We start from the raw sequence: 273,159 nt of genomic DNA on the forward strand, positions 1-273,159 counted from the left end.
AGGAGAAGCGTGTTGGGCTTAACCGTGTCCAGCTTAGTTGCACACAGGAAGAGCTGGCTGGCCAACATACTAGGACCCGTCAAGGCCATTGGTTCCTGTACTCTATTTTTTACTTCCAACACCTCCATAATTTTTAATATTCCCAAGTTATCTTTTCTTTTATTATAACTTCCTTCTTCTCTGCTTCTCAAATCTTGCGTCTTCTTCCTCCGTCACTCTATATTATAGGTAGTAAATAGAATAAAACTAACTATATTATATCTATAAAATAAAACAATTAAAATATGATCAGATGAAATTAATTATTAACGTAATTTTAAAATTATTAGATGAAAATTTTAAGTAATTTTAAAATTACATCGTATGTTTTTTAATTACTTTATTTAAATATTTTTATAAAAACAATAATTTCTTAATAAAGGGATTTTTTTAAATAATTCCTTATAATTTATTTAAAATAAAATAAAAAAATAGAATGAAGAGATAAAATATTATTATATATTTTATCAATTTCTACATATTAGTATTAAAATATATTTGAATATTTATTTTTTAAATTATTTTTATAATCTAATTTTTAAAACATTGATTAAATAAAAAAAATTGTGTCACATTATACTAGGAATTTTTTTATTTATAGATTTCTATAAATATTATATTAATAATATTAAATAGCATATTAATATATTTGAAAGTATAATTTATATAGATATAAATATTAATATATTAATAATATATGCAAAATGATGTACAACTGTACAAGTCCACAAGTAATATAAGTTTTTTTTTTTAAAAAATGCTAATCTTAATATACTGGCCCACAGGTCCATACCACAACTAATCTAAATCTAGTCACATACAAAAAACTATACTAAATCTAGTGGTCACAATATGGCATTGTTTGGTTTGCGATGGCCGTCGTTGCAAACAAAATCAAAGTGCATTGTTTTGGTGTGACATTTTTCTTTCACGGAAAATTCAGCAAATTACCGTTTGCATTTCGATGCCCATGATGCCCAAACTTATTCTTCATTTTCCATCCAATTTTTTTTTCTTATCCTATTATTTGCTCTATTTTTAGTATCAAGGATACACATAACAAATTTAAAATATATTATATTCATTATTTCCTAAATTCATACATAAATAATCAAAATCTAAAAACGAAAAATATCCATAGATCTTAAGAAAATTAAAAAATTTGGCAAGTGAAGAGTCATGACTATAGAGTATAGACACTTTCTATATATGTCTAATATAGAAAAACGCAGTTGCTGACTCCCGCGAGCGTTGGATGCAGAAGCCGGAAAAAAAACCCCTCAGCCAAAGGTTTCAAACTCACAATCCCAGCCCTTATTGTCAGGACCCATCTTTGTAATCCCACCACACACCTCTCAAATGACTATTATTTTTATCTATCTATTTATCAAACTAGTGTAATAACCCATTTTTTTTAATCGTCTCAGGTTTATAATTTACGAGCTATTATATTATTATAATTTGTAATGTTTTTTTTATTTTAAATATATATTTATATTTAAAAATTAAAATAAAAAATAAATTAAATTAAAAACAAAAATATTTGAACTATATTATTATATTAGAAAAAATACTTTTAAAAAATATATTTATACTAAAAATAAATAATTTTCAATTTTTATATTTATACTAAAATTATATTAGAAGAACTTAACGTATATATAATTAAGTTATTTAATTAATTTTGAATTCTATGTACACCATAAGTTTAAGTTATTATTTATCTATATTTATTTAATACATAAGTAGAATAAAAATTGTTTTATTTTACTTTTCTTAAATGCATATCTCCATTAAATTATTTATTTAAATCCATAATAAATTTTAATAGATATTTTTTTTCATTTCTAATCGTTATACTTTTGATCCGAACTAAAAAATAGATTAAAGATTCACATATCAAACAATATTTTATATTATATAACAAATGTATATATATAACATTTTTATGCTCACCATTTTTGAAAAAAAAAACAAAAAAGATCAATTTAACATCAGTATAAAAAGATTATGTATAAAATATTTTTCTTTTTGGAATAACATGTGACAAATGAAAAAAGAGAAAAATGTTACATGAGGATAACATCCTTTCCCACACATGTGAAATTGGAAAAAAAATATTAAAAAATAATGGAAAAAGTGTAAAATTAAAGAGAAAAAAAAAGGATAATAAAATTAAATAGTAAAAAGCGAAAGGAAACAAAACATATAAAGAGAAGAATAAATAATACATTTGGAATTTAAAATGAAAATTAAATAAAGTTCAAATAATTAATAAATAATAAAACCAAAAAGATCAGTAATCTTAATTACATATAATAGATTTGAAATAATTAAAATTATATATTTAATGATTGGATTACTTGACTAATAACAAACAAATTTTATAATACTAATTGGTTTTTTATTTTTTCACAAAAAATAAAATTTTCATTAATTAATTATAATACATTTTTTAAATAAATAAATTTTCATATTAATAATTATATTAAAAAATTATAAAAAAAATAATTATTAAAAAATTATATATGAAAATATATTTAAATTAAAAACTTGCCATCCCTCGCCCCATCAAATCATTCCTTATCAAAATTGTAATTTTGGTCCTCCAATTTATTTTCAATTTCAAATTTGGTCTCCTAGTAATTTAATTCATTACGAATTTGGTTCTCTTATTTTGTAAAATCATGTAATGTTGACCCCCAAACCACAATTGAACATTGACACAAGTGATGTTGACCGCCACATGTCATGTTGTTATTGGATGATGACGGTAACATTTTATAGTATGATTGAATGTCAACTTCATGAAAGATAATTTTTTTCATTGACCAATCAAAACATAACATGTGACAGTCATCATCCAATAACAACGTGACATGTAACAGTCAATATCACTTATTAACGGAACGACTAATTGTAGTATGAGGAATCAATATTGTACAATTTACAAAATAGGAGGACCAAATTCGTGAATTAAATTACTAGAGGACAAAATCTAAAAATAAAGATAAACTAGGGGACAAAAATAAAATTTTGGCATTTAATTTTAACCCAAACCCAACACTTTGTCTAATTAAATTGTATAAAATCCTTTTTGCTTGTCATGTAATTTGGGCACGGAACCTGATCCCATCCCCTCTTTCTTCCAATATCTAAAACCTAGAACCCCACTTGGTATAAATATATACAAAATTATCAATATGAATATCATCTATCTATCACTAAGCAATAGCCCCAGTGAGTATGTGCGAGGCATCGATTAGGGAAAAAGAAGACACAACATTTTTTCACATAAAAATACCACAAACCAATTTCACTCACCCACCCACCACCCCTCAAATAGACCCAGCAAAATACTCACCTTCGTGCGTAAACTTCCCCCACTCCCATTATTAAGGTACATTACCACTACCACCCCTTTCCTAGTTCTTTTTTATTCTCTGAATTTTGCCTTAGCCAATGTCTATTCAATTTTATGTCACATTTTTTGCAGTCAAATTGGTTATTGTATCTGACCTAGCTCATCCCTTATATGGATATTTTTTTTGTACCTTATGTATTATATAGCAAAAATTAAAAAAAAAAAAATCTTTATAGGTAACAGAAAAAAGACTTACTAGTAATGGCAGGAGGGAAGATCTTACCCCTTTTCGTTCAACGTTTTAAGGAGCACCTCTATTAAGTATCGAGGTTATAATTGATTGATGTCCGTTTTTTATTTTATTTTTACTCGTATGATTCTGCACATCCTTTTCATTCTTGAGACATGCAGTTACATGTTCATCATATTGTAGACTTTGGATTTGGTTAGGGTTTATTAATACCATACCCACAATAATGCAGGGATTTAGGCTAATTTTACTATTGGGTCTTCGTCATTACGGGTTTTGGTGGTGAATGTGATTTGATAAAGATCTAGTACCTTAATCGGGATGTGCCTGTGCTGTTTTGTGCCTGTGAAATCTGACAACTGCTAAGATTTTTCTGAACGTTTTTATGCTGTTGTGGATTTACACTGCTGGGGACTGAGATCATTGATTCCTACCCTAAGTGGTGGAATAACATTTTTTTTTTTTTTGGAGTGGAGGTTTAAGGGTTGGGCATGGAGGGATGAACTAACGTTGCCAGATATAAAATGATGCAATTTTCAATTGCTAGCTTTCTGTTTTGATTCTCGTAATTGCGATAACAAAATCACTATCTTTACTGTTTCTCTTTGCTTGGATTTGTTTTGGGGATTCTTTTTTTGACTCGAATTTTACGAAAAAGATATTCAAATTTGGGCTTCAAGATTAATTATTTCCTTAAGTTTTGATTTAAAAATATTAATGTCTCTGATGCTATTATAGCATGAATCTGCCTGAACTCAGCGTACTTACTTGGAATCATGTCATTTATGGCATTGCGTGTATTAATTCAAATTTCCTTAAAATGAATTCGTTATGGAGTCACGCATGAACTATTATTGCCTTTTCAAAATTCATAAAAGATTCTGATTTTTTTTCTTCAAATGATGCTTAACTTATTAAAGCCTCTAATTCATTAAACGCTTTCTGTGTTCGGGGCATTAATAAAGAAAATTTAGATTCTTCTGTTAGTTCACATTGAATTGAAGCAGGGGTTTGATAAGCCAATGCAGAAAGTTAAGTTGCCACCCTCGGAGGGTCGGGGAGGATAGTGGACCATATATGTTATTTATACAAAGTTTATACTGTTGATTCTCATTATAATTCTTTGCTTTCACATTTTTGTATGATGATAAAACTTATTTTTGAACCATGTTGCATATGTTTATCTTTAACTGATTTGAACTTGTTCATTTTTGTTTTATTAACTCATTAATGTCATTGCCTTATACAGTCATAAAAAGAATTCATAAACAAGTTATTGTAATTAATGAACAAATAATTTTTTTTTTGTACTTACTACTAGTTACATGAAACTCCATCAAGAAATTTAAAGAATCTAGAATGAAATGGAATTGAATTAAATCCTGGACAAAATAAGATGCATTAATTAAGCTCACTTTTAAAGAGTTTGTGCTCATATTTTAACATCAATGAATTTCTTTAAAAATTAATTATTAACAATTATAAAATATTATGACTATGAGGTTTCTTTCCAATCTTAGTCATATGGTTATTAAGCTCACTTTTAAAGAGTTTGTGCTCATATTTTAACATCAGTGAATTTCTTTAAAAATTAATTATTAACAATTATAAAATATTATGACTATGAGGTTTCTTTCCAATCTTAGTCATATGGTTATTAACTTCATCAACTTTCAGGCTGTTGCCTGTTGCCACCATCCTGTGTCTGAGAATAATTTATATGTCAATGGTTATTAACTTCATATACTTACTGATATGCCAAGAGGTTAAGTTCTGTTGTTGATGCTTATTCAAAAACACAATGAAGTGCCTCATATTTCCGTCAAAGTTCAAATAATCTTGCTACTCCACCCTAGAATTAGGGATAGTGATGAATACACATACATGCACACACATGTCCACTGGGCATTCAATTCCTTGATGCACTTTTAGTACTACCAAAATCTGATTCTCCATCAAAACTATCAAGGTCTCCATGGCCCCTGATTTTAGCATGAGGTAGCAAGGTTATGTGATCTCCAATAAAAAAACAAAGGCATTTTTATTTGTGTTCCTGAATAGACATCAGCAACAACAACTAACCAGTAGAAACACTTGTCAATAGATTAAACTGATAATTGCAGATCTAATATATTTTTATATTTGCATTATTGGCAAGGTCATCACGGTCCCTGATTCTAGTATGGACTGCTTTGGAGAAGCAAGGTTATATGAATTTTGATAGGAAAATAGGGCATTTTAATATTAACCAATAGAAATATCTGTCAATAGGTGAAACTAATAATTACTGATTTAATAATCTTGTTGAATTTAGAGGAAATCGGTGCTGCTTCCTAAATTCTAATTCCTATGTAAACTAAATGTATCTAAATGTGATGTATGAACTCGTTTAATGTGTGATATGTGAGCTGCACCTTATTCTAACAATTCTAAACTTGCATTCTTGACTATGTAATCTTGGTTGTCTCCCTGATCTACTGTGAAGTAGCAAGGTTAGTTGAACTTCAATAGAACAGTAAGACATTTTGGCTTATGTGCTCCTGAATAGACATCAAAAACAGAAATTAACATCCAGGCATACCTGCGAGCAGTGTTATCAATGGCGGAAGGCCAAAATTCTGCCATATAAAGAAGCCATTGCGCTTTATGGCACCGCCATGGCAGGCCTTCCCTTCATACATTCCCTATGTTGGTTGACAAAAAATCCATTACGCCATTCCACCATGGCTGCCATTTAACAACACTGCTTGTGAGTAGGTGAAATTAATAATTATCGATCTAATAAATAAGCAATCACATTCTAGTCAGCAATCAACCTTTTCCTTGAAATAGTTATAATGGCAAAGATTCATTGCTTCAATGCTGCCAATTCATTAAGTCCGTACTAGATTGAAACTAAGGTTACTGTCTTGTAAGAATTAAATTGTAGTTGTAGAAACATTGTCTGTTTTTTGTGGGGGTAAGGTTTTGTACATCTAACCTTCCTAGATCCTGAAAATGGCAGGAGCTTTGTGAACTGAGCCATCTTTTTCTTTTTTCTTTTAAATTGACATGCTCTTGCCATGAAGTTTCAATGTTTCTCTTTTTATTCTGAACTTCTTTTGTAAATTACTGTGGCTAAGACTTTGTTGTCTGACTTTTTCATGTAATGACATTTTCTTTAACAGGGTGGTGAGATAAGAGTCATCAGTCATAGCTTGCGTATCATGTACCAAACTCTATTTTAGATTAGTGTTATCAAAGTGCTTCCTTGTTCTGGTGTTCAATATGCTGGGGAATCTGATTGCCCTCAGCAGAGTTCAGGAACAGCATTTGTATACCTGGAACAACCTAATTGTCCAGAAAATGGTGAACAAGTCAACTTTGTAGCTGCTCGATTGAATGAATCATCACATAGGATGCAAGGGCCTCAGATAGAAAGACAAGGTGATTTGTCAACTAATTCAGATTGTCAATGCATTGGAGCTTCATGTTGTGACTGTCAAGTAGATTACCAACATGAATATTGTGGTTTTCATGATTTTGAAGAAGACATGGTAAATGAACCTTTCTTGACATCTGAGAACTCTGTCTCTGTTGTGGATACAATTGAAAGTGAATCACCAAACAACAGTAGGGAAGGAGACTTGTCATGTTCCGAACCCAAGTGGCTAGAGGGAGATGAATCTGTGGCATTGTGGATCAAGGTAACCATAATTCTTTTAATGATGAATGTTTGCTATTCTCCCTACATTGAGATTTTTGGTTGCTCCATGACTCTATCCTAGCTTCATTAATGTTGTCTATGCATTAAACTCTGAATTTGCTACTCTAACTGATCTGGAATGCCTGATCATGAGAAATTATTCATTTAGAAACTTGGAAGGTTTTCACTCTGTTAAAAATGGAAAATCAAAATGCAAGCTTTGCTAATTTTCTATTCTTTATGACTTCTTTGTCTTTTTAGTGGAGAGGGAAGTGGCAGGCTGGTATCCGATGTGCAAGGGCTGACTGGCCGTCATCAACTTTGAAAGCAAAACCAACTCATGACAGAAAGAAATATTTTGTTATATTTTTTCCACACACAAGGATTTATTCTTGGGCGGACATGCTGCTTGTTAGATCAATTAATGAGTATCCCCATCCTATTGCATATAAGACTCATCAGGTGGGATTGAAAATGGTAAAAGACTTAACTGTTGCACGGAGGTTTATAATGCAAAAGCTAGTCGTTGGCATGCTGAACATGGTCGATCAGTTTCATTTTAGTGTATGTGGTGACACTATTTCCTTTTCTACACTCCTTTTCTTGCAGTTTCTCTCTCTCTCTATACACACACACACACACGTACATATACATATATATTCACTTTCTAACTAGAGTTTATTCAATAAATACAGGCTTTGACAGAAACTGCACGTGATGTGAAGGTCTGGAAGGAATTTGCAATGGAGGCTTCTCGTTGTAATGATTATTCCAATTTTGGAAGAATGCTTCTAAAGCTGCATAATGTAAATTTCAATTCCTGATGATAGTATCTTTAACTTTATGATTTCTCAATACTTGTTTTATTAATGTATCGCAGTTGCTTAATATAGTTGTCTGTGTTGATGTTTTTCTGACCCTTGGCATTGTTTTGCTAAAACAGTAAGGAATTATAAATTTTCTAGGAAACTTAAATTGCTAAAATTTGTTTTGTCATAATGTTTGAACCCCTTGTAGCCATTTTTCTCTGTTGGGTTCATACACTGAGTGTCAGAAATATCCAAAAAATTGTCAATCAAATGATGAAATGCTTGTGATTGATTTGCAATGTTTGTCCATTATTATACATTTTTAATTCAATTAAAAGTGAAAAAACTACTTGGAAATATTGTAGTTTTGGAATGTTATGTACAAATAATTAATGGTGAACTGAAAACATTAATTGATACAGTTCCAATGCATTGAAAGTTGTTTTACGATTTGGAGATACGGTAGAAATTGAAAGAATGAAAACTAAGCATTAATCATTCTTTTGTTTATCTTTGGCATGTGAATTTTGTGCAGCATATCTGCTTTGATTAATGCTTTATTTGTTAATTTTTTTATAATGTTACACGATTATAGGCCTCTTATCCTGTTAATTTCAAAGTATATTGTTTTTGCAAGCTTCTGATTATTTTTCTCAGATAGTAATGTTTCTTGTTATGGCATGTTAGAGGATATCAGACCACTTTCCTCCACTCCTTTGTATGACATTCTTCATTGGTCTAAGAGGCTTAGAGCACTTTTATTATCTTGTCGTACAACTAGTCATGAATTACTTTCTACTTTGCTTGATATATTATGCATTTCATAATTCATTATACTATCCTGAAATAAGGAGCATTTTAATTTTTTGCGTCTGTTCTTATATTAGATATGCTTGGCCTTTTCTTACTATATATATATATATATATATATATATATATATATATATATAGAGAGAGAGAGAGAGAGAGAGAGAGAGAGAGAGAGCTTAGCATGATATCTCTTCAATAAAGCACATATCCATTCTTTTTTCCCTTTTAAGATTTCATATCATGTACTTGGCTTAGAATATCTACTTGATAATTTGATCAAGTAAATCAATATTAGATTTGATTGATGGCTGAATTACCAATATACATGTGAAGCTGAATGCTAATACCTACAGTATGCTTAGCATAGACTCTGCAATTTATGTCACTGGAGCTATGCTATCGCTATAAAGTTTTTTAAGTCCTAATATTAATAATTTTCTTTAGATAAATACAACAATGGTTGTTTCCATGATTTTTTTAATATAACTTTCTCCATGTGACTGAAGTAGTTTTACACTTTTTTGCCTTACAGAGCATACTCCAGCACCATATAAATGCTGACTGGTTACAGCATTCTTATCCCTCTTGGGCTGAAAGATGTCAGAGTGCAAATAGCGCTGAATCAGTAGAGCTTCTAAAGGAGGTACAATGTGATTTTGACTACCAATTCATTACAACTAGCATATTTTTGCTCACAAAGATGATAACAGTATAAAAGAATAGAAAATGAAAAGCTTAAAATTTGAGTAGGCAGAGTAGCTAAAGGATGTCTCTGATTTTTTCGCTTGTGTTATCTTGCTCCCTTTCTTTCATTAAGTGCTTTTGATGAAACGACATTCAAGCTCAGCTGATTGCCCAGTCCATAACCCATAATGGAGTTAACAGAAATAGATCTAGAAATTTGGCATTAAAAGGTTTTGATCATAGCCAAAAAAAGGTTTTCATGATTATTTGTTTTTGTTGACATTTTGAATTTGGTAGTATTTTGACCTCCCTTTACTGCCGCTATAAACCAAAATGAGGCATTTTTTATCAAATAAGGATCCACTGTGATTGGTTGTAGGTCCCACTAATTTTATTTGATAAAAATTGTCTTTTTTACTCTAGCATGATTTATTCCTCTTCAGGAGAGGATCCAAATCCAAACTTAGTGAGCCATCCTTCTGCTTCATTTCTGCTGAAAATAAAAAGTTTTTCATTACTGTAGAGTATGCCTAGGTCATTGTCCTCTGTTTGTTTTGTTTATATTACACTAAATTATCTAACTTCTAACTGATAAGTTATAACAAATAAAGAAAAGAAAATTGAAGTCTTCAACCTAAAGAACCCAATAGGCTGACGCCCTATAAAAAAATAACGTAATCAAATAATAAGAAAAATACACTTTTCATAATGTTTTGTCTCCCAGGTTTCAGCAAATCTCCATAAAATATACTGTTTCAAAATATCCATCATTTTGCAGAATAAATTATGTTTGATTTTATTTGTTGATATAGAAAGCCAAACTAATTATTTTTTTCCAACTTTATCCTACCCTCTTGTTATCTCCATTAAATGGAATGCGAAAACATTAATGAAGTGATTTTGTTGTGTTGAGTATTTCAATAGAGGCTAATTCTGTCAGATACATTTAATAACTTCAAATACTGTACTTAGCTGATATAGCCTAATTTATTTTTAGTGCTTTGTAATAATATATGACATAGCTATTGTGGTGCTTCTTTCAAGGTGCTTAGATTGAAATCACATGTCAATTTTTGAATACATGCAATGCAACAATGAATGCACATGCCCTGTTACAAACAATGATCACAATCTTTTGGCTCAATATGTTTGGTTGATTTTATTCCTTTTCTTTTTCAGGAATTATTTGATTCTATTTTGTGGAATGGGGTTAATACTCTCTGGGATGCAGTTGCACCAATGCAACCAACATTAGGTTCTGAATGGAAAACCTGGAAGCAGGATGTAATGAGATGGTTTTCTACACCACCCTCCTTATCAAGCAGCAAAGACACCCGGCAACAGAGTTCTGATGATTTGTACCAAGCAAACCTTCAGGTTTGTAGAAAAAGGCCCAAACTTGAAGTTCGTCGTGCAGATACACATGCTTCACAAGTGGAAATCAAGGACCAAACTATTGCTCTTGAGGCTGACCCTGGCTTCTTTAAGAATCAGGACACATTGAGCACATTAGCAGCTGAGTCTTGCAAACAGGAAGGCGTTAGGGAGGTGTCTGTGGCAACTGCTTCACCTAGTAATTTGGCCAATAAATGGAATGAAATTGTAGTTGAGGCTACCGATTCTGATTTTTTGCATACCAAAGAAATGGAATCAACACCTACAAATGAACTGACTGTTGCAAATTCTGTAGAACCTGGTAGTAAGAATCGACAATGTATAGCTTATATTGAAGCAAAGGGAAGACAGTGTGTGAGATGGGCAAATGATGGTGATGTATACTGTTGTGTACATTTGTCCTCTCGATTTTTGGGCAGCCCAACAAAATCTGAAAAGCCTGTTCCAGTTGATACTCCAATGTGTGAAGGTACAACTGTTCTGGGTACTAGATGTAAGCATCGTGCCCTACCTGGCTCTTTATTCTGTAAGAAACACCGACCACATGCTGAAACAGAGCAGACATCAAATTTACCCCAGAATACACTAAAGAGGAAGCACAAAGAAAATTATACTGGTTCAGAGGACATGTTTGGCAAAGACTTGGTATTGGTAAATCTTGAAAGTCCACTGCAAGTGGATCCAGTGTCATCTATTGGTGCTGATTCTGTACATGGAGAAAGCAACTTTAATGAGAAACCCATGCATTCTGAAAATGATCATAATGCAATGGTGACAATGCACTGTATAGGTTCTCCTCCCTTTGATAAGAAAAATCCTTGTATGGAAGGTCCTAAAAGGTATTGCTTGTACTGTGAAAGTCACCTTCCAAGCTGGCTTAAGCGTGCAAGAAATGGGAAGAGTAGAATAGTATCAAAAGAAGTGTTCACAGGACTTTTGAGGGACTGCAGCTCATGGGAGCAAAAGGTACATCTGCATAAAGCATGTGAACTATTTTACAGGTTATTCAAAAGCATTTTATCATTAAGAAACCCTGTTCCTAAGGATGTCCAATTCCAGTGGGCTTTGACTGAAGCCTCTAAAGATTCCAATGTAGGAGAGTTTTTTACAAAGTTAGTTCACAGTGAAAAGGCAAGAATCAAGTTAATATGGGGATTCAATGATGACATGGATATAACCTCTGTCATGGAAGAACCACCACTCTTGCCATCCACAATTAATGATAACTGTGATGAGGAAAATGCCATCAAATGTAAGATATGCTCTGCAGAATTTCCTGATGACCAAGCACTTGGTAACCATTGGATGGACAGTCATAAAAAGGAAGCACAGTGGCTCTTTAGAGGCTATGCATGTGCCATTTGTCTGGATTCGTTTACTAACAGAAAACTATTGGAAACTCATGTTCAGGAGAGACATCATGTGCAATTTGTTGAACAATGCATGCTTCTCCAATGCATTCCTTGTGGGAGTCATTTTGGAAATACTGATCAATTATGGCAACATGTTTTATCAGTTCACCCTGTTGATTTTAAACCATCAAAAGCTCCTGACCAGCAAACTTTCTCTACTGGCGAAGATTCTCCTGTAAAACATGATCAGGGAAATTCAGTCCCCTTGGAGAATAATTCTGAGAATACAGGTGGTTTACGGAAATTTGTTTGCAGGTTTTGTGGGTTGAAATTTGATTTACTACCTGACCTAGGTCGACATCACCAAGCTGCTCATATGGGGCCAAATCTGGCTAGCAGTCGCCCTGCAAAGAGGGGAGTTCGCTATTATGCATATAGATTAAAATCTGGCAGACTTAGCCGCCCTAGATTTAAAAAAGGTTTGGCAGCAGCATCATACAGGCTTAGAAATAAGGCTAATGCTAATTTAAAGCGAGGCATTCAGGCAACAAACTCACTTGGCACGGGAGGAATAACCATACCACCTCATGTTACTGAAAGTGAAACAACAAATATTGGTAGATTGGCAGAACATCAATGCTCAGCTGTTTCAAAGATTTTGTTTTCTGAGATTCAAAAAACGAAACCTCGGCCCAACAATCTTGACATTTTATCAATTGCTCGCTCTGCTTGCTGCAAAGTTAGTCTTGTAGCCTCACTGGAGGAGAAATATGGAATTTTGCCTGAAAAGCTCTATTTGAAGGCAGCAAAAATTTGCAGTGAGCATAGTATTTTGGTAAATTGGCACCAGGAGGGGTTTATTTGTCCTAGAGGTTGTAATGTATCAATGGATCAAGCTTTGCTCTCTCCGTTAGCATCGCTTCCTAGTAATTCTGTAATGCCCAAATCTGTGAATTTATCTGATCCTGCAAGTGATGAGTGGGAGGTGGATGAATTTCACTGCATCATCAATTCGCGTACCTTAAAATTAGGTTCAGTGCAGAAAGCTGTTATCTTGTGTGATGACATTAGCTTTGGGAAGGAATCAGTTCCAGTGATTTGTGTAGTAGATCAAGAACTTACGCATTCTCTTCATATGAATGGGTGTAATGGACAAAATATAAGCTCTTCTATGCCTTGGGAGACCATTACCTATGTTACAAAGCCAATGCTTGATCAATCCCTTAGTCTTGATTCAGAGGTAGGTCACTGTGACTTGTTCTGTGATCATTTTCTAACCAGAGGGATAAAGAATCTAAAATAGATCATATTTCTACTAAGTTCTTGTAAAATCCTTTTACTTGTATTGAAAAAACTATCTAGAGTCTAGACTGTTAAGTACTCAGGTACACTCATAAATGTTACTCTTCTACATAATACCTTTTTTCTTTTTTGAAATTGTAGGTATAATATATATTTGTTGACAATATACCATTACTTTTAATTGATTTTTAATATTCTTTAGCCTATCTGTTTATTGGCAGAGTCTGCAATTGGGATGTGCCTGCTCATACACTAGTTGCTGTCCTGAAACTTGCGATCATGTATACCTTTTTGGCAATGACTATGATGATGCAAAAGACATATTTGGGAAACCAATGCGTGGCAGGTTCCCATATGATGAGAATGGTCGAATAATCTTGGAGGTAATTTTTTTTTTATCAATTAAAGTGTTCTATACAAAATCTGAGCTAAGAATTAAATTTGGATCTGTTAGGCTTTACTTGGTGATGGTATATCTAGTACTTGCTAAAATATTGAATAATTTTCTCTTTCAGCTTACTTTTACTTGTTTGTTTCTGTTTTTTATGTTCCTTATTTTTATCATTGCAATTTGCAAATATTTTGGTTAGTATTATTATAGCTGCTTTGAATGTGTTGACTTAGCTCTGTTGGCAATACCATGATGTAGGATCTTGTGCTGATTTTGGAGAATTACTTATATAGGATATTTTTAAACATCATTATTGGCTTATTGCATGATGTTGCCTTTGTGTTCCCTTCGTAAATCAGTGTCATATGCAGAAGATTTCTGCCTTTTATTCCTTCTCTATTTCTTTTATTTATTTACAAATTTTCATTTTGTTCCACTCCGGGAATTGTCCTAAAACTGCAGGAAGGTTATCTTGTCTATGAGTGTAATCATATGTGCAGATGCAATAAATCCTGTCCAAACAGAGTATTGCAGAATGGAGTACGAGTCAAATTGGAAGTCTTTAAAACAGAGAAAAAGGTTACTCTTTTTTTTTAAAAAAAATAACTCAAATGGTTCTCAAATCAAAAGGCTTGCTACATTGACTTTTATGATGTGATTTATAGGGATGGGCAGTAAGGGCTGGTGAAGCTATTCTACGTGGCACATTTGTGTGTGAATACATTGGTGAAGTTTTAGATGTGCAAGAGGCACGCAATAGGCGCAAGAGGTTTACATTTCTTCTAGATGTAATTTCTTTTAGATTAATTGATTTTTCCCTTTATACTGACTTGGTCTATATCAATATCAGATATGGTACAGAACATTGCAGTTATTTCTACGACATTGATGCTCGTGTTAATGATATAGGCAGATTGATTGAAGGACAAGCTCAATATGTAATTGATTCTACTAAGTTTGGAAATGTCTCAAGATTCATCAATCATAGGTGAGCATTTTGCTCCTTAACATACTATTTCGCCTAGTGTTGCTTGCAACATGGTTCTTTAATCGATTTTTTGCTACACTATCTGGTTTAAAATTCCAGTTGGTAAAATTTTATGATTTCCTTCCAATGAATTTTCTTCAACCAAACTTGCATTACTGCAAAGCAATTGTATGTCCTGAGTAAGTTTTTGGCGGGGGATTTTGCCTATTCCACCATCCATGAATCCATGCTACTAATGAGCTGTTCAAAATGTCCAGGACTGACAAATGCATAAACTTTTGTGACTAGCAACTATTCTACATTCTGATTTTTACATCCTAAATGTATGTTATGATGGTTTCCTCTAACAATTTATTGTTGTTGTAGCTGCTCACCAAATCTTGTCAATCACCAAGTTATTGTAGAGAGCATGGATTGTGAACGTGCACATATTGGTTTTTATGCAAGTCGAGATGTAAGTACTCTCCTCTATAGGACTATTTCCTTGAAAATAATCCAACATTTATGATGCTTGGCAATTTCTACATGCAAACTTTTTTTTATTTGTTATATGTATGATATATCTGACTGAGTTGTATGAAAGGAGACTCAAGCCAGAGAAAGAAACATGAGATGTGAAAAGAGTGCATCATAAAATATTGATGGTCACAGCTTTATTAGATTGTTGCCTTGCTCTGACAAAGAAAGCAAAAATATAGAAAGGTTGCCTGCCTATTGGCAAATATGTTGTTAGAAATTTGCTTTCCATATTATGGTTGAAGGATGTATTATGGTATGCATGGATATAATGAGCATCACACGACACTCCCATGTTTCATGCTTTGTTTGTGAAGAACATTCAGTCCTGCATGTTATGTTGTGAACAGTGGACAGACTTTCAAGTAGCTTCTTTGTATGCCATGGATTACATTTTTTGTTTCTTGTTGACAGATTACTTTGGGTGAAGAGCTAACGTATGACTATCAGTACGAGCTTATGCCTGGAGAAGGATCTCCTTGTCTTTGCGAATCCTTGAAGTGTAGGGGACGCCTTTATTAGAACCTCAATCTGACTGTTGTTTCAACAATATTTTCTGATTGTCAATTTGGAACACAAATGATCTGCTCAACATTAAAAGATTCCAATGTGGAAAGGCCCAACTCTGAAGGATTCTATACCCATTAGCCTTGATGTCTTCCAACAGATGAGAACAAATCAATCAACCTGAGGCAGGCAGCTTGTAAGGGAGTCAGCTGTAATTTTTTGACTGTATGGTAAATTCACAGGATTTAACTGTGATTTGGATTGTTTGCCATGTACAATATGCCGTTACCCCCCTCTGGTAGAGTAGGCATGTTTTTACAGCTTTGTGCACAATTGTTCTCCTTTCTCTTGCTTTATCCTCCAATTTATCTCTTTAGTGCCTGATGTCATAAAAATAATTTGGCAATCCCTCACTCCTTTTCCAAGTTCCACCCACAAAAGAAATCCCCACAAGAAGTCCAGCCAAAAAAAATATCTGCAGTTAAAGCTGTCTTGATTGGCTATTGTTATGATTTTTCACATTTTTTTTCTCTCCGGATCATGGTTCTCAATTTCCTTCACCAGTGTTTCGGGAATGTAAATATGTTATGTTTTTTAACTTATTCGTTCCTCCTTTTCTTTGCTAAGTAACTTATTCATAGAAATAGCATCGTTGTAAATTGTGTCATTTAAAGATGAGTGCAGCTTTTGCTCGTTTTAATTTATACTAGTACCTTTTATGATATGAATGCCTGAATAAATCACCTTTTATAAATATTGCCTGAATAAATCGGAAATGCACCTAATGTACCTAATATCAATCGAATGTAAACATTCGAACTTAATTCCCATGGTGAATATCTAAAGTGGATACCCTGCTAAAAAAGAAATTTATTTATTTCCTTATAAGTTAGATAATTCAAATCCTTTTATAATACTAATGTTATTCATATACTGATTTTGTATCAGTTTACATTTGTAAAGCTTCCATCATTAAACTATTAAACTATAGCTATTTTTTTTCATAACTTATACGCGTCTGCAATTTGATGGTGCCATCCATGTTGAAACCCTATGAAATGTGCTGCTAACATTATTCTATTAATATAATTCAATAGAAAATGAAGAACAATGCATTCATTTATTTCATTCAAAAGTTAGCATGTTTACAGATATATGATGCATTCAAGATATAAATGTTTTGATATTGAATGGAGTGTGCATGATAAACAAACCTAAGTTAGAATTACTAGGATGGAAGTTTGCTATCTATTCTAGCCCAAAAAAATAACTTGAATTCTAAACCAAGAGGAAATTTAGTTTTGATTTAAGTAAAAGCTGGCTTAAAAACATTAAGGTCTACAGTCCACATACATGGTAACTTAAGTTGAAAAGTTAACCACGCTGTAAATTTAGATAACTGTTGAACGTATTTTAAGTACTAAATGTACTTCTGAAGGACTTTCTTGTTATCTTTTACTTTGAATGGAAGAAATCCAAACATATCTTTAGTGGTTGAGCTCAGAATTTATTTGCTCTCAATTTGAAATTCAAATTAAATGTATATGCTGTGTGCTAATCACCTGGAGTTATGACTTATGACTAACATATTAACATCACTTTTGCCTAGAAAAAGGTTACAGTGACAAGATTTAAGAACAAAAAAGAGGATGTTTTTAGAACATGGTTCTTCTATATGTAATATCATGGAATTTACATCCAATATGCTTCCAGCTTTCTCCCTTACAACTTTATCTTAGATTCCGTGTCCAATATTCTGCTATACCATATATCAAGTCTTCGAGTACAACTTTAAAATACAATAATATCTCACCCACCCCAATAGACCAATTATGCCAATCTGTCTGTTCAGTTTGGATGGGATGATGCAGTTAGTGAGATTAATGATGGTAGGCACGTGAATATTGTGAATAGCAAAAATACCAATCCATGCTGCTTAGAAAAAAAATCACTAACACCAAGAAAGTTGGCTTGGAAATTCCATAAGAGGGGAAAACAGATACAATTTGATACAGTATCAGGGTCACTTAACCCAACAGAGACTTATTGTTCAAAATGGGAATGCCGTTAGTGGGGACACAAACTGAATAACCATGTGGTTGATGCTGCCATCATCTTTTCCTTGACCGTGAGAGCCTAAAGAAGGGTCCAATTGCGCGAGGGCTTTCCAAATCGTCATTCAAGTAAAAGGAACAAGACTGAAGCATAAATTATAATATTCAACTGCTATTAAAATAACATAATGATGATATATTCTATATATATATATATATATAGTTAAAATATAGTACTATATTTCAACTCGAGGTATATGCTATGTGACTGATGTCATGGCATGTCCATTAGGTTTAGTAGTAACTAGCAGACTAAACTATTGCAAGTAGTGTACAAATTATTAGAGAAATCTATATTCAGAGATTCTTCATCATGCATGGATGTCAAAGTTCATTTGCTGAATTTACATCTTAAAATGCATAAAGATAAAATGTGTAAAAAAACAGATATTGAAATTCATGCAAGAGTTTATATACACTGCAGTGTAAAACAAACTAATCACAAATCATGTTAGGAATGACTTTTAAGTTATTTATAATAAAAGTTAACAAGATGATTATACATCACAATATACAAAAACTCTTCACCCTATTTTCTCTTGATACATTATGTACATCATGAAATAGTACTATACAAAGAAAAACAAAAAGAGGGGTCAATCACGTAGTTTTATTTCTCTGATTTTATTTGATTAAATTATTATTATTATTATTTTGTAAAAAGAAGGGACATCATGCAATCTAACTTCCTGAGGTGCTGCTTTCAAAGGCGCAGCATATGTAGAGGAAAGGAACTCATCCATGCAGGAAGTCGGTCAGGGTCAGGGACTGGGGCCCACATTACAGTGCATGTTAATGTCAAACCAATATGTCGGTCACTCTTCATTCGTTCATGTACTAAAAAAATAGTTAACCAATACCTTGTCTCTTTAGGCCTTAGCTCCATGTTTCCCAATTGTTTCTCATGGTGGAGAACTTATAGATTATTATGATTGATGAATGGCCTAGATTCTCCCCTATTGGACATAATTCACTTACATGTTTTTTAATTACAATTTGAGGAATGTTAGCGTCACTCTAACATTTTTTTTAAAGTTTTTCTTTGTGATTGAATAAAATTAATTGAATATTATTAATTTTGTTATGTTTTGCTTTTCATTATAACATAAATTAAAAAAGAGAATCATTAAATAAAAAGTAAAATTTATTAAAAATAATAACTTTTAATAAATTTTAACTAATGATAAATAGAATATTAGAAAGAGATGTGTGAGAGAGAGTCAGTATCATTTCTCATTTAAGATTTATATGATTCATGGTATCCCCTATGAGCTAGTGAGCTGTGCTTAACCTATAAATAGTGCATCAAATTTTGGTACTAATAATACTTTAGGTGGATATAATTAACTGTAATCTCTATAATAAATTGGCGTGTTAGTTGGGCTAAGAACTTTAGAGCACATGGCGGAAGGTTTATTAGTAACATCAAATTTTGGGAGCACTGAATCTTGGGTGGGCCAAAAAGCCAACTATTCCAGGCCAGCAGAGGCCACTTATCATGTGATTGGAATTTCTGAATCCTGATGACGAAAACACGTTTCTATCTTTCTATCCTCTCTTGTATATAAATTAGATGGAATCATTGCAAAGCTCTATGATTGCACTAAAGTCACGGCACACACAGCTATGTGTAAAAGATATCAAAAGAACAAAAGAAAATGTTGAATATCACCCTACCCTCCGTGTTCAGGCCTTTTCCCTATGGAAATTGCTACAGCTGTGAATTTGCTCACTTTTCCCCCCAAAACAAAAGTAAACAGCATCTTCACAATGAAATGTTTCACCGTGGAGCAGCATTTGGCATGTCAATAATGCTTGAGGATAAACTCGCATTCTAGTTCAGGGGTTTCGAGAATGAAAATATGTCTTTGCCATAATTCAATTAAAATAAAAGCTAATAGATTCATATAAATGCTAATACTAACTTGATTTTTTAAGTTTTCATTTAATAAATTTATATTAATGTAATAAAAAGGGAATGCCAGTTAACCACTTTTCTCTGTTTTTTAAAAGTTGTAGTGCTAAAAAAAAAGAGGTAGTAGTACCAATATAAGGTGACAAAATTATTCTTTTTTTTCACTGGATCCTATGAACATAAAAATCCTGCAAATTACTTGAGACTATCAAATTATTATAAAAGAATAAATAACGTTGTCATAAATTTGGCTCAGGTCTAGGTGCACCATTCTTTTGCGATTTCAGTATTAAAAAATCATTGGTGGACATCTAGGTGCTACCTGATATCTAGAAGAAGAAGAAAGAGAGAAGTATGATAAGTGATATGATAGGTGACATCTAGAAGAAGAAAAAGAGAGAAACATGATAAATGATATGATATGATTGAAATAAAAATATATATTAATAAAATGTTATGATAAATAAAAATATTTATATATTATTACTCTTCGTCATTTATTGGTAGCATCAATTTTTGGGTCTTTCTCATTACAATAGTGTAAAATTGGATATTTTCAATAATGATAATAAAAAATATGATTATGATTTTTATGTCTGAACCTCTTTGTAGAGAGTTTGAGCTCAATTTGACAAATTAAGTCCATTCGTTGACTCAATAACCAAAATCAAATAACTAGGTCTTAAAAACATGTATAGAGAATTTTTTGACCGTGGATGAACCTCAATATATGTGGCATTCACTAAAGCATAACAAAAAATTTGTTAGATGTAGCGATCGATTCTAGTAAGGTTTTGCTTAAAGAGACATTTATTACGCACCACTTCGTGTAAGGAAGGCCAAAATAATCAAACCATGAATATATATATATATATATATATATATATATATATATATATATATATATATATATATATATATATATATATATATATATATATATATATATATTGCCCGTAAGTATCATCAGGTAAAGAAAGTTTACAATAGAGTATTTTTCTAATATAAATAGATCCTCATAACCAATTAAGCTAGATCCTTGTAAAAAAACCACAAATAATATAAATAGATCCAATAGAGTATTTTTCTAACTTTTTTCCTCCGTTTTTATTTTTCATATACACTGATTTGAGCATAAGAGTTGTTACATGTATACTGCCAGAGTTTGGCTCACAAGAACTCATGGAAATTAACTTTGTTTGACTCTATGACCAAACTGATGATCAGACATAATTTAATAAGACTAATTAATTTTAGTAGGTTGAGTTTTACTTTTGGTCTTCACGACAGTGATAAGATAAGAAATTTTAACGTTCTTTTCATTTTTTTATTTTGTTCGCATAGTAGTCGAACGCATAAAAAATTGTATGGAAGAAACTAAAAGAGAGAGTTAAAGAAACTTAAAATGGTGTTAAATCTTCTTGATGGTGAGAATGTAAAAATACTATTGAAATCCGATGCCAATAATGAGAACGACAAGAAAAAAAAAAAAAAAAAGAAGAACGATTAAACAGAAAGGAGTAAGGAAGAGATGGGTAGGTACTTAGGAAGCAACAGAAGTAACCTCTACGTCCATCTCATGCTCCGACAAAGAAAAGAAGTATAAGGGATCAAAGAAAAAGATAATCGGAAAGAGGGAACAATGAGAGAAAAAAAAAGAGAGAAGAGCCAAAGAGCAAAAGAAAGTAAGAGAGACAAATAGTAAATTAGAGAGGGAAGCACTACATGTGATGATGTGAATCTTGACATTTGATTTTTATTTAAAGACTCTTTCTCCTCACTTAAAATAAACTTGTCATACATATGATTTTAGCAAGTATAAAATAAATGATTTTTTATTGGGGTGTCAATAATTTTTTTATTTTGTTTTTCTAAAATTTGAAAAATTGTTTTTTTTCAAATAAGCTTATTTTGATTTTTAATCTTTGTAAAAATAAATTCTTCAATTTTATCTCTCCAAAATCTGAGATAACTATTTTTAATCTTTAGTCTTTAATGCTCTTTTTAAAGGAGACAAATAACATTTATTTTGGAACCCAAAAATTCTTTTAGAATTATCACATTAAGACATTGTACTACAAATACTAATAAGTGTCACTTAACTTATCATTAAACACATAACAAACTAACAAGTACCACGTGTAATGTGTGTGTTCCCCCATTTAACTTGAGTAGTTCAATTCTAAAGTTTATATTTGCCAAAATGAAAGCGATCCATGCCAAATCTTAGGGTTGGTTTTCACTTTTCATAAGAGAAAAGGAAGGAATAAATGTTTAGTAGTTTGTGAAGAGGAAATATGAAAATAAGTATGAGTGCATCATAACACATCAACCTCATCTTCTATTTATTCTTGCTAGCGAGGTTAATTCACCTTTAAAGTGAGTTAAGGGCAGAGTAATTTAGCAATGAGAATGAATTTAGTGATGAAACTTGTAAGTAAAATGCAGCATAGCAAAAAGTGGTCAATTGAAAAGGCAGCACCGCCGTCTATTCTTGGAATATCCATATTTTAGGACCATATATCCATCGCTTTCATGTTTATATCCTACCACTACAATTCCACGGGTAACTGCCTCTTTAAAAAAAAAAACCAAAAAAGAGAAAAACCTTAACACCTTTCTGACACCGATCTGCTGCTATCAATATCAAGATTCCTCTTCTCTTCTACTCAACTTGAGCTCCAAGGGCGTACTTGTAATTACACCATGTACAAGCAAGCATACATACTTTAGCTTTACTCTACTCTCTACATGAGTACATGATAAAAGCAACAGTGACATACATAAAGAACCAACAAAACAATAACTTAATAATAAATAAAACAAAACAATAAAATGAGACGCGTGCTTTTGATTGCTGAGTTGTGTATAGAGAATTACAATAGGAGAAACATGATAAATAAAAGAAAAAGGTACTAATACTTCATTTATTTTTTATTTAAAAAATCTCTTTTTTAATTAGAGAGGAAGAGAAATGGTTGAATCCTGGGGGGCCAAGTGATGCAAAAATTCTCAGACCCAAATCATCAAAAGCATGGAACTGGTAAAGTGGAAAGTAAGAAAACAAAGCCCATAAGCCATCATCATCCATTCCATTTCATTTCATTTGGTAGCTCCCTTTTCTCTTTTTTCGGGTCTCGTGGTGTTCTCTATTTCTTCACAAATTAAAGAGGGTCCAAACTAAACTCATTATTCCTCCCTGCAACTCTGTGTTCACTGGTTCCCTTGATGGTAAACTCTTCAGCTCCTCTTCAATCATTTTTAAAGCTCTGAGCTTAAACAAAACATTGGATACGACATGGGTTTTCAGAGGTTTCTCATAATATGACCAATGTTTGGTAAGTTTTCTGCTTTTGCCGTTTACTAGTTGTTACTAGTGTCCAAAGAGAGACAAGGGTCATTTTCTGTGTGCTGGCTGATCTGTAGTTCACTTTGATGAGGTCAGATATAGAACTTCTTGGTTATTATACTTTTTTCTATTAAAAAATTCTTCTGCTTTTCTGCATATGTTCCTGCCGTTCTGCTTTGGTTTTTCAGTTCAAATCTTTTTTCCCATTTGAGAAAAATATCAAATTTTCAGTCCATTGAACATTCCTCATATTGTTCCATGCACTTTGTGTGAAACTGCAGTGGCACCGGTTCTTTTGGGGGAAGTAGATCAGCTTCAAAGATTGCAGCTTTTCATTTTGCTTATTTTCCATATTTTATGAGGGGAAATTAAGAAATTGGTTGTTAAATAGAGAAACAAAGATTTGTCTCCACTGCATCATTTTCACCGTGATGCTATTGCTATATCTTGTTCCATATTAGCTGTGAATCCTTGTCACTTATGGGGGATATTAGGCTTACCCGGGTAGAGCAAGGTCAAACAAAGATTAGAAATGTTCCAATTGCTGTCACCCCTGAAGGATTTTGGTGTTGCCCTACTCCTGTTGGGTTTCAGAAAAGCCTCAAACCTCAAAACCCTTTGAATAAACTCAAACCCTCTTCACCACCTCCAAAGCCTAGTTCCCAGAAAAAGGCTGTTTCGGAGAGTCAGAGAAAAACAGTGCCTTCCCCTTCAAGATTGGCGGTTTCAGATGCTCAACAATGTAATGATGATCCAGAAAGACCTCCGACTAGCACTTCTGTGCCTGCACAGAGAGCACCCAAAAAGGTGGCTATTGAGTTTGGTGAACCTGGAACTTTTGACATGAAGCTGCTTCTCCTTGGAAAGCAGGGATTTTGTGTGAAGTTAAGTGTGCACAGGGATGTTCTAATAGAGAAGAGTAGCTTCTTTGCTGATAAACTTTCTGAACAATCTAGTTTGTCATGTCTCCAAGTTGATGACTGTGAGGATGTTGAAATATATGTTGAGACTGTTGGGCTTATGTACTGCAAAGAAATGAAACAGCAGCTAATGAAGCAAAGTGTTTCTCGCATTCTTCGAATACTCAAGGTGATTTGCTAACTCTGTCATGCTTTGCTGCTAATTCTGTTGTGTTGTGTTAAGGCATTTCTGGGAAAGAAGAAATATGCTCTTTGCTATTACTCTTTTGTTCTTACTTCTTACTATAATACTACTAAGAATTTCTTAGTAGTACTTATATTTTTCAGATTATTTTTTTGGTGCTGTCTATTTGTTTGTCTGAAATACTATGCTTCCTTGGAAGCTTGTGTTTATATCTCCATTAAGGAATATTTAAACTCTTCTCATCAATTATATTTCTTATCGAGTTAATTCATGCTCCACCATGATAAATATTTTCAGCATGGTTTTTTCTTCCCCAATATATATAATTTAATGTATATTGAATTTAATCAATACTATTTAGATTCTTTTTTATTTATAACAATACTATTTAGATTCTTAATGTTGCAATCCACTGCATTTTTGTCTTAAATAGGTCTATTTTTTTTTTATTCATGGAATAGTTCTAAATATAAACTTAATAAAGATAGAGTAATGTCATATTCTCCATATTTTAAAAAGAAAATATTAAATAAAGAGGAAACGCATTTAATATTTTAGGAACATAAAGCGCATTTAGAATTATGGGTTTTATTAACTACTAGTACTCTAAGGAGCATTCAATACGCTCTATTAGATTGCTTTTAATTGTTTTTAAAAAGCAAGTAGGAAATGATTTTTGTTTTTTCAATATGTTCCCTTTATTAAATGCTTTATACTTTTTGTTCCTTAACTAATTAATAGTCTAATACTACCTCAAGGGCACTCATTAGCATTTGACTAGAATTATTCTTGAAGAAAAAAATATTTTTTACTGCTTTGTTATACTGTAAACTAGTATCAGGTAATTCTTGTGCCCAGTTCCCTGTAAGATCATAATATTTTATCATGGGTCAAAATATTTCTGGCCTGTTCTCTATAAGGCTTCATTATGAAAGGTAGAGCGTAATAACTTCTTGCTAAATATTGTCTTCATTTGAAATCTTTCTCGTCCTTGTTTCACCATTTTATCATTTGCTAGGAATGAACCACTAAATATTGATTGATTATACACCATTGCTAGACATGTAATCTAAAAGAAACAATTTTGCAGGTCGCAGAATTCCTTGGCTTCAGCTCATGTATCCAATCATGTTTGGAGTACTTGGAGGCAGTCCCTTGGAATGGAAAGGAAGAAGAAGAAAAGGTGATCGCAACCGTCCTACGACTCCAAGGAGAAGGAATCGGGGTAAATCCGGTGCTAAAACGAGTTTCTCCTGATATTTCTAATGCCCCAAAAGATACCCTCTCCCACATTGTTGAACTTGTTCTCAAAAGCAATGAGGAGAGAGGTCGCCGAGAGATGAAATCCATAGTTCTAAAGCTCCTTAGAGAGAATAACAGTCTTCCAAGTTCTTCAGGCTCAGCTGACCTCTGTAATGACATGATTAATAAGTCATGCAGAAGATGCATGGATTCTTTATTGTGTCTGTTCAACCAGGTGGCAGAGCCAGGCTTTAGTGATAACAAAGAACCTGTAGTAAAACATATAGCTCTTGAAGCTGATAACTTGTCATGGTTGCTTGAGATTTTAGTTGACAAACAAGCTGCTGAAGATTTTGCACTGATGTGGGCAAACCAGCAGGAATTGGCAGCCCTTCATGGAAAGCTTCCGATTGTGTTTCGTTATCATGTCAGTTGCATTTCAGGAAGACTATATGTTGGCATTGGAAGAGGGGAGGTTTTGCCATCAAAGAACACACGCCAGTTCTTGTTGCAGACATGGCTACAGCCTCTAATCAATGACTATAACTGGTTGCAGCACGGGTGCGGGTCATTCGATAGGAAACTTGTGGAGGAAGGAATTGGAAGGACAATTCTCACCTTGCCTTTGGAGGATCAGCAGAGTATTTTGCTTTCATGGGTTGGAAGTTTCTTGAAAACTGGTGATGGCTGTCCCAATCTTCAGAGAGCTTTTGAGGTGTGGTGGCGGAGGACTTTCATTAGGCCATATGTGGAAGGCCAAACTATTAACGTCATGCCAGATACGTGATGATATGTTTATGATTCATGAATATATCTTAGAATGGTTTTGGAATTTGAATTTTCTCTTTTGAGGTGACTATTCTAAGCAATTATAAATGTTATGTTGATTTGCCAATGTGGCTTACCTCCAGCTGCTAACTAGTACTGAGTCCTGTATATATGGCCGTTTCATGTATACAATCACTCGTTGAATTGTAACTTTCAGTAATTATACAAATACTAAGGATTTAGTTTTTCTAATTTGAGTTTTATTTTATTATACAAGTACATACATTCAATTATAATTTTAATAGCAATTTTTTCAATTAATAGTTACATTATCATTATAGCTTCTGACTTTAGTGGAAGAAAACCCCACTTTTCAATACAAGGTACAGGGATACTTCATTTCAAAACATTGAAATAAAGAAGTGAATATTTTTTAACCACTGATTGAGGTACTGTTTAAACCCTTTCAAAAGTACAGTGAGAGCGAAAGATACAAACGAGTCCCTTCTCTAAAAATACGTTTGGCATCCTTCAACGGTAAGCCAAACATAGCTTAGCATGTTGTACTTCTAAGATATAATTAATAACTGGTGTCATAGTAATTCACATGACTACAGAAATCTACCGTACTAACCATGTATTAAATTAACTAACATTTTTATTGAACACATCACAATCTAACACGGTACCCAGTTCTTGTGGATTGGTCATTCTCGATATCTAGAACCTAAATAGGCTAATATAACTTTGCATTCTTTTTGTTTGTCTTTTGTGTCACCGGGCTGCAACCTTTTTCTTTTCTACTAGGTCCAGTATAGAAAAACAAACACCCTCAATCATCCAAAAATACTGAAACAGAGGCAAAACCAGCAATTTAGAACAAACTGTATTACTCTCAGAGAATGAAATGATTATATCATGTGGGATCGATCGAATTCCAAAAGATACCTATCTAAAAAGTTTTTAGCTTAACATGATATTTGGATAGTAAACAAAAATGTTAGGTGAACATTCATTATTCACACACCTTAGAAGAGCAAAAATTAAAACATGGTGATTGGATAATAGGCTATACGCATTTTTCTTACCTTTCAGTTTATAACAGTGAAAATTAAATTGTTATCTTAACCTCCTGCTTTTACGTTCAGAAGTTCAAATATTTTAAAGGAAACTGATCTGAGAAATGGACAAACCAAAAGTTGAATCATTCAAACTTCAAAGATACATATAGAATCACCTTTTTCTTGTTATGAAAAATCTGTCTCAACATGTTTTCTTTCTCCCGAAATATATTTCATGCAATCCTAATTTCTTGCTTTTTCATTGTTTATAAATGTTGTTATTAACACATTTTCTGATATTTTAACTCGTTTGATTTTTATTATCTGATAGAATTTACGTGGATTTAGCTCTTAAATTAATGAAATTCACATAAATTTCGTTTAAAAAAATTATTAAGGAATATTTTACCAATAATTTTCTTTTCTTTTTTTTGTTGAATTACCAATAATTTTCTATACATGCATGTTTTTTAGTACATATATACGCATGTGTTTCCCACTAAACGATAAAAAAAAAATCAATTGTATAAGTTTACACGGGCTTGCAAAATATTAAAAATGAATACTAAATAAAATTAAGATATTTAAATGAAGACTAACTTAATAAACGAGTAATGAAATATCAAATCCACCAAATAATAAGAAATAAAAAAATTAGAAATAAAACCCTAAATATCTTTAATGAAAATTGATGTGCTTCATATGAAACTATTAATTTTGACCAAATTTTGGATGAAGTGGTGATAATAAAACTCTTTAGTAAGATTGAGACGTGATAAATTACGGGTAGGTACCTATAAAAAAGATAATTCGACACTCATAGCTAGGCTTTGTGTTAAATGTTTATTTATTACAGGATCATTAATTGTATTTGTAAAAATTTGAGAGCAATCTCTAGCACAAAACTGAAGACCTCTCGGAGGCAATATTATTGTGTCTTCTTTTGGAATAACAATAGAGTAATTTTACTTCAGCTTGATGTGTATTTTATTACTCACAAGTGCATTTAGCAATCCTACACCTGGGACATCTATTTCAGTCAAACTCTACAATTTAGCTAGGCAGGTTCAACGCTTTGGGCCAAAGTAACCCATTCTTACAAAGTGGGCCTATGATTCGGACCTAGACAAAAAATAAGTACATGTTTAATATGAAGTTTGCGATGTGATTTTCTACGTCAACCCAGACGATCTTAATTAAGATATTTGACATAATTTTTCTTCATTCAAAATGTGCGTTCAAACACTCGCTTTCCAATGTTTTTTCTAGACTGAAATTTATTAAAAATGACTAAATTTATAAAATACATTAATTGATGCAATAAAAAAATAGTTATTATAAAAAAATTGTCCATATATTTGATGAATAGATAAAAATCTTTCCAATCAGTACGAAAAAAATAGAATGAACAACTATATATACATGATTCCGTTTTGAAATTGTTAAAGAAACATAATCTATAAATCAAAGTATGATGATGAGATAAAGTCATAAAACCCAATCCGCAAATTATACAGAAAGGATTTTCTTCAGCCAAGTATTTGAATGGCTAGGTGGTCCTGACCTGACTCCTGATAAGTGATGATTGCTAGATAAATGTGCCCTTTATAATACCCCCATTGCCAATTCCAACTTGTAGCTCGGCTCCAACCTTATCCACCGTTCGTGTCGCTGTTTTTTCGAACAATTAATTATGATTATTCATTTTTGAAAACCAAAAAATTAATCTACAATCTATACTCATTTTAAATTTGGTTTAGTAGATGTGGAACATTAGTACTTCACCCACTAAATAACAGCCGCGCGACACTCTATGTTTTCCTATGCTTTAAAAATAGAAAATTTAAGCAACTAACTCACATCTCCATGCTAGCACTATGACGACCATGGTTACATTCGAATATTAGGGCCATGATTCATTCACATCTAGTGCCTTATATAAATGGGACACTTTTCACATCACCACTATACACTGTTGCACGATTAAAATAAATATCTCTACCTTCTTCCACTTATTTAGTAAGCTAATATCTCCACCTTCTTCAAAAATACTCCAATTCTTCATTTCTACTTAAACTTTTCTTACATGATTTTTTATTTTCTAAAAAAAGATTTTCTGATTTGCATGGACCATCAACTAATATTTGCAGCATAATGTCAAGTAATTGGGGGAAGGCGTGAGGAGTGAGCTCTAAAGATGGGCCCATGCAACGCAAAGAAGGATTTTTAGCTTTATCAAAATGAGGATATTTTTATTTTTTGCACTTCACACATTGGTTTCAGAATTATCATTCTAGAAGCAATTGGGGAAGTGCAGAACGCAATTGTCTCAAAATGATTGTAAATTTGTAACGGTTAGGCTACTAGGATAGAGTTGTTCCTCCGTACCCTGACATCCTATCGCAATGGGCATTGGTAGCACCACATGGGCTGATTATACCATAGCCTATATCAACCTATACAGTATATAAGCCCTTTTAATTTCTACAGTTCCATTTATTTTAGCTACCTAATATTTTCAGTGGGTTAAAGATGGACCCTGGCCCAAGACTGAATGAATCCAATTAATCATCTCTTGAAACAATTAATCGATCAACAATCAATATAAAAATAACTTGTCAAATCATAATTATAAGAATTTAGTAATAAGCGTCTTCGCTCAAAAACAAATATGAAGTTAAAGCATTGATATTTTAGAAACTTAAAAAATGTCTAATATTTGACTTCTTAAATTATTAAAAATATTAAATGATTCAATGTATTATCATCTCTTTGTTAGAATTTTCTTTTGGGACCCATCGATTGGGTTCCGACAGGTGAGGGGTACCTGTTCTTTCTGTTCGGTCACATTACAAAGAGGTGGGTCCGGCTCAATTTGCTGTCAATCTGAGAGCATCTCATCTCATCCCTTCTTGGTGATGGCAACAGTGGGCTCCTTCATTAAATGGAATCGAATTCAAAGCCCTCGTATCGATTTTTCGTCAGCTTCTTTCCCTATTCAATGTGCAAGTTATGTTGTACCTATACAAGACAAACTAAAAATTCTAGGGTGGGGTTCCCTCCATCATCCACTAGGCTGTAGAGATCCCTTCTATTGTCTCTCTTGCTGTTAAATGTTAATGAATTGTCTCTTCAGAGGACCTAGCTACTTCCTCTCTCAATGAATCACCAATTTTATGTTCAAAGGAGAGGAGTATATATATTAGATCATTGTATATGTAAACATTTTACTCATACATTGATTCTCTGTAAGTTATATTAAGTAACATGCAAATATTTACCAAAACCTATTCAATTATAAATCATATTCGCTGGTTGATATATATTATTTCCAAAACAGTAATATTATTTCATGTTATAACTAGAGTGAAAACAAAAATAATCTTTGATATATATATATACACACATTTGGTAGGTAGGAACTATGATATGAAGTTAAATTGAATTAAGAAAAATGATAACAAGATAAATTAGGAAGTGGTCCATGCAATGAAAGACTGAATCACATATTCATAATCGGACCAACTACGTAACCACTGACCTACTTCTAATAACATGTTCTTTTCATAATAAATTTAAATTACTAAATAATTACTTGTTACAATCTCTTGATGACATCATAGTGACTCATCGATTCACACTAATCCTTATATAACCGGGTGTCTAATTGGTTACTAAGTTTGGCTGTTAAAGAGATTTGAGGAATAAGAAATTATTAGATAGTTTAAAACTTTTATGGTATCCATTAATTTTTACATCACATATAATTGTGTGTTATTATTTTTATTATAAATTAAAAAACTTATAAGTATCATAGAAAAATTATTTAGATCATAAACTCATAATAGTTTTAAACTACGTAATATTATTTCCTGAAAAATGTGATGAAAGACTACTACCCCATATACATTGGTCTTCTACCTTTAGAGTACTTACTAATATTCTACAACCCAATTAAAGCACAGCCAGAAAAGATCGAATATGCAATTTCAGTGGCTCAAAGGAGCCTTTGCCATGCAATTATTCACTGTTGGACCAACTGAGAAAGAATATACGTACGTTTAAATTCACAAATATATATATTTTTGCTAAAAATACTGTACTTATATAGCCCCGTGATTTCCTAAATAATAATAGGAAAAACAGTACACAATGGTCCATTGATTAGAAACCCGTATTACTCTTGCTCTTGAAGAATGAAGACCAATTATGGTGGTGTTTTGTATCGTCTTTTGTTAGAAAAGAAATAATTATTTTCATAAAATGAAGTATTCTAAGCACATATTGAATGTCTAAGTTTTCCAATGGAGTTTTGAAACCTAATACTAGCGACAATGACACTGCTGTAAACTAAGTGAATATTGTTCAAACCAGAAAAAAGTGAATTACACAACTCCATCAGATCTGTGTTTTTAGTGCAGCCGCATGTGTAACTATCCAGCTAACTGCAGCCACATCTTAACGTAATTCCCAAAACTTTACTTATGTTACTATACATAAAAGAAAAACTCATTTGAAATCAATCACATATAGTTGAATATTCAAAAAGCATCGTTGATCGTTGCAGCAGAACAACCTTGAAAAAACCATTTGGACGTGGAGAAGGCTCTCTTTCGGTTAGTAATATGCGGTGTTTCTCAAACAACAAGAAAGATATTAGGTGAGAAGTTCTTGTTGCTTTGCAAGTTCTTTGTTTTGGTTTTTACGGAAGAAACGTGTGGCTTTTCTCTTACATACCACAACAAATTCCCGTTGATCTATTCAACCCACATTAATTACATATAACAGAAACGGAATTGACAAGCCTGTAGGTGAGCATAAATTTGGTTTTCTCCATATGCATAAGCCATGAATGCTTTAGTATTTGAGTTTAAGGCAATTGAGAAGTAATATACTTATAATTTGGTTAATCATAGTTTCATTGTTTTTTCATAGACACCTTAAATTAAAATTTATTTCAACTTTATTGTGCATTGTGACTTACTCTTTTGCATGGATTGATGACTTTCTTCATTGCTAATTAAATAATCAGTATAGAAAACGCCCTTTGCTTGTATGTACATTTTCTTATATCCAATTACTCGATAACTGTTAGAACACCTACTATTTTAATTAAAGTATAATTGCATTCAGATACATTGACAATTTTCTCCTTTCCACTGGTTCATAGTCGTTACAAATCGTAATTAAGTTCTTAATGAAACGTGACAAGATACATAATAGTCTAAACTAATAATAATTTAATTGGCAAATTAATCCATGACAATAAAATTTTGAAAACGGGAATGATGGAAGTCTTTTCCTTTTCGTCTATTCCTTTAAAAAATGAAAGTTGTGTAATTAATAGGAAATATTTTTTTACAAATAATTAATGGAAAGTATTTCTTTTCTATATATTGTAGAAATCATTTTTATTCACCATTTATAGTTTAAATGAGTTTGCTAAAGAATTATTTCAGGTTGCAAGTTTGTTTATTACTATTTTTTTAACCACCATGGTGAACATATTTGGTTTTTCCGTGGGATCCCAAAATGTTCCTATATGAGTAATATTCGATTTAGGATTTAATGACGCTTAAAGCTTATCATTCTCCCTTCACGGATGTATTATGTATGAAGTAAACCAATGTCTACACACTTTTTTTTTTAATTTTAATTATTTGAGTTTTTATTCTCTTGTAAATTAAAGAAGTTGATATAAGAATTTGAGTACCCCTTATATTCAAAAATCTCAATATTCATTTCTCTTAGCGGGGAAATAAAGTTTGCCAAAGAGGCAAAGAGAGTCACTTTGTCGAGTTTTCAATTTCAAAGACTCCATAACTTGCATTCGACTTTAAATTCCCTTATTGGTGGATGATATGTGGTCCCATTGTAAATTTAAGTCTCATACACATGCATGTTTTTTTCTCAACATGCATGATTGAGATAATCTGTCCTTCATTACAATAATTTAGAAACATTCATTACAATAATTAGAAGGGTGCGTAAGTGGACAATATGTAATGTAAGAATGTCCATTCGACTCTATTAAAAGTATGAGCACTGAGGTTGTTGTCAAAGTGTCTCTTGGCAGTACTGAGAGGACTAGCATGGTATGAAGAACAAGATATATATGCTCATCAAGTGGAGTTAGAATTGGACAGTGAAAATTAAACGCATCTTTCATTAAAGGAACAAGTGTTTTGATTTCAAGGCAGCAAGAGTTGTTCTTAACCGTCTGGGACATGACTCACATTCTATAAATATTTATCAGTTCTTGCTGTTATACTTATATGATTCAACGAGAGTCTTTATTCCCAAACTTTTTCATGTATAATTTTGATCTTTTGTTTGAAATTAATACAGCCCCGTTTATTTACCCTAGGAACAAAAAAAAGAATCAACAATTGCACAAGGACAATGGAAGGTTTGACATTTCATTATATTAGAAGTTAAAAAAAAAAGGAACAGTTATTATTTCGGTCATTGACTAGATCATGTCCTATCAAACTAAGCTACAAACCTTAAATAATAAAGTACATAATATATCGGGGGAAAAATCATCAAAAACAATCTGCTATGCAGTTATACAATAGATACCATATTAATGCTACACCTAATTAATAGCTACCTTCAGACTACCTTTCTCATATCGTATTACCTTTTTTTTCTCCTGTCCTTCCACAATGCAAATAAGACAGATCGAGGAATAACTGAGAAACAATAAAGGGCGTAAAAATGTTTTCTTTAGATGATATGATTATATATAATAATATGATAAAGCATCTTCCTATATATATTATTATTTTGATTATTATGTGAAGTAGTACTGTATATATATATATATATATATTGAAGTTTAAATGGCTCCAAATTCTCTAACAGAGAAAGGAGTTTTCTCAGAGGGCATGTTCCCGGCGTGGCGAAGCCCTAGGGTGAGTGACACGTCACCGGGTGTGGTCCCAAACCTAATGAGTGTGGATCCAATGTCAGCACTTGCAGATGCGGTCCCAAAATCTGCTGTGACCAAGCGACACGTGTTGTCATTAGAGGCCATTAATCTGTGTGGGGGCAGGTCTGAGTCGAAGCACTGAGACACGGGTGGCGCCACCTCAGAGGCGGCGGCGGTGGTGGTGGTGGCGGTGGTGGATGCGGTGGACTTCTTTGCTTGGTTTTCCGAGAAGCCTTGTCTATTATTCATTGCAACATGCTGTGAAGGGTCGCTATCGGGGGCATTGATGGCATCGGATCTTTTGCCTGTCGGTTTTGTTGCTGTTGTCGTTGGTGGTGGTGGTGGTGGCGCTGTTGCTGTTGATGTTGTGGCCGCTGATGGTGTGGTTGGAGTTTGTGCTTGGTTGCCACTAATGTTGCTGTTGTTGTTTTCTCTGTCTTCTGCACTCTCTGCTTCTTTAAGTTCTTGTTGGTACATTTCTTCCACCATGGGTTTCCACAACCGAACCCTGGCATTAATGAACCAGTTTGATACCTGAAAACAAACAGGTTCCATCCATTCAACCCATCAATATACTATACACACGGATGCAAATTTTATAGTAAATGAATGTGACTGAAAAAGGTAAAAAAGAAAAAGGTAAATATAATGCATTAATATTAACGCTAGTATTTGTCACATTATTAAGCTATGATTAATTTACACATAACAAACTAACATATACATATATATAGTATAGACTTATAGTATAAACTGATATGCATGAACGTTCATAAATCATAACAATGATTATTGTTGACCTACACTTTGTGTTTTCACCGAATACGTGTATAATTTCAGTTCAATTATTTAATTATTAATAATATATATTTATCAGCTAGCAGCCTAGCACAAAAGAAAAAGGACACAGAAGAGCTTCCTTTCTTCTGGCTCATTGTTGTTTGTCCCTTTGTGCTAAAGTGTGATTAGACACCGAGGCATCTTCACTGTGGTGTGACACAAAGGACAGTGAAAATGACAGATTTAAAATAATAATAACGTGATTAGTTACTCCAACAGATGAAACTATTCATCACCAGTTTCTTCTAAGAAGGGACAGTGATTTAGTTGGATGAGTCTATCCCTCCCCATAGGGTATAGGCTCATATTGCACATATGTAAGGCACAGGAAATTAACAGGCCTTTTCTTTCTATCCAGAACTGTGGTTTGATTATGGGGCTAACTCTAAGGAGACAGTGAAATAAAAACAAAGTAGAAGGAAAGCAAATAAAAATAGTTTTCTGAGAAAAAAAAGTAAGAAAATAATTAATTTTCTACTTTTGTTGTTGATTAAGGAAAAAAATTAATGTGTGCTAAAAAAAACTTAATATCCTTTTTTTGTTACAGAAACTTAATATCCTTTTAATAGATGGTAAATAAGTAAACTAATAAAAAATTGTTCTTTCAATTAAATGTTATTTTTGTCTATCATTTCTTCTCAATCTATTCTTTTTTGTGAATTTTATTTTTTTTTACTTGTATTTTTCTCTTCAATCAAATGATAAAAAAAATGATTTTCCTGTATATATTTCTCAACCAATTTTCTTTTCAGTCATTTTCCATTTACCAAACAAATTAAGATTAATTACAAGTTCTCACATATTATATTTTATATAGCACGTAACAAGGCTTTTGGATTTTGGTTTATCAGGAAAAAAAAATAACACTCAAGGAAAAAACTCATAATTTCCTCAACTATATTTTATGTTATTCTCCAATAAAAATTTGGAATTTACATACATCAGTAATTTGCGTAATAAAAATTTGCATTAAGATAATATAAACTATTGAAGTAAAACTTCAATTTCAATTGAAGAATTACACCAAAAACATTTTATTTATCAGCACACCAAAACATTTATATAGAACTATATCTAAAATTTATCCAATGTACACATCTAGTGCAGAATATCTAACCAGGTACAGAAGAAAAAAAAAACCAAACTAATCCATTCTATATTTTTATCCACATACCAAATAAAATATGAGAAGGGACATGGTTTTTTGCTGATATATATATATATATATATATATATATATATATATATATATATATATATATATATATATATATATATATATATATTGCTAAAAAAGAAGGGATTAATGATTAATATAAAACATGCAAAATTCTATAATAGAGTATATCTTATGTGAATATATTAACAGAGGAAAGAAAGAAACAAAATATCGAGCCAGGCAGACAGCAGACGAAGTTGCATGAATACGAAATAGTATGCCATTAGCAGGCATTAACATCTTGGAAACACACATTTATTCCCCATATTTATGGCTCCTATATTGTTTAGTTGGCGAAGCCAGTTGATATGATAGAGAAAAAAAAAAAAAAGGAGTAACTGGCAGAGTGAGCTCGATTGAAAGCAACAAATTTCCAAGTCTCATTGCTTCTGTACTTACCTCTGCTCATTTAATTTCAGAATTAATTATGTCGTGAAGTAAAAGATTCCAAAATTAAATTAAAGCTAGACTAAAAGATAAGTATTTCTTCAGAGAGGAGAAAACGAAACTTTTGACTCGAGAAGAAAAAGGTAGCATTAAACAAAATAAAACACACATGGCAGCCTAGAGAGAGACAGAAGAAACCAGAGAAACAAAACTCAAAAACATGTAATTTGCATCTGAACTCAGTGCTGGTCCCTCTTCTTTTTCCATTCATGGCTTTCTCTTTTCTTTCCTACTTAACGTGGTCCATGCGTCTAATTAGCTAATTAATTATTATATTGTGGAAATTAAAGGTAGTAATTAAGAAAGAAGTGAACGAACCTGATTTCGCGATAGGCCAGTCTGTCGTGCCAACAGATGCTTATCTGCATCGCTTGGATACCTGAGAAAGAGACCAGAAAATGACATCAGAATCCTTGCCTTAACCGTATAAAGGGACACGGAGCTTTCTGTATCTGTACCCCTCGCTGATCGAGTTTCAAACCTTTCTTAATTTTCTTTCCCTTCGTGGGCGTGAGAATCTAAGAGAAAGAAAGAAAGAAAGATCTATGTCCTAGCTGCCATAGCAGAAGTAAAGCAGATTACTGTACACACTGATATCACTGTCTCTCTCCCCAACCCCTTCCCCCCTTAATCAGTTCATCTAATTAGGTATATATTGAACGAGATCACAGAAAAAGATACCAAGAAATATTCATCGTAGTTAAAGCTAGAGCATCGATCAATGATGCTGTATGCATCTTTTTCCACCTTTTTGCTGCCGAGACAACATCCAAGGACACTGCGCAATATTACTGCATTACTGTTCCTCTAAACGATCATACGCATACGGCACGTAAATAATGGCTTTTATTTTAGATTAGATCCTCTCTTTCCTTCTGCCACCCCCTCCTCCCTTTCTTTGTCTCTTTATAATTTTTTTAAATAAACACAAGCCCTGCTGCTTTTCTTCTAGTTAATGATCACAGTATCTTCCGTATCGAGTGTTATCCTTTTTTTTTTTATATATATAATTTGCTTACTCTCAAAGATCTATATGGTAGATTATCCCAATATCCTCCTGTGTTGTACTTATATATATATATATATATATATATATATATATATATATATATTGTTATATTGTTATATACTCAACACAATGTTCAAACAAATGTTACTTTTATTTTAGTAATCACCTAATATAAAAATGTGATAAAAAAATAGTAATATGTTGATGTGATTCTTGGGTTATAAAAGTTATTAATCAATCTAAGACTAATAACACTCAATTATGTATCATGAAGAGATTAATTAAAACCATTATTTGGGTGACAATATTATTGTAGTATATACTGATTTTGTTGATTACTAATCAGCTCTGCTGATGAAAAACTTCATTTGCCGTTATTCTCATTCACAAATTAAAAGATAGTATTGGACCATAATAGTATAAAATCTTTTAAGATTTTAACCTAGTTTTACTAATTAGTGAAGACCATAATAGTATTGGACCATATGATAATATCTCCTCATGATTACATTAAGTAATTGGTTAATTAATGGTGAGAGAAAATATATACAGGGAAAATTAAGCAATAGAAGGAATTACGTACGGGTGGAGAAAATGCTCGAAAAGCCAGGCTCTCAAAATGTTGACAGAACGTTCAGGCAAGCCTCTCTGGGGTCTCCAAGCTTCTTGTTCCATCATGCCCATCTGGTGGAAGGCTCTCTGCTGTCTTAGGCTTTGTTCTAACATCTTAAGCCTTGGGGTCTCACCCTTGGTCAAACCTCCTGAGTTCCCCGCTCCATCTTTCTCTCCTAGTACCTCACAACTTTGCTTCAGCTGCGCTGTTATCGCCTCCTTCAGACACCGGAAATGCCGAGACATTGCTTTCTGCGCTAGTGCTGTGTACGGCACTGCCGCCCCAAAACCCATCATCAGGTCAAATGAGTTCACTACCATCTGCATTTGCTCGCAGTAATGGTTGTATCTCCTGTCCACCTGCCTCCAACAAATTAATATTATTCACTATATATTAACTTGCTATATCAATGAATCAATGAAATGTTGAAGACACCAATTTTAAAAAAATAAAATTAAAAAGGAAAAAGCTAGCTAGAAGATGTCGTTCATGCATGTTCTCATTTACTCATCCATTGTGCCGTTTGTGAAAAGCTATAGATGAACCAACTTTAGCATTAATAAAAGAAAACAACTCATATGTGAAATAAATGTGGATAGCTATTAGTTAGATATATATATCGGCACTAGCCCATGTAAATAGTGAAAGACAAATACACATATTAAATACTCTATTATTTTATGGTTGTTAAGTAAATGGATGGATTAGACGGGGCAGAAAGAAAAATTGTAACCAAGTATTGAAATTTGGTTAATTTGTGAGACTATGTTACTTCTGAAAGAAAAAAAAAAAAATCAAAGATCCACGATATCTAAGGAATTGTATAAAGGTGTGATTTTTCCAAGGAATATTAGAGATGCAATGAAATAGTATTAATTGTTAACGAGTATGAAGAATATCCCCTGGGTTTCTTTTCTGCAGTACTCTTCACCAATTGATAGGCTCGTGCACATATATAAAATCAAAAAAAAAAAAAAAGAGGCTGAAGTTCGTTCATAAGAAAAGAAAAAAGACCCCTGTGGATCTCTTCTGGTCAACTGAGATATGATAACTTAACAATGGCTTTGGCTGCAATATTTCCATGATAGGTGTGGATCTGTAAAGTGAAAGTGGCTTTGATAACAACTTAGTACGTAATAGATATGGTGATTGAGTGCCTTTCTTCGTTCTGTTGGGGTCTATCTTACACTAATGAGAAGAAACGTCGCTTCTTGATGGACGTATTCTCCTAATACTAAGTCTCACGGTTTACACCAAACCAAGAAACCCAATTAAAATATTATAAAATCATCCCACCAATCAAATCGAAGGATTAAAAAACCGGGTTTCACACATTACAATTAAAATAAGGAACACTTACCTACCAACTGATCCTATGCAAATGGAACCCTATTATACCAGCCGGCCTTTTTCCTTTTTTACCTTTTTTTTATAAAATAAAAATATTAATTGAAGATACCGGCCGGAGAGGAGAGAAACGTGTGCTCTATTATCCCCGATGCTAATTTGGAAGACAAATAATGCACTACTAATTAATTGATTAAATTAAACAAATTAATAATTAAGAAGAAAAAGATATCGGGGGACCTTGACTCTTGATGGAGGAGAGAAGGTGAGAGGGGAACAGAAAGAAAGAGAGAGAGAGAGAGAGAAAGAGATTAGAATACATGCCTCGTCAAGCATTGATAGTAGTTTGACCTTCCTTCTCTGATGCTCAATCCTATCAGCGGCTGACAAAGGAGGAGGAGGAGGAGCATCTTTTGATGAAGGCGAAGCACCACCACCGGCATTTGAATTAGGGTTTGAATTCTGCCTATTGAACTTGCTCTTCTTAAACTGACCCCTCCCTACACTGCAAAACTCTTCCAGCAACTCTTGTGCAGCCTTCGCATACTTTGAATTTCTTAGAACATTAACTACACCTAACGAGGATGACCCAAACCCAACATGTCCCTGGTGGTTGTTGTCGTGTCCCATCGCCCCTTGCAAATGCAATGCTTGGTGATGGTTATTGTTATTATTCTTGTACTGAAACTGAACCGCGGAAGAAGAAGAAGAACCACCTCCTCCACCTCCACCTTGTTGATGATTGTAATATAGAAAACCACTATCCCCCATCCTCAGTTCCTCGGCTTTTGCTGCTTCCAGCGAAGAAGACAACGATAACGAAAGACCTTGCCCTTCCACCACGCCTCCTTGTTGATGAGCACTCTCAGGAACCCATGTGAATTGACCAAAAGACCCTCCCGCGGCCGAACCAGTAAATCCTTGGAGGGAAGAATTTGAAGAAGGATTTGGAAGCAGCATGTGAAGCGTTGACGAAGGAGTGGCGTGGGTTTGAGGAGGAGAAGGAGACCTCGTTTGAGGGTTCATCAGAAAAAGTTGCATGGCTGCTGCTGAGTCAGCATTAATGCCTGAAATCTGTTGCTGTTGCTGTCTGTTTCCGTACCACTCTCCGGCTTGCCTCGCCGCCCGGAACGTCGCCGTCGCGTGCTGCTGCTCCAACAATTCCGTCGCGGGCGGAAAATTAAACATCTCCGACAACATCCCGGCGGTCTCGTACACCGGTTCCTCCTCCTCTATCCCTACCAATGGCGCCGCCGCCTCGAACCTTACTTTGTCCCTCCGGATCTGTTGCTGCGGACTCACTAGCCTTCCTCTCTCCAACCCATTCGGGAAGCTGAAGATTCCTTGTTGAAAATCTTGGGACATAGAATTGCAAGAATTGATACAAGATCCAAGAGAAAACCAATGGTGTTTAGTTCTAGTACTGTTCTTGAATGTGACGGTGTTGCTATTCCCATAGTAAAACCATCATCTTGCCAGCAAGTAGCAACAACAACCACTAATCCCAGCTCCTCAGCTTATTCTAATTATTACCACTGTCCAATAGTTGAATTATTGATCAGTAATAAGGAGAACAACCAAATCCAACATCAACAAACACTAGACATGATAGAAAAAGAGAAAAAAGAGTGTGTTAAATTTTCAGATTTATCATTTTCAGCTTAATTTGCTAATATCTCATGGGTGGGTGGGTGTATATATATATGCACACATAATATGTACCTCTTAGAGTTGCAGGGTATGAAAGGATGTAAAGCTCTCAGACATCGTTTTCCCCTCGGTGGTTTTGATAGCTTCTACAGTTTCTTCTTTCTCTCTCTATCTCACATACACAAACACACACTCACTCACTTTCTCTCTCTCTCTACGTTGTCGCCTGTCGTCTCTTTCTCTCCTTTTCTTTCTTTTGTTGCTCTCCGCGGTAAGTGTTTTTTGCAATCACCTTCTCTAAAAAGAAAGTGCAGGTTTCGCAACAATATAAAATTAAAGATGGAGGGTTTGGGGAACTGATATCATACTTGTCTCAAATAAACACAGAGAGAGAAAAAGAGAGTGTATGTGAAAGAGGAGAAGAGAGAGGAAAGGGAAGCGGTCGCTCTCACTCTTCTTCGGTCTTCACCTCTTCCTTTAGTTTTTTTTTCCCCCACCAATAATGCCCTTTTATATATACTTTTTTATCATTATATTCTTCAATTTGACACCATTTTTTTCATATTTATATAAATGGTAATGAATTGTACGCACAAGAAATATTCATCGACTGAAATGACCATACTAACCCTATCTTATCTACACATCAAAAATAGCCAACGTAATAATGCTTGGAATTACAAGTCAAAGCAAAGGAATTTTCCAAACTGACTACGATGAATTTAACAGACTAAGGATTTATGTATATCATTTTTGTTTCCCTTCGAAATATGAGTGGATGCTCTTCTACAAAGAGAAATATACGCAAATTCTAAACAAAACTGTTTGTACGATAAAAATCTTCCAATGTTTAAATATATATATATATAGGAGAGGATCATGATCCAATTTTTTTTTATCACACTAGCTTAGTTTTATATATAGTGTTTAGGAAATGAGCACAATGTCATCACAAGTATTGGTTTTTATTGTCATTTGAATACGTCCTTTGGAAACCAACGCAAACTACGGAATAAAATAAAGATAAGGTGAGTACAAAGTCATCTCAATGATCCAAACTACCACCATCTTTTTTTATATGTTGGAATGACCATAGTGCCCTACATAATCATTGCCGATGCAGCTGAGCCCCATTAGTTGGTAAGGACATGTAGGTCATCTTAAGCGCTGCAAATTCATTAATAGCACAAGTGAAGTAAGACAGGGGAAATAGAGATTTTAGAAATAAGAAATGCTACACGAAGTGGATGGATGGCACGTGCGAATGGATGGGTAAAACAGACCAAGTTAGGTTTGTGTGGGATAAATAGGGTCTGAAAAGTACCCATAACTGCTTTAAGGTTTGGCTCTGTCACCATGGCCATGTTCATTTCCCTTTTGGTGTACCCTTAATTTTTTACATGTGTTTTTCATGTTTCACCTTATTTTACTCATGATTAAGGTTTAAATATATTTTTATATTTTATGTTATATTTAGTCTAAACTTATTTTTTAATTAGATTTTTTTTTAATTTCATTTTTCATGTGTAATTCTTTTTATCGCATATTTATTGCAGCATCCTAGAAATCATACAAAGCTATTATAAAATATAGAAATTTCGTTAAAGTAATTATATATTATACACCAAGGACATTGTTAAATTGCTTTTCAAATTTTATCATATCGTGTTATGAATTTGAAAGACAGTATTATAGTAACAATAGATAATAAAAATTGAATTTATAACTAAAATTGAATTCATTATATATTTGAGTTTCTTAAACTGAGAGGTGAAAGAAATAAGATTAAATTTTGTGCTCATTCTCTACGAATTCAAAGCAGGCAGTGGAACAAGCAACATGAAACATGGTATCAATCTTTTTCCCAGATGAAAAAGATTTCGGCGGTGAATGGGAGTGGGAGCATGGTTCACAAGAATAGAGCAAATTAATGAAGTCAATCTTCTAATTAGGATCCTCATGGTTTCAAAATTTGGATTCAAGAAGCTTCAAAATTAGGATTCAAGAAGCTTCAAAATTAGTTGCAATGGTCATGCCTACCAAATGGAGGCAGTGACGATGAGGGAGCGGGTGCTTAATTAGCAACCCATGGCTGCCAAACGGAGGTAATGATGGTTGGAGGGTGTCAACAATGGCATCCAAGTTGAGGCGATGACAATAAGAAGGTGTCATTGTGGAATAATAATTAAAAAAAAACTAAAAATGTTATAGCTCGTTTAATTTTTTAAAACTAGTGTAAAAGAGTTTTAAAATTGAATTAAAAATTGTTGACTACACTTTAACAAAAACACGTTTTGTTTTGAAAGTACAGTTTGAGACTCCAAACTCATAAACTGGCAAACATCCCAAGTGGATCCTTAATATTTTGTTTTCAAATTTAGTTTTTCGTCTTTGTAATGGTTATGATCAAGTTATTTCCTTATTTTTTACAAAAAAAAAATTAATTTTTTTTTTCAAATTTAATTTCTATGCACTGTATTTTAAGTTATTCTATACTCTCTTGTATTCAAGATTAACTAATAAAAATTATATTGAAAGAATTTTCTATATTATATAAAAAAACTAAACCCATGACAAGAAAAATCACCTACTAAGTTTGGGTTCAATTAGGGTAGCCATGAAATTTATAGAGATGCTACATGTACTTTATTGACCCTATAATATATGCATATTCTATAACAAAATTACAACTCACAATATATACTATTCATACCTTTATTTTTTTAAAAAAAATACATCTAATGCTTATACTTTACTGGAAAAGTTACAACTCACAATCCTATTCATATCTTCATATGTCTCGAAATTATAAATTTTAAGTCCTAATAATTGTCGTCATTAATTAATACCTTCACTTCTTTGTGACTGTGAACTTGTGCCGTGTTGTGAAAAGTGACTACACCTATATTTCCTTGAGGAAGGACAATAGCTAGTAAGCTTTCATATGTTTGTTAGGTTGGATTTGAATTTAGTTAAATTGTTGTAGTTGCATAAATTAGATGTATAGTATATGTTTTTGTATTGAATTTCTTTAGTATATTAAATTATAATTTAATTAAGTATTATTATTATTACACAAGCAACATTTGAGTTGGTTTGAATTCAGAAAAAAAAAGTGTGTTGGTATGATTTTCTCGGAGATCATGAATTGTAATAACATGTACCATTTAATAACGAGAGTACGAGACTCAGCATGTACCAATTAATAAAGAAATGTCTACGATTTTAACTCCCGTCATAGCAAAAAGATCACGCGCAAGTATTCAATGACTATTATTTCGAATTCATACCCGGATATGCTCTGGTAAATGTTAGTATAATTTTATATCTAATTTATGGTATATAACATAACATAGGGCTCGCTCTCTTATCATTTTTAGCAGGTATACATTAGAGTTTGTACAAAGTTTGACTTCTGCAAACATTATATATGCAATATTATACGCGTCTTTTGATGTTCATAGCAGCCCCACCCAATCAAAAAGAGCCAAAGAATTGCTTAACGGTTAAAAAGAAAACAAAGAATATCAAGTCCCATGTAGATCCGTTTCTGCAAACAACTTGAATCGGTCGAACAATATATCGATTCCAGATCCACCGGGTTGACCCATTGGGTCGAGTCGAATATGATATCACTGCCTTAACCACTCGAAACATCAACTCAACTATTTTGATTATTAAAATACTGAAACTTACCTATTTTGTGAATTTAAAAAAGGGAGATGGGGCGGGGATTCGATTTTCTAAGCCAAGTAATACAAAGTAATTTAATTTCTACGTACTCAATTAATTTATTTTCTCTAAATGCATAAAAGTAGTTCTTGAACAATTTTAAATTTTAAATATATTATTTAATCTTTCGAAAGTAATTATTTAAATTTTTCTTGATAGTTAATTTAATTTTAGTAAATAAATAATCATGCCACTGTTAATTATTTATTTTATTTTTTATAATTTAAAATGATTTGTCTTTCATATATGTTGTTAAAATTTATCTGAATTGATTTTTTATAATTTAGAAATGTCTTCTTAAATATTTAATCTAATTTATATATTTGTTTTAATTTTGTTTAAGTTCTAAAGTACCTTTATGATGGACATGATAATTAATAGTTGAAAACATGTATCCGTATACGTGCCAAAGGAAAGAAGCTATCAATTTTCTTTTAATAGCATAGGCAGTTAGGGTACACGCATGTGCTATTTTTTCCATGTGAAAATAATAAGGTGATGCTGCTACCCAAAATTCTTGTAAGCCTGGATACACAATACAGATTCAGAAACGACCATCGGTTGGTACTTGGTAGTTATATTCCCATATTCTGTTTACCACAAAGTTGGTAAACCCGTTCAAATATAATTGTTTAATCCGTACAGAGATATATATAAATGAGACATTAAATTATATCAATATAATTTTAATAATTATTACATTATTTTTATAATTTGATATAAAATATAATTTTTATTACTGAATTATATTTATGTATTATCAAAATTGTTTGTATCAATTTTTATGAAAATTGAATAACAAAAAGATAATGAAATTATTTTTATTTTACATTATTGATTTTGAATTAATATAAAAATTTTATATATAATTTATGTGAAACAAACTTTTAATTTAATAATGTATCTTAAGCAAACATTAAGTTTTTAACTTATAAAATAATATAATAATTGTATTGATATAATTTGTTCCCTCATAGGATCAAATTTTAAAAAATTACATCAAATCTTGGCCGTTGATTCTATTATCATCTGATAAACTCACTAAGATCAGTGACGTGCTTATCATTAACTCGTAACTTATTACTGAAATGATCTGTATTGCCCCTTAGAAGATCATGTAACAGCACAAAACCCAAATTTTCCTGGTCTACGTAATTAAAGACCAAAGCAGGATACGAAATTCCTCCATTATATAGAATTCGTGGAAATTATTTTTTTAAGAAATCATCGCTGCAATTATATAGAATTCCTCCACTATCTATTCAAATCATAAAATACCCAAAAGATACCCATCGCTGCAATTAGTGATTGAAACCTGTGATTTCAATTGTTCCCAAAACCTTGAAATCACTAGACTTTTAATCCAGTACATGGGTATTCGGTGATTGAGTTGAAGGATGGAGTTAAAAGATGGGTTTTTTAATTATTTATTTTTTAGAAAAAAAACAAAGGAAATACAACTTGAATTTGTGTGAGTAGTGATCTTCTTAGGGGCAATATAGAGAATTTCAATCATAAGTTGTGTTAATGACAGGCACGTGTTTGAATTTAATGATTTTATTAGAGGCGTCGGATGGATGGTAATAGAATGAAATCAGATTTGGTGTTGTATTTGTTAAAAATAAGTTGGTGTAATTTGATTTCTATTCTACCTGTATATACATGGGTATAATTTAATTCTTTCACTGATATAACATATTTTTTTCTCATAATATATGTTTTTATATATATAGAAGATATATTATATGAAAAGAAAGTATTTTATATAAAACTGAAAAAATTAAATCTAGACTGTATAAATGATTAAGATTTAATGTGAAGTGATCACTTCAAAAAACATATAAATTGATATTAAATCTCAATCTTTTATATATGATTATATAATTTAAATTTAATTCTCTTATTCTTATATAAAATATTTTCTTTTAAGATATTATATATATATATATATAGTGTGGCTAAGAATTAGATTTGAAGTTATAGAAAGTAGAAACACAACACTTATAAGAATTAATTTGGATAAACTTTTGATTAAATATTTATAAAATAAAAAATATAATAATAAATGATACTTTTTCAAAAATCAAAATCAACTTGTATTTTTCAGCTTAAAAAGAAGCTACATGAGGATTTTAAAAAAAATGAATTACATAAACTAATTTTAATTTATGATAAAAAAAATCAGTTTACATTTATTTATTATTATTTTATTTTCTTGAGTTTTTATTCAAAAGTTTGTTTAAACTTTAAACCACACTCAAATAAATTTAGTTATAAGTCTTGAAAAACTTAATTAGACCCAAATATAAATGTTAATTAATTCAACAATTTGTAATAAGAGATACATATGGCACTACAAACAAGTATAGTCAATAATTTATCTCTTAAAAATCCTTTTAGCTAGGATTCCAACTATTACAATCAACCAGGCAAAGAGATTTTGTCTTTTTTTAAAAAATTAAAATTATACTACCAGTGTTTTTACAAACACGGGGTTTATATTGTTTATGGTCTTAATTTTCTCTCTCAGAGCTCTCTGTATTCTAACTTGTCGCACATCACCAATACGACTTCTTGTTCACAAGAAGATTTTAAAGACTTAATTAAAAACAATAATATGGTGGAAAATTTACAAGAGATGAGCCATCATTTAATATAATGATATTACAAGCAAGAAGAAAATTGCACGATTTGAATATTATTTCTAACAAACACGTATATTTATATATCAATTAATTAGAGCCATTGACGTGTAAAGACAACCTTAAATATAAGTATAGACTTGAACCAAATTATAATATAGCTGATCAGCTTACTATCTCTCTTCCACACACATATAGTATAAACACATAGGAACCGTAAAATCTCTATCCATTGGCTTATGGTTAGCGTTAACCAAACATAGTTTCATAAGTAGAGAAAATATTGTTTCCATTGGCAATAGTAATTGACGTTTGTTTGTTTCCTTGAAATATAAGTAGGATCTTGACATACGGAAAGGAGAGAAAGTGGGAATTGTCATATTTGAAATGCAATTAACTAACAACTAGTTATGCCTAGCTAGGTTGAGCAATCTTAAACTCGAATTTACTACTCATTACTCAAACACTCAATTGGGAGGAGGGAAAGGAAACACTTGGCATTTGATATTTCTCCAACTGCAAACCAGAAGAACAATTGACAGCTTAACTTCTTCTCAAGTTCTAAACAAGTCTTTTGTGATGTCACGTGATTCCCACGTACTCCCCTTACACGTACGCTTGGTCCCTTTGCTTTGGCCGGGACCAGTTCATCATTGCCAGAACCTAATTATCCCTTATATCTTCCACTCACGTGCCAAAGTCGGCTACGCACGTGTCTTTAATTTATGCATGCTAGTATTGGTTAAACATTTATTTTGTCCTCTCTCCGTCTTTTTCAAGTTTGATTACTTTTATATGCTATAAACATTTTTAAAGTTCACGTTCCGAGTTGCAAGTGCCGCACTGCTTTGGGAAAGTTAGAAGGAACAATAGCCACCCCCTTTGCTTTAATTAGGTGGCTGAACTTTTAAAGCCTAAACACCACAAAAACATTGGCTCACCCCTTAATTTGCCTTTTTGGCGTCACTATGTGATTTTTATTCAAACAACAAGAAAACCTCACCATCCCAACACTTTCTATCTGTACCACACGCTGAACACCCCAAGAGACGTACTTTGAAGTATAACATCCAACACCAATGATCATTTTTTTATATCCTAATTTTAAAAAAAAATGATTATGATATTTTAGATGGAGAGATAACCCAGTAATGTATCAATCAATTGACATACAAATATCATGCAATGCACCCAGCGCCGTTGTCATTACCATGCTCACTTATTTAAATATTCGTGTAGCTATACTTAGATATGGGAAATATGTACGTGGGACCAAAAGCGGATGTTTGCTCAATTTCAAGCACATTCTGATAGCGCTGTCTTTAATTTCACAGCACTAGTTTGATCGCTTTGTTTATGGATGACGGAGATAGCAACAGATATAGGAGCATCGTGCACAGTGCACGCGTCAATATTACTGTAATGTGATAATTATTGGGGAAGTTTGATGGCACCTTCCCATGATATATTTACATCTTTGTCAATTAAATGGGTAATGAAGTGAGGTAGATCTTTTAATTCTAAGCCCACATTTTTCTTTTATACTACTGTATAATTTTATATTACCCCCATTGACTAACCGGTCTAGAGCCCACATGTTCATCATCAACTTCAATTGTTAATTGTTGACAAATTATTGGTTCTTAATTATTGCTACTAGTTCACAGTTGTTATACTCATCAATAATTCAATATATTGCTTTACGTTTTCATTTCATTTTATTGTTTTCCCTTCCAATTTCCCTTCAGAAACATAATACCTTGTTAAGTACTTTCTATTTAATTAGTTGCTTATTTTCCTTGATGTTAGTTACAACTGCTCCTTAATTAAGGCCAATCGAAAGAAGAAAGATGTACTTGAATGGAAACGAGGAAAATTCGTTTAAAGCACCAACATGTGCTTCATTCTTAATTTTTATGGGTGTAGTGTAAAAGTTAGCTTTGTTGATAAATTAAATCAGTATACCATTTCGTCATTTCGTGTACTTCTATTTCTTCTGCTTCTTTCGGGAAAGAAAAAACTAAGAACAAAGAACATCGATCCTTGATAAGTTTATATGCATTGGTTAAAGAATAATACAAAATCAGCTAATGATTTCCAAATACTGCAAAGCCAGTTTCTTGATTTATTAGCAGGTAATGCTGCAAAAGGTTAACGGTCAGAATCTGTACCTTCATTTTACATCTGACCCTACCAATAATTTGTCAACAATTAACAATTGAACCAATATATATATATATATATATATATATATATAATGGTCCTAATTCCTTGCATACGTGTGCAGTTGTACCGCCGTAATACGTTAAGATCATGTCGCTAATTTGTTGGCAAGATCTATCTTTCCAATTTTATATTCTTACACCGCCAATCCCACGTCCAACTTATCTGATAATGATAATTAAATTAACCAATACTACTTCCTTTCCTTTTTAATTATCTCAGAGTTTTTGAGAATTTTTATTCTTATTTATCTGTCACTTGTAAAATTCAAAATTACATTAGTTATTATTCTATCAATTATACTCTCACTTGTCTCGTAATTTTTAATTAATTTATTTATGTGTTTATTGTAAAATGTAAAGAGAAAGAAATAAAAATGAAAAATTTCACAATCATTTTATTAAAATAAAAAATATATTATATTTGTTGATTTCTACATAATAACCTTAAAAAACATATAGAAAGAAACGGAAGGAGTTTTGGAAATATTTATGTATCATTTGATTATCGAATAACTGATGTGAATGACTAATGTGACATTGTTAATCAGTCCACTAATTTAAAATATTTTTTTTCTACAAGATTACAAGTATTTTTCATGGGAGATCATTTTATTCAAGCCAATTATATTAGGAATGAAAAAAAATCTCTCTTTCACTATATATGAAACAATTTTATTAATCATTGTCTCCCACATTGAAGTATTTTTTATTAGTAATATATCATTTAGTATTACCCTATAAAAAACATAGGTATTATTAATAATTTTTCGTAAGCTAAGTATTTCTAATCATATAAATGTTTAAAGCTAGGTGAGTACAATGGATAACACAACAAAAATATTATTAATATATTAAATATCGTGATTTTCATTTCATAAAACTTTCTACTTATTAATTATTTAATGGCTGTCTAATGCGAAACTTTAATTAAAAATAGTTAATTAATGGTTAATTTATTATTAGTAGGTGCATTTTTTTATTATTGAGCACAAGTCTCAAATAATTCCCCTCGCCAGTCGCCATCAGCTTCAAAGAAAAACACTCATCATCTATGTACGTGCATGTGCGTAGAGGATATATATATATATATAAAAGAATTTTATTTGTTTATTTTGAAAAAATTAATTACTCTATCTTTTTTATTTTTTTTATTTTGAAACAATTTAATAGAATTCACACTCTTCATTGTATTACATTTTTTTTAATATCCTAATATGACCCTTATAATTATTTTTATTTTATCTATAATAAGTATAAAATATTTAAAAATTAAGTATAGATAAGAAATTCTGTCAAGAAAATATAAATAAGAAGAAATTATTAGTTTTGTATATTTTTTCACTTTTGAAGAAATTTATTTTATTTTAAAATTTTAAAATACATTAATTATTATTTCCTCAGTCATATCCTTATAAAAGTGCAGGGAAAACAATAGTGTATAATACGTCATAATAGAAATAGAAGACTAAGAAACTACAAACAATTTTAAAAAAAATGGAGAGATTAATTATATTATTATTCTTAATCTATGCGCTATCATCTTAAAAGATAGGATAAACAAATGAAATAATTTAAAAATGTCAATTATGAATGTTTGCTTTAAATTTATAAATAGAAACAAAAAATTTATTTTATAAATAATAAAAAAAAGGGAGTAGTATTTAATATATTGAAAGCAAAGAGTAGCTGCGGTGTCTTTGATATATACACGCACGTTCCACCTTTCTCTTGTTGTTTAACAAGAGATGCCACGCATTTGTCCTTCAATGTGTTGGAATAATTTACAGTTTAGCGGCTGCTTATCTATATATCCATGTTTTCACTTTTCACTACCGTACTAATCAATATATATACCACCAACAAGGAGTGTTGTGGACTCTGGTCATGCATGGGTGCAGCAACGGAATCTCAAATATCCAGGAGCAATATTATTAACATTGAGGGGGTGCATGCATTTAACCAAAAAAGACAGTGGTGAAGTTGTTTGAGGTTTAAGTGTACGTTAGACCTATATATATATATAGCTATAGTGTGGTACCTGTCGGGCCACTATTCCTAGCTTTATTGCGATGGGCTGGAATGTAATGTACCTATTCGGATTTTCTTTTGCGATGTTGATGCTATCGGCTACATTTATATAAATATTAATTTTATTGATGGTATCACATTTTTTTAAATATTGAGTCAATCTTATATTTTGGCTTATATTTAGTATACTTTATAAGAAGGGAAGTTTACACTTTAGCTGCTCCGAAAAGTTTAATTAAAGATTCTTAATGGCTCTTTGGCTTGTTTTCAAGTCACGTGTTGACTAAATATTATAAACATAGAACAACTTAACTATGACTCATTACTAAGATTCTTTTGTACGTACATTCATACTCGTAAATAGTAGTATATGTGCTATTTAATGCAATGTATAGCAAGTGCAGGTATTTCATGAATACCATATCAAACCTCAGGTAAAGTGACATGAGATTAAGCCAATTGTGATATATATATATATATATACACACGCAACATATCTTATTTTATTAAATACCTTTACCTGTCAATATATACTCTTCTTCTGCCTTTCTTAATCCTGTGCATAAACGATAAACTTCATATATAGAAGGATTCTGATTTCCGAGTCCATATATGTCTAGTGCATGTCTAGTTTAAACGAATTGTACTATCCTCTCTCTTTGCATGCTCATCACCAAGATGTGTCATTATTTGTTGGAAAAAAAGATGTTGTATATCGCTGTTATGTCATAGCAAATTGTAAGTGTAGATGGCGACTTTACGGGACCAACCAGCGTGTCCTCGGATCTGCAATCACAACTACGTTTTAGTTCATGTGTCTTGAACTCCCCGAAGCAGCTGGTTAATTTTAAGCTAGGGAGGAGTTTGGCGCAAAATTATTCTCATCGCATTTGCAACAAGGATTATCTACTCATATACTCTTTTTACAATTAATTTAGAGACTAAAACTATCATACTCTCTACTCTTTCAATGAGAGATATTCTCTAACAGTTTTTTTTCTTGTATCCTAGGTAACTAGCCAAAAAAAATCTCTTAACCATATCTAATTTTGTCGTTTTTATCTTTATTCATATTTATATATATATACTTTTTTTTCTTTTAACTTTCTATCCATTTCAATTTTTTAAAAAAATATTATTCATTTTAAATTTAAAATGCAATTTACATATTTATTTAATATTGTTCTGTACCAATGTTTAGAATAAAATATTCAAACAAAATATTTTTTCACATGTTTTTCCTTAAGCTGCAGAACAAAATTTAAAAAGAATATCATCATTACTATAAAATACACTTTTAACTTCAGTTATATTTAATATTGATTTTGACCCAATGTTATATCAAACTGTTAAAAATAGGCAATTTTCAACACCCCTCCCCAACCCACAGAAACACAATACTTATGCAAATCATTTAATCATAGCCAAGAGTTCATTGATATAATAATTCGATCTGGTAAAATTTAGTTCTATTCTTACTAGCCATATTAGGAGTTATTACTGCAGTAGATAATTTCTAACATTTTTTTAGTATTATTGGTAAGTTAGGTTAAAGATTAAGTTATTAAAATTTAAGTATTTAGAATATATATAGGGAGAGAGAATCATATATAGTATCCACTATATATTGCTTATTAAATCGTGCGTGGCCTTTATTTTATTTAATTATACAATTAATTATCTCTTTAAATAATAGTTCAAATAATTATTTAAATCTTGCTAAGCTTACCTACTGATGTAAAGGCCTAACCAACCATTTCCTCAAATGAGGTACTCCAAATACTCTATGATGTTAAGCAACCAAAACCTAGCATACATTTTGCTTTAAAATTAAGACTCGTCGCTCTCTCACAGCACAAAACCCTAGTTTCTTCATAAGAGAAAATTGTTTCCACTCCCCATTGGTGGAAAAAGTTGAAATCCGTAGAGAGGTCGAAACGTACTATACTAGAAAATCAGAAAATAATGACAACTTTGTTAATATCTTTAAAGTCAAATTAATACGTAATCTCTAAAGTTTTATTAGATTATTAATTAGGGCTCTTTAATTTGAATTATTAATTTGATTTTTATAATTTAAATTTATTATTATATTCTTAAAAGTCAATACCATTAAGCTTACATTAAATATTATTACATAGTATTTCTATATTGTATACACATATTTTAAATAATACACGGATAAATATCTATTTCTTTTATTCTATTTTTTATTTGCTCCCCGAGTTACAATAATAGCGTTTTACATTTTATATTTATATTGGTCCAACAAATAATGTACCCATTCCCACTCTTAATGAAAAATCGTTTTTATTTTTATTTTTTATATCTAATATGATGAGATTGCATCCTATATATGGTACTTCTTTTTTCACGAGGCCACCAGAAAGGGGAGTTTGCTTGAATCAACGTGTTTAGCAGTCATATATATATATATATATATATATATATATATATATATATATATATATATATATATATATATATATATATTAATTGTTATATGTGTGACAATCTGATTTTGCTAACACGAATTTAACAATTTATACGAACAAATCTTATAGCTAGCTATAGCATGTATACATATAAAGTTTTTTTTTTTTTTTGTAAAATAACGCATGGCATTTTTAGTTTACTAAGTTTTTTTTTTTAATTTTAAGATGTTCGATATTTTCATATTTGTAAAAAAAAAAAATAAGTTATTGTATTTATTTTATTTTTAAGATTAATATTTCTTAGTGTATTGAAAAGAAAAATTTTATGTAGTTATAAAATTTATATAAAACTTATTTTATCAAATAGTAAAGTTAAACAAATAGTTTATATTTTTTTATAAAATATTATATATTTAATTAAATGATTTTTTTAATGTTCTCATATTTATAATATAACAAATATTATAAATTTTGAATCTCTTTTTTTTGTCATTAGATTTGATGCGTTATATTGTTAACTTTAAACGGCTGTTAAAGAAGTATTTATTTTTACCAATATGTAATTTTGGATTGACTTAAATATGTTTTTTAAGCAGGCTTAACTTTTTTTTAATTATTTTAAAATGAGTGAATTTTTATTTTTCACCCATATAAAATTATTTGTTTGGTATTCAAACCTCAAAAGACTTAAATAATTTTTTTTATCCCATGCGATACTTATTAACTACTTTATGTGTTCAATGAATAGTCAAATAACCACTTGTGTATGTAATATCATGCTATCATGTGACACTTCTAATTTTTTTTCTTTTAAATCGCTAAAATAAATATTATTTTTATACTTTAAAGCGAACATTATGGACTAAAATTAGAGATTTTAGATTTTGAAAAGATTAAAATCACAGAAAAATATAATTTTACATAAACCCAAATTTTTTTACTTATTTTATAAGGACCAAAAATTATAATCTCAAATTTTAGAAGAATAAAAAATAAATATTTTTTTATAAGTAGTAAAATAAAACGCGGTTAGTTTATAAGATTAAAAACATATTTATGTATTTTATATTTTAGAAACACAAAGTTTAAGTGGGAATATATTTCTCTTATTGGATGAATTAAATAATATATTACTAAACTTATTAGATTCACTTCCACTTCCACGTGATGATTTAAAGCAAAGGACAAAAAAATAATAGAAAATAAAGAAATAAGATAAGTAATATTAAAAATTTACTATTTATTTAGGAAATGGGGAAGGAAAAAAAATCTTGTCATACCCTCGTACCCACAAAAATAAAACTTTTAAAGATAATTGAAAAATAACAAAAAAAATGTCAGAAGATATAATGTATTCGGGTAAGCAGCTCATTCACGTGGTTGTTGGGAAACCAGGACCATTATTGAGTGAGTTTTAGACCTTAACTTTTCTTGGGTTTGGGAGGACTATGACTAATCCAAATACGAAATGGGCTACGCAGCCCAGTGCTTAGAATAGTCATGTATGTAGTATTTTGGGCTATAAACACTTACAATTTTATGGCATTTATTTTCTGCACTCGTATTATTACATCCTGCACTTTTCATCATATCCTGAAAACTCATTCCGAAGTGCAAATTTATGTTAGATGCTGGGTGTAATAGTTGTAGTGCAGGATACAATAGCCCAATTTTATACTCTTAAGATACATTGGGCCATTGGCAATATTTTTGGGCAATCTAGTGGATGTATAGTAAGTTGATTGTTGTTTCATGTACTTTCACTACTGTTTATTGCACTTTTCCATGTATTGTGAAAAATCCATTCTAAGATATAAAACTGTCTTTCGGGATGCATTTTTTATAATACAGTTGGAAGTGCAGGAAACATAGTAAGAGTACAAGAAGTTTTATCCTAGTATGTTCTATTTCTGTCTCGTACACCCCACTTAATTTTTCTTGGGCTTAAATATAACTTTTTTTCTCTTATTTTGTTAAAATTGTAATTTTTGGTTTATTTTAAAACGTACACATTTTTTTTCCAATTTTAGAAATTTCACAACTGTAGTACAATTATCAATTTTGCTAACATTTATTTCTTATATTTTAATTAATTAAATTGTTTTTATGATATTTTAAATTAATGTCATGTCTAAAATTCAATTGAACCAAAATAAAATGTAGTTAGAATTAAGGATTAAACAAAAATTAATATTTTTTAAAAAGGAAGACCAAATGTTATTATTTTTAAATGAAATGATTAAAATTATAAATTAAATAAAATAGGGAGAGTAAATTATATTTAATTTTTTTTTTGTTTTTTTTAAATATTTCTAAAACATCTTTCTCTCAATCCAAGAAATCTAATTTATTTGATTGAACGTGTGTGAGTTTTTTTTATATATATATTTCTGAAACATGTTTCTCTTATCCCAGAAGATCTAATTTAGTTAGTTAAATCATATACACAAATTCAAACCCTTCGAATAACCTCTTTGGTGCCACTCACTCTCCCCTTTCACATTTTTTAGTGAATGAAAGTGGATTTAATTTGTCATTCTATAAATTATTTGTTAGAAGGTATTTTTAAGAATATGCACATGTCTTGGAATTTTATTCCTAGAATGTATTAAATAAAAATGCACTCTATTAATGAACTAAATTTTTGCATGCTTATAATTTTTTAATACATGGTACTCTAGTAATAAACTAAATGCACTCTAGTATTTAATACATTCTGAAAAAAAAAATTACGCATCTACAAATTCCTTAAAATATTTATCTTTATTTGTTAGATAAAGTAAGTTTTGAATACATTTTTTAAAAAATTTCTTTATAAATTAGGAGGAGAGTAAGAAATTTGTGTATTGTTCTTATATTTTATGCAATATATTTTTAACTTATCACTTACTCCATTGTGAAATGAGTGTCATTTTAAAGTGTTATCATGTAAAGATTAAATTTAAGTAAGAAATTTTGTATATAGAATTTAATTATTATATAAAAATATGTCATTTTAAATTACTAATAATTTTTATATGTTAAATTTGACTAGTACATAGTTTTTGGATTGATTTGTTTTCTTTCTCTGAACCCTTCTCTCTGTCAATGCCCTCACATAACTTTTCGTACATCAGGCATTTCATATTTTGTCGTAGTTTTCTCAAATATTATTTTTAAATATTTTCTTATTAATATATATTGAAAAATGATTTGAAATTACTCAAAAAATGTTAGTTGTTTGAAAATAAATAACTTATTTGTGTTACTTGCATTTCGTGAAGTTGATATCAATAAATAATTTATAATCGCAATGTTAGTTTTCTCAATCATTTTTTTAATTATATTATTGACACATATTATTTATTGACTTTCTCGATAACTAATCTCTGTCAACAAACTTTACTGATCATTTTTAATAAAACTTTTTTTTCTAATCACGTTTTTTCCATCTACAAGATCCAAACCTTAAATCTTATTTAAGGAGATTGACTAATTATTTATTTGTACATATACAACATTTTAAAATAAGATTTTTAAGTTAAATTTCTACACAATATAGGTGAAGAATTCTTGGTATTCTTGATAAAATCATTTTTTTGACCGCTTGAAAAAAGTTACGTGAGGAATGACCCAAGAAATTCCATTTACTTAATCCATTTTTATTTATTTATTTATAAAAATAAAAAACAGCTAATCAATTGAGCTTGATCGGTTTATTTCATCTAACGGTGTAAAGGTGAGAATCAAACAAACGTTTATAAATTCAAATATTAAATGTATTTGGCGCTATTTTTTCTTGACTATAATATACTGGTTCCTAAAAAGTTTCATAATCATCATAGGCCATACCATTATGAGAAATGGCTTTACGTGGTTTAATTTCTGCATAAAACAATCTAACCTAATTCAAAAGCCAGCATGTGAAAATTGAAATCAACAAAAAAAGAAAGTGAGCATGTGGTTAGCTATGGGACACGTCAACTTGCTCTTAGAGATTATATTTACCCGCATAACGTGACATGATTTGTTTTTAAACCTTACTAACACGTTTTCCCCCCTCAATAGATATAAGTTTGAATGATCTCTCACGTAAGATGGACATGCACAACAACTAGGAATAAACAGCTTCACATTGTTATTCCTAAAAACAAAAAAAGAAGCAGCAACTTCAAATTATTTCATCTTTACTTTTTATTTTTTATTCCTCCAAAATTACAAAACCAACTATTTTCTGAAAAAGAAACTCAACTTTACACATTATTGAGGAATAAATTTATCGTACACATAGCCTAGATAAATTCCCCCAGTCAAGACAACTTTTTACAAAACACATTACAATTCAACGCAATTTCAGTTTCGTTTAAAGTCAGTCAAGGAATTAAGTTACACAAAAACCTTAACAATTTCACTTCCATTTATAATAGAGGAAGTTAAATGACACAAATAAGTAATTTTCAACTTTTTATTTTTCCAGACCACCAATATTCTCTATTGGAACAATCCTATCAATCCCACATCAGATTCATGCGCTTCAAAGTTAAAAGGTTAAAGAAGTTAAGTGACAGACAAAAAAAAAATAGAATAAATTAAGAAAGCATGAAATTAATGAAAAACAAAGTATAATTTAACCGATCTTATAAAATTGATACCAGGAAACTTGAAATAAATAATTGTATCATTATTTAAATGGCTTATAATAAAATAAATTTTTGTGTATCATTTTGTATTATAATGAGTAAAAAAGAAAATAAAATATATTTCACTAATACAGTTGAACTTTCCTATCCTTTTTTCGCGTCTTCTTAACCTCAGTGTTCCACTTCTCTCTACCCCTGGAAGAGGACCCACATGCTGAAGAAGACATTGAAATTCAGCTGCTTCTCCTCTCCAATTCTCTCTAATTTCAACCCCAACCCGTCTTTTAATGTAAGGAACGCTAATAATTACAATATTACCTTAAAAAGATTCCACTGTTCCTATTTTTACCTTTTTTTTTTCTTATCCTTTTTTGCGTAGAATCTAAAGTACCCCTCTTCTCTTTCCTTTTTTTTTTTTTTTTTTTTCTTTTGGTTTCAATAGCTATTTCTTTGGTATATCCATTACTTTTCTCTCATCCCTTTATGATCGTTTTTTTTATGACTTATTTAATTCCGATTCTTCAGATTCCTTTGTCTCCGCAGATTCTTAATCTATTCCTGGTCAGTTCTCACTTCATTCTTCCAACTCACCATTTTTCGTTTTTCTTTCTTCCTTTCGCTACTTTAATCGATATGTGTTGTGTGTGTGGTGGGTTTGATGAAAGGTGTTTCATTTTTTTTATATCTTTTTTTTTTCCTGAAGCAATTTAACATGGGTGAATTATTTATCAACAGTCTTATTGGGTACCGCGGAAGTGAAGAGATTTGAGCTAACAGCTAGAAATTCGATGTTTTTGCTTAGTTTGAGATTTGATGCTTTAATCACATCTTATCGTTGAGATTTTACACGAATGAAAACTGCTTGTCATCTTTTGTGTTGTTATATTCTCTTCATTAACAGATTTTCCTATTGAGCTTACACATATTGCAAGTTTTTCAGTTTCTGATAAGCCATATCAGTTGCATGGAATCTTTCAGTCAGTCTCAAAAACTTTTCCTTTTCCTGCAGCACCTCTCTACACACAAATACACAAATGTTGGACATATTTAATGAGAGCGTGAGAGCGTGAGAGGTGAGGTGAGACGAATAAATCTTAGTCAATAGTCATACAATCATATACAGATGGTGAAGATTATTTTAATTAGTTTTAATTTTAATCATCCATTTCAATTATACGGTTGAGATTCACTACTACAACCATACATGAACAATCAATATTGTTTTGATTATTTTTAATCTTAATTATCCATTATTGAGATTTGCTTTTCTCTGGCTCTCATCTTACAGTTGATACACTTCCTATTTATATATGTAATCCCAGTCTCCAGTTGCATTCTTGTTTCTGTCATTGCTATTTTGAGCATTTTCCTTGTGTCATAGCATATTTTTTCCAGTAAAAGTATGTGTATTATATATTGTAGTTTTTGATACGGGTTAAAAGCTTCTAGGTGGATGATCATGCTGCATTTTTTGAAGTTTGGATTCAATGCATAACCTTTGTTTTTTAATGAGTTCTTATTAGTTGGTCGATTTTCCTTCTATGTAAATTATGGAATATATTTCCTTACTTACTCCTGGGGCATATTTTCAGACAAAGGATTGCCAACCTGAATGTGAATAATTTTGCATGAAATGGGTTGGTTTACCAAGTTGCTTAAGGGCTCTGATCATAAAATTTTACGAGGACAATACCATGGCAAATATGGAGAGGACAGAATTTGGGATAATCATCATAGTTCAATGGTAAACAAAGTTTTTCCTTTTCTAGTAAGAATTAAAAGCATTGCCACAAGTCACAACTACGTCATTGAGCTAGCCTTTTATCTGAATTTAGCTTTGAGATTAGCATGAAGCTAACAAAGTACTACTTCCTCTGAGACATAAGCAGATAATCTGCATTTGTAATAGTTACAAACTGAATGCAGGATGATTTGACTGATATTGAGAAAGAAGACATTGACCGTGCAATTGCACTTTCTCTGTCAGAGGAGGATCATAAAGGGAAAAAAGTTGTTGGTAAGATTTATGCTTTTGCACCTTGGTAGTTAAAGTTCATTTCCTGGTTAGTTTGGCTCAAATTTAATGCTGTTATGATTCTGCATACTGCATATGAGGTACCTAAACTCCAAGATCTGAATCTAACCAAAATGCTCGATGATTTAGTACAAGCTCTTACTTACCTCTTGTATTATTTCCTGTCTTTCTATGCCTATTTCAGTGTCTTCTTCATTCTTGTTTAAGTAGATTATGCTTTGTGAACACCCCAAAAAAAGGTCATGCTTTGTTGATGAAAGGCTATGATGCTATCAGTTGAGTCTTTCATTTACATCTGAATCAGAATGGAACTAAGAAATAAATTTTTAAATTACTACAATTAGCTTCTAGATTACTTTAAAATATAAATTTAACATGCATATAAGAATTATGGGGATATTCTGATTCTGGTGTTTCACTTAAGTTGCAACTCAAAGTGCTTAAAGTATATTTCTTAGTTAAGAGTCCATTGAAGAAATTTTTCAAAAAATACAAAAAAGAGTACATTGAAGAAAATCTGAAGTTTCATTTGGTTTATGTGTTCAGAAAGTGCATGTGTTAATCAATTAATTATTTCCACACCAAAGCATAACCAAAAGGTCTCATGTTTTTTGTCTCATAATACCCTACATTATGACTCTCAATCTGAAGATGAGGAACTTTGTAAAATTGATGATGATGAGGAGGATGAACATCTTGTTAAAGTTCATCTAGATGAAGATGAACGTCTTGCTAAAATTCAGCAAGAAGAAGAAGAACGTCTTGCTAAAATTCAACAAGAAGATGAGCATCTTGCTAAAATTCAACAAGAAGAAGAAGAACGTCTTGCTAAAATTCAACAAGAAGATGAATGTCTTGCTAAAATTCAACAAGAGGATGAACGTCTTGCTAAAGCTCAACTTGAGGAAGACGAGCAACTTGCTAGGGCAATTCAAGAAAGCTTGAAAATTGGTTCTCCTCCTCAATATGACAATGGTTCTTCAATTCTATCTTTTCCTCACCTTTTCCCCCCTGGATACAGGTAATTGTTGGTATGATCACATCTTTTATCTATATAGCAAGTCCTTATACTGTTTTTGGAAATTGTTGAAGTACACTAGTTCTAAATGAACAGACCAATAATGTAATTGTGCCAAAAATAAGAAAAACAAAAAATTTCCAAACTGAATATGTTTTGAAACTTCAATTTAAGTATTGCTGATTTGAGTGATAGGCCATACAACTAACTGATCTGGACTTCATACAAGCTAATCAATCTTATTTTATGAGATTCTAGTCTGAATCATTGAACTGGGATAAATGCTGTATTGGGATTTTATGCATGACACCTTGGTGTGCGTTGGTTTTCCTTAGTGTTCTTAAGTACCTTTCAATTAGATGAAAATTTTAAAAAATAGTAGTTATTAAAATGAACATTTCATAATTTGATTACTTAAGTCTTATTTATGGTGATCCTGAGCACTTCCTGTAGAATAGCTTGGAGTGATTTCATGATCATCTAATAAATAAAATTGAAATACTCTCCTCTGTTGCAATATTGTGGACCCATATAATCGACATCTTTGAAATTTATTTTTCAAGGTTTCATGAATCTTTATTAATTATTAGAAACAAAGATTTAACCTTTTTTCTGTAAAATCTGCCTGCAGAATCTGTGCTGGATGCAAGACTGAGATTGGCCAAGGAAGATTTTTAAGTTGCATGGGAGGTGTCTGGCATCCAGAATGCTTCTGCTGCCATGCATGCCATCTTCCAATCACTGATTATGAGGTTAGAGACTAGAGTCTTGTTTTCTTTTGCTGCTTGTTTCGCAAAGCTGAATTTAATTACAATAAGTTGAAACCTTGTTTTTTTGGTGAAAGAAAAAGTTGAAAATTATTCTTAGCTTCATAAATGAAGGTCTTCAATTTATTTCTCTTGTTTGTCAATCTCAATATGATTATGCTTAATTCGTCCCTTTACAGTTTTCCATGTCTAGCAATCGCCCTTACCATAAATCATGCTATAGGGAGAAGCATCACCCAAGATGTGATGTTTGCAAGAACTTTGTAAGTATCTTCACCAGTTGTTTTTCACTCACAGTTGTCTATTAGCCTTGGTTTGGTTGTGGGGAAGGAAGTACTATTCAACAGCAAATTTTCAAAAAATAGTGTGGGTCCTACACCATTTTTTTTTTCTCTACTTTAATTCAAATATTTCTTCTCAATTCTTTTCTCTTCCACACAACCAAACATACTCTTAGTCAATACTGTGTGCTTGTTTTCTTTCAAAGGTTTCTATCAATTTTGATGTGCTTTAGAAGCTTTACAAGATGCATATACAAGGAAGACTGTTGATATTGAGTTGTTCTTGCTTCTCAGATAGATCAGAATTCCAAACTATACTTGAGAAAGTTCTGCTGAACTCAGCAGTTGTTTAATCTTTATAACAAATCATGGGCTATTGATCTTACTGAAATAACATCATGGGAGCTCTTCATGAAGCTAATATTTGTTTATTTTTATATTTTGGGCCAGACAGTCTGTTTGGGCCCAGCCCAATGTGGTTATACCTCTTGGGGTTTATACATGCATAGACTCAAATCTTAATATTTTGAATGTAATGTTAGGATTTGAGCTATTGTATCCTGCACCTCCCATTACATTCTGGAAAGCCCATTCCGGAATGCAAATTTACATTCCGGAATGGGATTTCCGGAATGCAGTGAGGTGTAGGATGCAATAGTGGGAGTGCCTATGCTGTGTAATGTGCATAAACCCCAATGTGGCTATCCCTCTTGGGATTTCATAATTTTTTTAAAGACTTGGATACTTCATCGATACGTATTGGTGAAGTATCCAATAGTATTGGTATCGGATACGTGAAAAAAATTGAAGTATTCGCTCTTCATGAACAGACCTTAAGTTTGCGTTTTTTTTTTAAAAAAAAATGGCAGTAAGATATATTGTTCAGTAAACTAGAATTATTGGTTCTTTCCTTGTAGATCCCAACTAATTCATCTGGCCTCATTGAGTATAGAGCTCATCCTTTCTGGCTACAAAAATACTGCCCATCACATGAGCTTGATGGCACTTCTCGTTGTTGTAGTTGCGAAAGAATGGAGGTTAGTTATATTGACTCCCAAATCTTTTCATCCTATTATTATCAATTAGAAGCTAACTGTTGGATCCTTCCTCTCCTCCCCCCATTCCCTGTCCCGTTTTCTTGCCTTTTCAATCAATGCAGCCAAGGGATACAAAATATCTTTTGCTTGATGATGGTCGAAAGCTATGTTTAGAGTGTCTAGACTCATCAATTATGGATACTCATGAATGCCAACCTCTTTACCTTGAAATACAAGAATTTTATGAAGGTTTAAATATGAAATTGGAGCAACAAATTCCTATGCTCTTGGTTGAGAGACAAGCGCTGAATGAGGCTATGGAGGGAGAAAAGAATGTAAGTGTTAATGTGTTTAACTTCCCATTTCATTCATGGAATGCTGTTATTTCTATTCTTTCTAGTGTCCTGTCGAAATGTTCTTTTATTTCTCACTATTGAATGTAGGGTCATCACCACTTACCCGAAACTAGAGGACTATGCTTGTCAGAAGAGCAAACTGTCACCACTGTAGGGATTTCTCACTTGCAAATTGAATCTTCACATCTAATTCTGCTATAGAAGATCTGTGTATCAAATAGTGATTTTATTACTTTTATATATTTCATGTAATACTAGATTTCAAGGAGGCCAAGGATTGCAGCAGGCTACCGAGCCATAGACATGATAACTGAACCTTATAGGCTGATCCGTTGTTGTGAAGTGACAGCCATTCTTGTTTTGTATGGCCTTCCTAGGTATCCTTCTTGTACAATCTACTTTCATAATCTACAGTGCTTGCATATGACATTCCTCATATATAATTCAATTTTTTTTTATGTTTATAGGTTGTTAACAGGATCAATCCTAGCTCATGAGATGATGCATGCATGGCTTAGGCTTAAAGGTATTCAGCCATTAACATGATCCAGAAAAGTTTATATATTTGTTTCATGGTGCCAAGTTGGACAAAATTTCTGGGTTTTTGACAGGTTATCCTAACCTCAGTCCAGAAGTTGAAGAAGGAATCTGCCAAGTTTTGGCTCATATGTGGTTAGAATCAGAGCTCTATTCTGGATTTGGGAATGATGGTGCATCATCCTCAACATCATCTTTGTCTTCGTCATCACCTTCCTCCTCTTCTGTCTCAACAAAGAAGGGTAAACGGTCCGACTTTGAGAAGAAACTTGGTGATTTTTTTAAACACCAGATTGAGTCAGATACCTCCTCAGCTTATGGAGATGGATTCAGATTGGGTAACCAAGCAATGGTCAAGTATGGGCTTAAAAGGACCCTTGACCATATCCATATGACAGGAAGTTTTCCATATTAAAAATTGAAAATTTGAAAGATATGATTCTCTGACCTATACAATGGCCATTACCACAGCTTGGTTAATAAATTATATAGTTCAAAGTTTCCAAGATCATATAGTTTAACATTAGAGAAAATAAGGAATAAAATTGCTCCTCTTACGTTGCGGTCCCTTAATTTCGTGTCAAATGTGGCACCGCATGCCTTATATGTATAATTAAATACTACTCAGGAACTGAAGCAATGAAAGTATAGAATTAATTTTGTATCTCTTGTGTTTTGCTGATATAGGTTTCCTCATTGGGAAATTTTATTTGCTCCCAACCTTTATGGTTTATGTTTCTGAGGGTGATTGATGAGGTAGTTACCTTAACGATTAATGAGGTGGTTGCCTACTTGCCTTTTGCAGATAAATAAGATCGCTTTCTTTCCCCATTTTTTTTTTATAAAAAAAAAAGCAAAGTTGTTTTTTATGCTAAAACAACTTGATTGTTCCAATGTTTGATTGAGAATTTGTGAAATCTTAGAATTTTTTGAAGGACATCGGGGTTAAGTTACAGATTTTTGAGTTGCGTGAAAGATTCACGTTGATTCACATTGTTTTAGCCCTTTAGGAGGTGCAAATCCAATACATAACGGAAATCGGAAATGTGATTCTATTGATTAAAATATACAAGTTATTGTTGTGTATTTTTTTTTGTATAGTTGTTTTTGTAGCTGCTGATATATTTCTGCTTCAAGTTTAACTGTTGTATCAACAATATTAGTGTTTTTCTTGTTATAATGTTTCCCAGAGAAGGGAAGCTTTTGGGAGGCTTTCTTGGGGATACCTATTGTATACATTTTTTGCATCCTCTATTGAGATTTTGGAACACATCTTATGGGCCAAATCATAAAATAAATTTTTCCTTTCAAATGGTATGTGCAATGATTAAAATGGATGTACTTTATAAATTAAGCATTAATGGTAAATTTTATCATTAAATTTTTAATTTTATAAATTTTATCATTTAAATTTTATTTATGTGAATTTTAACATCTAACTTTTATAATTTTTGGACTTTTATGATTGAAATTTCTTTTCCCACAAATTTTATCATCTAACATTCAGCATTTCACAAATTTTATCATTTAAATTTTCGTTTGTGATGTTTTACCATTGCGTTGATAACAAAACGATATAAAAAGTTATTTTTTAGATTTTTATGCATTGGAAATTTTTATACATCGATAGTCATTATAACTAATGTAAAAAAAAATCTATTTTCTACAACTATTATAATTACAATCGATGTTAAAAGTTAAAAATATCTATCTTTGACAAATAATTTTTAAAATAACCTAGTTTGATATATAATTTTACAAAATCACCTAGTTTTGTAAAAAAAAGTTCATAAGCAATAGTAAAATACACAAAATTAAAAATTTGGATGGTAAAATTTATAAAATAATAAAAATTAAGTGATAAAATTTATAATTAAACATAGGATTAAAAGACACTTGTCACCAAACTAAGATAGGTTGTTGTGTAATTTAACTAGCCTAAAGAATATATATATATTAGATATAAAATGTAAATTGTGTAATTATAGGAATTGAACGAATAATTGAAAAAAAAATCATGGAAATAAGTAGGCTCCTTTGCAAATTACGGTCAAAACTCATCTCATGATATTAGTCTATTAGATCATGAGGGGGTTTCACACCAATTAATGAATCATTATCAAAGAGTCAAAACATGATTATTGTGAAACGTCAAAAAAATAACCTACAATTATGGATATATTTTTCAAATAAAATAAAAATTTTATTTTTAAAATGATAATTAGGCTATTTATTATCTTTAGGGATATTTTCATAACTTGTCCCATTTCATTAATTTGATCTGCTTTAAAATTAACTTTAATGGTTTCGGATTTTACAAATTAAATTTGGCGAGTAATTAATGAGAATAAATTCAAGTTATATATCACGTAATATTTTTTAAATCATACTGTTTTTTTTTATAATAATTATGTGTTAATAACTACATAAATAAATTTAATAATTTACAAACCTTAAATCTAAACTATCTTTAAAAAAATTTCAAATTAATCTAAACTAACTGCGTAGAAAATTAACAATAAATCATGATAGATAATTAGGTTCTTTAAATATGTTATATTTCTAGTTATGCACATGAAAAAAGACTACTTAAAGAAAAAAAACTCACTTTATCTCCTCTTGAGAAACATTTAATCTTCTACTATTGATATTCTTCGTGAAAACACAAAAGAAAAAAAAAAAAAACCTTAATTTCATACTGGCTCATTGATAACCTTTTTAAGGATTTAGCTTCCCACTATTACAGTGCAACTCCTGGCCCTCACAAGTAAAATCCCAACTCTTCCCCCGGCAATATATCATTGTTGACTCGTAGAAATATGCATGGTCTCATAGTCATGGCTATAGGATTGAATAAGATTAATAATTAAGCCGCCTAAGAAAGAAAAAAGAAGATTGAGTGAATACTGAATAGTCGACCATATATGCCAGTAGTTTGAATAAGATTAAATCCAAAAAAGCAATATATGTTTTTTTATACAGCAAAAGCAAACACCGAGTTTGTTTCTTATTTGGTGCCTATAAATCCAAATAAGCATAGGCAATATACTGTCTATAAATTGAAAATCAATATAGTGCAATAAAAAACAAAAAGCCAATAATGGTTGAAAACTTGTTTTGAAAAGTAAATATTAAATAGTTTTTATTTTGAAAACTAGCCAAATCTCTGTCTACAATTTTCTTCTTCTTCTTCTCGTAAGATGATAACGTGATAATATTTTTTAAGAAGAAGATGACCTAGTAGATTTTTTTATCCATAAAAATTAAATATAGTATTAAAATTTTTATAATATTAACACATGCTATTCAATTAATTAACTTGGAGTCATTTATAGGATATTTTTGTAATGGAGATAAACGTGCTTGAGAAATCTAAAAATGAATCAAAGTGGGCTCTTTTTAATGAAATCTAGAAATCAGACAATATTAGGTGGCGGCCTCTTTCAATTTGTTTATATTTTTTTAAAAGAAAACCAGCACGTGTTATGAACAAAAAAAAGGAAGTACTAGTATTGACTTTATAGGAGTTTATAGATGACCACTTTATTCAAGATAACTTTCTCGAAGAAAAAGGCACCCACACAATTTGAGAAAAACAGACGCACACACAATTTGAAAATATGAACTGGATTTTATTTTTTTATTATGATATTGATATAAAAATATTTATCAGATTTTTTATTTATTTATAAGTCTCAAATTTAAAATTTTACTTAAAAAATCTAATCCAATATCATTATTTATTTATAATAGATAACCAAAATTAAAGTTATTATCTTTTTATAAACAAAAATTGTGTGTGCTTTTCTATAATCAAATTAAATTAATGTACTAAATTAATTTTTATTGTGCGCATCTAATCATTATAATTTTAAGGACTAAATTATTTCATAGTTTATAACTAAAGGAGCATTTCGTTAATTTCGTGAACCAATTTCACTGACTAATATAATTTTTGAGATTAAAATAATGATTCACTCATCTCTAGCTATAATGTACTAGACCGTTGTCGTCATTAGGATTTATATTTTCTATAAGAACCCTCATGATTCTCAGCAAACAATGAACTCCTAGGACCAGTTGATTCTATTTCCCATAAAGCCATGGAACATTCTCAACTGTCCATTGTCATTACCTTCTTTGTTTTCTTGCTCTTGCTTAGGCTAGTTAAAAATCACAAGCCAAAATCGAGTCACAAGTTGCCCCCTGGTCCATGGAAGTTACCTATCATTGGTAACCTTCATCAGGTAGCACTAGCAGCTTCACTTCCACATCATGCTCTCCAAAAACTTGCCCGTAAATATGGACCTCTCATGCACCTCCAACTTGGTGAAATTTCAACACTGGTTGTGTCCTCCCCCAAGATGGCCATGGAGATAATGAAAACACATGATCTTGCTTTTGTTCAGAGGCCCCAACTTCTGGCTCCTCAATATATGGCATATGGGGCAACAGATATTGCTTTTGCTCCATACGGTGAATATTGGAGGCAAATGAGAAAAATATGTACGTTGGAGCTTCTAAGTGCCAAGAGGGTCCAATCTTTCTCTCATATCAGACAAGATGAGAACAGAAAACTCATACAATCAATTCAATCATCTGCAGGCTCACCAATCGATCTTAGTAGCAAACTTTTCTCGTTGTTGGGCACCACTGTTTCTAGGGCAGCGTTTGGAAACAAAAATGATGACCAAGATGAGTTTATGTCTTTGGTCAGAAAAGCTGTAGCAATGACAGGAGGATTTGAACTGGATGATATGTTTCCTTCATTGAAGCCGTTACACTTACTAACTGGGCAGAAAGCCAAAGTGGAGGAAATTCACAAGCGGGCAGACAGAATCCTGGAAGACATTCTGAGAAAGCATGTTGAAAAACGAACAAGAGCAAAAGAAGAAGGCAACAACAGTGAAGCACAGCAAGAAGATCTTGTTGATGTTCTTTTGAGAATCCAACAAAGTGGGAGCCTCGAGGTCCAAATGACAACCGGACACGTCAAAGCTGTCATATGGGTAAGTAAATTAATATTATGCCACAAAACTCTATTTTTTTTTTTATTCTACCACAAAAATGAAGGATAGACCCATTTATTCACTGAGTCACCGTACATGTTTTTCAGGGGAAAAAAACCCACCTCTTAATATGTTCACAAGTCACAAGCAAGCAAAAACGGTTAATATAAGTTGAAAGACAGTTTTTTAGAAATGGCCGGATAATATGCAATCATATAGCTGTTGCATATTTTTTTTTCAATTGTTGGAGTCACCGATGATATTATATGTAGACTTGTTTGATGTTTGCGTAATTTGGGTGCATGAGTCAAATAGACAGCACAAAAGATTACAAGAGTACTGTATGAAATAAGTAATTCATAAACACACGTAGAGAAAGATTAATTTATATCCAATGTAATTTCACATTTTAATGAATTTTTTACTAGATAATTTTATTTTAAAATCTAATTTTAGAATAAAAGTTATTAAATATACACAATATTAAATTAATACAAAATTATTTAATATTTCACAATTAATTACACACAAAAAATAACCCTTCAATTATTATTTTTTATTATTTAGATCTTTATAAAATTTGATACTTACAATCTAAGTAATATGTAGTTCTAGTTTAATATATGATTAGATTGATAATTACAATTACATTATACAAAATTGATTAGAAGATAAAATGTGAGTTAGATGGTTTATAAAATAAGAAAAATAAAAAAAAATCATAATTTGATTCTTTTTGCTAATAAAAATAAAAAATTAACATTTGACGATGTAAAAGAAAATACAAAATTATCAAATTGATGGCATAGTTATGTAACCCGCAATTTTATCAAACCCTATTATTTTCATTCTGATGCATTAAACTAATTCATAATATTATTCTTTTCATGCCATATTTCTCTTGTTTATCCAGGACATATTTGCTGCTGGAACTGATACCTCAGCATCAACGTTGGAGTGGGCAATGGCAGAAATGATGAAAAATCCAAGAGTGAGGGAAAAGGCACAAGCTGTAATAAGACAAGCATTCAAAGGAAAGGAAACAATACGTGAAACTGATCTAGAAGAACTTAGTTACCTAAAGTCAGTGATCAAAGAAACGTTAAGGTTACACCCTCCTTCTCAGTTGATCCCTAGAGAATGCATCAAATCAACCAACATTGATGGGTACGAAATACCAATAAAGAGTAAAGTCATGATAAACACATGGGCAATTGGAAGAGATCCCCAATATTGGAGTGATGCTGAGAGGTTTATCCCAGAGAGATTCGATGGTAGTTATATCGATTTCAAAGGGAATAGCTATGAGTATATACCTTTTGGGGCAGGAAGGAGAATGTGTCCAGGCATGACATTTGGTTTGGCTAGCATTACGCTTCCATTGGCTTTATTACTCTATCACTTTAATTGGGAACTCCCAAATAAGATGAAACCTGAAGATTTGGATATGAATGAACACTTTGGAATGACAGTTGGCAGGAAAAACAAATTGTGTTTGATTCCCACCGTTTACCAAGCTACATGATACTTATATTTTTTAATAGGCAAAAAAAGATTTAATAAAAGTACCAATGTTACCAGTGATAATGTTTGTAGTACCTGTTGATATCTCTACCCTTTGCGGAGTCTTGTCTAATGTAATTTATTGTTTGTTACTGAATCTATAATATATAATCCAATATTTTTAAATTTGAATTGATGAGTAAATTGATGAAGACACTGGTTTAAGCTTTAATGATTCAATACGTGTTGAATCATGTTGAATTAATTTTATATATTTTAATATTATATAATATTTTAAGTAATAAAATAGTAAAATTAGGGTCTGAAAAATTATAAAATTTGTATAAATAATTTAATTATATGGTTCACAAGATAAAGATTAATAACCGTTAACAAAATAATTGATAATTATGTAAAATATTTATGTATTTTTATTTATATTTAAAATATTTTAGATTAAATAAAAAACAATTTACTTTTTAAAAAGACTGATTCAAAATCGATTTTTCCTAATTCTCACTAATTCTAAAATACTGCAGTTTTTGGAGTATCCAAAGTGATCACAAGTTTTCTCTAGTGGATAATACTTTTTATGACATCACATCATATTTCTATATATATATATAATATAAATTTAAACAAACCAACCCAAACTACTCGTATCTATTTATTGTCTGAACACTCTTATCACCTCCACACTAATAAATTTAATAATTTGCAAACTTTAAATCAAACTTCACATGAACTTGTTGATTAAGAATTTTAGTACTAGATTCGAAAACTATAAATCAATAAATATAAGAGTTTGATTTTTAGGACTAATTAATACTAAACCAAAACACTTTAAGAATTTTTTGTTTTCAAACTAACAATCATTTAGATTCTCAATTTAATACATAATGTATTTCTCAAAAATTTATTATAAGAATAAATTTTATAGTAAGTATAAAACAAGTAATCGAATTATGATAACTGATTCTTATGAACCCATACATACTTTTTGTAAACTAGTGTAAAATAATACTTGAATTAACAATATTTACGAATATATTAATATGTTTGTCATAATACTATACAAAAACATGTATAAACGAAAGTAATAAAGAATGAGCCATGGGCAGCAAAATGAGTTACATTGAAAGAAATTACTATAACAGAGAGAGAAGAAATGAGCAAGAACACATGTTTCCGTGGAGCCGAAAAACCATGATCGAGAATGACAAAGTTTAGTATACAATAAATATGCAAATATTGGTAACAGAATAAAAACAGTACATCCTTGCCTATTTATAAAAAAAAAATACAAATAATTGGTCTTCAAAAGCATATCTTAACCGTGTCCTTAAATGTTAACGAACTCTTTCAAATTTTGCTACTTATAGTACGCTTCTTCTAAATTCGAAAGTATCAGACTGACCATTCGGTTTATTATTCATCGATTCCATATTTTCGACATTGACAAAACAAATTTTTATTATTGTATTATCATTCTTATTCGAAAGGTAATTAATCGAATATTTAACTGAGAATTTTATTCGAACGTCCCCAACAGAATTATAGAAAATTAACAATAAATCCCCGTGGATAATTGGATTTTAATTTAAGTATGTTATCAAATGTTGGATCTGATGTGTATGGAGAAAAAATTATTGAGAGAAATGAAACTTTAGTAATTTCTACGTTTTGAAAAGATTTAATCTCCAACTATCGATTAAAGTTATTTTTGGTGGTAAAAAAAAATCCTTTCACACTGGATCAGGCCAAGTTTGGTGTTCAATCTTCTTTAGGATTTAGATTCCCTCCATTACGCTATAACTCTTGTCCCTCACAAAAATCCCAACTCTGCCCCCGGCAATATATCGTAGAAGTATGGTCTTGATATGATGTCACATGGGATTTGAATAAATAAGCCGCCTGAGGAATACTCAGTCCAAGTCGTGCCTTAAAAAAATTCCGTCTTAGTCGACCACGACATGGTAGTTGATATTTTTCTGAAGAATAAAATAAAAAATTTCAATTTTGTCAAAAAAGTAAAATAAAGTTGATATTGGCTGCTGCGTTTATATTTTCACAGTGACTTGGTTAAGCAATTTAAGCATTAGTGGAAAGCTGCAATGAACATGAGTCGAGATAGCGATGAATAATTAAATTGTTGCCGTCTTGATTGAATTTCAAACCAGTTAAATTATTTGTTTTCATGATGAAGCGAACCTAAGACGTTGGTATTTCGGACTGAGAAAAATATACTTAAACACTCAAAATGCCATTTAATCCTTAGTAAGACACAAAAAAAAAAATTATGACTAATATAACGTGACAAAGAAAAAATGAGATAGAAAAATAAACCGTTTTCTACCCACAATTACAATAATGTATCATCTTTATATAGAATTTTAATACAGTCAATTGGTTAAGAAAATTGACTTTTAGTAAAAAAATTCTTTCAATCATAACTTCAAGATTCAAATTTTAAGTTCTTATTCAATAGAGTCATGGAGTATATGGAATTATGGAGAACGTTAAACATCATGTTGAAAAGCGGTAGGTGCATGTTGGGAGAAAGAATTGAATGATGATGGAAACACTACAAGCAAGGGCAGGAGTTGTGGAAATTTGCTGTTAACTTTGTTGTCGTTTTTGCTGTCAACAATTACTGTTAATAGGGGCTTACTGTGACTAGCTCATGTGCACAATAGGGTGAGAGTGAATTGGGGAAAATTGATAAGTGGCCAGGTTTAATTTGTTTGTGGGATACTGTTTTGGACTTATTTTCTAATTGCTTGGAATTTTATATATGTATCTTGTCTATTTATTCCAATTTGTACAACTTGTGTCAAATTGAACTTATCAATATTATTCAATTTTGTTTATAAAAAATAAAAATAAAAGGAAATATAATCAATTGTCTACCTAATTCTCGAGAGAAGCAAAGGTACACAAAAGAAAGATATTAAACGCCTAGAAGCTAGGGAAAGCAATCAAATTGGTTCACGTATATCTCTAGTCAATAAAGAAGGCTCCAATAAGTTAAAATCAACAGTTTAACTTTACCTATTGTAAAAATAAATAAATGACTGTATCCTAAAAGGCATCATATGACATTGCTATATATATATACATATATATTAAATTAGCACGAGTTATGAAGAAGAAAAAAATGTATTGTCTTTATAGGAGTTTATAGATGACTTCCAGATAGCTTAAATTTCTTTTAAAAAAAACTTTCCGGAAGGAAAAACAAACCCACGCAATTCCAAGAAAACACGCGCCCACACAAGTTGAAAATATGTGCTGTATTGACTTTATAACAGATGAACAAAATAAAAGCTCAGGATTTTTTTAATAAGCACAAATTGTGTGTGTGTTTTTTATAATTTAAGTGACGTTTTGTCATTCTGTTATAATATCATGAACCAATTTCTCACACTATTATGATTTAATTGAGACTAAAATAGTGATCCACTCATGATTAAAATAAGAGTAAGACCGTTGTTCGCATTAGGATTTAAATTTCTATAAGAACTCAAAGGATTCTCAGCAAACAATGAACTCCTGAGACCAGTAGTTGAGTCTAGTTGTTTCCCTTAAAGCCATGGAATATTCTCCATTGTCCATTGTTATTACCTTCTTTGTGTTCTTGCTCTTGCATTGGCTAGTTAAAACTTACAAGCAAAAATCGAGTCACAAGTTGCCCCCTGGCCCATGGAGGTTACCCATCATTGGTAACCTCCATCAGCTAGCATTAGCAGCTTCACTTCCTGATCAAGCTCTCCAAAAACTTGTCCGCAAATATGGACCTCTCATGCACCTCCAACTAGGTGAAATTTCAACACTTGTTGTGTCCTCCCCCAAGATGGCTATGGAGATGATGAAAACCCATGATGTTCATTTTGTGCAGAGGCCCCAACTTCTGGCTCCACAATTTATGGTCTATGGGGCAACAGATATTGCTTTTGCTCCATACGGTGATTATTGGAGGCAAATCAGGAAAATATGTACCTTGGAGCTTCTAAGTGCCAAGAGGGTCCAATCTTTCTCTCATATCAGACAAGATGAGAACAAAAAACTCATACAATCAATTCACTCATCCGCAGGCTCACCAATCGATCTTAGTGGGAAACTTTTCTCTTTGTTGGGAACCACTGTTTCAAGGGCAGCGTTTGGAAAAGAAAATGATGACCAAGATGAGTTTATGTCTTTGGTCAGAAAAGCTATAACAATGACAGGAGGATTTGAAGTGGATGACATGTTTCCTTCATTGAAACCGTTGCATTTACTGACCCGACAGAAGGCCAAAGTGGAGCATGTTCACCAGCGGGCAGACAAAATCTTAGAAGACATTCTCAGAAAGCATATGGAAAAACGAACAAGAGTAAAAGAAGGCAACGGTAGTGAAGCGGAGCAAGAAGATCTTGTTGATGTTCTTTTGAGACTCAAAGAAAGTGGCAGCCTCGAGGTTCCAATGACGATGGAGAACATCAAAGCTGTGATATGGGTTAGTAAATATTATGCCATAAAACTCATTTTTTTCTTTTTTCTTTTTTTTTTTTAATTTTACCACAAAAATGAAGGGTAGAACTATTTACTCACCTTACTTGTTTTTCTGGAAAAGGAAGAAAAACAAAACACCACTTATATTAGATCTTTTAATAAATTTTTTACTAGGTAATTTTATTTTAAAATCAAATATTAGAATAAAAGTTATTATGATATATAAAATATTAGATTAACTCAATTTTTTTATATTTCAAAATTAAATACACACAAAAATAACCCTTCATTTTTTTATTATTATTTAGAAGTTTAAAAAATTTGATATTTACAATCAAAGTAATCATGTAGAACAATTAAGTTAGTTAAACAGATTTTTTTTTTCGAAAATTAATGAGAAAAAATTGATAAAAACTTCACATTAATATTATGATGATAAAAAATAATATGTAATTCTAATTTAATGATTAGATCAATAATTACAATCACATTATACAAAATAGTTTATCGCGTTGATAGTGTAATTAGCTAACCCGCGATATTATCAAACCTTATTATTTTGGTTCTAATCTATTTAACTAATTCATCATATTTTTTCTCTCCATGTGGAAATATTTATTTTCTTTATCTAGAACATATTTGCTGCTGGAACTGATACCTCAGCATCAACATTGGAGTGGGCAATGTCAGAAATGATGAAAAATCCAAAAGTGAAGGAGAAGGCACAAGCTGAATTAAGACAAATATTCAAAGGAAAGGAAATAATACGTGAAACTGATCTAGAAGAACTTAGTTACCTGAAGTCAGTGATCAAAGAAACGTTGAGGTTACACCCTCCTTCTCAGTTGATTCCTAGAGAGTGCATCAAATCAACCAACATTGATGGGTACGAAATACCAATAAAAACTAAAGTCATGATAAACACATGGGCAATTGGAAGAGATCCCCAGTATTGGAGTGATGCAGATAGGTTTATCCCAGAGAGATTCAATGACAGTTCTATCGATTTCAAAGGAAATAGCTTTGAGTATATACCTTTTGGGGCAGGAAGGAGAATGTGTCCAGGCATGACATTTGGATTGGCTAGCATTACGCTTCCATTAGCTTTATTACTCTATCATTTTAATTGGGAACTCCCAAATAAGATGAAACCTGAGGATTTGGATATGGATGAACACTTCGGAATGACAGTTGCAAGAAAAAACAAGTTGTTTTTGATTCCCACTGTTTATGAAGCTTCATGATACACGTATTTTTTTTATAGGCCAAAAGAGATTTAATAAGAATACCAGTGGTACTCAAAATAAAAAAAAGTTATGGAGAATAAAGAAACTTAAAACACACACAAATATAATATTTGTAGTGTCTGTTGACACCTCCACACTTTGGGGAGTCTAGTTTGATGTAATTTTTTGTTTGTTATTGAATCTATAATCTATAATATTTGATTATCATTAATGATGGATATTTTTTGCAAGTGTCAAGTTTTTACTATTCATTGTATAATACATTTATACACTGTTTTCTTCTTTTTATATTCTTTTCTTATACACATTTTTCTTTTAACATAATTATTAACATTATTATTTTAGAAAATCATATAAAACATATATTTTAAAATAAAGCTATTTTATAATTAATTTAAATAATTCTCCATTTAATATAAATTTATTTTTTGTTATTAAATATAATAATAGTGATATGTACTATATAGTTTTGATATTTATATAATGTTGAAATGGTAAACCCATTTAAATTTGTATAAACATTTATATCATACACAACTAATATAAAATTTAGATACATAATCATTTTCACTAGATAATAAAAATATATAACTTTTAATAATTGAAGTAAATTAAAAATATTTATTGTATATGATTTTTTAAAAGATTTTAAAAAAGATAAGTCCATGTACAACTGCAATTACATATATATTATACTATCTTTAAAATATATAATTTTATTGTAAATTAAAATATTTTTATTATAATTTTCAACTTAATTACTATTATTTTATTTCATGTATTAAACTCTCATGCAACATCTACATATAATAAGCTATTTTATTCTATGTATTATACGAGTTATTTGAAGTTTGGTCTATGTATTATTTAACTCATTAATTAAAAAAATAAAACTAATAATTAGTTTTAAAAATGTTTTCATCTAATATTCAATTTCAATGTATTTAGTTTAATTGTTTTTTATACTTTAAATTATTCAGAATATTATTTATAAACTTAATTAAAATAAAAACTTATTTTATTTGAAATATAATTAATTATGTTAAGTATACAAAATTAATTATGCTCCAACATATTCGATTATAATCCATACATAATACATGCATAATTTGTTTCACTTTCATGAACTTACCAGATGGAGCAGATTGACACACATAAAAAAAACAGATTGGAGCAGGTCACAAATGATCATTTAAAAGAGTCACCAAATTTTATTAAGAGAGTTATTTTTCTATGCAAAAGAGAGTATTTTTATATGAAACTATAAAAATAAATTCAGATTACATAACCTTACGTAAATAATTAAAATTTAAAGTTACATCTCTTAAAAAAACTACTTATCACTTAAAAGAGTCATATAACTTTAAAAATATTTACATGACTTATATATTTTAAGTCAAAAAAACATTATTATTGGATAAATCTTATATTAATGAGTGTTAGACGTTTGACAAGTGTACCAAATATTCAAGTAATAAAATCTCGGAAGCCCGAGTGTTGAATTCTATAAGAATTTTGTGTTGTATTTATCTTGGATACTTTTCAATTTATAATTGAAGAATTAATAGAGAAAGGGATGGAAGAAGGAATAAGAAACGATTGAAGGGAGTAATAAAGTAAGGGAATTAAAGCAGAATAATTAAAGAAGGAAATTCAAAGAAATGCCAATGTTAAGACCTGACACGCCTTGTTGGCCTAGGATGCATGTATGAATTTATAATTTTTCTTTATCAATTTAATTGGATTTATTTTACTCATATCTATCCATTTACTTGTCCCTGATGTCTCAGGATGACAAATCTATTTTATTTACCTATCTCCCAAATTCTTTTGAAAAGACTTAATAAATAAAATGCATGAAGAATAAATTCTAGATGTTTGCTAAATGTGTGGACATAAAGTTATCATTCTATGTCTAGCAATGATTTTCTTACAATATCTTTTTTTTATTATTCTATTAGAAGTTACCCTCTCCCAAATATCTAACTCCTAAAAGAATGTAAAGATGAAAATGCAAGATATAATAGAAAAGATCATAAAATAGAAAAATCTGGAAAGAAATCCTTTTGCATTGATAAATCTGAAGTACACCATACATTGTTTGACTTTTTAGGCATGTCAGGCCCTAACTAAGGGATTAGCCACTCATGGCCATGAGGGCTTTTACAATGAGAGAGATGAAAGAAAGAGATACAAATGATAAGAGAAAGGAGAGGAAGAGTTCTCAGACTTTAGGTAGTAGTGAGAGTGCTTTGAGACTCAGTGTGTCGTTTCCTTTTGGTCAAACTCTCTATTTATAGCTTATTGAAGTGGGTTTTGGGCCTTCATAGGCTCGCTTAGCACGTTCAGATCGTGCGCTTAGCGGACTCTTCTCACTTAGCACGCTCTATTCTGTTGGATCGCGCGCTTAGCGCGTACTGTGCGCTTAGCAGGTTCTGTTTCTGTTGTGTCGCTTAGCGTGAATTGTGCGTTGAGCGTGAGTTCTGACTCTCATGCTTAACGCCTCGTTTAATGTTTGTGTCTCCTGTCTTGGCTGCACGCTAAGCGAGATGCTGGACTAGGCCATTTTTGTTTTTTTTTTCATTATTTTCCACTTTTTACTTATAATACCTTCAATTTTTATATCTGCAGCCAAAATTCAAGGAAACATCAATTCTGCTAAATAATTATTTTAAAGACAACTTTGCTTCATTTTTTATTATCAAGGTACAATTATTTAGTAGAGTGACTCATTTTACTTTTCATTAAATCATAAAATTGACATTCCGTGAATTGTGTGTATCTTTTTTTTTTGGTGCGCTTTGGGACCGTTGCTTCTCCAAACGGATCACTAAAGCATGTAACACCCCTGCTACCTTAGTTGGAAACGGAACTTGGGTGGGCATGGTGTCTCCCATAACCCGAAAATATTAAACATTTTCTTGGCTTCTTGGTCGGGATCAGTCAGATTAATAGGGATTTCTTTTGCATGATAAATCAAGGGTACGTTCTAGGGCTCAAGATTTTATGTTTGTTCTCGTGTCTTCATCGTATTTTAAATCGTATTTCCTCTCTTATTATTAATGAAATGACATAAGTATATTTCACTAAAAAAAAGCTCAAGCGTATGTTCCAAATGCTGACTTATGAGGTATATATGCCGCATATATGCATGGTCTCCACCTAGCGTGGTCTATATATGAATATAAGGACTCTTACGGTTACGAAACTGAATCCAAGATGGTTTTAAATTTAACTTGCTTCGTCATGGTGCTAATACAATGCATCCCTCGGCTCTTATGATTAATTAGACAGATACAATATTAATATTAATCGCTTACGCAAAGGGATTGGCATGCATATCACATTTACTCATACCTCTAGAGAACAGAATGGAATGGTCAATTGATTACGAATCACTCTATTTACTTTTCTTTAATTAAATTAATAATAAAACTAGCATTCTGTCAATTGTTTGTATCTTAAGAAATCATTATCTTTTTTTATTAAGTAATTAATGAAATATGACTTTACTCATTCCAATTAATTTTATCATTTTCTAATTTATCCTTTATTAAATCTTAGGCAAGATAACGCCCAAAACCATCATTTTCACTAATCATTTTTTTAATTTGTAGGAATCAAATTTATAATAATTTATATACTGCTCAACCAATTAAATAAACTCTTTTGTATTTTCATAAATTAAATTTTAAATATGTATTTATCATTTTTTTAATTTACGCTTGATTAAATCTTAGGCAAGAAAACATAAAAAATGGAAAAGTATCACGTATAATGAGAACAAAAATGTTACTTTTCTCTCTCCATTTTATTAAAGAACAAATAGAAAACTTATCCGCTTTTATTTGGTTCAATTTCGTGTTATATTCTTCATACCGAATGACGTTGTTCAATCTAATAAAGTTTTAAGAAAAGACGCTAAACACTAAGGTTTGTGTTTGTTTCAATGGAAAAAAAAAATAAGTTTGAAGAGAAATTTTATATTTTATTTATGATATTTACATTTCTTATTCTTTACTTTAATTTTAAAAAATACTTCTTTAAATCAAACACACCTTACAAATAAAAAATAAATTGCACGAACCTTTCCGAGATTTGTCCTTTTATACACTTGATATTTCTTTATTTTTAATTCTTACAGAAATCTCTTAATTTTTAGACTTTCTTTACACCGCCTCTCCTTAGATATGTAAAAAAGTGTTACACTCACCCTTCTTTAGGAGGGCTCAAAGTAACATGAAAAAAATATATGAAAAAGTATCATGTATAATGAGAAAAAACATTAAGATCAAATGAAATTATATATATTGAATACCGTTGGTCTTCTCCATCGAAGAGAACTATTGTTTTTTAAGTGAGAACAATTTATATGATTTATAATGTGTATAATAATAATAATTCAAATTTGACTTAAATAATAATTTAGTTCCTATAATATATTATATTCTTTTTGTTTATTTTAGTCTTTGTAAAAAAAATATTTTAATTTTTGTTGTCATGTAATAATATCATTGGTAATCTATTGACTTGTTTTATCATTAAGAAGTCTAACATAATAGTTATATATATATATATATATATATATATATATATATATATATATATATATAATTTTTTTTATAAATTATATTTTTAAGTCTTCATTTATTCATAATAGTTTACGATGTCAAATTAACTAGTTGATGCTGATTAAAAATAATTATTTTGTTAGACTCTTTGGTGACAAAACAAATAATTGAACTAATGACAATGTCATTGTTGCATCATCATTATTAGTGTTGATAACAAGGACCGAAAAAAAAAACTTTACATGCACTAAAATAAAAAATTCTTTTAAGAACTAAAATTAAAAATATGAAATACTGTAGACCAAATTATTATTATATAAAAGTTATATCAATAAAAACGGTTCTAACATTTAATATTTTTCATTAAATATATTAGTATTTTTTTTGTATCGATTAGCCGGTTAATTATGAAAGACGTTGCAATATGGGAGAAACATTGACGGGAATCGGTAAATAGATTATACACAGTCGAATTAAGGTGGAACATATATGTCAACTTCATTAATTACCTTGTGATTAGTGATTTGATTTTCTATTAAGGGTAAATAGTTATTTTTGTACGAGAATGTATAATTTGTTGATAAATGTGTGATAACGGCTAAATATGAGTTATTTTGATAATAAAAATATATTGAAAATATCTTTAAAAATATTTATTTAGTAATTATCTTTGACTTAAATATTAAGATTTGATATTTTTTTTATTTATGGTTTGCAGATATGAAAAGGAGAGATTAAAGGAAAAGAAGATCGAAAAAATATCCAAAATCTCAAGAAGGTATGATTACAAGCAAAACAAAAAGAAAGATTGTTAGCATCAGGTCAAGTCAACAACAAAGGGAGTCAAGCCAAGCAAAAACAACACCACAAAACCCCTCTAATAGGGGGTTTCATTTACTCCCCTTTCTTTCATCCCTCCTATCCCATTAGTTTCTTTCATCCCTCCTATCCCATTAGTTCTTATACCCCATCCACTGTAAGTCCCTCAATGGTCATGAGTGGCTAAATCTTTTAGCTAGGGCCTAACAGGCCTAAAATTTAAGCAATGTATAATGTACTCACTATCTATCAATGTAAAGGTGTTTTTTATTCTATTATCTTTTTTGTTTTTATCTTGTATTATTCATTTTTGACGCTCGGAAGAGGGTAACTTTTAATAGAACAAAAACAAAGGATTTCATAAGAAAGTCATTGCTAGTAATATAATGATTATTTTATGCTCATGCATTCTTGTAAACATCTAGAATTCATATTTCATGCATCTTTATTTGTTGAGTCTTTGCAAAGGAACTTGGAAGATAGATAAATAAAATAGGTTTGTCATTGCGAGGAATCAGAGATATGGATATAACAGAATCATAAAGAAAAATCATAAACTCATAGATCCTAGGAAAATCAGGCAGGTCTTTTATCTTCTATTTTTATCTTCTTATTATTCTTTTATCTTTTCTTATCTTTATCTTAATCTTTTATTTTTCTTATCTTTTACTTTTATTTTTTTATTTTTATCATCTTTTAATTTAAATCTTTTATTTTCATCTTTAAATCTTTATCTTATCTACTATATTTTCTTATCTTTATTTTAAGTTCTTTATCTATTACTTTTAAATTGGGTTTGTATTAATAATCTAAGTACAAACAAAGTCTATGTGAATTCGACACTCGGACTTTCAAGTACTTTACTACTTTGACAAATTTGATACACTTGTCAACGAGTTAATAATGTGTCTCTAGAAGATAAAAATATAAAATTTAGTCTCCAAAAGTGTAAAAAGTGGGATAAATATATCTGACCTTAAGTTTCTTCCTTAATAAAATAACCTACATGACACAGAGAGACAAATTTGTCAACTTAATCATGTCTAATTGTCAGAGACACATTTGTTATATAATATTTGTTGACTTTTCATCTTTCCACTTCACTGTTAAATACATCACTGAACGATAAAAATATAAAATTTAATCTCGAAAGTGTACAAGGTGCGACAAATATATCCAAATGCTAATAGTAAATTGTGACTAATTATTACAATTTGAAAAAAATTATAATGATTGCGACAATTTTTTTTAACAAACTCATAAATTAAATTGAGTCTAAAAGAAAAAAGAATACTCATTTTATAAACTATAAATCATTTTTTACACTCCTATACTTGATGAAAGGTTCAAATAAAAAATGTTTATTATAAAGCATTATAGTTAAATTAGATCCATAAATAATTTTTAAGAAAAATTGTAATTGCAATGACACTTTTAATGTGTAAAAAACATTCATCTTCTTTGGAATGATTTTTTTAAGGTTATGATTTTTTAAATGACCAGTCAATAAAAAAATAATTGTGTATGATTTAAAAATAATAATTTACAAATCAACAAACTTTTATTATTATAATTTATAATTTGATGTCATTGTATATACTAATAGACACTTATATTTTATCATGAAAAATTTATAAAAAAAACAGTTAAATAAATAATGTTTGATTAAATAGAAATAATGATTTTATTATCCTTTTATAGTAAAATTTCTTTTTTTTCCTATGTTGATAACATTTATTTAAGAATTAGCAACCAAAGGATTGATTTTTTTTGTAGTTGAAGAAAAGTAAGAAGAATTTGCCAAAGCAATAAAAAATCCCTTCCATTGGTAATATTTTATACAAGTCCATTGATGAAGCTTGAAGGTTATATAACGGAAACAGACAATTACCAATATGATATATCTCTCCCAAATTTTTGTCGCATTCATTATAAATTTTTCAAAATTATAATAATTAGTCATATTTTATTATTAACGTCCGAATATATTTGTCGAATTTTTTTTACACTTTTGAGGACTAAATTTTGTATTTTTATCTTTCAGGAATGTATTTGTCAGCAGAGTGAAAAAATGAAAAATTAAACACATATTATATAACAAATATGCCCTTATACTGACAATTAGAGATGACAACAATAATTTTAGTAACAAATTCATCTCTCTATGTCATGTATGTTATTTTATTAATGGTGACGGACAAAAGTTAACAGCCAGATATATTTATCGCACTTTATACACTTTTTTAAATTTTATATTTTTATTTTTCAAAAACACATTTATCAGAAAATTACACATTCAAGATAATTATTTACCCTTTTATTAATAGTCAGCTGACTTTATAGCGCAGAGATGTAAGCAAAACATGTAGTTTAACTTTCACCTGTCAAATTATAAATGATTTATTTAAAAGCGGATAAGATATGTGGTTGAGTTCAATAATAATCTCGTTTCTAGACTCTAACTCCGGCAGACAAACTTATAAAAATAAATAAATAAACTGTCAACATGTAATTAGTGTGGTCTAATATTATTTTCTACATGCATCCAAGGAAAGTATTATAGTAATTAAAAAGAACATTTTATTTTATTTTATTTATAATAATTATTATTATATTTTTAAACTAATCGAATTAAAATATAATTTATATATAATGCATGCCATTCCAAAAGTTTTTGTTTTCCCACGCGCATGTCTTTGTTTCATGGTAAGAATCAACATATATTGCAATTTGCTGATTTGCTCCTAGAATGATATCGTCACGGGCGATATTGTTGTATGGTAAGAAAAGAATCAACATACTTTGCAATTTGCTGATTTGGTCCTAGAATGATATCGTCACGGCCGATACTAATGGAACCATAAAATATGAAACACATTTTCTTATTTCGTAAATATTATATAGATAGGTTTTGTTTGAATTTAGTGTCTATCATTTTTTTTTATAAATAGTAAATATGAAGTACACTTTCTAATTTCATGAATATGACATGATATGTTTTAAATTTTATGTTTATCAATTTTAATAAGTATTAAAATTTTAAAAGTTTTAATAAATATTAGATATGAAACACATTTTCTAATCCATGAATATGATAAGTAATATATGTTTAAAATCCATGTTTATCTTTTAATAAAAACATTAAATAAGTGAGATTTATTTAATGTTTATGAATATGAAATTTATAAACATAAGTTCACCATGTTAGATAATCTTCGAAATTTAAACAACTGATTTTGATGAGTGCAAATTCTTTGCAGTAAAACAGAACAATATTTATTATAATAAATAAATTATTGGTCTGTATTACATTTAAATCACAAATATAACCACACCAGATCATTTTTATACGGGTTAATGAAAATAATTGAGTGATGTTACAAAATAAAAAAGGATTTTATTACATTATAAAATTAATCTTAACAAAAAATATAATCCAACGTCTAATTTGACCCTTCATAATAACTTTTAAGTTTTTAATCTTTAAATAAGAGGAATATAATCTCAATAGAGAAATTATGTTTGTATTTATTTATTTTCAACAAAAAGAAAGAAGAGAGAAGTAAGTAATTAATAAGATGATATATAATTGGAGTATAATGATAAAAAATTATAAATAATGAAGAGAAGTTGAATAAAGATAATGTTATATGCATAATATTTTAAGTATGCATGTTTCTTCTCATGTAAGCACACTTTTTTTTATATAAAAAATAGATAAAATATTGTATGATATTATAATAAATTAAGTCAATCTATTTTAATCAGTTATTCAATTAAAAAAAGTATTTTCTTTAATTATTGAAATTAATATTCACTTTTTTCATTTAACATTAAGTACAATATACTGTAAATTAATATAAATTATTTTATTAATTAAATCAATGTTTTAAAACTAAGAGTTTTAACATTTGTTTATATTTTAATTTTAACAATAAAATAATATTTTATCGTTTACTTTGAAATATTTTTCAAATATTTAATATATATTAAACACTACCTGTACGTGCAGTGTTAGATAAAGAAGTTAATCCTCTATTTTTTGTGTGAAAACATCCTCTCCAAATGGTTTGAAAACATTTCGTGTTAGCTAGCGTAAAAAAAGAGGACATTGAACATAAGTGATATTTGAAAAGAATAAAAAAAAGAAGAAAGAGTTGAATTATCTTAGTCTAATGTTTCTAGCTAGTCAGATATTTCTTTAGAAAAGAAAAATACAAAAGTAAATTTGATAAATATAATTATGTGAATTATTATTTTAAATCAAGTTGATGACGTACATGTAGACAGCCTAATGACAACAACAATAAAAATAATTAATTTAATTGATAATAATAAATTTATTTTATATATATATATATATATATATATATTAAAATTAACCTTATCATCCATGGCTCGTTAATACATTCTCAAGAAAGTAGTTAAGAGATGCATTAAATTATTTTGATCTCTTCTAATGGCCGGTCAATACATTCTCTAAAAAGTAGTTAAGAGATGCATTAAATGTAAGTTAAATTATTTTGATTTGTTTAGTTTTTCAAATTCACAATTTTGGTTTTTTGATTTTAATTGTAATATTTGATTTCTTGATTTTATAAATTGATGATTTTGGTTTCCTGATATATTATTAACTAATAATTATAATTATTAGAATTATTAAATTAAATAAAAATAATTAATCATTAAAAAACAATAAAGACTAATAATAAAAGTTTTTTTTAATTTTTTTTATTAAATTTATAATAATTAATAATTTTAATTAATTTATAATTAACTTAATAACTTAATTAATCAAAATTATTTATTAATAATCTATAAGAATGATTAAAATCACCAATTTATAGAACTAGAGGATGAATAGTTACTATCAAAATTCACAACCAAAAATTAAAAAAAGGATGCAAGTAAGTGTAAGACATGATCATGGACGTTGGCTACTATTATCGCATGAGGTTGGTGTTGCCACGGACATACATTAAGCTTCTTTTTTTTTCACCCTTTTAATTTTCTTCCAGCCATAAAAATCACGCATTATGTGGTACTTAATTTTCGGATGGCATGTTTTATTTGGAATTCCGCACAGCTTGCTTGTGTACATGATTTGCATGTTAGAGGGTTGGCATGGAGACGTAGACGCTTTACGGTGGTTATAAAATAAATAAATAAAAAGAGATAAAAATATTACTTTTCATTTTTTTTCTTCCAAAACAGATGTGAACATTGCCAAGAGTCAATCTCATGCATATATAATGGGGATTTTTTTTAAAGGAAATTAAAATAGAGACGACAATTTCTATTTTGATGTTATAACAGAGGTTAATGTGTTTTAATTATGCATGAGTGTGTTTCTCTTTAATTCTGCCCAACTTTCTTTTGGATGAAGATATCTATAATTCGAGAAATTTTTGGGAAGAAACTAACTCAACATCTCTTCCTTACACATCATAACCAATAGAAACTTATAAATGGTAAAATAAGAAGAAAAAATGTTTTTCATTTACTGATTTTTTTATTCCTTCTAATAAAGATATAATATAATTATTTTTCTTTAATAAGGATTTGATCTCAAGAAAACATTAAAAACAGTAACAGAATAATTTTTTTAATTTCTTGTTAGAATTAAAAAAATAGTAACTGATAAATTAAGTGCTATTAGAGAAAAATAATAATAATAATATCTTAGAAAATAATTTATACTTATGTAAAATATTTGAGTATATAATTTTATTTATCTTAAAAATATATGTTTAAAATATTTTATATTAAATTAAAAATAATAATTCAAATCATTTTTTATTTGCACTAGTTTTTTACTTGTTTTTTTAATTATAAATTTTGGACTGATTTAACCGATTCTTTATCCATTTTAAGTTGATCATGTTTTTTGAATTTATCGGTTTTAACCAAATCCCAATTGGACCATTGGGTCTAATTCTGTTATTAAACAATAATTTTCAATACATTAAACAAAAAAAAATGTTGAAAATTTTACCAGAATGTGTCAAAACTTGTGAAATTTCAAGTTTTCAACGACAATTTAATTCATTCAACGCCCCAGCTATGATCTTCCAAGAAAAAAAAAGGATAGATTGGTTTCCTTGCGGATTAAACTCTCCTCTATAAATAGGAAGTTAGGAACCAGCCCAATAATAATATAAACCCTTGAGACCTGACTCTATAATAAAGCCATGGAAGCTCAAACCTGGTTCTTGGTTATTGCCTTATTCCTCTTCCTTCTACTGAATCGGCTTGCAAAATATCTCAAGCCAAAACCTAATGCTGGTCACAAACTTCCCCCTGGTCCAAAAAAGCTACCTCTCGTAGGAAACATGCATCAACTAGCAGCAGCAGGTCCACTCCCACATCGTGCACTCCGAGAACTTGCTCATAAATATGGACCTCTGATGCACCTCCAACTTGGTGAGATTTCTGCAGTGGTAGTATCCTCCCCCAACATGGCCAAGGAAATAACCAAAACCCATGATGTTGCTTTTGTGCAGAGACCACAAATCATTTCTGCACAAATCTTGTCCTACGGGGGATTAGATGTTGTTTTCGCTCCATACGGTGATTACTGGAGACAAATGAGGAAGGTGTTCGTGTCAGAACTTCTAAGTGCCAAGAGGGTTCAGTCTTTCTCTTTTATTAGAGAAGACGAGGCAGCAAAACTTATAGACTCAATTCGAGCATCAGAAGGTTCACCAATCAATCTCACTAGAAAAATTTTCTCATTGGTGAGTGCTTCTGTTTCCAGGGCAGCAATTGGTAACAAATCTAAGGACCAGGATGAGTTTATGTATTGGGTTCAGAAAGTGATAGGATCTGTGGGAGGATTCGAACTTGCTGATTTGTTTCCTTCAATGAAGTTCATACATTTCATAACTGGGACGAAGGCCAAATTGGAGAAGCTGCTCAATAGGGTTGACAGGGTGCTGGAAAACATTGTCAGAGAGCATCTAGAAAGGCAAATAAGAGCAAAAGAAGGAAGAATTTTAGTTGATGAGGACGAAGATCTTGTTGATGTTCTTATCAGAGTCCAACAAGCTGACACTCTCGACATCAAAATGACCACTAGGCACGTCAAAGCTTTGATATTGGTTAGTATTAATAAATACTGCAAAATTATCTTTTAAACCTACATGAATATTATGTAGTTAATAGTCCACATTAGGACTGTGCTAAATTTGAATTGAACTGAACATCTTAAAAACAATTCGATTAAATCGTTTTTACAAAATGGTTTGGTTCAATTTTTTCAAAAATATTTGGTTTGATTTTGGATCAATTCTGTTCTGTTTGATTTTTTTGCACGCCCTTAGTCCATATGCATGTGCTCTCTTTATTTTCCTGAGCTTCCGATTTACAAATTTACGGAGAAAACTATCTGCATAAATAAATTGTTTAATCAACGTCTGGTTTTTAACTTGTTGAAATAAGTGCCTTTTAGTGGCCTTTTTATAACAAAATTCAAACCATTCCCACAGCTGCTTTTCCTTTCAAAGTTACGTACGAACAAGAGCGATAGCGAGTCGTAAAGTAATTGATCTCATTTAGATTTGTTTCTTCTTTGCCAATTCAATATTCAATAATAGAAGAAGTTCAGTTTTTTACTCTTAGTAGTAAAATAAGTTTGAACCTATAGTCGATCGGCTGGGGTTTGGTTTTTATTTCACTATTCCCATGTTTGCTTCCGGTTTGTTTTATAATATATGCTGTTGTGTGTATAATGGTAACCATTATTAGGCTGTTGTGAGTAAAGGATAAGAAAAGAGACATAAAAAATAATTATATTAATTAGGCGGGGGGAGGTTGGAATTAACCTTCGGTAGGTTATTTATGACAACAAATAACTGGATTTGAGTAATTGATAAGAAAAGAGACATAAAAAACAATTATAAATATAACAATTAAGTGATATGATAAAAAATAAAAGAAATAGAAAAAAAATGGGAGCTGACGAAAGAGACAATAGGTGTGTATTTATAGTAATCAAAAGTAAACAAATAGAGGTAAAATGTATTTCCAAGTGAGTCAACTTAGCTCCACCATTCACTAATTATATTGTTATTTCCTTTTCCTTTCCGACACTACATCATATTTCGCTTTTCTAGCTTTGCTGTTTCATACTAACAAATTTTTATAACATTATATTTTTCTATATCTTTCTGGTATATTAATGGTTTATCTTAGGTTTTTCTCCTTTTTTTATAGAGAATGTTATACAATTTTATTGTATTAATGCAAATTTTCTTTTGATTTTATCAAAATTGGTATGAAAATATTTTAATTGGTTGACTAGGATGTATTTGCTGGTGGAATTGATACTTCAGCATCAACATTAGAGTGGGCAATGACAGAAATGATGAAAAATCCAAGAGTGAGGGAGAAAGCACAAGCCGAGTTAAGACAAGCATTTAGAGAGAAGAAAATAATTCATGAAAGTGATATAGAGCAGCTTACTTATTTGAAGTTGGTGATCAAAGAGACATTAAGGCTACACCCACCTACTCCTTTATTGATCCCTAGAGAATGCTCTGAAGAAACCATCATTGCTGGGTATGAAATACCTGTCAAAACTAAAGTGATGATAAATGTATGGGCAATTTGTAGGGATCCCAAATATTGGACTGATGCAGAGAGGTTTGTCCCAGAAAGGTTCGAGGATAGTTCTATTGATTTCAAAGGGAATAACTTTGAGTACCTACCATTTGGGGCAGGAAGAAGAATATGTCCAGGCATCTCATTTGGTTTAGCAAGTATTATGCTTCCATTGGCTCAATTACTTTTGTATTTCAACTGGGAGCTCCCAAATGGGATGAAACCTGAGAGTATAGATATGACTGAACGCTTCGGATTGGCTATTGGGAGGAAAAATGATTTGTGTTTGATTCCCTTTATTTATGATCCTTGAGTGCATGATTGAGGAGTTCATGTTTATCAACCCCACTTTCAAATGTCCATGTTTATCAATTTCTTTGTTTTGAAGTGACGTCATTATATTTTATTAGTTGAAAAAATAAATTTTAAATGTTATTTAATACCTAAAGATGTAAAGAGAAAAATATACATATGATAGATGATATAGTGTGTTAGAAAAAGAGTTCTCTATGTAATCTTATACATTTTAAACATGATATCTTGTAATAATAGTAAATCGTTTTCCATTCTAGAATAACATTACAAATTATATATTATGAGCGCAACATATTATATTATATATACTATAGATATAAAAATTATGCATACGTTAAACTTTTTGTTTATTTCTATGAAAAGAATAAAAAGTGGGAAGGAAGTTAATTTTCGTGAGATCTAAAAAAAAAAGACTATCCCCAAATTGGCATTAAATTGGGAGAAGGGAAAATGATAGTTCATTTTTTTTTCAATTAAAAAGGTATAACATATAAGATTAAAGAAAAAAACAATTTTATGATAAGAAAAATATAATAAAGTAAACGATTAATTTTTTAATTAGTATAGAAATATTTTTAATATTTTTTTTCTTTCTTTTCACTACTTTTTTCACTCTTTCAAACAGATGAATAGAAATTTCCCCTCTCTTTTTTCTTCTTATTTTTATCCATCCAAACAATACATTTTTTTACTTTATTTTTCTTCATATTTTTTTTTTGTTTTTCATAATGTAAATAAAATAAAGAATTTTTTTTGACAATTCAACTTGAAAGTAACCAAGCAAAAGCAACATTGAGAATATGATAACGAGTTTGCAGTTTAAGTCTCAAAGAGAACAGAGATCCAAAAAAGAGAAGAATGAAACATAAATAGTTGATATTTGTTTAGTTTACAGGCAGTACCTAGCTAGCATAATCTAGTAACGAAGAAGTCTCAGAGAATGGAGATCCAAAGAGAAAAATGAAGTAGAAATAGTTGTATAAGTTTTCAAGAAATATATATATGTAGTAGTAGACTCAAGTAATGAAAATCAATTAGAGATCCATGATAGAAAATTGAAATTATAGAGAACATTTGGCGCCACTGTTGAGCTTCTGTCTAACCAAAGGCTTGAACAGCTCAAGGACACAAGAACAACTGAGTTACACGTTAGTGGCTGCAACAAGGAAAGGCTTACAAATGGAAAGGAAGAACAAGATGTCATGTTGAATGTTCTGCAGGATCATAAGGTTTCTGGTTATGACTCAGACAACATCATCAAGGCTACTTGCCTGGTAAGTGCATGTGTCCATCCTATTATATTATAAATTTCAAGAGGAATCAACTCAACATAAGTACTTGACTTTGAGATGCATAAAATTGATGATGTATCCACCAAGTCCTATTATCACCCTTCGTGCAGTGCAGCCATGAAAGAGTGCACATTTTCATGCTAGATTACTTTAGGGGAAGGAAGCCTCTAGGTTCTGAATTCGGGGCTTACCATCTTGAAATAAAATGTTCAGTACTGGAGCTGGGCTGTTATTATAATAACAATAATCCTGCATGTGTGGGATTCACATTCTGATTTTCGTTGATGATGATAAATAATAATTATTTATAATTATTATTTAATTTTTAAAAAAACTATTAAATCATAGAAAACCAACCTTTCTGTCATAAGTTGTGAAAATCACTATTTAATTAAAGAAGAAAGAGAATATAGAAAATGAGTTAAATGAGAGTAGAGAAATTCAGTCTCACTCTTTAAAATAAGTATTCAAATTTATATAACATAGAAGTATAATTTACTTTCATTATAAAATAATAATCACTTTAGGTTTTTAATTTATTTCAATTTTTCATTTTTAATTTATTTTATTTTATTCTTATTTCTTAATTTTTCTGTTTCATATAATGAGAGAAGGATAATAAAAGTGAAAATTTAATAATTTTTTTTATCATGGTAAATAATATTTATATGTATTTTATTATTTTTTTTCTCACGCAAACATGTTCGCAAGAGTAATTAAAAGAGGTTAGATTAACCTGTCGATTAATTAAAGAAAGGTGCATTATCGGAGGAACGATGACTGGACTGAGTGAACACGATTTGAACAATTCAAAAATTACTTTAAGTTAATAGTTACCCGCAGACTTTCTAGCGCCAGTCGAATAATATCAAAAAATTATTTCACTGGTCAAGTAATAAACTATTTATTTAAGGCAAATGGATAAGATTTGCAGTTAAATTACGAATCTCATTTCAGCTTCAGTGCCCGTCAAGTTTGGAATCAACAGAAAGTTGATTGCTCATTTTCACTAACAAACTTTATGAATATTGGATATGCGTTTATGCTACACATACTTTTCCATTTTTTGAGTATTTGGGCTTCATAGTTTTATGGTTTTATTTTTTTAACTTTAGAATGAAAGAAAACCTATCCAAGAGTTTCATGGGTTTTGTGATACTGTAGTTGCGATCATGGACATTAACATTTAGGCTTTCATAAAAATGATATTCAAAACTGTATATTCTAATGGTTGACTTCTATAAAATAAATTATGGGCATGATCTAACTTCAAGAACTTTTAATCCAACTGTTTGTTTGAAAAGAATCAACGTGTATGAAGCTTGGAAGTTGGAACTGATATTCTTGATTCTTTTAGTAATTAAATGTTGTCTACTAATTTTTATTTCACCTTCTCTTTGCACCTCTGATACTTTTCAGTTATTTATATTTTTTAGTTTATGGAAAATAAATGTGCCTTTATTTTTTCTTGGGTTATTGAGTATTTACATGAGCTGACACACCAGTGTTTCCTTTCCTAGGAAATTTAATGAAAATGTTATTAGCTGGCAGTCCATCTATTCTTCTAATAATTTCAATTATATTTATGGACACTTAGGTGATGAAGATACTCCTTTAGAATGTGAAGAAACACATACTCTTCTAAATTTTGGTTTGTTTCTCAATCTGCAAGTTTAAACTTCTGCTTTTGCATTTAATTTTTTTCTTCTCATATTTTGTTTGCTTTCATAGACAAATGATGATGCCTGTAGCATGGAGTGCAAAAGTGAACTTCTGGAAATTCTCAAACTCAATGAGGTACTTTTATGTTTTATGTAATCTTTTTGTTTGAAAGTTCTAGCCATTCTAACCCCAAAATATTCTCCTCTGCATTCCTAATATTTTTAGGGATCCTCCCACAACCAAGTTAGAGATATCTCCTCATCCGGAATTAGTTCTGCTGTACTAGTTATAGTTTATGGTGATGATACCTGGAATTATAATCAACATCACTGGTCCAAAAAGACATGTAGTCTTTCTACTTATGAATGGTAAATTTCTTTGTCAAATACCCATGCTTCTACAATTTAAATAGGCTTCTCTAGGTTTTCTATTGGCATGATAGAGAAATAAAGATGGTGTAATAGATGGTGTAATATGTTACTTGCCCTTGCATATAAGCTAACATGGGTACAAAATACAATATGGATACCCATAATCTCATACTGACAATTTTGGCTACATGCTTGAGCAACCTCAAACATGAATATATCATTATCCCTATTGATGGCAAATGCATGTACATATTTCACAGCTATTCACTTGCATGAATATACATAGTACATCGTCCTTATCTGCTTTGGTCTATGTTTATGGGATTATTTTTATTGTAGGTTGAAATGTCAAAGACCTGGCCACCTAGCTTAAGATTGTATGGTAAAGAATTGCAGTCTGTTTCATCATCAATGCTCTTCATGGATAAAAGTTCACCTTTTTCTTTATTATAGATATTTATTTTACTTTGTTTTTCATAATGTAGGTCACCGAGGGAAGTAATAGATCTAGTTCCATTCCAAAGGATCTTTTTCAAATGTATAGAAGGTTTGAAAAATTCTATTTACTTCTTGTCTTGGTAATTATATGTTTTTGTTGTTATATTTTTATTTAATGGACTAGCGTGATACTAGGAAAAATATTTAACTAATCTTAGTTTACTATCAAGTTTCTTTCTACAATATAATTTACCTATTCATTTTTTATCCAGTCTTTCTTCTTTAATTTTAGTTGAAATTCTGAAATGCATATGTTGTCTTGTTGGGTTGTTGCAAATGTGAATGATAAATATAAGTTTGAAAAAGTTCGTATGCTTTGTGCTTAACGTTGAATTTGTGTATGATCCTAAGGAAAATAAATTGGGATTAACTTTTCTATAAGTTATAGAGGTTTCTTGCTTCTTCTTTTTTTTAATTTTTGAATTAAACCAGGATTACCTTTTCTATTATTTTATTAGAATTTTTTTTTATTAAAATTTTTCTTTTTCACTTCTTGATATATTGACTACATTCTAAGATATTTTTTGAAAAAATCATCTTAACATTTTTATTTTTTTGAAATTTTGTATAAAAAAAGATATTTTTAGATGATTTTCTGAAAACCGTCTTAGAACATTACATTCTAAAATAGTTTTTGAAAAAATCGTCTTAAAATTCTTTATTTTTTAATTATTTTTAAAAAAAATATATTTTAAGATGATTTTTCCAAAAACTATTTTAAAAAGTCTACATTTTAAGATAATTTTTTAAAAAATCATCTTAAAATAATTAATTTTTTAATTATTTTAAAAAGATATTCTAAGATCGTTTCAGAATAAAACATTGTTAAAAAATTTAATCTTTTAAAACAATTTGAAAAATATCGTGAATTTTTTTTACTTTTCACGACCATTGAAAATCATCAATATAAAAAATTCTTCATAATCATGTAAAAAACATTTTTAAGATAAACCATAAATTTGAACACACATAATACCTTCCAACTACAAAAGATACAGGATGAAATTAGCAGAAAATTGAATACTCCTTAAAAAAATGTGAAGATTGTAAAACCTTTGATATCAAACTGCTCCCAATTAAACTCAAAGCAAGAAATGGCACTCCAAGTGATGATCAGCTGCATAATATTACTTGAAAGTAAGTTTAGGGCCGGCCCCCATAATTCGTGGGTGTAATGACAATCTAAAAAATTCGTTTCAGTGAGGACAAAAAAAATAGTCCATAATATTTTTATATTTTTTTTTACAAAATACATAATTTTATGATAAAAATCTAAATTATTAAAGTTTTTTTTATAAAAAAAACTATAATAATAACGGCTAAATATGAACTATTTTTTATAATAAAAATATATTAAAAATATTTTTAAAAATATTTATTTAACAATTATTTTTTACTTAAATATTAGGAATTTATATTTTTCTTATTTATGACTTGCAGATATGAAAATGAATGATTAAAAATAAAAAAGATCCAAAAAATATCAAAAATATAAATAAGAAAGATTTTTGGTATCAAACTGAAGTCCACTTCAACAACTATAAAAAGAAAATCAAGTCCAAGTCCACTCCAGCAACTATAAAAAAAGTCAAGTCAAAGAGAAAAGATATATAGAGTCTCAGAGCACTCTGATACACACCTAAAGCCTAAGAACTCTTCCTTAGAGAATTCTTTCTTCTCTTTCATCATTTTCTATTTCTTTTCTCTTCCATGAGTTCCTATACCCCTTCTCTAGTGTAAGACTCCTTATAGCTATAAGAGGCTAAACCCTAGTTAGGGCTAGACAAGTTTAGAAAAGCAAAAGATGTATTGTACATTTCATATTTATCAATGCAAACAAGTGTTTTCTTTCCTATTATCCTTTCTCACTTTTAATTTTATGCATTATTTATCCTTGCATCATCTTTAGGGGTTAAGTGTTCGACAGAGGATAATCCTTAATAGAAAAACAAGGAAGGTTTTGCATATATCTATTTTAGGAATTAGACCCTCGACAGAGAGTAATTACTAATAAGATTAAAAGGAAGAGTATCTTAATAAAATATATCATTGCTAGACATAGAGTGATTGCATTATGCCCATACATCAAAGCAAACATCTAGAATTAGAACTTCATGCATTTTATCTATTGACTCTTTGCAAAGACATTTGGGAGAGATAGATAGGTAAAATAGGTTTGTCATCGTGAGACATCGGGGACAAGTATTCTAACATATGTTGGTAGGATAAATTCACATGATTGATAGAGAAAAATCACAAATAATACATCTTAGACAAATAAAGCATGCTAGGTCCTAACATTCTCATCCTATTGAATTTCCTATTATTTCTTTTGTTTTCTATTTATTATTTTATACTCTGTTCTTTTAAATTTATCTTTTATACCTCATCTTATCTTTTTCTCTTATAAATTGAAAATTATACACCACAAGTATAAAACAAAGTCCATGTAAAAATCGATACTCGGACTTTCGAGTCTTTATTACTTAAATATTTGATACACTTGCCAACGAATTAACATATAGCTACATTTTACATATATCATTATATTTTTTTCTTTTATGTCTTATAATTTTTTAACTTCATTTAAAAGAAAACAATTGTCTTGTCTATAGTGGGGCAATGCTATTATCCCCGTAATGCTGTGAGTGCATCTGACATTGTGTGGGCCCCATGGCAAACCAATAAATAAAGATCATTTATGTATAACTTTTTCAAAATATAAACATATTTTCTATAAAAGAAAGTAAAGGAATAATTTCATTAAAAACAGTAGGTCACTTTAAGTGAATAATATGATTTCAATCCAAGATTTATTTTTATAATAATCTTTGCTGAATTTTACAGTGTACTCTTTCCAATCTCTATACGGAAATTATCTGGTCATTAACTACAGCAGTACTAGAATCTTATAATTTCTTATTGATTTTTCCAGCAACTTTTGTTTTGCCAGAATTTGTTGTGAATTTTATCAGGACTTTAGTGAAGATATGATAATTTTTTTGGTAGATTAATTAAATTCACAGAAAATAAGTTGGCATGCATGCAACAACTATTAAAGTAAGCACCAATTATTACATTAAGCAGTGAATTAAACGACCATATATACTCATTCCTCCAACGGTGTGATTGTGAACTTTACTGGAATCCTGACGCTGGGAATGCTTTCCGTAGTGATGAACTTCTTCTTATACAAGCACATAGCAAAACAGTCCGCAGAGACCCAAAAACTCATTCCTCAAAAGAGTTCTAAAAAATTCTCCGCAGGCCTTGGGTTGCAACGCGTTGCCACCACTGAAATTCTTCGATTAATTCCTCATCTCTTTCGTTCATTTAGTTCTTCGATCGGCTTGTCATGTTTCTTAAAGTAATATAAATGTGATTGCTAGGAACAAAGTTGATGCAATATGGTTGCTGTACATGACTCAAATGGTGAACCGATGTAACGCCCAGGGAGTCATATGATGTTGTCCTAAAATTGGCAACAACTTCTTAAAATTGGAAACAAAAAAAATAAAAACTGGAAATTAGTTTTAATTTTTAAAAAATTTATAACTTAAAACTAAAAACAACCCTGAACGGGGCTATAAGTTATCCTCTAACATAAATTTCATTATATTATTGTATTATAAATTCTATCCCATAACATCACTTGCAAATAGTGGGAGATTTATCAAATAAAATTGTAAAATTGAAAGAATTTTTAATAAAGTATTTCATCTTTTCATAAATTTTGATAAAAAAATGTATAATATAAAAAAAATTACATATAAAATAAACAAAATTAAAAAGCTTTATCACATAAGGTAGCTTTAAATTTCAAAAAAATAAAATCAAATAATGTACTAGAATTCAACGGACGCACATGGATGTTTAGGGCGAAAGCAAAGGATATATCGTTGTCCTCATAGATCGAAGATTCTATAAATAAGAACAAGCACTCGGCATTTGGCAATAATAACAAAAACCCGAGAGTAGAGTGCTCCAATAATACCGTGGAAGGAGCTCAAGCTTCGTTCTTGTTGATTACCTTGTTTTTCTTTTTGGTGTTATATTGGCTTGCAACGTATTTTTATTAAAAGCCAAAAACCACCATCACTTACAAACTACCACCGGGACCAAAGAAGCTACCTCTCATAGGTAACTTGCATCAACTAGCAATAGCTGGTTCACTTCCATATCTTGCTCTTCGAGACCTTGCCCTTAAATATGGACCTCTCATGCATCTCCAACTTGGTGAAATTTCAATCCTGGTTGTATCCTCCCCCAACATGGCCAAGGAGATAATGAAAACCCATGATCTTGCTTTCGTGCAGAGGCCACAATTTCTTCCCGCTCAAATTTTGACCTATGGGCAAAATGATATTGTTTTTGCTCTATATGGCGATTACTGGAGACAAATGAAGAAAATGTGTCTCAGAGCTTCTAAGTGCCAAGAGAGTTCAGTCTTTCTCTCATATCAGAGAAGACGAGACAGATGCAACAGCAGGTTGACAAGATCGCATATAACATTCTCCAAGAGCATCAAGAAAAGCGCGATAGGGCACTACAAGAAAGTAGGGTTGACCTAGAGGAAGAAGACCTTGTTGATGTTCTTTTGAGAATCCAACAAAGTGACACTATCAAGATCAAAATTACTACCACAAACATCAACGCTGTTACATTGGTAAGCATATATACGCCGCAAAACATGTTCTAGCAAATGATTTTTCTTTAACTAGAGTGCTCTCCCCTTCTCGCACGTTACAAAATTATGGAGAAAACTGTTTGCATGACATTTTTTAGCACGTTTTTAGGCATACTAAACTTTACCAAGAAGTTACATACATCAAATAGGATAACCATTGATAAAGTCAAGTTTTTAAAAAATGCATGCTGAGACGCAAACTTTGAAGTAAGGTTACGCAAATAACCATCTCAAGCAATTTTATTTCTTTGCTAACTCAATATTAAATCTTTTTATTTACCATTAAATCTATTTGAAAATTATTTTACTAGGTCGTATTTACCGCTGGAATGGATACTTCAGCAACAACACTTGAATGGGCTATGGCAGAAATAATGAGAAACCCAATAGTGAGGAAGAAAGCACAGACCGAAGTAAGACAAGCATTGGGGGAATTGAAAATAATCCATGAAACAGATGTAGAGGAACTTACATACTTAAAGTTGGTGATCAAAGAAACATTAGGGTTACGCACTCCTTCTCTTTTATTGCTTCCTAGAGAATGCTCTGAGCGAACCATCATTGATGGGTATGAAATACCTATCAAGACTAAAGTCATGGTAAACGTGTGGGCAATTGCAAGAGATCCCCAATATTGGACTGATGCTGAGAGATTTGTCCTAGAAAGGTTTGATGATAGCTTTATCGATTTCAAAGGAAATAACTTTGAGTATCTTTCTTTTGAAGCAAGAAGGAGAATGTGTCCAGACATGACATTTGGATTAGTCAACATTATGCTTCCACTCTATCACTTCAACTGGGAACTTCCAAATGAGTTGAAACCCGAGGATATGGATATGTCTGAAAACTTTGGACTGACAATTTATATTGGAAGGAAAAGCCAGCTGTGTTTGATGATGTGTCAAGCACGTTCTTTTATCAGAAAATTATTTCCTTGGTGCCATGAATTTCAGTCCTAAATTTGAATAAGCCATTTTCTTATTTTATTCCTTTGAGTTTTTGACCTTGCAATAAATCGATTTAACGAATAAGTGATAAGCTTGGGTGCTATCATGTTTGCTGAATATACCCAATTAATTGTATTCCATATATATTGAACGTACCAGAGCTTCGAATTTTAGAGAATGTAATGATAAAAGATTAAGGTGCACTGTATGGTTCATTCAATTGGCAGCGTGGTGTGCAGGAGGAGAATTTCTATCTGGGAATTCAAGCGCACAAAGTGATAGCAGAACACCCTGCACTGATTTGGGAAATTCAAGTGTAATGTGATGGCAAGTGAGGTGTTTAATGAATCACTAAATCCTAATCATTTACTTTAATCCAAAGGTTGAAATTAGACTCTCACTCTCACATATATATATATATATATATTTGTAGTGTTTTAAAAGCTAGGTTATCTAACTAACCATCCAAGCTTTATTTTTGTAATAATTTTTGCTGAGTCCCTGATGTGCTAAAGTAATATTGTAATGCATGTCTATACAAATATTTTTATATTAACAAAAAGGAGAGGAAATTTTCAAAATTTTTACTGAATCTAACACACTACTTTAAGTTAAATATTTATTTTTCATTCCACTCAACCTGACTCTAATTGATTGTCATAATTTTACCGATAAGTGACATCCACGTACAGTATGTAAATTAATTATAAAAATCTAATTTTTTACTTTCTTACTATCCATCATCCAAACAATTTTTTCTTTTTTATTGCTCTTCTACTTTTTTTTTCTTCATCCAAATATCGTCTAAAAAAACTGAGGATATGGCTATCGTCGTTACTCCAGTTTGAATTATCCTGTAATTGACAAGAAAAGGATATGATCCACCTTTGTATTATGCCAATTTTCTTAATGACGAAACTTCAGATTTAAAGTGCTTAAAAATTAAGGCTAATGATAAAATTAAGGCCAACACATCACTTTAAATATTATATGAAAGTTTATGTACCAGGAAAGAACAAGAAATTTAAGTCCTAATCAGTAATACATTTATGACTTCACAACTATGGAAACAAATAATAATTAGAGAAAATAAACTATACAGGCTGCAACCAAGCCAATGCCCTGAAAGCTACAATCGAGATCATTTGGCCATCTTGGCTCTCACAAGAATGATCAAACAATCCAAAAAGAAAGAAGCAAATGAAATACGTGACTCAGAAAACTTTCATTGAAGAAAGCCGCTATCATTGGAAAGTAGTAACACGCTAAAAGACTGATGCTTGGTGCCACCACGTCAAACTCTTCAACCCTAAGAAAGTCACCTTGAATGCAAAAAAATGAGATTCTAAACTATCTAGTTTCACCAGTAAAAATTATCACAATTCTCTCCGGTTGTGAATAGGGAGATCAGTAGCCCCCACCCATTGGAGGCATACCAAAAGGAGGCATTGGTGGCATCCCCATTCCGCCCATGGGTGGTGGTGGGGAAGGGGCATAACCTCCCCCCATTCCTTGCATAGGAGGTGCTGGCAAAGCAAGCGGTAGCAACTGGGCATACATATTCTGTAGATCATTGGAAACATTGTTAATTTAATAATCAAACAAGAATATAACTGAATGGTAAATGGAAGGTTTGACAAAGGGTACCTGCTGAGCAAGTACTTCCTTCTCCTCCTTTTCCTTAGCTTTCTCCTCATTTTGTGCTTCAATTTTGTCCTTGATAAGCTCATCTATCTTGCCTGTATACTCTCGAATAAACTTCAAACAAAAATAAATTTCAAAATGTTTAGCAAAAAAAGAATATATTTCATCTGTTGATAAATATAACCACAAACAAATCCATACCTGCAAGAGATATGGAAAAGCAAAATCAATCATATTGTTCATCCAAGCTAGCTCAAGAGCAACATCTGGCCGTATAATATCATAACAGACAAAGAGGCATGATGCAAAACACTCTTTCTTTCCCTGCAAATCAATATAATCCCTTTGTTAATTAAGAGAGAAAAACTGGTGCGGGAGGTGAGGAAAGAAAGCAGCAAAATCATTTCTAAGTGAAGCAGGGTCAAAGTGCACTATGCCAAAAGGGTCTAACCTAGTTAGTATCTAATTTACGAATACCAGAGTTTGAGATCTTAAGGAAAAGGACAAGAAAATAAACACCTGCTCAATAAAGTAGACAAGCAAATCTTCCGAGAGTTCACGGTCACCAGATTGAGAGCATGTTTCCATACAGTCCTTGTAAAGATTGTCTTTCTTTGACAAAGCAATGGATTGCTTCCATCTTCCTGCTTTCTTGTAAATGTAGGCAGCAACACGCCTCATCTCAAGAAGTTCATGCTTCTCAATCTGCTCATGTGTATTGTTGAAGCCAATCAATAATAATTCAAATATTTTAAATTTCCCATAACATTCTGATCTCGATTTTTGCTAATTGTCAAAATAAGACAAAAGATAAGTAAGATTCACCTTCTGTGCAAGACCTATCTGATCGAAGTTATCATGCAGATCTATTGATTCACGGAGTCTGTCATAGTCTTCTTCCTCAGCATAAATTTCATTCAAAGCCTCATTGACAGCAGACACATTGTTGCTTTGAACTGCAACCATGTACGGCTTAACTAATCTGAGGTGGCCAGCCTGAATAAAAAATCCAAGCAACAAACAATATTATTACTGAATAGCATTTAAAGCCAGCAAGTTATCTCACCAAATAAGATTGAAACCGTAGGCATTTGACAATAGGGTATGAAAATTGCAGACCTTCTGCATAATATCTACTACACGAGTATGGTCCACACGAAGAGCAATCACATTTAACATATCATTTATTATATCTGGATGTTCTTTCAAGTAGAAGTGAACAGCCTTATAGTACAGCTCCACACTTGCAACTTTAACTATCACATCTTTGAATTGCATGTGGTCCCATGCTTCTGGAGAGTGATTCATTATGGTGGTTGCAGCATTATCGAACTCATCATATTGGATGTATAGGTAAGTAAGCTCTTTCCAATGCTGCTGTTCATCACATGCTCGAATAAGCTTTGGAATGTTAAGCCGAGTTGAGAATAACTTAATGTGTTCCATTAGCTTCTCAGGACGATATCTCGCATACAGAACTCCCAACTCAGTAAAGATACCCATATGTGCACGCTCCAATCCTAACCCACTCTCCATTAGAGATATGAGTTCATTGAAGCATCCTCTGTTTTGATAATACTCGCTAACCTCCTCCAAATCATCCACCTTCAATATATAACAGATAGTTGGTATTCAGACAACGCCAAAAGGTTAGATAAAGCAATCAAAAGTTTTTCTGTCACTTGTTTTAGTATTTTGCTACTAGCTACATCCTTTAACTTGTATTTAAAGGATTTCCAACATGGGAGGACTTGTGTAGTAATTTTTGGAGTGAGGAGGGGGGCAATCATTCCTTGCATGTACAAATTCCACATGTTAAAATATAAAGTAGAAAATGGTATCACCTGAATGATGACATTGAGACCACAAATCTGAGCTAAGCGGAATTCCTCAGCATCAACACAGGCGAAACAAACTTCCTTCCATGTTTTTGAACTGTTTGCTTTCCTGGCAGCATCAACAGCACCTTGGAACTGTTTAAGCTTCACCAATGTGACTGCCAACTTAGCCCAGTTAGAAATAAAAGCAAATATAATTTTGGCAGCCTCATACAAAGCCTCATCATACAAGCGGTCGCCAACATTTGGTAAATTGGCAACATTTGGCATCAGTATAAATTCTTCAATTTCTCCAAGGCATTCAATCTTAGCATAAGCATAGATGAGCTCACTGTCCACCTTGGGCTCTTTGGTATTCTGCCTAACCATGAGAAGATACTTTACCAGGTCATGGTATACATCTGCATCTTCAGCAGCCTTTATAACCTCTAAGAAATGAGTTGAATCATCTGCACGAATGAATGACTCAATTCCATCACTCACTAAGCCTTCCCTAAGTTGTGCTTTAGCCACCTGGCTCCAAACAGCATCTTCTTCAACCCGGAAAGCAAACTCCACAGCGCGATCAATAGTCTGAAGGTTATCCAGTAGGACATTAACAGCCTGAACATTCAAATTAAATTTCTTGAAAATAGAAAATGCCTCTTCATATAGTTGTGCTTCCACAGCCACCTCCCCTACTGCAGGCCCATCAAAGTTGTCCAACCTATTTATGTAATCCATAACTCTAGAAGGATCTGCCTTGATTGCAGTAAGGATCAGCAAATTTTGAAGATTGAAGTTTCCACTAAAAGCAGAATTTTGTAGCACAATCTTTTCAAGAAGCTCAATCAACTCATGAGGAAGATCAGCAGTCATAAAAGCTTTCACTGCAGCTGAAACTTGATCAGGACTCTTGCTTTCAGGCAAAGCAGTAGACACCACTTGATCAATCAACTGTCGCCTAAACTCATTCTCAGGATTAAGAACTTTCTCCCAGAGGTCAGAGTCCATCCTTTGCACAACATATCTGACACAAAGATTAGAAAACAACATGAGTGTCTCAGAATAGCACTATGAAAATATGAAATACAATGACAACTTCCTGATGAAGCTCACAGTACACACCTTGCTTGGAGTTTGAACAAGGAGTTTTTATTAGTAACATTAACAAGCTCATCATCACATTGCCCTCTTCGGTAAGCAACAACAGCAAGGGTTGGATCCCGCTTTTCACAATATTTACCGACAACACGAGAATCATAGTATGGATTGGTTGTGAGAAAATGCTCAGGATTGTTGTTGCTGTCAATAATGATTTTACCCAGGGCATTATGTACATGTACATCCTGGCTTCCTTCACTTACAAGATGCTCCAAGAATTGAGTAAGCAATCGGAGACGATTCCTATGCATAAAAAAAGAACATGAGAAATGAACATAGCAACGATACTGGAGATGCAAAATAGAGAGAAAACTAGCACACCTCTTTTCACATTCTTCAACTAAAGGCTCAACTGGCAGGAGAGAGCGAACTGAAAGTATAAGACCTTTGATAAAATCTTCAGGGCATTCATCATCTAACAACTGTCCTACAACTAGAGGAGCATTTCCAGGATTGACCTAAAAGCAAGAAGTTCAAAGTTTAGGTCAGAATTAAAAAACTTTTCAAGAATGATTTAAAGCACACCTACATGCTACAAGGATCACAAAAATCAAATACAAACCCTGAAAACAAATTTACCTTTTGAACATAACCTTCAATATAGCGAAGCATGTTGCTAGTATAAAGATAATGGGTGAGATCCGGAACAAAGCCAAAACGATCACACACATTAATCAATGGACGTGCATCCGGAAGCTTAGCCTCCATAAGAAAATTCTTTGTCTTCTCCGCATCATAAAAGTTTGATTCTCTAGTTACACGCTCTACCTCCTTAATTTGTCCAGTTTTAGCAGCGGCCTCAATGTACTTGAAGTGAATATCAGGATCCTCACTTTACAAGACAGAACAAAAAAAATTACAATAATTGAAAAAAAAAAGTCAAGCAGACCAACTAGTGAACTGAGGTCATGTTCACTCTCCAATAAGAAAGAAATACCTGGAGCTCAAGTATGCACCCAAGAAAAAGTATAGTCCTTCATAGGATTTGAATTGCTCAAAGAGTTTAATGCATGCATCAACACCCAACTGCTCAGAATATTCCTTAGCAGTCTGCAAACCATGTACTAGTAAGATTTTCTTATAGATGAATTGCGGAATTCAAAAAATAAAATAGAACATGACTCTTATGGCAAAATTATCCAGAAACAGTACCTGCACAATTATTTGAAGATTGCCCCTAAGATTGACAAGTAAAAGATCTTTCATACACTCGAGTGCCCATTCTCGAGAAAGGGTTCCAAAGAACTCAACTAAAGCCTGAAATACATCATAATCATATAGTAAGAATATAAAACAAATTTACGATAGATTGTGTCATTTGAGTAGTTGGAATCAAAACCTGTGGCTCAATGGCATGTGTATTCACAATGACACGTTTGATGTCAGGCAACTCAGTATAATGCTGCACAATACACAGACAAGGTTCAAGAAATATTCTAAAAAGAGAACATTATACAGTCATCAGAACTTAAGAAGCAAAGAACCTGAAGAGCCCGTATGAACAGGCCCGCCTTTTCACATAGTTGTCCAATACGTGGGCAATCATAATGACTGAACATGCCATTGGCCAATATAGCATCAGCAACATTTGGAAAGGTCACAAGATTAATTTCCAGAACCTAAAAACAAAACATGGAAATTGTAATTATAAAAAAAAAATCTAAATATATCACTATCTGGTTCAGGGACAGAGATAATGGCACAGAAAATAAAAGAACCTTTGTTTGAAGATATCCATGTTCAGGAAGATTTGGCTTCAGCACATCCAACAAAAAGGCTGTTGCCTCACGGATCAAATTCCTCTGAAAAGTAACATAAGAAATATATAGACAAGAGTTCCAGTTCACAAATAACCAAAAAAAGTGTAAGCAAGATAGTTATAAAAAATTCCTTATCAAAAGAAGTTTTAAGAAAGAAAGGTTTGTATTCTTATAATTATTATTTTTCGTTTAAAATTTTAAAAAATTATTACTTTTCATTTTAAATATTCAAAAAGGTACAGAAGGAATGCAGTGGGATAAAAGGAAAACAAAATTGTACAAGATACTGTCTTTTCAAAATTACAACTGAATAATAAATTATAAGAGAACAATGAACCAAATATCATGAAGATACTAAAGGGTAAACTGCGAATAAACCTGAAGAAAGAGATCAGTTATTGTGTTGTAGTCAATGGGGCATCCTCCTTCCATTTGAGCCATCATCAGAGCAAAATTTACAGCTCCCTGCAATAAAGAAAGTTTTGAAATATACTTACTATACATAAACTAAAAGAAAAAATCAACTTGGATGCTACAAAACTTAAACAAACCAGATTTCAGAGATAAGCAATATATAAATATTCTTAAAATGAAAGTGGCATAAGCATGAGGAAACCATTTCCAATTGGAACCATTTAACTGCCATTCATGAGGCGATGCTATTTTAATCAAGCTATGGTATGCTCAGACTTCAGAACAAAAATAAGTGCATCATAAAGGTGAAGCAACTCAGAGATAAAGCGTAATTGAATCATTCAAACATTTGTTCAGAAAAAACCTTCTCACCTGGGGGTCTGTTCGTAAAATTGTTTGGAGAAGGAACATATAATCAGGTGTGTATCCAACCTTCATCAAAGGAAAAGAAAAGAATATATCAGAAAGATAGTATTAAAAAAAACTAATTTAAAAACATTTAATCACAACACCAATATTTTTATGATTCTACTAAACTAGAAAAAAAATACCTGCTTAGAATATATCAGGATCTTATCAAATTCCCTCCTCTCCGCAAAAGCTGCAACAACTTTTGGTGTGGCTCTAGCTTTAATATAAATTTTCAATGCAAGGTCATTATCCACTGTCTGCATTATATGCAAGCCTCGTAAAAATTAGGAAAATAAAGGATAGAAGTGTGAAACACAAATCAGGGAACAGAGAATGAGTTCCTTTAAAAGGAATTGACAGTTTGGATTTTCCTTCCCCAAAGGCCCAAACTGTCAATAAAATAAAACTAATAAATAAGTCCATATGGAAAAGTGAAAACAATTTAAATTTCTGTCCGGACCTTCACAAGGTCACCAAGCTCCTCACTGCATTCAAGTTTATCCTCAGCTAGCCAATTTTCCAAGAGATTCTTTTTGTTCTGATTTACAACAAGCCGTGACAGTTCCAGTGACTCAAAAGCATTGAGTTTTCCCATGGTTAACAGAGTTCCAAAGTATTGCAATAACGGTGGCGTTTGCCCAGCTTGCACAGGTACACTCTGAAAGCAAATTAACAAAGGTAACTCAAGAACTTGAGATAGAGAGCATATTAACATATAATGAGGTAGTCATTAGGCACACCCAAGGTTTTAAATTGTAGTTGCGGTCACGGTCGCAGTCGCGTTAAGGTTCTCATGATTACGGATATCAAGGATTCTGCGATGTGGATTGCGGTCGTTGCGGTGTGAATAACTCACAACTTTGCACAACAATCCATATTAGCATTTAATTAATATGTTTTCATCATTATTAAGTATTATATAGAGTATTTTTTATATGTTAGACAAATTATCTTATTATCTATCTTTTTATTCTTTAATTCATTTCACTTTTGAGTTTTAAAATATACCTTAAATTGATTTTAAACTAATTTAAATTAACTCAAAATGATTTTGATCTTTAATTTGATTTTTAATCTTAACTAAAATTATAGAGCCTAATAAATTATTTTCATTTCTCATTCAATTAATCAATTTGCAATGATTTATCACTCAATTAATTAACTCTTACCAAATAATTACTTAATTTTTTCAATTAAAAAATTCTCATTAACTTAATCTCTCCTCTCTCATTTTTTTGGTACATTAGAAATAGGAAAAAAATAAGACAGAGAAAGAAAACTAGCTAGTATTAGTGGAACCTCATCCTGCCAACACGTTCCCTCCTCTCTCACAACCCAAATTTCTATTTCCTACGTTCCTTTTATTTTCTTTTTCTCAATTTTCATTTTAAATTTTCATTTAACTTTCTGCCTAAAACATCCCATCTCACCTAATTTCATCAGACTCCTTCCTGTGAACCTTTCTTTTCTTCTTCCCTCTCTTTTCTCCCATCCTTCTGTTTTCATCTTCACACTGGTGTTTATTGAATAGAGAAGAGTAGCCGCCGGCGACAGCGGTGACAGAAGTTGGCGACTATGGAAGAAGCATAAATGGAGGGGGTACGGTGAAGGTTGTAACGAGTTGAGGATTGCAGGGTGTTTCAACAGTATTTTTCAAGCAGGATTCTTGGACAAAAATGTTATCTGCAATTTTCAGCCACACCGTGATTGCGGTTCATTTCGGTATCGTTCAGCTCCGAAACCGTTTTGTTGCAGACAATATTGCCATTTTGGAGCGATATTAAAACCTCGGGCACACCCTAAACTGAATGCATTAACTTAACAAGACCAAGAAATATGAATGGATCAGCATGTGTGATGCATAAATACCTGAAATTTAGCAACAGTGTCAGGAGTACGAAGTACTCCTTGTGGTGATTGTGCAGCAAGCTCTGCAGCTTCCTTATACTTGGTCTGAGCAAATAATTCTTGAAAACGCTTAACAACCTGAAAAAAAAATGAAACATAACAATAACTATAGGTACCAAAAAAAAATGTAAAAGTTGAAAAGAAAACCCATGCTTCCCACCGATAAATCAACTAGGAACTAGGAAGAAGGAAAAAAATGATGGCTGGGGAAAATTTTATGCCAAAACAATTCATGTTACTGATCTATGAATCAAAAGTGGATAAAAAATTACTGTTGTCTTGCACATATTTCACACAAACAGTATACTTCTTTGTGCATACTTCTGATCAAGATTCCCTCAGGCATCAAGAAACTATAGTTTACAAACTGTTACCTGTTCATTTTGGTATTCTCTGTCAAAAAATAAAAACAAATATACAAGCAGATGCTACAGAAATAAATGATATATTTTTCATCATTTTCTTGCACTCTTATGCTAATTGTCTTGCTGATAATTGTTCATTTGCTTTACTCTAGATGACTCAGCTGGAATGCTTTTAAGACAACTACAACCTATTGAGGCAAAAGGCATGTAATGATAAATCCTCTAGTCAAGTATTCATCTGTCAATAGAACGTCAGCCACTTTAAAAGTCAATGCATGAAGTTTATAAACTTTAAAACTACAGATAAAAGTACAAAATTATAAAATGCAGCTCAAGTTACCAATTCTTCTGCACCAGGGAGGTTTCCTCTTTTAGCAAGACTAACAGCAAGTTCCAAATTATTTAACTGCAAAATATCCAAACAAACATTTAGAAGTAGATGCCAAAAAAGATATCCATGTAGCCAAAAACATGGTATAACACATTAAATACCTGGCCACTAACAAAAGGTACAATGGTTGCTTCATTCACAGTAGCGAGCAACACCTGGCCACGTCTATTTATAGCATAAAAGCCCCCATCTGAAGATGCTTCTGTGGTCAAAAATACAGGATCGGGACTGATTCGATTTCTGTAAACTGCAGTGGCAGTCTCTAGATCATACACAAATAAAAGCCCAAGTTTTGTGATAACATATATCAAGCCATACTTATTTGAAATCTGCACAATAAACAAGTCAAATATTCAACAAAATGTTTATTGGGAATAGAGAGCCATAAAGTTTACACTTATACCTGCATTGATACAGGAAAGTCATCAGCAAAGTCTGGAGGGAAGAAGAGATCTGCTTGCTTTTTTGAAAATGATGGCTTGCCTGATAATCAACGCAACCATATACCAGAGGTAGCAAGTAAATTGTAAGAGGCAAGAACATATACTATGAACAGACACTCTATTGAAGCTCTATAGTAACATACTAACATCTTTTGTTTTTTATCTCCTATTTTAATCATTAATCACTGTAGATATTATCCCATTATCTCCTTTTTCATTAATTAATTAAACTGATATTAAAAAATATTTAATTCTAAGATTAAAAAAAAAACTTTTTATACCAATATGTATAGGAATGTGCCAACTGGCTGCTAAAGGATGATCTAGCCATGCTTGTACCTGGCTGGGCACCAAGTTCGATGACATGCATCTTTGACGTAACCTGTCCAGCATTGATGCTTTTTGATGCAAAACAAATAAGAGTTGAATCCTTATCATTGCCAGCAACCTACATGTAGCAAATATCAAACAACATTCAACCTACAAGCCACACAGCTGAAAATGAAATCCATATTAATGAATCATAAAGAAGATAGAATTACCCTAAATGTGGCAAATGAGGCAGCATGTGCTTCAAGAGCCTGGCTCCTCTGTTGATCCACAGAGAAGAGTTGCATATTTCCTTTTACAAGTTGCGGTCTCTGTAACCAACAAATAAAATGTCATCACTCCAACAAATAGGAAATTTAACAACAACCCCCCCCCCCCCCAAAAAAAAATAAAAATAAAAAATAGCCAATTAATTTATGCAAGAAAATTAACAAATTAGTAAAAATTTCTGAAATGTACTAAAAATAACTCATAATGAACATGGGCACAAGGCCAGAATTTACAGTATGTTACAGTATTTGAGCCATATCAGTAGATATAATTCTTAATCAAGAGGGACAGAATCTGTTTATGTAACTATTGGTCAAAAAGTACCTTTTGTGGCTCGATACATTCATGGACACACCCACACACACATTCCCTATCCTTTATGTTTTTTAGTGTTAAACTTATTCTAATCATAAACATATTCTGACTCTCACAAAATAGTGCAACAATGTTTCGTTACAACAAAATGGATAGACCAATCAGGTGAGATGCATAGACAATCATAGAGAGTGCAAAACAAGGTTTTGGAGTCGTATACAAATTTATAGGGTGTGCCACATTCAATTCATACTGAATGTCAATTAAAAAAATTTGCAATATGTACCATTTCCCCCAAAAATAAAAAGAAAAGTAAACTAAGCAGCCTAAGCTTTACTTAACATGAAAATTCAAGGGGCAAAGAACAGGATTCCAAAGATAGAAACAAAAGTTTTATAAATAACAATATTCTTTGATAGGTGAAAAAAGTATAAATAAATTTTTTAATATAATATATTTTTAAATAGACAGATTGGATGATTTATTAAATGGGTCATGTGAATGGATTGGATTTTACATACATTATCAAAAAATCAAGAATGGATTAATGGATTGTTATGACACATCCATTATAATCCGATTCAACAAAAAAAATTTACCCAAACTTTCCATTTTGCATCCCTGGTTACAACCTCATAATTTGTAAGTTGTCTACACAGGTGACTGTATACGGATAGCAGTAATTGACTATTTTTCAAGAAACTATTGTAATGTCCTCCTCAAATGGTCACAATCAACCTATGATATAAGATTGACAAATGTTGCAACTTATTAGTGACAGTAAGCTAACACACAAACACAAATAAAACAAGGGGAATTGCTATTTGTCAATAACTCCAAGTGCAAGGCCTTGAAGTAGCTACAAGAAAGGAAATACATACCTCAGAAGAACCGGGGGCAATTCCAATCAAAACCAACCACTTTTCAGTAGGATCACAACGATAGTTGATAATCTGATTATTCGCCAAATTAGCTGTTCGGTCAAACACCTTAACCGGCTCACCATCACCTAGATAAGAAAAACAATAAAAGCATTAAACTCAACTCAGAAAAGTATCATCGATAGAACAAACATAATAGAGCATAACATGACCCACAGTCAAACTTATAGAAAGAAACCAGAAAGCAACAAAACGATACATCTTAACTTTACCTTCAATTGACCAATGGTACACAGATGACTGAGTCACTATGCCTAGTGTCTTTGGTGTTATCCACTTCCAAAACACCACCTAAAGGAAATAGCGCACATCACAATCAAATAATTAACTAATTAATTATTAACGATAGACAGACACAATATCCGGGAATGAATCAAAATCGTTAACAAATGTCACAACACCTCACCTGTTGGCTCATTTGATACGATTTCATCTTCGCTTTGGATTCAATGTTAAAAACTTGCAAATGATCCTGAGTACTGCCTGGAACTTGAGCTGCACGGAGAAGAAACGAAACAAAACATTGGGCGGGTGATCGAATTGGAATCATATAACGCAATGAATAGGAAGCGCGAATGGTTTGGTCACCTTTAAGCGCGAGAATTCTGGTGTTAGGGTTCATAAGAGCGGAATCGGCAGTGATAGGGCGTCGGAGAGGCTGCATTGGCATGGTCATGTCAATCATGACGACGCTGTTCTGCGGCGCGGTTTCCCTGACGCAAATGTACTTGTCCGATTCCATGGTGACATGCGTGAAAGTGATGAATTGCGGGTTGATTCCGACACTTGCCAACTGCAAAAACGACGAGCGTATCGGAGAGTCAGAAAACGACGAGAGAATGGGCAATGCGGCAAGGCATTGCGGGGAAAACGACGAGAGAGTGGCGAAATACGGACCGTTAAGGTCTCGCGCATGGCGATGGGGGCGTTCGCGGCCATGTTGAGCGTGGATTGTTAGTGTTGCGCTGCGAGATCTGAAGAAGAAGCAGCAGCAAAGGGCAACAAAGCGGGAGAAGAAGAAGGAAAACAGTGCTTATAAAAAATTAAATGGAAAGATCCTTTCTAAATAAACTTACTTCATTCAAATGCCTCTTCTATTTAATTCTATTGTATGCAATATCTTCTTTTCTTCTCAATCCTAATTTGGAGGGTACAACTTTTTTTACGGAAATTTGGAGGGTACGATATAAAATATGTTTAAATGCAAGTCTCCCATTTTGCTGAATATGTAATTGCAACCATCTTCTTAAAACAAATAGATGCATTAGGTCATCTTATTTTACAAAAACAAAAAAAAAATCATCTTATTTTAGTAAATTTATAATTTTCATTCAACCCTCAATTTTATTTACATTTTTTTTATTTTGATCCAATTAAACTACATATTCATAAATATTTTAATTAATTAAAATGTAAAAATAAATATAAGTAAAACTAAAAATTAGAATAAATAAATAAATTTTTAAAATAGATGGTTTATGAATTTAACAAAATATGATATTAAAGATGTATCTAAGCCTGTAAAATAACCAGACTATGTGTCTCCCAACTAATTGTTTGGATTGATTAATCTAGAATTATAAAAAAAAAATGGATTTACTTTTCCAACAAACTTCAGAATTTTTATGTGGTCTGGATTCGTGGTTATGAAAAATAACCAAATAATAATAATAATAATAATAATAATAATAATTATTATTATTATTATTATTATTATTATGTGCAATGGGGTAATTTTGAAATTTTATAAAAAAAATTCAAGTTAACAGGTGCAGAAAGTATTTTTGACAAACGAAATATTTGAACCAACCGAAGAAAAAAAAATTGAGCCAACTGTATCCATCTATAGAGTCTAGACATCACCCAAGCTTGTGCTTATTCACTGCCCTGTGTCCCCCATACACTCGCACACCATATGTTTGATTATTTGCGTCAGCCAACACTGAATAAAAATTGTTCCTTGGCAGTGTTGAATGTGGATGCACTTGAGGCCGTTCTTTCGCGAGGCTAACCTGTTAAACGGGTTAACCTCGCGAGTGCAAGCCCGTTCCTATGCTCGTCGTCGCGAACCGTTTCCCACCAAAGTTTCTCACTACCTCCACCGTGCAAAACTCATTGACTCCATTAGACTTACTCTACGCTCCAACACCCCCAACCCCTCCCTTCCCTCTCTCATAAACCACCGTCTTATGGACTCTTTCGTGGCCACTCATGCACTTCGCTCTGCCCCTTCTGCTGATTCCGCTCTCTCCTTCGTCCGTGCCCTCGAAAAAAGTTCTCATTTTTCCCACACCCACCACACACTCCATTCACTTGCCACTGTTCTTGCCAAGTCTGGTCGAAGCTCTGAGCTCAAATCCCTCGTTGATGATATCCGAGCCAACCGGTTCGGCTCTGTTCAGATCAGTTTCATGAATCTCATGCAGTGGCATGCTGCAGTTAGGGACCTTGACACTGTTCTTCAGGTGTGGGAACAGTATGCACTTGAGAATGACCATCTATGTACTGAATCTTACAACATTGTTATGACTCTTTATGCTCAAATGGGAAAGGACTTTGAGGCTGTTCGAGTTTTTCGCAGGATGATTGATGAAGGGTCTCTTCCGAATTGCAGAAGCTATACTGTGATAATCGAGCACCTTGTGAAGTCGCGCAAGTTATCGGAAGCATTGGAGGTTTTTAACCTGTTGCCTTCAATGAGGATCAAACGCACCTTGAGACAGTACTCTGTTCTGCTTGAGGGTTTTGTAGGTAGCAAACAGTTTGACGAAGTGAGAATTTTAGTTGAGGAAATGCAGGTTGATGGAATATTGCCTAGTAGAGGCATGGGTCTGTTGCTGCAGCAGATGAAGGAGGAAGGAATTCTTGAAGGCAAGGAGCAATTGTTGAGAGGAATTTTGCCAGATGAGACAATCAGGAGTGTAAGTTATTCTATTGATAGTGGTGATGAGGATGAAAATGAGAATGAGGACCAAGATGAGAATATAAGTGATGCTGGTCAATGTAATCATGTTGATGGAATTCATTTAAAACCGTGGATGGACCCACGGGCTTTGGTCAGTGCCTTGCGGAATTGGAGTCCTGATGAGGTAGCAGCACTAGAGAGTGCAAACTTTGTATGGACAACAAGGTTGGTTTGCAAGATGCTTAGGAATTTCAAAACACCAGAAGCTGCATGGAGTTTCTTCTGTTGGGCTGCCAATCAGCGTGGATTTACTCATGACATATACACGGTACAAAGAATCACTACCCTTCTAGCACGTCATGGACGTACTGACTTGGTTGATAGACTCATCTCCAAGATCAGAATGGAGAGAATGAGACTACCATTCAGCACCATCAGGATGATCATTGACTTCTATGGGATTTCAAAAAAAGCTGATGCTGCTCTGAAGGTTTTCAATGATGATCGAATACTTTGCGGTCCCATATCAAATGTTAACTTGATGCTTCTTTATTCCTCTCTTCTAAGAACATTGACAAAGTGTGGAAGAAATTCTGATGCCCTGGATATGCTTGATGACATGATTTTAAATGGTATTTGCCCAGATATCCAGACATTTTCAGGCCTAATGTACTATTTTTCACAGCTTGGAGATATAAAAACAGTGCAGAAGCTCTTTGCAATGGTTAGGCAGAGCGGTTTAGAGCCAGATGCTTATTTGTTTAAGGCATTAATCCAAGGTTATTGCAAGTCAGAAAGAGCTGCACTAGCATGGAGACTATTTGAAGACATGAAGAATTCAGGTTTGGTGCCTGACTCTGCCACCAAAGAGTTGCTAGTAAAGAGCCTCTGGAAAGAAGGGAGACGGAGAGAGGCTGCTGCAGTGGAAGAAAGTTATGAGGAAATAAATACGGTCCTTCCACTTGCATTGCAGGGTCATGTATGGACTGTCAGCTCTGCAGATCTCACAAGAGTTTATAATATTTATTCAAATTCTTTTGATTAAAATGGGGGCTAGAGTAATCCATAGGTCTGTACGATGCGTGTGGATTTCTTCATGCATGAAATTTCAGCACACATATTACAAGGGAAAAACAATCAAGGTTTTAAGAAAACGATTTACAATTGCAATTATTGCCAGGACCACAACTGCGGCCGCATCTGCATTTTTCCGTAATATCAAGGATTGTGATGACTGCAATCATCCTAATTTAAAACCTTGAAAACAATACGCATAGTTGTGGGAATTTTTTTTAGACGGGGAGGTTGGGTGCAAAGGTTTAAGTTGCTGTATTCATTAGAGTTCTGAAAAATTGTTGTTGGCCAGGACGTGAGTTGATTGATACTTAGAAATGAGCTATTGTTCTTATGGCTACCAAAAATGCTTTGTTGTATCCACTTAATCAAGTGCTAAAAGTCATCTTTGGCTTTGCTTAATCACAAAATTAATGAAACTCTTGTTAACGTGTGGAGTGCTACATTCAGTCGGCAGCTGACTTATGCAATTTGCAGGGCATCGAATAATTATCATTTTTTTAATCATTATTGGTTATCTTGTTGCAATTTTCAATTCCTTTTTTTTTTCCTACGAAAGTAGTTGGTTACAAACTTCAGTTGTGAATAAACAAGAGATGGACTCAGGTACTCAAAGAAAAGGGTGCGAGAACGACATTGAGAGAGTAACAAAAGGACGGCATTCAAGTGAACCATCAATCTGATCCTTGAGATATGATTCTCTCTCATTAATAGTCCTTAAAGTAAGAAAAACTACTTAAATAGTTCTAAAAGTTTTAGAAATTATACCAAATAATTTCTTAAATATTGAAAAACCCTTTAAATTGATCTTTGAACTTTACTAAAATAAATCATCAATTTAAGGACTAAACTAATGGGTATTCAATTCATATCAAGTACTAGGCTACTACAACCATAATCCTATTCTTTGATGTACGTCTTGCTCAGCTGCTGAAGACAGTCCAGTATTGAGTTTCTTTGATTAAAGATAAAATGAAGGTGAATTTGATGAAGTGCTTTAGTATGTTGAATCCTATGCAAATGGACAATTCAACACTCCAAGCTGTGTAAATTACAATAGCAAATAATGGTCTCTGTCCTTGTTAAAAGATTATCGAGTTTAGTTGGTCTGTAGGTGTCGGCTTGCTGGCCAACATCGTGCATAGATAAAACATTAACTGGCCGTCCAAAGGTTGGATTAGGCATTGCAATACTCTTATTGTCATTTTTTTTATAGCATGCGCATGAATTGCATACAATTAGGCTAATATAATATTGACGTGTCCACAGTGTCAAAGATTCGGAAAACCAAAAGAAAATATAGTTAAAGCTAATGACAAAGACATGAGCAGATTTTTATATATATTAAACCAAAGGCTATTTTTTTGTTGACAAAGAATGCTTCATACATATCAACAACTGCAGTTGCCTGTGATAATAGACTCTCCTTATTCTTTCCCTCGTTACTTACATTTGTTCACAACTAAACAGCAATGGCTGTCTTCTTTCCCTTTCTTCCTCTCCACTCTCAGATTCTTTGTCTTGTGATCATGTTGTTTTCCACTAATATTGTAGCTCAATCACAACAGGACAATAGAACAAACTTTTCATGCCCTTCTGATTCACCGCCTTCATGTGAAACCTATGTAACATACATTGCTCAGTCTCCAAATTTTTTGAGTCTAACCAACATATCCAATATATTTGACACAAGCCCTTTATCCATTGCAAGAGCCAGTAACTTAGAGCCTATGGATGACAAGCTAGTCAAAGACCAAGTCTTACTCGTACCAGTAACCTGTGGTTGCACTGGAAACCGCTCTTTTGCCAATATCTCCTATGAGATCAACCAAGGTGATAGCTTCTACTTTGTTGCAACCACTTCATACGAGAATCTCACGAATTGGCGTGCAGTGATGGATTTAAACCCCGTTCTAAGTCCAAATAAGTTGCCAATAGGAATCCAAGTAGTATTTCCTTTATTCTGCAAGTGCCCTTCAAAGAACCAGTTGGACAAAGAGATAAAGTACCTGATTACATACGTGTGGAAGCCCGGTGACAATGTTTCCCTTGTAAGTGACAAGTTTGGTGCATCACCAGAGGACATAATGAGTGAAAACAACTATGGTCAGAACTTTACTGCTGCAAACAACCTTCCAGTTCTGATCCCAGTGACACGCTTGCCAGTTCTTGCTCGATCTCCTTCGGACGGAAGAAAAGGCGGAATTCGTCTTCCGGTTATAATTGGTATTAGCTTGGGATGCACGCTACTGGTTCTGGTTTTAGCAGTGTTACTGGTGTATGTATATTGTCTGAAAATGAAGACTTTGAATAGGAGTGCTTCATCGGCTGAAACTGCAGATAAACTACTTTCTGGAGTTTCAGGCTATGTAAGTAAGCCTACCATGTATGAAACTGATGCGATCATGGAAGCTACAATGAACCTCAGTGAGCAGTGCAAGATTGGGGAATCAGTGTACAAGGCAAACATAGAGGGTAAGGTTTTGGCAGTAAAAAGATTCAAGGAAGATGTCACGGAAGAGCTGAAAATTCTGCAGAAGGTGAATCATGGGAATCTGGTGAAACTAATGGGTGTCTCATCAGACAATGATGGAAACTGTTTTGTGGTTTATGAATACGCTGAAAATGGGTCTCTTGATGAGTGGCTATTCTCCAAGTCTTGTTCAGACACATCAAACTCAAGGGCATCCCTTACATGGTGTCAGAGGATAAGCATGGCAGTGGATGTTGCGATGGGTTTGCAGTACATGCATGAACATGCTTATCCAAGAATAGTCCACAGGGACATCACAAGCAGTAATATCCTTCTTGACTCGAACTTTAAGGCCAAGATAGCAAATTTCTCCATGGCCAGAACTTTTACCAACCCCATGATGCCAAAGATAGATGTCTTTGCATTTGGGGTGGTTCTGATTGAGTTGCTTACCGGAAGGAAAGCCATGACAACCAAGGAAAATGGTGAGGTGGTCATGCTGTGGAAGGACATTTGGAAGATCTTTGATCAAGAAGAGAATAGAGAGGAGAGGCTCAAAAAATGGATGGATCCTAAGTTAGAGAGTTATTATCCTATAGATTACGCTCTCAGCTTGGCCTCCTTGGCGGTGAATTGTACTGCAGATAAGTCTTTGTCCAGACCAACCATTGCAGAAATTGTCCTTAGCCTCTCCCTTCTCACTCAACCATCTCCCGCAACATTGGAGAGATCCTTGACTTCTTCTGGATTGGATGTAGAAGCTACTCAAATTGTCACTTCCATAGCAGCTCGTTGATTGAGTGAAGGAAATTTAGTTTCTCAAATCCATGATGGTATTTTGTTTACATGATGATTATTACATCTTTAGTCATTAATGGTTGGCTTGGTTTGGGGGAGTGTGTTCAAAATTTCGTTTTTTTCCATCCCTGTTATTTTTTTTAAGTTTGGGGTAGAGTCAGCAAAAATGGAAGTTGCAATTGACCTCAGACTAAACTTGCTTATTTCCCTGTATCTTTTTTGTGTGATAATTGAAACTGAATTATATGATGGATTATCTGTTACATGTACAAACAAATTCAAGCGAGAAAAAATGATTGAGTTTGAAATATACGTTTCTGCCACTGATTGCATTAAGCTTATGTTTCATACCTCATAAAGTCACAATACTGCACGGATAGAATTTAGGATTTTGTTCATCCAATTACATCCTCAATTCTTCTTATCTAGGTACTTTTTGCCATTAACACTTGGATCGCTACAATACAATTAATCTATCCCACTTTTTTGTCTTCTAATTTTTTGTCACAAGGCTGGACATTGAAACTTAATGGAGAATTTATGCAAGAAGGCCTTTGGATGCGGCCTCAGCTCTGTTAAATTATTATTATTGTATGTCTTTAAAATTGAGAGTGTATGGCCTATAATATCTGCTCATATTCTTGACTACAATGCCAATCCCTTGGTGAACCTTCATCCATATCTCACAGCCCGCATTAAGGAATAGATGCATTTTTAACGTATAATGATGCATGGAGTAACCAAGGTAAAAAGTGCAAATAATATTTTGTGCATTATGATATGCCTCTACGTTTATAATGTATTATTTTATAACAGCATGAAAGAAAGCAGACTAGCTCTACCCTTAAATGCTGCAGCAAGTCAGCCAGCTATTTCCTTCTATTTTTTTGGGGGGGGGTGGGTATTCATGTAACGCGAAGGGCGTTTAAAATACGCATAAAATAAAAAGTCTTCCATGTTGTTCCAATCATTGATGAAGGTAGCTACCTATTCGTTAAAAAAAATGCTAGTAGCAAAGATAGGAATCTGTGGAGAATCTTTCGTAAACATTGACCACCCGTGCCTACTTACTTGCTAGAGTTCTGCTTCTGCAGGTGAACACCTATACTATTTGGTTCTCCTGTAGGGTCAAGAAACCATTGGAAGACCCAATAAGCCACTAGAAGTATATTTACCCATACACTATACAGTGCTCCTTACAACTGAAAGTAGAAAGTTTACACCTCTCATGTGAGTCGTTTCAAAATATCTAGTAGTTATAGTGAACCTACTTCACTCTAAAATTACTCCATAGTTGTACTCAGATGAATGTGACTCCCTTGTATTTGAACCCTATAAATTAATAAAAAACACTTCCCTACACTACCAAGGACATTATGTTTCCATGTTAGTGTCTTTACATATATCTCCAGACCTTCACCTATTTGTTGGATCAACATTTTCACCTTTTACACTACTTGAAACAAATTGATCCAATGAGCCTTCAAGGTCAATAACTTAGCTTGATCAAAACATCAAAATTCATAAGTGAAGATAAGTATTTAACATACTCTAATGCTACCTTTCCCCTCCTAAATTATTTTCATTTAGTGGTAATTACCCTGTGATTTATGAGACAAATTTCAAATTAATCATTATTACATGGAAATTTTTGTCATTGTTAGTTGCGGGACTTTTCTATACATGAAAGTTGCCATCTATATCATCTACATTTTTATCACTTCATTTGGTGTGCTGACTCAACACCAAAATAATAAAATATAGTGTATTTTCTAAATGTTTCTACTCTTTTAAAAAATATCATGGCACAAAAAATTATACGTATTTCTTTAATTTGAAGTCAAGCATATAGCAATATAATGGAATTAAAACACATATTTTCAACTTTCTTCGAAATAAATCAAAGAATGACTAGAATGGGCTACCCCTCAAACCCAGTTTAGTCTGCCTATCATGATTCAACTTTACTAGGTGCATAGAAAAATACTTTTGAGACAAAAGTATTTTTAAAAAAGGATTAAAATTATTATTTTTGTTTTCATTTTGTTTTTATCTAATTGCTTGCACTTGAATTGAATGTGTCCCAGCAAGAAACTAAACATTCACCTAGATTGGACACGTTAACCCATTCTCATTGGTCCAACTATTCACACATTCTTTTTCTTCTTCACACCACCCAATTTTTTGTTTTTTTAATTCCCATTCTACCCCTACTTTTTACACGCCTCTAAACCTTTTCTGTTTCCTCCCACGTTCCCACCCCATTCCCTCGTTCTTCCTCGCTAGACACAACCACCCCCTCTACCTCTTATCTTCTTTTTCACACCCCCTTGTATTGTGTAACTAGTAATTGGAATGAGTTTCGTTATAGTATAAATTTTGACGAAAGTCAAGTCGGTGAAACCCATCCAGCGATCACGTTTCTTCCACGGTATGATATTCATTCTCGTAATCATTTCTCAATTGAAAATTCGGGATAGAGTTTTTCTATTTCGTAATTTTGAGGAAATTCAAGTTAACCAATCCAAGGTGTTTTAACTTTTGTATTCAACATTTAAAAGCTCTCGTGGATTTCAGTTGGATTGGACTAGTTGCGGAATAGCATCATCATTTTAAGAAATTTTGTGTTTAATAATTAATATCCTAATTAGAGTCTCTCTACACATATTCAGGGTTTAATGTCACACATATAATAACTAACAAGGAAATAAAATTACAATCACATTAATTTCTGATAAAATCACAACATACAGAAAATTCATTTCTGGAAGAGATATCAGAAATATTCATGCTCTTTAGCATCAGATCTCTTGAGGATAGTTATCGAATAAATTCTTATTCATTCATCATAATGTATCATATTTGTTGATCTATACAAACCTAGTTGAACAAGCACACTAATACTAACGTACTACAACATACATTGATGGAGAAAACAACAGAAGAAGTTAATTTCGTGGGACATTCATTGACCTTTCCCAACTCAGTGAAGAGTTCACTGTTCTTGAAAGAGATTGCACAATCTCATGCACACTAGGGCGACTTGCTGGATCTGTCTTTATGCAATCATCAATCATTTCAATCACAAACATAGCAAGTTCCAATGAACAATTCTCTCCCAAAGAGGGATCCACAAACTCCTTCAACCACTCCTTGCCACTTCTCTCACCAGGTATGCCACTTAAAACATGTGACAATTTTGTCTCATCTTCAGTTAAAATAGCAGCGACCTCTTTTCCAGTGACCATTTCCAGCATCAGTACCCCAAATGCATATACGTCAAGCTTTGTGGACACAAGACCATTTTCCAAATACTCTGGAGCCATGTAGCCTCTTGTCCCAACAATGTGCCTCGTCGTGGGAAATTGATCATCCCCTCCTTCCAAACACCTAGCAAGGCTTAAATTCGCGACCTTTCCCCTGAAATCACCATCCAGAAGAATGTTACTGCTGTTAATATCCTTGTGGATGTGAGGAGGAGAAGTGAAACTGTGAAGATAGTCAAGTCCTGTTGCCACATCCAATGCAATTTGCATTCTTTGAGTCCAACTCAGAAACTTCCCGTCCACGTTGTTGAAGTAGATCCATTCACTCAAGTCCCCATTAGTAGCATACACATAAACAAGGTACCAACGCCCCTCATGGAAGCTAACTCCAGAAAGGCGTATAACGTTGGTATGGTTGATTTTGTTCAGTATCTCTATCTCTTTTGACACATCTCCTTCTATCTTTTTAATTGCAGCCAAATCACCATTAATCACACCGCGATAAACAGACCCTTTGATCCAGCTGCTAGGACTAAAGTTATCTGTTGCACGCTGTAGTTCCTCAAAGTTATACACTTTGAAAGACTGAGCTATGCCAGATATGTTCTCTGACAATTTTTCATTCACTTTCACTTGAGGTTTTTCCTCAATTGCCTCAAAACTCTTAGGCACTGCCACCAATGAGTCATCTTTGTTTCTATTTTTGCGATAGCGTTTGAAGAAAATGACAGCACAGAGAACCGATGTTAAGGCAATAGCTCCCACAACAACTCCAACAACTACATACACCCATGTTTTGTTTGAGCTATGATCAGAAGAGGGAGGTGAGGGTGGTGGACTAATGCGTTGAGTTGGCGAAACGGTTTGAGAACTTGAGGGCTTGTCATGAAGGGGAACTAAAATTGTCGTAAAGGGATAGATCATGGCTTGTGTGAGAGTAAGGGTATTAGCTTCAAGAGTAGACATAAAGTTGACACCAAATTTCTCACTAATGAATGAAACAGAATCACCCCAGTTCACCAAGTAACTCAAGAGGTACCTGATGCCTTTCTTGGTTTGGTTCTTTGTGGGACAAGCACATCTGAGAGGCACTAAAAGTCTTCTACCGGGGTATATGTTTGCAGGGTTGTGGTTTTGGTTCTCCAAAGCTTGACATGTTGTGAGGCCCTCAAAAGTGTTGTTAGCAATCAACAAGTAAGTTTCTGAATTCTGGAACACATAGGATGTGTTTGTTTGATAATACTCACCTGAACAGGAACAGTTGACCGGAACAATCACCAACTTGTTTGTCTCAAAGGTGTCATTCATGGAAACTGAGTTTATTTTAGCAAGCTGGGATGGGTCAGAACCCAACAAAGTTGATATTGTCTTGACAGAGTTGTAAATGGGTTGAGATCTGAAGGTGAGGTAACTTTGGCAGCTATGGTTTGCACCATTGCAAGTGTAACCTCGGATAGAATTTTTGTTACCCCTTCTTGGACACGCTACTGTGCCTAAACCAATATAAGGTTGCTGCCCCAGAATCAGAGAGAAGTTGTGGATCAATAGTGTGAAAATGATTATGGGGATGAAGGGAAAGAGATGCATTGTTGTTTGCAGAGGAAGGGTGTAACAAAAGGGATTGTTAATGAATGCAATTATGCGCCACTTTTTGTACATATACGGGGCCTAAACCCAGCAATTATGTAACACTTTATTAAATAATTTAGGAGTGCCTGTTTCAATTTTTTTGGAATTATTTATTCTATTGGTCATGATTTCAGATGGAAGACAATTTCTGAGAAATAACCAGCCAGCCTATTGATTTGCTTCTTGAAGTTGAATATTGTCGAACAAACGGGTTGACTTGGATTGTGGTTGACCAAATAGTGGATAACAAACACTTGGATGATACTCGTTTTCTTGACTTCCAGTCTTACCACTTCACGAGGATTAATTTCAAAAAATCAATTAAAAGAAGAAGAAAAGGACAACATAAATTGACTGAGATGCTGAATTAGTTCTTTGTTTTGCTTGTATCTTCTCCTGAGGCATTGTTGGTTAACCTCTTACTATTTTTTTTTTAATAAGGTTAACCTCTTACTAATAATATTTTATATTATAACTTTCTTGTATAGTATGTTCTTGGTCCGCACGAAATATCCCGAGAATCTGCAACAACTTGCAATTGGTCAACTTAATAGCAAAGTCGCGCTTCAATATATATTATCCTACTTCAGAAATTCCTTAAACAAATCAATTGGTCATATTTCTTTTTTTTTATAATAATTGGTCATATATTCTTACTCTGCACGAAAGATCGATCATCGACGAAAGGTAACAAAATTAGTAATCGTTCAACTTCATGACAAAGTCATTATTATGCTTTTATTCTACCACGGAAATTCACAGAGCAATGTTCGTCCCCGAATACACAATTTTATCAGCAGCAAGTGCACAAGTCTAGCTAAGATATTCAAAATCAAGCAATCCTATCGTTGACGATAGAGACAAATGAACTTCATAAAAAGCTGAGAATAGACCACAATATTTCCATCCATCGCGCAACGCAGCAATATTTGACTATCGTCTGCACCACCTCAAAATTAGCAAGTTTCCGCGTTTCATCAATTTTTGTCGTACCGAATAATGCATATATAAGTAATTTCACAAAAAAGAATAATGCATAAGTAATTTCACAAAAAAAGAATAATGCATAAGTGGCATGGCAGTGTTTGGTTTCTTGTCCTGGATCCATGTTTAGTATAAAATCATATAAATAATAATGCAAAAGTAATTATTAATTGTGGTGAGGATCAACATTCAGCAGTGTCTAATAAGTTTCCAAACACACTATAAGGATGTGAACTGAATTGACTGTGTGTTTGATGTCACAATATATAAGAATGATGAGGATTGATCTTGACTCCAATTAAACTTGATTTTGTGAAAATATCAATGTCTAGTTATTGTTAGGTAAAACTGGTTGTCTCAAAGCTCAACTTGACTAGAACACAATAATAGAGAAAAATGCATTTGGTTAGTTCAATTCTTATTTTGATCACTTCCTTGTTTTACATCAAATACAAATCATGATTTGTATCTATTAAAATTTGAGGAGGAAATTATGCGTTGGTAATAAAATAATTTTATATTATTATTGAATTACAAACAATCATAAATAATAAGTATATTAAATCTTATAATAATTATCTTAAAAATCATATCAACAATAAATTATTATTAGACAACAATATAAATTATTTTATAATATTAATATATAATTATTTTTTTGTCCTAAGTCAAAGATCGTGATTGTCTTCCAACCTATTAGGTTGAAGACTAATCTCCAATGTGTGACTAAATGTCACTAGTGTTTTTAAAGTAGAATACATCTAAGTTATGTGTATATATTCCTTGAATACTTTTCCTTCCTTAAATTATAACCGTTGCACCTCTTCCTAAAATTCTATTTATATAAAAAAAAAAGTTTATCATAGTAGAAAAGTCAATTTTTAAAGATAATGGAGTTTTAATACATTTGTGAATAAATTAACTCCTCGTCATTTGATAGGTTTCAATCCCAAGTGATGCAAACTGCACTTCAAGGTCCTTTTTTCTATTCTGTAGTTGATCAACATACAGAGGTTTTACTGCATCCTAATATGCCCGATGAGCGTGTCAACGACCTAACAAAGTTGACATCAACAACTTTAAAGTATTGTTCATTGCTATAATTTGGTTTTGGCACACGTCCTCCTTTTGTTACTGTAAATGAGGCTCCATTTTCAAAAGCATCTTTCACTGAATGAAATTCCCATGTATCCCCATTGTTATGATTACTCTTTCTCCATGTCACCTACACACATTAAATAATTAACAAAATACTTGTAAAATCACTTTATATGCACATAAGTGAAAGTAAGTTAGATAGTAAGTTATTGAAATGGAATTGCTAAAATTGATTACGTACCTCCTTACTCCCTATTGTAGGTGCTATAAAGAGGTTAGCTTCACTTTTGAGGCTAGGTCCCATGCTTCCACCAATGGCATATTGCACCCATCCTAAGTAAAGATTGTTTGCTACATGTGCATACCCATGGCGAATCCTGGATTTTTTATTTATAAAACAAATTAATAATGTTCAATGCATTTAAATTCATGTAACTTAACTTCTTAATTGAGCAATTAATTACCTTGGCATGCGCTGATTACAATTAGGCCCAAAGTGATTGTACACAACAGTAATCTTCATATTCTGGTCTCTCACATATCCATCATCATGTCCAAGAAGCATAACCTTATCTTGGTCTCTAAACCAATTATTGGATATAGTCACATCAGTGGATCCTCGTGTTACATCAAGTAGACCATCTTGACAATTATATAGTGTATTATGGTCAATCCAAATCTTTGAAGCAGTAACCAATCTAATTGCATCCCCATCTACGTGGCCCAAAGGAATCACTTTTCCTTCAGGCCCCATCACGACCCCTGGGGCTTGAGGTTTGCAATGATGAACTCGAATGCCATGGATGATTATGTTGGTAGCCTAGAGAAAAATAAATAAGAGTTACATACAATTAAAGTGTTAACTCATGTAAGATAAATTTGCAATATGTTTATTGTGCATGCATGTTTAATTAGTAGGAGTTGCTAAGTTGGTGCCTTTAAAACAAATACTAGGAAGTGATCAATTACCTTAAAGATCATTAAGCATGCATTATTAGCAATGTGGACATTAACCCCTCGACCATCAATTGCGGTGAAACTACTAATAAGAAGGGGTCTCTCAAGTTTAATGTGCATGTCTCTTTGGAATGTGATCCACACTTTACCTTGAATTACAGAAGCTCCATACCTCAAGGTGCCACGTTTAGGGTTTATAGGATCATCACTAGGGTCTATAACAATATAATGGATGAGGTCTTTACCAATGTTGTTTGTCATCTTACCGGTGTAGCCCACCGAACATGTTGCTAATTGAGGTCGATGCCTCCTCCATTCAGGATTCAGTCTCCAACATCGATCGATCACATTCATTTTCAAGCCATTTATTTTAGATTGTTTTGCGGCACTAAGGTTTGGAGTGTAAAGGGTGATAATTACAATAATCAAAACAAAACGCCAAAGGATATGATTGATAACATGAGAGACCATTATGACAAATTTTTTTTTTCTCAATGACTATGAATTGCAGAGAAAAAGAGATAAAAAAGAGAACAGTTGCTAGTATATTTTGAAAAAGTTGTATAAAGAAGTGGTTATATAGAAAAGATTGATCTTGTAGTTAGTTTAAGTTGTTTTCTAAAGCTATGGCGAAAAGAGTGTCCATTGCTAAAAGAAAAACTATGAATAGAAATAAATAAGTAGGAATGTTTAACTAATTTTAAATCTTTACCTTAAGTTGCAACAATTACCTAAATTTACGCACCAATAAAAGGGAAATTAGACATTTTTATATATATACTCTAACGATAATAATATTTTCAATGGCTGAAATTTAATTTAAAATTAATTGAACAATATTTTTAGATTAATTTAACATCACATAGGATTATACAGCATATGTGTTATTAGATCATGATAGTACTCTCATAATACATAAAATGACAACTGCTATAGATTTGTTTATACATCTATGTAATTGTTTAAAAAATTGTGGACCAAATGTAATTGTTAAATTTTTAGAATCATATTCGTCAATTGATATATAAATGTAAAATATCAATGATACTAATAATATTCTTTTTTAGAGGAGATCACACGCACTCTCCTCCAACGAAGATTGTGACTATTACATTATTCTCTCCTCTTATGTTAAAATATACAAAAGCTCATTTAAATTAACATTGTTAATTTAATTTACACTCCCTTGATAAAGATAATTATTATTCATTTTTAGGAGTGGAAATAAAAAAGTGTAGGATCTGGGGATAGATCCACTTGGTGGGCGTTAGGGGCAATAGCCCTCCCAAACTTTTAAAATTTTCTTAATATTAATGTGTATGTGTATCTAATAACTATCCTTATAGTTTGAAATGTGTAATTTAACTACTTAAATATTTATTTATTTTAGTATTTGAATGGCTAATTAAGTGATCAACCACATGTAATTATCAGTTGTCAATTACTAATATGGACTATGGTGGAGTTCCAATTGACTCTATCGAATTGCTTTCGTATCCAACGCATCCACGAATCAACAAAATAGAATTGGCTTAATTTGTATATATAGGACAATACGTTAGAACTCGATCTAGAGAAGTCGTAGTGGTGTGTGCTTAGGAGAAAGGATAAAGATGAAGCCGACGTAGCGAGATCAATCTGCACAGCCATGCACACGATGAAATCACCAATTTGCGACGCATCGACACCGTTTTATTTGTCCTTATCGTGACTGCTTTGTGGATCAGAATATATGTATATGCTTTCTCTCTTATCCTTCTCTTGCCGGGTCAATAATCCCATCTCCACCATAGTGATAGTGCTCAACAAAATCTAGCCACTTGTACATATGAACAATCATTTCCGCCAAAGAATGAAAATGCATTTACGAATAATGGACCCCATCTTCTTCTTCTTCTTTTGTTTCTCCTTGTTGTTTTGGTGCCCCCAAATTCTTATTTAGTAAGTAAGGATTACTGTTTGTTAAAGGAATGATAAAAGAAAAAGAAAAAACACAATTACGTAGTTTCAATATAGAAAATTTGTTTGACTGCTGAAGAAGAACGATACAGTGATATATGCAGGCAGAACCGTTGTTTTTGAACATGAACCTTGACGAGTTTAGAGACCAGGTTCACCAATATTAATGTTTGGAAACGACTGTGGCTATATTATGCACTCTGTCTCGGATTTGCCTTTGGTGTCCCATCTTGAACTTGGTCAGTATAATGGAATGATTCATGGAGGCATAACTCTTTCATTTGCCAAACTCTACATCAATATCGTACAGTGTAGTTTATATATGACAAACTCATAAACAAGCAAAATAATGAATGAGTTTATTGTCAATATTGATGAATTCATTGTTACTTTTGTGTGTTTATTGAGTGAAATGTGACCATAAGAGATTCAGATGTACTTGGTCAAAATTATCAATTATATAAATTCTACTTTGCTAGCTCCGGCTGAACGAGTCTTATATAGGAAACTATATATGGAAGCCAGCGGAACAAATTAAGAGATAAAAGAAAAAGAAACTGCAATTAAAAATTGCTGTCCTACAACATGTAATGATCCGAATGTATGAGTTTCAGATTCTTTAAACTCGTGGTCTCAAACTTAATCGCAAAACTATAATATATAAGAAAAGAAATATTATTGAGAAAGGCTGCCATGTAGAATGTGGTAATTAAAAGGCAACTAATTAAGAAGGAAATTTCGATATTGACCACTTAATCCCCAATGCATTTTTCAAAGATAAACTTCCAAAAAAAGTAAAGCAGAAAAAGGTTGGGACTTGGAATTAGTATTTTGAAAATTCGACAGAATAGTTCGGAAAGACTGAAAAACGGTGAACCGGTTTAGTATCCAATTTATATTAAATAAATTATAAAACTGGCTTTTGAGAAAAACTGATCAAAAAGTTGAGAAACTAGTAAAAAGGGGTTGGTAATCGAAGGAAAAAAAATCCCAGTGGATCACTGGAATTAAAAAGAACATAACACATTTTTTATTGATTAAAATTTATTAAAAAATCATAAAATTATAAAAGAGATTTATTAAATAACATATAAGATCTACAAAAGTTTGTTAATTTTAATAAATTTTAACCAATAAAAAAGAATGTATTTAAAAAAGTGTTTTTCACGAAGTATTTTTCATCCAGTAAATATATCATCTTGGGAATCATTTTCCAGTATATGCTATGAATGTTCCGAATATTATTTTCTTTTCAGGGTCCACTAGTCAGAGCCACTTAATTTCTGTTCAGAGTTTTCTTTTGAGATAATAAAACCAAAAAAAAAAAAAAAGTACTATGACCTTGCATGCTCTTCTTTTTGCTTAAGAAAAGTACGGAAAAAACAATACAATAATGTCAACACTTTCTTGACATCTGCTTTTTTTTTCCTTTGCTGAATCTTTCTTGACATTTGCTGTGTCCATTTTAATTTTGCCAATCCCATTAAAAAAAACAGTAGCGCTGTAAAGAGAGAAAAAAAAAACAGACAATATGTATTTTTTTAAAAATTGACGAAGTAGAATTTTCTTAGGTTTGGTGCAATGTCAACATGATTTTGAACAACATTTCTTGGTGTTCTCATGTGTAACATGACCATGGTCTATTGGAAAGTCTAAAAGCGTCAATTTTGATAACATAAGTCGAGAGAGCTAGCGCAAATGTAATTAGATGATTTAATTTGTCTCAAAATATAATTTAATTTGCAATATGCATAGACTCACATGGAGTAGTTCACTTCATATATATAGCATCACTTGAGAGAATATGCCCCACACGTGAAGCGATGATACTAAATTTTTGTTTTCAGCAAATTGTGCAATTAATAAACACCGATATGGACAACATAGTCCAACCAACAGGTACTTTGTAGCATCTAGTTTGGTAATTTCAGCAGGTTAGCTCTTCCTTTAAAAACAGCTAAACCCCTCTCTCCAAGTGCAAGGAAAACGTAAGAAATGCCAATGCTACCATCGTACTGCGTGAAGGAGAGTAAACCCTGTGTGGGTTGGGTTGAGAAATACTTGGGTGATTGTCTCTGCAATTTGAAAGATGAAATCTCCTTTGGCTTTGGCTTCATAAGTCTCATATGTTGGGGAGTAGCAGAAATTCCTCAGATAATAACCAACTTTCGCGCTAAGTCCAGCCATGGTGTCTCCTTAGCCTTTCTCCTCACTTGGGTCGCGGGGTTAGTTAGTTTGTCAACTTTATTCCCACCTTAATTAGTTCTTCATTTTCTCATAGTTTTATCCAAATCTTACGTTTATTATTGGAACTAAACAATTAATTAGTCCAGTACTCTATTTGTTTTACTGAATTATTTGGATGCAGCGACATATTCAACCTCGTTGGTTGCCATCTGGAGCCAGCCACGGTATGTGAGTTTTAAGTTAACCGTATTAAAAAATTAATTTGTTTTGTTCCTTGCCTGTTCTTATTCCAGTTCTTTCATGCTTTAATCTCCCTTGCCTTTATGTTTTTGTATCTAAAAACTTTACATGAATATGTGCTATCTGTACTTATTTTGATTGTTGACTTACTATTTTCTTGTTTTTGTTTTGTGTTTTTCTTCTTGCTTTTCGATGACTGCGAAACCAGTTGCCAACCCAGTACTACACAGCTCTGGTAATTATATATTAGAAACGTATCTCTCCGGAATTTTTTATATGTATATTATTTCTATTATTTTTTCGGGTATATGGATTTTTAAGATGGGTTTGATTTAGAGAATGAAAGTAAAAAATAAAAATTAATTAATTAATTCAAATAAAAAATACACATGAAAAATATAAATTTTTTTCTTTCCCATCCTAAACCAAATACAGCCTTAGATCTCTAGACAACAAAGTCTGAAACTTTTAAATTATGTTTAGCCTTGGAAATAGCACGGTTGGATGTGTCAATTTGATTTTGATTGATCTTAATTTTCTAAATTTACACATTTGTAATTGTAACAAACCCGTTACGTTAAGTAGAAAAAATCAAAAGTATTTATTATATAAAAAAACTATTTAATGTTTATATAGAAAAAATCCTTTTTTTGGAAAACATTAATATTAACAAAATCCTTAATATTAGTTAAATTGATTTGTATTTCCAAAGCAATATTTTTTTTCTGAATAAAAATAATAATAACTTAATATAAATTTCTGTATCTAATGCAAAAAAAATATTTAATTTTAGTTTTACTCAAACTTATTTTAAAATTAAACTTAATTTCAATTTACTACAATCAACCATATTTAATTTTGTAAGATAATATTTGTAACTTTTAAACATTGCCAAACATACTATTCTGAAGTTTGAAACTAAGGTCCATAATTTTATTTTATTTTTGCAAAAATATGGTAGGCCTAATTGTTACAGAAAAACAACATAGAGATGCCACTTTACTAAGCTCAAGGCCCAATACATTGTACACGTGTTCTTGTATTCATTTCCAGAGATAAATTTTTCTTTTACAGGAAATGTTCTTGCAAATTGTAATAATCTCTTTCCCTTTTTCTAACGGTTGCTTTATAAGTAGTATATATTTTTTAAGTTGTATTGTTTATTTATATAAGAAATATAACTTATTTTTTTTATAAAATTCATAAAATCATGCATCTTTAAAATGTTTTTTATCATAGTATATACACGGCTATGTATTAACTAATAATATTTTTCCTTAAAAATATAATAGCATTATGTGAATAGGTAATAAAAAATAAACTGAAATATCATTAAGAGTGTAAAAAAGTCTTTGTACTCTCCGTTAAAAAGAAGTAAAATGTATTTATACTATGTTTAATCATAAATTATCATATATAATAAACTTATTATTATTTATAATAATTAATTTAAAAGTGATACTTAATATAATTTCTAATTAATTAATAGTCTAAATTTGTTTAGATTGAGTGCATAGAAATTAAGCCTAAGTCCTTAATACCACTTATTATTGTGATCTACAGCTTTACACAATCACTACGATCGTGTTAGTACTTCAAAGTTTCTATTATGATTACATCTATAAATGGGGCAAGCGTCATGGGAAGATCAACACCGATGAGGTACAGAGACATGCTTGTTCGAATTACAAGCTTCCCCAAAGAAAATAATACACGAGTACGATATTATTTTTTCAAAGAGTACATGTATATATTTCATTACCTTATTCTTTATTATGTTAATAGGCTTATAAAGAAGAAGAGAAAAAACCTTTGAGACCGAAAGCAGGCCGCGACCACTCTGGGATTCCAATACAAAATGACGGACCCAAAGAAACGCCTCGACGGGATTACTACTATAGGTACCATATTTACGCAACCTTAGTAATTAATTAATGTTTTGATTAAGAAATTATCCAAGTGATATTTTTATTATTATTTGAGTTAATGAAACAGGTCAGCGAGATCTTTGGCTGCTAATGATACTCCACCATTTGGTACATACTTGAGAGCTGCTAAAAGTGTCCCTTCAGCCATTGTAATGAACGACGATTCATCTTCTGATGATGATGAGGCTCATCCACTTTCTTCTAAGAAGCCTGTAACACAGCCTAGACCCATCCCCCGTTCTGTCCCTGTGAGTTTTTATCCTTCAAATCAAACTTTGTTAATAGAATTTGTATTATATAATTTTGCACCAATACTAAACCATTAATTAATACTTACACTGTAACTTGAATGTAACCACAATTTTAATCTCCATATATGTTTCAGGCCACTTATGGAACTTTTCTAGTAGCATCTATGAACTTTCCCCGGCAGGGTAATGCCTTGATGGAGGGATACAATAGATTCAATGGAAGAAAACTACTCTTGCAAGTATAATTAATTTATTCACACACTCGTATCATCATTTTTACAGAGTATGGTTGCTTTGTTTGCATAATTGCATTATCTTGCTGCCACTTATCATCACAGGAGCACAACAGCATGCACACTGCTTTGGGTCAATGGTTAGGATGGCTCATGGCTGTTATCTACATGGGTGGCCGGCTTCCTCAAATATGGTTGAATGTCTGTCTCAAAATTAACTTCTTTTTATTTCTGAATATTCTTCATTTCTTCTGCCCTTATATTTTTTTTTCTGTGCGTTAATTAATTACTGATAAAGTTGTTGATTACGTTATCATTGACCAGATTAAAAGAGGGGGCGTGGAGGTGACATTTGATCTTAATCAAATTTTAACTCACATTGTATTTCACTGATTTATAGATGCTTTATCTCTTCATTTGATAGGGCTTAAATCCTCTTATGTTCGTCTTTGCATTAATCGCCAATGCCACTTACGTGGGAAGGTTAGGATTTCCCTCCCTTGCATATATTTTTCTGTTATTCTGAGAAAACTAAAATTAAGCAATCTAACTCCTCTGTTGTTCTGTTCTGTCTTCTGAGCAGTATTCTTGTACGAACTACCGAATGGGAAAGCATCAGAGCTAATATGCCATGGCTGTTGGATGCCATAGTTTGCGTGGCATTGGACCTATTCGTATCCTGCAGTTTATCATGCAAATTTTCAATTTACTCTTGTTTTGGTTGCACTTCTCTCTCCCACAGTCTTAACAGTTGGCATATATTTAGAGAAATTATTGCCTAATTTAAGACAGTTCTAATCAACTTCTATATGGCATGTGTCATGTGGAGACTAGTCAAGAACATATAAGTCAGAACATATAATAATTTCTTGTATTGGTGGGAGTTGATATTTAGAAGAAAAAAAAAAGGGAAAGACATTTTATTTTTAAATTAAGAGAGTTATATAATATCTATAAAAGTAAATAGAGATTAATACATTAAACTTATGCAAATTTAGTTTTTTGTTAGAAAATTATTAAATTAAAATATTTGTTATGAATAAAAAATAATCCTTTTTATTTTAAAGAAAACTTAACTCTTGAACATATAACTCCTTAAAGAAATATGTTTAGGACTATAAAGTTGCTAAACCTTAACAGTGGCAGATAATTTTGCAGTATGCCAACTACAGATACCTTGGGAAGAAAACAGGAAGTGATGATGCTGATTATGGAGACTACTGAGAAGCCAGCAAAAATTTTGTGTCTTGATTTGTGGGACTGTAAGACACATGTAGAGCTGCCCAATATTGAACCACTTCAATTCCACCATGACATTCAGCTATTAGTTAGGAAACGCTTCTATTAGCGTGTTAAAATGTGCTATACGATTACCAGCTACGAGCTATCAACTTAATGAATTATGAATCGTTCACAGTTCTTACACCAGCTATCAAAGTTATCAAGTATATGAATTATAATCACCCGTTCACGATTCTTATACCGTATTCCATTTTTTGTGTCACTAATTAATAATCGCTATCAACAGCTAGCAAAGACGGGGTTGGTTGAATTATGAACCGTTCACTCACGATTCATTCTTCATATTGTATGATTGATAATCTCTACAGAATGAAAAATTGAAAACCTTACACTTCATGTTGCTGTATGTAACACCGATTGGGATTGGTGATTTTGTATTAACTCATGTATGAACAGAGCGGTAGCTCAAGGTGCCAAGGCCTACTATAAGGCTCTAGTGGCTTGATGTGATCATAATTTAAATATCTGTCCTTTTATGTTGAAGCCCGCTTCTGATTTTGCTTTAAGGCACACAAAAGGACAGAATATATCCCTATATTTATATTCTCGGGGTACTACTTACGGAGTTACGGTCTCTCTCAAGTTACACCTTCAAAATCACTTGTTAGCATTGGTATTAGTTTATTCATGCACACACCCCTAATCGTGCATCTTTAATAATCCACGAGTAAAAGAAACAAATAGTTACTTTTGTATTTATTTACCCATAAGAGAAATACTAACAATACAATTTTTATTATTGATTTAAATTTATTGAAATTTATAATTTTTTATGGATCCTACCTCTGATAATGATTTTCTTTTCTAATTTTATAATTTTCAACCTATGAAAAAGTGTATGTAAAAAAAAAAAAAAATATATATATATATATATATATATATATATATATATATGATAGAGAATATGTTGTTAACGCTACTCCTAACCATAATTTTATTCTCTACTATGGATTCCTACAACTAATCCAAACAGTCATATTACTATTATGACCTTAATTTATGTTTGGTATAAATTATTTTCAAGAAATAATTATATTTTCAGATTGGTTTATTCAGATAAGAAATTTTTATTATTTTTTATATAAAACTGAAACAATCACATAATTAAATTAATAGCCTTATTTGTTTTTCAAACAAACATCCTTATGTATTTGATTTTTCTCCCTTAATTAATATACACCTGAAATTAAAAAAAAAATCTTTAAATTGGAATTGATGCACTCTAAATATATTCATAATGAAGAATCGGTTTTTCCTTGTTTCTTCTTTCCAACAAGTCTAAAGCATGAACTACACACATAGATTTCCTACTACATATATTATGAGGATAATAATTAATGACAATTCGAATGTTGTTAGCCCTCATCAACCTTCATTTGAACTTTGAATCACGTCCTGGACTTCCTTTTCTTAAATGTAATTTACGTATATTATCAATGATACACACATATAAATTATATTTTTTCGAATACATGTGAGTGTAACAAATTCTTGGACACGAGTTATAGGATATTTGATCCCAGTTCAACTCATTTATTTAGTGAACTAATTTCATAGATAGTTAATAACTTATGTTGAATTAATGTCAAATTAGTTCGATTTAATAGCAATCCTACATAAATAGATTAAATTTAGTTTGACAGTGTTAGGGTCAATCTCTCCCCCACCCCCTCTAAATTTTTTTATTATTGTTATCAGCTTTAAAAGTTTTAAAATAAGAAATAAAATTAAAACATAAAGATGTTTAAAATATGAGTAGAAGTAAAAAAAATATATATATTAGTAAATAATACATGTATCAACGGTGTAAAAATTGTATATATAATAATTTTATTAATTTTTACAATAATTAACTTAAAAGTTAACATGAATTTTAATTAGTTAACGGTATAAAAATAGTCCCTAAAAATGAAAGTAGTAAAATATCATTTCATTTTCTAAAGTCCTGGATAAAAGGATATTTAACATTAACCTTGAAAATTACACAAACACATACATGTACGTACATAAGAAAGAGAAAGAAAACAACATCCTTAAAAGGCAAATAGTTACGGCTCAAATATCTTTGAATTGAAATTCAAATTGAAATATAATAAAGATATTAAAATTAACAAAAAGTTACGTGATTAAATAATGTCAAAATATGTTTTCTTCTAAAAAAAAAGTCAAAATATTTTGTTTAAAACATATCATATTTATCTTCTAGTCTAATGAAAAACAAAATGCAAAGAGTTGCTTAATAGTCACATACTTTCACCTTTATAGTTTCTTCATTATAGTTTCTTGATTTCGCCTACATGGTTGATTGGTTTTTATCTTTAAATCGGAAATGTAATTGGGAACAAAAAAAACCAACACAACATTATGCCAATAATCTTTAAACTGTCTAGCATTTCATTAGCTTCTTTTTATACTCAATAAATTAAACCTTCAACCTTTATTTGTAAAATCAGATATATTCACCCAATCTACCACATCCAAAGAAGTATCCTGACAAAAAAAACCAACACAACATTATGCTGGAGTCTATATGCAAAAACTTTACCCTTTCATTCGATGAAAAAAGAGTGAAAAGTTTAAATTTGAGTTGAAAATAAAATAAAACAAAAAAATTGAATTTTTGTTCTAAAAAATATGCCGTTCTTCTTTCTCTATGTTCCTTCCTCTTCTCCAAACATACCAATAAAAATCAGAAAACCTGTGAAGACTCTTCTCTGTTTATTACTCAAAATCCAAAACAGAATATCTATGTAAGAGCAAAATGAGATAAATATTGACTCCAGCATCAACGCCTCTATTTATACATTGATCTCTATTGGAATTAATCTTAAGAGCAAAGCTAGCTACATTGCCTACACCACGCTAAATGAATGTCTCCAATTCCAATCCAAAATACAACTATAGCAATAAAATATGTAAATCTAGTGCCATTACCCCATCTTGAATCTTGAATATTGTAAACATCCAAGTCTTTCCATTTGTTCGAAACCACGCCCTCAATTTGCGTTAGGAAGGATATCAATAAAATTGATAAGTTTCAGCTATCAATCACAATAATTCTCCAATAATGAGATACTAATTGTCAAACCAAAACTTGTGCTGCTAATGACCATGCAGCAGCACAGTGAAGCTACCAACTCTTATTCCAGATACTTGAAAAATAAGCTATTTTTGTGAGGCCAACAACCAAAAAGCTTCAAGACCAAATATGGGATCACATAGGGAGAAGCTATTAAAAGACAGAAAAACAACAGGCAAGTGATAAAGACAAACAGGCAGCATTCAAGTTTACTGCAATGCTTATAATACAGTTAATAAAGAGCCAAAGTGGCAACCTTCTCAAGCATACAATTCCCTCATACGAAGTCAGCTAAAATATTTACACACAACAACTCCTTAAGAAGCATTGTAACCTCAACACAAAACGACCATTACCACACAAAAATAACCGTAAGAAGGACGAGAAACCCAATCAACATAAGCAGATTCTTCAAAACATTGTCCTCCTGCCGCTGCACTTGACCGGTTGCCTGCATAAAACCCCGCGCATTCCCTCCATGAAAGCCATTAAACCCAAAGGGATAACCAGACGTTGTCCCATAGACAGTGGCATCCTGAAAACCATGGAAATGAATGTTGAGCAGGGACGGGATAAACCCACCAAAGGCAGTGGAAAGCGTGAAGTTTCCAAATCGGGCAGTTGCCATAGGAATGAACCCTCCCATGAGTCCAAACCCATAACTCCCAAATGGGTTGACCTCGGGAGGCGGCGGGGGCGGCATGGTTTGCGGCCTCTGCCCGGAAGGACGGTGGGGGATCTCCATTCCAGGATATAACTTGGTCCTGGGATCGGTCTGTGTTTTGCCCCTTCCATAAAGAGGAACCAATTTCTCTTCCTGCACAAGGGCCTTGCAAACAGGGCACTCCTGAGAATGGGAGTGATGATGGAGCCACCTATAAAGGCATGGCCAACAGAATAGGTGACCACAGAGTGTGATCACAGGATCTTGCGCCAAATCGAAGCATATGTTGCATTCGAAATCGCCAGCATCGTTTGAACTGTTCCCCGAGCATGATGGGCTCGGTGCAGATGCTCTCGTTGATTCACCAAAACCACTCGTCATTTGCCTAACCCCTCACTCAGATCTTCACAAACAAAATCAATTACAATGCCAACCAAACCCTACAATGTCACAAATAAATTAAAAAAAATCACCATAGGCTATATCGCATTTGCATCATTGTCACCGACAAGGTTATACTAAAATACGAAACAGCGAATTGCACGAAAATCAACAATTAATCAATCGAATAATCGACGTATAAATCTAGGGATTGAACGTTGCAATTAGTGGAACGAGAAAACAAAACAAGAAGAAAAGTATATTTTAACAAAAGAGATACAGATCTCGTCTCAGAATAAAAACGTAGAAAAATAAAAACATGAATTGATAACGAAATAAGCATTCTGAGAGAGAAACTTACAAATCGATAGTGAGAAAGACAATTGGTTGGGGAAGGCAGAAGAATTTTGATTGGAAAGGGTAAATCTTGCGATGCAAAGCCCCAAATTTGGTTTTCACCGAAAACCTCGTGGAAGTTTCCAGGTTCCTCTACGGCTCTACGTATTTAATTTTTTATTTTCTCTCGCCTTGTTTATTTATTTGTTTATTAAAGTAGTATTTTGGTATATTCTAATCATTCTTTTTATTTTTTGGGGTCTATTCTATGAATAATTACAGCTATGCTAATCGGGTCAATGGGCCAGTTTCCTTTGAAGTCAATCTGAAGCATCTTTCACTTTCGAGAATTACCTTTTGGATTCACATTTTTGCTTCCTGCACCTAACAATAATAATTAAAGGACATAAATACCCTTCTTTTTGTGATAGTCAGCACCCCTTCCCTCACTTGCACAACCTTGGCCATCAACCCAACACCACCACACCCTACCTTTAAACCCAACAATCACTGTGCCCCACATACACCCAAATCCAACAACCATCGCGCACCTCCTTGTCCCCTCCCCTCCTGAGATAAAGGGAAGAAAGAAAGGGAAACACATTTGGGTTTAGAGATATGGTAATGAAGGCTTTTGGTGCTGAAAGAAATGAAAATCATATTCCAGAATATCTATACACTTTTGGAATAGTTATTTCAGAATAAAGGAAGGATAATATGAAATTTTAAAACATTTGGGGTTCCAGGAAAAATAAAAGTGCAAGAAGTAATTGCCATTACTTTTTATTAGTTTGGGCCTTAAAGCATTGTTTGAATATAATTTTTTTATATTATTTCGGTGTATTTATTAAGGAAGATAATTTTGTTTGAACGGTAAAATAATGCAACTAAACTCTTCTTTTAAGAATTTAATACAATTATATTTAAGACTTAAAATCACTTATCAAATTTGAATAATTCTATATCAATCATATCAATTGATATATGTTGTCAACTGATCAATATAGGTTTAAAAACACTCTTTATTCACAATATGAGAAAATATCAAATCAAAATCAAGGTAAATAGAAATATTTAAGTTAGTTCGGTGGGTATCCCTTGTACCCTATTTCCTTTTCTTTAATGAAATTTGTTTGCTGATAAAAAACAAATTTCGGCAAGTTTCGAATATAAACTAATGTTGGAAAAACATATACACTATCAAGTATCAAGTAATAGCATGCATGTTTCACGACCAGGAGGAAGATAATGCCTAAGGTTATCGATATGGCTAACAATTTGCACCATGAGCTCCTTGTTTTCCCAACACAATTAGTGCTAAAGTTTGTTGCCTGTTTCACTTGGGAGCCAGACAAATAACTGAGCTAGTGCTCGTTATTGGAATGCCATGTAATATGTGTCTTGTCATATGTTTAGTTCATCAGTGTCCTATTTTTTTTTTCCCAAAAAAAAATAAAAAATAAAAAATAAAATAGAACTTTAGCCTATGGGGCACATTAATCAGCATCTTCATGTTTTGCCTCCTATGTTAAGGTTTATTCATTCTTGTTCTTGTCAAAGTAGTTGAAAAGTTGTCATTTGGGTCAATTACTTGTAAACTACAACTAGCTCAGAACACATGTTCATGTTTTTCCATACATCAACACCGTCCATTACATCATTATTCAATTTTCACATCGAATAACCATTATAAAAATTAATAATTAGTATCTGTACAGTACACTAAGTACACATATACTTTTTTAATTTAAGTTAGACTTAAAGGTTATAATTTTTTTTTAAATAGAAATTGTTAAAAATGTAATCAATATTTATGTTCGTATTTTTATACAACAATTTAAATGAGTTGAATTCTAAAAATTTATCAAAATCAGGACAGGATTGGAAGTTCAAAATAATATTTAGAGTAATACTACAGTTCACCAAAAATCATATAAGCAAAAAAGAATTAATGTGTGGATTTTAAATTTTTTTCTCTTTTCATAACGGACTTCTTTTAAAGAAAAAAAAAATATACTTAATTTATTGAACTATCTTTTCATGATCTCATTTCATTGGCATCAAATCTCAATCATAATGTAATTTTATTGTTTCTCAATGAATTTTTTCAATTTTTTTAGATTTTTTTTACTTCGAATAAAGATCGTTCAATTTTGATTTACAGATATAGGACAAATATTATAATACTACAATACTACCTATTTTGGTTATACTATAAAAAATGATGGTAAAGTGAAATAAAATTGGAAGACGAAGTAGGCGTTTAGATAGAGAATTTTAACTGAGGAAAATAATTTATCAGAGAATTTGAATTTTTATAATTTAGAATTCATTGTTTGGATGTTTTTGTATGAAGAATTTAAAATTTTAGAATTTTAAAACAGAATTTTAAACAACTAAAAATCTGAAATTTCAATTTCTTTCTAAAAGATAAAAAATTAAAATTTTCTTTTTACAATCTTCTTCAAGAAACACTTTCTGACCTCCTAAAGAATTTCAAACACAAAATTTTAATTTTTTTTATCCAAACAAAAAATAAAAGAATTTCAATTAAAGTATTTAAAATTTCTCATAATTTTAAAATTTCTCATAATTTAAAATTTCTCATAATTTTAAATTTATCCATCCAAATATATGTGGATTCCTTATTGATGTCCACGTGCCTAACGGTCAATCGCTGAAGTGCGTTGTCCAGTTGAATCATTAATCGCCACGTACCAACTATGCCAACCCTATGTACTATGTATAGGCCACAAATTGAATGAATGCTTCTCTCAATCTCTCTCCCCTGAAGAAAAATAGAAAAGCGAGGAGCCAGGTGATGCTAATGTGAAAAGAGGAGCAGAATCTCCGCCATGTCCACGTCACCGTCCGGCAGTACCCTCGGTAAGGCCACGGCGGTGATGAAGAGCCTCAACTTCTACCTTTCAGATCACCCCGCAATCGTGACTTTCAGATGGAGTCACGACCTATGCTGGGGTTCCACCTGGTCCTTCCTCTTCTCCTCAATCGCCTTTTACGTCGTCGTTTCGATCTTCCTCCACCTCACATTAGCCTTTCTTCTTCGACGTGGCAGACCCGTTCCGCTGGGACCCATTCCCGCGCTCCACAGCCTCTCGATGTCCGTCATCTCCGCCACCATATTCGCCGGCCTCTTGGTCTCCGCCGCCGCCGAAATCAAAGAGACACGGTGGCTCTGGCGGCGCTACAAGACCCCGCTCCAGTGGCTGCTATGTTTCCCCCTTGGAACGCGTCCCTCTGGTCGTGTTTTCTTCTGGTCCTACGTTTTCTACCTCTCGCGTTTCCTTCACATGTTGAGAACCGTCCTCGTCGTCCTACGACGTCGTAAGCTCGTTTTCTTTCAGCTCTTCTACCACGCGATTTCCACCTTCATGTCTTTCCTGTGGCTCGAGTTCTCGCAATCTTTCCAAGTTCTGGCGATCCTCTTCACCACGCTCGCGTTCTCCGTTATGTACGGCTACCGCTTCTGGACATCAGTGGCGGCGCGTGGCGCGTGCCTGCCACTCGTGCTCAACTGCCAGATTGCGCTGCTTGGGTGCAACTTGGTTTGCCACGTGGCAGTGCTCTTGTTGCATTTTCTAACAGGAGGGTGTAACGGGATTGGCGCGTGGGTCTTCAATTCCGTGCTCAACGGTGCTATTTTGTTGCTGTTTCTTAATTTTTACGTGAGGATGTATTTAGCAAGGAGGAGGAAGCGTAAGGGTGTCGTCATTGATCATCGTTGTGAGAATGATAATAACATTGCTCGCTCCTCTGTCTTGGGCGCTGGAAAAGAACCACATAGTAATAAAGTGAAGTCCAATTAAAGCACAGATATATATTTGAAGGTTGAGTCATGGCTTGCAAGGTCCCAAACTTTGTGGAATTGGGCATCCGAGTTTATTTTTTTTTGTAATTAAAAGCATGCGTGCTGGTTCTATATAAAAGGCCAATGTGATTGTAGGAAGATAGAGAGTTTTGTTGAGTACTCTTTTTGATAACATTGTAAGTTATATATAATCGTTCTTCATCTCTTTCACGGATTGATTATTGAAGTCTTCTCAATTCTAATCAACTCATCATTCCGTGCTACTTAATTTTGCAAATTGCATTCTCATGGTATTAGATAGGAGGTGGTGCTTTTGGTTGTTGCCATGGAATTTTTTAATTCAAAGTTGACCTTTGAATGAGGCAAATTGCATTCTCATTTTTTTTTCTTTCTCTTGCAGGATGTCAAACAGTACTTATGTATGAAACAATAACTCACCAATTTATTGATACATTTCTAATGAGTCAAATAGTTTGGTAGGCTTTTAATGAAAGAAATGTTAAATTATGTAGATATTTTAGAAAAGAAACTATCTAGAATCTAAAATTTAAATGGATGGATGCATGACACAATGAACTAAAGACAGATCCAATCCCACAGCCATAAGTTTGATGTATTGTGCATTTACAATTTTTTATTTAATAAGTTTTTGATCGATCGCTTGGAATGGTTTTAACATGAACGATCAATGTTGTTTTAATTAATTTTAGTTTAATTATTTATTTAAATGATATGATCGAGAGTCTTCAATCTTTTTATCTCTCACTTGATTATATTTACTTTATTTTTAAATCAAATGTCAAATTTGTAATTTATTAGATGTAACACATGGACATGCTGTTGTTTAGGCAACCAACTCAGAGTGTCCAAATCAATTTATATCTTACGAATAAGGCACTTTTATACTCCAAAATTAAACAGTGACGTGTTTTCTTGTCCCGTTAATTAATAGGTAGTGAGAGCGAAAGTAGTAAAGGAGGATTTATATTTTGGCGTTAATTTAATAAGTTTTCTAAAAACCATATATTTATTAATTATATTTTTATGTTTAGTGGCAATGTTTAGATTGTGTTCGTTACAACTTTTTTCGTAAAATAATCACTCAATAAAAAACATTTGTTTGTTTCAATTTTTGAAAATAATCAAAAGTTGATTTTTTTAAAAAAAAAATATTAAAATCAGAAACTATTTTGAATAACTTCTCACAAAATTTAGTTGCTTTTTTTTAAAAAAATGTTTATAATTATAAATAAACATAAATTAGTTTTTACTTTTTAAAAAAACCTCTAAATAACAATCCCAATGGAAAATGCAGTGATTGCAGTTGAACACTAGACTAGCAAAAATATCAATTCACCTTAAAGAAAAGGTGTTGATCATCTACAATTGAGATATACCTTACAAGTCGCTGAAGTCGTACATGCCGCACTTGAAAGAGACCCAAGTCTAAGGTCTATAAACCATGAATCTTGAGCCAGCCTTGCAAAATCCGTCATCTTGCACTTACTAATGCTACAATTATCCTACCATTGTAATCCACATATCTACTCACATTACTATCGTGTTAGAGAACTCATATAACACATATCTACTCACCCTTGCAAATTCATATATGATGCGTAGTGTTCTTCATTTCGGACTAAGAAATTCAAAACCACTTAACTCATAAAGAGAAATTGTGGCTTCTTCGTTCAAAAATGGAAGAATCAGATTGTGCAGAACCCAAATTGCTAAAGAAAAATAATTTGTTCTCATTAAAAAATGTTTTTTAAGTCATGTTTACCAATTCATCTTAAAGTAAACGCACTATAGATTTATTTGACATGAAACTGCGCCAAATGTTGTAAGATGTTACCTTGAGTATTGGGTTAGATATGCTTTATTATTTATTGGACTAACAAGTTGTAATAATCAGAAGAAGAAGAAACAAGTTGTAAATTGTAATCACAGCATAAGGTATATTAATTGGGTACAAGAGATACCCTATCAAAATACAAAAAGTATTCCAACCAAGTTACCAAAAGAAAGAGAACCCAAAAACAGATAATCTTTCCTATGTAACTTAGCATAAAAAAAGAACGTGTTGCTACTCATGTGCAACAATCCTATCCTACTTAAGTTAAAGAACAAAAACCAGCCACAATAAACAATAAACGAAGATAAATCCCCGCCCTGGAATTGTGAACAGCAAGAATAATCCCTCAACCAGCATTCGAGTCAGGCACCCTCCAGGAAAGCTTAATCTGGCTAAAATTCACCAAGGGAACCATCCAAAGCAAGAATAATTGAATCGAATCCCATCTTAAAATTTTGTACGCCTCAATTGTGGACAGCAAGAATAACACTGATATTTAGAATGTTGATCATCTCTGATAATACTCAGCCTCCTCAAGTTTCCTTTGGTTTGAGCTTTGTCTAATAAAACTCTCCATGAGAACCCCAACGACTTTGATGGTGATGGTATTATCCATAATAACAGCTGGCTCAATTACGCTCCTCGTATTTGTAGAATCCAAAGTAAGAAAAGTGTAGACTTGTTTAACTATGTACCCAGCAGAACAAGTGTTCCTCCTTGTATTTTGTAACTCAATGAAAGATGTACATGCAAGAACAAGTCAATAAGGACCAAATCATAATCATTCTTGATTCAGGAATGTGAAGGAAGAGGATTCGAAAGGAATTAGCAAGAGGAGCATGAGAAGGTTAAGAAGTCAAGCACTAGAGTTGTGCAACGGAGACTTAAGTATGAGATTGTCATTCCTTGAGACTATGTTTTCTCACTTCCATTGGACTAATTATCTATTCACCCTTTAAGTTAATATATATTAATAAATTTTGTTGAAGTTAATATTTTCTAGTTGATTCTAAAATTGGATTTTCAAAGGATAAATTTAAATGAAAATATAATTTTGTGACTCTAAAATATTAATGTTGTTAAAAGAGTATGTACAACAGAAAATTATTGTCCAATTATTTCTATTGTGGTATTTCTTTGGATGTTTAGTGAGGGAAAATATCTAAAATTTGTCAGGTTTTAAGGCAACGAAGGACTTAGTGTTGCTGAAGGACAAATTTTGTCGTCCTCGTGAAGAGAGTATAGCTGTAATGAAGCGTATGCAGGTGAAGAAAAAGGTTGATAAAGAGGTTTTGACATTTTGTCATGCTAAAATAAAGACATTTAAAGGAAAATTGAAAAGAACACTCTGCATCTGTTCTACATAAAGCCGCATCTAATTCTAACACCGCGTTTCTAACATGTTCCTATAGCTTTCGGCGGAGGGGATGCAACCCCAAATTTGCTGAAGGGGACAGCAATGTGCTGTAGTCTGTACTCTGTAGTGAAAGAAAAATTATTAATGTTGTCGAGGGCCTTCCATATAATCTCTATTTTCATACTAGGCCAATCACCACAACATTTTCAATATCATTGATGAATGGAAGAATTGTCAAATGGGAGAGCCATGGAGGGATCAAACTTAGGAGGCATGGTGGTGGGAGAGCAAGCCGCCCTGAGTTGATTATACTTTTCAATGTCAAAATTGTGAAGCTTCATGAGTCGCTTCTGCTTGGAGCTGAAACGGGCTTGGTAGAAGCCTTCAAAGGAAGGTTCTTTTGAGGTCCTTAGGAAGAAGGTGTAGCAAGCCATGCAGTACATTGAGGTCAAATAGAAACATATGGGTTCCATCACATCCCAGGAGAGTTCCCAAAATGTAAGCCTCATGAATGCCATTGTTTGCACCATCATAAAACCTAACCCTCCCCAGAGCTCACGCCGAACCATGGTGTCTGCTCTGTCGTCAATGGTTAACCTCTTTTTCTCCATTTCTTCGAATTCTCTTCTTATTGACTCGGGAACCTTGGCTCCTGGTACAGGGAGAAGACCTTGGATGGCTTTCGCTACCTGTATCACAAATTTTAGAGTTTGGGTAAAACAATTGGCTTTTAACTACATTTGGTTTTTCCTCTAGGAATCACACAAACTTGCTATTAAATTTAAACTTTCTGAGATTGTACCTAATAAGAACATACGAGAACAAATTTAATAATGCCTAAGATGTAAAGAACTAATGACCATCACCTAAATAAACCTTACACCCTCCTAATTATAAAAAGCTAGGCTTTATAACCTCCCTCTCCCCCCCCCCCCCCCCCCCCCCCCAAAAAAAAAAAAAAACACTTTCACTTGTAGGTGAATTTCTGGTGGTATTTTATGTAAGGAGAAAGTAGTCAATTAAATTCAATTGAATGGACAAGCATGCCACAACCTTCGCCTATGGCATGGGATGATTTTCTTATTAAAAAAAAAATCTATACCAAGACAGGATTGCTAGTGACAATATTTGAAACTAGACCCCCAACTTTCAATACTTACAGACATAATCTAACCCCCAATTTTCACTTAATGGCAGCTAATAATTGTATACCATTTTAGTCTTTGTTTTCAAAATAATTTGGGGATAGTAGGGGCAAAGACACATTCAAGCAGATTACAATTGAACCAAACTCTTGAATTTTCTTTTTTTGTTTTTTTCCCAAAAAAATCCCAAATTTTCCATTAGTGAAGGCCCCAGAATGATAAAATTGAATGAATGATGGTGATGGATGAAAGCTGATGGGCTTTTGCAGTCCTTTATAGCCCTAATTAACCACCTCAAACGTGCGAAACAACATAGTTTCAATTTCCTGTCGAAAAAACACAAGAAATAATCATAAAAAAGCTATCAGTTTTCGGTAGTCTCATCCAAATAAATGGGAAACACGAAGAAGCATGTGATGAAAAGAAAGAAAAAAAAACCTATCTTTGATCTCCACCATCACCCCTCTGTAACAACCCAGAAATTAAAACACAACCCAACAAAAACACGAAAAAACAGAATTGTAAAACAAATATAGTATAGTAAGATTGGATTGGAGTAAATGAAAAAAAAAATTAAGAATTAACCTGTTCGGGTCTGAGAAACACGACATCTCCCAACACAATCACAGCCGCAGAATTATCCAACATCTTTGCAATCTCCACCGCTTGATCCTGATCCGAACAATGCTCAGCGCAGATCGCAATGAACTCCGAGAACGTTATGCAACTCTTTCGGGTCTGTCTTAGTTTCGCTTTCAACATTTCCACCTGCGCCACCTTTAGCAATTTTCTGGCATCCTCGATGGTCACTGTGTCCACCATTTTAATCTGCGGCGGCGTCAACCCATCCAACCGGATCCGGTTGTGGGCAACACCCATCGTCCTGAGCTTGTCGAGGAGGTTTCTTCCGGCGAGTTGCGGCGAACGGAAGCGGCCATTTTCTCCGGGATCAACGGGCTCGGCGGCACGTGGGGAAACTTTTCCGATGACGGAGGAAGAGGAAATCCGACAATTGGTGAGGGATTGTGATGACACTTTGGTGATGTTAAGGAGTCCTTGAGCGAGGGTTTTCCTGAACGCCATCGATAGAAGAGAGAGAAATAAATTGAATTGCAGAAAACGATGGGTCAGGAAAGTTGCTTATATAGGTGCTCCAATGCAGATGGAGCACACCACAGATAAGGTTTACACGCGAGAAATTTAAGAAGAAACGCTCAACTTGGCTGGCTATTTCAATGGTCTCGAGTTGTTTCGGAGAGATATACATGTATAGAGAGAAGAGAGATTGAAGCGCGATAAATTGAAACGAGAAAATAAATTATCACGAGGAGAAGAATCCCGTAAGAGAGGAACATGGCCGGACACGTGGACGGTAAAGATTGAAGAAAAGGAATAGGTGGGTTTATAACCGTGGGATTGTGGTGGTTGTGACTGGAAGGCATGGTCATCTGATAGCTAAATAGTATTCAAAATTAGATTACATTTTAGCATTTACCATTTAAACGTGTGGTTAGAAGGAAAGAACACAGCGAGAAAGTAGCTGAGTCCACGCCAACAAGATAGTATTCGCTTTTGTCTTTTATTACCCCATAAGAATATTATGTCATTGGTTAGTTATTATAGACTTATAGAAATAGTATGTAAAATATACTTTTAAAAGAGAAAAGAAATAAATATTAACAATGTCTCATTGAAAAAGTGAGAATTTCATCTTTAAATTCAATATTCTAATTTATAATATAAAAGTAAATTACATATCTTATTTTAAATTTTTTGCCTGGTGATGATTGTTGTTATTTTAAGAGACCGTCATTTCTATTAGATTTCCCCCTCCCCCTCTTCTGGCTTATTTACGTATGAACACCTCACTTGTATAAACACCTCCTGCACATAATTTATTTTTACTTATTAAATCATATATTACTTTTTACAACTACACTCATACTAATATTCATATACTTAGAAAAGGATAGAAGAGATAGATAATACGGTATGACAATAAGAGAGAGATAGAGATTATGAATGTGAATGAGGTGTGTTAGAGTTTATCCATATATAACTACGCTTCTCTCTACAGAATGAGGTTCGTAATATTATATGAGGAGTTTATTTTAGAATTAGAAATATAATATATTATACAATCATAGATTCATAATAAATAAAAAATCAGAAATCATCATTAAGAAAAATATAAAATATCCGTCCTATTATAGTATAATAATTATTATTATTTTTCATAATAACAAATTTCATTCAAATAATAAGAAAATATTTTAATCTACAAATTATTTTATTATTCTTTTAAATAGTGGTGTCATATGTTATGGGTTTGCAGTGCAAAATGCAAATGCACCGGCCCGTTGATGTCTTGTGCAAGATTTATTCCAGAAAAAACACACAAGAATCCACTCTACATTGAATATTAGTTGACTGCTAGGCGGAAAAGAATCATCAACTCACTAATTTCCATGCAAATATATCCGAATCTGCCAATCGAAAAATTACAACTTCAAATCCAACAATGCTTAGAAAATGTCATCAGATTCCTATAAGGTGCAGCAACTATTGTCGTCAGTGGATGCCTCAAACATCAGGATCCTATCAATGCAAGCATAGAAAAGTTTCTCACATGCAGCAAACCAATAAAGAAGGAATTTACTATCACAAACCGGACTCCCAACTTGAAGGAGTTAGGGTGCTTTAACTGCATATATATTTTTCTATTAATGTCCTAGACATATTCCCCCTTTGATTGCGTTTCTCATGATTCCATTATTGTTGTCCACACTCACAGAGGATGTTCAATTGCATCTAGCAAAAGAGTAAGAGAAAAAATAAGCAGGAAAATTGTTCGTAAATATGAATAATGCAAAGACCTTAGTATAGGCAGTGTAGAAATAGAAATGTTATACACAAGTTAATATCTGTATGTTTCTTCATAATCATAAGCACATCAATGCCGCTATGTGTGCTGGGTGCTTAATCAGTACATTATATTATAGCAGGCGCAAAAGAAGATGCCAGGTAGAAATAGTAATCTACAAAACCTACCGAAGGATTTTCAGCTAGTGTTTGTGTAATTAATAATCTTTTTCACAACCATTGTCCTTGCTCTCCTTATCTGCCGACTACATTCATCAGCTTGCTTACTCAAAGCCTCAATGGTCTCTGCAAAAGTGTCTATATTCTTCTTAATCTCATCAATCGCAAACTTTACAGCATCCTCATTTCTAAGAGCAAAATCAGAACTCTGCAACATGGACTCTATGTTTATTTCCAATTGGTCAATGCGCACCTGAATGTGCTTCAAGTCCACCAATGTAATGTAAGTGCCAACCTGCATCGAAATGATTAATTCTCTTTGGCCCTTTAAAGCTGTCTCATATCGCTTAAAAAGAGAGTTACACCATTTCCCCACTGAGCCTATAGGAACAGCCAATGCACCAGCCAAAGCAGTTACAACAGGTGGTGCAGCAATTGCAGCTGCCACCACCGAGAAAATCAAAACAGACACAAAAGCAGCCACGAAAATGGCATTTGACACCCTCTTCAATGTCTTCAGGGACTTCAGTTTCTTATCAAGCTTTTGCTTTCTGATTTGCAATTTCTTCAGCATTGATGCCTGCTGTTGATAAACTGACTGAAACAAGGAATAAAACTCTTCGGTGAAGGGGTCCCCGGCTTCCTTGAAACCCTTAAGCTCTTGCAATGTCTTCAAATAAGTGGACCCTTCAACCCCATTTTGCACCTCTTCCTCAAAACAGGTAATTGCAGACTTAACTATAACATGCCTTTCGCGTGCTCGATTCAAGCATTTATCAAGAGCATTGCAGAATTCCAATGTCTGGAGGCTATTTTCAAAGAAGTCCTCCACCAAGGAGAAGAGCTCCCTGTCCTTCTTGTTCCATATATCTTGCTTACACTCTAGAATGACTTTGGCAACATCCTGATTCATTTCAAGCAAACTACCAGTCACTTCCCCTAGTGACTCAATCGATATGGAATGAACCTCAATCCCTTGGGCAAGCGAGGTGATCACCCTGTTGGTGCGCTCCTGAATTGTAGCATCTAAGGATTGCAAGTTTGGATCTTCAACACATGCCGCCTCATAAGAACTCAAATCAGCCGCATACAGAGAATGGGTACCCATTTTGATGGGTGTTGGAACATCACTACTGCTAGGTATCTTACTGGATTGACCCCCCATCATAGCCAATTTTAGTCCTAACAAAGATTAAACCTAACTTCCAAAATTAGAAGGGTAAATACAATAGGATCACAATCAATCACCAACTGTCTCAAACCCCAACAATTGCAGTGTTTCAAGTGCTCAATTAGATCCAGGCTTTGATATGTAAGAAAAGAAAATGCCCCGAATGTAGCAAGATCCAGCACCCAAAAGACAATCCTACACTAGAGAACACAGAATAGGTACATATGAATCTAAATTATTTATAAAAAAAATAAAAAAAAGTTGCAATTTTTAACTAAGTATATATGTAGTGGGAAAGCTTAGAAGTTCTTAGTACCTGGGTCTGAGAATTAGGTTGGTATCTCTGACTTGAATTTCTGCCCGAAGAAAAAAGAGTTAGAAAGTGAAGGAAAAGAGTGAAAAGAATCTGAGATGGCCAATTATGGGAAAAGAATGATAGACGGAAGTGGATTGCAGCTTGAATTGAAGCATTGATTGAGAGAGAAAAGGTGTGTGTGGGTGTTAAGATTGTGGAAAGGCTATGAAGGTGATTGAGAACTGTGAGGGTTTTGCGATTTCCCGAACCATGCAAGAAGTCAACGAAGAAGTGGTCCGGCAATTCCAAAGAGGGTTGCTACGTCCTTTTCTTACTCAAGGTTCAAAACAGCTTCTTCGTCTTTACTCACTAACCGAGGGTTCAGTAACAAATGTGTTGTGCTTTTTTTTTTTTTTTTTTTTTTTCCGCAGCCACACGGGTTTTGGACTCTAGACCCGTTGTTTTGACCATAATCAAATATATATATTCATTCTTCATTCTATAAAATGCTTAAATATATTTAAAGGACTAAAAAATTATAAATTTTAATTGAGAGACTAAAAAAAATTAAATTTAAATTTAAATATTAAAAACATATTTAAACCTTTTTTAAATTCAAGCTTAATTTTACTTTTTCATTCCTCCTTATCTTCAACTATAATTTTAGTCTTTTCTTATTTATAATTGTGTAAATTAGGTTTAACCGTGAGTTACCAAACTATTTTATTTCTTTGATATATGTATAAAAAAATATTACGAATAAGTTTAAAGTGTAATTAACTAAAAGAGTATATATTTTTACTGATGTTATACAAACAAATAATATAATATAATCAAATAATATTACATTAATTGACCAAAATTGGCCTAGCCCAATGGATCATACCTATCTGGGCCTTGAGGCTGGAAAACATCAAGCCAATTGGGCCCGACCCTATGCAAATTTTTTTTACCAAATCCAAATGGGAAGTAGTGAAAACACTCCTGTGCGGTATGATCAAGGAAATCTTCACAAATCCGCCCAAGGAGAAACCATTAATCAAACTCCTATTGCTCTCATAAACATGAAGCTAGAACTTTCAGCCTATAAGTTTATGAAATGTATCATACAAATTGGTCACAAAGATATTGACACAAACACTTCTGTCAATTATGGAGTTGGTAAGTCGTCCATTTCAAAGCAGCTTCGTCCTTGGGAAACATTATTATTTCACAATAAATTATTCATTATATGAGACTAAAGAGAGGAAAGAAAGCGTGGATAGCCATTAAAATTGATTTAGAGAAGGTTATCACAAAATGAAATGCATATTCATTAAGAAGACTAACTACACAGGAGTGTTGCTTTCCTTTTAACTTCACTGAACTAGTTTGGCGTTGCATGTCTACCTCTCCCATTAGAGTTCTCTTGGCAGGGAAAGCGATGGAGGATTTCTTTCCGTTTAGAGGTTTTTAGTGAGGGGTGTATAACGTCATTCTCATCTTGTTAGTATTGAACCTAGAAACCAATTGAGATGGGGAAGCATGGACCCCCATTTTGATCTGATGTTATTTGCGGAAACTAACTTACACCAAGCAGAGATTATGAAGAAATGCACGTCTTACTTTTCAAAGAGTTGGAGATAGTGCCCGCTAATGTTTCTCACTAACAAGTAACAAATGTTAATGTGGCAAATAAAATTTGAGTCAAACAACTTAAACGAAACAGAGACCTTTGAAATAGCGGGTCTTTTTATACTTCAATGGAAGCAAAAGTTGTTAGCAAAAAATTCTGGTATTCTTAGCTTTTATAAACTATGATTGCCAAATGTCAGATTCCGGGGCTGATGTCAAGTGAAATAACCTTTTTGCTGGACCACTGCATCTATTTGATGGCCACTGAAAGCATCCTATTTTTCTATATAATCGTTGTTGAGAAGAACCACGGATTCACAGTACCTTGTGCTCAAAGCTATTCCCGCTTAAAACTTTTGTAAAAAGCTTAAGTAGTGAAAGAAGAAACCAGAGAATACATTGTGCACGAAGTCAAATCTAGATTGTGGTTGCTTCTATTGTGTTTGAGTAGAAATAGAAAAAGAGGTAGAATGATAAATGTTCCCATTAACCAGTGAACAAAACCGAATCAATGTTGCCTGTGAGCAATGTGATTGATTGAAGCAAACAACGGAGCCGCCTTTCGAGGATCGAACCCAGACAATTGTTCCTTGGCATCCTTTAACAATTCTTGAGCAAATTCCTTTGACTTATCTATCCCCAATAGCTTGCATCCTTTAACCATGATTCCTTATACGAGAGAGCCTAATTTACCTAATTCTTCTCCTAATTCTTTAAGAAAATAAATTAGTTAAATTGTATTATGAATAAAGATGCATAAAACATGCTAAAAAATGTCATTATATCCCTGGATATGAATTATTTAAATGTTCTTTTTCAGTTCTTAAGAGATAAACATTTCACAATGTCTAAACCCTAAAACATATCATGCATATGGGTGATGAAACCACAATCAATAAAATTAAACACAAAAAAAAACAATGAAATTAAAATAACATCAAATAGATCATAGGAATAATTACATCACGAGTGTTTATATAATTGTTAAGTTCTCAATAATGGGGATTTAGCCTCTCATTATGATGAGAAGACGATGAGAGGTTTTACAATTCTGAAAGGGTGATAGAAAGAGAAGAAGAATTGAGATGGGGAAGGAGTGGCTCCTAATGGTTGATTCCCTTTATTCCTGCATGAATCTTAGCCTTTGTTCTTTATGGGAAGCTTTAATCTCGTGGATATTTTGTGTGTCTTTTTTCTTTGTTTCCTCCTCTTTTTATAGGAGCAATAAGCTCAAATTTTATGCAATCTCGCGCTAAACACGACCGCCATGCTGGGCGAGTGAGTCGGTGGTCACGTGCTTTGCACGTGATTTGGGCTAAGTGTGTCTTCATGTACAGGGCTTCTCCACGTGACTTCTTTGCCCTATGCGAGTTCTGCCCACTGACAGATGGTGTTGCGCTGAGCGCGTATTGCGCGCTGAGTGAGCATCTCCAGATCTTTAACTTATCTTCCAAGTTTTAATTTGTGTTTCTGTAGTCAATGTAACACCAAAGCACTATAAATTCACTAGTTTAAATTCCTATTGGACAAAAATTTAAATGATGTTAAAATTCTAATTATTAACACAAAAAGAAGCAATAAAAGAAGAAAAATTTAACAATTTTTATATGACTTAATCACAAGATGTACCTATGCACAACAATTATCAACTTGTAAGTTGGAACCTTGTCTAAGGCCTCTCTTGAATAGCTTTCTGGACCATTGGATGGATTTGAAGGTTGAGATTAAGTTAACAAAGTCGCACATATGTTTGGATTAAAGTTAGGAATGTTATATGTGTGCTTCAATGCAAATTCAATTAATAAAAACAAAATAAAAGCATATGCAAAGATCATATCTCTAGCAAAATCACTTTTGTCTCAAAAAAACTTTTGGGAAAAATTGTGAATCTAAAGTGATTTTCATATCAAACATGCTAAGTGATGAATTCTAACTAAGGGTCTGTTTGGAAGGAGTGAAAATGAAAGGAAAAAAAATATACATATTAATATAGTTTCTTTTTGTTTGGATTAAATTGAAAATGGAAGAAAATCAAAGATAGTATATATCCCCTCTGCCTCTAATTATAAAACTTTTTCAACTATTCACGTCCCCTTAATAAAAGTAGTTAGATCAGTTAATCATATTAAACTTGTCGATCAATTGTACTATCATTTTAAAAAAAATCTTATTTCTTTGTCCACACAATTGCTTATGAGAATATTTAAGTAAAAGTATATGGGGAAAAATAATTAATGCATATAAAAATTAATTAAAATTTAGGTAATTGAAATTTGTAAAAGTTTAGGTATTTTATATTGAAGGCAATTAAAATTTATAGATGTTTAGGTATTTTAGATTTTTTATGTACTTATTATTTTATAAAATCTTAATAGTATTTTTCTTTTGTAAAAATATTATAAACTATGTTTTACCCTAAAAAAATTTATGAATGTCACTATGAATCCATCCATGCATCTTCCCTTCTTTCCCTTCTCTTCATATGTTATTTTTTCCAGTTTATTCAACAACATTCACGGCAACTATTTTTTTATTCATAAAAATGGTTTTTTTGAAGAAAAAAAAATTGCTTACATTTAGAAGTCGGGTTACTCTTCTCTAACCACGAACACGAACCAGAATAAAACCAGGTTCTTCTGCTTATAACTCCATAAAAAGTAAAAACTTGTGCTAAAGATAACCTAATAGCTAAGTTGAAAATAAAAAATATTATCTTTTTATTTCTCTTTTTATCTTCTCGAATATTTTATTTAAACTAATTAATCTGAAGTCATTATATATTTTTTATAACAACTGTTTGTTGAAAATGTGAATCGAACTGTGTTTTTCTTTCTAGGGTGTCAACATGAGGGAATGCCAAAGAGTTGTTTGTTGAGGAAGAAGTTCATTAATTAATGAACCAGGTCTTCACCATCAAGAGGGATCATATAGTATTGAACAAGGTACATATATATTTTGTGGATTTAGAAGGGACGATATAAGGTTCCGCGAGAGGGAAAAAATATTTCTATGTCTTAACATAATTATTTTCATTATCAAATAAAAATGTTTAAATTTTTGTTTTTAAAATATTAAATATGTTACTATATCTACTTATCTAGCATTTTCATTTAAAGTAAAAAGACTTTGTAACAAAAAAAAAAACATTAAAAATTATTTCAAGAGATACTGTAGTACGACTTAATTATAAAAGAAAGAACAAAAAATCTTAACAACTATCATTTTGATTTTTATGTCGAGCAAGACTGCATTGCATGACTGCATGTGTTTCACGGGGTGCCATGAAAAACGATCGGGTACGATATTCCAAAAGAAAATTGCATTAAGCATTAATGGTGCAGCGAAAATTGAAAATGAGGGAAAACGCGCTTCCGTCTCTACTGTCTAGGAAGGAAATTACTTAATTAACAGGATTGTAATTGTCACTGATTCGCTGTGAATCTGTTTCCCATTATTCTTTACTTGCACTCTCTATTTAGCTTTGGTACACTTTTTAAACGAATTTGCCAAAATAAAATTCTTTATCATTTTATTGATATTGAAAGTGATGATTATTATTTGTCTCATAAACACACATAAAATAAATATTTTCTTTTTAATATGATTTATTTCATCTTATAAATAAAATAAGATTCAAACTTTAAATCACTTAGTTAAAAAGTAAAATTACTAATATCAATGGTTGTGTGAAAAGATTTAAGTTCGATTCTCACAATATACATTCTTAAAAAAAGAATAAAAACCTTAAATGTGTTTAAATCATGAACTAAATTATTCTTAAAACACTAGTCAACACCATAAGTTAACTAACATCATGTTAAAAAAAATATGTAATATATACGTTGAATAATTATTATGATACTTAATAACATGTTTAAGTGCGGGTAAACCTCAAAGTGATTATAATTATTATTAATAAAAAAAACAACTTTGCCTCATTTATACTATCTCTTAAAACACTAGCCAACACCATGGGTTAGCTAACATTAGGTAAAAAAAAAAAATTATGAAGTATATATGGTGGATAATTATTATGGCACTCAATGGCATGCTCTATTTAGCTATCCAGTAATGCTGGATAGTTTTCAAAATAAAGAATACTATAATCTTGCCTACTTGATGGATTTTGTACAAGTATTCCTGGTATTGGTTCTGTGTGAGATTTATGAAAACATTTATTTCATTTTGAATAAAATATTTTCTTGTTCATTATCCTTGTTAATCTTTATTTTTTTATAAATTAATGACACTAATATTTGATAACATATTTATTGTATTGATGTACATAACTTCTTTTAAGGTTGATATTCTAATTTCTTTTTTTTTAATAAAATATTCTAATTTATTTTAAGATTGTTAAAAGTATATATTTATTATTGATACCATCTATGTGATGATGCTATAGCTTTCAAATCATAATGAATAATTGATGGGCGCTTTTAGCATCCTCGATCTGGAGTTAAAATCGTAATGAATAATGCTATTAATGTTGTCGTTAATAATGAGAGGTACATTTGCTTATTTACACAAATATTTAATCATTTATTTAAATCTTGGTGATGTGTGTTTTTTATGTGATTGGTTAGAGAGTTGATGAGATTGAAATTGGAATTATACGCGTCTAAGTTGAGATTTGGTTCTTATGAAAATCATAAATCTATTTACATGGTTATAATAGTATTTTACTTTATACACGTTATCATGCGTTGTCATGCTATTACATTATTGGGTGAGAGTGTTTTCTTGAGAAAATATTGATCTTCCTTGTGAAAGATGTTGGTTTCCTTGATGTAAATGGTATTTAATACTTTTTCTGTTTTTAAACATAATACAACTTTTTTTAAGTTGTTTTTTGCACTAATTTTTTTTATTCATTTTTTTTATTTTACAATAAATGCTGTGTTTTTAAAAAGATAAATATATTATTTTTATTATAAAAATTAGATTAAAAAAATAACATGCATTAATTAAATATGTATGAAAGAAATTAAGTGAAAATGGAAGGATATTGTGAGTCTTAATAAACTTAAGAATAATTTTGATAAATAATATAAATTGTTAATAAATTTAATGTTATTAACAATATTAATTAAATTTCTTAAAAATATAAATTAGTTAAAAGAATCTTAAAGATTAAAGATGGAGGGAATATAAAACATGATTATGATGGATTTGGAGAGCTTTGTTAGGTTTATAAGTGAATGCTTTGAATACTTATGGTTATTAGTTATGTAGTCATAGGTGAATTAGAAATCACAGAGATATGAGACGGGTTTGATGATTAAGGGAAAAAATCACATTTAATTTTTTATGTTAATAAAAATTAACTATATTAATAATTAATATTTATTGATAAAAAAGTGAATTAGACGCTAAATAATAAAGTTTAATTAGCCTCTCTTATGACTTTTAATTAATAATTTTATTAGTTGAGCTGATTATGTTTTATGGTGATTATTAGGTTTGCAGAGAGATTCAAACTTGTTCAACTTAAGTGTTATTTTTACAATTGTTTTTAAAACAACCTAGAATTTAATTAATATCATTAATGTGGGAAAATGTTAGAATTTTAAGTTTAGATTTCCATTAATTTATAGATTTAGTTTCATAAAAACAAATTAATTAATTATATGATTCATTAGAGTTTAAAAATAATTTTGTATATTATTGTATATTTGTGTAATTGGGTTAAAGTCAAGTTTGTTAAATTATAGTGAAGAACTATTATTTTATTTACCAACAAGTTAGTTAATCTAAGTGATATTAAACTTGGTTACCTCAAATAAGATAGTAGCTTGTAGATAGAAAAATTAACTATACTGACATATTTGTCAATAAAAAAAGTGAGTTAAACGTTAAATAATAAAATTTAACCTCTCTGATTATTTTTAATTTATGATCTTGTTGGCTGAGCTGATTATGTTTTATGATGATTATTAGGTTTGTACGAGAGTCAAAGTTGTTCAACTTAAGTGTCATTTTTACAAATTTGTTGAAACAAACTAAAATTTAATTAATATCGTTGCCTTGAGAAGATAGGCTTCCATTAATTTATATATTTAGTTTTATAAAAACAAATTAATTAATTATATGATTCATTAGAGTTTACAAATAATTTTGTATATTCTTGTATATCTGTTAATTAGGTTAAAGTCTAGTTGGTGATTTGTTAAATTGTAACTGAGAACTACATTCTATCTATCAATAAGTTGTTAATTTAGATGGTACTAAATTTGAATTCCCAAATAAATCCATGGCTTGTAGATAAAAATAATGTGATAAAAAAGTAAAAATTTAATTAAAAGTAACTGATTAAATTATCTAACAAATATTAATTATTATGAATGTTGAAGGATAATCTGCATAGGTGATATAACAAAAAAAAAAATAGTATAAAGTTAAGTAATTTTTTTACTCATGATAGGTAAAAATTAGGATTAATATTATTTCATTATGTATAAACATAATAATTGGTTAAGTAAATATCCATAATCCATTCTTTTATTTCCAATAAGTAACACAAACGTTATTCCATATCCATGTATACTGGTGCCTTTTGTCTCTTCTTTTAAATGTTATTTAATTCATTGAATCAAAAGTTATCAATTGCACATTTCACGAATCCATCATAAATAAAACTATCCCAAGTCTACAGTTTTGATTGATAATTCATAATTATCGATATTTTTTATTCATGAAAATTAAATTAAATATTAGTGTATCACAAATTTAATGTTTACTTTATTTCTCCCTCTTTTCCTTTTTTTTCCTGTACCAAAACATAGTGTAAAAATAAAGGTGTGTCATTGAATATTTTCTTTTTTCCAAATTCACCAATAACCCAAAGGGTTAAGGTGGTAGTGTAGAAGTCTTGTGGCATTCACATAAGTGTGTCATTCAATATTTTTCCTTAATTACAAATTAAAAAAATATTATACAATTATATCATTCAATCACAACTCATGTATAATAAAATTATTGATTTTTATGATAATTATTTTAAAAATTGTATCAATCAAATTTTTTTATTGAATGATGTGTATAATTCATGACGATTAAACTTTAATTTATATGTATGTTTTCACAAATTGATGAAAAGAGTCTTAATTTTTTAACATTATAGACAATTAGACACTATGTTAATGTTTTTCATTTTACTTCTCATCTCTTTTTTTTTTTATCAATTATTTCATTTTACTTCTCATCTCTATGGGACTATATTCGAAGAGTATCTGAGAATCATTTAAAAGATTTAAAAAGAAAAAAGATAGATAACTAAATCCAACAACACATTTCATTTTCCAAAGAGATAATGTTAAGGACTGGAGCCTGCCGAAGGCAGATAGTAGAATATATCCTGTCCAAAATTCGAAAAGCAGACGATAGAAAGAGCCAAGAGCTGCAGCGCAAATAACTAAAACAAGAAAAGAAAAAAGACGTTTATTTTATTACAAATAATCGCTGGAGAACAGTACAGCATTGAGGACTGGAAATGGAAGCAGAGAAATTTATTTGAGTGGTTCCCCAGTGAGAAAACAGGGTATCCAATGTTTTCACTTTTAATTTTGCCTATAAGCAATGTAATTGGTTAATGCAAACAAGGGAGCCGCCTTTGGAGGATCGAAGCCAGACAATTGTTCCTTGGCATCCTTTAACAATTCTTGAGCAAATTCCTTTGACTTATCTATCCCCAATAGCTTGGGATAAGTAACCTTATCAGCCACCAAATCCTTCCCCGCCGTCTTCCCCAATTCCTCCGACGACTTCGTCACATCCAGAATGTCGTCCACAACCTGAAACAACAACCCAATGCACCTGGCGAACTTCCTTAATTTCTCAACCTCCTCGTCGCTCCCACCTCCCACTATTGCCCCCAACACAACCGCAGCTTCCAGCAACGCCGCCGTTTTGTGCACGTGAATGAATTCCAGCGTCTCCAGCCCCACATTCGCCACCCCCTCCGAATCTATATCCACCACTTGTCCAGCCACAAGCCCTTCCGTACCGATCGACTTCGCTAACTCCCCAATCGCTCGAACCACGCGTGACGGCGACACTCCCTCCGTGGACGCTGCCACGTGCTCGAACGCGAAGGCGAGGAGCGCGTCGCCGGCGAGGACCGCCACGTCCTCGCCGTAGACCTTGTGGTTGGTCGGCTTTCCGCGGCGGAGGTCGTCGTTGTCCATACATGGCAGGTCGTCGTGGATGAGCGACATGGTGTGGATCATCTCGACGGCGCAGGCGGCGGGGATGGCGGTGGCCTCTGTGCCACCGACGAGCTCGCATGCGGCGATGCAGAGCACGGGGCGGACCCTCTTGCCGCCGGCGAGGAGGGAGTAGCGCATGGCTTGGTGGATCTTGTGTGGGTCCCTCAACGCAATGGCGGCGTCCAAGGCTTGGTTTACCGTGTGGGCCTTGGCGATCATGTAGCCCTTGAAATCGAAGTTGAGCGGCGTGTCTTGGAGTTGAATTTCCTGGGTTGTGACTGTGTGTTCCTTAGTGGGCACAGCAGAGACGAGGGGAAAAGAAGATATTAGTTTTGGGGTTCCACTTGCGAGTTTGGGAAGCGTTGTTGTGAGAGTGAGAGTGTGAAAAAGGGGAAGGAGATGTGAAGGTGTGTTCAACATAGAGGTGGGACGAGGCCATGTTCCAAGATTCAGAGAACTCATGTTTGGTGCCAGATAAGGCCTTGGGCTGCTAATGTTATTCTTATATAGAAGTGGCTAGTTCTCTAAATGTGCGGCCACTTATGTCACACGGGTTACATTCTTTCCACCAAATGCAATTCCTACAATACATTTCACCATCAAATTCTGTTTTTATTTCTAAATTTTTATTATTCTTGGAGACAAACATATTTCATATAATTCGCCTGCTAGTACCCGGGTAGTATATGTTTACCTTTGTGTCAGTAAAAGATAAGATGTTTGTTTTAAAAAAAACAATTTCATCTATGAAACAAATAATCTACTGAAAGGATTATTTTTAATTTTTTCTTATTGGGCAACGACTATTATAGGACGAAATAAGTTCTTTTTTTAGTAAGCAAGGTAACAAATCATGATCGTTGGAAGCAATAAGTGTCAACGTGATTGTATAACTGTGTAGAATTATTAAGTCAACTTGTTTAAATTTATTTGTTGAAAATAATATTTATTTTAATAAAATAAGTAGTTATATATATATATTTTTAATATGTTTGTCTAAATTGTTTTTCTTTAAAAAATAAATTTTTGTTTATTTCAAGAAACAAATTATATTTACTTATTAAAAAGACACTTTTTTAATAAGAACTTATTTTTAAAAAAATAAATTTTAAAAAATTGGCTCATATTCTTAAAAAATCACCACGCTCATTTTCATTGTAATGTTTTATTTGCATTAAATTAAGAGTTTAATAATATATATTAAAAGTAAAAAAAAAAAAAAACTTAACTTATTATTAGTTTGAACAATATTGACTTCAGATGCATAAATAAGACCTTAATTTTGAACTCTATAAATGAAAAGAAGATATTTCACTAAAAATTAATTAGTCATAAAAAAAGTTAAAAAATATTTAACATCGATATTAAAAAATTATACGTATCATCGTGAAAGTCGTGAAAGTTTAGGATTAGATGATAATATATTTCTTTATCTATCTCATTAATTAATAATTAATGCTGTAAAAAAATTAATGTGTAATTATTTTATTTATTATTCACATATTTCATGCATGGTGAAGGATTTAATTAATAAAGTTCATTTAATTATACATTGAATTTTTCAAGTTAATAAATATTAATGATTTTACTTTCTTAATATTAATGAATGCCCTAAAAGATATTTTAAGAACAAAAAAATGGATAGGAGAAACTGGATGGAGAACAGATGAGGCCCAACAAAAACCAAGAAGTATATGACAAAGATAGAATGTGGAATTCAATGAGTTTATAGGGAGAGGGGATCTGTTGGCATTTTTGGGTTCTCTTCTGTGAGTTTGTCGTTATCCTTCGTGTGGTTCCTGTAATCTATTAAAAAAGAACCTTACCAAGACAACATTCGTACTTCCTTCTGGTGCATGTATAATCTACTGGGAATCTTGGATGTTCGTCACTCCTCTCTTTTGTCTCTTTAGCCTTTAAACTTTTTTTTGTTTTGTTTATATGTATGAATAAAGACACGGATTAAATTGTTATAACAATTTATGAATATTGTTGAATCAATTAAGTTAATTTTTTTTTGTGTTTCTTTATATTTTAAGTGTATTTTGAAAATTTGTAGTTTTTTTTTTGCTGAATTTTTTTTAAAAAATTGTAGTTAAGTTAGCAAATTGTATACTTATATTTAAATGTTTTGAATGTTAATTTGGTAATAATATATTAAATATTAAAAAGACAATTAGATGACCAAATTTTTTAGACTACTACGTTAATATGCATGTATAATTTTGAAATACTAATTTTGAAAAGATAGGTGAATGGAAGACATTGATATTATATTTTGTCATTGAAACTGGCAAGAAAAAATGTCATGAATATTTTTTCTTCTTGTAAGAATCTTCTTTGTGTGTTCTATAGTCGATCCCATAATTATGATTTTATGTCGTGTATTACTATTGTTGAGGTAAATTTATGTCTCGAATGTTTGGACTCTAGTAAAAATTTATGTGTTTCGTTTTTTTTTTTTATCTAATAGTGATTTTTATAATAATTGAGTTGTTATTATCAAAATTCTTCAAATGATATTAAGCATAAATAATTTTAAATTTTCTTACAGCATCTTCTTGTTTTTTGGCACAGGGTATCCTGCAGCATCTTCTTAATAATTATCTTAATTGTTAAATGAACGAACTATTGAAATAATTTTATATTTCTATAATATTAATTACATTCATTTTTTAATACTTTATTCCTACAAATTAGGGTTTTCTATGATGCCCTTGCAAGAATAAGATAAAAGTTAAGAAAAATAAAAATAAAATATATTTTACTGGAGATGCAAAAGGTATTCAATGCTTACTTTTTTAACTAATTAAAAATATTTTTTAAAATGACTAATGAAAAATATTTAATAGAGAGTATGCAATCTATTCACATTAATGTGGCTATGAATACATAATAAGCATTTATTTGTCATTATAAATTGGTCTAAACTATATTTGATAACACATTTCAGTTAGCTTATCTTTCTTTATTAATTGTAAAATTTATTTGATTGTTTGATAAACAAGTTTTTTTTTAATAGTTTCAAACATTTTTTGAAACGATATTTGAAATAATATTTTTTAAAAAGTTAGTTTCAAGCTTTTAAATTTTCTTCAACTTTTATCTTCAACACATTTATTCATTTTCCTTTATACTTTTAAAAAATAAATAATAATTTATTATTTTTTTATCATTTTATACTTTCTAACTATTTCAATCATTAATTTTATCAAACACTCATAATTTAATAAGTTAGATTTTCAATTTTCAGTTACGGACTAGTTTTTTAGTTTCAGCTAATTTTGTCAAATATAATCCTGAGTGACACTAGATTCAAATCCTTTAAGTAAAGTTTTGATTTTGAACCTTATATATGAAACAAAATGTATTTGTAGGGGAGTTTTCATTAAAGATAGTTAGATTTTTTAATAAAATTATTCATTAACAAAATTGATAGATAGTTCACACTATTATTACGGTGAAAAAAATAAGTGTTTTTATTGTTACCATGTTATTATTGGTTTAAGAAAGATAATTAATTTATAATATTTATAATTTTTAAAGATCTTTCCAGATAAGCATAAATGCCTTATAGCAATAAAAAATGATTAATTATGTTTTTGGTGCTTTTATTTCTTAAGCTTTACAATTGTAGTCTTTGAACACATTTTTTACTAGTCTTACTCCCCAATTTTTTTATCCATTAATATTTTTAGTCTTTTCGTTAAGTTTTGGTGTTAAATGTTGGTGTGGTGATTAGGGTGAGCACTATGTGTTAGTATTTTGTGATGGCTTATTTTTTTGTCGGTTTTGAATTGCCATAAAATACTTTATTAACTCATTTAAGATGTATTAAATATTTTTTGAGGGCTAGAAATTGCTCCTCAGTTGTAGTTATGTGAAGCAAGTAGAAAAAATAAACAATCTTTTTGCAAAGAAAGTTAGACATATTATTGACGTTCACAAAGCATGATTGGAGGAGCAACCAACAAGATCCACGAATTAGGATTCTTGAACAGGATTGACCCATAGATAAAACAATTAAAGTCCAAATTTTAGGTTCATCAACAAAAAAATTATTTACTCTTACTTTTTATAGAACAAAAAGTCTATTATGTTAACAGAAAAAAACTTATTATATAACTATCTCATTTAAAGTAAATGTTTATTTTAAAATTTGTTTTAGGTCTCTTTCACCATTATATTGCCCCTGCTCTTGAAAAGTATATAAGGCAAGTGAGTCTATCAACGAATTCAATGCAACAATCATGAACCAAAAACACATAATTTTGGTTTACTTTTTGCCATTTTGGATTGAAACAATGAATTCAACTTGGGTTGAGTCATCGATTCTAACAAAATCTTGTCATGTTATAATGATTTTATTTGATTTGAATACATGCATAACCAATTTGATGATCAACCCAGATTGGCTAGGGCATCAATTTTTTTATTGAACCAATTCAATTGGTTGGTCTGATCAAGTTTTCATAACACTGATAACACCTGTATGTTTAATGTAAAAGAATGACAATTTGAAGTAGTCTTACACAAAGAAGTTTTAATAAATTTGAAAAAAATGAGAATTACATTTTTTATTCGTATAAATTAAAAATAGGTATTGAAAAATTTATAACAACTTACACACTCTACTTGATTAATTGAGATAAACTTCTTAATAATTAAGATCTGTCTTGATATTAGTATATCAAATAATATATACACTTTTTTTAAGGAAATAATATATACACCTGGAAGGAAAAAAAAAACTCCTTTTTAATGACGGATAACTCAATAAATGATTATTTTTTAAAAATTAAATATATATATATCGATGGTCATACGTAAAGTTTATATGCCATTTGCTATGAATATATGTTAATCATTACATATAAAGTTTTTTGTTTTGATAAAAAAAACTGAAGAGATTTTGGATAGATGATTATAACCACAATTAACAACACCTAATGAAAGTTTTGATTTTTAATTGTTAAGATTTAATTGGTATGCTCCGATGATATAATATTTTTTTATATGTGTATTTTTCACCATCACAGTCAATCATTATCGAATTGAGTAGAGTAAAACTTTTTTATACCTTTAACTAATCATAAAATATCATATTTTTATAAAATTTGAGTCTTATTCTAACTACCTTATACTAATAGTATACTATTAAAAACTAATTTTTACATGATCAATCATATCTCTATACTTTTACATTGAACAAATGTTAATAGCTTTCTAGTTTAAAATAAAAACAATTTTAATAACTCAAATTACAATTAGTTTACTAACATTACATTGATTTCAGCATAATTGAAATTAAATCTTTTAAGTAAAAATGTTAGTGTTTTGAGTTTTGTAAATGAAAAAAATATGTTTATGAGAAAAAAAATTGATTCGTTTAGTTGGATGAAAAAAATAAAGGAAAAATTTAAAATTTGAATTGAAAAGAAAATGAAAAGAAGGAAGAATTTAAATTTTTATTCCTACATGCATGTTAAGTTTTTTTTTTCTCTCTCTAATCAAGTAGAAAAAATATTTCATTAATTATATTTTTTCCTCTTATTTTCTCTCATACCAAACAAACCAAAGTTAAAGATGATCAATAATATTTTTTTGACAAAAATTAATAATTAATAATATAAATTTAGCTTAAATCTTTTAAGTAAAAACTTTGTTTTTATGCTTTGTGTATATGTTTTTTACACAATTGATGAAAACTATGATAAGTACTACATCTTTTAAGTTTTTTTTTAAATAATTATTATAAAGATCCATAAACTTATTACGTATGAGAAGTTATAATTAGATTATAGTATCTTTTACACAGTAACTCAATATATTTTTTTAATAAAACTATATATTACATATTATATTATACAAATTAAACTCAATATTTTAAAAAAGATCATGATAATAATGATTAAAATAAAGATAAAATATAGCGTGTAGAAAAAGCAACATATTCTTCCAAAAATTAATAATAAAAAAAGAAACATGTGATATGCATCAGCAAAAATATGTCCATATAATGATTATGGAGGCTTTTCTGGGGCGTCTGGATTCTCTACAACTAAATACTTCTTCAGCAGTTTTCTGGACCTTCGGATTCATCACACGGCCAAGGAGCTACATTTCATATGCTGAATAGTAGGATTTGATCGTGCTTTGTAAAATATACTATTTTTACTAAGTTTAGCTAATTTTTTTTATATTATGTTTAATAAATATATGACATTCCATTAATCTATCTAAAATAAAAATAATTATTACACAATTTAATATATATATATATATATATCACCAAACATTTAAATCAACTTTTCAGTTTAATTATATGTCAAGTCTAGATATATAATTATGTTAAGTATTTGAAGAAAAAAATTTTATTGTTCACAATGATCTTATCTTGTTTGAACATAATTATCAAAAAAATATAATATTTTTCTCATTATTTATATTTTTAATAAGTATTTTCATATAAAAGGCATATGTTTAATCAATATATATATTTTATTTGTGAAATTTGATGAATATTTTATATTTTATTTGTGAGATTTGATAAATATTTTATATTTAATGATAAATAAGGAAAAAATAAGTTTAATTACATATACTATATAGATATTCATGCTTAAGTTTACTTACTTTTTTAATTTGATTATTTAAAAATGTTTTATATTAAAGGGATTTAACGAAGTTAATTGAATAAGGTACATAGGTGAGTTGTAAATTTTTTTATATTTTTTTTCATTTTTCACGGATTAAAAATATGTCGAACTTGTATGAATTAGAATAATTAAAAAAGATATTTTATGAATAATAATAATTTAAAATGGATTTTCTTAATTATATAATTAGATTTAAATTAATTTATAATAAATTTTCTAAATACTAATTGAAAATATAAACTAATAGAAACACATTGCGTTAATATATTTTTAAATATGTTTTGCAAATTAAATCTTTTAAGTTTAATTATATATAGCTATTAAATAGTATAACAAATATATTTTATTTGATATTATATTTTTATTATAAATAGACTAATGGAATGTTATATATTTATTAAACATATATAATCAATTTAAATAAATTAATTTAATTTAGATAAAAAAGTATAATATTCTAGAGTCACTATTTTTACTTGTTAGCTGAAAACATGCATGAGATAACCTATTATAATTCATCAACCGTGAGATGCATTAAAATCTAGTGGCCCATGAATTTTGTGTAGGGATGCTATAGAGGGTTTTCGGTGCAGAGAATCCAAACGCTTCTATGGACGAAAGAGAAAATAGAGTTAAAAAGGTTACTACTCAGATTTTGCAGAGCCTGGAGCTGAGCTGAGAAAACCCCCAACCCCAACCTCAACCTTAACCTCTCCTCACTTTCTTTTCAACCAGGTTCTTTCTTTCTCACAAATCTGATTCATTTTCCCTATAATTTCCCACTTCTACTATTTTCTCTATTTCTTTTATTCCCTTTATCTCTGATTTCCCGACGATCCCTTTGCGTTAGGGTTTTTCGCTCGCTTCTTTTCAATTAGTGATTTAACTATACCTTTGATTGAGATATTGGATTGGATTCTGTATTGTGTAAAACAACTCTCTAGCACGATTGTTTCGCTTTCTCCGCGTCTATTTTCTAGATCACAGTGCTCTTTGATGGACCAGAATGTTTTCGTTTTCACTTTTCAATGCGACCTTTTGATCATCTATCCTCCGAATTTGCGTTAGGTTTTTTCGCTCCTTTTTCTTCTTCTTTTCAATTGCCTCACCGCAATTACTGATTTAGCTATACCTTTGATTGATATTGAATAGGATTCTGTATTTTTTAAAACAACTCTCTAACTCGATTGTTTCGATTTCTCCGCGTGGATTTACTAGATCGCAGTGCTCTTTGATTATCTATCCTTCGAATTTGTAAGGAAATAAGGAATTCTAAATGAGTAGCTCAGTATGCTAAGCTTATGTTAAATGTACAAAATATGATAGTGTTTCCTACTTGGAATGATTGACCATGTTATTGCTTCTTTGCCTTGGATTTGCTATCCTAAAAATATGGTGGTGTTTCCTACTTAAAATTCCGAAATGTTTGGATTTGATTATTGGTAGAGAAGGGTGAAGTCAAGTGTGTAAAGTAGCTGGTTCAACTATTAAGCTTGTAAATATGGTTGTTAGGGAAAACTGCTGTTTGGATAAATATACTTCTAAAGTATTTTTGTTAATTTAATGTAAATGCTTTGCTTGCTTTTCTGTTTTGGATGATAATTTCTTAGTCTGTGATATGTGATCTAATGCTGGAGCTGGTATCCTTCTCGTAGAACTATGATTAAGCTTTTTAAAGTAAAGGAAAAACAGAGAGAACTGGCAGAAAATGCGAGTGGCGGACCACCCGTTAAGAAGCAAAGTGCCGGCGAGTTGCGTCTTCACAAAGGTTTTATTCTTTTTATTATATGGAGTGTCTTTTCTATGTTTTACTATGCCCAATTTGTGTAGCATTCTAAAGTTTCAAACAATGGAAACGGCTAGGGCAAGAGGAAAATAAAAAGTCCAATTCTAATATGTTAAGCCATATATGATGTAAAAACCTATGAACCACGAACACCTCTCTTGTTCGAAGTGTTGTCGTGTCGGCTGTCAAACATGTTTTTGACACCGACACACCCGGACACTTGTTCGACATTTCTTATTAGGTGTTTGATTCAAAAATTACTTTTTTTTTGTCTTAAACACTTAAGACATCACCTTTGCATAATTAATACAATTGAAAAACATAAAAGTTGGTTTAAAAAGATGAGTATACCATCAATTTAGATATTTTTATGATATGTTACTCATATTTCATTTAATTAGAATCTCTCTGTTTGCGTGTGTATGCCGTATTCATGTGTCTTATATTTTAGACATTAGCCGTGTCGAAGTGTCCATGTTCATGTCATGTCCGGTGTCTGTGCTTCATAGGTGGAAACTGCTTGTGTAACTTGAAGTTGAATGAGCAGGAATTTTGCAGGGGCCTAGTCTTGGGATGAGGGAGAGGTGGGGACAAGACTGAAGTCATAATTTGATTATATGAATGGATTTATTTCATAACAAATATAAGATTTTCTTCTGCTTTGCTTTTTCAGTTACTAGGGAGTCTGAATTGATATAGGTTGAAAATCAAAAGCATAATCTGCAGAAATCTTTGTCCAGAGTTAGTTATTTAGTTTCTGAACTAAAACTGAAGTGAAATTTTGATGGGCTAATTGCTTCATACTTTATATCACACATCTCATAGCATGTTGTAAAGTCCGGATTTGTTTTGCAAAATGATTTTTGTGCTACCATCTTGTTGATTCTGGCTTACGGAGTGAGTTAGAACCTACAGTCTTGCCTATTACTTTTTAGCCAACTATAACTTACGTTCTTTTCTTTGACTAAAGTTATAATATCAAATAAGGAAATGTTATAATACATGTAGATTGAACTTGTAAATAAATGAGGCAGATAAGAGAGGAGTATAATGCATGCCTATTTTGTGTTGTATTACATCTTTTAGATATAAGCGAGCTGAATCTACCAAAATCATGTACCATGCAATTCCCCAATGGCAAAGATGACCTGATGAACTTTGAAGTTTCAATTCGACCTGATGATGGATATTACTTGTAAGTTGTAAGGAAGTTTCTATGTTATTATCTGCATACAATTTTCAACTTTGTGATCCAACTTTAATTGACTCTTGTTGAAGGCACTCAAGCTGCTATGTATTTTTTTTCATCTTATGTTTGTTTTTATTTTTCAAATTCTAAATAAAATTCTCAATCTGGTAAGATCTGTACCCATGCCTGCAAGATGAAAAAAAAAATTATGAAAAAGCTCACTAGTCTCCACTATGTATTTTTGTTGTTACAGAGGTGGCACATTTTTGTTTTCCTTTCAAGTGTCTCCCATCTATCCACATGAAGCACCAAAGGTTAAATGCAAGACAAAGGTAGGATGGTCTTGATTATCTTTTTTACTCTAATTCGTGCTTTAGTTTTGGTAAGTGTGTTGTTTTCTTGTTCTGTTTCATCTTCATAAATTTATTTGTAGCATTATCTCGTATATGAAGGTCTATCATCCAAATATTGACTTGGAAGGAAATGTTTGTCTCAACATCTTACGAGAAGATTGGAAACCTGTCCTTAATATAAACACTGTCATCTATGGCTTGTATCATCTCTTCACGGTATGACTTTTTTTTTGAATTTTTCCTCTTTCGAATTTTGATAATAATATATTCTTCTACTTGGTGTGCAGGAACCAAATTACGAGGATCCACTGAATCATGATGCTGCTGCTGTGTTGAGAGAGAACCCTAAGATGTTTGAATCTAATGTGAGGAGGGCAATGGCTGGAGGGTATGTGGGGCAAACCTTTTTCCCACGCTGTATTTAGACCTTTTGCACGATACCTTCAAGTTCCTGTTCAAATATGTTATCAATGCGTGAAGGCCCTTGGTTTGTAAAATTTATCAAAAAATTGGATTTTACTTTTGTCAGTTATGTTATTTTTCTTGGTGGAGCGACAGGCCAAGTTCCTAAGACCACCAAGCGCGTCTAAAAGCCAAACAAGTGGAATGTTCTTGTAACCTGTGCTTTAATTGAATGTTAACGTTTAATTCTAAAGTGGACCAAGCAGAAAAATGAGTTCAGCTGTCAATGTTGGTGTTTTGATTCCCTTGCATTATTTTTGGGTGGGTCCAATGCTTCCATGCACTTTATGATCATTTCCGGCTCCTCTCCCTCTCACTCTAACCTCTGAGAAGCCTAGAAACAAAAACAAATTAGCTAGGTCCGTTATTGGGAACTTGTTTCTAGAGACACAGGCGTATAAAAGCCACTTCAGCTGTCAATGCTAGCGTATTATGTTTACAGTCTACGCACGAATAAAGTTGAAAGTGTTTAATATTCTTCAAATTTTGGATTTTAAATTTTTTTGTCCGAATGCAGTTAGGGTAAGGTTGAATACAGGGGTTGTGTGCTTTTTAGTAGGGATTAATTGACCTTAATCATCGGCCGAAAAATTGAAGTTATTCAGAAATACTTGATTAGCACTGTTGTTCCGTGTAGTTGAGGTTTTGAACCAAACATGCAAATTTACCTGTGTATTTTATAGTGTACAATAATCGTATGAAAACAAAATGATCTCGCCACAGAACAGTATGAGCCTGAGCTTCGTTATCCTAAATATCCTGATATTTCCGACCCATTCAGTTAGATATGCCATCTCAAGAAATGGCTCAGAAGTCAGAATGAGTTCAATCCTCGGGTAATAAGCAGCCTAGCCATGACGGAACCATGATTGCATGGTTAACCTGGATTCTTCAAATAAAAAACCAAATGAGGTCATTGTTCGAAGTTGGTTTCAAAAGTTTAGTGTGTACTGGGGAAGATGATATCACGTGTTTTCGGAGCTTTAAACTCCAATTACCCAATTCACAAACAGAGTAGAGCTAGAGGGCTCCTTTTACATGTGTCTCTCACATCATCTCCTCCTCTTTCAGGGCAAGCATTCTAGCATTTTCACGGTCCCGCCTAAATATGTAATATAGAGGGGCATAGCATAAACAACACAAACCAAATGGAACAGCCATCATGGACAGAAGGCCCTTCGACAAGGCAAGAGCCTCTGGTGAAGATCCTTTGATGGGATCAACAGACTTTGAATTATAGTCAAGCACCTTCTCAGAAAGAATCCCGACCAGAGGAGCCACAATCGAAGAAAACGAGCCTTCAAAAGCTCGATCAAATGCATAAATCATGGTACGGTGTTTTACGGGGACAACCTCAGCAAACATAGGAGCATTTGCAGCCGCACCGTTCCAGCTTGTAGTTAGACCCATTACAAAGAGGGTGACAGAAAAGGTAGGAAAACTACTTACTGGCGGAGGGATCACCTAAGAAGAAACCATGAAAATGGAATGCCCATAAAGGCACTGAATTGTGCGCACATGGTACGAGCAGAATGAGGGTAGACTTGCGATAGTTTATCAGCTATTGATCCAACACTGAAGGACCCCATTGCACATCCAATAGCAAAGAGACTCAAGAGGGTTGCTGAAGTATTGTTATCAAAACCTGCACAATATCAATTCATCATGTCAATTGTCGAGCAAGTTGATAAAAGCATCACGCCTCATAAAAGATATTTGAGGAGGCTATTAATGATCTTGATTTGTAGTACAACCGTTACAAAAATACAATTTTTGCAAATTGCTACGTTGCATTAGCATCTTTATGTAAACAAGTTTTGGCTTCATGCTCACCAATCAGTTCGAACCACATTGTGAAGAACACCATGGCAGTCCACGGCAGAGACCCAATAATGACTTGTAAGCCAATTATTTGAAATGTTTTCACTTTGATCACAGCTTTCGTGGCTGCCCAAGAGTCCATCCAAACTGATGTTGCACTAGCATTGCCTTTATAGATAGAGTCACCCCTGCTAACACACGCAGGTGATTTACCAATAATTACAAATTGAAGAGATATAATAAAGCATTCAGTTATTAGTCAGTTACTATTATTCATGAGGATGAAAACAATATAACAGATTTGTAGGAGACACTTAAGAGTTCAAGAAGTACTAAAAGTTTGTGCTAAATGCCACACGAGAGATATAAGAAGTAAAATGCCATTACCTGTCTGAACTCTCACTAGCATCAGGAGTGGTGGGAAATCTTTTTCTTGAGTCAACAACGTATAGTAAAACAAGGAATCCAATTAATGCGCTCAAAGTTGCCATCAAAATGAAGGGGCATCGCCATCCTTGTATGCCCCAAAACTGTTGGCCAGCCATGACAGTAGCCAAAACACCACCTCCTATGCCTCCCAAGTTACCAATGAGACTCAGCAATCCAAACCCAGTTCCTCTCACTCCATCCTTGTAGCTATCAGCGATGAAAGACTGGAGTGCTGGAATCACAATTGCCAAACCAAACCCATTTATTGCTCTCCAGAATGCAACCTGCAGAAAATCGTGGCAAACGCCCACAGCAGCTGTAGATAAAGCCCAGCAGAAAGTGCCCATAGCAAGAATTGTCGGGTGGTCGTAGTTGATAACAAGTATACCAACTAGAGGAGATGATAATACCTGAACAAAGTTCCTTATGAATGTGAGGTAACCCAAATCAGATGGTCCGGCATTAAATGTTTCACTAACTTCTTTGTAGACAGATGAAGAAGGTTTTCGTCTGCACGCTCCATAATAGCAGCAAGTTTATAAGAATGAGCGAGAGAGACACACCAAAGATCTGTGTTGTTCTGTGAAAAAAATTATAAATGAAGAATGAGCCATAAGTAAGCCATAGCTGCATATCATTGTTTCAGCTCAGGCACAGGAAAAAAAAAAAGGAAAGGAAAGCAGAAAAAGGAAGAAGAAACACACAGAATTGAAGACTGATGTACTGTAGGCATCTAGGCTCTCATTTTCCTTAACACTCACATAATTAAAACTTTCTTAATGAAAATTTGAAATCGAAATGCATACATATAATAAGCCCTTTAAGAATTATGTATTCTAAATCATTATATGGCACACTCTGTGATACTAGAGCACAGTGTTAAGAATTATGATGCATGCCATTGCCAATGCTTCCTTGAGCATCTCATAAGAGATCTGTTTGTGCCATTTAAGAACTACGTGTTAGTGACTGTTGAGATTGCAACAGGTTTTCAAAACCTTAAATGAAGGAAAACTATGCCTATTTTAGATACAGTAAAAAATAATTGTAAGAGAAGAAAACAATTAGATTGGTGTTTCTACCTTAAAGTCTAGTTTAATCAAAGCATTGTGTTTTAGGTCAAAACAAATCTGTCAAGGAATATTTATCCAAAAATTGAATGTCGCAGATTTATAAGAAATTCCACTTCAATCAAAGCTAAATTTGCATCAAATTCTGTGTAGCGAGCTATGTTAAGTGTAGCAGGATGAGAACAAATTTCCAGCTATAATATAACTTCTCAAAGTGTAAGAACCTCAACGAAAAAGATTTAAAACTGGTTCTTCCTTATTAAGTTTGTGTCATATTTACTCCATGATGCTGTAGGCGTGTAGCATTACTCTAATGATTTTATATAATGTATAAATGGAGTGAAAAAATAGATTTAAACTACCATAGGAAAATTCCCTAGTCTACTAAAAATAGGATTTGCACTATAATCCATGAAGAGTTTTAAGTTCTAATCATATAAACAGCAGCATCAAATCTGAGTTGAAAAACAAAAAGTACTGTACTGTTTATATAGAACTGAATTTCAGAAATCCAAAAAGTTAGATGGTCAAGTTTATAGAGGAGGCGATGTAGTTAATGCAAATCAAGGAAGATCCATAATTGCAAAAGGAGCATATTATCAAAGTTCTGAACCACATAACCATCAGCATGTTATTGTCCTGAAAAAGAAGCTAGGTTAGAAAATACCTATACATGAGTTAGAAATTACAGCAATGCAGCCTTTTTGGTCCTTGGTTGTGAGTAATTATCATCAATTATCGCCATAAACCTATGAAACCAAAGCTAGGGATAAAAACAATCTTACGTTATTAATACAGCAGGGGCAGTAGAACACAAAATGATCCCTAAATTCCACTGTCACTCATAGGTTTAAGTCTTAATTGATATGAATTCGAATTAAGCAAATATATTTGTTTTGCCAAGTGGAAACCAGTCTTGTGGACACACTTCAATTCAATACTTATCCGAATCAAATAAAAGTTGAAAGCCAAGATTATGTAGATTTGAACTCATCCGAAAAAGAAGGAAGAATAAATGTGCCGAATAAAAGTATCCTCGAACCACATCATACATAGTCGTTTCCATTTATCTCATTTCCCTTTTTCTTCATATTCTTCCTTCTTTGTAAATTGACATAAACAGCTCACCGAAAATGATTTTTCAAACATCAGCGCATGAGAGAGAGAAGTTAAAGTACTCACTTCATGGTTTGAGAAAGAGAATGTGAGTGAGTGAGAATTGGAAATTTGGTTGGAAGAACAGGGTTATGTCTTGGAGTTCGATTCAGTCCCATGACAAGTGAAAGAGGAAATCAGACAAAGGCCTCCGAAGCTGTGTCAATGGCGGATCTGACGCAATAAACTACTATCAACAAATTCAACTAAATGAAAATTCCGATGAACGTGCTGTTATTTACCATACTAACACTAAGTACCAACTCTTACAATATCCTAAATAAACAAACAAACAAATGAAAGGCCAACACAAAAATATTGTGTCTGTGTCTAACTCTAACCCTATAACTGTGAGAGAGGGTAGCTAAAAATGATAAGTCTCAACGATAACCATTTTCATAATATCAGGTCCTTCATCTTGGTCTTCGTCATGACTCATGCAAGTACTGCCACGGTATCTTGCTACTTATTGGTCAACGTAGACATGTCTTTCATAAGTATTATATACTTGATAATTTCAATACGGTGCTTAGTATAGCTTTTGATATTGGTTATGTTTTTAAAAATCAATTCTTCTTTTAAAAAATATTTTGTGTGAGATAATCAAATTAAAATTTCAAAATTAAATTAATAATATGTGCGTGTGTTCTATATATATATATATATATATATATATATATATATATATATATATATATATATATATATATATCGTATTATTCGGGACAAAGTGGATTTAATGATGCTATGGATTCGATCCGATTGGTCCCACCAAGCAAACGTGGGACGTTTTACCTACGTTAGCGTATGCTCCGGAGGTTTTAATTTTAGTTTTACTATTAGACACGTTTTGAGGAATGTTTTAAGGATATTAATTAAAGAATTAATAATATTTTTTATTAAAAGTTGTAATTAAATTACAGAATATATCATTTTTCTTCAAAACTTTTTATTTTTAATTTGTTATCAAATATTTAATTTTTTATTAATATTTTTCTTTTTATTGTTCTTGTCGTGATAGCGCTTGGACCAACCCGTGATAAAGAGGTCATCAAGTGGTATTAAAAAAACTCTCAGCAAACTAAACCTTTTTGAAGTATTCTTCTTACCCTTACAATAAAAAAGACAATAAAAAAAAGTCACTTGCTATATACACCCCCATACCGCTTTCTACCTGTTGATTACCCATTATACTCCTTTTTTTCTTGAACCCCTCTTTTCTCTTCTTCTTTAAACCCCTCTATTGTCTACACCCCTTAGTTAGACCCCCCATTTTTCTCTTCTTCCGGCCTCGTCTAGGGTCGTTATCTCCTCTCTTATTTCGCAGCTATTCTTTCCGGTGGTTCCATAGTTCCGTTGACGGCGTTCCTTGGTTCCTCTCACTCGCATTTGTAGGGACAGGTATGCGAGAAAACATAATTTTCCACTCTGAAGTTTTATAATTTCTTCTTTTGTGGTGTCTAACATAGCATAGAAAAAATATATGGCTTTACCTATGCTTAATGAATTTTTACCCATTAGATGACTTCGGTGTTCCATATGTGTAGTGCTACTGGTAGTGTATTGGCTAAATACAAATATGCAAGGTGTTTTGGTTTTATATTTGGTCAGCCGCTTTTCTTTTCTGGCCCTGCGTGGCTTAATCTGTATGTTGCAGCTATTCATTATCTTTTTGTTGTGTATCAGACTCTTGCTTTGTATCACTCCTTGTGTGCAGATGCTTTTTTTATAAATATATTTGGCTTATTGAAAAAAAAAAAGTTGTGCGTTGGCTCTAGAATCATTCGTGTAATAATATACTAGGAGTGGTCATATATGTTAAGGCATTTTAGCACGTGGGATACATTATTATCAATTTCTTGATTTTCTTCTATAACTGGTGGTGGGATAAAGAGTTCAATCATGTATCTCTAAATTATTTTGTAAGGTGGATGTTATTACTTGCAAATTTTTGTCTGATCCAAAGTTGTAACTTTTGGTACCTCTGTTACCAATTAATATAATCCCTTTGGTTTATCCAAAATAATATAATTGAATTTTGGTGATGGATACTTAACAGTTTCTATAGTTATCTTACTGTAAGCTGTTTTCGGTCATGGCATAATTATTGTTATGGTGGTGTGATCATTTAATGGGAAATCTGTAGGAATTGTAATTGTAATTTTAACTTGCAGGGGCTGAGGGGGTGATGTTTGTGGCCTAGCTTCTATATTGGTCTGCTCAAGTTATAATCAACGTTGTTTCTGCACAGTTCTAGAGATACACTTCTGGAATGTTATGTGATGTTCTAAAAAGATATTTTTGGTAATAATAAATCATACCTCAACTAAAGTGTTTAAGAGTTGTCGAGGCTGGAATGGTTGACGTAGATTTGGATTAGAAAATGATTGAATGCACTTAAAAGAAAAAAAAAAATCATCGTCAAATATAATTAAGGTGTATAATAAATGAAGTTAGTGTCACATGAATTAAAATGCAAAATATTATATAACATTGATGAAAACACAATATCATATAATGAATATATGATGGAGATGATTTAAAAGTAGGATTTAAAGAGTAATAAAGATATAATGAAAATAAGATTTTAAATATGATTTAAAGAACTCCAATGATAGGATAAAAGTAACACTAACAAACATAGATATAAAATAACTATTTATTTTGTTAATGATTTTTTTTTGTATTTCTGGTTAACCATCTTAATTCCTAAGTGATATTTTATTAAAAAAAACATATGTATTCTAGAAGTATATCTCTGGAGCTATAGATTATAGTTATGGAGATATATCTCAGAAATATGTATATTTAATTCTGGAAAAGAATATAGTGGGTAGTTGGGAGGTATGGGGTGTACTCAGCAAAAAGGGGTGTAAATAGCAAGAGCATAAACAAATGGGTCCAAAAATCCGATGATTTCTTTCAGTTTTTTAAGTATAGGCATAACAAGCCCCAAAAAATAGGCTAGACTGCTGTTAAGGCCTAAGGAGTCAAGCCTAAAGTACTGTATGAGAGAACTTTTTCCTCAATTTAGGGGACTTTTTAGTTTTAGTAACTACATTCCATAAAAAAAGAACTTAAATTTAGTTTCTTTAACATTTTTCAGCGTAATTTTTTTAATGCGAATTAGAATTTTATATCGATAATCAGCAACGACCTTAAATATCAATCTTTACAAGATGAGTTACTAAAATAAAACTTAAATGTTAAATTAAAAAAACTGTCTAAAAATCTACAATATTTTTAACATTTGAGTAAATTATACTCACATTTCTACTTTCAGTGTTTTTTTTTTCACATTACACCTGATAATTCTCCTTTTTGTATTCTTAAAAAAATTTCTTAACTATTTAGCTCATATTACACACGGATTCCCCCTCATTTAAACATTGTTTAATGATTTAACAAACAGTAGATATATGTTAGTCACATGACTTTTAATGAAAATTTATGTCAAAAATATCTTCATTTTTTTTCTCACACTCGTACCCCATGTGTTTTTTTTTTTCAAAATTACACCTAACACGCCTCCTTTTTGCACCTTACAAAAAATTCTTTCATTGTTTAACTCACATTACACACTGATCCCTTCTCTCCTATACACAAACACCGTTTAATAATTTAACAGAAAGTAAGTACATGTTGGTTACATGATTTTTAATAAAAATTTATGTCTAAAATACCGTTATCTTCTTCATCTTAACTCCATAAAAGACATGACACGATTTTCAACTTGAAAATATTTTAACACTCTTCATTCTTTTTCTTTTTTCTTTAATTGGATGTGAACTCAACTTTTTGTTAGACGTGAACCCACCTTGTTGGTACGTATGTATTCACACCCTTTCTTTTTCTTCTTCTTTTTTTAGTTCAATTTTTTATATGGATGTTGGGTTGTTTGGTTGTCGCGTTTTTGTTAAACACATTCCGAGCAATGCCTATTGACTGAATATGGTCATTTTTTTTTTCATATTTTAGTGTTTTTAACTCTTTTTTTTTAAAATATTCATTTTTGTTGGTTGGGTGTTTAATATGATGTCTCAATTAAGAGTTACATCTTCTTCAAGTGTTAGTAACAATGAAGTAAGAGTTAAATATTAAAGGAAAAACTATTATTCTTTAAGAAAGTTCCATTCAGAAGGTCAATTGTTAATTTGTTAGTGAGTATTTAAGAAAGATGTTAGGAGAATTTTGTCTGCTCACATATTTTAATTAACGATATTCACAGGATGTGATAAAAGTATTGTAAAAAAAGAAATGGTATTAGTTGCATTTTGAGAAAAAATACGAGAAATGCGAGTATAACAAATTTATTAGAATAATTTAATCTACTTACATATTTCAATTAACATTAATTAACAAGGTTAACAAAAAGGGATAAGAGTAATTAAAAAAGAAAAAAATATCAAATATAAATTAAAAAAATACAAAAAATACGAGTATAATTTACTCTTAAGATTCTGTTCAAGAATCCCGTTAATTAATACCTTAAACACATTCATTAAAGAATTAATAAATAAAAATGTCTTATTAGAATTACTGAAGTTACATTATAAATCACCATCAAAATACATTAATATGGAATGACGTAGAGACAGATGTCCTTATCAACTAACGGAACAGTTGGCTTTATCAAAGAAAAATGCTTCAAGTGAAATTTTTGGATTAAAATTATATATTATTTCCATCACAAAGCTAAAACGAGTATAGTCGATTTTTAAATAATATCATTCAGATAAGTTTGAAAAATTATAATAATTGATGGATGTATTTGATGTTTCAAATATTTAAAGTTTACATTTTTTATTTTTTAAGATCTTGGTGGATGTATGTGATGCTTTAATCATTTAGATTTTTTATAAGTTTTTTTAATAGGCTGATTAATGGTTATTACTTATTATTATTATTATTATGTTTGGATGACTTATGTTATTTTCTCTTTTTTATTTATTTGATAAGCCAACTCATAATTACTCTTTTATGATATATTTTTCTTTTACTTGCATTTATTTTTAAACAATTATGCAAGAGTTAAAATTTTCACTTCACACTTAAAATGAGTTCAACTAAACTTAATTTTGTATGAGTTGTTAAATCGATCCATTTTATCATCTTTATACGTATATGACATAAGAATAAGATAGATAAATCATAAATTCATTAAGTATAATAATTATATCATAAAAAATATACAAATGAAGTATTTTTTTTAGGTAACAAATTAAGTATTATTTCCAATGAAGTACAAAAAATAAAATAAATTTGTGATCTCTAATTTATGGAGCTCACGACTCAATCAAAATCCATCTGTATGGACCCCCAGCCCCACGTGCTTTCCTCCGCTATTGTAGACCTCGTTGTCGTCTTGAAAACAAAACAGAAAAAAGGTGTAGCTGACGTGATTTTATATTTATTATGATGGAATATTTTAGAATTTGTGGTATTCAAAATTCAACACAAATAATTAGAGTAAGCTCTACAAAAAAAAAAAAAAAAGTCGAGTACGAAGTGAACAAATATCTTTTATTGGTAGTAATTAAGAAAAGTTGTAGTTTTATTTACTTTTCAAAGAGTGTTCTTTTAGAGTATCAATTTCTTTTTTTAATATATCCTCAGAAAATAAATATACTAGTAATTATATAATTATAATTGTATAACGCAATCATAATATGCCGGTTAAATAAATATTTTTTATTTTGAGAATTAATATAGTTAATTAGTTTATTGTTTTCTTAAAATGTACTGTATGTATTACTTTAAATAATAAATAAAGTGAGACAAGGATCTAGCATATAATTCAACAGATGAGATGGCACGTGCCAGTGGTTCCCATCGGTCCCTTCCTAGTGCACGTGTGCAAAGTCTTGCTCCCTTTCCTTATTTTATCGCTGTCTTACTTTTATTCCTGAACCGTAGCCTTCTTATTTATTTAGTTTGGTACTTTATTAATAATTTTTCAAGAGTTTTGTAACTATTGTTTTAAAAATATTAGTTAAAATATTAAATAATATATTTATTAAAAACACGGGAAGTTATACTGATAATATTAAATATAATATTTTCTATTAAAAAGATACTCATTTTTAATTCTTTATCCCATGTCTTAAAACATGTATTAACATTTTTCAATCTTTATTTATCTCTCTTATTATCATTAACACTTTCATGGATATTACGTGTTTCTTGAATTACAAATTTAACTTTTAGTCAAGATTCCGAAAATAAATAATTATAATGGGAGAAGTTGAAGAATAGTTGGAACTTGGAGTAGTAGTACTATTTATAACAAGTAGCTTTAATCGTATCCTTCATTCATATTTTTTTGTTCGATTAATTAAAATAGTATCTTTTAATAAAATGAAAATTAACTAAATGAGAAAATAATTTTGTAATATAGATTATTCATATTTCTTCTAAACTACCCATATACACATTATTTGTAGTTGATGCAGAGCTTGAAATTTTTTCAATAATTTCAATAACAAATATCAAACGGTAATCTCAATCATTTATTACATTTTTTGTTATATAGAAAATTGTAGTTTTAATTCTAAAATTCAAACTCTCTAGTTTAACATTGTTGATTGTCAATTTGGTTGGTGACTGATACACTACGATATTTCACCAATAACATTTCATTTAATATTTTTATTGATAAAAACTTTTCACCAGTTAAAATATTTTACAGATAATTATTTTTGAAACTTAAATAATTTGGTACGACTGTTTTGTTTTCATTTACATGTTTTTTAAAAAAAATTTCCAAAAAATAATCTATCTTATAACTATTAAAAGTCAAGTATTTTAATTATAAAATTATTATATGAAAGATTAAAAAAACAAATAAATACATCTCATTAATATAAATTAATTCTTTTAAATTATTATGTGGTGATATTTAAAAGAGAAGAATGTTACTAAGAGGGAAGGAAGCTTTGAAGTTTGAACAAGTCCTAAAAACTTGAGTTGAGTGAAAGTGAGTGAGAAATCTAATCTAATGTGTAGCGTAGCATGAAAAGAATAGATTGGCGCGCCGAGCCGTGGGATTCCGAGAGAGAGAAGGACCGTATTCTGGTGTGCACTCCACTCGACACGTCAAAGGTGGTCCCCTCCAACCATTTCAGTCCCACCCACGCTGTTCCTCTCTTTATTATGGGTTTTTGTGTCGCACGTGTGGAGCCGACTGGATGGGCCCCACGCACCTCTCATTTCATTGTTTGTCCTTATCTGTGCCCCTTCCAACTAAACGTCACGTCAGACCAATACCCAATTACCGGAGAACGGGGCATGTTCCCAATCATCGCATTCTATTCTACTTAGTTCATGTGTGCCTATACCTACTATTCCTATTATTAACATTTTAACTTTGCATAATTCAATGCCCAACCCTTCCTTTCTTGACTCTAATGGAATGAAATGAGATGTAATTGAAATCAAAGTTTTAAATTTAAAAGCATAGATCTCATCATATTTTATGGTTTATTTTACTTCTTTTCACTACAAAATAACCAATGGATTTGACAATTCTATCTTAAATGAGTTTTGTTTAAATAATTGTTATTGATATTCTTTTAACGACAACTATTTTACTATTATTTTGAGTTATTTGTTCATCAAGATTGCGTTTCATTATTAATCACTCACAGTATACGGTTGGAGAGAATTATATCCATCCAACAGGATGCATGAACCTTTGGCACGGGTGTAGGACCATGTCAATGCTATCCCTATAGTATGAACTGGTGTGCAATTATGGGGAGGTATTTACGTGCTTCATTTCACGTGTGAACATTTTTATATTTATTATGAATTCAAATTTATACTTATTCCGTATGGTCGATGATCATAAATATAAATATCATTTATAAAAATGTCTTGCGATCGTGCACTTCTGGGCTTTCCAATATTAATTGAAACTAATTGGCAATGATGGAGATGCTTTTATATATATAATCTCTGGGAACCATTTTGGGGTGGTTTTGCCGTGCAACTTTATCTACTATCTCCATTTCATCACACAACGAATTTAATTTGCATGTGGGCAGCAACTTACTTTGACCCGTCGTGTTATTACTCTACTTGTACTACCAAGCAAGTTTTTATTGCCAAACTAACTCAACAAAAAAAATAAAAATGTTTACATGATACCCAGACTCGCAAATCATAAGAAATCTCTGTCAGTATTTTACTGTGTAAATTTCGGTTCCTTCCAGCAGTATATATATTTTTAACTGACACTAATGTCTGGAACATATTCTCTTATTTTCTTTTCGTACCAGAGCTAGCTAGCTAGGGTATAGGGGCACCAATATTAGGTGTAGGGAGGGGGGAGGGGGGGGCCCTCGTATTTGGTATGAGTCATGTGGCTAAGTCCTCGACGCAGAAATGGACTGTGGTATCCGTGATTGAGCTACAGCGCTACACTGTAAAGGATGCTAATTGTTAATCAACAGGTCATGTGCCTTCCATGAAGGGAAGGTGCGTTAGGTCACCGATGGTATATTTTCCTATTTCAACAAGGTTGATTTTTTGGAACACACGCAAGTCACATGAATTACTACAAAATTATTAGATGAATTCAATGTGAGCAAAAATATCACAAGCTAGCTCTTTGAAATGGTCTCTGATTAATTTTATTTCTTTATTTTGGTTGCATTTACGATTTGACTACTTGCTTATCATACACAAAGTAGTACTAGAATACTAGTACCACTCTTTTTTTTTTATATATATATTTTTTCGCTAATGAATGGTATGGGCTCCACGCGTTCCAACTAATTGTTCCCGCATCATTTTAAATAAAATTAATTAATTATTGATTGACTAATCCTACTACTATCCACGCAAAATTACAAACTAAATATTTATAAATTCGAACTTAGTGTCATTTTTTATGCCATAAAAATTATCTATACGTCTACATGCAATTTCATATTAATATTTTCATAAATAAAAAATATGTTATGAATACACACACACTCATTGATCAAGGAAACAAACACAATGTTCAATAGTAAAACATAAAACATTTATTGCAAATATTTTCAACTTTTTTTCAATCCTTTATCCAACAAAAACAGGACATAATTAGTAGAGGATTGAATTCTTTAGCATGTTGATTAGAATTAGATTTTTAATCACGTGTATAAAAAATATTATTAGAAATAAAGTTCATTTAAGTGATATTTATATACCTAAACAAACGTTTGTTTTTGGATATCAACTATGAGATGCTCTTGATATGTATATAAAACACGAGTTTTTCTGCTACATCTCAAAATGTAATTTTAATAATTTGTGTCCCAGTGTCCGGTTGGTTTTTACTTTTTATTGTTTGCGATTCTTTTGAAACATTTCTCATTATTATTTTATATTTAAACACAACTAAAGTAATCCAAAACACAGTTAAATAAAATTATTCTATCTTCGTTCTAAAATATGTGTTTGATATGATATAGATTTATTTATAATACTATCTACTTTTTTTACTAATATTTTTGGATTAATAATTAGAGACTAGAAAAAAATAGCAAAAGTCTTTATTATATTATCCACTTGGTCCACCCATCTCTCCATCTCCAGTCCAATATCTTATTTTTCTTAATAAAGAAAATTAATGAAGTGAAAACTACGGCAGTGTGAAAAGGGAGGGAGAGAGAAGAGAAGAATCTAAAAAGGAAGCAACATTTCTGTTTCCGCTTCTTCATCTCATCTCAGCACAAGAAAGAAAGAAAGAAACTTCAATCCTCACACAAACGAAAACAAATATCTTTCACTTCTTCTGCATCCGACGCTAGAAGAGGTGTCGGAACAAACAAGCTTCGTTTCGCCGGAACGATGACCGGCGGCGGATCGACGGGGAGGTTGCCAACATGGAAGGAGAGAGAAAACAACAAGAGGAGAGAGAGGAGACGAAGAGCGATCGCCGCTAAGATCTACACCGGTCTTCGAGCTCAGGGGAACTACAAGCTTCCGAAGCACTGTGACAACAACGAGGTCCTGAAAGCTCTATGCGCCGAAGCTGGTTGGATCGTGGAAGAGGATGGCACCACTTATCGAAAGGTTCAGCTTCCCCTCAATTTCTCAGATCTACTACTTTCAGTGTTTGTTTTTTGTGTCCTGATCTGAATAATTATTGATGTACAGGGATGCAAGAGACCCAGCGCGAGTGAGATTGGAGGAACAGCAGCAAACATAAGCGCGTGTTCTTCGATTCAGCCAAGTCCACAATCCTCGTCATACCCGAGTCCTGTACCATCCTACCACGCTAGCCCAACCTCTTCCTCGTTCCCAAGCCCCACGCGCATTGACGGAAACCACCCTTCTTCCTTTCTCATCCCATTCATCCGCAACATAACTTCCATCCCCGCCAACCTCCCTCCTCTCAGGATATCCAACAGCGCCCCCGTCACCCCACCTCTCTCCTCTCCTCGTAGCTCTAAGCGCAAGGCTGATTTCGACTCCCTCCATAACGCCTCCCTCCGCCACCCTCTTTTTGCCACCTCCGCCCCTTCCAGCCCCTCTCGCCGCCACCACCTCGCCACCTCCACCATCCCGGAGTGCGATGAGTCCGACGCCTCCACCGTTGACTCCGCCTCTGGGCGCTGGGTTAGTTTTCAGGTTCAGACGACGATGGCGGCCGCTCCTCCTTCTCCCACCTTTAACCTCATGAAACCCGCCATGCAGCAGATCGCTGCCCAGGAAGGCATGCTGTGGGGTTCTGTTGCGGAGCGAGTCAGAGGAGGCTCCGATTTTGACTTCGAGAATGGCAGAGTCAAACCCTGGGAGGGTGAGAGAATACACGAGGTTGGAATGGATGATTTGGAGCTTACTCTAGGAGTTGGAAAGGCTTGATTTGTTGCAATCCCTTGCTTGGATCTGCTACTCTACTACTACCCTCAGGGCAATTGGTTGTTATGCTTAATTTCTCTATATTTTTCCCTTTTATGTGTACAGTTTCCTTTTCATATAGCAGTGGTTAGGTGTTACATTACATTACTTGGAATTTGACTTCATTGTAATGCCTTGTTAATTGTTGGAAAGGTTGCATTTGAAGCAATCTTTGTGCAAGTGTTTTTGAGACTTCAATCTTGACTTACTAAGACCAGGGGAAACGAGGTCATATTCTTAATTATTCATGATCGAGTATATTGCTGAGCCCTCAACTTAGATTGTTTGAAATTGATGTGCTATCAGCTATGATTGGGAAGGTCACTATATATCAATCATATCAAGTGACAACTTAAAGAGGTGAGATACTGAGATTAGTTGATTTTGATAATTCATTTATGGTTATATGATGATTAGTGCATTTTTTTGAGCTTGCTTTCACTTGATCTCCAATTCTCCATAAGCGACCATGGCCTATGGGTGCATATACACACACATGTATACTACAGTTTTATTTATTTTCTGTATTCTTCATCTATGCTGAGGCATTTTTGTTTCAACAATTTATGCTAAGTATGTACTTGTTAATATAGAATGAGTTACTTAGCTCTACTATGTTTCGTTTTTGTGGGAAATCCATGAGACTAGCTTGTAAGTTTTATGATCCCCTACTGCTGAGATACTTTGGAAGCAACTCTGATATGCTATTGATGACCTATTTCAACATTGTGACTTTGCCAAACGGTAAAATAAAAGTGGGTTTTAAGATCAACAGATATATTTATCCTCTATTTTATACAAATTATCTTTTTCTGAAGGAAGATAAGAAGAAAGATCTTTTTCGATGAATCTATTTTGTTTTTGCTTATTACCCTCCCTTCTCGGTAAGGACTACATTCGGAGAATTTCATATGCTAAGGAAAAAAAAACAGATGTAGCAAAAATTGGGGAGGGTAGCCGTGGCATCTTCTACAGGCTACAGTGTATAAGGTGAACCCCAATTTGCATTGGTTTTAGGGGGGTATTTCTCATGGCATGATTCACAGTCTGTTTTTAATGTTGAATTTATATTCCACAGCGTTTGTGTTAAATTATGAGAAAGACTTGTTCTGTTTGAGGGCAAATTGTGTTTTCTTTGTCTATATGACTAATTTCTTGCAATAACTCTTCTATTCAGAAGAAAAAGCGAAAAATATTAATAATTCGTTAAAAACCATTAATAATATGCTATGTGCTTTTATAACAAAATTTATAAATTTGTAACAATTTGGTTTTTTTATCAATCGCTAAAATGTTTTTTTTATCCGAACTTGTCACTTCTAAAAACAAAATTAACGCATTTAAATGTTGTGATGTAATTCAAATAAACGAGAGTAGTTAAAGGTGATTACTTTCTATTTTGTTACTTGCTGAGTTGTAAATAATAGTTAGTTGGAGGTCAACAGTGTGGGACTTATGGCACTAAAAATAATAGTTAGTTTGTTTTTGTTGAATAGAAATTATCATTCTATAATTCTCCTCTTCTCTTTTCATATACACAAAGTGCGAGTCGATGAGCTTTCTTTCCCAACAAATTACTATTCAGAGCTTCGATTTTAGACCTGAATCTTGGTGATTGCATGGTTGCTTCGAATGGCGATTTACTTGAAAACCTTCATGTTCTTGATGACAAAAACTAGTAGAGATGGAGTGTACAAAATATTCTATTTTGGCTTTCAAAATATGATTGTTATAGTGAAGAATGGTTATCAGCGAGTTGATTGAAAGCTCCACGTATGCCAAAAAAAGTAGCACATAAGGCAGCCAACAAAAATATTGCAAAGCCATGTTCTTGATACATCAATGTGTAGACTCGACCAAATTTGAGAAGATTGTCTTAGTTACAATCACAAAAGAGGCATGGGAGACAGTAGAGAAGTATTATCACGATGGAGACAAGCTCAAGAAGGTGAGACTTCAAAAATTACAAAAGGCAATTTGAGCTGTTACAAAAGGAAAATCTTGAGAAGATTACTGAGTACTTTACAAGGCTGTTGAATCTCACCAACCTAGTGAAAGGATGTGGTGAAAAGATTTCGAATATAATGATCATTGAAAAGGTGATACGCACATTGACATATATTGGTTGCAATTGAGAAGCCAAAGAACTAGAAAAACATTGAAGATCGGAGATCTTCAATGATAATTAGAGGCGCACGAACATAGGTTGAATGAGAGAAGAAGCATTGAAAAATATGTTGATTAGGGTCTGCAAGTACAAGTGGCAAATCAAAAGGGTGCTGATAAAGGAAAAAAGGAGGAAAGGAAAGAGAAATGGGAAACATGACAGTGGTGGTTGTGCTAGACTGCTAGTGGCTCATTTTTGGCTCTAGATCAACCTTATGTAGACTATGAAAAAGGTGAATGCTCAAGTAGAAGAAGGGAAGGAACAACTTGAAGTAAAATGGGAAAGAAAATATTTGACAAGAGGAAGATTTAGTGTTATAATTGTCAGAAGTAGGGAAATTTTGTAGATGAATGACTACCAATTCTGATACCAACAATTCAGAATCTTGGTGACTTGACACTGGTTACTTATATCACATGACAAGCTGTAACGACTGGTTAAATAAAGTGTAGATATTCAGAAAAGCTTTGTATGCCTAAAAATAAGGCACTTGATCTGGACTAAGAGGATAGATATGTTCTATTATTCTTCTTCAACAAGGGTTCTCAAAGTGTTCAATATTGATTAGAAATTGATACATTCAAGGGAAGTATGAAATCAGAATTTGATAAATGCATTTGGGAATTCTCACATATTTCCCAAGCATGCAATTTGTTTACGCTAGTTGTGGTATTGTCTTACATTAGAGAAAGCATGTACAAGAAGTGTGGAAGAGGTTTCAAATGGAGAAGTACAATGAAGCAGCTACAACTGTTGAAACAAATGTGAAGGTACAAAGGAAGAGTCTGATGAGGGTTTGTGAATATACTCGATTTTATTTTCCGTAAATATATCTTTTTTCTTCTGTTTTTTCTCGATCTACACTACTTTACAATTTAATTTTCAATATATACTACTTGGGACTTTCTTTCTTTTTTATTTTTTTTTAATTTAAAATATAAATATTATATTATATAATTTTTTTAATTGGTTTTAAAATTACTTATTTATTAAATTAAATTTTATAATTTTGTTTTTTTTAATTTTTTTAAAGAAAATGATATAATTAAATATAATTATTTTTGTTTTATTATTTAATTTACTTAACATATTTTTTAGGTGAATATTTTTATTTAAAATCTTAATTTTCTAATATAATTATATTACTAAATATAATTAATTTGTTTATGTCATTAGATTTAATTAAAAATGGGAAGACTTTTTGTTTAACAACTTATTTATAGAAAAACATTATATTCCATTATCAATAAAATATTTAAACAATTACACTTGGCTAAGGAAAAACTTAACATGGAGATATGTTAGGACAATTGTTTCTATCATGGCCTTGTCAGCAATTCCACATTTTTTCTACTTTTCATTTTCATTTTCTTCTTCGTCCATATAACACACAAGTAGGAATGCGAGTTGAAACGGGAGACCATTTGTTGTCCTCTTTCTCCTTGGATCGATCAGGACCCCCGCTGATCTTATTCATATTCTTGTCACATTGATTCGGGTGGCAGAAAAAAAATAATTGCTAATTAAATATCTTTAAAGATATTTTCAATACATTTTTATTATAAAAAATAGCTCATATTTAGCATTTATCAGTATCTTTTGGATATTTTAATCTTTTCTTTTCATATCTACAAATCATAAATAATAAAAATATCAATTTTTATCACTTAAGCAAAAAATAACTGCTAAATAAATATTTTTAAAGATATTTTCAATATAGCAGTTACTATTCTTTGAAATTTTATGTCTATTGTATAAGATAGATGTATCAATTATTTTTTATTATGTTATTTAGTTTATTTTAATACTACTAACTAATTTTCTTATTTTTTAATTAACTAACATAACAAAAAAATATCAACAACACATAAATTTAACTACAAAAGTACATACTAAGTAACTAAAAAATTGTACTCTAATTTTTTTCCAATTTTTTATCTTTCTTTATCTATATATTTTTCTTTAAAAAATAAAATAAAAATTATAAAATTTAATTTAATAAATAAGTAATTTTAAAACCAATTAAAAAAATTATATAATATAATATTTATATTTTATAATATTTTAAATTAAAAAAAAAACAAAAATGAGAGAGAAAGTCCCAAGTAGTGTATATTGGAAATTAAATTATAAAGTAGTTTAGATTAGAAAAAACTAGGAGAAATAATGTGTATTTACGAAAAAAACTAAATATACTATCTCTCTCATGTTTTTTCCTAATGTACACCATTTTTTGCTTTTATTCACAAAGCACAAAGTGGTGTACATTGAAAAAAACAGGAGAGAGAATGTATTCACGGAAAGAACAGTCTGATAAGTCTGATGATGATACTTTTTTCAAACAGTTAATGGGATCCACACCCTTTTTGTGTAATAGCAGGCCTAATATTAGTTATGATTTAGGAAAGTAGACAGATTAACTGATATATGAGTGACATTAAGGCCACACAAACTCACACATGACATGGTTGTTGCTAAAAAAATCTCTAAGGTACTTACAAAAGGAACACAAGATTTTGGTGCATTGTTCCCTAAAAGTCAAGGAAAATATGTAACATAAATTGAAGCTTATTCTCATTCAGATTGGTGGGGAAATAAAGTAGATAAAAGTTTAGAACAAGCACATCTAGTTATTTTCTTCAAGTTCCTAAATGCACCAATTTCATGTTGCTCAAGAAAGCAAATTGTGTTAAGTAAAAAAAAAAAAAAAAAAAGAGGAAATTTATGGTTGCATTCTGTTTCTGTGAAGGTATAACTGTCTATATCAATCAATATCAGGCACTCTTACGCACACCCAATGAAATTGATGATCCGTGGGCCTCAGTATGAGTTGATCCGTATGAGGCCCACAGATCATCTTCATACGAATCAAGATGATCTGTATAAGCCCAATTCAAAAGTTTTTTTTCTCTAACCAACTGAGCTAATGAGTCAATTACATTATAAAATAAATAGTGTTGCTATAGATAACACTAAAATTTCTAATGTATATTTAATGTACATGTAAATTTAAATAATAAATTTTATGACAATTAATTTTGATATAACTCATTCTAATTATTTAATCCGTATATTTTTTATAAATAAAAATATTTACTATTACAAAATTTAATATATATTAAAATTTTTAATAGTAAATATTTTATAATGCGCAAATGAGTAATTTAACATATTAATAATTAAAAATAATAAAACTTTAATGAATTAAAAAAAACCAAAAAACCAATTCATCCGTATGGTTTATACGGATGAACTTCATCCGTATAAACCATACGGATCAACTTGATCCGTATACTTTGTACAAATGAACTTCATACTTACGGATCAACTTCATCCGTATAAACCATACGGATCAACTTGATCCGTATACTTTGTACAAATGAACTTCATACTTACGGATCAACTTCATCCGTATAATTCATACGAATCAATAGAAAATGCAACTTAAAAAGGACCAACAAGTTAAGGGCATTTTGGGCATTAAAAAAATTCTGGGTGCACCTGCAATACCGCTGGGTGCACCTAGCAACACCTATCTGTATCTGGGCTAAACAGGCCTAACAAGTTTGCTAAACTACGGCGCAGAACGTAAGCATATAAATCAAGTAATATAGGAGGTGTATTTAGCAAGAGCCTTAAATCAATCTCTGAATAATATAAAGAACAGATTAATCGTTTTAAGTTACATGCACATTCACTCCGAGCCTTACTCGTCTTTGAAATATACTAACACCACCACTTCATCAACTACGATCAACTGCTAACCTATGCAAACCAACCGACTTTGGAAAAGATGGAGAATTATGAGATAAAAATTAAAATCAACGGCGTGAAGAGATGAAATAGAAAGAGAAAGTAAGTTATAAGAAAATGTCCTGAAAAAGAAAAGAAAAACACTCATGATATGAAATTTACAGGAGTGATGCTGGATGAATTAAAAAATTGGAGCACATGGTCGTCGTGCTCGTGCAGACTAATGAATCATACAACTGCAGAAAAATTTAGAGAACGTCCTACTGAAAAGTGAAAATAAATGTCTTCGACACGCCACTTCGACTTCCTTTCACGTTTTAAAATAAATGTCTTCCACACGCCACTTCGACTTCCTTTCACGTTTTAAATTCAGTTTTTACCCACTCAACAAGGGAGCGCATAAACCCATTTCACAGAGCCCCCATGGCCCCATTACATAACACGTAGAGGTCAATTTCATTTGGCTTGAATTTTATTTTATTGTGAGGAACTAGTTCAACATAATATCATAAACCAAGTAGTCAACATAATGTCATGATGTCATAAACCAAGTAGTCAACACTCCACCCATTGAGGAATTAGTTCTTAAATGTTTATGATTTGTTGGCAAGTATACCAAGTTATTAAGTAGTATTTAATAAATAAGAATTATTATTCTCACAAAAATTTGCATAATATTTATCAAATATCACATATTTTTACTATCTAAACTAATAAATAAATAATGATAATTTGAATATAACATTCAATAATAAAGATAAAGCAAAATAAAACTACAAATTATGATTTTTGGGATTTTAGATAAACACACAATAAAACGATATGAATTTTAGATGACGAAGGTTGTTGGGGTTAGATTTATTCGAACCAAACATCTTCTTACGCTAAAACGTGATATTCAACTTGTAATCTAATGTTAATATCAGTCATAGTTCAAAAACGGTATTCTAATCCCTAATTCTTTAGGACAAAGTACCTAAGTTTCTCAATTAAATGTTAATCCCTTGCACATTTAAGCTCAATGACCCAAAGATAATCATTTTTCATCTTCCTATCCCTAGCTCCGAGGTTTAATGGATATTTTACCATAATTTAAGATAAAGAAATTATTTTCCAATAACAATCTCATCCAAGAAATCAAGTTATGAGTGGCCAATCCATAACAAGCATGAAGCATAGGAGTAAAACGCTAACATTGAAGAACAAAATGAATATATAACATTATTTCAAAAGAAATACATGAGAACATAAGTGAGAGCATAAGGTTTGGATACTATCTGACCCTAATAACAGAGGATTTAACTATCCATTTCCATAAACAACATCCAAAAGCAAGAAAGATGGAAGAACAATGGAATAAGAGAGTTAGAGAAAAAGAACTTTAGTAAAGGATGTATTTTTACACAATGAAGAAGCTTCCCATTAAAATAAACGAGAAAATGTATTTATACAAACCCAAAAAATCTGTATTTAAGTGAGCGTCTGTTCAATCATAAAATTTTGGGCTTAAACAAATACGGCAACTATATAGTTCTGCACCTCTACTAAATTCAACTTAAGTCAAAAATTGTTTTGATGAAGCTAATTTTTCTCTATAACTTTATTTTTATCTTCTCCAAAAAGGAACTTCAATTTGAATCCTTCAATCCCAACTTAAACACATTTGAGTTGAAAATTTCCTTTCAAGTTTTTACTAAATCTTGCTCCAAAAATGTAGTTCAATCTGATTCAATCCGATTCAACATCATGCAAAATGATCCATTAATAATCATGTGAAATCTAACAAAATAACGAATTATAGAGAACAAACTACATATTAACCATTTATATCAAAAACACATAAATAAAATCTTAAATAAGAAAAAAGATAAAATAATTACTTAAATCCATATATTTCAATTAAGTATTTTTAGCAATTATTAAATGTGAACCTACAATAAGATATCAATTGAAAATAAATATTAGAAGTTGTTTAATATTTGTTCTAAAACATAACTTCATAAATTTAAAAAAAAAATCATAACATTAATATGAACTAGGTCCAGCTCTTGTATTAATAGCTCAACCATCACTTACAGTAAGGTCCTCCGTCAGTAATAAATTTGTTGTGAATTTTTTAACCAATTATTTATTAAAGGATTTATTATCTTTGTGAGAAAAAAATATATATGATAATTTTTTATATTATCAATCAATTAGAAACTTATGATAACTTTATTAATTTTTATAATAATAATTATAATTATTTTAAAAGTCACGGCACTGGTGATATGCAATTGAATTTTAGAGTAAGTTATTTTACGTACCTGGCATAATAATTAAATTTTTATCTATATTTTTTATTTTTAAATTACTTTTTATGATTTTCTATTTCATCACTTATTTTAACTTTCGTACTTTTTTTTTCCTGCTTTACCCTATCTTCTAATTAATGAGTAGTTATAAAATACGTGTGAAAGTGACTAAGCGTACGTATTACATTACTATTAACTATCAAAGTCAATGAGATAGATATAATATGAGATAAGATAATTAATCCAATATGATGGAGAGAAAAAAAGAAAAATAATCTTGATAAAAATAATAAGTGAATAATATATCAAAAAAAGAAAGCACAGGAAGCTACACTGTTATGATCTCATCTCAATACATAATAATATCACATTGTTGAAATATTTTTTTATATTATAAGTAAAATGCATTAGTAAATTATAATATATTTTGTCGGACTTTTTTTTAAAAATAAAATCCTTTAAATCTATAAGTTATATTTTGACACTGCACACACACGTTACCATTTACCCTTCCTTGCAGGCTACGGTCAACATATATTACAGTAATAAAGAAAGCAAAGACGGTACAGGGTTATCAGTTATCTGAATTAATCTCTATAACTATCAGTGTTGGTGTTTTGCAGAAAGAGTGAGAAAAGAAAGCAAGTCGGAATAATAATGGTAACATCAAAGGCTCATGCAGCACTTGTAGCCAGCCCCGGCATGGGGCACCTCATTCCCATGCTGGAGCTAGGCAAACGCCTCCTCACTCACCATTCCTTCCACGTCACCATCTTCATCGTCACCACCGATACCGCAACCACAACCTCTCACATACTCCAACAAACATCCAATCTCAACATCGTCCTTGTCCCTCCCATCGATGTCTCCCACAAGCTACCACCCAACCCGCCCTTAGCAGCACGAATTATGTTAACCATGATCGACTCCATACCCTTTTTGCGATCTTCCATTCTATCCACCAACCTCCCTCCTCCTTCGGCACTCATTGTCGACATGTTCGGTCTTGCAGCTTTTCCCATTGCACGTGACCTCGGCATGCTTACCTACGTTTACTTCGCCACCAGCGCCTGGTTCTCTGCGGTTTCCGTATACGTTCCCGCTATGGACAAGAAAATGATTGAACGCCATGCGGAACACCACGAACCGCTTGTGATTCCCGGTTGCGAAGCGGTTCGGTTCGAGGACACGCTGGAACCGTTTTTATCGCCTATAGGGGAGATGTACGAAGGTTACCTCGCAGCGGCAAAGGAAATAGTAACCGCAGACGGAATTTTGATGAACACGTGGCAAGATCTGGAGCCCGCTGCGACGAAGGCGGTGAGAGAGGACGGGATATTGGGCCGGTTTACGAAGGGAGCGGTGTATCCGGTTGGACCGCTAGTTAGAACCGTGGAGAAAAAAGCGGAGGATGCGGTTTTAAGTTGGATGGACGTGCAACCGGCTGAGACGGTCGTCTACGTGTCTTTCGGGAGCGGTGGAACCATGTCAGAGGTTCAAATGAGGGAAGTGGCGTTGGGGTTGGAGCTGAGTCAGCAGAGGTTTGTTTGGGTGGTGCGGCCACCGTGCGAGGGTGACACGAGTGGCTCGTTTTTCGAAGTATCGAAAAATGGCAGTGGTGATGTGGTGCTTGATTACTTGCCGAAGGGGTTTGTGAAAAGAACGGAAGGGGTGGGGGTTGTGGTCCCCATGTGGGCCCCGCAGGCGGAGATCCTGGGACATCCTGCGACGGGTTGTTTCGTGACGCACTGTGGTTGGAATTCCGTCTTGGAGAGCGTGCTCAACGGGGTTCCCATGGTGGCGTGGCCGCTATACGCGGAGCAGAAAATGAACGCGTTTATGCTGTCGGAGGAGCTTGGGGTGGCGGTGCGCGTGGCGGGGGAGGGAGGAGGAGGAGTTGTGGGAAGAGAAGAGATAGCGGAGCTGGTGAGAAGAGTGATGGTGGATAAAGAAGGAGTTGGTATGAGGAAGAAGGTTAAGGAGCTGAAAGTGAGTGGAGAGAAAGCCTTGTCTAGGTTTGGATCCTCTCATCATTGGCTTTGTCAAATGAACAAGGACTGTCAAGTTCATGCGCAGGCTTCTGAGGCTGACTACTTAGGGACTGCTACTACCACTACTGATGTGCTCAGCGACGTCGTTTGCTCTTGATCTTTAAATTATCTTCTTCGGTTTGCTGTGTTCAAGGATATGTGTGACAGTGCATGTTTTACAACTCAAGTCTAGGTTTAATTTCTGCCAGATAAATGTTACGTTAATAAAAATTAATTTGATGTCATATTATTAGTATATGAAATTGCTTTTGTAGTAAAAATATATGTTCTACACAATTTTTGTTCAAGTTTTAGACAAATAATTGGGTACCCCTTGAAAGTCCTTAGTTCATGCTTAGGCAAAATCAAAGAAATGGGTTTATTTTTTTAAAAAAATATAAAAATAAATTTTGAAAAAATTACAAGATATGGACAAGTTGCATGTATTTTAAAATACGACTTCTTATTAAGAAATCATATTATAGAATATAACTTTAGAATATCATAATTTTTTTTTAAAACAATGAAGTCGTATTCCAAAATATGACTTCAAGTATTTTATTTTATTTTTATAGAAATTGTGTTCTTAAAAATGATTTAGTGTTTTTTTTTCTAACTTAGGACTCTTCATCATTTAAAAAAAATAAAAAGATATTAAAATCATTTATAAGAACATGACTTTTATAAAAAAAATATATTTGAAGTAGTGATTCAAAACACAATTTTATTATTTTTTTAAAAATTACAACGATCTAAAGTTGTATTTTAAAATATCACTTATTAATATGCTATATTATTTTCAAAATTTGTTCATTCCTGTTATTTTTTCCCATTCCTATGATTTTGCCTCACACTTCATAGTCAGGGTAAATAATATATGGATATAAATCAGAAACACTCATTTCATGCTTCTTCATACTTCATGGTCAGGGTAATAATTGAGAGAGAGAGAGTGAGTAATTGAAGAGTGTAATTTTTATTTTATTTTTTAAGTTTTGAAGAGTATAAAATGATAAATACAATAAGTGACAAAGGGAGACAGAAAAAAATTAATAATATATAATTGGTGTTCACAATATTAATGCATTTATATATCAATATTTTTTTCTACATATCATATCGCTTTTATATTTACATTTTCTTTTCTTCTCTTTTGTAAGCATGAATCCTGCCCTTCCCTTAGGAATTCGTACTCTAGTGTTACAGTACATGGCAAGTGCATGTTGTATTTTTATTTATGAAGTTAAGGAAATGTTATCACCTTTTTCATTTTGTTTACTATGTAAATCGATTAGAAAATAATGATAAAAATTTACAAGTTAATAAAATGTTCATGTAGATTACTCAACGATATAGGTAGATTTATATTGAGTGATTATTACACTACTCAACAAAAAAACTATAATAATAACTACATTTCGTGACATGTAAATCTCTGTATTAATTTTATATGTAAAACTAATACATATATTTGTGTAAGTAATAATTTAATAAATTATTATTGGATAGAAGTTAAATATTTAAATAATTATAAAAAGAAAAAAAAAACAGCCCTTTAATAAATTTATAAATTTTGTGCAGGCAACATTGTTGCAAATACTTTTGGCCTACTTGGAGAGCAACTTGCATATAGAGATAACTTAGTCTCTTCCTCTTGAGACTGCTCTACAATGCAAGATATTTTGTCTCTTGTTAGTTTTCATCGGAAAAAATATATATTATTATCCTTAATCATATCTTATAGTTCTTTGGAAATTCGAATCGTTAGGTTTCATGAAGCAGTCAACATTCACTAACAACACCATATAATACTCTCTAGAAATAAAGATTAGAATACGATTGTCTCCTATTAAAGATTAAAGATATACGCGATCTAAATAAAAAAATAGAAATTAAAGTAAGGTTTAGATGTAATTTAATTCTAGTCTTGCTTTGCCAGTTTGTATATTATTTTTCATTATTTCTTTATACGAATTTTATTGTTTAATTCTTAAAATATTTGATATCAAAACTATATATACACATCAAATACCTCTATTAAAAGGTGCGTTGCATGCAATTGCCAATTGTAACAAAGTCATAATAGTATGAATTGTAATTCTTCTCTAAAAAATGAATTGTAACTCTCTGAATAATCGAACAAAATAATTTAATTAAGAGTCAAATATTATAGCAAACACATTTTCTGAATTTCTTTCAAAATACGTACAAGAAAAAAAGATTAACAAGGGCAATATGATTTTGTTGACCAAATACTCGCGAAGTCAGTCAAATGTTCAGATAGTCAAATACACTCAAATATTGTAGCATAGCACGTACGCAACCTTTATCGTATAGTCAAATACCAGTCGGCCTCACATGAATAATCAATAAATATAAATATAAGGATAAAATATGTTTGACATCTATCTAAAATTTTAAAAATATTAATTTCTTTTTTATAATTTTTTTATTAATTTAATCCTTATAAAAATAAAATATATTTTTATTAGTCTAAAATAATAATTTTTTTAAAAAGTAATATAAACTTATATGTGTAATTTAATTATAAATTAATTAAATAAATTGTGACAGTTAAACTCGCAAAATTAGTTAAATCATTTCTGGCAGTTGAAAATCTCAAAAAATTACAAATTTTTTTATCATTTCTTATGTGATTTTCTTGCACTTTCGGGTGAGAGTAGGAGAATGAAATAATAATGAGTTTTTGTAACTTCTAAGTGTATTTGCTTGAGAAAATAAAAAGAAAAATTAATTAAATATGTTAGTCACATATGAAAACGTTTAATGAAATTATAATTTAAGACCAACAAAAATATTTTATTTTTACATGAATTAAATCAATACAATTTTTTTTATGATGATGAAATTTTCAATTTTAAGGGATCTTAAACATATTTTACGTTAAATATAAATCTACATTTAGAATTTATTATTATTTATTTATTTACTTTGTTATCACATTAATTATTAAATTTATTATTTTTCATCTTTTTTCACTCATAATTTTATAAATTTTAATTAATATTAAAAATAGGTTAACATGACTCTTCTATTGCTTTGATTAATATTATTACTTGCCTCACATGGGATTGTTTCCCTTTTTTTTTATTGCTTTTTTAGGGTTAAGTTGGCCTACATATAACCATAATATTGCCTATACTAAAATTGCTTTGCATCTGTTCTCTTCCCCCATTATCGCACCGCGGGGGACATGACCAGATCACATGGGATTGTTTCCCTTTTGTTACTTTGATTGATATTGGGTTAATATGTTTAAAATTTCAAAAATAGTATTTTTTAAAAAATTATTTTCTATATAAATAGACAGGATTTATTTCTTAAAAAAATAAAAAATATATAATATTTTTAAAATAAAAATAGTTGAAATAAACATATTAAAAAATAAAAAATAAAAAATAAAAACTTTTTTCATTTATAAAAAACATTTTTTAACAAATAAATTTAAATAAACATAGTCATTGTATTTATATAACTTTTTTGGACTTGTTTTCAATCGGGTTTTATATATTGATGGGCATAATCCGTGAACTTCAACTTGACATTTTTCTTATAGCAACACGGTAAATCGGTTTAGGTTTAAATATATTTTTAATTTTTATAAATTTCTATTTTTTATTTTTATTTCTGTAAGTTTTTTTTTAGTTTACATAAGTTTTTGTTTTTTTAATTTTGATAATTGTAAGTTTTTTTTAGTCCATGTAAATTTATATTTTTTTAAATTTTATCCTTTTAAGATTTTTTTTTTCAATTTTAGTTCTTATATGTTCACACTTATCATGATTAAACTTAAAAAAACACAAACTTAAAAAAAATTGAAATTGATAAAACTAACACAAATTTATAGGATTAAAATTGAACAAAACAAAATATATGAATAAAAAGTTTTAAAAAAATATAAACTTACAACGACTAAAAAAAATTCAAAGAGATCAAAAATAAAAAAATTACATACTTACATCAATCAAAAATATATTTAAATCTATTTACAAACATAGGGTCACATATAACAAAGGATCCCTCTTTGTCATGATAGAGTGTCAAAGCATAATCAATAATTTATTATTGACAAAGTTAATCAAAAGTTGAGCAATTGAAAAACGTTCAATTTATCCATAATAGATAGAGTAACTTTAACAAAAGTTATTATTCAAGCCATGCCCACCTATTTGATGCAAACTATTCTATTATCGTCCTCGGTGTGTGAAGAAATTGACAAAAAATGTCATGATTTTGATTGGGACCACACAAGTACCTCTAGCAAAATTCAATGGCAAAATTGAATTCTCTATGTATTCCAAAAATAAATGACGGCCTTGGTTTGAGGAAAGCTAGTGTTATGAACCAAACTTTTTTAATGAAGGTGGGGTGGAAATTAGATACGAGACCTAATGATTTATGAGTATAAGTTGTACGTGCAAGGTACAAACGTGGTAATGATGTACCACCTATTATTGATAAGCATTGACCCAAAATTAATCTCTGGAGGAGGATTATGAAGCGTTGTGATAAGTTATTGCCAAATATGACCTAGAGAGTGGACAATGGTAGAATTGTGCAGTTTTAGAAAGATAATTGGGTCCCAAAATACGGTAAGCTAGATCAATATTGGAGTGGACAAACCAGTCACGCGGAGAACATTCCGATGTGTTTTTATGTCAATGCTAAAGGAGAATGGGTTTTGGAGCGAATTGTTGTTGATTTACCGGTGAATGTTGTTGAAATTATAAAGACGTTAAAGCCACCTTGCATGGCTAGTAAAACATATTATTTGAGTGGAATAATATTGTTGATGAGTGTTTTTCAATTAAAGATACTTATCTCGAATTGTCTAATGTTCATACTCTTCAAGAATCTATGTTGTTTAAAAACATTTGGCGTGGGGATGTCCCGTAAAGGATTATATTTCATTTATGAAAAATTGGTCATAGAGTGTAGCCCTACAAATGAGTTGAGATTTTGGCAGCATATGACAAATGATGTCATTTGCTTGCTGTGTAAAGATAAGGTAGAAGATGTGATGCACACACTTAAAGGCTGTAAAAGGGTGTAGCCAATATGGTGAGAATTTAATATGAATGTTGGATTTGTGTTCTTTAACCGTGATATGCCTAGCTAGCTTACCATAAATGTTTGCAGCATGAGAACAAAGAGAAAGGTGAAGTCAAACACTATGTTTGGAACTATTGTTGATCATATTTGGTAGAGAAGGAATGAATTCATCTTCAATAATAAGTGGACAAATACTCTGGTGCTGAGTGTTTGGAGTGGTGTACATGATATAAATAGAAGCAAGCTCACTCATACGATATTAGCACCAAATGATGATAATGGCAGTCACGATGCTTCTTGAAGGCGAAAGTTAGCTATTCTGGAGACTTAGGGCATTGTACTATTTTGAAAACTGAGCTTTGAGTCATTCTATTTGGTATGAATATGACCCATGATTCGGGTTATAGAGCAATTATTGTTGAGACTAATTGTGCTGAAATTGTCAAGCTTGTGAAGGGTCCAGATATCATGAAGACCAATTTATAGATTTTGCCTCAGAGATTATGAAGATCAAGAAAAAGTTTACTTCATGTTTCATTGTTTATGTACTGTATCAAATAAATAATATAACAAATTGTTTTACTAAAAATGATTTAACCATTGATAGGAATGTATGTTTTTATGATAGTTTATCTGATTTTGTTATAACTTTCATGAGAATGAATACAAATGTTGACCCCTTTATTTTGAGTAATATATAATTATGTGTTTGGCCTTATTGTCAGCCAATTCAGCAAAAATATAATAAAAGAATGACATAATGAGAACAATTTATATAGCTAAGAAAAAAACAGTCTCATATTCCTCACACACGAATAGCTTAGCTTTTGGATTAATGCAAAAGATATCCATCACAATTCACACAGATTCAGTCTGTGCGTGTTTTAAAAAAACACACCATGTCACGTCTGGACAGAAGCAAATAAATGTAATTTCTGCATCACTTTTCTACTTTGACGTGATTTTGGTATCTCAAAGTGGATTAAAACTTGTTTCTATAAACACGCTGTCAGTTTGATTGGGGCGGGAAATCGTCCAAAATATTGGGATTTGTCGATTGTCGTCATCTTTGATTTTGCAGATATTATAGATAAATGCGACTGCACATGCAATTGAGTTCATAATGAGACTGATGAATGAATATCAAACTACTTTTTAATCTCAAAAAACCATACTATTTCAAACAAATACACTAAAATTTAAGCTCAGATCTTTATTCAATAATTTCATTTTAGACAGCATGGATATGAGTGGCCTTTTCTAAGAACGAAGGATGGAGTGCATTCAAGTATTCAACACACACAAGACAAGAGGATAGGTTAACCTATATGCATGTGTTTCCCAGATTTTAAGGCATCTTACTTTGATTAATTGCTAGAGCAGCCAAACTTGACATTTCTCACGGTCACACGACTTGAATGAGTTGAATCTATTCTCTTATTTATTATTGTTAACTTATTTTGATTGTCCAACTATCCCTACGTAAGCTCTTTAGAAAAGGACGATACATACAGGTTTCTTTTTATTAAATGATTTATCTATTTTTAATATAATAAATATGTTTATTTGTTTTTCAATTTTGATTTTTAATTAGCTCTTCAACATATTTACATTTTTTTAACTAGCACCGTCGCATGGCAAAGTGAATTCAAACCCAGAACAAAAACAAGAACCTAATGATAAAGAAAGAAAAATCCAAGACAAGACAATTCCCAAAGCTTCAACAACACATGATTGACATTCTATTTTTTTTATTTTATTAAGAAAGTAAAGTACAATGTTGAAAGAAAGTTAATATAATGGGGGTATGGCCGTAAGGTTGGAGCAAAAGAAAGGGAGTGAATGATCTGTTGTGCAACCCGATTGTTTGGATAGACATGGCAAAAGTAGGGGACACAAGCTGATTTCGTTTTTTTTTTTTTTCTATTCTCTCTCTTTTTCTTTGTTGTTTTTGTGGGGTTTTTTTTCTTTTTGATTCTATAAGAAAAGATAAGGTGTATGATTATTGACACTGAACTTCATAGTGTCAACCCAACACAAGGTGTATGATCGTTACAAGAACAAAAGCACAGGAAAGGGAAGATCATTCATAATTCAATATATGGTGCACAGTTAAACATTCAGGAGATAAGCAAATTTCCTTTTGGAAAAATAATTTATAATAGCCAATAGCCAATAGAATGTCAATCAATTATTATGTTTTTTTAATCAGCTCAATCAATTATTATTAATTTTTTTTTTAAGATTTTAATCCAAACTCCAAAGATTTTGATAACAATAGCCAATAGAATGAAATGAACTAACAAATTAGTCAGCCACACAATGTTTTCACACTATAATATGTCTTTGAAATGGCAAGGTTCCAAAATGACTCACATGATTTAACACAAGCCAATAGTTGCAGAACAGCTCAAACATGATAAGGCAAAACCAAGCTTTGAACATAATTACTTGTCACATTACACAGAAGTAACAGAACATGTTCCCACTCTGATATGTTTGCCACCAACATCATAGGCTTTACTTTATCATCCCTCCCACTATACAGAACAAGTTCCAACTCTGATTTGTCGCCCATCAGCATGACCTCGCGGTTCCCATACATCAATATCCAATGAGAAATTTTAAGATGCTCATAACTAAACCTTATTCAACAGAGTCCAAGATTTTTTATTTCAAGTTCGGAATTGCCACCACTTTGTAAGTGTCACTCGAATCATCATAGCCAAAGCCCATTACATTCTTAGAACCTATTTTTATGCGTGGCGATTTTTTGGATCTTAACCTTGTAGCCGAATTGTAAAATCGGACCGAGAAAGTCGTAGAGTCTTCACGAGTTTTAGCGATCAAACAGACCAATCCCTTACAGACCCCAATGACGTGGTACTTCTGCTTCAATGGGAAGACACCAGCACCATCATCATCATCAATGGACCAAGCTGGGATTTAAGAACGTGAATAGGATGTTAATGTTACGTGATGATCTTTGAAGGTGCAGTTTCACAAAATAAGGATCAAGGATGAGAGAGTTCCAAGATTTTCAAACGCATCTGAATCGCAAAAGCAATTTCACCGGAAGCCATGACAGAATTTCCACAATGAGGTCACCAGGGAGAACTGCATCATCATCGTAGCGAGCACGATACATCATCCTCATGAATGCATGCATGCCCCAAATTGTGAATCCCATAATCTAATAACCTAATGTATACGTATGTGTACTCAACCCTTATAACCGATTTCTTTTGAAAATTAAAACAAGATTTTCATGATTTGAACGTTAAATCTGATAACATATTTATATATTTAATCTATACTAATTGATAAGACTTGTATATATTCTAGTTCAAATTTGAAATTGTGAAATATTCAAATTAATTTTTTATAAGAATTTACACTATGGGAATTTAAAGTATATATATATAAAAGAGGGTTCTACTTATTTTAAGAGTAACTTTTTTAGAATTACTTATTATCTTCACCATCTAATTTTTTAAAATCTAATTGTTTATATATATATACTAAAACTGTAGTTTGTGTATTAAACGCATCAAATTCAATATGTAAATTATATGATTATAATTGTTTATTATAAAAAGTGAAAATTTATTCATCTCATATAATTAAAGTAAATATATATAAAATGATCTTGATAAAATTTAATGAAAAAAAGATAAACTAGACATGTCACTGGTACATCCGATCTAGAAAACTAACTTAAATAAAATCAATGTAAGATTATGTTACACAAGATATCTTAGCTAATTTATAATTTTTTTTACTAATTAAAAAACTTATTTTATTGACTTTTATAATTTTTTTTCCTTTTTTTTATCCTTCATATATTTATTAAAATTCTTATTTTTTCTTTTTAAATAAATCATAATTTTATTATTTTTCAGTCATTTTATACTTTTTAATTATTTTAACAGTTAATTTTATCGAATACTTATAATTTAATAAATTAATTTTATCACATTTCTCATAAATCAAGAAAACTGATTTAAATCTAGTTGGCAACGGGTTAAGGAAGTTTTCATGCAAAAAAAATATTTTCAATAAAAATACTTAATGCAATGTCATTTGGAATTTTATTTATCATTTTTATTATTCTAGATATAAATTTATTATTGTTAATGAATATTATTGTGTATTGTTAAAACTTAGACCGAGCATCATAATATATTTGATTTGATTTCTTATACTTGTTAAAACTTAATGAAAAATATGTTACTTTTAGTTTTTAATGTAATTAATTCATGCTATCATGTTTCTCTAGTGTTATTGTTATTATTATTGCTGCTTTTTGTCCAGAACCCACGCTATATCCATGCCGGATCGGCCTGAGCAAATGCTCTCTATGCCGGGAAAACCTATTCGTTTAAACAATACCACGATTCCACATAAAAATGGTTAAATCCAATTACGAACCGTCAATCAAAGTACCTAAGAATTAAATTTCGAACACTTTCAAGTTTCATTTGTACTAGTGGTTCATCATTTTTAGGTACAAGATCCATCTTATTTATAAACAATATTAGGGAAAAGAAAAAGAGCTGATGCACGCAGTGATGCCGTACGGATAGACAATTTAACGTTGTACACGCCCTCAAATATGATGCAGCAGAATATTGATATTACAGTAAAAGGATACGGAAGACACTAAAATTACGCTGAACCAACGTAAGTTATTAACTTTTCAAATCCAAACACAGCTCATGCACCTACGGGTTCAGTGGCTTTTTTCAGCCATGCATTTTCAACTTCATTCAAATATGGCGCTAGAATATCTCTGCATGTGGAGTGATACGAGTTCAGCCAATCTATCTCCTCAGGACATAGAAGGTTCAGGTCAATCAACTTGGTCTGATATGGTGCCTGGACGAGAAACATCAAGCACTTATTAAATGCCATAAGAATTAGTATTCTATTGTCAGTGAGCGACAGTTGAATGATTTAAATAACACTATAATCAAAGAAATTTCTCCAATTTTATATTGATAGTAATACAACAGCAAAGGTCATAAACTACCAGCCTAAAACAGGTCATAATCAACATTCATGAAATATATGCCGATGCACTAAACTTGACAGTTGACTAAGCACTAATATAAATTTAAAAGGAAAATGAAAATATGTTGCAGAGTTCTAAACATCAAAAGAAATTTTGATAGAACCAAGTATAATAAAGTTTTTTGACAGTAACTAAGTGTAATACATTAGTTAATAAAGAGATTTCTATTACAAACATCTTAAAATAATAGTAATAATAAAACTAATAATAAGTCAACAAAAACTATAAACCTGCTCCAAAGCCACTTTAGTTCAGTTGGCTTCTAGACAACTTCGTCAACATGAGTTGAATTAATTGAGTGAAGTGCAAAAGCTTTTTACATATTCAAAATAAACATCCCATGGAAATAAACTAAGACAAACTAATAAACATATTAGAACTTACCCAGGTAATGTGTTCAAAAGATAAGTAACCTCTATCACCAAAATTGAAATTTGTACCAGCCTCTTTGACAATAAGCACATTCTCCAATCTTATCCCAAACTCTCCATCCTCATAGTAACCAGGTTCTGAAAAACCAATTTCAATGCATCATTCATAACAATTGCATTCAAGTACAATCGAACATTTGTGGTCTTTAAAATGACCAGTAAATAAATAGAAACTGATTCAGAACAATCAAATCAAATACAAAATTAATAATAACAGAGAAATAACGTGGTAATCACAATTTCATGGTCTACTACGATAAAATGATACTAACCATCTGTAACAGTCATGGAAGATTGCAATGGTACATTTCGAGCCTGTGGTCTGAAACTGATTAAGTGAGGTCCTGCACAATTTATATTATATAAATCTTAATTTTTATTTTGTACTGACTTAGGAAAAAGGAAAAGGCTTGAATATAGAATCAAAATAAGCAATAAAGAAATAGTGATAGTTCCTCAATACCTTCATGAACATTCAAATAGGACCCAATTCCATGACCAGTACCATGTCGATAATCAAGACCATCCTTCCACAAAGGAATTCGAGCAAGAATATCAAGAGAATGCCCTAAAAGAAATTGAAAGAAATAAGAAAAAACAGCCAAGTTCTTTTATGTGAAACGGAGACTAGCTCAATTATATTCGCAGAATTTGACACATAAATTTGTCCTATTTTGTTTATACCATTTGTCCCATTGGGAAATCTAGCATTTCCAAGAGCAATGTGACCCTTTAGGACCTGCACAAAGTTTAGCAAATCAAGCAAACTTAATATAAAGCCCTTTAGATAATAAGAAATAAAAACAGGGAAGTGGGATGATTACTGAACATGATCGTGTGTTCTGGTCGCTGACTAATAGGCAAGTAGCTTTATTTGTATTTATAAGATAGTATTAAACATTAATAAAGCACTTCCCTTCCCAAAAAAATCTAACAAAGGAAAAAGAATAATTTTGAAATTTTATCCCTATATCAATCCACTTTCTATCAAGAGAAAGAAACTTGGATATTAAATGATCGGTAAATTAAAAATTGGTACCCCATTCTGTTTTGGTCCCTGTATGAAGAAAAAAAATACTATACTTTGTTCCCTACATAAAAAATGTATATAGATTGGTCCTAGTTTGCTGCTATAACAGTGTTAGCCACTCAGCAGACATCTCACACCATTATAACTTAGTATTTTTCCATCTCAAACAAATAGTGGAAATTTGGTATTTTTACCCTATTTCCTTTCTTTATATTTCCAGCAAACCAAACCATGTGCATATGATTCATAGTATAGTTTTGAAACTAATTAACTTGTAAAAAAAGAAAAGAAAGGCACATACTGCTGTATAACACGCTTTTTCGTGAGTCGAAGGTTTACCAAAATGAACTGTTCGTGTAATATCTGTTGTTCCATCTAGATACTTCAGAGACACCACCAGTTGTCAATATACAGAGGTGAAGGTCATGAATGCAAAACATGAAAACAACATAATTCATTATAAAAGTCAATGCTGTAAACTGTTAAAAATTAGACAGACCTGGGCTCCAGAATCAAAAAGATAAATTTTGTCTGGATCAAGTTCAGCACATGTTTCTGCCTTTGGAGAATAATGAATTATAGCTGCATTTGGGCCAACTGAAGAAATAGTGGGGAAACTCAATCCTCTGAAATGCTGAAAACAGGATGAAAAACTTAGGATTGAACATAGGCTAGCATACTCTCTTCAACAAACATATACTTTAAGTTTATAGGCAAGAAACAGTTTTCCTCATTTTCATTCATAACATTATGTGCTCAAGAAAATGCAGTCAATTGTTTTTATTTTTTTGATCGGCCAGATGAAGTAGCAAATAAAAAATGTGATCCCTCCTTAACATCATGGCCTTCGTACATATAACATACCAAACAGCCAAAAACATTTAAAGTCCACCTTATATGCAGAATCTACAGAAGAATCTACAGAAACACTGTAAACAACATCTGGAAAGGTCGGTCACTACTCAAGCAAGCATGCAATGGATGATTAGATTCTAGGGAGGATCATAGAGAATAACAAGTCTATAACAAAATTTTGAAAAGTGTTAAGGGCAAGGAAGATGCACATTTTAAGTTAGAATTCCAGGAACAATAGGTAACTGTTCTGATCAATAATGAATCTATTCCGATCAAACAGCACACTAAGGAACAAAATCGTGCATAATTTAGTCTTTTCCTGACAAATTACGATAATTAATTTCAAAACAAAAATACCTACATTACAGGTAATGCCACCTCTGCAATGTCTAATAACTAAATATTGTGTTCTTAATGAAAGTTTTTTTCTATAAAGAAAAGCTTTAACAACTTTTAATATCAACCTTTTAGGAAAGCTGAAAACAATTATTCCCCACTGCCTATCCCAGAAGCCAAAATCTTTGGAAGCACCACTTTTTTTTCTTGAGCAAATTTTTTTTCTAAGAAAAGCTTATCCAAATATATACTTAATTGTTCAGTTAGCTCTACCTCTTTTGATGCTCGAAAACCTTCAAGCTGGTCACTTACAGTCACCTCAGTCAATTTCAAAGACTGCCTGCCAATGTTTGTAAAAAAAAAAAAAACTATTAGGTACACCATATGATTAAGCTTTTCACTGATACATATGGTGCTAATTTCTGTGAAAAATAAGCCCAGACTCTAAATTTTCAGTAATCTTTAAAAGCATCATGCACGGTTACTTAACAAAGGTCAAAATAACTCCTATTTCACCTTGACAACATTCTGATAAAGGATATGTTAAAATTTTCAAAAGCTTTATGGAGGGAAGTTTCATCTCACTGTCATGATTTCCCCTTGTTAACAATTAAAACCAACTTGCCAACCTTTTCCCAACTTGCCCAGAGGTAAATTTAATAAGCGTGTTAAGATGAGGACAGCTCAAAATTGAGAAGAAACTTACAAATGTTTCTCCTTTTTCACAGAATCGTTCTCCAAAAAGTAACCAGAAGCTCCCAAAATATCCTGCATCTGCACATTGAAGCAAGCTTTTGCATCATTATCTTACACGTCAGAAATCAGAGCATGTTGCATTTTATGTAGATTAAAATGAAAAATAAAAAGATAAAAATTTAGAGAGAACATAATGAAAAATATGGCTGTCCTCATCCAAAAAAATAAAAATTCTTTAGACATAAGATCCAAATGCAAACCTTCTTATCCAGCCAGACAAGATACTGCACGACCGCTGCACCATCCCGAATATGTGCCTTCTTTAACCCGTCCAATTCCACCGAGTTCTAAAAGTATTGGAGTAATAAAAAAATAAGCTAAGTTTCAAGAGATGAAAATGGGAAAAAATTCAAAGATATATATATATATATTATTAAATTAACTGCATACAACCTTTAAAGCTTTCGCAAGGGCCAAAGGTGATTGATGCAAGAGAACTGTATCAGGGTTCAACTTTGCATACAGTGCATAACAGCATGAACCTGGATCAGCCCATATGAGGTCATTACTATTTTCTTCTGCTTGATGTTCACCATTTGCATGCTTAGCAGTTTCATTGGGAATTTTTCTGACCTCTGTTTCAGCTAAAGCAACCTTGGCGGTAGATACAGAATCAAGCTCATCAGTTGCAAGCAATGTCGTATCAGAGCTTACAGCTGTATACTCTCGAATTTCAATTCCATTCTCCACTAAATGAGCTTGTACCTGGCACAACACACAATTTTCATTGACTTCTGTAGCTCCAAATTTTCCCCTCCCAATATCAGGATAAATAGATCACAAGCCAAAGTAATACTCTCTGAAAAGATCTTTCGTAATCTTCCAATGTAAATAAAATTTTGATTTAACTTGAGCATGAAACAAATGTTTTGATTGGTTAAGATGTGTAGTATTGAGCCTTTGAAATCCTATCATTCTTTACTAGATTATATAAATAAACAAGGGCAAAAGAATTGTTATATGTTTTGGGCATCATATACACAATTTAAATTGTCTTTTAATAACTTGGTCTGGAATACATTCATAGCTGATGAGACAGACATTAACATTACTCGAACTGACCTCAACAGAAACCTTTCGTTTGTCCACATAAATGAAAGCAGAATTGGATGTCACAATAGCAAATGCATGAACAACAGGACAGTAGGCCACATCACTTCCACGAATATTATACAACCATGCAACCTGTATTGTAGTCAGGTTATTGGAAATGAAGTGAAAAAATAAAGAAAGCTATCTTAAAAATGAACAAGGGCGGCAGAAAGTAGCCTCAAACTCAGAAAATTTGTGTCAAGGGAAAAGAAATTAAAAGGAAGAGTTATATAGAGGATGATCTTACTTCATCAAGTGCTGTGAAAATTATCCCGCGGGCTTGCTCATGTACAAGCTTTTTTCTCAAATCTTTCAACTTGTCTGCGACAGAGCGACCTGCAAATTTCAGTGGATGTACGATAACAGCATTAATCTGTGGCTGTGGGCGATTTATCCAAACTTCATCCACCAAATTTTTTGAGGTTGGAACCAGCTTTTGCTGTTTTTCGGCAAAAGCACGCTCCCATCTTTGAGCAGTATCAATTGAAATGCACCAAGGGTCAACCCCAATGGATGCCTCTTTTGGCAAATTCTGGCGAAAGGAAATTACTCATTAGTACAGATGTACCGCAGTAAAATCACACATATAGTCTTATCATGAGACATGGATAGAAAATGGATCAGTCGGAGCCAGAAGCAATTCAATTCAAGGATGTAGCAAGACAAATCTAGTATATTATCTTCATTCATAGAGAAAGTTTAGATTTTGGCTTTATAAACATGGTATCGAAAATTTCTAACAGTATAATTCCTATTTTTTGTTTTTCTATCTTCTAGAGGGTCCACGTTGTCTTTCTTCCTCTGAAATATTATATACTTTGGTGAGGCCAAACAGAGAAAACCATATTTTTTTTAAAAAATTATAAGCTAAAGTTGTGGCAGTTGTTTTAATATATTCATCAATGATAATATGAAAGAATGCTATTCACAAGCAGGTCACTCACATCGGCCATCCAGATATCTACAGCAGGATCTTCACCAATACGCATAAGCTTCCACTGAGCACTAAGTTCTTGCTCAGCCTGCAAAAAATATCGTCCATCCGTCCACAGCAGTGCTTCATTCTTTGTTATAAGTGCCAAGCCTGAATTCCATTTAACAAAAAATGAAAAAACGAACGCAAAAAGACACACCTAGCTGATTTCATCATGTTTGAAATACACAAAGACCACCCACGGCATAGCTGTATAGCAAACAACAAGAAACCGCAATTCTTTTTCAAAATTATAGAAACAATTCTTACTTCCGCGGGAACCAATCAGTTGAATACTTAATACGCGATATGTTGAATTGAAACAATTGCAGGAAAACGCCGAAACAGGAGGTAACTTAAACCCTAAACCGATGGATGCTACAATAATAAAGAAGCAAACCAAAACGGAAAATGCATCAAGGAAATATTTGAAGCTAGTAACAAACCGGCACTTCCAGTGAAGCCGGAAACGAATTCGCGGCGCTTGTCTCGTGCGGACACATATTCGCTCTGCAAAGTGAAAATAAATACAAATAGCATCGCAGAAGAGATATCAAGTTAGAAAATAAAGATCGACGGGATTAGAGAAAAGAGCTGAAAATTGAAAGAAAAAAAAAAGTGAAGACGCTGGATCTAATAATACTATTAGAGGGATGATGCAGAAAGGATGATGTACCTGGTGATAATCTTCAGAAGGAACAACTAAGGCATCAAGCGGTGGAGACTGAGAAAGCATCAAAGACCTCAACGCAGAAAGTGTATCTTCCATTTTGTATAGTTCTGTTTTCTCAGTCTCCTTACTCGGGTTTTTTTTTTTTTGAGTCACAGCAAGTAACTACGATCGGTTTATATACAGATTCCTGCCATGTGTTAATTAATGCTCATTTTCTTTCTTTTTTTTCTAATTTTATTTTTACAGTTTTATTAATATAAGTTTTTTCAATTAAATTTTTTATCTTTTATTTTATTCTTATTATTCATTTTTCCTTTTGTTGTTGTAAAATGAGATTGGTCTTATATTTTTTAATTTGGATTAATTTGGTTCATTATCGTTTTTTACTTTATTGATTTAATATATAAAATTTATTACATTATACTTATTTAGAACTCATTTGATGTTCAAACAAAAAAAAGTTTACAAACATGATAAAAATCATGTAAATCTAACAAGTAATTGAAAAAATTTAAAATAATTAATATTATATATTTTTTAATTATTCATCAGACTTATTTTTACTAATATTTGCCGTTTTTTGTTTTAACATTAGTTTGTTCCATAGGTTTAATTAAATACACGTTACTTTATGTTGAAACTGCAAAACCGTCTAAGTTTCCGGTTTTAATAATAATAATAAAATGAATAAATTGAAGAGCAGGTTTAAATAAAATTCAACATATGAATAATTGGATGAAAGTTTATAAAAGGTTTATAGTGTTTATATAGTATTTTAATTGATTGATTAAAATTATAAAAAAATGATTAGTATAAAATAATTCAAAATTATTTAATAGAATATTGTATTTTAATTATAATACCTATCTCATATAATGCAAAGAGTGCTTTCGAGGAACAATCAACCGAAATGATCACGTTTGAAAATTAAGGGCATACTCAATTAAGATTTTAAAGGATTTTAGCATTTTAAAAGAAAAAACTTTTTTCTGCAGATTTTTTTAGATATTCGGTTAAGATTTTTAAATGATGGAAATAAGTCTCTAATATTCAATCAAAATAATTAGGATATTTTAAAGAAATTAATAAAATATGTTGATATTATTCTTCATAACTTAAAAATTAATGTTAAAAAATATATAAATTTCTATGAATTTTTTCTTATGATAAATTTTATGAGAATTCTTAATAAACAATACATATCAAACAATCTCATTCAAATTTTTGAGATTTTATGAGACTTTTTTTGTTTGTTAATTAACATTTTTTTCATCATACATAATCCTTTATCATAGTTTCTTTTACTCTTTTGATCAACAGACAACATGTCTCGAAACATGTGATATGAAAGATCTTTTCAATTATGAATTTACAATTGAGACATCTTGATTGTATGTTTATAGATATAAATGAACGTAAATATATATAAACATGAGAAATATATAATTTTAATGAGCATGAGAAATTAACTTATGTATAAATGGATAAATGTATAAATGAGATTTAAAATAATTGTTGAGCATGTTCTTTGTTTGGTATGATTACAAGTATATATGTTGTTTGTAAATATGATAGGAGAAAATTTTAAAATCTTAATCCAATACACCCTTCTAAACTTAGCCTTTATTCTAATTTTTTATGAATTAAATAATAATGATATAAAAAATGTTTTTTATTGCATAAAAAAGATGTTATGCATTATTTTATATTATGATTCAATAACATACCACTATTAATTTTTATAATAATTATTAAAAATTATATTAATAATAATTTAGGCTTAATATCATTTTTAATCTATTATGATATATTAAGTTTTAAAAGTTTCATTCTAATTCTTTATGTTTTTAAAATGCATTGTTTTGATTTTTTTTTTTTAATTTTTTGTTAGAAACATTAGTGTTTTATTAGCTTTTAAATTTAAAAAATAACCAAAATAATGTATTTAAAAAACATAAAGGATTAAAATGAAATTTTTAAAACTTAATGTATCAAATAAGAAGAAGTGTGATATATAATTTAGTAAAAGTGACATTAAGCTGATAATTTATGATTAGTATATAATAAGTAATAAATACAGTCCCTTCAAATATGAAAAAAAATATGATTTAGAGAGGAATATTCCACCAGAGGTAATTAGTTAAATTTTTCAATGAAGACTGATCAGATACTTCATACAATAATATGATAAAAAAAAATTACATAGCCGTTAAACTTATAAAAAAAATATCTTGCTGCATAGCAACTATTTTGTCGGATAAATATAAAGGTTTTGTATCATAGATAAAAAATGAAAGACCTCAATGCAAAAAGCGTGTCTTCCATTTTCTTTCTCTTGATTTTGTTTTGTTCTGTGTTCTCAGTCTAGCCACTTACATTTTTGAGTCACCACAAGCAACTCTTATCTAGCTTATATATAGAAATAGAATGATTATGCCGTATGCACCTCCTATCCAGGCCCACAACGGATTCCTATGATATTACCCATTTGTGTTTTTTTTTAAAGAAAAATTATTTTTACAGTTTTATTAATGTCAGTTTTTTAAAATAAAATATTATAATTATTATAAAAGTATAATATCTGTACCCAAAAAGAATATCAGATCTTCAATATGCTCTATTTACTATTTTTAATTATTTTAAATATGGTATTTTAACCTATTAAGCGTATGAGTAAATATTATTTATATAACTATTTAATTATATAATTAAAATCATCTATCATATTTTTAATGAATTAAATTAATATAAAAATAATATTTTATTTAACTTAAATTTGAATATATTGTAATAATGATCTTTTAAATACAATAATATTTAATAGAACTTAAAATAGATTAGAATTTAATTTAAATTTAAAAATAATAGCATACTCATAACAATAATAATTAATTTAATTTAATTTAAAAATAATAGAAAATATTATGACTTAAAATAAATTATGATTTGAATTTGAAGGTAATACTTGTTTAGCATTATAGCCTAAGGTTAAAAAGTATTTGAAGCGAAATTCAATATTTATGATGATCTACTATGAGTCGAACTCTGGCAGGGTATTCATAAAGATGTTGACGCTCAAGTCAGTGTTTTATAAAAATAAAAAGTGTGTAGAATTAGATAATGTATACCTTTTTAACTTTTTTCTCGTTAAGGTTAATTGTAGGATTCTTATTAAGGAAGGGTGGTGTTTTCCCGAGTGATTATGTGTGAAAGGTGGGCATTAACTAAATCCCTTTATTTGTGGGTGTTTGTTGCCATCGATTTATGGTCATGAATTGGTGCCTTGCATCAGTACAAGCTTTATGTGTCGTTGTTGGTTCTAAAGTCGCATGAAACAGCTAATGAACTCGGTGTTTCTCGTTAAATAATTCTCCCGAGGAAGGAATTATGTTTCTTAATACGAGTTTCCACTTTACTCCATAAAGCTTTACAGTAGTTGTGTGATTGATTATAGTTGTTACAAAACTCATAAGTGAAATGTGATAAATGAATTATGATAAAAGAAATACTAATAACACTTTCCTTGATAATAATTTTTTAATTAGAAGATAAATCATTAAATAAAAAATGTGATCTATTTTAATTTGTAATTTCTAATAAATTTTAATCAAGAAAAATATCAAAAAGAATGAATAAGAGAGTGCCACTTCAAATGTAAAGAAAAGACTGTAAGCAACTAAATTTAAAAGAGGGGCTATAACAACTGAAATGTAAGTAAAGTTTTAAAGAAAATAAATTACTGTAAAAATGATACATAATTGGCTTAATTTATTTTAGCGCCAATAGCTGTTAGGATCTCGAGTGGTGAAGGTGTTAGGCTATGATTGGGTTTGATAGCATCTGGTCAACATATTGCCTTTTTTTGTTGTCGAAATTATTTGCTTTATTTACTTACGTGAAATTCTTCCTCAATTAAAATTTTCAAACATCATTCTTATTCTATTTACACAACATACTATCAGATATATACTCCTAATACATAACCACCGGCTATTATTTTCTACACATAACTACCACCTGCAATTTCTAATACAGAACTGATTTCCAAAACAGTTATTTTCTACACATAACTGTCATAACTGCTCCCCTTTCAGTTTCCATCAAAACAACATCATGAGTTCATGACTACTGATAAAAAAAACCACTGTCATGACTGGGCGAGCTTCTTGACTACTACAGCCATATACTTAGCAATTTGCCAGCAGGAACAAAAAGCATTCCATGATTTGCCAGCTGAGTGATTGCCTTCCAACTGCAATAAAAAGCACAAAACTTGGTCAGTTTCCAATATTGCTTTGCAAGCAGTGTTATCTAAGAGACCATTCTAATTTCCATCATGAGGCGTAATAAAATCTGTTTCTGAAAATGTAAAGAATATGTGATATGTGATATCTTTGCATTTCAGACTGCAGCATACACTATAAATTACACATTCATTTTTGGCTTATTTGCTTGTCTTCTAGAGCATACAGTTATTTTATTAATATAAAAGAACATCCTCCAAATGAATAGGAAGGACTGAAAACTTTGTTCTCTTGCTCTACTGAATCCTCACAAAAAGAGAAGTTCTGCATATTACCTGGAACTTTATTTAACCACCCTTTGAATTTAAATATCATTCACACATAACACATTATAACTGAAAATTCAATAGGTTGGTACTTGGCAATCAAGATGTAATATGGACCACAGATAACATATAGCAAACATGAACTCAAGAATATATTGGAACTTTCTCAAGTCACATTTACAATATTAGGGAAAAGAAAAAGAGCCGATGCAGTGATGCTGAACAGACAATTTAACACCGTACACCCTCAAATATGCAACAGAATATTGATATATGATGCATAGTAATTTGAAGGACTGGCCATCCCAATAACATCTAAAATCTAGATTACAGTAAATAATAAGGACACGGAAGACACTAAATAAATTACGCTGAACCAACATAAGTTATTAACTTTTCAACTGCAAACGCAGAATCCTTCTCGATTTTAATAAGCAATTAAAACCAACTTGCCAACCTTTTCCCAACTTCCACAAAGGTATATTATAATAAGCATGTTAAGGTGAGGACAACTCCAAATTGAGAAGAAACTTACAAATGTTTCTCCTTTTTCACAGAATCCTTCTCCAAAAAGTAACCAGAAGCTCCATAAATATCCTGCATCTGCACATTGAACCAAGCTTTTGTATCATTATCTTGCACCTCAGAAATCAGAGCATGTTGCATTTTATGTACATTAAAATGAAAAATAAAAATATAAAAATTTAGAGAGAACAGAATGAAAAATATGGCTGCCCTCATCCAAAAAAAACTTATTCTTTAGACATAAGATCCAAATGCAAACCTTCTTATCCAGCCAGACAAGATATTGCACGACCGCTGCACCATCCCGAATATGTGCCTTTTTTAACCCATCCAATTCAACTGAGTTCTAAAAGTATTGGAGTAATAAAAAAAATAAGCTAAGTTTCAAGTGAAGAAAATTGGGGGGGCAATTTAAAGATATAATTTTTTTATTTAATTAACTGCATACAAGGGATACAACCTTCAAAGCTTTCGCAAGGGCCAAAGGTGATTGCTGCAAGAGAACTTTGTCAGGGTTCAACTTCGCATAGAGTGCATAACAGCATTTTTTCGGATCAGCCCAGACGAGGTCATTACTATTTTCTTCTGCTTTATGTTCACCATTTACACTCTTATCAGTTTCACTGGTAATTTTTCTGACCTCTGTTTCAGCTAAATCAACCTTGGCAGTAGATACGGTATCAAGCTCATCAGTTGCAAGCAATGTCACATCAGAGCTTACAGCTGTATACTCTCAAATTTCAATTCCATTCTCCAACAAATAAGCTTGTACCTGGCATTAAACACAATTTTCTATGAGTTTTATATCTCTAAAATTTCCCCTCACAATATCAGGATAAATAAATCATGAGCCAAAGTAATACTCTCTGAAAATATCTTTCTTAATCTCATGGGTGGTTAACATGAGTAGTATTGAGCCTTCTGAAATCCTATCATTCTTTACTAGATTATATAAATAAACAAGGGCAAGCAAAGAATTGTTATCATATTTTTGGTACCATATATACATTTAGTAATCTGATATAATCATATAATACACTTCTACAATTAGTCCACTGTTCACAGATATGCAAAATAAATCTGGAACATCGTTGTTACAGTTCGATAAGCCAACAATTCATATCATGTGATGAACTGCAGATGACTGTTAATCATCCAATGATGAATCAGAACAATACAAATTGCACGATTCAACAATTTGTTATTTTTTCTTGTTTGCTTTTCTTTCACTGATTCTCGTCAAAGAAATTGAACAGTCAGATAAATTTAAACTATTTAATGAAATGAACATGGAGGAGAAATATTGAATTTGAATGCACCCTATTTCATTATTCCACTGCTTTATTTTCAATCTTCTAAAACAAGGGTTTCACATAATCACTCACTTAGTCTGTACAGTCTATTTGGCTGTTCCATGGGTTTGTTTTCATTCTTCTGATGTTGAGGCTTCACACACTCAGTTATGACTAATGACTTCGTGTTGTGAGACTTATTGTTGAGTTATTTAGTCAATTTCTATTTTAATACATTGAACACTATACATCCTTTATATGATATATTTCAAACTATTTTCCATTGTGTCTAAATCTTAAGATCCAATATAATTTATGATTGACGATTCCCGATTAAAAAATTAGCTTGACAATTTGCAATTTAAATTGTGATTTTTTAACCTGGTCAGGAATACATTCATAGCTAATGAGACGGACAGTACTCAAACTGACCTCAACAGAAACCTTTCGCATGTCCACATAAATGAAAGCAGAATTGGATGCCACAATGGAAAATGCATGAACAATAGAACAGTAGGCCACATCACTTCCACGAATATTATACAACCATGCAACCTGTATTGTAGCCAGTAGCCACGTTATTGAAGAAAAAGTGAAAAAATAAAGAAAATAATCTTGAAAAGGATGAACAAGTGCGGGAGAAAGTGTCCTCAAACTCAGAACATTTGGGTCAATGGAAAAGAAATTAAAAGGAAGAGTTATCAAGAGGATGCACTTACTTCATCAATTGCTGTGAAAATTATCCCTAGACATTTCTGGAACACCTCTAACAGAGGGACAAATAGTCCATTTTGAAAAAACTTATTGTGAACCTCTTTCAGATATGAATATACCTGATTCAGAAGGGAAGAACTTGCATCAGTATCTCAATTTCAATTCAAATATGGATTTGATTCACACTCCATGTTCCGAGAAATATTTACCATCCGAAAAAACGAAAAAATGGAGTCCTGGGCTTGCTCCTGTACAGGCTTTTTTCTCACATCTTTCAACTTATCTGCAACAGATCGACCTGCAAAATTCAGTGGATGTACAATTACTGCATTAATTTCTGCCAGTAGGCAATTTATCCAAACTTCATCTACCAAATCTTTTGTGGTTTGAACCAGCTTCTGATGCCTTTTGGCAAAAGCACACCTCCCATCTTTGAGCAGTATCAATCGAAATGCACCAAGGGTCAACCCCAATGGATGCTTCTTTTGGCAAGTTCTAGTGAAAGAAAATGACTCATTAGTACATATATACCACAAAAAAATCACAGATACAGTCTTATCATACGACATGAATAAAAAATGGATCACTTAGAAGCAATTCATGGACGTAGCAAGTCTAATCTAGTACATTATCCTCATTCATAAGAGTTTATAGGCTTTGGCTTTATAAACATGGCTTTTAAAATTTCAAACAGTATTGTTACTATCTTCTTGAGTGTTCACATCATCTTTCTTCCTCTTCCTATTTTCTCTTTAAAACCCTTCTTTTCTCTGTTTAATATATTAACGGTGCTATGGCAAGTACAAACTCAGTCAGCTCTTTCTGAACAAGGAGAAGCTACTCGTGAACAAACATATCAATAATGATGAGATGTAGACAGAGTGATTCTTGATCCAAACTGAAATATTATGATTTGGTCAGGCCAGAAATTATAAGATAAAATTTTGGTAGTTGTTTTATTACTCAACAATGATAATAAATTAACCATTAACCAAGAATGCTATTCACAAGCAGGACACTCACATCGGCCATCCAGATATCTACAGCAGGATCTTCACCAATTCGCATTAGCTTCCACTCAGCACTAAGTTCTTGTCCAGCCTGGAAAAAATATCGTCCATCCATCCACAGTAGTGCTTCATTCTTTCTTATAAGCGCCAAGCCTGAATTCCATTTAAAAAAAAATGAAAATACGAACACAAAAAGGAACCTGGCTGATTTCATCATGTTTGAAATACACAAGGAATGTTGAAACAATTTTTTTCCAAATTTATAGAAACAATTCTTACTACCTCAAGAGTCAATCAGTTAATGCGCAAGACGTTGAAAAAATTGCAGTAAAACACGAGAAGAGGAGGCAATATATAAACCTTAAACTGATGGATGCTACAGCTTCCAGTGAAGCCGGAAACGAATTCGCGGCGCCTGTCTCGTGCAGACACATATTCACCCTGCAAAGTGCAAATAGCATCGTAGATAAGAGAACAGAGTTGAAAAATGTAAACACTTTGGATCAAATAATATTACAGGGATCAAGCAGAAACGATGATGTACCCGGTGATAATCTTCAGAGGGCACGACCAAGACATCAAGCTGTTGTAGGGATTCAATCAATCAACCTAATTTGATTCTATCAGTTGATCATCAATTCTACCCACGTGTTTTCTATCCATATGGAGAGAAATTACTATGAATGAAACCCGTTGTATTCCATACTCAATCGAAACTAAATGCTTCTAAATGTAGAGAGCTTTATTTTATTTTCTATAAATTTTCTCTTGTAATATATAGAGTTAGTGTTTCATAACATATATTTCCTTGCCATAATTTTATATTGATAAAATCATTTAATATTTTGACTAATAAAATATTGACTCTAACTCATTTATATGACCCAAAATTGCTAAGTGCGGAGAGTGAGAAAGCATCAAAGACCTCAACGTAGAAAGGTGTCTTCCATTTTGTATTGCTCTGTTTTCTCACAACAAGTAACTTTCATCGGATTATATTAAGAATGATTATGCCGTATACACCACCAATCCAGGCCCACATTAGATCAGATTATTTTACACTGTACAACTATTAAAGTCATAGATAAATATCTTGCTACTGAGCAATTATTTTGTCGGAGAAATATAAAAGACATCAACGCAGAAAATGTGTTTTGTTCTGTTTTCTCAGTCTCGCCGCCACGTACAGTGCAGGTTTCACTTTTGAGTTTTGACAAGTAATAACTAATAAGTAACTCTGATCGGCTTACAATTTACATACAGGACCTACATTGTGGCAGTTGCTATTCTAACCCCATTATAGTGCCCTAGGGGGTGCCCTTCCAGGCAAAAACACAAAAAAGGGTCACTTTTACATTTTATTTACCAAATAGGGGCTGTTTTGCAATTATTTACCTAGGGGGTCTGTTTTTTTATTACAAAGCGCCCCCAGGAAGGCGCTTCCATGGAGCACGCGACACGTGGCACAGCGCGGCGCACGAGGCAGCAGCAGGGTAGCGCCCCTGACACGGGCACGTCTGGTAGTGCCCTGCCGCTGGGCGCGACTGGTAGTGCCCCTGACGCGGGCACGACCCAGGCGCCTATGTATTTTTTAAATATATTTTAATAAATTAAGCTGATTAACGATTAAATAATTTAATAAAATATTTGACATGTACATAATAAATAAATAGTTATCACTTAAGGTTTATAAAATACTTATGTCAACATTTAAAATTGATCACAAAAATTAAAATTGTTGATTTTTTAAAAGTAAAAAATAAAATATCTCCATTAAAAAATAATGGGACTAAAAGTACAAATATAAGAGAATAGAGGAACAAAAATTGTATTTTAACAAAATTAAACATTTAAATTAAAAAAAAAATACACGCCCCCTTCTCAGTTCCGTTGAGTCTGGGAGAAAATGTATTTTTTAGTGGGTCTAAATCTAATTTCTTTTTTTTTTTTAATGTTAAGAGACGTTTAAACTAAACCAACGTACTGAATCAATGTTTTATTATCAATTCAATGAGTCATCTGTCATATGCTATAAAGTTCCAAAAGATCATAACTTTTTTATTTTTTTTTTAAGAAACAAAAGATCATAACTTGGAAATTTCATATTTTATAAAGTTATAAAATTCATATTATACCATAGAAAACTTAATTAAATGACAATTTAATTGAGTTTCGTCGTAAATTAGAAAACTTAATTAAATGACAAATATTTTTTTAAATTATTTAATCGTTAATTAGCTTAATTTATTAAAATATATTTAAAAAATACACGCCTGGGTCGTGCCCGCGTCAGGGGCACTACCAGTCGCGCCCACGCGCTGGGCACTACCAGTCGCGCCCAGCAGCAGGGCGCTACCAGACACGCCCGCGTCAGGGGCGCTACCCTGCTGCTGTCTCGTGCGCCGCGCTGTGCCACGTGTCGCGTGCTCCATGGAAGCGCCTTCCTGGGGGCGCTTTGTAATAAAAAAACAGACCCCCCAGGTAAATAATTGCAAAACAGCTCCTATTTGGTAAATAAAATGTAAAAGTGACCCTTTTTGGTGTTTTTGCCGCCCTTCCACCCCTCCTTTTTTAAATTCACCAATAAAAGTTTTGTTAAACAGAAAATCATAAATAAACTCTTATATTTTATATTTTTTGTATTTGGATCCGCCACCGAACTCCATAGTATTCTATTCACATCCCCGCTTTTCCAAAAACAAGCAAAAAGACGTTTGTGCCCTCCATTTATTCCTTACACTCCCTTCCCGTTCCCATTTCAATGCAAGTTTGGTTGGATGTTCCAAGATTGATTGAGTTTACAATTTATTTTTATATATTTTTTCATGTTAAAAAAAATTTAAAATTAATTTTAGATTAAAAAGAGTTTAAGTAATTTTTACGTTAAATCTAACATAAAATAAAATATCTAACATAAATAATACCACTTCAAAATTAATTTTATAAATACTCACCAAACACACTCAATTGTAGATTTAACATAAAGGTGATTTCATCATATCAAAATACACAACAAAATTATGTACTTCATCTGTGAAACTCATCTCTTCTATTCTACTTTAATTGAAAATTTTATCTTATTTCTATTTTTTTCCCTCTAAACTAAACCCACTCTAAGAGAATAGATGATCATGACCTCCTAAACAAAACATTGACGGTTGTACAAGAAGGTGCGGCATCTGGGTGCACGACTGCACGTATCAAGGGACACAGATACGGTTGATTTTTGTACAAACTTGTTTTGTACTTTTAGGAATTTAGTATTTTATGTTGGATGTATGGTCTTTTTATGTATAGACTTTGTATCTAGTATTTTATGTTGTATGCATAAACTTTTTGATAAAATTGAAGACACAAAATTATAAACACTAAAAATAAAAAACTTAACAAAAATTAAAATTGAAAAAAATAAGAAGTTATAGAAAGAAAAATAAAATAATATATATATATATATATATATATATATATATAATTAAGTCAACCAACATAAATAATAACGACTTTTGTCTAAGATTTCAATCCTAATTAATCATTAGATATATGAAATAAATTATGTTAAACGAGATGTGTGCTCGAGACCCCAACAAAAACTAATCACCACTTTGAATAATAACTACTTCATATCTAACAGGATCATAATCAGAATATATATATATATATATATATATATATATATATATAATTAAGTTGAATAAAATTTATATATTAGAAGTGTGTAAACAAAATCAAAGCTGAGAAATTCATTTTATTATCCAAGTCATGTTACAAATTCATAATCATGTGTAAAGGCAAACAAAGAAGAAACGAACACACGAAGATACAAAAATTCACAATTATTATTTGACGAAAATTTATCAACATCTACACCTTCCGGAAACAATGCAGAACCCCCAAACCCAACAGAATCAATTAAATAGTGTAACAGAGCTTCCATTCCTCATCACAATGCAATGGTAAAATGCCAGAACCAATTTTGACAAAAAAGAACGGTAAAAAAATACAGATGATCAACAAGAATAGAATGAAATGAAGAAAACACCATTCATGACTGGGCGAGCTTCTTAACTACAATAGCCATATACTTGCCCTGATGCTCTGCAAGAGCCATCTCTGTTTCACTTGGCTCTCTTGTGCCGTCACCGGCAAACACTCCTGCACCATATGGAGTACCACCTCTAATGTCATCCATCTTGAACATTCCGGGTCCAAATGTATATCCAACAGGAACAAAAAGCATTCCATGATGCACCAGCTGAGTGATTGCCGTCCAACTGCAATAAAAACCACAAAACTAAGTTTTCGATATTGGTTTCCAAGCAGTATTGTCTAAGAGACCGTTCCAATTTCCATCATCAAGCGTAATATAAACTAAATAAGTCTTTGTTTCTGAACTGCAGACATGCACTTCTATAAATTACTCATTCAATTTTGGCTTATTTACTTGTCTGATATACATTATAGTTACTTTATCAACATAAAAGAACATCCCTTCAAAGGAGCGAAGATTCTGTCTTACAAAAAAATGTGGTTATCCCTTAACAAGCTCACTAGCTCAGCATATTATACCCTGAACTTTATATAACCATCTCTATATATAATCCAAGACATTGTAACTTAAAATTCACAAGGTTGGTAATCTAGATGCTATATGTATCAAACTCAAGAATACATTGGAATTATATAAATTACTCATTCAATTTTGGCTTATTTGCTTGTCTGATATACATTATGGTTACTTTATCAACATAAAAGAACATCCCTTCAAAGGAGCGAAGATTCTGTCTTACAAAAAAATGTGGTTATCCCTTAACAAGCTCACTAGCTCAGCATATTATACCCTGAACTTTATATAACCATCTCTATATATAATCCAAGACATTGTAACTTAAAATTCACAAGGTTGGTAATCTAGATGCTATATGTATCAAACTCAAGAATACATTGGAATTTTCTTTTTCTTAAATCACACAATTCATCAATTAAAGCAAGTGAAGCCAGAGATAACAGTCTGAAACACCCGAAGAAAGCTCTCTCTTAACATCAATTAAGACCAAAAATAATCAAATGCATAAAACTTGCATAGCTAATTGTATTATGGTCTATTAAGTAATTTGCTATGGCGTTTGCAAATGCTTCATTCATCTTGGAAATCAACATCCCAGGCAATCATATTAAGCAATAGCAATAAACATTAACACGCTTTCTCCCTCTTCAGTAAATAAAAACAACGACGCAGTATTTATCAACAATCAAATCAATGTGTGGGACATCAATTAAGAGCATGTGCGTTCAAAATGCATTGCACGAATTCCAAGTTAAATCTAATGGAATTCTAAAACAATGCAGAGAAAGAGATTCTACTAACACATTCGTACACACAATCTGTCAAATAAAGAACAATGCATGCCACCAATTAAAGTCCAAATTCAACCGACATTCACAAATCATAGAATCTAACAAGAAAGAAAAAAGAAAAAGAAATTTTACGCAGTAGTTTCTTGGCCTCCTCCTTGAGTTCCAGTGCTAACAAAGAACCCAGCGGGTTTCCCCGCAAGCTTCTGCTCCTTCCACAAATGCCCCGTGGAGTCAAAGAAAGCCTTCATTTGCGCCGCCATCGACCCGTACCTCGTCGGAAACCCGAACAAGACCCCATCGGCGGCAGTTAACTCCGCCGCCGTAATCTCCGGTATGGCGTCGTCCTTGGGCGGCGCCCTCATCTGATTCAGCACCTCAATCGGCAATGTCTCCGGAACCCTATACAGAACCCCTTCCACACCCTCCACACCGTCCACGCCTTTCTTCAACCTTTTTGCCAGCCCCTCCACGTGTCCGTACATCGAATAGAACACGACGAAGACCTTCAATCTCGCACCGCCCGGAAGCGACGACGACGACGACGCTGCTTCACGCGCTACTTGCGCTGGAGCGTCGGGTTTGCGGGCGTGGGCGTTATCCGGAGGCGAGATCGGCGGCGGCGTGGGAGCGGGAGCATCGTCGGCGACCGGCGGGGGCTTCTTCTTGCTGGGAACGCAGCCGCCTCCTTTCCCCATCAAGGGCAAATCGGGAATATGGAATAATAATTTTGGGAACGGAAAGAGAGAGGGAATGGAAGCATCCAAGTTCAGAATTTCAGTGGTGAGACTGAGAGAGAGAGAAAGAGTTCAGAGTTTGTTTTGAGTATCTTCGCATGATTGCTGATGTCACTCCTCGCTTCGTTCTAATACCCACTCCCTCCAACCTAATCAAAACGACGACGTCAATGCCTTCCTTTCTTGCATCCCACTCTCACACCATACATTATACCACAATCGCTTAACTTTATTTCTTTCCTTTGTCCCATGTGAAGTGGTGACATATTATTGATCTTTTTTTATTTATTTATTAAGGTTTAATGTTTAAAGATCAATTATTAATAAATTATATTTTTTAAGAATTTATTTAATATTAAATTATAAAATTTAGAGATTAATTTATTATTAGATTATTTGCAGAAAAGGAAAAGGAAAATAAACGAGTTCTCTTGTGTTGTGTGAGGCGATGCGTTGAGTTGTTTTAATTAACACTAAATGGTTATTATGGACGACGTGAGAATGGCAATTGTAACTGACGAATTTGAATGCCTACAAATCCTCCACTGAAGACAGTTTTGATTTTTGACAAATTCGCGTTAGTATGTTGAGATTTTTGTGCTTATACGTATGCTTCATTTACTATGCACCAACTTTTTCAATAATCTGTTGTTTTCAAAATATTATAGTATAATAGACTTGTAATTTTTTTCTTATTAGCTTCTAATCTAATCAACCTAGTTATATTAAACCTCTCTCTCTCTTGTAGTAGTCGAGTTAGGTAGTGTTTATCTTAGTGATAAATCTTAGTTTATTTATCTTTTCCATACAGTCAAAAACCAGTCATACTCGAAGTTGGAATACCTATTATATAAACGGTTGCCAATTTTTTTAATGAATATATTAAAATAGATCGAAAATTTAAATATAACGAGTGTTTAAAATTAAATAAGTTATTACCATTTGAAGGAGTGTATTTCCACAAGGATTGAAAAGAAAGATCATGTTAAAGGATATCAATAGTATGAAAAAAAAATTAATTAATTTTATTTAAATAGATTAAGTTCCTTCTTAATCACAATAGTTGAATAATGGAATGTTCTTAAGGTATGCTTCTAGTAAACTCTGGCGACTTCACACAAATTTTTAAGCGGTTATTCAACCCATCTCTTCTATTTGCTTGTTTAGGCATCCAACTTTCCACCTGGTGGATCAAATTCGACAGTTGGCTACATCTTGTCAGCAAGTTTTTAAGCATCACATTTGGAAGGAGACAAATTAGTGCAGTAATGTACTTGAAAAACATATATCAAGTTCTTTTTAAAAAAAAAAAAAGTGATACGATTTTTAATTTTGTGCCCGATTTCATAAGCCTTTTCTTTTTAGGTTGATTTTGCCATTATAGCTTTTCCTTCGAGGGATGTGGTTGTTTTTTCTTCTTGTTGCGCTTTGTGCTATTATTTTACAGACAATTTTTTTAAAAGTTCAAGACTTAGATCCCATTCTTTCATAATTGTTTGACATTCTATTTCTAATAGTTTTAGTTTTTTATCAAGTCAAATGGCTAGTGATAATATTACACATTAAGCTATTTGTTATTAATTGTTTGTAAGCGAATGTAAATGATACTGGTTTCCTAGAGAATTTTAATATATTGGTTTGAAGCTTTAGCTCATCTTTCACACACAAAAAATGTTTAATTAATCTTTATAAACTTTATGATAAATACTAATCAGTATACTTAGGACAATATTTTAAAAAGTGAAAATATTTTTTATTTTATTGAAATATATAAAAATATATCATCCTATCATTTTTAAATGGATATAATATCAATAAAAAGTTCCTTAGCAAGACTCAAACTTTATGTCACTCTATTAATTTTAAAATAGAAAACTTTGACCCCCAATCCTCTTTAAAATCGTACTCTTTTTTAAATAAAAAAAACGTACTCTTAAAAATATATTATTTATTAAGATTCATTTACTTTTCACTAAAGAATGAGGTATTTGTGACATCTCTTAGTTTTCATTTAAGAATAAGATATTTATCATTATTAATTATTTGCTTTAAGCTATAATTGGTGTATTTGAACAAAAACCAAATCTTCCTTGTAGGACTTACCTTCTTCTGAAAACTAAACAATGATTGACCATGGAAGTACCTTTTTTTGTTGTTGACAGAACCAGGGACGTACATTTAACGCCTATATGTACCAACTATATATAAACAGTCAAATCCAAATATTAATTGATGATTAAATAATCACTTAAAAACTTTGCATGAATGTATTCTTTAATCTTAATCATTCAATTAAGATTTGATAATTAATATTTACTATTTCCTTTTTTTATAATAAGTGTTGTCATGTGAGTAACTACACATATTGTTAATTAAGCATACCGTGTGACTTGATCCACGTTGAAATTTAGGTGGTAAAAAATTCAGACATAAAAATTGTCAAAATCTTATATTTTAGTGGACTTAATTGATATTAAATCAATTCATTTCACTATAGTAAATATAGATTTAAGTGTATATACATCTTTTTTTAATACACTTTGTTATAAGTAATTGTATGTTTGATTTTTATAATATTCAAAATTCTTTTGGGTCAATAATAATTACGTATTTTAAATAAAATTAATTTGACCTAATAGATTGAGAGACATCGATAATCTCTTATATAAGACTAAATAATAAAATTGCAAGACAAGGAAATAAAATAAATTAGTTTTTATTACAAATTAAAATCAACGCATCTCAACATTTATAAAAGTTAATAAAATAAGATGATTTTAGCCTATAAAAAAATTTAACTTATTTTACATTATTTTTTTTACAAAAAAAACGCATGATTTTTTTTTTTATCATCTAAACACAGTTTAATTCATATAGCTTTGCATAAATGTAAATGGTTCAACATTTTTCCTATACCGTATCCGCATGCATGCTTATTTCATCTATATTCTATATGAAATATATACTTGATTTACAGGATTAGTAATTGAATATTTTATTCTTTTAAAAAAATTATACAGAATGGTCTACTAGTCCATAAATAGACATTCAACTCGTAGATTTCACATGCTAACTTGTATAAGCCAGCAGGTAATACACCAAGACTTCACCTAATCTATCCCTTTGTGTGCTACGAGTTGAGTGAAATAGTTTCATCATTCAAAATATTTTAAATATACGTATCTACAAGCACATGAAGTATGACGATAAATACATTCTTCAAAATAAAAAATTGATGATAAACACATGTAAGAGTCACAAAGTCACAATATATATATTATTCTTAACAGTATTCTTTGATTAATTGAAGTTGATTCAGGCATGGAACTTAGCCAATAATTGAAGTTGAATTTGTAACAGCCGAACTGAGGCCCACAATTGGTTTTTTGGGGAAGGTCAGCCAGCAAAACTTATTTTCTCTGGCAGGGCCTGGTAGTCTGGTACCCATTTTAGGTCTGTCAAGGCCCAAATACGAAATAACAACAGAGCTAATGTAGTCATTCAGTATAAAATATAAATATCAGACCGAAAAAAATTGTTGGCATATATATTTATACCCCCAACCAGCACTTAAATATAATAATAATCAGTTCTGACGAAAAACCTGAACACTAGAAAAATGTATTCAATTTCTGTGAATAATTTTCATAAAGTAATTTATCTAATTTGTGGATGAAGAAAAATTAAACCATATCCTTTTTAATGAACGGAAAGGGATGATAAAATGAGGTCAATTCTTCGGATTCATCTATAAACTTTATTAAAATGAACTGGGTTAAATTATATGATTTAATTTTTCATCTCGTATAATTCAACTCACATAATCCACTAACTTGGCAGGCTAAGGATCGAGTTGGTCTGAATTGATTAGTTGAATTGAGTTTGTTTTTGTTGGATTTTTTAATAGATTATTTGGTTAAATATTATTTTGTTGGGCACGACTTTTGTAGATATATATATATATATATATATATATATATATATATATATATATATATATATATATATTTTGATTGTTGATCAATTTTCTTATTGGGGTTGCTTGCTTTATTTATACTCACTTTAGATTATATAGATTAAAAAAAAAGTTGTTGTAACTATAAAAAAACCAAAAGAGTAATTAAAATTTTTTATTTAATATATTTACAAAATGTATTTTATAGTAAAAAAGGTTTCTAAAAATATTTCGTGAGAAACTAATTTTAAATATATCATATGTTTTGGGAGGAAAATGATATGAAAGTAAAGATAAAATTTGTGCCGCACATAAAGAGTATATATAACATTTTTTCTTTTTGTTATTATAATATTAGTGTGAAATATTTATTCATTTTTTTAATAATTAATTTTTATTGAAAAATATGATTGGATCACTTTTAGAGAAATTTTAGAGAAATCTATTGTTACAACTACATTTTTTTTCACCCACAAATATTCTTGTCTAAGGAGACGATGGAATCCATTCCAACAACCTATTTATAACGGTATATACATTGCATCCATTTTCTATTTTATTTTTAAGTGCGGGATGGGTTGTGCAATTCGTGTGCCAAAGTCTCCTACCACACAGCAAATCTGTTTATAGAGACTAAATAAGAAAACCACTGTTACGTAGTACGTACCATTAAGCTACGTACAGATCATTGTGATTAAACAACATGTGAACAATTAACCCGCGCATGCATATATGAACTTCCTTCACATTTTTTATTCTACCTCCATTGTCAACCCACAACGTTGATAGTTATGAACCATGCGATTGCACTTGCACCCCACCAGCCATCATTATGGATAACCCTCGTGGAATTACCACCTTCAATTCATACACCCCCAACTTGTACACGTGCTCTTCCTTCATTCCTTTACTAGAGACCTATTTAAAGCTGCGGTACCTCCATTCCTGCATTTGTTGCATGCGGTCGTTGCTACATTTATAACAAATGCACATGCCACCACCCCCTTGTCAGCTCCCCAAAGCTTCTTAATGTTTTCACAGATATATATGTTAAAGGAATTACTACGTTAACATTATATTGGGGCTACATTTGTAATTTACTTCCACCGTTGGATCTATATTTTTGCAAAATCCATAGTTAAAATGCATCCATATGCACCCAAACTATGAAGAAGTTAGCATAATACAATCAGTGGGGATTGATTTTTATCGTCGCCAAAATTATTTGATGGTTTTTTTTTTGTGTGTGTGGGGATTGATTTACATAATTTAGAAACATTGTATTTGGGCCCTAATTACTTGCTTATTTTTGGTACGACTATATCATAACGCTGTGACCTTATCCTACGTTGTCTGATCCCCTATATATTAGTTATTACCCTATCCGTTTCAAAGTCTCACCTTCACGTATTTCCTTAAAAAGTCTGCATATATAGAATATATGTCCACATGCATGTGTTCCACGCATTGCACTAAACAGAGGAAAAGTCTTACATGACTTGCTCTGTTACCGTGGCGTACATAGGTTCTTAGTTTCCTTCTTTTTGTGTGTGTGTGTGGGGGTGGTTTCTAGTCAAAGAAGTAAAGAGTTTTTATTTTGCTAATTGCATGCATGTGTTCCTTATTTATGATTTCTTAACCATAAAAAACCATGAAGGATATAAAAATTATACTTGCATCGTCATGTCGTCGCTGATCCCGATTTAATTTTATACTAGTTAGCCAGTCCAAATTTACCTCTAAAGTTCCTATGGAAGTCAATTAAGCACACTATATATGTAGTTCATTCACATAGAACTAGAACCGTTTAATATATTGTTTCAATTCAAGGCTTCAAGCTAGTAACACCGGGTCATTGGCTAAGAGAGAAGAAAGGACAAAAAGTTGGGAGTTCAATATTAATATTCTAACAACTAATATTAACCTATTAAAAAACACATTGGGTCGCTGGTCCACATACTATATATCCAAGAACCCGAGCCACAACAAAACAAAAGAGCCATAACGTGAGCACAAGGACCACGAAACATTGCGATGCATCACGCAAAGCTAAAATAAAATAGTACAAGAAAGAAGGGGTGAGAAGTCTTGTTTAATTAGTTGTCTTGGGATCAAAGGACACCTGAGAAATCAATCAAAGTATTGATCTTCTTTAGCCCCGAGATTCCATATCTGTTGGATGGACAATCGGCTATTTTTTGTGCCCAACGCATGTCCCATATATAGCATCGTCTTTTAATTAATTCTTTATTTTTTGGACTAGTTTTAAATTGCAGTCCGCAAAGACAATTACAACAAAAACATCAAAATATTTTAACATTTCACAATCACATAATACGATTGCAATTGCGGTCACATTAATTTTCTCATATTTGAATGCAATGTAAAGATTTTTTGGTTCACTATGATGATAATAACAATTTAAAGACATGGTTATGATGAAAGCATGGTGGATTAGATAACAACAACATCAGTGGCAACCATGTGCTTAACCCAGTGGTAGTTTACAGAATGAAATTAAAGACAGCCAGCTTGGAATCCCTTAAAGGGTGTGAAATCAATTGGAATCGAAGGACGAAGAAACGCCACATCCCCACTAGTCCACCTGCCAGGTTTCGTACGTTTGCTCCTTCTTTAGTCGCAATTAATTAAGGGACTAATTAAAAAAGTTAAATAATCAAGTGATAGCTAGCTAGAATCTTTGATTATTATATATACAACTCTCTCGAAGATACTGACTTAGCTGTGTGGAGATTTCTTGCTTTTAAGTATAGGGAATAATTCAGCCTTTATGTTTGCATGTGTGTGTTTCATAGTTAAATGTGTAGCTTTTTTAGGAAAGCGACTAGCTAGGGCTTTTGCCTTCCAATTGAAAGCCCGGCCCTTAATTTCTTTTCCTTTCTTTTTCTTCTAGTATTTGACTATACTACCTTACCTTTGCATCTTTCACCAATGGGGGTGGGTTTAGTTGATTGCGATTTGCGATTTACTTTCTCTAACACAAAGGCACGCGCTGACATAAACATTTGTTTGGTCGTGAACCAATGACACTGCTTAGGTTCATGCGTTAAGGGGGTGATTGGCTCTGTTGCGTGTCACTGTATGAGCCACTGTCCCTTAATTAATGTTGAAGTTAGAGCTCGATTAACCTAAGTCATAAGTAACCGAAAACTAGATAATGGCCCAAATTATGGCATAATTCAGGGGTTGTTGAAAACTAGGTCTATAGCTAAAAAACTTTTAATAAAAGAATGATAGAAGGAAACTCGTTCAATTGCACAAACCATGCCTGGAGTAAAAAAAAAAAAAAAAAGATACCTACTGACATTAAATTAAGCACGTATTTAGAGGCTAAAACGTGAAATGGATTAGTCTGGAAGGAGGGAAACATGGAAGTCTACTGTGTGTGGCGCATACAACACAAACAAAATTGACCGCGTGGATGATAACATTGTTCACATGCATATATCCTTGTCATAATATCATTATTCATATGTGTGTGCATGATGGGGAGGCATAAAGAGGAACAACAGGTTCCATATATATGTGACTATGTGTTTGATAACACGTTGAAATTAAATGAGAACATATTAATTAATTAATTACGGCTTGAGAGTTGGGAGGTTCCTGATGATTAGAAATATAATATACTACTATCAGTTACGTGCAAGCATGGTGGTGATTGAGGGACCAAATGACGTGTTTTTTTGGCTCAATAGTATTAATTTCTATAAGAATTGTGATGTGTATTGATCACTCAAAAGGTGGTATAGACTAAGTGTTAATAAAATGTTGCCCGCAAAAATTGTTACACATATATGGGTCATATGTTTGAGGTTTATATCTAGGATATCTGATTTGTCCATGCATGCTAAAACAAAAAAATTCATTAAAGCGGGACCACTATAATACTGAATCGTGTTTCTTTACGAAAAGAAAGAGGTGGGAAATTAAACAGATGGGGACTAACTCATTATTATTAGATTTAATTTGTTCAGATCCGGGGTGCATCCAAATATGCTTTAATTTAAGTGACTTTAAGCATATATGATATTCCATAATCAAGGGAATGCACTTTGATTAGCCAGGGTGTGTGACTGAAAATCTTGATTAGGATACCACATCTCCAAACTAATTGAAAGTAGGGAGATGGGAAGCAAGGGTTGTAGGTGTCGGGATAAACATGACACCCACTTGTTTAAGCCCCTTTTTTTTTATTTTAAGTTGATTGAGTAGTTTAGTTAAAGTCAAAATTATTAGACTGAGAAAACAACTCAAAAGCATAACCAAGGGAATTGAATCCCGTCCGTGCCACGCGCATATTCTTTGGCCTATATTATCCATATTCTTTAATTAAACAAATGCCAAATTAATTAATCACAAAATCAACTTGATCTGCCTTGAAGAATATAATATATAAATAACTTAGGAGCGAATCTCTCCGTCTCTCTCTCTTTGTTTCCTTTTTTCACTGCTGACCATGCTCTATGCACCTTCATCCTTATCCTTTATTACGACCTTTATATCTTTACTTTAAATCCAGTTATAAACTCTCTAGTAAACTTGAGGAAGCATCCTTCCTGCTTTGCAATCTCACCTTATCTTATTTTACTCAAAACAAATATGTCTATTGTACCCACCATTACAATAATCCCAACTTTCCCCCTCACAAATGGAAAAATGACAAAACACATCCGCTACACTCACTTTTGGCGTGAAAACGATATGAGCTAGCTTCAGGATATAATAACAATAATGTAAAAAAATTAAACAACCATTCCAATCAGTGCTCCATGGCTCCTGACACTGTTGACGAATTCCTCATACACTTTCTAGCTTTCAGGACATGGTTCATTGAATCCACCCTAGTTAACGAGGTGGGTTATTTTTTCGCTAGGTTTTGACAAGAAGCATTTGTCTTTCCTTTGTATAGTAGAGACACTTTCACCATATTAAGTATTTTTTTTTTCTTTGTAAGTTGTAACTACTCTCTACATGCTACTATGCTAGTAGTAAAATCTATCAGATTCATATATCACCAGGGACAGGAATGGTAGCAAAAAAAAATGTAAATTTGGAATGACTGTTGAGTGTGGGAGTTGTCAAGTGTAGCGGCTACAACTTGTGTAGGGGGAATAACGAATCGGAGGATGAGACAGTTATTGGCCAGGGAAGAAGAGGAATGGACAGACACTAGAGAAAATATGAAAATGCTAATGGGTGTCTTTACTGGTTAAAAAATTAAAAAATAAATATTTTTATTGAAATTTATAAAATTAGATTGTTTATGACTCGTTTTACATTATTTTTTATTTTAATTTATTAATTAATATTCTAAGAATATTAATTATCAAGATCTTATTGCGTAAAGATTTTACTAACTAGTATCATAAGAAAATCAGTTACAAAATTAAAAAAAAAAAAAAAGAATTTTGTATCTCTCAATAGAAAACCTTTTCCTTGTTAGTATTTGCCTAATATTAATAAGTGTGTGCTGTGACAGAATATAGTTGAATAGAGAGCTTACACGTGGAGTTGAAAGGAGTGTGTGGTCCCTGAAAAGTCCTCAAGGGGTGGTGACACGCGGTGATGTTCTTGAGTTGCCCCCATGTGCGTCGTTCTAACTCTCTCCCCGTGCCTCTGCCTCTGCTTCAACTTTGTGTACGACTCAACTCTGGCTTCGAACGAATTAACGGCTCACAACTCAGCTCCCTCCTCTCTCTCTCTCTCATCATCACGAGACCACAAGGCAATTTCTTTTTAATTTCATCTTTTATTATGCCTGCAATTTCTTTGAATTCTGATATTTATACGGCTGTTTCTCATGTGTTTTCTTCTAAGTATGAGATTATGAATATTTTTTTAACCTATTAAATTAGAAATTAATTTTACTTGTAGTGAGTGTTGTTTATCTAAATTTTGTTTATTTATGATGAGAATTTAACACAAATTTATTTTCGAAATATAAATATGATTTTTTAATTAAATTTAAATATAACTTTAAATTAGAATTAAACTAAACTAATTTTGTATGATTTGATTTCGTTTAAAGACTTCTTTTTAATCTAGATAATTTAAAATATATCAACTAAACACTTTATTATTTTGAAAATAATTCTTATTTTTAATTAAATTTTATTTAACATATTTTAATAAGAAGTTATTATTTTTACTTTTATTTAATATTATTATAAAATAATATTATCAACCCTTTTTCAACATAATAGTAATTTATACTTGACATTTAACACTATTTTTAAAAAAATATGAAAGTAAAATATACATTTTAATTATAAAACAAAAAATAACATAATAAATTATTTAATACTTATTATTAATTATCATAACAAAGATCACATTTTATAAATTTATTATAGAAAGAACTACACTCAAAATCACTTGCTATGATCATTGTAATTTTAAAATAACACACTAAGTACATAATGCTAAACATTCATTGAATAAAATTAATATAATTATAATATATAATTTGATTCAATTTTTATGACAAGTTTCAAAAATTAAATCAAACCTAAAAAATATTTATTTTTTGAATTTTTTGTTTGTTTTTTAGATCAATTTAATGGCTTACAAATGATTTGGTTCCATTTTTAACATCTTTAAATATTTGTACTACGTACTTTAAATGTTATTAATACCTTGTTTTTATATTTTATATTATTTGTTTATGTTTTTCTTTCTTTCTCTTCTATCATATTATATATAAGGTTAAATCAGTGAATATATAATTTGTTTTTATATGAACATTTCGATTCTTTCATTCTGATTTAACATACTAAGACAAGTTACTTGCTACTTATGATAACCATCCAAACATGTATAAAGCTTGCCACGCTTCACGTAGACAACATTCAATCATACAAATAGAAGAGATTAGTATAATAGTGGATAAATTTTACCTATTTTAGTGATCTTCTTTAACAAATGAGTATTAATCTTCGGTTGTTTTTAGTATATGTAAATTTCATTACCTCACTTTGGATAAATTATTATTACTTGATGATGATATGTTATTCTATTATTATTGAAATATGCACTAGTTTTAAAATGATATAAGAATCCATCTATTTTTACTAATATTTCCAAAAATAACAAATCGAGTTTCGTACGATATTATTACTCACTTCCTGATTTAAGAAAGAAGATAAAATTTATTTGTTCGGTATACATAACGAATTGCGGCATGTAAGATTGTTCAAATTCGTACGCGTAGATTTCTAATTACTTTACATTTTCCCTCATTGAGCCAAAACACGACAACACATGATTCGTACGAGTAGATTTTACACTACTTAACATTAATAAAAATCAATCAAAGATGAAAATAACGATTAATATATACTAGTAGCTTGTTGCTTGAAAAAAAAAAAAAAGTAGCCCGTTAAAAAATGACACGATAGGAGGCCATGCAATTTCGTACCATTGAAAGGGTCTCCAATGAATGGAGAGAATAGAGGATTGTACCGTAATGATAAAAGAAAAAGGTCTGGAACTACAACAATTCCTGTCTCCCTAGCTAGGAAACCCTGAAAGATAAGCTAGTTTTGATCATTGCATTTGTATGATATGAGAGGAAAGGCGGTGTTCATGGATGGCATGGCAAGGGAGAAAAGAAAATATCAGGGAACTTTTTCTTTTTTTTTTTTCTTTTTTCTGGGCAATTCATTCATTGATCCCACCGTCTATACTTTTAAGTTTTTATACTACTAGTTCATCAATGGCGACATGTTAGGATAGAGAAACCTTTTTGAAGGATTGCAAAGGGGACAAGCTTTATTTCTTGTCCAGCAATGAATCTGAATATTCTCCTAGACGTTGACTAGATTGTTGCCACGTATCGCGCTCCTCCAATTTTGTACAGGCCAGGGCTACGGAAAAAATTTGGAAAAGCAAAGAAAAATAAAAAAGGTAAGGAAAGTCAGAAATCTAAAGTGGTGATGGGTGACACGGAGAGCAGTCAGAGCACGGTCCAAGTTGTTTCGTGCTGTTGCGCTACAGTCAAATAAACCTAACGCTAAGTTTTTTTGTTTTTTCTTTTTCAGTTACGGTAATAAATGGTTTCTTTTTATATTCTAATCTTGTGAGAGTATTTTATAACGCCGATTTAAGTTTAATTTAATCCTCGGTCATATATTTTGATTTTTATTTTATTTTTAATTAATATGAGACTTAATTTTTCTTAATACATCCATTCATGTTAAACACTTTTAAGTTTGATAAATAAATACAGTGGATGATTCTTTAATGCATATAAGATATATTCTTATATTATTTTAGAATATGAGTTTAACTTCAACTTAATATTAATAAAAAAATTAGTTCAATGTATAAATATTACCCTCAATTCATCTTGTCATTATTTTTAGGCAATGCTTATATGATTTAATTTTTTTTAATACATTTCATTATGATCAATATTTTTGAACTTGATGTGTGGATAATATAGTGGGTGATACTTTGTAATGGATTTAGGATAGACTATATCATTTTAAAATATTAATTTGAATCTAACTCAATCCCAAAAGTTAATTCATTTAATGAATATTGTCTTCTTACTTTTATATATATATATATATATATATATATATATATATATATATATATATATATATATATATATATATATATAAATTTTATTTCTAGTAAATGTGAGACTTAAGTTTTTTTTTAATACACCCATCACATTTAGTACTTTTAAGTTTGATGTGTAAATAATATAACAAGTGACCCTTTGTAATGGATATAGGTTAGAATCTCATACCATTTTAGTAGAAAAATGTTAGCGACATTATTTTTTTAAGATTATTTTTATGATTGGTTAAAATTAATTAGAAATCACCATTTTTTATAAGTTTTACTTTTCAATTTAATGATTTTTCTTCTGATTTATATTAAATAAAAAATAAATTTTTTAAAAATTAATAAATTTTAATAAATTCTAATTAATCAGAGACACTTATAAATTGTGTTAGATTACCACTAACATTTCTCATACTAGTACTTCCTCTGTGTCCTACTTACAAGATATTTTTTAAAATTTTATTTGTTTCTTTATAAGATTCTTTTTAAATTTGTAGATATATTAATTAATTATTTTTTATATACTTTTATTTAATTATTTTTTCTTTAAACATTAATAAGAAATAAGTAAGTAGATAGGAAAAAAACAATTTCAAAATTAATATATAAATAATTGATAAAATTAATGTAATAATTATTTAAAAAAATAAATTAATTAAAAATTCTTATAATTAAGATGGGAGAGACTACTATTATGAGAGGATAATTCTGAAGTTTTGTAAGTGAGTACGTAGACAATGACGACATGGCTAATAAAAAGGTTAGAGAGGGGGACAGGGTGAGAGAAAGTTGTTGTAATAGCCAATGTTCACTCATCTCGAGCCACGCATGCTCTTAACCACAAAGTTAGAAAGCTAAGCCGTGTGAGTGCGGCTTAATTAGGGGCATAACATAGAAGTGAGAGGCCAATTGGACAACAGAAATTGCTTACATGTCCCAAATCCAGAGGCTAACCGCTCTACATTGTTTATTAAGGTCGAGGTGGTCTGCTTTGGGATCACAACCCATGCCTCTTTGTTTATTTTGTTTTTTTAATAAAGATATGCGTCTCAGTTGGTGGCATCTATTCTCTTCTCAGTTCTCACACACCATTATGAATTTTTTTACCTTTTCTTCTTTGTAAATCTCTTATTTAGGAAACTCTAATTAACTTTCCTTTATACACAAACAAAAAAGACTTTAGAAAACCATTTTGCATTCATTAATCATTCAACCTTCTCTTTTCAAAACTTAAAGCAGAACAGCTCAAAAAATAAAAAAATATCGTTAATTTTTTCATACTTGTTTCAAGTTCGACATTTTTTTTAACAACCACTTACATTTTCTTTTTCTCCTCTCCTCCCTATTTTTTTTAATCATATGAATATTATTACTATTATCTCTTTCTTAAACTTCTAAATATACACAAAGGGCGTGAATTTTTTATTATAGAAACTGAGTTATATTATTTTCAACTGGGCTTGTTTAGTAATACAAGTGAAATGATTAATTTTAAATCACTATATTAATGGTAAGGGTTAAACATATTCTTTTTATAAATTATTTTAATACATTATTTTTTATTTAACAGCTTCAATACATTATTATTTAATAATATTATTATAAAAAGTTCATTAAATAAAAGTAAAAAAATATTAAATAAAATCCAACGTACTCAAGTCATATAATAATAAAATTTATATAAAAATTATTTATTAATAAAAATATATTGAAATGTGTGTTGCTAAATGTAGAAAATAAGTTTTAAGATTATATAAATATACTCAGTACCTTTGCATGCGGGTGTGGCCAATTGCGGATTACATATATGCGAGAAGAAATATATCCAGGGACCAGGTATTTTAATAATTCAAAATTTAGATGAAATAAAAAAAAGTCACCCACTTTTTTTATATAAAAAAAACGAAAACATATGTATGGGGAATTTTATATTTCCATCACATTCGAAATTTATGGATGCATTATTGATCAAACGAAGGGGGAAAGTATAACTTTTTTTTTAAAAAAATTGTAAGAAGGAAAATATAATATAATTTATAGATTATAAGTACGTATATTCATATTATCACCACGTGAAATTGTCCATTGTGTATCTAAAAATATATAATAAAAAGTTAAAAACAATTTTTATTACATAAAATATAAAAGTTATTTAACATTTAAGTTTTAAAAACAACTTAAAATATTTAATTTAATACTTTTCTTCGTAGCATATATTCGTATATACACAATGAAAACCACTTATTATATGCCAAGTACGTATATCTTATGATCTAATATTGTGATGCGTCCGTACGTATTTTATTTGCTGGTGTGTCTTCATTCTTTACTTGAGTCTTGACAACTATTAAACAATAAACAGTAAAAAGAGAATGGCACTGATCTGCAAATTTCTGCAAAACATAGGGCATTTCGTAGAGTACATTATTATTCCACATCCCCGAACACAAATTAAGTGGACAGGCATCATTTTCCCTATAAATATGCGGAAGGTCTATGTTGTCTCTCCAAAAACACATCGTCCTTTTAAGAAGGAGAACATTAACATCACACTGGTTTTGCGATCAAAGAGATCGAAGCCAGTGAAGAGCGAGCGAGAGAGCTAGGAACGTAACATAACATACCACAATGAATCATCGACCACCTTTCCAAGACCACATGATGCTCATGTCTCAGTTATTCCCTGCTGATGCATACACTCAAATTATTTCTCAACAAGGTTAGCAATTAGAATACCTAGCTACATGCTCAAACTCAAAAACGTTACTCTTGTGTTGTATTCATCAAAGTTTTCTTTATAAAATAAATTGGAAGAGCTTCAGCTAGCTATATACCTTTGTTTTTAACTTTTTCATGTGTATCATTATTTTTCAGGAGAGACTAATAAGAAGCCAAGACGCCGTCGTAACAAGAAGAACAAAGGAGGAGAAAACGGTGCCTCGGAAGCCAACAAGAAGAGGAAGCTTAGTGAGGTGCAAGTTAATTTACTTGAACAAAACTTTGGAAATGAACGCAAACTTGAGTCCGAAAGAAAGGATAGGCTGGCAATGGAGCTTGGTTTGGACCCTCGACAAGTTGCTGTGTGGTTTCAAAACAGAAGAGCCCGTTGGAAGAACAAAAAGTTGGAAGAAGAGTACTCCAGCCTTAAAAAAAATCATGAAGCCACCTTGCTTGAGAAATGTTGCCTGGAGAGTGAGGTATACCTCTTTTTCTTTTCATATATTTTTTCATTAACAAATATTAATGGTTAAATTTATTTGTTTTTTTTCCTGTGAGATTAAACTCAACCATTTTTTTTCCTTCTTTTTTAACTATTCAACTCAATCTTATATCTCAAATTAAGTTTATTTTTTGGTTTTCCTAGAAATTAAATTATTCTGAGAAATTAACTATATTTAACGAGCGAGAGCCATTTCATTGGTCCATATTAGTTCTTGTGCTTAGGAAACTTTTTGGGTAGAAAAAAAACAGTACTAAGAGTTTGACTTTATGGCCTAATCTTGTGGAAACTGAAAGCGCAAGTGGAGGTAGTACGCTGCCTAGAGAATAGAGAATCTGAAGTTGAAAGTTGAAACTCCTTTGTTTCCCATCAATTACTTACTTTATATCCAATTAAGCACTGCACAGTTTACTCTCAACGGTTGTGTGTCATTTTCTTTTGCTCATAACAGAAACGTCAATTTCTGGCTAGCATGTCACCACGTTACTTCTGTGGTGGCCATGCTAATTTTTAATTCTCTATTGTTTTCTTTATCTCTGTAAGTCGTTGCTTTACTTATTTGTTTATAAATTTTCTGTGAGTAGTTTAATTAATCCCGTAAATGTTGAAACGCATGCAACCGGTTCTTCAGGGCAAAGCAAGAGAGAAAAAAAAAAGTAAAGAAAAGTGGAAACTAAGACCCACCATATGAACGTGCAGAGAGGAGCTCTGGGCTCGAAGAAACCCAAGTGACACTTGAGTTCTCAGCCATAGATAAGTCATGTGGAAAAAAAATTCAACAAAAAATAATTAAAAAAAAAAACGGGAAAACCACTAACAAAAGGAACAGCAATCTGCCACCTTAGTAGACAACAAAAGGCACTGTTTCTTCCATTTGTTCGATAAGTTCCGTACAATATTATTAGGATAGGTCACGTTGGGCCTGCTCAAGGCCCACTTGTGAAGAAGACACGTAACATGTGTTCCCACGTGAAATGCCATTAGCCTCTGATCAATACCTATCAAGTGTGTCTCTATTTAGATATATTCCCTTAACACCCCTTTAAGCTTTATCTTTGGTTAGATAGATATTATCATAAATATATATTAACTTCTTCATTCCATATTGGCACCTTTGCTTTACAGGTGTTGAAGCTCAAAGAGCAACTTTCTGAGGCAGAGAAAGAGATTCAGAGGCTGCTAGAGAGTGCCGAGAGAGTCCCAAGCAACAGTTCTAGTTCGTCACAGTCACAATCAATGGAAGCGGTGGACCCACCATTCTTTGGGGAATTTGGAGTTGATGGATATGAGGATGATGTGTTTTACGTGCCTGAGACCCATTACATCAACGGCATGGAATGGATTAATCTGTATATGTAAAACTACCAATAGGAATTTAGAATTTTGTAGATAATGTGAATGGTCCAATGTATATTAATTGTTCCTAGCTAGCTAGGTAGCTAAGTGTGTTTGTTTCACTATGGTTTGGAAATTGGAAAGTATCCATTAACATAATAATTTGCAATTTGACCCGAAATGGTAGTAGTATCTTCGTTTGTGTGCAATGTCAGCTTATGTCAGCTATGAAGACCAATAGTGTGCCGTGTGTTTCTTAATTTTACAACAAAATAATATTGAGCTCACCAATGCTAGCTTTCATTGTTTTTTAGGGGGGAGAAATCAATACCAATATAAAATCAAAGAATAAAGACAAACTATATTCGTCGTTAGATAGCCGGGGCATATAGTAATTAATATTGAATCCTAACCTAGAGGGACACCTTATCTATTTTATTTTTGGCAAACGGGTTATTCAAATTTAATTTTCGGGAATGTATTTGTATTCGAGTGTCTTATTGACTTCGTATTCCTTTATAGCATGAGATGTCAGTACTTCTAAAAGTGACTTAAGTAACTTCATTTTAGTTGCGCCATTAAAGATGTTCTATGAAATGTGATGTTTCAAACGTCATACTAAAAGATAGAATTGGATATAGTGGTGGTCGTACTAGTAGATGATTAAATTTGAATTTAATTAATTAAATGTATAATTAATTTAATATAGTTTGATTGTGATATTTAATAGGGCAGACCCAACCATAAACCTAAAACAAATTTCAAGAAAAAAAATATTACTTTAAATAAAAGTTATATGTTGCAAATTTTTTTACAAATGTATGTGATCTTTTTGTTAATATATGAGATATTTTTTATTTTATAAAAACTAATAACAAATAATTTTTTTTTGATAGATCTAAAATATGAGTTTTAGTTACTTTATCTAAGGTTGATCTTAATATTTAGATATGAATCAATTTAATTTTAGTATGAATATGAATGATTTTAGTATGAAAATATATTAGAATATACATCATCTACAATTTTTTCTGAATTTATTTATTATTTTTAATTATATTACTTTTTATTTTATTCATATGGTATTTAATTGATTTTTTGCTTTACTGATACTGAATTTTATATTTGTGTGTAATGTTTTGTGTATAAATTGATGTGATTATAATTCAATTTAATTTAAATCAAAATATTATTTATCACTTATAAATTTGTTGTCATGGAATATTATTATAATTTTGTTTTTAAGTTTTGGTGCCAATACATTTGTCTCTTTGCAACTTGAATTTATTCTCAAAGCTATGGTTTTTGCTCACTCTACTAGGCCAGTGCTAATAACATAACATATCATATATGGGTGATTAGGTGTGCTCGACAACCTCATCGGATGTTTCAAGTTATCCAATTTTATTTTTTTTATATGCATTTCAAGTTCTCCACTCCTCTGGGTCCAATGACGAAATTGGTATTTATTAGACTAAATTATACTCATATTTCTTGTATTTTTCTCAAATTGCATATGATATCATTTCCTTTTTTTACATTACTTTTATCTCATTCGGTTAATATTGTTAATTAACGTCAATTGAAATATGTGAGCAAACGAAATTGTCCTAATATCTTTGTTACACTTGCACCCCTTGTGTTTTTTCTCAAATTACATCCAATAATCCTTCATTTTTTATATTATTTTTACTCTCATTCTCTTAACATCATTAACTAACATCACTTGAAATATATGAGTAGATAAAATTGTCCTAAAATTATTGTTAAATACTTAACAACAAATTAACAATTGATCTTATGAATGAACTTTTCTTAAAGCAATAACATTTTTTTTAATATTTGACTCTTATTTCATTGTTGTTAACACTTGAATAAGATGTATCTCTTAATTGAAACATTATATCAAACACTTCGGCATAAAAAATAAATATTTCAAATAAAGGAGTTAAAAACACAAATGCAGGAGTAAAACAATAAAATTTGAAACAACGGACCATATTCAATTAATAGGCATGACTGAGAACACATTCAACAAAAATACAACAACCAAACGATCCAACAATCACCAAAAAAATTGAATTAAAAAGAAGAAGAAGAATAAGGAAGGGTGTTAATATATGCATACCAACAAGGTGGGTTCACATTCAACAAAAAGTTGAGTTCATGTCCAATTAGAGAAAAAGAAAAAGAAGAAAGAGTGTTAAAATATTTTTAGGTTGAAAATGGTGTCATGTCTTTATAGAGTTAAAAGGAAGAAAATGATGGTATTCTAAACATAAATTTTTATTAAAAGTCATGTGACTAACATGTTTTTACTTTCGGTTAAATTATTAAACAATATTTAGGATGAAGGAGATCTAGGTGTAATATGAATTAAATAATGAAGGGGATTTTTGTAAGGTGCAAAAAAAGAGGGGTGTCAGGTGTAATTTGGAACAAATACATGGTGGGGTTGCTAGAGTGTGGAAAAAAAAAAGATGAAGGTATTTTAGATATAAATTTTCATTAAAAGTCATCTGACCAGCCTGTGTCTATTTTTTATTAAAATATTAAACGATATTTAGGAGGGATGGGGTTTGGGTGTAATGTGAAATAAACAATTAAGGAATTTTTTACCAGGGCAAAAAAAAAGAGGGGTGTTAGATCCAATTTGAAAGAAAAAAAAACAGGAAATATGTGTGCAATTTATATTGTTTATTGAAGTTTTAAGAAAAAATAATACATGGACACCTGACCAATGCTAAATGTCATCTAAAAAAAAATAGGGAGAGAAATGAAAAATGTTTGATAAACATATAATATGTTATCCAACTCCAACTCCTAGAAAGAGAAAAAAATATAAATATTATAAGATTTATGATATAATAAAAAAAAAGAAATAAAATACGACGTGTTAATTATTTGTTTAAAATAAATAATAATTTACGTATCATAATATGATATGATGAAAATTAGGACTATTAATAAAGGTGTTTAATATTTAATAATTTCTAAATATTATTGTTCATGTTGTAAATTTTAGTGCTTTTAGGTACAACTGTCAATACAAGCCTCAAATTGTGAACTAACCTCACTTATCACGCATTTAATCTGAATTAGATTGATAAAAAAAATTAACTCACTATAATCACGAGTCAAATTTGACCTTGCTTGTTTAGCTTGTGGCCCACCTATTGAACCTGAGTCAGATTGGGTCATGAGTTTTTGTATCGGTATCGAACTTAATCTGTATAGCTCATGGCCATGGGTTGAGAGTTTTTATTTATTTATAAAAAAAACACGGCATAAACTTAAAATAACGTTAGGAATCACTGATTTACATTGTTTTTCTACTTTTCCCCTTCTAGCTGCTCAGCCTCTCGTAATAGTCTCCAAACAACCGTTGCTATTGCTGAATGCTGACGTTTTTTTTTTCTTCTTTATCAGCAACAATGAATTTCATTAAGAGATGCACAAGAAGTGCTAAGTGACTTACATAGTAGGATGATGATGCACAAGAAGTGCTGAATGTTGTTGATGATGGATTGATGGTGCTAACTTCAAATTTTATGAATTAAAAAGATTAATTTTAAATTCAGGTGACTAAAATTTAAATTACTCCAAATTTAGGAGCATAAATATTTTATTAAACCTTATAAAAATTATTCCACTCTATGTACAGGAGAGAGACCAGTTTTCCTTTGAAGATGTCATGTTCCCTGTATGTATAAAGTCAATGGTTCCTATAGCAGCACGGTCTCAGACCAAGCCTCTTTCACTGGCCTAGTTTTTAAGAGATTATGATACAAGGCCTAGTCTCCTAATTTTTGGGCTGCGCGAAATGGGCTTTCTTTTCACCTCTGGTTTTGTTTTTTCGGCTAAAAATCCAGTATCCACGCCAGTAGATACTTTTTTGGTACGTTTATTTCAAGTATTGTAAAAAAAAATTAACAATTTCATATTTATTGACAAGTTTTTATTTTTAGTTACTTATAAATATTATTAGTTTCAAGAAATATGGCATTCTTAAAAAAATCATTCTGAGGAGTAACAGTGTACGCGTGGATACTAATTTTATTAACTACTATTTGCACTTCCAATCTTGTTTACGATTTTTCCTATCATATTTATTTCAAAAGACGTCTATAAAAAGGTTAAATGTTAAATAAATAAATTTTTTAATTTATTCAAACATAATATCTGTAGTCATAATATAAAATTATACTAACTTTTAATGCTTAAATGAAGTAATGATTACAAACGGGTATGGCGAGGCTGTTCCTTTTTGTTTGGTTTCTTTTCTCTTCTCTACCATTTGTTAGGATTTGGATACGGGAGAATAAAGATGCAACTTACAGTGTAAAGGCAAAATATAAATAGTTGATTGATAAATTTTTGTATGTAACCGAAGATATATATATGTATATATATCATCACATATAACAATGTTAAAATCGGTATATTTTGTACAAACCTTTATCAATCACACAGTTATATTATCATGCATCTAACTTAAATAAATGTGAAATACCCTGATAGAAAGTTAGAGACTAATCTCTCCTAATATTAAAATCTATTAATTTCTAAAGATAATAAGATTTATTTAAAACACTAATATCCATTAATGATATTCTTTAATGGAAATGAATTTGAAGATTAAATCTTTGATCGTATACTTAAAAATATGATTATTTATCCATGATATCAAATAACATTGTTACATAATTTATCAGGTTATCTAAGTATATGTCTGAAAAAATAACCCAATTAAATGCAAGATAATATTCAGGGTACATTAAACTAATAAACTGAACCTTGCCCCATAAATTAGAGAATAATAGTATTTTCTTTGGCATGCGGCAGACAGCAATGCCATGAAAAGTATAGCAGAGAAAGAGAGTGTGGCAACTGTGAAGGCATTCAATGAAAATGATAAGGAGAAAAATAAATAATGTTATCCTATCATCAACTCTAATCAAAAGCACATAGAAAGTCGTGACGGACCAAACCTAATCCAATAAGACGTAGACAGCTGAATAGTGAATTCCCCTCCCTGGCACGTGTCGCACCGAAACCCACACAAAACTACTATTGGAGTTCAACAAAACAAACAAACACTGCCTCTTTCTCTGTCTTTGGCTCCTTTCAACAAAACAAAACACACTTACATAAAAAATCATCCTTATCTATGCCACTTCCACTTGGACTTCCACCTCACCCACTTTCTCTGCGCCATGGAAACAGGTCACTCTTAATTTCCTCATTTTTCTGCAAATTAGTTCACCGTTGTGCTTTCCCTAATTCGTTTTCTTTATCTCGGGAGCTCAAACTTTTTCAACTTCAATTTTGTTTTAGGAACGTGCAGTACTGCTTTTTTTTTTTTTTTCCTTTCCTCATTCAGAGAAATTCAATTTTTCTAGAATGCCATATTTCGCCGGTTAAATCTGTTTGCTGCCGTATGTCAGTCAATATCATTGATTCTTTTTTCTTAATAAATAACTAAATAAGGAGATACTTAGATGGGTGATAACTACTTCCATAGAATCTCATAGTTCTTGTGTTTGTTGCGGTTCTCAATTTATTGCAGCATAGGCACCGGTTCGTCACGATTAATCTTTGAAACAAGGAGTCTAAGGCTGGATTTGGTTTGTTTCCTGATATAAAATAACATATTGAAACCAATAAGATACTATCGGTAAAAAATCTAATCCAACATTTTCAGTCAAATAAAATGATCTTTTACCATATATGCTTTCTTAAATAATTAAGAGAGTAAGAAGCTTGCATGGCGACATTATTTTTTTGATTGCTTAGTGTTTTCAAGATATGTACTTTGTTGACTTGTAACTAAATACTAACACGTTTCCAGTATTATGTGTGCCAATTACCAAGAAAACAAAATACATGGCAGAAACAGGATATAAATTCTTCTGCAACACTCTACTGAAAGTACGAATGATGTAAATTGTAATTAATCTTTGTGTCTAGTTCTTACTAAATTCACACTTACAATTTTCCAGATCAATTTCCCATTAATCATGCCGAGGAATCGAACCTTCTCCTACAAAAAATGAATTAAGTAAATTAGAGTTCATCTTATTCCCTCTTGGGCCCGGGCTTAAACCCGTTGCTGAAAATTGTCTTAGGACCTCTGTTATCCCAGCGGTAACAAAACCTGGTCAGCAATTGATCATCACTACTAATTAATTAATATGCCATTTTCTCTCCAAATATTTGCACGGGATACTGCAGTTTCTGCCTTCAACTTCAATATTTGTGGTTCCTGTGGCTTCTCAGGAATATCAAACCCTGAAGCCACAATTCTGTCTTCGCATCCGTGAGGAAAAACTGCTTCTAGTGATTTTTTTAATGGCATATAGAGAAGTGAAGTAGTGGTTGAAGCAATAGAAATTTAACAGGAAAAAATAAAGGGCTACGGAGGTCAGTTCCTAGGTTTATTCTAAGGTTAAAGTTATCTTACATTATAATAAAATATTAAAGAGATTGAAAGCAAGAAAATTAATGGTATAATATTTCAGTTAGGATTTATTGATTGTAAAAAATAATGCTTCATCTTCTCACTTTATAGTTGCAAATTCATTCTGTTAAAAAATTCATTTCTTTGTTAATGCTATTTGTTCATTGCACTAATTTTCTGGTAGATAAAAGTTGAAATGTGTTTGATCATTAAACATCAACCCCAGGCAATAATTAAGTTGAATTCTCAGAGTTGATCACTTTATGTGTTTTCTTGTTTTGGGAATCTGCCAGTTTTTCAATGTTTGAAGTAAGCATATTCATCTTATGTCCAAGGGTGTCAATCTTTCCGATTAAGAATTATTGGTTGTGTTTTATCTAGAGTAAGGGACCAGCTAGTGACATGTTATAGATCCTTAATTCAAATCTCATCAAGAGAAGAAGGGTCAGCTTTCACCTTCATTGATCATATTAATTTGTTTGGTTGTAAAAGAAATGTTTAATTATATTAACACATATTTCAGGAGAATAAATAGCTTTAAACGATATGTTAAACTCATTTAATTTATACTTTTTATTGTTGCTTAATCTGAATGCTTTTAGTGACATGTAGTTTTATATTTCTTTATTCAGTACGTTGTCTGGCATGTGTACTTGTTCAAGGTGACATATGACCTAAACAATTATTAGAACTTAATCTGATCACAAGGCAGTTTTTTTGAGCTGATCTGGATGGGAACCGGTGAAGAAAGCACAGCTAAAGTTCCTAAACCATCTTCTACTTCTTCAATTCAGGTTCCTATCTCTCCACATTTTTTCTTCTTCCAGTCCTTTTAAGTCCTAATCATTTCTGTTGAATATTAAATGTAGATACCACTGGCACCTTCATATCCTGATTGGTCAAGCTCGATGCAGGTTGGTGGAGAATGTGATACAGACTTTTGTATTTGTGAAAGTTCTTCAACATATAAAAAGTTCTAGTATCTAACATGTCAGCTTCTTACTTAGGCTTACTATGCTCCTGGAGCCACTCCACCTGCATTTTTTGCCTCAAATATTGCTTCTCCAACTCCCCATTCTTATATGTGGGGAAGCCAGGTCAGTAACATATTTCATTGTTGAGATATTTTTGCACATTCTGGTAGAGAAAGTTCTCGTTGACACGTTATTTCTACTTTTTTCAGCACCCTCTAATTCCACCATATAGTACTCCTGTTCCATATCCAGCTATATATCCTCCTGGGAATGTCTATGCTCATCCTAGCATGGCAATGGTATCCCACTTACTCACTCTAATCCCTTTGCCCCTCAACCCCCTGGCAGAAAAATGTGAATTCTGTCATATTTGCCTGTACAAGATGAATTCACTTGTTTCGTTGCTAAGCAACTTTATTTAGGTATGTTACTGTTTGGCATTTCATTTATAATCTTAGCTTTTGTCTTTTGGCCTTTTTCATGGTTTTGGTAGACCCTGAGCACCACACAGAATGGTACAGAGTTTGTAGGAAAGGGTTCTGATGAAAAAGATCGGGTTTCTGCCAAAAGTTCAAAGGCTGTGTCTGCAAACAATGGTTCCAAAGCAGGAGACAATGGAAAGGCAAGCTCAGGTCCCAGAAATGATGGCACCTCACAAAGGTTTGGCAAGCCACTGGTCAATTTTAGATCTTTCTGAGACTTCTTTCTCCTAACTTTGCTTCCTTAATATCCATTATTTACAAAATTTCATCAACAGTGCTGAAAGTGGTTCAGAGGGATCTTCGGATGCTAGTGATGAGAATACTAACCAACAGGTGTACTGTTTAGCATCAGTACTTCCGCTCTATATTGTTAAAAGTCAATTATTAAATATTAATATCCTTCCTAAAATCTACTTGATCCGCTCATCATTTTATACTTACTTTTTTCTGTTCAGTTTTCTCAGTAAAAGTACTTGAAAGAACTGGGTCTTTTTTCCTTTCTGTTTCTTGCAATCTCATGAGTCATGAGTTGTATTTCACTGTAGGAATCGGCTACAAACAAGAAAGGGAGTTTTGACCAAATGCTTGTTGATGGTATGTTGCGACATTATTCATGATTATCTTTCTTTTACGTGGGTGCTCAAACAGTTTTGTGTTTGTGCGAACCTTTTCAGGTGCTAATGCACGGAACAATTCTGTGAGCATCATTCCTCAACCTGGAAATCCCGCTGTGTCAATGTCTCCAACTAGTCTTAATATTGGAATGAACTTGTGGAATGCATCTCCTGCTGGTGACGAAGCTGCAAAAATGAGACAGAATCAGTCTTCAGGAGCTGTTACTCCTCCAACCATAATGGGACGTGAAGTCGCGCTGGGTGAACACTGGATACAAGTATGATTCCTAGATTAGTTTTTCTTAAAGATTGTTCAAAGCATGTATTACATTTTTTTTCATAGTTAACATTTATCATCTTCATGGTTATTTTAGTAGGTAAGAAAAACATTTTCGTTTTGCTGATACTAAGTATTTCCCATAGACAGACGTTCATTATTATGTTGCAACTTTGCATTCTTTAGTTCCTTTACCCTTGCTGAGCTTTACTTTCCTTTTCCCTTCCCCTATTCCTTTTTTTGCTTGTTAGGATGAACGTGAACTAAAGAAACAGAAAAGGAAACAGTCTAATAGGGAGTCTGCTAGGAGATCAAGACTACGCAAGCAGGTACTTTGGAAATTCTACTTCATGCTCCTTAGTCCTTTCTTTAAGTGTGAAGCTAAGTGGTGTTTGGAAAAACGTTTCGTTCAACGTAATGGCTTTTTTTTCAAAAGCAACCCTTGTTACTTCTACGTTCATGCCTAGGAAAGCGTATTTTTTTGTCCCTATTTTTTTGAACCAAAAGTGTCCTGTCCCTAATTGTTTAATATTTGGAGGCTGGAAAGCTGTCTTTATTTTACTATATTCAATGCATTTTATAACATTTGGATGTTTTCTGCTTTTCTTGTTCCAACCAGGCTGAGTGTGAAGAGTTACAAAAGAGGGTGGAGTCTCTGGGAAGTGAGAATCAAACTCTCAGAGAAGAGCTTCAGAGAGTATCTGAAGAATGCAAAAAACTTACATCTGAAAATGATTCCATCAAGGTAATTTCGCTGACCATTCTGCATTCAGAAGCATTAGTAGCACTTTTATTACACAATGCAAACTCCAGGTTGTCTTGTTACGAACTCAAATTGTATCGTTGGACAATAATTGCTGTCTACAGGAAGAGTTAGAACGGTTGTGTGGACCAGAAGCAGTTGCTAATCTTGAATAAATCAACTTCTTATTATCATGCCAAAGCATCGGCGAAAAATGATCAACTCCTAGAAGAGATGAATTTGCAGCTGAAATTTTATCAATGGCGAAAATGAACATAGGATATAATTTTTTTCCCTTGGTTTACTATTTACACCATTAACCCTTAATTGCCACCCCCCTTATGTTTTGCCCATTTAGTATTGTAAAACAAATCATAGCAAAATATTATTTTCAACACTTTTTATTGGACAGATTTTTTTTATGTAGGTCATAGTAAATAACCTTGACTTACATTATTTATTGAGACTTACGTGCAATTCAGTGATAATAAATATTGTATCAAAGAGAGTGTTCCAGTCACAAAGTAACTCCAGAAGTTGATCTTGAAGCTAAAGTAAGGCTGGACCAAGGATTGTGTGCCTTCTTCAGATGTCACGGTGCTTTTGAGGAAGGGTAATATCCAGAAGGGTCCAGATTGTGTTCAAAGAAATGACATATTTTTAGTATTTGCTTGTGCCGATGAATAGATAATTTTATGCTAATTGGGCACTTCTATTCGGTGTTCAGTAGTTTCACATTCACTTTCAAAACTGATGTTAACATGCTGCTTTAATTTCCGAGCACCTTGTAAGAGGTAACTATGGAACCACGTGTTTGTTCTACCAATTTATATTTGAGCCGAAGATGTGGGGTTTCTAAACGAAGTTAGTCGACGTCATCCACTGAAGTGTTAAGCTGTGCCTATTGAGGCAACTTTCATCTGGGTACAGTAATTCTTAACACTAAATTTTAAAATTTAACATTGGCTGGTTATTTGCATTTTGAAATTTACATTAGTTTACTTTGACAAATTAATCGTTTTTTCAGTTTAGTTTAGAGAATTAAAAATTAAGGTCCTCTGATAGTGTTGGAAAACGCTTTCTTAATATATAAAAAAAGTTATTGAAAATTCAAGTAAAACTGCAATAATAAAACCATTAAATGTTATATTAAATAAAAAAAAATTCACTTTTCATTCTTTAATTATTACTTTAAAACACTTTTTTTATCTTTAGGATCAAACATAAGTACAAAAGAGTTTACAAGTACAAAAGGGTTTACCATAATTCAAGTATCTTGTTCAATGAATTAAGCAAATGAATTAAGCTAAACATGTACCTTTAAGACACTGAAAAACAATACTATCACACTGTTATCATTTTTTTTAAAAGATTGCTAATATTGATTACCTTAAAAACGCTAATTAAAAAAAAAATAACATTTTAAAAAAAAAACAAGAGAAGTCTAGTCTCTCTTATTCCACGCAGTCCAAGGGCACTAGCACTCATCAGTGATTGTGGTTTTGGTCAGATTCAGCATCAGAGGCGGGGTCTTCGGCTGAAATATGTTGCGGCGATCTATCTGATTCAGCACCGCCTCTCAACATTTGATCCGCTGACCCACAAACAAATTTAATTTGCAGTTTAGTATATACACACACACACATATATATATATATATATATATATATATATATATATATATATATATATATATATATATATATATATATGCGCAATGAGCAGTAGCAATTGCAAAGGACATAAACATAATATTTCACCTGATCCAGTTATCTTTACTACCATGCTCCTGACAAACTGGATCTCTGCTTGGTATGAACTCACGAGTTTTATCTGCATGTTTAACAAGTAAAATTCCACTGTTAAATACAGCTGTTTCACAAAAGGTGAAAAATTATCGCTATATTTAAAAGTGGAGTCAGAAAATGTTCCCCTCTACCAGCTCTTAGCAGATAAACACCAATCCATGAGACAGATTGTTTAATCTTAAATAAAGTGATTCTAAAAAAAGTGTTTTTTTGAGAAGCAACTAAGATTTGATTCTTAAAAGAAAACAAGAAACTTGTTTTTTGATAAAACAGTTTAAACAAACACATCAAACAAGCAAAAAAAACTTATTTTATTAAAAGGGTACATTTTTTTAAAAAAAAAAGGTTTCAACAAACGGGTCCAATTTAATATTCGGAACGTAAACAGGCTACAAGGACAAGGTTCTTCCTGGATTTTCCCTTCTTTGATGGGATCACAAGATTATTCTTCATAAAGTCAAAAAGCAATGTACCAGACATACCACTTCACAATATGCAAAACCCAAGACTTGATCAACTCGTGCTTGATGCCTCAACAAGAAGGGGCGCAAGTGGTTTGCATATATTTGTTTTGCACCCTGTTTGAACAAAATTAGTTTATCAGCTAAATAAAAGAACAGTGTTGAGGGATTAAAGAGACAAATTGTCAACCAATAAATGTATAAACAAGGAAGACAGTTTAGTGATATAAATAAACAAGAAGCAAATGCAAAATAGGAAGATGGTGGATAAAAAATTGCTAATAACTTAAATGGGGAAATTCCTGGGAGAATCACGAGGTATTTGGACAAAAAAATTTGAACTTTGTACATGTACCCAAATTCACACTCCTATGATAGCTTACAGGATTAGATTTACATCTAAATTTATGCAGTTTCATGTCAAAACTTTTCTGCCCAACTCCACATGCAATTCAATAATTTTGCATATTAGCTGTCTCTATTTGTCTCCAAATCACAATGCTCTCGTATGCCAAGAAAAAAACAACACATGTCAAGCAAAAGAAACTGATGAAATTTTCAAGTTTCAACTGTGGCAAAGAAGTTAATATGCTTATAAAAATGGCAGATTTGTTCGAACTACGAAGATACAATGACCAAATCATGGTAAAAGAAAAAGGAAATGAAGAAAAAAAGGTAACAACTAAGAAGAGAAATGACACAAGGAAGGGACATTAAAGGAAAAAAACAGTTACAGATGGGTCAAAAACATCATTATAGAGTCAACCTAATTTTAAGTCCTTATGGAACTCACACTGGTAGATGGAAGTTGAAGCCAAACAAGAAATGCAAACTTCAGGTGATAGTAGATAGGACACCTGAAAAAACAATTAAAATTACAGGTGACTTAGTTCATCATGAGTCTGCAATAATTAATAATCCAGATGAAAAAATAGCTAACAGCCATAAAAAAAAAACAAAAAAAGGGAGATAGATTCTTGTTAACTAGAGGATATATATTGAGAAGAAAATAAAGGTAGAACTTTGAAAATCAAAGGAAAATATACAACCAACATAACGGATTAGGATGTAATCAAACTATACCAAGAAATAAGCTTGTCCGTGAACACTTCAGCGAGACTGAATGAACCATAGGCTGCAAAAACAAAAACGGAGAAAAAACTTCATAATTAATGTAAAACAATATGCTTTATGTTTAATCATGGTAATGCAAATATTGTATTTGGAGGTGGGGGATTGAGCATGTTAGGACCAGAATTGTCAAACTTGTGAGCCGACCCGTTGGATCATTCAATCCATAATCCAACAAGTTTTTTCCTCTCCCAAAAGTTTCGAGTCAAGCAGGATCACAGGCATATGGAGCAGTATGGATTGTCACCCCAAGGCATAGCATCATTGGAGCGGTGCAAAAAAAAAAAACATGCCATTGATGTGAATTTGGGCAGGTTGGGTCATGCAATCCGGTTCAGTGTGGAAAAAAAAAATATGCATATTTGACTATCTCTGCCTAAGCCATTGCTAGGCCTAAGCCATAATTGACTATCTCTGCCTATGAGCTCTTCTCTTCCCTAGTGGCCAACCCTTGTTCTCCCATTCTTTCGTAACTGACAGCGCAATATTCCCTCTTTGTTCACTGTTTCTGCTTCTGTCTCTTCCCTTGTGCTTCTTTCATTCCAATAGCACACTATTGCCCCTGTCTCTTTTTTCTTCTTTGGTTGTGTTACTTCTGTGTGCTGTGTTACTAGGTTGCTGCTGCGTGCTGTGTTATTAGGTTTCTTATCTAGGTAATGTTTTATGCATGTGTGTATTTGCGCACGTGTTTCAATGTTGTTTTTCATTTGTTTAAACTTACAATTCATGATACGATCAATGATTCTACACCCGCCTTCCATTCCAATGTTGAAACTTGATTTCAACCAACCTTGTTAGAACATTAGCAACTTGTTATCAGCTATCAGAATAGCCATAGGAAGTGGTGTGTTGGCTGTAGGAAACTGTAATACTTGAGGGTAGGAATCACACCTCAGTTTTATGATCTAATTTTAATCTTCTGATAAATCAATTAGTATGTTGGGTTGGGCCAATATGTGATTCCTACATTCTTCTTACAACACCTAAAGATGCTCAGGAACAAATGTTTCTTGACAACAAGTCCAATGACAAGCAGTCCAAAGTACAGAAAGATGCATAAAAAAGCAGGGGGATAAATTGATATAATTGTATTAATCTCTCTAGGAGGCAAATGTAACAAAATTGGATATTTGGATTGTTGGAACAAGTCTACTCCTATATTATAAATTATAAATTAGAATGCACGCCTTAGAGAGTAAAATTCTCTCACTCTCCCCACTATCTCATGTGAAAGACCCCGGTAAACCCCCCTACTCATTGGCAATGTAGTCAACCCAGGTAGCTTCTCCCCAAAAAACAGGGAGCTGGGTAAACCATTGCTGTGTCAGATAGCCACACGATCAATCAAAATCATGTAATCAATTAACATAGTTTCTCTTTTTCATGTATCAATTAGTTAGTCTCTAAAACAAGGGCTGGTGAAAAGAGATAAAAAAAAAAGAAAATTAAGAAGTTAGGAGAATTAGCACCTGCCCAGTAGAGAAGACACTTATGCTGAGCATCTTGATCTTTACTTTCTATTGCCTTGAACGTAGAGTACACAGGCAAAGCAACTCCCACAGTACAGCTGCAAAAACAGAAGATCCATAGCTAAAAAAAAAATCTAACCACAAACCTCCTTAATATCATAACTGGTAATACTGAAATTAAAGTATCTCACCATGCTGTTCTAATTACAACGTTGGAACCAAGAGGACAAAGGAGCAAACGGAGTCCAACCTGCACCAAATAGCTCACACATCAATCTAAGCATAATACCTGGGATAATTTCAATAGTTCTTTGATAAAAATAAATAAAAATTCAATAGTTATTTGATATGAGCAAATAATAATAATCGTGGTTTAATTGCAATCAATATTAAGAAGTACTTCAAATGTAGAATTTGGTTGCAGTAGGATGCAGAATCAAAACCCTAAATGAAGAAAAAATTAAATAAAAAATGAGGAAATATTAATATGAGAAAAAGAAGAGCGATGCGAACCTCGCTTGTTATGTTTGATCCAAGGAGAGCCATTCTAATTCCCAAGGCACCATTCCCTTCGCTTCCGACATGCTATGTAAATTCCTGCGAAGTTTATAAGCTTTTGGTTTTATGCTAACCGTCAATCACCGAAAAATGAGCAGAATAACAAAAAAAAGATGAAGAGAGAAAAAAAAGGGCTATGGTAAATTAAAATGGGTTAAGCCCAATAAGCTAAGATGCTCCAGCCAAACAAATAACATAGGTCTCTTCTCCATGACCCGTCGTGTAGAATTTTTGTGTGAGAGAAGAATTTAGATATAACGTAACAAATAGAGAAAAAATTATTATCCACCGTAAAAAAAAATTACATTGTCATAAAACTATTTTATACTGTAAGGACATGACTATTAAACTAACATATATTTAGTAGTATTGTTTTTAATTAAAATTAATCAAGTGTTGTATTTTAAAATTGAAATCTCACTAAATAGTGTTATATTTTACGTGGTTAATTTTGATTGAACATAGTATTTAAGTTTTCTCATTTTTTAGTTGTAAACGCAAACTTAAATTTAGATTGCATGATTTTTTTTAAAAACAAATTAAGAGAATACATTCTAAAAAAATATTACAGATATAGTAAAAAGTAATTCAAAGCATGAATTTCTTATCTCATAAGTTAATCGTTGCATGTCTCAAATTAATATAATTCATTTTATATTTAGACTACTAAAAGAGAACGTGTGTAGTATTTATAAGTCACAAGTTTACTGATTTTTATATTTTATTGTAAAGCTTTGCTCAGTTTTTTAGCTTCAATAGAAATTATATATTTTACAAGAGAAAATTATATTTGAGACACAGTTGAATACTAAATCTAAATCTAAGCATATCCTTCAACATGGGTTTGAACTTTAGTTTGTTTCATCGTGGGAAACTAGTATTAAAATTTTTAAAATAATTGTTTTTGAAAAAAAATATATATAAAGAAACTTGCCTCAATGATTACCAAAGGTGTTATGATAAAATAAATCTATCTCAATGGATTTAAAATGTCATTCGGATATAGTAATACCATTCTTGATGATAATTGAAATTGTTGAAAAGTCTTCACTTATATATCATTTGCAATGACTTTATAATGTCGTTGGCATGTATTGAAATCTTTTCACAACTATTGATGTTGTCATTACGATAAAGATTAACTTTATAATGATATTGATATATTGTGAAACCTTTTCCCAACAACAATTAAAGTCACATGCAATTTAACATGTCAAAATAACTTCAGTTATCATTGACATATAGCATAATCTAGTGATGCAATTTATCAGTATATATTTATTCTTGTAAAATGTACTGTATATTTTTTTTAATACTATGTAGCAGTTGCTTTTACATTCAATGCTCATGATATGTTAAAGTATTCTCTACATCAATTTTATCAACGACGATTTGATCTCTTACTTATATGTTGAGTTCTTTCTAATGATGAGAATGATATTTGTAAAATTACTTTGACGCTCAAGACAATAAGTGAATAATAAAATTCTAATAGAGTTAAAAGATAAATTACTTATTGTGCACTTCTCTTATTTATAATTGTAAGTATATGGATTAGTGGAATAGGTTATTATCTAATTAGTGAATAAATAAACAATTGAGTTATTATCTACCGATAAGACTAGGGTAGGACAAAATTAAAGAATTTATTATTTGTAGATATTACTTAAAAATTTAGAAAAGGAATAGTTGTTTCACATATCAATAGAAGATATAAGTAGGTCTTACTTTTTCTTTTTGGTGATTGATATAAGTAGGTCTTACTAAGGTTCCCTCCAATAATATATTACCTGCTCATGAATTAATAATTAGCATTCAAGGATAATTTCCCATTGGAATTACCCAAGAATTAATAAACAGTAAAATATTGAAGCAAACTTAAGGTGGGTAACTGTCGTGAACCCATCATGCATATAAGTTACACTTACTATATATATGGCCAATATTCAAGTTCTAGTATATTTGAATTTTGAAAACTCGGCATGTAGCCATGTACGTACAATCATATTTCATGATGGGACATAAGTGCACCAATCGTATCTCCTAATATGATTACTCCCACCTCTCCCAGAGGAAAGTCTCTACTCTCTACCATGAGAAAGAACTAACTCTAAGACTCTGTCGGTCTGACCAATTTTTATATTTAGCATACTTAAAAATTCATTAAATAAAGCATTGGAATGCCTTTTAAATATTCTCATCTCCATTAATTCATGCGGAACAAAAAAAAATTGAACTAACAATATACTTAAAAAAAATCACGTTATCACTATCTCAAATCTCAAGAAGCATGAAATTGCTAGACTAGTGGTACAAGATGTTACTTTCATCACTATATATAGTTTCCTACCCCTTTGTTTTTTCTATATTGAAGATAAGAAGATGCTTTCACTTGGTGTGTTCTATATATGGAATGTTCTTAGTTCTTGATAAACATATATCTTCAAGAGATCAACGTCGGTGCAGTTTGGCATTGAGAACTTTATTTCATACCTCTAATAACCAAAGGAGAAGGACATGAATCAGTGGAAAAACAGTATAAATAAAAAGGTGGATGACGAAGTAATATTCGTAATTGAATATGCTGGTCATATATATAAACCTTTGATTTCTCATTTTGCAGCAAAATACTCGTTGCCATCAAGAATAAAAGCTAGAAATAAGACGAAGAAGCATTTAATCTGTCCAACCCTTTGAGTAGTAAAGTTCATCAGGATAACAAGAGTCCAACAAAGAAAGACAGCAAAATGGTCCAGAATAAATACAAGTTTATCTTATCTACCGCCACCCCTCCCCACTTTTTTCCTTTTGCGTAAGATACCTAGATTTTCCATTGTAACAATAATTTGAACCAGTACCATGGACTCGGAAATTGGAACCTAAATATTACTACCATATCATTATTACAGTACTAATTAGTAGTTTATTATTACATAATCCCCTCTCCCAATAATAACACTCCGTCTTCTAACAGCGCCATGCTGACGTGGCAACCATGGCCCTATCATGCCAGAAAAGCACCAGTTCGTTCTGACGTCTTGCCACGTGGAAGCCTCTGATTTGTGACTTCGCTAACAAGCACTCCGCTTGAAAATCCGCAAACTGGCTTAACTGCACCGGCCTCATTCCGGCGCCATAAAACGCCTCCCTCCACGGCGGCAACTTCCGCCAGGCGCTTTCCACCGCCGCCAAAATCTTCGGCCCCAGTTGCATCATCTCGATTCTCCTCACCCACTCCCCTCCTCCTCCCACCGTCGACGCGTCAAGCGACTCCAGCATCATCGAGTAGTACTCCAAACTGCTCACAACGCCACGCCGGAACGACGCCGCCGATGCCGTGGCAGTCTCCGCCCATCCCTCACCGTCCACGAAAACCACCATGCTCGGCGAGATCCTCCGCACGTCCGCCAGGAACGCGGCGGCGTTGCCGAGGTGGCCAAAAATCGCCGGCGACAAGAGCACGGTGGTATTCTCGCCGTCGACGAACTTCACGGACTTGAAGGAGAGATTCTCGAAGGTTCGAAGCGCCACGAACTCGACCTGCACTCGGATCCTGAGTTCGAGAGCGAACTGCGCGAGGTTGTCGTGGACGAGCGTGCTCTCGACGGCGTATTCTTCCGGAACGACGGCAGTGATTCGGAGCACCGGCGACTCCGCCGCCTTCTCCGCAATCTCCTTCATGAGAGAAGCGTATTGGATCCCAAGACCTATATCGAAGTCGATGACGTGCATGAAGGAGCACGCAGCGTGATCCAGAACTATTTGATTGGTGGTGAAGATAGAGAACATTGGGATCGGCGAAATTCCCGAAAAGGCCTTGAAGGTTCTGATACTGTGCACGATTTCCACCAGGGACGAAATCCTCGGGGTCCGGTTCGAACCGGAGAGAAGACTCTGGAGAGCTTCTTTGAAGTAAAACGCTGCGCGCTGGAGGGGTTTTCCCACAGGAGATCGTAGCCTTTGATTGAGCCGCTCCAATATCACCTGCGCCACGTGTAACTGTTTGGTGTCGAAGCAGTCGGCGGCGCGGATGAGCTCTTCGATGAAATCGAAGCCATTGAGGTGGTGGTTGAAGTCGTGAGGCAAGTGGTTGAAATCGAAGGCGAGGTTTTGGTTGGAGTAGATGTCGGAGAGAGAGGTGAATTCAAGCGCGTGGTCGAAGGGTGTGAAGTCGTCGCATGATGGGTTGTTGTTGTCGTCGTCGGGGTGGAGAAAAGTTTTCAATACGGGGGTGGCGGAGTCGTCGTGTAAGCCCAAGTCCTTCATGATGGAGTCCCAGTCCAAGTTGTGCAACGCATGGTCGTCCAGGTCGAGAACGGCGTGATCGTTGGTGGGCTTTTCGGTGCCCGGGCTCGGGCTCGGGCTCCGGCACAGGTCGAGGACAGAAGTGGGCTCGTAGCACAAGCTCGTGGTGGTGGTGGTGGTGGTGGTGTTGAGGTTGGGAAGGGCAATGGTACGGACTACGTTATTGGTGGGTTTTGGGTTGGCCTGTGGGGATGAGGGAACGGGAACTCTCATCGCTTGGTTGTGCTGTGGCCTTGTCTGAACGATGATTAGAGGAATTGTTGTTGAAGGAGGAGGAGGGGGATTTTGGTTGTTATGATTGTTGGCCTTTTATCTTTGCTTGTGTGCACGTAAAGGGGTGGGGTTACTTATTTATGGTCATGTCATGTATGCCAATTGCCAATGCCTTCAAATATATAGATAGATAACTAGCTACTCTCATTCATTTGAACTACGGATTATGTATGTCATCTGACCTGACCATGTTTGACCCTTGTCAATCAACTATCATACTTGTGTTTCTTATTTAGAGAAATCATAATAATATATTATGTGACACGAACATTTCTAGTTAAAATTACTTAGAAATCACACAAAATCATATTTTCTGTTAAATGATTTTTTTTATTTTATAAATTTTTTTATAAATTTTAATTAATAACAGAATGTGTGTTATTTTTTTATTTATAAAAGTTGAATATTGTATAAATTTTTTTACAATACTTATATATTATCTTCGACCAATAAACTCCCTTAATAACAAAATGTGTTAGGAAAAATGTATTAAAAGACGTATTTGTTCGCTTTTTTTTTTTATAAGGGTCACGTTTGAAAGAGAAGAAAGAAATAAGATGAATATATATAAGAATAATGAGTAAAGATATTGAGAAATGAAGTAAGAAAAATGAGAAAAGAGATAAAAAAAAAAAGTAAAAATATATGAAATTAATTAATGGTCTATATTATTTTCTAAATAAATCAAACAATAGTAACATACTAACACCCAATATAATTACGCTCGCTTTATTTTCACGTATCTAAACACGGTCTCTTTAATATGTCAAAGGATCTTTCAACTGTAAAACGACAAAAGAGTCAAATAGTGGGCGTTAAAGGCTTAAAGCAGCTAGTTAAGTCGTGCTTTCTTTCTTTAAATTGGGCCCACAAAAGTTCTAAATGGGACCCCAAGACAAGCATGGCACCACTCATCTTTAATTCTTTATTTATACCCCAAGAAAAAAAAGCTTTGGGAAAGGTCCATCATTAACTACTTTGTAAGGGAGGGACAGAACGCGGAAAGTTTTGCCATTGCTACGTTCCTACCTAACTTCTAATATTAGCCGTTAGAAATACTACGTTTTTGTCGATAGAGTCTCCCTTCGCAGAACCGCATATGTAATAATGTCGCATAATATGAATATGAATTGTCAAAATGGATCGATCCATGCAGGTAAAAAACAGGTCTCTAATCTTCAGGAATCAGGCCACCAGGGCACTTTTGACTAACTCAATGTTTTTGGCAAAGTTGAGCAGTAAAAGGTGTGGGGGAATTCGTATCTTGTAAAATTGTTAATTTTCTCAACTTCCATTGAATCATGTCAATTAGTTAATTCGTACCAAGGAAGGAAAGTTAGCCTTTTATATTATTTGATAGTTTAATTTTGATATATTTTTAGTATACTTTTTAAAATTAAACTATTTTTTGTTGAAATAATAGATCCATGGCTCTGTGACAAATTTTTCACGGCATTTGTTTGTTTCATAGTTTCTGTTGGAATGCTATTACTCAGCTTTACTTACCCTTTTCCTTGTTTGACATTTTAATTCCATGACCCTTTCAGTTCTAAGGTTAATCGATCAGTTGCATCTACGTGGGCCTTCTTAGCCGATTGTAGTTTTACATGGAACTTCAGCATTTCTTGTTTCTTTAGTTAATAAAGTTTGGGTGTGTTACATCTAAGACTTATCAAGATCAAAATATATATACCTTAAAATTTTAAAAATACTTACAAATAGCCTACATCAATAAGGAGATTTGAACCTGCATTAAGAGCTAGTTGTGCTGCTGCTGTTATACTGTCGTCTTATCTAATTTGGTTGGGTGTTTCATTTGTGCCATATAGCTTAGTTACTGATAAATGCTTACAGTAGTATGTATATCTTGCTATATATATACAGTTATATGTATAATTAACTTAAATAAATTATTTTATCATTTTTGGAAGGAATATGAATCTATGTATTTCTTTTATGATAATTAGTGTACACTTGGCAATGAAGTAAGGAATACTCTTGTTTTCCATGGTCTTTTCTGTGTTCATTTTATTTCTTTTTAATTATTTTGTCGAGGAACATGTTATTATTAATTTATTATATTTTACAGGCCAAACTAAACGAAAAACGAGGGGAACATAGGCGTACTAGTCAAGAATCCAGCGGCTAGCGTTCAGACTCCAGAGGGGAATTCGTTGTGCTACGGATGAGAAGACAGTGAATGATTTTATTTTTGTTTAACTTTATATCAGTTACTTTCCAATTAGTAATAATTAGAAAACTTATTTTTTTTAAATGTAGTTCTGTATTAAAGGAAAGTAATCTTTACCTCTTTTAATATATAAGACTGTTTCTACATACACAACCAATTATTAGTAATGTCACACTCTTTTATATATATATACTAGTTGGCATATTATAAAGTACGCCAACCTCCTCTTTATTTAAATTTACTAATATAATGTCATTATCTTTTTGGTTTGTAAAATAATGTTATAATGTAAATATAAACTTGTGAGGTTTTTTTTTAGAGTGTATAAACTTGTGAGTTACAACATCTCTTATTGATGTCTCAAATCATATACTCACTCAAATGTTGAATATAAGAAAGAAAAAAAACCTAACTTACACTTATTAAGAAATTTAATAAATATCATTTAATTGTACTATTTTTTAATAAATATTTTTTTCCTTAAACTATCCTAAACTTGATATCAATAATATAAAATATATTAAATATAAAATCTCAATTAATAAAAAAATATTTTAAAAATATATCATTAAATAAAATAAAATAATTTAAGATTTACTTATATTGAGCTAACACTATTTTCACTTATATAGGAGGACGGAGAGAGAAAAAATATGTTAGTAAAATACTTTATAACAATATCATTTCAATCCACGTACTCTGATAAAGTGGAATTATTTTCGTCTCACTAGTTTAGAAATATTAGTACGAGTACCATTATAGAAAATGAGATTTAAATATTAGTGAAATTCGCATGAGCTTCATTACAAAAAGAGAGTGTATTTAGTAGTATTTGTATATCAATTAATTATGAAAAGTATTTGTAATACTAATGTGATTTGATAAGACGAATACCGTAAATTCGAGTCAGATTGTGATTTAATATTATTTTATCACATTAATCTTAAAAACATATATTCATTTGATAGTATTATCTTTTAAGGGAAATAAAGTTTTATTTCTAATGGTGCATCCCAAGTAAAATATGTATTAAAATAAAACATTAAATAAATTAAACTGGAAACAAAAACTTTATCATGCAATAGATTATAAGTACTATTATAGGATTTATTGTATTTTTCTTAAAACATATATACACTTTTCTTGTTTTTAATATTATATATTTATAATTAATTAATTATAAGAGATGATCACTAATGAAAATTAAGTTTCTTGATAAAAGAGACACATTTACAAATAAAAAGGAATTAAAAAATTTTACATTTTAAATAAATGATGATTATGAAACCTCAATTCAAAACAAATATATCTAAAAGATAATATATTACTTTTAGGAATATCTTGTTTTTTTAACAAAAAAATTATAGCAAAGTATGATCCGGATCCATTAGAATTTTCATTTTTCTGTGAGATGGGTCTATGATGAGGGTTGACGTGTCCGTGGACCCCACTGGATGGCTGTTTGTTAGATATGCATGCATGCTATTGGAGGTTTAATGAGCAGGCGCGTGTAAAGACGGCACGTGGTTAGTTAAACACCAAAAAGTAGTGATGAAGGAATATGTTCCAGTTCCAGGCCATGATACGTTACATTACAGGGCATCAATTTTCCTCTTCGTTGTTAGAAAAATAAATACGTCTGTCGATTATTACTATTTATTATTAATTTTGTTGATTGTGATTGTTTTTTTGACGTGGTTGTTTGTTATTGGTAATGGGCACTTTAAGAGAAACTTTGTTCTCTTGTAAAATAAAGTGTCTTTATGTCCATTTGCTCATGCCTCATGGGAAATATAATAAACAACATCCACTTCATTTTTTTTATTTCATGTAACATCCTTCGTCGGTACTTGGATTATGTATTTTGATATGACTAGCTTTATTGGATTATGTTTATTTTGGAGTTTTTTTTTTATAGAATTGATTATTGTGAAGTACATGAGCAATTTCTACACATTCTAATTACAAGTATAAGGCATGTGGCCTAAATGATTACTCTATAAAGTATCTATATATACTCTAGTTACAAGGGATCCAATGCTTACTATATCCCTGTAAGAAAATGTTGTTTTATCAATTATCATTGATTTTCTTTTCTTCCTATACGTTCTTTCTCTAACCATACACTACTTCTAAAGTTATAATATTCATATAATATTTTTTTAGACATGGTAAGGGAAAGTATTGTAATCACACTGTCCTTCTTTAGGATGGATGAAAGCATTACTTATTAATTATCTATAAACTTAATGATTTATTTCTACACGAAACTATATTATCACAAAATAAAATTTATTTTTCATTAACCAGACACTCATAAATTTACTACATAAGATTATGTAAGTTGGATAAAAGGGATGAATATATATATATATATAACAATTTACACACACACACTCATAAAATGAAAAAAAATACAAGTTAACTCTTTAATGTATTCTATTATTGAATTAGTTTATTGTTTGTTAAACCTGTAAACCTAGACCTATATGTTGCTACTCGGTATAACAACCTAGATGAAATATGTATAAAAGAGACAAAGATTATATCAAAACCAAGCATATGTTTCATCTTTAAAAAAAAATGGATATCTCAATCTTGGTTAAAGTACAGAAGATTGAAATTATCCGCGTCAATACATGATTCCAAAATCATTGAGATTGAGCAGGAATAATTTAATTAAATTATTAATGTTTTTAAAAGGTAGCGTGTGAGGCTCGTGTGTATGTGTAGGTATGCGCGTCTCTCGATCTGTATATATATTACCTTAGGGATTAAGGTTGTAAGGGACACGGTGGAGATAAAGAAGCTTGAGGATTACAAAAGAGGAGAGGTGGGGGTGTATGAGGAATAGAGATTCTAGTTTATATATCATGGGTCATATAAAGAGGTCCATTCACACCCACTTCCATTCCAAAAGGGGGGGGGGGGGGGGGGGGGTCTAAAGGGTGTTTTTGAAGAAGTGGAGGATGTGATTTTTCATTAGGGGAATAATATTAGAGAAGGATCTTCTATCTTCTCTATGGTACAATTGCACACCCAATGCCTTACAACAGGGGATCCATGAGGATATGTTGTTGCTTTGAGAAGTATAAAATGCGACCCTCGATTCAAATTTTCTTCTTTTTTCCCCCACTATGACAGCTATTCATTTTCTCATTTTCAGCATGTGAGATTCCTCCACATTTTTATACAATATACGTGGTCTTCTTTTGTGTCTCTGGCATGCTCGTCCTCTTGATACTTACTAGTTGATGTGAGACATTATGGCACAGGTTTGTGGTCTGAGGTGAAAGTCCGAAATATTAATTTGTGCTTCTGGTGTTGTTTAGAGCCACTTCAATGCATGACGTTACCAACTCAAACGGCTCATTTTAAAAAGGAATTTTTGTCGTCCGATCACAAACAGATGAGTTTCACTGGAGATAAGACAGGCCTGGACAATGATTTTTTTTTCTTTCAAGAGAGAAAAATATATCTCTATTATAATATTAATAATAATAATTAAAATTCAAAATGGGTGTCCCGAGGAGATAAATACTTATTTTTTCTTCCATGCATAGAGTCCATGTTTAATATACACATGCACGTTGAAAAAAGAATTTTTTGTCTTTACAAGTATGTTTGGTTGGACAGAAAATAAAAAGAAAAAAAAACACATAATTAAATGATGAAGTATTTTTTCCATTTAGTTAGAGAGAAAGGAAAAGGAAAAGAAAGGAAATATTTACAGTTTTAGAAACAAAATTTTATTTTTTTTTTCAAATCAAATTTCAAACTTTAGTATCGATATAAAATCCACTAGTTATGCAAAGCTGACACTAATAAATACTTTAGTATTAGTGAAGTGGCGATCTCAAGATCATTTTTATATTTTTTATTTGTTTCTTA

General features: G+C 31.8%; 27 protein-coding genes and 3 pseudogenes across 43 annotated transcripts; 16 read left to right on the top strand and 14 right to left on the bottom strand.

Annotated features, from left to right (window-relative positions):
• The first annotated feature begins 3,247 nt into the window (after positions 1 to 3,247).
• LOC114376018 (histone-lysine N-methyltransferase SUVR5-like) lies at positions 3,248 to 16,792 on the top strand. Of its 2 annotated transcripts, none has more exons than XM_028333916.1 (12): positions 3,248 to 3,439; positions 6,821 to 7,339; positions 7,600 to 7,902; positions 8,034 to 8,144; positions 9,490 to 9,600; positions 10,821 to 13,628; positions 13,912 to 14,073; positions 14,544 to 14,660; positions 14,747 to 14,850; positions 14,932 to 15,069; positions 15,436 to 15,523; positions 16,000 to 16,792. In XM_028333916.1, the coding sequence occupies exons 2-12, from the start codon at positions 7,052 to 7,054 to the stop codon at positions 16,105 to 16,107; spliced, it is 4,338 nt and encodes a 1,445-aa protein (XP_028189717.1). In that variant the 5' UTR covers positions 3,248 to 3,439; positions 6,821 to 7,051; the 3' UTR covers positions 16,108 to 16,792. The 2 variants fall into 2 exon arrangements, with proteins under 2 accessions (XP_028189717.1, XP_028189718.1); XM_028333917.1 differs by lacking the exon at positions 3,248 to 3,439 and adding an exon at positions 3,574 to 3,732.
• Positions 16,793 to 23,073: 6,281 nt separating this feature from the next.
• LOC114376655 (BTB/POZ domain-containing protein At3g50780-like) lies at positions 23,074 to 26,836 on the top strand. 2 transcript variants are annotated; one of them, XM_028334861.1, is made up of 3 exons: positions 23,074 to 23,561; positions 23,752 to 24,559; positions 25,665 to 26,836. In XM_028334861.1, exons 2-3 carry the CDS (start codon positions 23,951 to 23,953, stop codon positions 26,601 to 26,603), a joined length of 1,548 nt encoding a protein of 515 aa, XP_028190662.1. In that variant the 5' UTR covers positions 23,074 to 23,561; positions 23,752 to 23,950; the 3' UTR covers positions 26,604 to 26,836. The 2 variants fall into 2 exon arrangements, with proteins under 2 accessions (XP_028190662.1, XP_028190663.1); XM_028334862.1 differs by having other exon boundaries at positions 23,074 to 23,459.
• Positions 26,837 to 34,037: 7,201 nt separating this feature from the next.
• Positions 34,038 to 42,197, bottom strand: LOC114373498 (BEL1-like homeodomain protein 4). 2 transcript variants are annotated; one of them, XM_028330970.1, is made up of 5 exons: positions 41,777 to 42,197; positions 40,379 to 41,589; positions 38,678 to 39,066; positions 37,404 to 37,464; positions 34,038 to 35,113 (listed from the first exon to the last, which is right to left on the bottom strand). In XM_028330970.1, the coding sequence occupies exons 2-5, from the start codon at positions 41,417 to 41,419 to the stop codon at positions 34,487 to 34,489; spliced, it is 2,118 nt and encodes a 705-aa protein (XP_028186771.1). In that variant the 5' UTR covers positions 41,420 to 41,589; positions 41,777 to 42,197; the 3' UTR covers positions 34,038 to 34,486. The 2 variants fall into 2 exon arrangements, with proteins under 2 accessions (XP_028186771.1, XP_028186772.1); XM_028330971.1 differs by having other exon boundaries at positions 34,054 to 35,113; positions 40,379 to 41,653.
• A 17,366-nt stretch (positions 42,198 to 59,563) lies between these two features.
• Positions 59,564 to 66,080, top strand: LOC114377069 (protein DA1-related 1-like). Of its 6 annotated transcripts, XM_028335455.1 has the most exons (14): positions 59,564 to 59,674; positions 59,911 to 59,946; positions 60,395 to 60,463; positions 60,978 to 61,129; positions 61,312 to 61,402; positions 62,051 to 62,441; positions 63,070 to 63,190; positions 63,385 to 63,468; positions 64,404 to 64,523; positions 64,646 to 64,858; positions 64,967 to 65,029; positions 65,138 to 65,256; positions 65,347 to 65,405; positions 65,491 to 66,080. In XM_028335455.1, exons 4-14 carry the CDS (start codon positions 61,019 to 61,021, stop codon positions 65,829 to 65,831), a joined length of 1,713 nt encoding a protein of 570 aa, XP_028191256.1. In that variant the 5' UTR covers positions 59,564 to 59,674; positions 59,911 to 59,946; positions 60,395 to 60,463; positions 60,978 to 61,018; the 3' UTR covers positions 65,832 to 66,080. The 6 variants fall into 6 exon arrangements, with proteins under 6 accessions (XP_028191256.1, XP_028191258.1, XP_028191260.1 ...); XM_028335457.1 differs by lacking the exon at positions 60,395 to 60,463; XM_028335456.1 differs by lacking the exon at positions 59,564 to 59,674 and having other exon boundaries at positions 59,731 to 59,946; positions 60,395 to 60,458.
• A 3,385-nt stretch (positions 66,081 to 69,465) lies between these two features.
• On the top strand, positions 69,466 to 72,120 carry LOC114374465 (cytochrome P450 71D8-like). The gene is made up of 2 exons (XM_028332105.1): positions 69,466 to 70,425; positions 71,339 to 72,120. The coding sequence occupies exons 1-2, from the start codon at positions 69,520 to 69,522 to the stop codon at positions 71,948 to 71,950; spliced, it is 1,518 nt and encodes a 505-aa protein (XP_028187906.1). The 5' UTR covers positions 69,466 to 69,519; the 3' UTR covers positions 71,951 to 72,120.
• Positions 72,121 to 75,428: 3,308 nt separating this feature from the next.
• Positions 75,429 to 77,896, top strand: LOC114373930 (cytochrome P450 71D8). Its single transcript, XM_028331509.1, has 2 exons — positions 75,429 to 76,423; positions 77,052 to 77,896. The coding sequence occupies exons 1-2, from the start codon at positions 75,521 to 75,523 to the stop codon at positions 77,661 to 77,663; spliced, it is 1,515 nt and encodes a 504-aa protein (XP_028187310.1). The 5' UTR covers positions 75,429 to 75,520; the 3' UTR covers positions 77,664 to 77,896.
• Positions 77,897 to 89,192: 11,296 nt separating this feature from the next.
• On the top strand, positions 89,193 to 92,228 carry LOC114375015 (cytochrome P450 71D8-like). Its single transcript, XM_028332751.1, has 2 exons — positions 89,193 to 90,156; positions 91,359 to 92,228. Exons 1-2 carry the CDS (start codon positions 89,248 to 89,250, stop codon positions 91,968 to 91,970), a joined length of 1,521 nt encoding a protein of 506 aa, XP_028188552.1. The 5' UTR covers positions 89,193 to 89,247; the 3' UTR covers positions 91,971 to 92,228.
• A 946-nt stretch (positions 92,229 to 93,174) lies between these two features.
• On the top strand, positions 93,175 to 101,441 carry LOC114376694 (annotated as a pseudogene).
• Positions 101,442 to 102,384: 943 nt separating this feature from the next.
• LOC114376802 (clathrin heavy chain 1-like) lies at positions 102,385 to 114,748 on the bottom strand. 2 transcript variants are annotated; one of them, XM_028335080.1, is made up of 30 exons: positions 114,500 to 114,748; positions 114,191 to 114,395; positions 114,009 to 114,097; positions 113,815 to 113,893; positions 113,543 to 113,670; positions 112,289 to 112,387; positions 112,086 to 112,194; positions 111,707 to 111,786; positions 111,405 to 111,632; positions 111,253 to 111,318; positions 110,509 to 110,625; positions 109,100 to 109,297; positions 108,780 to 108,896; positions 108,601 to 108,660; positions 108,193 to 108,279; positions 107,773 to 107,856; positions 107,539 to 107,673; positions 107,394 to 107,456; positions 107,207 to 107,311; positions 106,992 to 107,104; positions 106,634 to 106,886; positions 106,376 to 106,512; positions 106,019 to 106,297; positions 104,918 to 105,920; positions 104,193 to 104,678; positions 103,899 to 104,069; positions 103,593 to 103,778; positions 103,275 to 103,397; positions 103,077 to 103,187; positions 102,385 to 102,992 (listed from the first exon to the last, which is right to left on the bottom strand). In XM_028335080.1, exons 1-30 carry the CDS (start codon positions 114,539 to 114,541, stop codon positions 102,837 to 102,839), a joined length of 5,109 nt encoding a protein of 1,702 aa, XP_028190881.1. In that variant the 5' UTR covers positions 114,542 to 114,748; the 3' UTR covers positions 102,385 to 102,836. The 2 variants fall into 2 exon arrangements, with proteins under 2 accessions (XP_028190881.1, XP_028190882.1); XM_028335081.1 differs by lacking the exons at positions 113,815 to 113,893; positions 114,009 to 114,097; positions 114,191 to 114,395; positions 114,500 to 114,748 and having other exon boundaries at positions 112,028 to 112,194.
• Positions 114,749 to 115,420: 672 nt separating this feature from the next.
• Positions 115,421 to 118,037, top strand: LOC114377651 (pentatricopeptide repeat-containing protein At5g66631-like). The gene has a single exon (XM_028336269.1). The coding sequence runs from the start codon at positions 115,576 to 115,578 to the stop codon at positions 117,550 to 117,552; it is 1,977 nt and encodes a 658-aa protein (XP_028192070.1). The 5' UTR covers positions 115,421 to 115,575; the 3' UTR covers positions 117,553 to 118,037.
• Positions 118,038 to 118,953: 916 nt separating this feature from the next.
• On the top strand, positions 118,954 to 121,103 carry LOC114377652 (serine/threonine receptor-like kinase NFP). The gene has a single exon (XM_028336270.1). The coding sequence runs from the start codon at positions 119,054 to 119,056 to the stop codon at positions 120,848 to 120,850; it is 1,797 nt and encodes a 598-aa protein (XP_028192071.1). The 5' UTR covers positions 118,954 to 119,053; the 3' UTR covers positions 120,851 to 121,103.
• Positions 121,104 to 123,542: 2,439 nt separating this feature from the next.
• On the bottom strand, positions 123,543 to 125,797 carry LOC114374818 (lysM domain receptor-like kinase 4). Its single transcript, XM_028332514.1, has one exon. It carries the CDS (start codon positions 125,775 to 125,777, stop codon positions 123,801 to 123,803), a length of 1,977 nt encoding a protein of 658 aa, XP_028188315.1. The 5' UTR covers positions 125,778 to 125,797; the 3' UTR covers positions 123,543 to 123,800.
• Positions 125,798 to 127,731: 1,934 nt separating this feature from the next.
• Positions 127,732 to 129,257, bottom strand: LOC114375111 (probable pectate lyase 4). The gene is made up of 4 exons (XM_028332860.1): positions 128,799 to 129,257; positions 128,294 to 128,649; positions 128,071 to 128,206; positions 127,732 to 127,956 (listed from the first exon to the last, which is right to left on the bottom strand). The coding sequence occupies exons 1-4, from the start codon at positions 129,255 to 129,257 to the stop codon at positions 127,732 to 127,734; spliced, it is 1,176 nt and encodes a 391-aa protein (XP_028188661.1).
• A 3,445-nt stretch (positions 129,258 to 132,702) lies between these two features.
• On the top strand, positions 132,703 to 137,062 carry LOC114375188. 2 transcript variants are annotated; one of them, XM_028332954.1, is made up of 12 exons: positions 132,703 to 132,970; positions 133,114 to 133,156; positions 133,381 to 133,407; positions 134,736 to 134,834; positions 134,958 to 135,073; positions 135,168 to 135,348; positions 135,486 to 135,590; positions 135,690 to 135,785; positions 135,909 to 135,929; positions 136,009 to 136,067; positions 136,168 to 136,258; positions 136,731 to 137,062. In XM_028332954.1, the coding sequence occupies exons 1-12, from the start codon at positions 132,741 to 132,743 to the stop codon at positions 136,806 to 136,808; spliced, it is 1,146 nt and encodes a 381-aa protein (XP_028188755.1). In that variant the 5' UTR covers positions 132,703 to 132,740; the 3' UTR covers positions 136,809 to 137,062. The 2 variants fall into 2 exon arrangements, with proteins under 2 accessions (XP_028188755.1, XP_028188756.1); XM_028332955.1 differs by lacking the exon at positions 135,909 to 135,929.
• Positions 137,063 to 140,086: 3,024 nt separating this feature from the next.
• Positions 140,087 to 141,535, bottom strand: LOC114372914 (E3 ubiquitin-protein ligase RNF185-like). Its single transcript, XM_028330474.1, has 2 exons — positions 141,372 to 141,535; positions 140,087 to 141,069 (listed from the first exon to the last, which is right to left on the bottom strand). Exon 2 carries the CDS (start codon positions 141,008 to 141,010, stop codon positions 140,318 to 140,320), a length of 693 nt encoding a protein of 230 aa, XP_028186275.1. The 5' UTR covers positions 141,011 to 141,069; positions 141,372 to 141,535; the 3' UTR covers positions 140,087 to 140,317.
• A 2,569-nt stretch (positions 141,536 to 144,104) lies between these two features.
• On the top strand, positions 144,105 to 145,436 carry LOC114374380 (elongation of fatty acids protein 3-like). Its single transcript, XM_028332023.1, has one exon. The coding sequence runs from the start codon at positions 144,202 to 144,204 to the stop codon at positions 145,171 to 145,173; it is 972 nt and encodes a 323-aa protein (XP_028187824.1). The 5' UTR covers positions 144,105 to 144,201; the 3' UTR covers positions 145,174 to 145,436.
• Positions 145,437 to 148,290: 2,854 nt separating this feature from the next.
• On the bottom strand, positions 148,291 to 150,770 carry LOC114376674 (calcium uniporter protein 2, mitochondrial-like). The gene is made up of 2 exons (XM_028334890.1): positions 150,118 to 150,770; positions 148,291 to 149,076 (listed from the first exon to the last, which is right to left on the bottom strand). The coding sequence occupies exons 1-2, from the start codon at positions 150,613 to 150,615 to the stop codon at positions 148,600 to 148,602; spliced, it is 975 nt and encodes a 324-aa protein (XP_028190691.1). The 5' UTR covers positions 150,616 to 150,770; the 3' UTR covers positions 148,291 to 148,599.
• A 1,173-nt stretch (positions 150,771 to 151,943) lies between these two features.
• On the bottom strand, positions 151,944 to 154,415 carry LOC114377659 (UPF0496 protein At2g18630-like). 3 transcript variants are annotated; one of them, XM_028336281.1, is made up of 3 exons: positions 154,062 to 154,414; positions 152,584 to 153,945; positions 151,944 to 152,343 (listed from the first exon to the last, which is right to left on the bottom strand). In XM_028336281.1, the coding sequence occupies exon 2, from the start codon at positions 153,740 to 153,742 to the stop codon at positions 152,594 to 152,596; it is 1,149 nt and encodes a 382-aa protein (XP_028192082.1). In that variant the 5' UTR covers positions 153,743 to 153,945; positions 154,062 to 154,414; the 3' UTR covers positions 151,944 to 152,343; positions 152,584 to 152,593. The 3 variants fall into 3 exon arrangements, with proteins under 3 accessions (XP_028192082.1, XP_028192083.1, XP_028192081.1); XM_028336282.1 differs by lacking the exon at positions 151,944 to 152,343 and having other exon boundaries at positions 152,373 to 153,940; positions 154,062 to 154,415; XM_028336280.1 differs by lacking the exon at positions 151,944 to 152,343 and having other exon boundaries at positions 152,373 to 153,945.
• Positions 154,416 to 156,147: 1,732 nt separating this feature from the next.
• Positions 156,148 to 164,417, bottom strand: LOC114376865 (geranylgeranyl pyrophosphate synthase, chloroplastic-like). Of its 2 annotated transcripts, XM_028335175.1 has the most exons (2): positions 163,339 to 164,417; positions 156,148 to 156,287 (listed from the first exon to the last, which is right to left on the bottom strand). In XM_028335175.1, exons 1-2 carry the CDS (start codon positions 164,321 to 164,323, stop codon positions 156,163 to 156,165), a joined length of 1,110 nt encoding a protein of 369 aa, XP_028190976.1. In that variant the 5' UTR covers positions 164,324 to 164,417; the 3' UTR covers positions 156,148 to 156,162. The 2 variants fall into 2 exon arrangements, with proteins under 2 accessions (XP_028190976.1, XP_028190975.1); XM_028335174.1 differs by lacking the exon at positions 156,148 to 156,287 and having other exon boundaries at positions 163,066 to 164,412.
• Positions 164,418 to 171,080: 6,663 nt separating this feature from the next.
• On the top strand, positions 171,081 to 174,537 carry LOC114376081 (NEDD8-conjugating enzyme Ubc12). Its single transcript, XM_028334000.1, has 6 exons — positions 171,081 to 171,255; positions 172,176 to 172,288; positions 173,393 to 173,501; positions 173,749 to 173,827; positions 173,948 to 174,064; positions 174,136 to 174,537. Exons 2-6 carry the CDS (start codon positions 172,180 to 172,182, stop codon positions 174,271 to 174,273), a joined length of 552 nt encoding a protein of 183 aa, XP_028189801.1. The 5' UTR covers positions 171,081 to 171,255; positions 172,176 to 172,179; the 3' UTR covers positions 174,274 to 174,537.
• On the bottom strand, positions 174,392 to 178,375 carry LOC114376699 (annotated as a pseudogene). Its single transcript, XR_003659012.1, has 4 exons — positions 178,320 to 178,375; positions 176,519 to 177,070; positions 176,144 to 176,319; positions 174,392 to 175,955 (listed from the first exon to the last, which is right to left on the bottom strand). The product of XR_003659012.1 is annotated as an uncharacterized LOC114376699 (transcript).
• Positions 178,376 to 188,409: 10,034 nt separating this feature from the next.
• Positions 188,410 to 190,057, top strand: LOC114376172 (BES1/BZR1 homolog protein 2-like). Its single transcript, XM_028334137.1, has 2 exons — positions 188,410 to 188,847; positions 188,932 to 190,057. Exons 1-2 carry the CDS (start codon positions 188,623 to 188,625, stop codon positions 189,637 to 189,639), a joined length of 933 nt encoding a protein of 310 aa, XP_028189938.1. The 5' UTR covers positions 188,410 to 188,622; the 3' UTR covers positions 189,640 to 190,057.
• Positions 190,058 to 198,463: 8,406 nt separating this feature from the next.
• Positions 198,464 to 200,175, top strand: LOC114375019 (UDP-glycosyltransferase 72E1-like). Its single transcript, XM_028332754.1, has one exon. The coding sequence runs from the start codon at positions 198,547 to 198,549 to the stop codon at positions 200,035 to 200,037; it is 1,491 nt and encodes a 496-aa protein (XP_028188555.1). The 5' UTR covers positions 198,464 to 198,546; the 3' UTR covers positions 200,038 to 200,175.
• Positions 200,176 to 209,445: 9,270 nt separating this feature from the next.
• On the bottom strand, positions 209,446 to 216,369 carry LOC114377370 (aminopeptidase P1-like). The gene is made up of 16 exons (XM_028335847.1): positions 216,216 to 216,369; positions 215,986 to 216,049; positions 215,511 to 215,650; positions 214,814 to 215,098; positions 214,537 to 214,659; positions 213,868 to 214,179; positions 213,675 to 213,761; positions 213,425 to 213,492; positions 212,992 to 213,058; positions 212,027 to 212,161; positions 211,829 to 211,909; positions 211,182 to 211,236; positions 210,961 to 211,065; positions 210,770 to 210,841; positions 210,451 to 210,575; positions 209,446 to 209,870 (listed from the first exon to the last, which is right to left on the bottom strand). The coding sequence occupies exons 1-16, from the start codon at positions 216,306 to 216,308 to the stop codon at positions 209,709 to 209,711; spliced, it is 1,974 nt and encodes a 657-aa protein (XP_028191648.1). The 5' UTR covers positions 216,309 to 216,369; the 3' UTR covers positions 209,446 to 209,708.
• A 3,729-nt stretch (positions 216,370 to 220,098) lies between these two features.
• Positions 220,099 to 224,861, bottom strand: LOC114377371 (annotated as a pseudogene).
• Positions 224,862 to 228,039: 3,178 nt separating this feature from the next.
• On the bottom strand, positions 228,040 to 230,608 carry LOC114377372 (probable NAD(P)H dehydrogenase (quinone) FQR1-like 2). Its single transcript, XM_028335848.1, has 2 exons — positions 229,811 to 230,608; positions 228,040 to 228,594 (listed from the first exon to the last, which is right to left on the bottom strand). Exons 1-2 carry the CDS (start codon positions 230,371 to 230,373, stop codon positions 228,366 to 228,368), a joined length of 792 nt encoding a protein of 263 aa, XP_028191649.1. The 5' UTR covers positions 230,374 to 230,608; the 3' UTR covers positions 228,040 to 228,365.
• Positions 230,609 to 245,457: 14,849 nt separating this feature from the next.
• On the top strand, positions 245,458 to 247,732 carry LOC114374925 (homeobox-leucine zipper protein ATHB-40-like). The gene is made up of 3 exons (XM_028332650.1): positions 245,458 to 245,687; positions 245,843 to 246,165; positions 247,314 to 247,732. Exons 1-3 carry the CDS (start codon positions 245,597 to 245,599, stop codon positions 247,545 to 247,547), a joined length of 648 nt encoding a protein of 215 aa, XP_028188451.1. The 5' UTR covers positions 245,458 to 245,596; the 3' UTR covers positions 247,548 to 247,732.
• A 4,864-nt stretch (positions 247,733 to 252,596) lies between these two features.
• Positions 252,597 to 257,878, top strand: LOC114377012 (G-box-binding factor 1-like). 3 transcript variants are annotated; one of them, XM_028335374.1, is made up of 12 exons: positions 252,597 to 252,749; positions 254,616 to 254,777; positions 254,853 to 254,897; positions 254,991 to 255,080; positions 255,167 to 255,256; positions 255,451 to 255,617; positions 255,715 to 255,772; positions 255,985 to 256,033; positions 256,114 to 256,331; positions 256,582 to 256,659; positions 256,950 to 257,075; positions 257,198 to 257,878. In XM_028335374.1, exons 2-12 carry the CDS (start codon positions 254,715 to 254,717, stop codon positions 257,246 to 257,248), a joined length of 1,035 nt encoding a protein of 344 aa, XP_028191175.1. In that variant the 5' UTR covers positions 252,597 to 252,749; positions 254,616 to 254,714; the 3' UTR covers positions 257,249 to 257,878. The 3 variants fall into 3 exon arrangements, with proteins under 3 accessions (XP_028191175.1, XP_028191177.1, XP_028191176.1); XM_028335375.1 differs by lacking the exon at positions 252,597 to 252,749 and adding an exon at positions 253,093 to 253,200; XM_028335376.1 differs by lacking the exon at positions 254,853 to 254,897.
• Positions 257,879 to 258,310: 432 nt separating this feature from the next.
• Positions 258,311 to 262,596, bottom strand: LOC114374455 (HVA22-like protein k). Its single transcript, XM_028332094.1, has 8 exons — positions 262,455 to 262,596; positions 262,133 to 262,191; positions 261,942 to 262,039; positions 260,425 to 260,476; positions 260,135 to 260,198; positions 259,363 to 259,458; positions 258,833 to 258,905; positions 258,311 to 258,666 (listed from the first exon to the last, which is right to left on the bottom strand). The coding sequence occupies exons 1-8, from the start codon at positions 262,485 to 262,487 to the stop codon at positions 258,560 to 258,562; spliced, it is 582 nt and encodes a 193-aa protein (XP_028187895.1). The 5' UTR covers positions 262,488 to 262,596; the 3' UTR covers positions 258,311 to 258,559.
• Positions 262,597 to 265,159: 2,563 nt separating this feature from the next.
• Positions 265,160 to 267,182, bottom strand: LOC114373812 (scarecrow-like protein 15). The gene has a single exon (XM_028331355.1). It carries the CDS (start codon positions 267,015 to 267,017, stop codon positions 265,467 to 265,469), a length of 1,551 nt encoding a protein of 516 aa, XP_028187156.1. The 5' UTR covers positions 267,018 to 267,182; the 3' UTR covers positions 265,160 to 265,466.
• Between the last annotated feature and the right edge of the window lie 5,977 nt (positions 267,183 to 273,159).

This window comes from Glycine soja, chromosome 11, assembly GCF_004193775.1.
Source record: "Glycine soja cultivar W05 chromosome 11, ASM419377v2, whole genome shotgun sequence".
NCBI classification, from domain to species: domain Eukaryota; kingdom Viridiplantae; phylum Streptophyta; class Magnoliopsida; order Fabales; family Fabaceae; genus Glycine; species Glycine soja.

Excerpts from the sequence above, each read along its gene's own strand:
- LOC114376018 (XM_028333916.1), top strand. The coding sequence starts at position 7,052 with ATGCAAGGGCCTCAGATAGAAAGACAAGGTGATTTGTCAACTAATTCA. Across the intron at positions 8,145-9,489 it reads TGCTTCTAAAGCTGCATAAT|AGCATACTCCAGCACCATAT; the intron begins GTAAATTTCAAT and ends TTTGCCTTACAG. Across the intron at positions 15,524-15,999 it reads GTTTTTATGCAAGTCGAGAT|ATTACTTTGGGTGAAGAGCT; the intron begins GTAAGTACTCTC and ends TCTTGTTGACAG.
- LOC114376655 (XM_028334861.1), top strand. The coding sequence starts at position 23,951 with ATGGGGGATATTAGGCTTACCCGGGTAGAGCAAGGTCAAACAAAGATT. Across the intron at positions 24,560-25,664 it reads GCATTCTTCGAATACTCAAG|GTCGCAGAATTCCTTGGCTT; the intron begins GTGATTTGCTAA and ends ACAATTTTGCAG.
- LOC114373498 (XM_028330970.1), bottom strand. The coding sequence starts at position 41,419 with ATGTCCCAAGATTTTCAACAAGGAATCTTCAGCTTCCCGAATGGGTTG. Across the intron at positions 37,465-38,677 it reads TTCGAGCATTTTCTCCACCC|GTATCCAAGCGATGCAGATA; the intron begins GTACGTAATTCC and ends TCTCTTTCTCAG. Across the intron at positions 35,114-37,403 it reads CTGGCCTATCGCGAAATCAG|GTATCAAACTGGTTCATTAA; the intron begins GTTCGTTCACTT and ends GTTTGTTTTCAG.
- LOC114377069 (XM_028335455.1), top strand. The coding sequence starts at position 61,019 with ATGGGTTGGTTTACCAAGTTGCTTAAGGGCTCTGATCATAAAATTTTA. Across the intron at positions 61,130-61,311 it reads ATAATCATCATAGTTCAATG|GATGATTTGACTGATATTGA; the intron begins GTAAACAAAGTT and ends AACTGAATGCAG. Across the intron at positions 63,191-63,384 it reads TTCCAATCACTGATTATGAG|TTTTCCATGTCTAGCAATCG; the intron begins GTTAGAGACTAG and ends GTCCCTTTACAG.
- LOC114374465 (XM_028332105.1), top strand. The coding sequence starts at position 69,520 with ATGGAACATTCTCAACTGTCCATTGTCATTACCTTCTTTGTTTTCTTG. Across the intron at positions 70,426-71,338 it reads ACGTCAAAGCTGTCATATGG|GACATATTTGCTGCTGGAAC; the intron begins GTAAGTAAATTA and ends TTGTTTATCCAG.
- LOC114373930 (XM_028331509.1), top strand. The coding sequence starts at position 75,521 with ATGGAATATTCTCCATTGTCCATTGTTATTACCTTCTTTGTGTTCTTG. Across the intron at positions 76,424-77,051 it reads ACATCAAAGCTGTGATATGG|AACATATTTGCTGCTGGAAC; the intron begins GTTAGTAAATAT and ends TTCTTTATCTAG.
- LOC114375015 (XM_028332751.1), top strand. The coding sequence starts at position 89,248 with ATGGAAGCTCAAACCTGGTTCTTGGTTATTGCCTTATTCCTCTTCCTT. Across the intron at positions 90,157-91,358 it reads ACGTCAAAGCTTTGATATTG|GATGTATTTGCTGGTGGAAT; the intron begins GTTAGTATTAAT and ends TTGGTTGACTAG.
- LOC114376802 (XM_028335080.1), bottom strand. The coding sequence starts at position 114,541 with ATGGCCGCGAACGCCCCCATCGCCATGCGCGAGACCTTAACG. Across the intron at positions 108,897-109,099 it reads AGCTTGGTGACCTTGTGAAG|ACAGTGGATAATGACCTTGC; the intron begins GTCCGGACAGAA and ends CATATAATGCAG. Across the intron at positions 104,679-104,917 it reads GTCTCAATGTCATCATTCAG|GTGGATGATTTGGAGGAGGT; the intron begins GTGATACCATTT and ends TATATATTGAAG.
- LOC114377651 (XM_028336269.1), top strand. The coding sequence starts at position 115,576 with ATGTGGATGCACTTGAGGCCGTTCTTTCGCGAGGCTAACCTGTTAAAC.
- LOC114377652 (XM_028336270.1), top strand. The coding sequence starts at position 119,054 with ATGGCTGTCTTCTTTCCCTTTCTTCCTCTCCACTCTCAGATTCTTTGT.
- LOC114374818 (XM_028332514.1), bottom strand. The coding sequence starts at position 125,777 with ATGTACAAAAAGTGGCGCATAATTGCATTCATTAACAATCCCTTTTGT.
- LOC114375111 (XM_028332860.1), bottom strand. The coding sequence starts at position 129,257 with ATGGTCTCTCATGTTATCAATCATATCCTTTGGCGTTTTGTTTTGATT. Across the intron at positions 128,207-128,293 it reads TGTAATCAGCGCATGCCAAG|GATTCGCCATGGGTATGCAC; the intron begins GTAATTAATTGC and ends TAAAAAATCCAG. Across the intron at positions 127,957-128,070 it reads CTACAATAGGGAGTAAGGAG|GTGACATGGAGAAAGAGTAA; the intron begins GTACGTAATCAA and ends TAATGTGTGTAG.
- LOC114375188 (XM_028332954.1), top strand. The coding sequence starts at position 132,741 with ATGCCAATGCTACCATCGTACTGCGTGAAGGAGAGTAAACCCTGTGTG. Across the intron at positions 135,074-135,167 it reads CGACGGGATTACTACTATAG|GTCAGCGAGATCTTTGGCTG; the intron begins GTACCATATTTA and ends TTAATGAAACAG. Across the intron at positions 136,068-136,167 it reads AATGCCACTTACGTGGGAAG|TATTCTTGTACGAACTACCG; the intron begins GTTAGGATTTCC and ends TCTTCTGAGCAG.
- LOC114372914 (XM_028330474.1), bottom strand. The coding sequence starts at position 141,010 with ATGACGAGTGGTTTTGGTGAATCAACGAGAGCATCTGCACCGAGCCCA.
- LOC114374380 (XM_028332023.1), top strand. The coding sequence starts at position 144,202 with ATGTCCACGTCACCGTCCGGCAGTACCCTCGGTAAGGCCACGGCGGTG.
- LOC114376674 (XM_028334890.1), bottom strand. The coding sequence starts at position 150,615 with ATGGCGTTCAGGAAAACCCTCGCTCAAGGACTCCTTAACATCACCAAA. Across the intron at positions 149,077-150,117 it reads TGTTTCTCAGACCCGAACAG|GTAGCGAAAGCCATCCAAGG; the intron begins GTTAATTCTTAA and ends TTTGTGATACAG.
- LOC114377659 (XM_028336281.1), bottom strand. The coding sequence starts at position 153,742 with ATGATGGGGGGTCAATCCAGTAAGATACCTAGCAGTAGTGATGTTCCA.
- LOC114376865 (XM_028335175.1), bottom strand. The coding sequence starts at position 164,323 with ATGAGTTCTCTGAATCTTGGAACATGGCCTCGTCCCACCTCTATGTTG. Across the intron at positions 156,288-163,338 it reads TCCCAAGCTATTGGGGATAG|ATAAGTCAAAGGAATTTGCT; the intron begins ATAAGTCAAAGG and ends TATTGGGGATAG.
- LOC114376081 (XM_028334000.1), top strand. The coding sequence starts at position 172,180 with ATGATTAAGCTTTTTAAAGTAAAGGAAAAACAGAGAGAACTGGCAGAA. Across the intron at positions 173,828-173,947 it reads AGGTTAAATGCAAGACAAAG|GTCTATCATCCAAATATTGA; the intron begins GTAGGATGGTCT and ends TCGTATATGAAG. Across the intron at positions 174,065-174,135 it reads GCTTGTATCATCTCTTCACG|GAACCAAATTACGAGGATCC; the intron begins GTATGACTTTTT and ends CTTGGTGTGCAG.
- LOC114376172 (XM_028334137.1), top strand. The coding sequence starts at position 188,623 with ATGACCGGCGGCGGATCGACGGGGAGGTTGCCAACATGGAAGGAGAGA. Across the intron at positions 188,848-188,931 it reads ATGGCACCACTTATCGAAAG|GGATGCAAGAGACCCAGCGC; the intron begins GTTCAGCTTCCC and ends ATTGATGTACAG.
- LOC114375019 (XM_028332754.1), top strand. The coding sequence starts at position 198,547 with ATGGTAACATCAAAGGCTCATGCAGCACTTGTAGCCAGCCCCGGCATG.
- LOC114377370 (XM_028335847.1), bottom strand. The coding sequence starts at position 216,308 with ATGGAAGATACACTTTCTGCGTTGAGGTCTTTGATGCTTTCTCAGTCT. Across the intron at positions 213,059-213,424 it reads GTGAAAAAGGAGAAACATTT|GCAGTCTTTGAAATTGACTG; the intron begins GTAAGTTTCTTC and ends AAACATTGGCAG. Across the intron at positions 212,162-212,991 it reads GTTTTCGAGCATCAAAAGAG|CATTTCAGAGGATTGAGTTT; the intron begins GTAGAGCTAACT and ends TCCTGTTTTCAG.
- LOC114377372 (XM_028335848.1), bottom strand. The coding sequence starts at position 230,373 with ATGGGGAAAGGAGGCGGCTGCGTTCCCAGCAAGAAGAAGCCCCCGCCG. Across the intron at positions 228,595-229,810 it reads GGAGGCCAAGAAACTACTGC|TTGGACGGCAATCACTCAGC; the intron begins GTAAAATTTCTT and ends TTTTTATTGCAG.
- LOC114374925 (XM_028332650.1), top strand. The coding sequence starts at position 245,597 with ATGAATCATCGACCACCTTTCCAAGACCACATGATGCTCATGTCTCAG. Across the intron at positions 245,688-245,842 it reads TCAAATTATTTCTCAACAAG|GAGAGACTAATAAGAAGCCA; the intron begins GTTAGCAATTAG and ends ATTATTTTTCAG. Across the intron at positions 246,166-247,313 it reads AATGTTGCCTGGAGAGTGAG|GTGTTGAAGCTCAAAGAGCA; the intron begins GTATACCTCTTT and ends TTTGCTTTACAG.
- LOC114377012 (XM_028335374.1), top strand. The coding sequence starts at position 254,715 with ATGGGAACCGGTGAAGAAAGCACAGCTAAAGTTCCTAAACCATCTTCT. Across the intron at positions 255,773-255,984 it reads ATGAGAATACTAACCAACAG|GAATCGGCTACAAACAAGAA; the intron begins GTGTACTGTTTA and ends ATTTCACTGTAG. Across the intron at positions 256,332-256,581 it reads TGGGTGAACACTGGATACAA|GATGAACGTGAACTAAAGAA; the intron begins GTATGATTCCTA and ends TTTGCTTGTTAG.
- LOC114374455 (XM_028332094.1), bottom strand. The coding sequence starts at position 262,487 with ATGGCTCTCCTTGGATCAAACATAACAAGCGAG. Across the intron at positions 260,477-261,941 it reads GTGTCTTCTCTACTGGGCAG|CCTATGGTTCATTCAGTCTC; the intron begins GTGCTAATTCTC and ends TTGTTTTTGCAG. Across the intron at positions 260,199-260,424 it reads ACGGACAAGCTTATTTCTTG|GTGTCCTATCTACTATCACC; the intron begins GTATAGTTTGAT and ends TTGTTTTTTCAG.
- LOC114373812 (XM_028331355.1), bottom strand. The coding sequence starts at position 267,017 with ATGAGAGTTCCCGTTCCCTCATCCCCACAGGCCAACCCAAAACCCACC.